The sequence below is a fragment of the Scyliorhinus canicula genome, chromosome 6 (genome assembly GCF_902713615.1).
Source record: "Scyliorhinus canicula chromosome 6, sScyCan1.1, whole genome shotgun sequence".
Lineage (NCBI taxonomy): Eukaryota > Metazoa > Chordata > Chondrichthyes > Carcharhiniformes > Scyliorhinidae > Scyliorhinus > Scyliorhinus canicula.
In genome coordinates, this window is record NC_052151.1 from 55,068,675 (window position 1) to 55,321,936 (window position 253,262).

General features: G+C 46.5%; 2 protein-coding genes and 1 pseudogene across 14 annotated transcripts; 2 read left to right on the forward strand and 1 right to left on the reverse strand.

Annotated features, from left to right (window-relative positions):
• Window positions 1–14,310: 14,310 nt before the first annotated feature.
• Window positions 14,311–123,249, reverse strand: elovl4a (ELOVL fatty acid elongase 4a). Of its 12 annotated transcripts, XM_038799312.1 has the most exons (9): window positions 123,047–123,077; window positions 112,032–112,130; window positions 80,128–80,209; window positions 78,604–78,709; window positions 74,683–74,763; window positions 70,653–70,824; window positions 56,219–56,346; window positions 19,794–19,860; window positions 14,311–14,447 (listed from the first exon to the last, which is right to left on the reverse strand). In XM_038799312.1, the coding sequence occupies exons 1-9, from the start codon at window positions 123,051–123,053 to the stop codon at window positions 14,326–14,328; spliced, it is 864 nt and encodes a 287-aa protein (XP_038655240.1). In that variant the 5' UTR covers window positions 123,054–123,077; the 3' UTR covers window positions 14,311–14,325. The 12 variants fall into 12 exon arrangements, with proteins under 12 accessions (XP_038655240.1, XP_038655230.1, XP_038655237.1 ...); XM_038799302.1 differs by lacking the exon at window positions 14,311–14,447 and having other exon boundaries at window positions 19,576–19,860; XM_038799309.1 differs by lacking the exons at window positions 14,311–14,447; window positions 19,794–19,860; window positions 123,047–123,077 and adding exons at window positions 40,560–41,481; window positions 123,208–123,249.
• Window positions 47,501–47,607, forward strand: LOC119968128 (annotated as a pseudogene).
• A 7,688-nt stretch (window positions 123,250–130,937) lies between the features above and the next one.
• On the forward strand, window positions 130,938–203,865 carry ttk (ttk protein kinase). 2 transcript variants are annotated; one of them, XM_038799318.1, is made up of 22 exons: window positions 130,938–131,025; window positions 136,912–137,040; window positions 137,434–137,659; window positions 139,586–139,692; window positions 139,778–139,924; window positions 143,004–143,121; window positions 149,918–150,008; window positions 154,298–154,383; window positions 155,626–155,704; window positions 157,430–157,547; window positions 161,305–161,483; window positions 164,910–165,055; window positions 165,176–165,341; window positions 165,458–165,553; window positions 180,053–180,210; window positions 183,791–183,942; window positions 184,732–184,856; window positions 186,664–186,741; window positions 192,682–192,858; window positions 197,482–197,572; window positions 199,730–199,827; window positions 202,329–203,865. In XM_038799318.1, the coding sequence occupies exons 2-22, from the start codon at window positions 136,914–136,916 to the stop codon at window positions 202,404–202,406; spliced, it is 2,643 nt and encodes an 880-aa protein (XP_038655246.1). In that variant the 5' UTR covers window positions 130,938–131,025; window positions 136,912–136,913; the 3' UTR covers window positions 202,407–203,865. The 2 variants fall into 2 exon arrangements, with proteins under 2 accessions (XP_038655246.1, XP_038655247.1); XM_038799319.1 differs by having other exon boundaries at window positions 199,733–199,827.
• Window positions 203,866–253,262: the final 49,397 nt, after the last annotated feature.

Below are 253,262 nucleotides of genomic sequence, written 5' to 3' on the forward strand. Positions count from 1 at the left end.
GTCACAGGTTTTGGTAAACTGCCATTCACCTACACGATACAACTCAAAGGGGATGCAAAACCTGTGATACAGGCACTAAGAAGAGTACCTGCACCTCTTCAGGATCGTCTCAAAAACAAGCTAGACAGAATGACAAAATTAAAAGTAATCAGAAAGATATAAGAACCTACCAATTGGGTAAACTCCATGGTTTGTGCAAAGAAAAAGAGTGGCGATATTTGCATATGCACGGCTCCGAAAGATCTTAACAAGAATATCAGAAGAGAACATTACCAAATACCAAAGTGTGAGGAAATCACATCTGAGATGGCTGGTGCACAATTCTTTACGAAACTTGACGTATCTCAGGGTTTCTGGTAACTAAAGCTGGAGGAACAAAGTACAAAATACCGCACGTTCAATACGCCATTTGGACAGTACTGCTTTCTGAGAATGCCGTTGGCATAATTTCAGCATCAGAATTTTTTTACCGTGCCAAGGAGCACATAATCAAAGGCATTGAAGTTGTGCTTGTGTACGTGGACGATATCATTGTTTGGGGCTCAACCATAGAAGAGCACAATACAAGGTTGCTTAAAGTTCTAACGAGTGTCAGGAGTAATGGGCTGAAGCTCGACAAGCAAACATGCCAAGTTGAAGTAGCTGAGGTCACATTCCTTGATAACTAGCTCTCGATGCATGGCATTGAACCTGACAAGGACAAAATCTAAGCAATTCTCAACATGCCAAAACCACACAAGAAAGCCACCTTAAGGGTAATGGTATGATTAATTTTATATGGAAATTCATTCCAAACCTGTCAGCAAAAGCAACACATCTACGTGATCTCCTGCACAAGACAATGGATTTCACTTGGACTGAGCAACATGAGCAAGAGTGGAAGAAGCTCAAGACTTCACTAACCACCATACCAGTTCCCACTTTTTTGACCCATTTAAGCAGATTAAAGTGTCAACAGACACGTTGCAAGATGGTCTAGGAGCAGTTCTTCTGCAACTGAAGCATGACGATTGGAAACCAGTCGTGCATGCATCACGATCCATGACGACAACAGAGCAGAGGCATGTTCAAATCGAAAAAGAATGCCTGGGTTTAGTTGTAGGCTTGGAGAAATTCCATGACTATGTTTATGGGCTTCCAACTTTCACAGTGAGACAGATCATCATCCTTTCGTTAACATCATCAAAAAATCTCAACCAAATGTCCCCATGCATTCAGAGGTTGATGATGAAGTTACAACGCTATGACTTCAATCTCATCTACATGCCAGGCAAATATTTGTTCTTAGCAGATGCATTATCGAGAGCACTGATACAAAATATTTGTAGTGAAATTGCTGCACGTGTAGATCTGCACATCAATCTTATTTCCACATTACTACCAGTATCAGATACGAAACTACATGAGATCCAAGAAGAGATCAGGAAGGATCAAACACTCCAAGAGATGATGAGGAACATCAACTCGGACTGTGGTACTTCAGTTGAACACTGTAGGTATATGTCAGTCACTTTGCAAGAATGTACTAAATATGGTGCATGAAGGACATCTCAGGACTGAGAAATGAAGAGCTTGTGACTCTATTTACTGGCCAGGTATAAACCAGGATATTGATAGGATGATCAGCTGTGACACATGCCAGGCGCATCGTTGCAAGCAAACCAGAGAACCTATGCAAATATCTGCTGTAAAGTGTGGCAACACTTCGCAGGGAGGGGTCTCCCAGCACAACCAACTCATTGCAGATAACACCAAATTGGGTGGGAAGGTGAGCTGTGAAGTGGATGCAGAGATCCTTGATGCACTATCAATTACCACAAAGACGAGAATAGTGGAACAATCGAGGCTTTATTGAGCAAAGTTGTTGTGCCTCCTGCAGCTGGAACCAGAATAGCTGCAGCACAGGAGAGCACACACATTTATACGCCGCCTACTGGGCGGAGCCAGCAGACAGGGATTTACCCTTGGACCTCTAATATCCAGGCAGTGCCGTAATACATGTAATATGCTACTAGTGGTGACTACCACAATCCTTCAGTATGATTTGGACAAGTTCAGTGAGTGGGCAAATGAATGGCAAATGCAGTATAATTTGAATTAAGTGTGAGGTTATTCACTTTGGTAGCAAAAAGGATGTTCTTGCTCTAGAGGGAGTGCAGCGAAAGTTTACGAGACCGATTCCTGGGATGGTGGGACTGATGTATGAGGAGAGATTGAATCGGTTAGGAGTGTATTCGCTGGAGTTCAGAAGAATGAGAGGGGATCTCAGGCAAACCCATAAAATTCTAATAGGACTGGACAGGGTTGATGCAGGAAGGATGTTTCCGATGGTGGGGGGGTCCAGAACCAGGGGTCACAGTCTGAGGATACGGGGTAGACCATTTAGGACTGAGATGAGGAGAAATTTCTTCACCCAGAGAGTGATGAGCCTGTGGAATTCATCACCACAGGAAGCAGTTGAAATAAAAACATTGTGGGCCGGATTCTCTGTTCCTGAGAAGTGTTGGCGGCAGGGCAGGATTATTGGACTACCATGACAGCAAAACTGTCGCCACACCTGGACCAATTCAACCACCATTGAGGGGCTAGCACCAGCTCCAATTGGAACATGATCGATTCCAATGAGGAATGGTGCCTGATTTGCCGGGTTCGGGATTGGCGCTCAGGAGGCTGACAAGCTGCAGCTGCATATACACACTTCACTCCCCACACACACCATCCCAGCCAACAAGCTGGCAGCAAGGCCCGCGTCACCACATTTTACAGATGCCGAACTGGAGACCTTACTGGATACCGCAGAGGTGAGGCGGGTGACCCTGTACCCCGGGGGGTTGGGAAGGAGGCTGCCAGCTGCTGCCGTTCGCCATGCCTGGACACAGGTGGCAGAAGTTGTCAGCGCCATGAGCAATACCGCGAGGACCAGCCAACAGTGCCGAAAGAAACTGCACACACTTCGCAGGGCGGCCAGAATGAGTAAGCAGCACTGTGCCCCGAGCACCAACCCCCGTACCACACACTCGTAACCAGCACCCCCAACAAGAGGGTGGCTGAAGCCCCACCATGCACCACATGCTGGCACCCATACCCGCCATGTCCGGGTGACCTGGCCACTGAAGCCATCAGCCACCCACCCCTTGGGCTGCACGCATTAGACTGTCTAACACTGCTTTCTCTGATTCCACCCTGCCAAGAGTGGGAGAAGACTGGAGGGGAACCACTGGACCTGCAGCCCCTCACCGCAATGGAGTAGAGGATAGTGGATGCAGTCGGAGGACCCGAACTGGGCAGCACGGTAGCATAGTGATTAGCAAATTGATTCACAGTTCCAGGGTTCCAGGTTAGATTCCCGGTTGGGTTACTGTCTGTGCGGAGTCTGCACGTTCTTCCCGTGTCTGTGTGGGTTTCCTCCGGGTGCTCCGGTTTCCTCCCACAGTCCAAAGATGTGCAGGTTAGGTGGATTAGCCATGCTAAATTGTCCCTTAGTGTCCAAAATTGCCCTTAGTGTTGGATGTCGTTACTGGGTTATGGGGATAGGGTGGAGGTGTGGGCTTGGGTAGGGTGCTTTTTCCAAGAGCCAGTGCAGACTCGATGGACCGAATGGCCTCCTTCTGTACTGTAAATTCTATGAAATCACGATGAATTCTCTGAATTCTACGAAAGGGTAGTCGCTGGGGGGTGCGTGGCGAGGAAGTGAGACCCCGCACGTGTGTCACACCTCCTACCATCACCCCCACACCACATCCACCAATACCCCTCCACCACCACCCCTACACCCTGCTCTCTCACCACCACCCCTCCCCCACACACCCCAACCACCTTCACTTCTGCCTGGCCTACAATGCAATCAGGCACCTTGTCTTGTGTCTTGCCGGAGCTGCTGGATGATGAGGGCTCTCTTCTAGTGCCCGTCCTCCGCCGCCCCCAGCCACAACCCCAGATATCGAGCAGCGATGACAATGACACAGACTGGAGTCCTCGACACGCATCCTGTGACATCCCGGAGCTCGAGACTGGGGTAGACACTGACTTCCCGTCACAGCTGTCTCCAGCACCATCCCAGAGACACCTCGGTTGGGAAACTTAGTGAAGAGGCTCTTGGGACAAAATCTGGTGTGTACCACACACATGCTGAGGCACAAGAGGTAGATTTTACTAGGCGGTCACAGCCTCTGCCTCCTCCCTCTGTATTACAGTCAGCAGGTGTTGGTGAAAAATCAGGCAGTTTCCAAATCCACTCACAGGCCCAAGCCCAGTCCCCGGACATTACCTACAGACTCACCCTCTCTCTCTCCCCCGTTTCCCTGCAATCACCTCAGCAGCAGAATTACCCAGGTGCGTTCAGAGCAAGGAGGAAAGAGGGAAGAGGAAAGAACGCCCCTTCCCCAACCCAGGCAGCAGGTCTCTCGTTCCCTTTTCCTCTCCTTTCCCTCGGGCAGCAATCACAAAAAAGGAAGGGAATCAGCAGCAAACAAACACTCACTCTGGCAGCCTTCAGGGACCAGCAGTCACAGGACCACTCGTGGGGGAGCCGGTTAGATCATGGGAGGCCGTTAGATAGGCGATCTGTCCTGTTAACGATATGGAGATTGGCCTCAATTGGTTTCTCGCCACGTCTAGATGGGATCTGGAACCCACCAATGGGAGCGGCCCAGCTAGATTGGAAACCGATTAGCGACTGAGGTGGATCCCATTAGATCACGTCCAATAACTCTATGACTTGTGCACCATTTAATTTCCTTCCCATTGTTTACAACACAATCTAAATCCTATTGATGAGATTACTGCCTTGCAATCACTTCCATACATTAATTACTTTCTATGTACATCAGTGAGCTTGACATCATGATTTATTATTTGTTTTCAATTCAAATTTCGTAGAGCAGATTATTTGCATAACAGATGGGGCCAATTACTTCTTGTATCTTTTTGACCAATTTTCATTCATTGCAATGAAGTGATCAATTAATACAGGTCTGTGTTGTCACATACTACATGGAAAGACTTTCAGCAATTGAGGATTCCCAGGAGGAATGCTGCATATTTCATAACTCATATTGTGTGCAAACACAACCTTAAAGTCAGCCATCGTCACCAGCACTGGGCTGGATTCGCCTTGTCCCGATGCAGGCAACTAGAATCACGATCAGGCGGAAAATACCGGGTAATGCAAAAAAAAAATCATGATTTGCGCACAACGCCGATTTCCAATGCCATGCTCCGGTCCCCCGCTCCGGTCCGGCGTTAGTGAAGTACACGCCCCGCGTCAACCGCCCATGCAAAACCGTCATTTGCATTGATATGAATGTCACTTGCGGGTTTCTCCATCCCACCATGATGCTCCATGGTAGCATTGTGGATAGCACAATAGCTTCACAGCTCCAGGGTCCCAGGTTCGATTCCGGCTTGGGTCACTGTCTGCGCGGAGTCTGCCCATCCTCCCCGTGTGTGTGTGGGTTTCCTCCGGGTGCTCCGGTTTCCTCCTCCATGTGCAGGTTAGGTGGATTGGCCATGATAAATTGCCCTTAGTGTCCAAAATTGCCCTTAGTGTTGGGTGGGGTTACTGGGTTATGGCGATAGGGTGGAGGTGTTGACCTTGGGTAGGGTGCTCTTTCCAGGAGCCCGTGCAGACTCGATGGGCCGAATGGCTTCCTTCTGCACTGTAAATTCTATGATAAAATTCTCAGGAGGGAGTCACGCGGCCACAAATTGGTGCAAGTATTTACAAGCGAGGCCTGGGCGCCACGGCTGTTGAGGGGGAGCGAGCAGGTATGAAAGCTCTCTAAACGTGCCTGGCTTGCTGGGGGGCGTGACTGCCTGGACTGAGGGGAGTAGAGGTAACCAACTTGCTGCCAATTCCATGGACTCGGGGTGTCACCCTCGGGATTGGGGTGGCCTGGTACAGACCACCATTTCTGCAGAATGTGTTTTAAACTCACCCCTTTGGTGCAACGTGTAATTTACAGGCCCCTGGCTGTTCACGTTTGACTGCTCACCGCTACTATAAATGCTCAGAAAGTCTCTGCTCATGTGCCAACCCACCCGGCCCCCCTCCCCTTACCACCCCCATCTCTCGCCCCGCCCCCCCCCACCCAGAAATCCTCATATGGCAGCAGTATCATCAAGGGAGTGGCCGTGACCATGCTCAATATCTGGTTCACCAGGTATTGACACTCCTCAGAAACTGCAGAAGAGGCAGAGCTGACCCAGACCAAAGGATACTTTCACCATTGCATCTATAGCCCTCCCTGGCACATAGCTTCTCTCAGTGATACCAGTGAAACAATCAGCTAGCCCACGCCTCAGGATCACAAGCTGTATCCTCCTGGTGAGGATGGCAGCACCTATGCCACCTCCTCGCAGGCGCTATTCAGGAGAACGGGCCTAGTCTGCGGCCCACCCTGGGAAGAGGGTGTCCCTCCTCTCCTCAATGGCATTGAGCAGTTGGTCCACCTCAGGCCCCCAAATCAGGTGGATGAGAGTGTGTGGTGAGTGGAGTGCTGATAAGCAGCTCTAGCTTGTCTGGCTTTTTAACGCAAATTCCGGTCCCAGCGGCAAAGCAAGTTGCATGTGATTCAGTTCCAGCGGGAACAGATAAGGCAGGATTCTCTGATCTCAGTGCGTTCCACTATGACTGCTGGCGAGGAGGGAGAATCTGGCGCTCAGCCAAAACTCCCGTTCACAGCAGCAGGACTGGAGAATCCCATCGGCATGAATAGACGGAGAATCCCAGCCTTAGGGCGGGATGCTCCGCCGCGCCACATTTGACTCACCACGCCAGCGGGATGCTCCATTACGCCAGCCGGTCAATGGGGTTTCCCATTATGGTGCAGCCCCACGCCATCGGGAAACCCCCGGGCGCTGGCAAAACGGAGCATTCCGCAGGCAGAGAATCCAGCCCTATAGTCTCCCAAACGGAGAATCCAGTTTTCATATTCTTTCAAAATGTCACCCTGTAGCAGCCAAGCCATGGTACGCAAAATGGTGGCACATCAGTTTGTTTTTTGGTTGTTATTGGAACTAGTTCCACGGAAGGAGAAAGTACATCATTATATTTTGTTACTTTCATCTCAATAGTTACATGATTAATTGGTTATGCTGAGGACAAGTGATGTGCAGAACATGAATTTATTGAGCATGGCCATCCAGGATATTTTTACATAACATGCAGTGTTTTGGTCAAAGGTTGTGTAGAATTGTAAGCAATTTGTTGCAGGTGTTATGGGCCAGGGTTTAGAGAACACCAAAGTGTATCATGGAGTTCACCTGACCCATGACTTTGAATAGATTGTGGTTATGGGGAGCGCAAGGGCCTACTTTACAGGTGTGATGCAACAGAAATCTAAAGTACTTTTAAAACAAAACCATGTTTATTTATTAATCCAGTTAACACTTTATAAACCCACAGTAAACATCTTAACAATTATCAACACCAATAATCCCCACAGATACAATATTCTATAAGTCACCCTTCATAACTTTCCTAACAACATCCATAAGTCCATAAGACCCTTTTTACAGAAAGGCAGCAAGTTTAAATTCTCTACAGAAACAGGTATTACTTTGAAATCACCCAAATGAACATCCTTTAGCTTGTAGAGATATCCATACACATCTGCTTGCTTTCCCTGCAGCTCTCCACTCTGAAAACGAAACTAAAACACACAAACACACACCAGCTTTTAGCTCAAAGCGAAAGTAAAAGCAAAGTCAAAACTCAGCTCCACCCACACATCACTGCAGCTATTTGATAAATATTGATTTCTTAAAGGTACTCTCACATGACACATGTTATTACCTCATACTAAAATACTTGCCCACCACGATTCCCAAAAAGCAATACAAACCTCCATCACACAAGATCAAATACGAACACAACCATTATTATTAATGTTAAAATCCTTTGGTTTTGCCTGTTTTTGTTCATGGACTAAATTCTCTGTTCGGGAGATTATGGGCTGGATACTCTGACTCTGAGGCTATGTCCCCACTTGGACGTGGGAACGGTGGCGTTTTACACCAGAGAAAATGTCGCAAAGCAGCCACCAATTCCCCGTTTTGCTGGGGGCTAGCATGTAACTGCACTGGAACAGCTTGCCTAGGGGTGTGGCTCGAACTGCAGCACATGTCTTCAGTATCATTGCCGGAATGTTGTCAGGGCCCATAACTACTGCAACATCCAATGTCATCAGCAATTTCTAGAAGTCATATGGAATGAATCGAATTGGCTCAAGAATTTCACCTGTAATGGTGAGGACCTCATGGTGACACCGAGATGAATCAGCCACCTGGCATTTCTGAAGATGACTGTAAATGCCTTGTGTTTTTGCACAGATGTGATGGACTCTGAGACACTGAGGACGGGTATGTTTGTAGAGTCTCCTCCTCCAGTTAGTTGTTTAATTATCCAACACCATTCATGACTGGTGGGTTTGGTGCTGTGGGGCAGTTAATCAAGTGGAAGAGTTTTAGGTGGGGACCCAGCCACGTTTCCACCACTGCCCTAATCATGTCCATTCCAGGAGGGTCAGCTGGATGTCCTTCCACCACCACCACCAATTGAAGCCCTTAAGTGGCCAATTAATGCCACTGCCACCATTGGTATTAAGGAGGGGTGATGGTGTGATAGTATTGTCTCTGGGCTAGCAATCTGGAGACCCAGGGTAATGCTCTGGTGACCCGGGTTTGAATCCCATTTCAACAGATGGTGAAATTTAAATTCAATAATAATCTGGAATTAAAGTCTAATGATGACCATGAAACCATGTCAATTGTTATTTAAAAAAAAACATCTGGTTCACTAATATCCTTCAGGGGAGGAAATCTGCCGTCCTTACCTGGTCTGGTCTATATGTGACACCAGATCCACAGCAATGTGGTTAACTCTTAAAATGGCCTCTGAAATACACTTAATTCAAGGACAATAAGGGATGGGCAATAAATGCTGGCCCAGCCAGCAACGCCCTGATCAAATAAGAGAAGCTGGCGGATAGGCGCCTCGCCACATGTGGAGCCCAAGAAGCAAACCCTTTTGGGGATGCTTGAAGGTGACATCAGGATGAGGAAGCCTACGGAGAGCCATTCCTCTGCTTTTACTGACAACCCCTCCCTTGTGCCCCCAACCCTACAACTGTCCTCCCACAATTGCTCACCTGGGCAATCATAGGCCTCAGATAAGTACCAGCAGCAGCCACTGTCTCCTCAATGAAGAGCTGAAGGCCTGTGACTCGTCAGAAACTCCTGATGGGTGGGACTTCTGCCCTGGTGTCCTTGACCCTGGTGAAGGCCCACCTCAGATATGTTCCTAATTCACATTTAATTCAGTGGGCCTTCCCGAAAAAAGACAATGTGAGGCTTTTGCCTGCTCACTGGTTGGCAAGCGAGACCCCTGGCACCTCTATTAATTGTTGCCTGCAGTGTGGCACAGAAATCACTGATAGGTCATTAATAATTTAGCTTAATGATTATGACAATAATCAAACATCTCTCATGGCCCTTTTCTCCTTCTGCTGCAAGCTCACAAACTATAAGATTTATTTAATTTCACATTTAATAACCTTGGCAGGGTGTGACCAGCCCGGGTCTCTTTCCCCCTTGCCCGGCCCCAGGAAAAACCCAGAATTCCCCTTTAGCACACAAACCCCGTATACACACCCACACCCCAAAGAACCCTCATTCCGACTGAAAGTTCCATTTCTTCCCCAGTCCAAATATATACAAAATTGGCTCCTTTAGCCCATACACCAGCACACAGTGAAAAAAAAATTCAGTCATGAAGCTACATCGGTACATAACCATTTCTTAAATCTGCCACAGTCCTTCTGCCTTCGCAAACTCCTCCGCTGCTTCTGCTGTCCCAAAATAAAAGTCCTTGACCTTGTAGGTTACCCTCAGCTTCGCTGGATATACAATGCCGCACTGCACCCTGCTAATGTCCAGTGCCCTCTTCACCCGGTTGAAGGCAGCCCGCCTCCTCGCCAGCTTCACCGTAAAGTCCTGGTATACACGTACGCCAGCTCCAGCCCACTCCACCACCCGCTTCTGCTTAGCCCAGCACAGGACCTTCTCCTTTACACTGTACCTACGGAAGCACAGAGTCACTACTCTTGCCGGCTCACTCGCCTTTGGTACAGGTCTCCACGACCGATGAGCCCGATCCAGCTCAGATCGGGAGGGATCCTTCCCCTCCCCCATTAGCTTTGCCAACATCGTGGCAAAATACTCTGTCGGCCTCGGCCCTTCAACTCCTTCGGGCAGCCCCACAATCCTCAGATTCTGTCGCCTGGATCTGTTTTCCAGGTCTTCCATTTTGCCTCGCAGATCCTTATTGATCTCTATCACCTTCCGCATCTCCTTCCCCATCGAGGAAGTTGATCACTGTGCTGCAGTAATGTCTCTTCCACTTCCTTCAGCACCTCGCCTTGCTCCCGCACCTCCGCCACTGCGCTCGCCACCGCCGTCCTCGCCGGGGTAATCGCCTCCTCCACCAGCACTTTCAAAACCGCCCCCATCTCTTTCCTCATTACTTCCGTATGTTTTGCGATGTAAGCAATGCAGCCTCCCCTGGTGCTGCAGCCTCCATTTTCTTTACTGACCCCACGGTGACCTTTCCACTCCCCGACGGACTTTCAGCTGCTTTTTTCATGGCCGTCTTCGACATTTCCCTTCCCTGTGCTGTCTCCCGACTTTTGCTGCCTCCGCTGCCCTTAGGACCGGGCGTTAACTCCCGACAATGCCGTTCCCGAACGGGAGCCTTCCAACGCGCGGCTGCCTCCCGCCCGCCATCACCAGACGTATCTGTACCGCCATTTCATCGCCTTCTCTGCATAATCTATTCCACAACTCTATTAAACTTTTAATGAAGCATTTGACCAGAATTCCCTCCTTACTCATCACCTCTTTATTTTAAATCTGTATCCCATCTCATTTTAATTATGCATACTGCATCTGAGAATAGGTTCAAATGCTGTTAACTTTATTGTAGCATGTGAAATATTAGTATGTCACGACAGAGTAACAATATCTAGATTGCTGGGCAATGGGATCTGAATAATTGAGGAAGACAGTCTTATAAATTTTAAATGTCATTGAATCCTGGAAATCATTTGGATCACAAGCTTTAAATATTTGGATTAGGATCAAATTTGTCTGATATCAGATGTATCCTGTTTCCCACAAACAGGACCAGAATCAACACAAAATTGAATTCCTATTTGCCGGTGTTATGTACAGCAGTGAAGGTTTCTTCTGTGTTCTCTGGACCTAATAAATGTCACCACAGTCTCAGAGACTGCTCTCCCCTTTGAGAACTAACTGGTGGTGATTTAACCTGAGGATCATCACACCTCAGGCGTGGGGCAATTTGAGAAGGTGGGCCCTTCATAAATAACCTCAGCCAGTACGGGAAATGAACCTGTGCTGCTGGTGTGTGGCTTCTGCATTACAAACCAGCTGTCCAACCAACTGAACCAACAATCACTCCGAAAATGACAAGAGGAAAGCTTGAATGGAACAGGGGATAGTTAGTCATCTGGTATACTTTGGATGCCTACTTCTCCTGCTTTTGAGACCCCATAATATAATTAGAATCATTTCGAGAATAGCAAGTGCATAATAATGGCTTCACAATTCAATCTCTTCCTGAGATGAGGTTTATGTTTGTGTGAAATCCACAGTTGACAGGGTGTCTTTCATTCGTTTTCTGTCTTGTTAACATTTTAGAGAATGAGAGCCGATCTTATTGAACCATTCAAAATCCTTAGGCAGCAAAGAATTTTGGCCAAGTCCAGCGACACCCGCATTATTTTTTTAAAAGGTGCATCTCTCTGGAAAATCAACCCCACTGTATCATACATTGTAGACACCAATGTTGTAAGATTTAGAGGAGACCAAAGTACATAGTGTGCACAGTAAGGTGGCTTGGCTACATGAACACTGTTTGCCAGTATTAACCAGACCATTACAGAACATGCAGAGGCAGACTTACAATGAATCACACTGTGCCTCGGTATTCATTAAAATCAAGAAAGGTCAGTTAATATGAATCAACATTCTCAATCTGGCAGTCAAAAATGAAGAAAGTTGAAGGTGAGGCAAGAGGACGAAACTAGGCAAAAGGACAGTATGCCATTTTACTTTAGAAAGTTTGAAGTATTGGACAGTGCACGCACTGCACACTCATCCTCATCCGCCAACATATGGGTGAATTATCTGATTGCTTAGGCTTGCCAATTTCCAGGGAAACCACATCGCCTGAAAAGGTTGAACAAGAAGTGGAATCTGAAATGGCAATGGAACTACAAGATATTTCTCCTGTTGAAGTGAGGGAAGAAACCTACCCTGAAGGGAGGTATGGCCAAAATCTATTCCATTGGCTGTGATAGAATATTTAATTCTAAATGTTGGAGGGAATAAACAAACTGAGTCTTTTGAAACCCGATCGATTTCCAACAAAAACGGCTTTCATCAACATGCATGAGGAAGAGCAGAACCCGGAGCTGTAATTCCAGCTTGCTTCCGAGCTACTCTACTCCTCAAAGGTTCTTACACATTCTTATACCCTTTATTGTGATATAAGGTGTTACATTTACATTAGGTCATCATATTGTTTCTTTGAATTTGTTACAGTTCTGTTTAGACCACATTATGCGGTTCCATTGTCTTCCGTGCTTTAACTTTAATTGTTTTCTGGACATATCCTGTCTACCTGTTTACATTATCAAAGCGTTGTGTTTATCAAGCCATTTTCGATGGCGTTTCAATTGTCCCCAATTCCCTGAGTTTCCAGAGGCACAATGGCTCCTCCAGACATTTTGGAGCCTCGCTAAGCGGTATCGATCCTCTTACTGTTGCTGTAGCGTCGGAAATCTCTCACCTGTGGTGCAACCGTGTTCATTCCTCTCCTGCTGCAGCCCACACTCCCTGGGTTTGCCCTACTATACTAAATAAGCCAGAAAACATAGGTAATATGGAAAATTTGAGAAATTAGTTTGAGGTTGGATGCCGAAAGCAGTTTAGAAGTCTTCATACATCCCATTTTCTGAGTGTTAAGAGAGGTGGGATGACGGAAATTAGAAATTGGTTGATGTTTTCGGAAATCTCTAAGGCAGTCTATTGTTATATTTGCAAATTATTCCTTGACCCAAGTAAAGGGAAACAATCATTCGTTGATGGGTACTCTTACTAGAGAAACGTTGGAAAAGATATGGCTGATCATGAAACTTCCAAAGCTCATATTAAAGCTTGTCATGATATGCAAAGATGCAGCTAATGAACACATAGAATAGGACACGACCAATGAGCAGTCAGGATACTCAGGGGTGGTATCTCACTATGAAAGGCTTTCACACCCCGCCTCTTTCCACAGACCAATATCTACAGAGTGAGACAGGGTGTATCCTCAGCATCACACCCCAGCACGTGGCTTAGAGCAAGGCTGGTTCAGTTAGACTGAGTTACTACATTTAGATTAGCCGAGAGTCGAACTCATTGGGAACTGTGCTAATAGTTCAATAAAACACATTGAACTCACTTCAAAGTCTGGAACATCTTTTACTCAAAACTGCATCAAGTGGCAGCTTCCAAAGTGGCTATTCCAAATTACATAACACAACAAAGCTATGTGTCCATTCATTCAAAGATGTAAATTATTTGGAAGAATTGATTCTGCACATGGGGCTCAGTTTGAAAAGGAGCGTTTTTACAGAGGTAAGTTCTGAGACGTATTGCTGCCACAGTCATACTGCTGTCCTCTTTGGGACCATCTCTAAGAGGGCAGTCAACACAGAGAAGTAATTTTTTACCCTCCTCGAATATCTCAGTGAGTTTGAAGTGCTGGAATATGCTGCAATCATGCTTGGAGCAGGCACTGGGAAAACATTTGACGATTAAAGGAATTTGTGACACCAGTTAGTCTGCTCGTGCAGATGCTGTTTTGACTTTGAAAATTAACTTTGCTGATATAAAGGAAACCTTATTCGACATAGCTACACCAAATTCGGGAAAAAACATGTGTGAAAACAAGCAAAATTCTTAGCAGAGAAGTTTGAAAAGTACCGGGAATCGTTCTCGGCCCTGGGTAACTGTCCATGTGGAATTTGCACGTTCTCCCCATGTCTGCGTGGATCTCACCCTCACAACCCACAGATGTGTAGGGTAAGTGGATTTGTCACTCTAAATTGGAAAAAAAAGCATTGGATACTCTAAATTTATAAAAGAAAAAGTTTTATCATAGAAGTTCAAAATGACTATAGCGTGATCAAAGATGCAGGAAGTTATTTTTTGATGAGATTAGAGACAAAAAAATCACCTTAAAAGGGAAGGAGAAGATCACAGATGAGGCTGCCAAGTGTATTTGTGACACAATAATTGTGCGATTGCAGAGTAGAAGTGCATCTCTGTTGATTTATTGCGCTTTTCGACAGAAGTTTGGATGAGAATGCTTAAAGCCACTGCAGTAAGAAATTAAATGAATTCCACCATGAGGACATAGACACAAATCTTTTCGATGATAAAGCGTAACAATTCATTCACTTCATCGATAATGATCAGCTCTGTACTTTGAGATCACCAACTGATTTGTACAGACTTGTGTGCGATGGTTTGTAGGCAACCTTTCCAAATGTGGAAACTATTCTGAAAACATTTAAATAGTACCTGTCATAAGTGCTTCGGGTGAATGTTCTTTCTCTGTATTGAAAAGAGTTAAAAATTATTTAAGAAGTATGATGAGTGAGAAACATTTGACAGGTTCAGCAGTATTGATGATTGAAAGTCTGTCTTTTACCTACAATGATGTAATTGATGATTTTGTGAAGAAAAAGTATAGAGAAAAGCATCTGAATTGCCATACCAACGAGGGATGAAGCAAAAGAATCTTAAAAATCTACCCATCTTTCAAATTCTCTTGTTTAGGTTCTATTTTTTTAAATGGACAATTATTGGTCTGATATAATGGTTGTAGCTGGTCACATGCTGGTAGTTCTATCCATCTTCGCCCTCAAGACTGGCCCTCAGAAAGTTTCTTCTAGGATAAAGGACGGAATCCTGCAGATCCAGCCATCGATAATGGACTTTGACTCACTGGGCACTCCACTCATGTGATCTTACGGCAATAATTTCTTTGATTTTGTGAGAGGAAGTAAGGAAGTTAACTTTTAAAACTGAATGAGACTCTGAAGTATACTGAATAGCAGCGTATGCATCTTATTGATTGGAGTATTTGCTCCTACACTGGACTGGCTTATTCTGCCCTGCAGTGACTCCACTGTCTGATTTTTCCATCTCGTTGCTCATCAGCAAGTTCCTTGTCTGCTCACCTCAAGACTCACATCTCAGTACTGACCATTTTCACCATCATTCGGACAAGAGGGAAGCTTGGATTTCAGTTGAGCAATTATTCATACAGACATGCTTTTAAAAAAGCACTAAAGCAGTTAAACAGAGATCAATTTGTGTATTTCTGTGGCTTGGGCCTTTGCGTCCTGTGGGGTGAGGGTGGGCAGGTCAGGAGGGACGTGATGACCATGGGGAGAGGCATAATGTCATTGGGAAGAAGGGCAGCACAGAGACACAGTGGTTAGCTCTGTTGCTTCACCGCGCCAGGGTCCCGGGTTCAATAGCCGGCTTGGGTCACTGTTTGTGTGGAGTCTGCACATTCTCCCCGTGTCTAAGTGGGTTTCTTCCGGGTAATCCGGTTTCCTCCCACTGTCCAAAGATATGTGGGTTGGCAGTGCCCAAAAGTTAGGTGGCTTGCTGGGTGACAGGGACAGGGTGGATGTGTGGGCTTAGGTAGGCTGCTCTTTCAGGGGTCGGTGTAGACTTGATGGGCCGAATGGCCTCCTTCTGCACTGTAAATTCTATGATTGGGGGGCCAGAAATTAAAGTGAGCATGGGCCCCACAAAGTCTAAGTCCGCCACTGATTGTTTGATTACTTGGGGGATGGAAGGGGTGGGGGGAGGTGCCAGACAGAATAGTTAGGGCAAAACTGTTTTTGAATCATAAAAGGAGAATGAGAGGGCACAAATTTAATATGATTTGCAAAAGAAGCAAATGTGATGTGAGTAAAAGATCTGTCATACAGCAAATGGTTCGAGTGTGGAATGAAGTGTGGTGGAGGCAGATTCATTTGAGACATTCAAGAGGGCATTAGATGATTATAAATTAGATGAATAGATACAATGTGCAGAGGTACAGGGAAAAAGACAGGGGATGGCATAAAGTCATGACTTGTTTGGAGAGCCGGTGCAAATATGATGGGCCAAAAGCCCTCTCTCTGCGCCGTACCAATTCTGTGATTCTGTGAACTTTGCTACTTTCTCAACTTTTCCTGCCTCAATGGTTGTGATCGAAAACATTTACCTCGTTATTAATATGGTGGTTTGAATCATCCACTGGAGGCATCCAGTATTTACCAAAGGGGTTTATTGATGAACGGCGAAGGCAGTTAGATAACAGGCAGAGAACATTATACAACTGATCTTTACACTTTGGCTCCTTCGTCCACACTGCCCAAGGTCCTGCTACCAGGGTCCCCACTCGCAGCCTAGAAGGACCGATGGTGCAGAAGTTCAGGATAACCGTCACCTTAACAGCTACCGGGAGCAGGTGTCCTCCCCCATACCGCTGCAGTTCCAAATGTGCCATGATCCAGCCGACATGCCGGCACGACCAGTTCAGCAAGTCCTCGAAAGACAGGCGCTGCCGGTTTACACAAGGGCCAATACTGCGCCTCCTTCCCACCTCCTCTCGGCCACTTGGGCGGCCAACTCTCCATCCTCACCGTCTGGCTCCTGTTCCTTTGGGGCAGGCTCCGCTGCTACAGGGCCCTCCCCAAGCTGCTCCTGCTCATACAGCCTCAGTCCATCCCCCAGGGCTACGGCGGTTAGGATGATGGCAACTAATCCTGATTGTATTCCGAAATACATAGCCTATTGTTGCTACCCATGCCAGAGGTACGCCCTGCAACCGCCGTCCAGCGCCCTCCTGTAGGGGCTACCATGGGTGTTGCTCTTCGGTGGGCCGAGTGATGCCCCAATCAGAAGTAAGCCTTGCCTTTGGTAATTTCTCCTGGCGGAGCATTGTGGGAGTCCTGGAGAATACCAGGATGGGCGTTAATGATATGCCAAAGGTGTATACGGTACATTCGGCATAGAATGAAATCACGCTGCTGTCAAGGCACTGAAGCATGGCATTCCTTTGGGTGCCCGGCGCGGGCCTTGATTTTCGGCTAACGCGAGATTCTCCGCCCGCCCGCATTTTTCTATTCCAATGTCGGCCGACGGAGAATCCCACAAATAGTGTCTGTTTTTTTCAGTGCTGTACTGTTCTATGTTCTATGTTTTAAAAATCTAGGCACGCTGGCAATAACCTGACATAGGGTTCTAACATTTGGCTATAATCACCCTGTTCTTGACCCTCTTTGTGAATGTGCAGTCATGTCTGAGGGCGAGGATCAGTCACTTGTGGTCATTCAGGATATGTTCATCTGCAATAGATGGCCTGTGTATGCTATGTCTAGATGGAAGACAGGACAAGGGCTTTGTCCTGGCATCCTGGCTTAGAGATGGAGGGAAACTAGTCAATGAAAAGTTACAATTAATTCCCAAATCTATTCACTGACTGATACAAAATGGAGTGGAGGGTGCAGGCAACCCTGACTTTTTCATTGTTCTAATTCAAATGATGATAAGGGCCCATTACCAATCGACACAGGTCCAGGAGAAGCAGCAGCCTGAGTAGCTGTTGCTAAGTGTTGCTTTTACTTAATTCCTCTGTTTTAATAACCTTTGCTCTAGAGTCGCCAGGTATCGTTCTGATACCACAACGAGGTTCAAAGCCAAGTGCTGATCAATAACTCAATACACCAGTTAGTAAGTTTCAAATCAAAACACATTTATTATACAGTATACACAGTCAATCACTACTCATGCATAAACTCTACTTACTAGACAATCACTACAACTAAAGGCCTATACTTGGCTTTCAAATGGCCCACCAGGTCAGAGGAACAATGGCCTTTGTCCTGTTCTGAGTCTGCAGGCTTCAAGCTGGTATGGAATAGTAGCTAGGAGCGCCTATCCCATAGCGTGCGTTGACTGGAGACTTACTTGGTTGGTGCAGCTGCTAGGCAGGTCTCTCCTCGCTGAGAGTCACGGTCAAGAGTTCTTTGAGAGCTGCCAAGAGAGCAAACTGAACTTGGGGATGCTATCTTATAGGTCCCAGGTGTTTCGCGCCCTTGTGGGCGGACCCCAGACTTGATCCCAATTAATTGGATCATGTCCCAATCGTTCTAATCGATTTCTCCAATACCGGAGGTGTTCCTTGATCGTTGGGTGGGCCCTATGTGTCCGTTGGCCTGCCTTTGTCTTAGCTCCCACTGGCGCCGGGGAGTCTGTCTTGGTCTTGATTGTTTCAATGTTGTTTTTTGTCTCTGGAGATAGCTCATTAATATGTTAATGGCTATTGGTTTCAGTTCTGTCTGGGTTCTGCAAATCTTAATACACAGGAAACCTTGCACCTGCTTGTTTTCCTTGTAGCCGGCTAATTTTCCCTGTACTCTTTGCGGGCTTCCATTTTCGAGTCGGGATGTGGCCACCCCAGGTGGCTACACAGCGAGAGGGAACTGGGCTCCAAGAAGAACCAGATGCTCCCAAAGAGGGACAAAGTCAACAAGCCCAGTGGCCTGCCGTAGGTAATGTGGACGTTCTGAATTCTCCCTCTGTGTACCTGAACAGGCGACGGAATGTGGCGACTAGGAACTTATTACAGTAACTTCATTGCAGTGTGAATGTAAGCCTACTTGTGACAATAAAGATTATTATAGATATAGAAGAAATTACTCATACATGTAGATGAGCGAAACACAATGCCTCAGGCACGTTCACTTGTCCAGGGATGTGGGAGCTCACATTTACCAGCTTCTCTGGGAAGAACTGATGCCACAGGGCATAGATGAGCCACATGAAGAGGTCACATAAGGAGGAATGACATGGAAGATGTGCCTATGACATGATTCGAGGAGTAAAGTGCAGAAATGTTTTAACAATCATAAGTTTTGTTGTGTTAGGTGTTCAATGTCTAGCAAAGAATCTACCAAATGACTTGCGACTTGTCCAAACCAGGATCTTTATTGAATCACACATGGTAAGATACGATCTGTTATAGAGCATGTTATCATGAAGTTTCTTTGTACTCCCCTGGGACTACCCCTAAGCACAGTAGCTAGCATGATTGCTTCACAGCTCTAGCGTCCCAGGTACGATTCCCAGCTTGGGTCACCGTCTATGTGGAGTTCTCCCTGTGCCTGTGTTGGTTTCCTCCGGTTTCCTCCCACAGTCCAAATATATGCAGGTTAGGTGGATTGGCTATGCTAAATTGTTCTTAGTGTCCAATAAGGTTAAGTAGGGTTATTAGGGATAGGGTGGAGGTGTGGGGCTTAAGTGGGGTGCTCTTTCCAAGGGCCGGTGCAGACTTGTGGGCTGAATGGCCTCCTTCTGCACTGTAAATTCTATGTCTGTAGGACTGTCCTCATGTCCGTCGTATAACCATCTCCTGATCACCGGATGTGCCCGCAATTATATTTGCGTGCCTTGTCACTTACCACTGTCTCGAGACCTCATGGTGGGTCTGTACCGCCACTTACTGATTGGAGGTCGCACCACCAGCCATCTATAATATTGCTGATAGGCATATCGCCCCACTTTATTTTGCCTTTGTTTATTTGATCTCTTCACCTTCAATCTCATCGAGAAAAGTTTAATATCCTCACATTGATTTAGGAAATGTCTGTACTCACCATATACTGTAAGGATGGGATCAACCTTGAAAGGCTTTACCTTGGCTACATATGGCTTCTGTGGAACCTTAAAAAAAATGTTAATAAAAAAATTATTTTATTTTATTTATTAAATTTAGAGTACCCAATTATTTTATTTCCAATTAAGGGGCAATTTAGCGTGGCCAATCCACCTACCATGCACACCTTTTGGTTGTAGGGGTGAAACCCACGCAGACATGGGGAGAATGTGCAAACTCCACACAGACAGTGACCCGAGCCGGGATCGAACCGGTGCCATGAGACAGCAGTGCTAACCACTGTGTCACTGTGAGGCGCTTGTGGAAACTGATCAGTTATCCCTTCTCACATATCCTTAAACAGCTCCACATAGCATAGTACTTTCACCTGTGACTTCACCAAGTCAGTGTGCATGGCACAAGCAGCTGGAATTCCAAGATTAAGGAAGTATTGGTACAGTTGTATGCCACTTTGGCTTTGAGACCACACCTGGTGTACAGTTGGTCTCCATATTTAGGGAAGGATATGCTTCCATTTGGGATCATACAGCAATGGTTCATTAGACTGGTTCCTGGGATGAGACCGTTTTCCTATGATGAGATGCTGAGTAAATTGGGCCTATGCTCTCTGGGGTTTAGAAGGGTGAGAGGTGAAATATAAAAGATTCTGAAAGAGTTGACACGATTGACACGGAGAACACAGGGGCACAGCTTCAGGATCTTTCGGATTAAGATACGGAAAGTGTCTTCACTCATTGGGTTGTGAATCTTTAGAAATCTGTGGTGTTTGCGTCTTATGCATTTGTAAAAGAAAATTTTAGCTAAAATTGCTATCAGAGTGCTGCCGGTTGGGTGCAATCAAAACAAAGTCCCAGATTTATCCTTTTTTATAGAAAAGAATAAGAGACTTTGTTTTGTTTTCATGGGAAGCTCAGTTCAGAAGCAGGTTTGTGTGTGTCTGTTTGTATTCTTTATTGTTTAGAAGTGACAAAACACTTCACTAGCCCAGAGGGCTGCGGATACTCCATTGTTCAATATATTCGATGCAAATTTTTGGTCTCTCCGAGAAACAAGGGATCGAGAGAGTTGATGTGAAAGTGGGGCTTGAGGTTAAAGTTCAGCCAGCATCACTGAAGGGTGAAACAGGCTTGATAGGCAGTATGGTCTCCTCCTAATCCTTATCTTATTAACACGCTGCAAACTACTCAGACCCAAATTTATCCTTTAATTCATTGAACATCAATTGCTTTGATCTGGTACACGCTTCAGAACACTATCCACAGTGTTAAAGTGTTGTGAACTCATTCAGATTTTCTTTGCAAGTTGTATTTCAGATGACTGGGGCCAGGCTAGGATTGATTCTTTGATCAGTCCCAGCAATACAAGGCAAGGGTGCGAAATGGCAAAATGTAATTGGGTGAGACTGCCAAGATGGCAACAAAGTTTGAGAACAATGGTTTGGAATACAGCTCAAAATGTTTAATCAGATAGTGGAGGAGAATCAGTGACTAATGAAGACAAGTTTTAAAATAATACTGACACATTTATTCGTTTTGTGCATCTTTTGTTCTTTGTGCTATAGTTGCCTATAGTATGTCGTTCAGCAGGCATTCTCCTCAGTCACTTTAATTGATACTAAACGATCAGCCATGTCATTCAAAGACTGGTTAGGGTACCAATCAGATTTGTTACACAAATGCTTCAATGGGCGGAATTTTCCAAAAATTGCACAGAGTGCTGGATTAGGCAGGAAAAGCGGTGGAAAACTCGCTGGTTTCCCAGCTGGCTTATCTCAGCAGATCGAACGACACCAATTTCAAAGTGCTGGCGACGATCACAGTCAACTTGGGGTGGGGGAGCCCCAAAACCGCTGGCAAAGCTGGGGTTCAGAGCCCGGGCCGCCATTTTTAAAGGGCACACCGACCTCAAAGTGAAGGTTTAGGTCCCCCCCCTGCCCTCCTCCCCAGACATCAGGACCCGTGGCAAAGGGAACACTACTACTCCACCAATACGGCCACTCACCCCGGCACCACTCAATAGTCGGGTCACCATCCACCTCAGCCCATGCAGGCATCAGGGTGACTTAATCCTCCCCACCTCTTTTCTCACCGGCATCGGGAAACCCCTCAATTCTAAGTCTCCACTCCCCCTTCCCCATGCAGGCATAACCCCCCAGCATCACTCCCCCTCCTGCATAATGGGAACACTCCCAATGGGGAGCACTGGGCCTCGGCCCTGCCTGGCCACGTGGCTCACTACTCCAGGGCTATACTCACCTCCGAGGCCCTGGGCGTGGTCATAATGACTGGTTTCTGTTTTTGGAGAGCGATTTAGGGCTACCGTTGGGAAAAGGGGATGGTTGTGTGTATGTGTACTGGCTTGAGAGCTGGTGGCGTTGTATAGAACATAGAACATAGAACGATACAGCGCAGTACAGGCCCTTCGGCCCTCGATGTTGCACCGACATGGAAAAAAAAAAAAACTAAAGGCCATCTAACCTACACTATGCCCTTATCATCCATATGCTTATCCAATAAATTTTTAAATGCCCTCAATGTTGGCGAGTTCACTACTGTTGCAGGTAGGGCATTCCACGGCCTCACCACTCTTTGCGTAAAAAACCCACCTCTGACCTCTGTCCTATATCTATTACCCCTCAATTTAAGGCTATGTCCCCTCGTGCTAGCCACCTCCATCCGCGGGAGAAGGCTCTCGCTGTCCACCCTATCTAACCCTCTGATCATTTTGTATGCCTCTATTAAGTCACCTCTTAACCTTCTTCTCTCTAACGAAAACAACCTCAAGTCCATCAGCCTTTCCTCATAAGATTTTCCCTCCATACCAGGCAACATCCTGGTAAATCTCCTCTGCACCCGTTCCAAAGCTTCCACGTCCTTCCTATAATGAGGCGACCAGAACTGTACGCAATACTCCAAATGCGGCCGTACCAGAGTTTGGTACAGCTGCATCATGACCTCATGGCTCCGGAACTCAATCCCTCTACCAATAAAGGCCAACACACCATAGGCCTTCTTCACAACCCTATCAACCTGGGTGGCAACTTTCAGGGATCTATGTACATGGACACCGAGATCCCTCTGCTCATCCACACTACCAAGAATTTTACCATTAGCCAAATATTCCGCATTCCTGTTATTCTTTCCAAAGTGAATCACCTCACACTTCTCCACATTAAACTCCATTTGCCACCTCTCAGCCCAGCTCTGCAGCTTATCTATGTCCCTCTGTAACCTGCAACATCCTTCCGCACTGTCTACAACTCCACCGACTTTAGTGTCGTCTGCAAATTTACTCACCCATCCTTCTGCGCCCTCCTCTAGGTCATTTATAAAAATGACAAACAGCAACGGCCCCAGAACAGATCCTTGTGGTACGCCACTCGTAACTGAACTCCATTCTGAACATTTCCCATCAACTACCACTCTCTGTCTTCTTTCAACTAGCCAATTTCTGATCCACATCTCTAAATCACCCTCAATCCCCAGCCTCCGTATTTTCTGCAATAGCCGACCGTGGGGAACCTTATCAAACGCTTTACTGAAATCCATATACACCACATCAACTGCTCTACCCTCGTCTACCTGTTCAGTCACCTTCTCAAAGAACTCGATAAGGTTTGTGAGGCATGACCTACCCTTCACAAAACCATGCTGACTATCCCTAATCATATTATTCCTATCTAGATGATTATAAATCGTATCTTTTATAATCCTCTCCAAGACTTTACCCACCACAGACGTTAGGCTCACCGGCCTATAGTTACCGGGGTTATCTCTACTCCCCTTCTTGAACAAAGGGACCACATTTGCTATCCTCCAGTCCTCTGGCACTATTCCTGTAGCCAATGATGACCTAAAAATCAAAGCCAAAGGCTCAGCAATCTCTTCCCTGGCTTCCCAGAGAATCCTAGGATAAATCCCATCCGGCCCCGGGGACTTATCTATTTTCACCTTGTCCAGAATTGCCAACACTTCTTCCCTACGCACCTCAATGCCATCTATTCTAATAGCCTGGGTCTCAGCATTCTCCTCCTCAATATTATCTTTTTCTTGAGTGAATACTGACGAAAAGTATTCATTTAGTATCTCGCTTATCTCCTCAGCCTCCACACACAACTTCCCACCACTGTCCTTGACTGGCCCTACTCTTACCCTAGTCATTCTTTTATTCCTGACATACCTATAGAAAGCTTTTGGGTTTTCCTTGATCCTACCTGCCAAAGACTTCTCATGTCCCCTCCTTGCTCGTCTCAGCTCTCTCTTTAGATCCTTCCTCGCTTCCTTGTAACTATCAAGCGCCCCAACTGAAACTTCACGCCTCATCTTCACATAGGCCTCCTTCTTCCTCTTAACAAGAGATTCCACTTCTTTGGTAAACCACGGTTCCCTCGCTCGACCCCTTCCTCCCTGCCTGACTGGTACGTACTTATCAAGAACATGCAATAGCTGTTCCTTGAACAAGCTCCACATATCCAGTGTGCCCAACCCTTGCAGCCTACTTCTCCAACCAACACATCCTAAGTCATGTCTAATGGCATCATAATTGCCCTTCCCCCAGCTATAACTCTTGCTCTGCGGGGTATACTTATCCCTTTCCATCACTAACGTAAAGGTCACCGAATTGTGGTCACTGTCTCCAAAGTGTTCACCTACCTCCAGATCTAACACCTGGCCTGGTTCATTACCCAAAACCAAATCCAAAGTGGCCTCACCTCTTGTTGGCCTGTCAACATATTGTGTCAGAAAACCCTCCTGCACACATTGTACAAAGAACGACCCATCCAATGTACTCGAACTATATCTTTTCCAGTCAATATTAGGAAAGTTAAAGTCTCCCATAACAACTACCCTGTTACTTTCGCTCTTTTCCAGAATCATCTTCGCCATCCTTTCCTCTACATCTCTAGAACTATTAGGTGGCCTATAGAAAACTCCCAACAGGGTGACCTCTCCTTTCCTGTTTCTAACCTCAGCCCATACTACCTCGGAAGAAGAGTCCCCATCTTGCATCCTTTCTACCACCGTAATACTGTCCTTGACTAGCAGCGCCACACCTCCCCCTCTTTTGCCCCCTTCTCTGACCTTACTAAAGCACCTAAACCCCGGAACCTGCAACAACCATTCCTGTCCCTGCTCTATCCATGTCTCTGAAATGGCCACAACATCGAAGTCCCAGGTACCAACCCATGCTGCCAGTTCCCCTACCTTATTTCGTATACTCCTGGCATTGAAATAGACACACTTCAAACCACAGACCTGAACACTGCCGCCCTCCTGCGAAGTCAAAACTGTGCTCCTGACCTCTCTACTCTCAATCTCTCGCACCCCAAAACTACAATCCAGGTTCCCATGCCCCTGCTGAATTAGTTTAAACCCCCCCAAAGAGTACTAACAAATCTCCCCCCCAGGATATTGGTGCCCCTCAGGTTCAGATGTAGACCATCCTGTCTATAGAGGTCCCACCTTCCCCAGAAAGAGCCCCAGTTATCCAGAAATCTGAATCCCTCCCGCCTGCACCAACCCTGTAGCCACGTGTTTAATTGCTCTCTCTCCCTATTCCTCATCTCACTATCACGTGGCACGGGCAACAACCCAGAGATAACAACTCTGTTTGTTCTCGCTCTGAGCTTCCATCCTAGCTCCCTAAAGGCCTGCCTGACATCCTTGTCCCCTTTCCTACCTATGTCGTTAGTGCCAATGTGGACTACGACTTGGGGCTGCTCCCCCTCCCCCTTAAGGACCCGGAAAACACGATCCGAGACATCACGTACCCTTGCACCTGGGAGGCAACATACCAAACGTGAGTCTCTCTCGCTCCCACAAAATCTCCTATCTGTGCCCCTGACTATTGAGTCCCCAATTACTAATGTTCTACTCCTTTCCCCCCTTCCCTTCTGAGCAACAGGGACAGACTCCGTGCCAGAGGCCCGTACCCCATGGCTTACCCCTGGTAAGTCGTCCCCCCCACAAGTATCCAAAACGGTATACTTGTTACTCAGGGGAACGACCGCAGGGGGTCCCTGCACTGACTGCTTCTTTCCAGTCCCTCTTACAGTTACCCATCTATCTCCAGTCTTTGGTGTAACTACTTCCCTGAAGCTCCTATCTATGACCCCCTCTGCCTCCCGAATGATCCGAAGTTCATCCAGCTCAAGCTCCAGGTCCCTAACACGGTTTTTGAGGAGCTGGAGTTGGGTGCACTTCCCACAGATGAAATCAGCAGGGACACTGACGGCGTCCCTCACCTCAAACATTCTGCAGGAGGAGCATTGTACTGCCTTCCCTGACATCACCTCTAGATTTAAAAAAAAAAAACAAGAAAAAGAAAAAGAAAGAAGAGCTTACCTGATATTACCTCAAACCCTGCTCCTGCTGAAAGGTAAGCAAATTTAAAGGCACTCACTCACCTTCACGACAGGCCCCTGCTCCCGCTTCCCAACCACCGTGGGGTGGGGGGGGTTGGTTAGAGGAGGAGGTAGGGTGGGAAACACTCACGAAGTGTTTCGGGTTTAACTGTCACTTGCCAACAGCCCCTCCACAAACCACCTTCAACTTAGGCTGACCGCACTGCACGTATGCAAATTTCCCCAGAACAGCTGATCAGTAGCTCTGCTCTGCTGCCCTCTGCTGGTATCTTGTAAATGCTTTTGGCATATTACTGCTTTTGGTGACTATGTTGTTTTTGCATGTTGCTGACTCTTTTTTGTATAATTGAGTTGTTAATAACAGGTTTCCTCAGCTGGAGGACCTATGGGAGAAAGGCCGTGTGGTCAGTGGATAAGGCAATAACAGATTTTTGACAGATCCTTTGGCTGGGGCCCAGTGGTTCCTCACCTCTGCGGCATCCACCAGTCTCCGCGTTGGTGACTACTCTGTCCTCAGCCACCTCCAGGGCCCGCTCCTCGAAGGAAGTGAAGATTCCTATCTCCGGCACACCTTCATCTGTCTGGGCCCTCACCGGCGAATGTGGGAGAGCTTTTCCTGAGGAGACTATCGTTAGCCACATGGGTAGTTCACAGTGGTGAGAGGGTGGTATGTGAAGGAAATATTGGGAGGGTTGAAGAGAGAGGGGGGTGGAGGGAGGGTTGGGGGTCACATGGAGAGTTGGAGGGTGGATGCTTGCGTTGGGGCAGAAAGGTCTCCATGGGTTGAAGTCATTGGTGTCTACTCACTCGTGCTGCCCAGTGTAGATCGTTGACCTTTTTCCGGCACTGGAGGCCAATCTTCCTGGTCACACTCCCAGCCACCGCCACCTCACCCCAGGCAGCATAGCTACCCTGTGGCTAACCCTCCAGGACCCTCAGAGGAACAGGACATCTCTCCTGGCCTCCATTGTGTCGAGGAGCCTGGCCAGATCTGCATTCCCGAATCTTGGGGCCAGTCTCCTCGGCGCAATTGTTGCAAGATAGCTTGGGTTGGCTGAGAAAGTGCAGCCTGACCTGGTTAGCAGGGGGCCTAGCGAGCCTTCATTTGCGACAAGAATCCCATGAGGCCAATTAACATGGAATAGTGTTGCCGGCCTCACTGGGCCATACGCCAGGAAGATCGCGGCAATTCCCACTCGCTACCACACTTAGAAATCTTTCCGGAGAATACTGCCTATTGTCTACTCTAGAAGAGCAAAACTGTTAAATTAATTTATAAATCTCTGTTCAAATAGTGTAGATACGCTTGTGAAATGTAGTAGATTCAATACTGAGTTTACTTTAACAATTTTGGTATGTGATTAGACTTGGAGGCTAGGTTTGAATGACATGTTACATCAGCAAAGGTATATTTACAAGGATTCAAAACCAAATTAATTTCTTGTCAGTATCGAGAACGTAGAGGGCAAAACTTAATGGGTCAGTTCTGTTGCCTGCATGATAATCTGCCAAAGCAGATCACTTGCAACTGTAGAATCGATCCAATTTCATCCTTTTATTTCTATAAAGACCGAAACTTATAACTGGCTAGAATTTAGATCAATAGCCTTGAACAGCTTGGTGAGGGGATAAGTGCAAACAAAGAGCAAATATATGGAATATAATGCTTTTTGTAAATGATGCGCTCCCCTCAGAGTATTTGCTGCAGCGCCTTAGAGTACATTGTGCGATTGAGTATAAATCATAAAACCTTGCATGCTGCATCATTACTAACACACTTAAAAAAAGATGAAATTTTTCTAAAGGTCTTGGAAATTCAATTTCTAACTTCAACTTTCCAAATATATACAAGGACTATAAAGAGGACCCAGCTGTCAAGAGGAAATTACCCGAGGTACATTCAGGCCAAAAACTTTCTACGTTAGTAAATGACATACCCCCAGATACTGGCTCCTTGTTAGTAGAACTGCTGGACCCAGGCGACCTAGGGAAGGAAAACTGTGCAGACTTGCATGGGTGACTGTTGGAGGAGGTACATTCCCCCGGATGAGACAAGGAAAAATGGGAAGAGGAACTCGGCATAGAGATAAGGGGGAGGACGACACAGGGCAAACTTCACCTTCACGTGCGGAGGGCAGAGCCTAACGCAGCTAAAGGTGGTGCATAGGGCGCACCTAAGCAGAACCCGAATGCGGGGTTCTTTCTGGGGGTGGAGGACAAATGCGAACTGTGCGAGGGAGGCCTGGCCAACCACACTCATCTTCTAGGCTTGCCCAGACTTGTCCGGTATTGGACAACCTTCTTTGAGGCAATGTCCAAGGTGGTGGGAGCGAGGGTGGGGCCATGTCCAAAAGTGGCGGTCTTTGGGGTTTCAGATCAGCCAGAACTCTTCATGAGTTGGCAACATCCTAGCCTTTTCCTCCCTGATCGCCTGACAAAGAATCCTGCTCAGCTGGCAATCAGCAGCACCACCCAAAGCTGCAGACTGATTGTCCAACCTGGTGGAATTTCTCAGGTTGGAGAAAATAAAATTGACCATCCAGGGGTTGGAAGGAGGCTTCTGCAAGACTTGGTGGCCGTTGGCCAACTTGTTCCACACCTGTTTATAGCAGCAACCTGTACATTATTGGCAGGGGGGGGGGGGGGGGGTGAGGGGAAATATGAAAGAGCGACGGGACAGAGAGGAAAGGGAAATGGCAGCGCGAAGGAAGGCCGGCAAAGAGAACAAGCGACAAAGCCACAGAGGACTGGTCCGAGGACAAGCTGAAGCCCAAACCAAACTGTAAATAGTAAGAAGTCTTACAGCACCAGGTTAAAGTCCAACAGGTTTATTTGGAATCACTAGCTTTCGGAGCGCAGCTCCTTCATCAGGTGAGTCTACCATCGACACTACAGATGACTGGCTCAAAGTGGAGAGGATCTCCTAGAAGATAACATGGCAAACTGTAAACAGACACTTGTAAATACGTGCTCTGGCCATACTGGGGGTTGTAACGTACATATGCTGGCTAAAAGGGGGGGGGGGGGGGGGGGGGGGGGGGGGGGGGTTATGACCACAGCGGGAGGGAAGACAATTGCTTAGAAATATATGTGTTGGTTTCGGTTTTTCTTGGCTGCACGGTAGCACAGTGGTTAGCACTGCTGCTGTACAGCCCCAGCCAGGGACCCAGGTTCAATTCCCTACTTGGGTCACTGTGTGGAGTCTGCACCTTCTCTCCGTGTCTGCGTGGGTTTCCTCCCGGTGCTCCGGTTTCCTCCCACAAGTCCCAAAACACATGCTTGTTAGGTGAATTGGACATTCTGAATTCTCCCTCTGTGTACCCGAGCAGGCACCGCAATGTGGTGACAAGGGGATTTTCAGAGTAACTTCACTTCAGCCTACTTGTGACACTAATTTTTTTTAAAATTTAGAGTACCCAATTCATTTTTTCCAATTAAAGGGCAATTTAGCATGGTCAGTCCACCTACCCTGCACATCTTTAGGTTGTGGGGGCGAAACCCACGCAAACACGGAGAGAATGTGCAAACTCCACACGGAGAGTGACCCAGAGCCGGAATTGAACCTGGACTTCAGCGCCGTTAGGCTCCACTGCACCACCATGCTGCACTACTTGTGACACTAATAAAGATTATTATCCATTTTGGCACAGTTTTGTAATGTGTAACACATGAACTGTTAAACACAAGATGGGAAAATCAAATAAAAACATTTTAAAAAATAAACTTTCAAAATATGTGTCTATGTGAAACGTTCCTGGATTGCAATTAAGAAATGCTTTGCATTTGACATCTTCTGTGACAAGTCCTGTCTGAAACATATCCTCTGGCACAAGTTTGTGTCATCTCAAATAACAGTGGCTATTTTGCACCTGAAATGAATTATGTAGAAGACAAACATAAAGTATTCTATTTTATTTCCACAGCAATTGCAGCAGTGTTTATGTACAGAAGTACAGAAAGATGGTGTACATTATTACATAAACTTGCCAGTTCTTGAACCTAATCTTTATAATACTGCACACTTTCAAGTTTACAGATTTATGCGAACTTATTCATTTTTTAACAGTGAAATTACTCAATTGATGTGTATTGGGACGGTACAACACAAAATAACCAAGTCAATACACACCAAGCCAAACTTAGATCTTCATGAAACTCCATACAGCATTTCAGGATTCTCCCCAAATTCTTTACAAAGTGGGTACCGTGCACCTAAAAGTATATATTGTCTACATCCATCATATTATAAATTTTCAATCTAAATGGAGAAAAAATTGAGGTGGTGAAACATCCACTTTTCATAGATGAGATAACCCTGCACTCTGAACATGGTAAATCAGCATAAGTTGAGTTATCCATATTTGAACCTTGGGTATCTAGCAGCAAAGTTACAGTCAAGTTCATGCACCAATTGTTCTACATCAATAGCTATTTATACTGACAACATTTTAATTAACTTACTTATAACACATGCGTGATATATTGAAACATTATATTCCATGTAGTAATACTCCATAAGTAACAACACTTTCCAAGTTGCAAATGTAAAACAGTACCATAAAAAGTGTAAATTAGAAATGAACATAAAGTGTAAACTAGAAATAAATCATAAAACTGCAAGCAATTTCATTTCTATATTATTAATACCAGCATGCCACTAATATCTACTCAACATGTCTGCTCTTAGATTATTTTAACTTAATTCAGATTTCTTTGAGTTACGCAGAAATTACCGTTGCAAGTCAGCTAACGAACTGGATACAATTCTGTTTGTGCAAAATAAACATAGGTAAAATATCAGTGTAAAACTGTTAGAAAAAAATATAAACCAGATGCATGTTTTATGTAATAAATAAAATAATTAAAGGTGCTGTTATACTATTACATTTGTATTACCACAGGCATTTGTGTTTCACAACAGTGGAAAAGTGACAGTACAACTCTGGATACAAAAGTAAAATATTATGGATGCTGAAAATCCGAAATAAAAACAGAAACTGCTGGAAATACTCAGCAGATCAGGCAGGATTTGTGCTAAGAGAAATAGAAGTAATGTTTCAGGCCCATGGCCATTCCAATTTCTCTCCTGGTCTGCTGAACATTTCTAGCGTTTTCAATTTTTGGTGATTTTTTTATATACCTCTGCACTCGAGTTCTGATCAACATCTGGAGTTAAGTTGTATGGAACCCCTTGGCAAACTAAACACTGCATAGACTCAACATTTAGAAGTTACTGCAGAGAAGCCAGATACAAGATTATGATTAAAAACAATAGGTGATACAGTATCGAGAAAGTTGATCTTATTAACTGGTATAATTTCCTTGAATACACATCATCTTGGCTATGTACTCATCTGAATAAAAATTGTAACACTGCAACAGAACATTAGAGCACAACAGGCATGTATTCTATCAAATACCATACACTGGGCTAGAAGACACCTCAATGGTTTCTTTCAGTGCTGTTCTATGGTATCAGGTACAGTCAATACAGGTCGACAGATTTTGCCTTTGATGTTGCTGCTCACACAAAAGAGGCAAAAAAAATGTTCCCAAGTGACCTCCAAGTTGGAAACTAAGCAGTCAAGCACTTGTACTGGGTAACATATATGGAACAAGATTTCTATCCTCTGGTTATTCATTTGTTATTTCACAAGAGAACATTGGCCGCTGAGCAATAGTTACAGATCGATATGAATGAGGAATCCCTTCACTTCATTTGATTTCATCCTCTCATTTAATCTGTACAATCTCCCAGTCTCCATTGTCATTTCCGATAACCTATTCTGGCTGTTGAACGTGTTCTGTATGAAGAAATAGTTCTCGATACTTGTCCTGAATGTGCCCTTCAGTGACAACCGTATCAGTTTCAGCAGACAAACTGATGCTGGTTTATAACTGTCATCTGAAACCCATCAGTACTACCCACAAAATACTGTAGTGCATAAAAAATTGCAGCCATTAATCCTATACTATTTTTGTTTAACAGCTTAATGGTTACCACCAAAAGATAAGATGCACATACGTGAACAGACAATGTGTTAACTATACGATGAATAATTGTTTTTAAAATATGGTAGCTAATGCATCTTCGAATTAGCTATGTTATTTTTAAATGAGAAAATCAATACATCAACGTTTCCTATATTAAAGTTATTTAAAATTAATTAGTGAACAGTGCAATGCCACTTGACAGATATCATTGTTAGTTGAAACATGAAGATAGAGTACTGTAGTATAATACAAATGATCAATTTTTTCTTGAACATGCATTTCAGATATCCAGAAAATAAATAATTAATATTAATAAATAGAGTAACAAATTTCTTAACACAATTTGAAAATTGTTGAAGAGACATGTTTCCAAAGTTTTAGTCCTGAATTCATCAGGACAAACACAATAATGCCAAATTTTAAAATATCACAACAATGGAATACAGGAGAAAAAGGTACTGAATGGTTGGCAAGTCAACTCTGATTGGCCAAGGCGTTGTCATGAAGAAAGTATACTATAAACTCCCAGGTAATTTTTAAAAGACGCAAGGCTTGAACATATTTGTTTTGGTTGCAGAGAACAGGTCCATGCATTAATATATATCACTTTGAGCAAGCGTAACGGAACCATATTGAGCTTGACTGATTATTTAAATTGTTTTTAGTGTATCTATTAGTGCACTCAGGTTTATTCAGAAAGTACTGCCTAGTTACATAATTACATCTAGTAGATGATCTGTTTTGGGTTTTGCAAGCTCATTCTGGTTGAGTATAGTCATCAGTCTACTATGAACAATCGTCTGCCTACCACACAATTGAGCAATGTTAGGCATGAATTTGTGCAAATACAATGCCAGGTATGCAAGCCGTATGTTCGAACGATTGGCTGAATGTGCATGTTTCACTGGTACTCTACACAACCAGCCCCGATTGTAGAATCCAAAACAAAATATCCACTGTTAAGTCAGAGGTGACTTAATTGAGGCATACAAGATGATCAGAGGATTAGATAGGGTGGACAGTGAGAGCATTTTTCCTCGGATGGTGATGTCCAGCACGAGGGGACATAGCTTTAAATTGAGGGGAGATAGATATAGGACAGATGTCAGAGGTAGGTTCTTTACTCAGAGAGCAGTAAGGGCGTGGAATGCCCTGCCTGCAACAGTAGTGGACTCGCCAACACTAAACGCATTCAAATGGTCATTGGATGGGCATATGGATGATAAGGGAATAGTGTAGAGGGACTTTAGAGGGGTTTCACAGGACGGCGCAACATAGTGGGCCGAAGGGCCTGTACTGCGCTGTAATGTTCTATGTTAGATGTGATTCCACAATCCGCAGCACTTGCTGAACAATCCTGAGTGCTAATTGCTACACCAGCAACCAATTTAAGATGATCAATCTAGCTCATAACATGGCTAATTTACCTTTGCTAGAAGTAATAGTCATACTCAAGGTCCTGTTCTCTGCAAACAAAACGATTATGTTCAAGCCTTGCACATTTTTGGATTATCCAGGGGCTTGGGGAGACTGTAGTTCCTCGCTACTTTCTCCAAATTCCTCAGATAATCAGTATTTTTTTTCTTTTTTATGGTAAATGGTATGATCATTTGAAATTTGGCATTCCTGTCCCGTTGAATGCAAAACGAAAAGCTTTGGCAACATACCTCTCTTTTCAGCAATATTCAAGATCTATACTACCAGGCAAATGTGTTAATTTGTTTAAACAGCAGATCCAAAGAAAGCAGCATACTTAATTACATTTTTTGTGCATCTGTTTGGTTTTTGTGCCTTTTAAAAGCATTTCAAATAAACTGAAAATGATAGAAGGGAAGGAGAACCCACACTGTACATTTAAAAACATTTTAGCTGTAGCTTTTAGTCCAGGCTTCTACCACCATTTTCAGGGACCAAAATCTTGTTAAAAATGTTGATTCAACATTTTCAAACTTTGGTGATCTAGGTTAATTCTCTAAACTAATTATCACTGAAAGTCCAATTATAGTACATGACCCGAACCGTTTCCCAAACAGTTTGTAGTCCCAAAAAATCTTTTAAATTCATTTGATTAACTGACCACTGTTACGCACTAAGAGTCTTTCAAATTAGCATTTAATTCATGGAAATAACTGGTTATGGAATGGTGCATTTCAGAGCCAGACTCCCTGCATAGCTTTCAAATATCTTAATGCTGAAAAAAATGTAGAAAGCACTTTACTTTCAAATCTAGTATTTTAAATTAAAACCTGTATTATATAGTTACATTTTCTCAGGATCTGTACAATATTAAATTCATTATGCAACAGCCCCTGAGCACACAAAAAAATATATAAATATCAACAATAACAGCCAGAAAAAGCATTGGGGTCACATCAGTTACAGACTGACATATAAAAATCCAAATGAAATCAAAGCCAAATAAATGATCACAATATTACTGAAAAGTAAACAAATATATAGCAGGATACATTTGTCAGTGATGCACTTTTAAGGATTTAGTTCACATTCAATTAGCTTACATCTGTAATAATTAGTATTCAACAAAATCCTTTCTGAACAGGGCGGCAAGGTGGCCCAGTGGTTAGCACTGCTGCCTCATGGCACCAAGGACCGGGGTCCAATCGGGTCACTGTCCATGTGGAGTTTGCACATTCTCCCCGTGCCTGCGTTGGTCTCACCCCCTCAATCCAAAAGATGTGCAGGGTAGGTGGATTGGCCACGCTAAATTGCCCCTTAATTGGTAACATTTTTTTTAAAAATCCTTCCTTAACAAACCTAGTTCTTGTTCCAGAACTAGAAGTTTTGATGGGGGTTCACACTTTCATAAGGTGACCCAGGTACGAAAGTCTAAAGCTATTAACAGTAAGATTAGTCTTCTGCGACTCAGTAGAACGACACACTGATGTCAATTGGGATGTCATTAACTTAATCAGGAGTAAAATTAAACCGAGGCAAGATGCTTCTGAAGCTTATCCAAGTCTTCTCACCCACATCAGCAGCCACTGAATTAAGAAACTTAAAGATGCATTATCCTGTTTAGTCAACCTGCCCAAAGTGTAACCATTTCTAGCCTTCAAAAGAACAAACAACATTGGCCCTGTTATGCCACTCAAATCAAATCCAGCCAAAAAAATCTGGATCGTCATGATAATAGTATCTCACAAAGGTTTTTTTCATAAACATGTAGAATTATTAGGACGAATATTCTGTACTCATTGTACATTAACTGAAAAACAAAAAAAATGTTTTCTACTGTTTCATTACTAGTACCAGATGTTTAGATGAGGTTTAACCACAGTGCATCAGAATTTTATAGTACTCATTGTATAAATGCATATTTGATGTTCACAAGTCCACAAATGTAATTCAGTCATTTTGGTGTCAAAAATCCAAGACTGTAGCCTTCAAATCATCTTTTGGAGATGTTTGTAAATATATTGTTCCAATTTTAGATGGGAGCTTTATCCAGTTGCACATCCATTCAGTGGACAAGACAAGAGTTTTTGACACTTACTGCTAGTGCACTCTATGACATTGATAGATTATAACTGCACTGAGGGGTTGGTGATTGGAATATCTCTGCCCATAAGCTTATTAGAGACTAAATCTGTTAAACCACCCGAATAAGTGCCAGATTTGAATGCGAGTGAAGAAGGGTTGCAAAGAAATATCCGAGTGAAAACAGAATAAAATGGACTTGGTTAGAAAAGAGACGAAAACAAAATATATATTTGAAAGTGATTAATTTAGAGGGCTACGGAAATAGGGCTTGGGAATGGGACTAGCTAGGTAGCTCTTTTGGGAGCCGGTGCAGACACGATCGGCCGAAAGGCCTCCTTCTGCACTGTAAATAACAAAAAATATATAGATATCACATGAACAAATGGAAACACCTTGGGCAAGGTCTTCTAGTGGTTCAGGCCGGCAGGATCTTTCAGTCGTGCCAATGGTGCGCCCCCGCCATGGGTTTCCCACTGGTGTGGGATGGATTCAATAGGAAATCCTATTGACAGTGGCAGGACCAGAACATCCAGTCGCCAGCCAACAGCAGGTCGTTTCCAGCTACCGAAAAACATGCCATGCAGGAAGGCCAGAGAATCTCACCCCTTATCTATTGTGATAATCACAAAGGATGATTTCTTCTTTGTACGACATGCAATGAATTTGTAAGCTCCTCTTCAGAGAATACTTTGCTGCAAACAAAGGACACTTTGTAGCTCCACAGTCATCCGGGGGCAGGGGAAGGAATTTTTTACTTAATTAGGTCATCCTGATCTGGTTAAGAATCTGGCTGGACTCACCCTCTGAACAATAAATCTGTGCAGTTAATATTGTATATTTGCAACTTTTTAAATGTATAGTCTGTTGCTTTCTTTTGTCATAACTGAAGAATTTTCAATGCAGCACTCCTCTTAATTGCTTACTACCAGTGCAACTCCCATTCAGCTACTGCTCCACTAAACCTAGATGGCTATGACCTGAAAAGGTGTGTCTTAATTGCTTAAAATGTATATAATTTTATTTTAAAATGCTTTTCTTTTACAAATAAAAATCATTCAGGTTTTGAAAAACTGATTGCAATGGCTCCTTTTTTGTTGTTGTTGCCCCAGCCAGACACACATGCATTTCTGTTATTCCATTTTTTCAGTTGAAAATATATTTCGGGGGGATGGAGGGCTTCTTGAACAAACTGAGGTTCCCCAAGGTCCAAGAGGAGCTGGTAGAGGGGCTGGGGGCGCAGATAGGGTTAGAGGAGCTAGTCAAGGGGATTGGGCATATGCAGTCGGGGAAGGCGCCGGGGCCAGACGGGTTCCCGGTGGAATTTTACAAAAAATATGCGGATCTGGTGGGCCCTGTGCTGGTGCGAGCCTTCAACGAGGCATGGGAGGGGGGGCAGGCACTGATCTCTCTGATCTTGAAGCGGGACAAGGACCCCGTGCAGTGTGGGTCATATAGGCCTATCTCGCTCCTAAATGTGGACGCCAAGCTGCTGGCAAAGATCCTGGCTACCAGGATAGAGGATTGTGTGCCAGGGGTGATACACGAGGACCAGACGGGTTTTGTGAAAGGGCGGCAGCTTAATACGAACGTGCGGAGACTGCTAAACGTCATCATGATGCCGGCAGTGGAGGGGGAGGCGGAGATAGTGGTGGCATTGGACTCGGAGAAAGCATTTGATAGGGTGGAGTGGAAGTACCTGTGGGAGACGCTGGAACGGTTTGGATTTGGGGAGGGATTTATTAAATGGGTGAAGCTGCTCTATTCGGCCCCGACGGCAAGTGTAGTGACGAATGGTAGGAGATCGGAGTATTTTGGGCTCCACCGGGGGACCAGACAGGGGTGCCCCTTGTCCCCCCTGCTCTTCGCACTGGCAATTGAACCGTTGGCGATGGCACTGAGGGGCTCAGGGGGGTGGAGAGGGCTGACAAGGGGCGGGGAGGAGCACCGGGTATCGCTATACCGCGGACGACCTGCTGCTATATGTGGCAGACCCAGAAGGGGGAATGCCGGAGGTGATGGAACTGCTAGCAGAATTCGGGACTTTTCGGGGTACAAGCTAAACTTGGGTAAGAGTGAGGTATTTGTGATACACCCAGGGGACCAGGAAGAGGGAATCGGGAGACTCCCGTTGAAGAGAGCAGGAAAGAGTTTTAGATATTTAGGGGTGCAGGTGGCTAGGAACTGGGGGACTCTCCACAAGTTGAACTTCACTAGGCTGGTGGAACAGATGGAGGAGGAATTTAAAAGGTGGGACATGGTGCCGCTGTCGCTGGCGGGTAGAGTGCAGTCCGTTAAAATGACGGTCCTCCCAAGGTTTTTGTTTTTATTTCAGTGCTTGCCCATCTTCCTCCCTAGGGCCTTCTTCAAAAAGGTGACGAGCAGCATCATGAGCTACGTGTGGGCGCATGGCACCCCAAGGGTGAGGAGGGTCTTCTTGGAGCGGAGTAGGGAGAGTGGGGGGCTGGCGTTACCCAACCTTTCGGGGTATTACTGGGCGGCTAATGTGTCGATGGTGCGTAAGTGGATGATGGAAGGGGAGGGGGCAGCTTGGAAACGAATGGAGAGGGCGTCCTGTGGCAATGTAAGCCTGGGGGCCCTAGTAACGGCGCCATGGCCGCTCCCTCCCACGAGGTACACCACGAGCCCGGTGGTGGCGGCCACCCTCAAGATCTGGGGGCAGTGGAGGTGACACAGGGGGGAAGTGGGAGGTCTGATGGAGGCACCGTTAAGAGGGAACCATAGATTCACCCCGGGGAACATGGACGGGGGATTTCAGAGCTGGCACAGGGTGGGCATCAGGCAGCTGAAGGATCTGTTTGTAGATGGGAGGTTTGCGAGCCTGAGAGAGCTGGAGGAGAAATTCGGGCTCCCCCCGGGAAACGTGTTTCATCATTTGCAGGTGAAGGCATTTGCTAGCCGCCAGGTGGAAGGGTTCCCCTTGCTCCCCAGCAGGGGGGCGAGCGATAGGGTGCTATCGGGGGTCTGGGTCGGAGGGGGGAGGATATCGGACATATACAAAGTGATGCAGGAGGCTGAGGAGGCATCAGTAGAGGAGCTGAAAGACAAGTGGGAGGGGGAGCTGGGAGAGCAGATAGAGGATGGGACATGGGCTGATGCCCTGGAGAGGGTTAATTCTTCCTCCTCGTGTGCGAGGCTTAGCCTCATTCAATTTAAGGTGCTACATAGAGCCCATATGACGGGGACAAGGATGAGTCGGTTCTTTGGGGGTGAGGACAGATGTGTCAGGTGTTCGGGAAGTCCAGCGAACCATGTCCATATGTTTTGGGCATGTCCGGCACTGGAGGAGTTCTGGAAGGGGGTGGCAAGGACGGTGTCGAGGGTGGTGGGATCCAGGGTCAAACCAGGATGGGGGCTAGCGATCTTTGGGGTTGGGGTGGAGTCGGGGGTACAGGAGGCGAGAGAGGCCGGAATACTGGCCTTTGCGTCCCTAGTTGCGCGAAGAAGGATACTGATACAGTGGAAGGACGCGAGGCCTCCAAGCGTGGAAACTTGGATTAATGACATGGCAAGCTTTATCCAGTTGGAAAGGGTCAAATTCGCCCTGAGAGGGTCGGTACAAGGGTTCTTCAGGCGGTGGCAGCCCTTCCTCGACTTTTTGGCTCAAAGATAGGGTGCAGAGGTCGCAGCAGCAGCAACCCGGGGGGGGTGGCAACAACGGGTGCGGTGGGTTACTTAAGGTTGTAATGCGGACAAATTTGTTCGCAGTTCATGTTTGATGTTAATTGTTGCTTTGTTTGTTTTTTTTTGGGGGGGGGGAGGGGGGGGAGGGACAGCGCGCGCGGGGGGTCGGGCGGGGGGGGGATATCTGTTAAGAGGGAATATCGTGTAATAGTCTATGGTTAGGGGGGGTAAATATTCTCATGTAAAAAATCTCTTCAATAAAAATTATTTAAAAAAAAAGAAAATATATTTCGGAACACTTTTCTATTTAAAGCATGCACTCTCTTCTGGTACAAACTGAAGGGTGTACAAATAATTAAGAATAATGGACAATTCACTGTTGAACTCCATAGTCTAAAGATGTGAACAAAGGTTAATTCAATTACTTATCTTCAATATAAATTGGACGGTGTGATCTTATGATTGCCACCTTAAAAGCTACATTCACAGGTTGCCTCAATAGTATGGAAGTTTTTTTCCCCCCCAAAAATAAATGTAGAGTATCCAATTCATTTTCTTCCAATTAAGGGGTAATTTAGTGTGGCCCATTCACCTACCCTGCACATTTTTTGGGTTGTAGGGGCGAAACCCACGCAAACACGGGGAGAATGTGCAAACTCCGCACGGACAGTGACCCGGGGCCGGGATCAAACCTGGGACCTCAGCGCCGTGAGGCAGCAGGGCTAACCCACTGCGCCACCGTGCTGTCCTTTAGTTTGGTAGTGAAATGTGAATTGATAACCGAGCCATAATATCAGGTCTAGTTTTGTTTCTGGTCTGTGCTGAATAAACTAAGCTCAGCCACAGCAACACCAGTCAGAAGACTTCATTTGGCTTTAGTCTCCTTAGAGGGGGAAAATCAGTCTTCTTACTGTCCTTGAGTGTTGCTGAAGAAGATATGTATGTGGAGCAAAGCCAAGGCAGGATTAGACTTAATGTTGATTCCACCTCCTCCTCAAAAGGTCAAATAGGGAACTAATATTTGTTACCCACGTTCATGCAAAGAAGCCAAATGAATATTGTGCAGGGTAGGATACAGCTGCCATCAGAACACTAGTATCAGTAACTGACTTGAGATCAGGGATGATTGACAGGGTGAGTGGTGGGGTAATGTTGGAAAGCTTAATTATTTTTGGTAATTTGTGTTGCATAAAATCAATGAAACAAAATTACGATCTAACTGCAAAAAGACACCTCAGACTTAAGATCTGTTAAAAAGTTGAGTTAAAAGTTTTAATGTAACTAAAACTACTCGTCTGTTTACATGGGTCCACAAAGTGACTGGAATTGCCACTCTACCACTAATATCTTAGGACCTTTAACATCAGCATTAATGAATGTTAGCCACTTCTTCCACTTTCCTGATAATCTGCAACCAAAACTAGCATTGGATTTGTAGACACCTGGACTGATAGCACAGAATACACCAATATGCTTGCATACAGTAGAAAATGAAGCCATAAAAAAGCAGCATTAAAACAGAGGTAGTGCTAAAGTGAAAAACTATATAGCAAGAGTTCACTGAAACAGTAAACATAAATAAACATCAAAAATATTGACATTAAGATATGGTTTTGAAAAAGGTTAATTACCAGATTCCTCTTTCATAAAACTTGTTCAGTGCAATTTATTTAATAGTGAGTTTTCTTGTCCATCTCCATGTCAATACTAATGTATTGATCACAAATTTCATTTACAAAGTAAATACAGTAAATTACAATGGTGGCAAAGGATACAATAGATTGGTTCAGAGCCAGCTGGAAACACATGCGGTCATCTTTTACTGACTCAGAGTATTTGGCTCCAAAACACAATCTTATATTTTACACCTTGCCCACGTATCTTATTCACGCTTTGCTTTTCCTTTCTTCTTCTTTTTCCCATTTTCTATCACTAGCCTGTTATCTGATTTGATTATTCCGTTAGCCATTTCATTGCCATTCACAAATATTTTCCCATTCCTTATGGACTCTTTCTTTGGCTCCCTGTAGGTCTGGTAATAAAAGTTGACGAAGAGGATGATGAAGGAAACAGCATATGCTATCAGTGCCCAGTGCATCCATCTTGGGAAAGGGCAATCAATGTACAGGGAGTAAGCAGTATGGCCGATTGTAACATGGAACTGTACCTGTGTTAAGAGGACAATACTTTTAACAAGAGAAAACAATGTTTTTAAAAAATATTTTTATTCTCCTTTTTCACAATTTTTCTCCCGAATTTACACCCACTAACAACAAACAATAATCAACAACAAATATATCAAACCCCATAACAATAACAACGATCCCATCCTCCCACCAACCCCCAAACATCAGCCCGTATGTTAACATAAACAAGTGACAAAAAAGGAATCAGGGATTACCCATAGCCATCTTTAACATACATAGCCCCCCTCACCACCAACCCATCCACCCATCCCCCCCAACTAATGTTCGATGTTATCCAGTTCTTCAAAATGCATAATAAATAGTGCCCATGACTTGTAGAACCCGTCCGAGCTTCCCCTCAGTTCGAACTTAACCTTCTTAAGGATCAAGTATTCCAACAGGTCCCCCCGCCATGCCAGGGCACAGGGTGGAGAGGCCGCTCTCCATCCCAGCAGGATCCGCCTTCGAGCGATCAACGAGGCGAAGGCTATGATATCTGCCTCCGCACCCGTTTCCAACCCTGGCTGGTCCGTCACCCCGAATACGGCCTCCCGGGGACCCGGGTCTAGTTTCACACGCACCACCGTGGAAATTACCCTAAAAACCTCCTTCCAGTACTCCCAAAGCTTTGGACAGGACCAAAACATATGAACGTGATTAGCGAAGCACCTCACACCAGACCCAATCCTCTATAATCTCTCCCAACTCTTCCTCCCACTTTGCTTTGATCCCCTCCACTGGTGCCTTATCCTTTTCCAACATAGCTCCGTATACCCCTGACACTGACCCCTTCTCCAGTCCCCTTGCCACCAGCACCTCCTCCAACAACGTGGAGGCCAGATCCTCCGGGAAGCTCTGTATCTCCTTCCCGGCAAAGTCCCGAACCTGCATATATGTAAACACTTCTCCCTGCTCCAGCCCATACTTCGCTTCCAGCTCCCTCAATCTTGCAAATCAACCCCGAAGAAACAAATCTTTTAGGGTCTTAATTACCTTCTCTACCCATTTCCGAAAACTTCCGTCCCACCTCCCTGGCTCAAATCTATGGTCCTCCCGAATCGGCATATTCCTTGACCCTCTCCCCAACCCGGTGTTGGCGAAACTACCTCCAGATTTTCAATGAAGCTATTATTACCGGACTCCCCGAGTATTTCCCCAGGGCTATCGGGAACGGCGCTGTTGCTAGTGGTTTCAATCCCAATCCCCTGCACAAACTCTCCTCCATTCTGACCCACTGGGAATCAACCCCTCTGACCCAGTTCCGCACCTTCGCCACATTCGCCGCCCAGTAATAATACATCAGGTTTGGGAGACCCAAACCCCCTGCCTGCCTTCCCCTCTGTAGCTGCACCTTCCTCACTCTGGCCACCTTCCCTCCCCATATGAACGAGGTAATCCTTCCCTCAATCTCCCTGAAAAAGACTTTGGCAGGAAAATCGGTAGGCATTGAAAAATAAACAGAAATCGCGGCAACACATTCATATTAACCGCCTGTACCCGGCCCACCAGTGACAGAGGGTGACCATCCCACCTTGCCAGATCAGCTTTCACGCTCCCCACCAAACTAGTGATGTTGTATCTGCGAAGCCTTCCCCACTCCCGGGTAACCTGCACCCCCAAATACCTAAAGTGGGTCCCTGCCCTACGGAATGGCAGCCCCCTCCCCCACCCCTGCCCCCACCCCCGGTCGAAACACCACAAAATACTCACTCTGGTCCAAGTTCAGCTTGTACCCCGAGAAAGACCCAAACACCCGCAGTAACTCCAATATTCCTCCTATCGACGCACTCGGTTCCGACACATACAGCAGCAAGTCGCCGGCATATAAGGACACCCTCTGCTCTATTGCCCCCGCACTATTCCTTTCCATGCTCCCGAACGTCAATGGCCCAATCGCAAGTGCAAACAGCAGGGCGGACATAGGACATCCCTGCCTCGTCCCACGGTGGAGAGAAAAGTATCTCGAACTGATATTGTTCATGCGGACACTCGCTTTCGGCTCCTTATATAATAGTTTTACCCAGTTCACAAACCTTGGTCCAATCCCAAACCGCTCCAGCACTGCCATCAAGTACCCCCATTCGACCCAATCAAACGCCTTCTCGGCATCCAATGCCACAACCACCTCTGTTACCTTCCCTTCCGCCGGTGCCATAACGATGTTCAAAACCCTCCTAATATTCGAAAACAGCTGCCTCCCTTTCACGAACCCTGTCTGATCCTCACCTATCATCTTCGGGAGGCACCCCTCCAGCCTACCCGCCAGTACCTCCGCCAATAACTTTGCATCCACATTCAGAAGCGATATGGGCCTATACAATCCACACTCCATCGGATCCTTATCCTTTTTAAGCAACAGTGAAATTGATGCCTGCGCCAAGGTTTGTGGCAGTACTCCCTTCCCTATTGCCTCTTCAAACATCCCCACCATCATGGGTGCCAACCTATCCTTAAATTTTTTATAATATTCCACTGGAAACCCATCCACCCTGCCACCTTCCCCGACTGCATCCTCCCAATCGCATCTTTTATCTACTGCTCCAGTATTGCTCCTTCTAATGTAGCCCTGTCCCCCTCCCCTAGCCTCGGGTACTCCAACCCATCTAGGAATTCCAGCATCTCACGGTCTTCCTTGGGTGCCTCTGACCTGTACAACCTCTCGTAAAATTCCTCAAAAACCTTGTTAATCAGCTCCGGAGCCATCACCAACTTCTCTGCCCTATCCCTTACCCGAAGAATTTCCCTTGCCGTTGCCTCCCTCCGGAGCTGACCTGCTACCATACCTTATCTCAATGTTCATAAACTGCACCCCTCGCTCGTCTCAGTTGGCGCACCGCCTTCCTGGTGGATAGTCGGTCGAAGCTCAAGTGTAGTTCCTTCCTCTTTTCCAGCATCGCTGGGTCCCCATCCTCTGATTAACTCCTATCTACCTCCAACATCTCATCTATTCCCCTCTGCCGCTCCAACCTCTCCTCTTTGTCCACCCTGGCCTTGAACGAAATTTCCTCACCCCTCACTACCGCCTTTAGAGCCTCCCAGATGACTGCCTTCGACACCTCACCTGTACAGTTGAATCTTACATATTCCTTAATTACCTTTTCAATTTTCTCACAGAATATTTGGTTCCCCAAAGCCCCACATCCAGTTTCCACCCCGGCCTCTGCGCAACCCCCTTCTCCAGTACCAAATCCACCCAATGTGCAGCGTGATCTGACACAACAATTGCAGAATACCCCTTGACTCCAGCCAGCAAAGCCTTTCCCACCACAAAAAATTCAATCCGCGAATATACCTTATGGACGGCTGAGAAAAACGAGTACTCCCGTTCCCCTGGGTGCAGGAACCTCCAAGGGTCCACCCCTCCCATTTCCACCATTAGCCCAGCCAGCGCCTTCACCCCCCCCCCCCCCATGTAGTACATTGTATATATTGTGTTGCCCTATTATGTATTCTCATGTATTTTCTTGAATTCTGTTCAATTCCCTTTTCTTCCCATGTACTGAATGATCTGTTGAGCTGCTTGCAGAAAAATACTTTTCACTGTACCTCGGTACACGTGACAATAAACAAATCCAATCCAATCCAATCCCCCCCCCCCGATAGGGCCAGCGAGCGCGGCCGTGATCTGTCCAACCTTGTCTCCTGCACCAAGTTCCAGTCCCCCCCCCACAATCAGCTTGTGTGTGTCCAAGTCGGGAATGGCCCCAAACACCTTCCTCGCGAATCCCACATTGTCCCAATTGGGACCGTATACACTTACCAGCGCCACTAATCTCCCCTCCAGCGACCCTGCCACAATCACATATCTACCCCCCGATCTGCCACCACCTTCTCCATCTGGAAGCGTACTCTTATGCTGACCAACACCGCTACCCCTCGAGCCCTTCCATCAAATCCTGAGTGAAACACTTGGCTAACCCAGCCCTTTTCAAGTCTCACCTGGTCCTTCACCCTCAAGTGAGTCTCCTGCAGCACTGCCACATCGGTTTTCAAACTTTTAAGATGCGCAAGCAACCTTGACCTCCTGACCGGACCTCCGAGCCCTCTCACGTTCCACGTGACTATCCTTCCTGGAGGTCTCTCACCCCACCCCCAACTTTCTTATCCACCATCACCATACCCCCGGGTCCTGCCCATAAGCCTGACCCGCCCCTGTCCATTGTTAACATCGAACCCCTTCCCCCCCTCCCGAGAACCCCCCTCTACATTTCCCCCTGAAACATCCCCCAACATCCATCCCTACTCCCTCTCTCGCTCGCCTCGTAGGCCCATTGAAGTCTGCTATCCAGGCTCAAATGTCCGCAGCCCTCCTCTCCACTCACCTCCGTTCACCAGCTGACTTTAGCTAGCTAGTGCGAGTGGCTCCCCCCCCCCCGCCAAGACATATCATCCTCTTTCACCCAGGCCCAGATAAAGAAACAAAACAAACCAAACAATCCAACCCCTACAATTAAGAGAAAACAATGTTGTTTAAATCTTTTGTACAGATGTTAAATTAAATATTTTTACATCATTTACTTTCTTCTCTCCCTCAAACCTTGAATTTATGTTGAAAAAACCTAAACAGAACGTGAAGTTACAAATACATCTGGAGACAGAGGAATGTTTTGAAATAAAGAACAAACAATATTACAGTGACAGGTCAAAGTGGAAAGCACAGGCTAATTGTGCAGGAACTTTTTTTGCACCGGGGTGCAATTAAATGGCCTTGCCATGCCCAACTCGGTGATGCAACATGGCCGTTAAATTACTCGAGAGGCAACTTGCAGGATTTGTGAACTTCGGAATAGCTCGCGAGATCGAACAAGACATCACAATCTGGATCTCGCCCTTGCTGGATGCCTGATTCTTCCAAGACCTGGGAAAGAATGCCCGTGCATGGGAGAACTCGCCATGGCACCAATTAGCACTGGTCGACACTGACATGCACCAGGCATAATGAAATCTGGGGGAATCTCCCAGGCCATTGGAGGCGGTGGTCAGGGTGTTACCCTGGCACTGCCATGGCCTGGGAGACTCTCCCCCACCCTCCGGTGCCGTTACGCCTGGTCCACGTTTGTGTGGACTGTTATGGGCCAAGGTTCAGAGAACCCCAAAGTGTACCATGGAGTTCACCTGACCCACAACTTTTAATACGATTGTGGTATGGGGAGCACACGGCCCACTCTACAGGTGTGGTACAGCAGAAATGGAAAAGTATTTTTTAAAGCAAAACAATGTTTATTCTATGAACTCAAGTTAACCTTTTTAAAACATAGTGAACATCTTAGCAACCATTAATTCAAATACAACCCCCAAAGAATACAACACTAAGTAATCCTTTAAGCTTTATTTTTAACATCCAGAAGACTTGAAACACCTTTTACCAGAAGCACATCAGGTTAAAGTCATTACTGTTATTAGTTTAAAATCACCAGGATCGATTTACAGTCTTTAGATTACAGAGAGAGACTCTAATACAGCTTTTGTCTGTGACTGCAGCTATCCAGCTCTGAAAACAAACCTAAAACATACCTGCAGCAAACAGCCTAAAATAAAAGTAAAAAGCTGACAGACAGCCCAATCCAGCCACTCTGACATCACTGCAGTAATAAACACCCATTTCTTAAAGGTACTCTCACTACAGATACTTATATACACACCCATTTATAAACACTCATTTCTTAAAGGTACTCTCACACGACAGGTCTCTCAGGTACGGCTGTTGAGTCTTGGGCGGCGGGAGAATCCAATGAACGTATATTTAAATGAGCAGTGCAGCTTATTTAAATATGGAGATCTGGGAAACGCCCAGAGAGGCCGAGATCCAGATTATGGCGTTTCATGAGATTCTGTTGGTTCTCACGAGACGTATAGAGCATTGCAAATCTTGCGATATGCCTCTCGTAAGATTCAAAGGTCTTGTCCCAACACCAAGTCGAGTGTGTCAAGGCCACTGAATCACACCCTAAGTAAAAAAGACTGCAATGAAAATAGAGGTTTGGTTGCTGTAAGCAAAGAAATACAATACTTTTAGGGATCATTTCTATAGTTTTTGACTTGAGAAATGTGTTCTAAAGTGGTCGGTTTCACCTATCAAACGGCAAGCTATACCTTGTTACCGTTGAGGAATTTGAAACAATATTCAAAGAGCCTTTCCACACAGTATCTGGTGGTTGAGGAGTGTATATGGAAAGAACATTTCAATCTTTGAGGCTCTACAGAGAGAGTTAAACTTTGTTAACAGTACTGAGAATCTCCTTATTTATCCTTAATGTGAAGGATAGTTAATAATGCTAATAATTTGTGCAAAAAGTACTCAACTATAAATTTAGAAGCAACTATTTACAATTTTATTGTACTAAGATTTTTAAAAACTTCACAACTTTGTTGTGCAATAGTATTCATTTTCTCTGTTAAATTAGGTGGCAGTTCCAGTATGCTCTCTTTTCAATAAGTGTATTCTGTTGGGTGAGCTCACGTTTAATACACTGCTCGCTGCTTCTTCTGTCGGTTCACTCTTGGGAAAGCTTTTTACTGTAAAACTGTGTTACGCATCAGGAGGGACGATCATCCATTTTATCCCATAAATGCAATCTGTTTTTGCATATGTTACTTCTGCAAATATCCAGTTCCATTTTGTTTAAAATGGGGTTTCCTTTCTGTGCCACTGCCAATATTTATCCAACTTGCCTCTTGCTTCTGAATAAAGATTTATTCTAAGGCTAGTGCAAAAAATAAATCAAAGTGCACTAATGAGGGAGCATTACACCGTATTGCAGGAGAGACATCAAACCATGGCCCCATTTGTCTTTTAGGTGCACATAAAAGATCGCATGGGATTATTTTGAAGAACAGCAAGGGAATGTTCTGTTCCCCATTGTCCTGGCCAATATTTATCCCTCAATCAACATCATACAAAACAGATTATCTGCCCATTATCACATTGCAGTTCGTGGGAGTTTGCGAAATTAGCTGGTGCATTTTCTTTACAACAGTGACTACATTTTTGACAAGTACTTCACTTTGGGAACTTCCGATGGTGTGATGTAAGAGAAGATGCGCACGAGGTGGCTCCCGCTGGAGAACTGATCTTTTGCCCTTTTTCTTCGCGCCACCGGTTGTTTATTCCTTGGAAACTCACGATAATTCTCGGGGTCGAGTTCTCTCTTTGCTGTGAGGCCCAGAAAAAACAAAGCTAAGAAAGTGGTGAGCAGAAACTCATCATTGTCTGAAGGGCTCAACGAAAAGATGGCGGAGGTGGTTTATTTCTCTTCGTTCATTCCACTAACGACCAAGGTTGGTTCTCATCAGTATCTTGGCGGCAAAGTTTGAGAAATACCGGCAAATCATGTCGGGGGACCTTAAAAGGTCAATTGAAGAGGCCTTGGTCCCCATTCGTGAGGGTCTGGAAAACACTAGTGAGACCATCGCAGTCCATGGAGTCACGATTCAGGGCACGGACGTGGCTTTGTTGGACCACAGTGATTAGATTGCCAGGCTGAACTCCGATCTCAATCGGTGGCTGAAACTAATAAGTCATGACGAGCCAATATGAATGACCTGGAAAACATATCAGGTAGGCAGAACATCTGAATTGTGGAGTTGCCGGAGGGTATCGAGGGCCATACCCCCACAGAATATTTCTCGGACATGTTCCTCAGAATGGTGAGCAAGGGTGAATTCACATCCATGGGGCGACATGGTGGCACAGTGGTTAACCCCGGGTTCAATTCCGGCCTTGAGTGACTATGTGGAGTTTGCACTTTCTCCCCGTGTCTGCGTGGGTTTCCTCCGGGTGCTCCGGTTTCTTCCCACAGTTCAAAGATGTGTTTGGTTCATTGGATTGGCCATGCTAAATTGCCTCTTAGTGTCCAAAAGATTAGGTGGGGTTACTGGGTCACGGGGATAGGGTGGGCTTAAGTAGGGTGCTCTTTCTGAGGGCCGATGCAGACTCGTTGGGCCGAATGGCCTCCTTCTACAATGTCGATTCTAAGATTTTATCCCTGCCGGAATTAGACTGGGTTCATCGCTCACTTCAACCGAAACCGCGTGCGGTGATCGTACAATTCCACTGTTTTGAGGAAAAAGAGAGCATTCTGTAAAGGGCAAGGGAACACTGATTTTGAGTGGGAAAGACACTCAATTAGGCTGTATCAGGGCCATGGGCGCGGAGTTAGCGAAAAAAAGAGCCGCATTTAATGGAGTGAAGGATGCCCTGTACAAGAGTGGAGTCCGGTTTGGGATGGTCTATCCAGATCACAAAGTCAAGTTTGAAGATAAATACTATTTTTTTGACAGCCGGGAGATGTTTTGTTAAAGGCACAAGTGTGCGCTTTGCAATTTGGTTCATGGCTTTGTCGACATGTTGTATTGGTGGTATTTCTTGTTCTTGTTAGGGCTATGTTCATATTGCCATTGATTAGATTTGAGGTTCTTTACGACATGGGGTTTTGTTCTTTTTTCAACATTGTTGTTTGGCGTGACATTTAGTCGCCAGTGGAGTATGCAAGTTAAATGGGGTTTTAATAATTTTGTATTTTATTTATTTTCCTCCAGTTGGGAGTCTCCCTGCTAACTACGGAGTTAGTTAACGAGAGTGTTTTGGAGGGTATGCTTCAGCTTTAAAATGAGTTTAGAGTTTTGGTTGTTTGTTTTTGTTAAATGTCGGTTTTAGTTTTAGCATAAGTCTTTGTTTGCCTCACTTTTATTTGCTTTTGGGTGTGATCACATTGACTGGTGATGGCATTTCTGGGAGGGGGTAGTTTGCTGATGGTTTTCTGACTTTGCTTGGCAGCCATCTTAGGTGGATCTTTTTGCTTGACCTTTTCAGTGTTCCTTGGTTGAGCTCCCTTGGTGGGAATAGCTGACTCCGGATTAAGGGGTGGTGGGAGACCTCAAATCCTTTTGGACACCTGGAAAGGTAGAGGTTTGAAAGGCGCAGTGAAGAGGTCGAGGTCATTTACCCATCTCAAGAGCTTAAACTCCGATGCTTTTTTTGCAGAGGCTCACTTGCATGTCAGGGATCAGACCAGGCTGTACAATGGGGTGGGTTGGGCAGGTTTTTCATTCCGGTTTCAATGGTAGGGCCAGGGGTACGCTGATTATAATGAATTAGTTCAGTTTTCCTCCTCCTCAGATTATAGCTGACCCCAATGGTCGATATGTTATTGTTTATGGCTCCCATTGAACATCCCGGTTGTCATGGTCAATATTTATGCCCCTAACTGGGTTGATAAGAACTTTATTAAATCCCTGCTGTCCTCCCTCCCCAACCTCAACTCTCATCAGCTTTTTTTTTTACATGGGGACTTGAACCGTGTTTTGGACCCTAGATTGGATCGCTTCAAACCTAAATCTCTTAGTCCATCCGGGTTGGCCAGGACTCTGTCTTCTTTTAAGATTCAAATCGCACGGGGGGGTGGATCCTCGGCATTTTTGCACCCGAACAATAGAGCCGTCTCGTTTTTTTCACATGTCCACCATGCATTTTGCATATTCCGTATTGATTTGTTTGTTTTAGAAAGGGTTCTCCTCCCTTCAGTGGTGGGGGCTGAGTACTCAGCAATTATTATTTCTGACCATGCCCCGCACTTTATTGATTTGTTTCAAGAGTCTGGCGCCACCCAACGTCCATCCTGGAGATTAGATACTACATTGTTAGCTGATAAAAAGTTTTATGAGCGTATGTCTACCTCCATTAGCAAGTTTGCAGATGATACTAAGATTGGTGGAGTTGCAGATAGTGAGGAGGAGGACTGTCAGAGAACACAGCAAAATATAGATAGATTGGAGAGTTGGGCAGAGAAATGGCAGATGGAGTTCAATCCAGGCAAATGCGAGGTGATGCATTTTGGAAGATCTAATTGAAGAGCAGACTATACGGTCAATGGAAGAGTCCTGGGGAAAATTGATGTACAGAGAGATCTGGGAGTTCAGGTCCATTGTACCCTGAAGGTGGCAACGCAGGTCGATAGAGTAGTCAAGAAGGCATACAGCATGCTTGCCTTCATTGGACGGGGTATTGAGTACAAGAGTCGGCAGGTCATGTTACAGTTGTATAGGACTTTGGTTAGGCCACATTTGGAATACTGCGTGCAGTTCTGGTTGCCACATTACCAAAAGGATGTGGATGCTTTAGAGAGGGTGCAGAGGAGGTTCACCAGGATGTTGCCTGGTATGGAGGGTGCTAGCTGTGAAGAAAGGTTGAGTAGATTGGGATTGTTTTCGTTGGAAAGACAGAGGTTGAGGGGGGACCTGATTGAGGTCTACAAAATTATGAGAGGTATGGACAGGGTGGATAGCAACAAGCTTTTTCCAAGAGTGGGGGTGTCAATTACAAGGGGTCACGATTTCAAGGTGAGGGGGGAAAGTTTAAGGGAGATATGCGTGGAAAGTTTTTAACGCAGAGGGTCATGGGTGCCCGGAACGCTTTGCCAGCGGAGGTGGTAGAGGCGGATAGCATCATTTAAGATGCATCTAGACAGATATATGAACGGGCGGGGAACAGAGGGAAGTAGATCCTTGGAAAATAGGCGACAAGTTTAGATAAACGATCTGGATCGGCGCAGGCTGGGATGGCCGAAGGGCCTGTTCCTGTGCTGTAATTTTCTTTGTTCCTTTGATGACTATACAAAATTTAACATATCGGATTCAACCTCACCTTCCACACAGTGGGAGGCTCTTAAGGCAACCTTGGGGAGGAAGGTATCTCTTGCAGAGCATATATATTAAAAGACAACAAAGTTAGAGCGACAGAGACTGGGGAATTCCATTCTCGAGGTGGCTACCAGTTCTCTTACTCTGGAGCTATTGACAAGTAGGAAAAGATTATAGATGCAGTTTGAGCTCTTGTCTACCAGCAGGGCGGTACGTCAGTTACAATGCACCAGAGCACTTTTTATGAGTACGGGGAGAAGGCCAGTTATCTCCTGGCTCACCAACTCAAACGTCAAGTGGCCTCTCGGGGGATCACTCAGATGCTCAATTCGGGCAGAAACCTCGTTTCCGCCCCATCTCAGGTCAATGTGGCTTTTAAATCTTTTTACTGCGATCTTTGTAGATTGCATCGTTGGTTAGGCCAGCAATTATTGCCCATCCCTAGGTACCCTTCAAAAGGTGGTGGTGAGCTGCCTTTCTGAACTGCTGCAGTCCCTGAGGTGTAGTTACACCCACAGTGCTGTTAGGAAGGGAGTGCCAGGATATTTTCAAGCCAGGGTGTTGAGTGGCTTGGAGGTGAACCTCCAGGTGGTGGGGTTCCCAGGTATCTGCTGCTCTGGTCCTTCTAGATGGTAGCAGTCGTGGGTTGGGAAGATGCTGTCTAAGGAACCTTGGCGAGTTGCCATCTTGTGGATCAGCTATTTTCAAACTCAGTATCGCGACCCACGGTTGCGGAACCGTTCCTGATTGCAGGAAGAAGTGCCAATAGCCGGGTCCAGCTTTTTAAAATGCTGGCTGCGACCGGCTTTCAGAATGCCAGCCATCCGTCCATGCGTGCCCCCTCAGCATCCAGCAAATGAAAGCCCTTTCAGTTTACATAGTTCACAGCTTCATGCCCTGGAGATTTGAGTGTCACATGGGTCCAGTCAATGTCACCCTGCCCCTGTGGAAAATCAGAGCTTTGCGCAAAGTTCATCACTCTTGTTTCCTGGCTGCGTGATCCAAGTTGAAATGGACAAAGTTGTATGCCCTCACGCATACTTTTGTCCGTGATCTCCTAAATGCATTTGATGCAGAGACTTGTAAAATCCTGCAGTTGTTGCCTGTGGGGCCTTGGAGGGAGCCATTGGTGTAAAAATTGAGTGCAGTAGTAACTTTTAGTGACACCAGCAGTGGATTCCCCCAAATTCTCTGTGGTGCCAAATCCTGCAGAAGGTGGCAGATGTGATCAACCAGTTCCCTGGATATTCATAATCTTCGGCAACACTAGTCCTCGCCCATCTGCAGGCATGTTTGTAGATCCTGGGTCTAGTGAGGCTCTGCTCTGGGGTTCATCTTCTGCATGCGGAGCAGGTCCTGCCACTTCTTCCTCTTCAAAGTTCTGCTCCTGCCATAGGCGAGCCAAGAGCCTCCTTTGACTTCTTTTACTTCTCTCTTGTCTAGCAGCGAGAAGAATGATAACACGATCACCAAGCTCGTTCAACTCACTGTAGTGTCAAAGAGAGACTTGACGATTAGCATTTGCCTTCTAAGGGTCACTCATCGACCATTCATCGTTTGAAGCTGCCTCTCAAAGCCCACCTACTCATATTCTGGCTACTACATTGCTGCCTAGTCCTTACTTCACATTCAGGTTTGGCCACGTCCCTACATCCTGAGCTCTCGCCTCAGGTGCTTGCTCCCAAGCTTCAGTCCAAGGGCTTGCGTTCAACCTGGTCTATGAGGGGAACTTGTCTGTATAAGCCTCAGCACATAACCAAGGATTAAGAGTGCTCTCCTCGGGCAGTCTCACATCGTCAACCCTCGAAGGAGATATTATTGCCTGCCCAGTCGGGCAGTGGTACAAGCACATCATGGTACTCAAGGATTTTGGAAGTTAGTGAGCCACGGATTAAATTCTTAGCAACAATCAGTGGCACTCATACACAAGAATGCTTGAGTGGGCATAATTGCATGACTAGTTTGTCACCAGGCATGTCAATTGAGTTACAGCTGGATAGTGTCCGCTGCAATGGGGTACTGATCATTGACATGTCTTTCCATCAGCCTTGCCCTTGTCAACATGCCGTCTCCATGAGCCCTCCTCCACCTATATTTGAGTGCAACTGTCAATCAGTGATGGCTCCCCACCAACTCACTGCACTGCCGTCGGCTTCTCTTCCATCTGTGAGGCCCGTACAAGACGTCCTCAGCCGAGAAGCAGAAGATATCCGTAGGAACAGTGCTTTTCACACTTGACAGTCTTCCATCCATACCCCCAAGTCAATCTCCCCGTTCTCTACCAAGTCTCCCCCGCGGTCTCGCCTAGCTAGGCACCGGTATCCTGGAGTCTTCCCCAGGTCTCACCTGACTAGGCCTCTGGTACCCTGAAGTCTTCCCCCCCAGTCTCCCTTGGGTGTCACACCAGATCCCCTTTGGGGAGATGCCGGTCGTCTCCAGTCTAGTTGCCCCCTACTCAATCCTGATCACCCCCAAGTCAAAGGCTGGCCACCCCTCGAGTCCAAGGGTGGCCACCCCTCGAGTCCAAGGTTGGCCACCCCTCGAGTCCAAGGCTGGCCACCCCTCGAGTCCAAGGCTTGCCACCCCTCGAGTCCAAGGTTGGCCACCCCCCCAGTCCAAGGCTGGCCACCCCCCCCGAGTCCAAGGCTGGCCACCCCCCCCCGAGCCCAAGGCTGGCCACCCCCCCGAGCCCAAGGCTGGCCACCCCCCCGAGCCCAAGGCTGGCCACCCCCCCGAGCCCAAGGCTGGCCACCCCCCCGAGCCCAAGGCTGGCCACCCCCCCACCCCCCCCGAGTCCAAGGCTGGCACCCCCCGAGTCCAAGGCTTGCCACCCACCGAGTCCAAGGTTGGCCACCCCTCGAGTCCAAGGCTGGCCACCCCCGAGCCCAAGGCTGGCCACCCCCCCCCCCCCCCCCCCCCCCAATCTGGTTCACTGACGCCGCTTAGGGAAGCAAATCTGCTGTCCTAACCTGGTCTGGCCTACATGTGAATCCAGGCCAAAGGCATGAGTCTAACTCTGCACTACCCTCTAAAATACCCTAGCAAGCAACTCCATTGTATCCAGCAGCTACAAAGAAAATATAAAAGAATAAAATAAACTGACCGCACGGCATTTATGTGAGCATTGTAAAAGAAAATGGCAAATTAAGCCTCGTAAGCGCTAAAAATGTCTTCCTTCCTGCCAAGTGGATGATCCATCTCAATCGCATTGAAGGGCTCCAGCATCACAGATGTCAGTCTTCAGCCAATACAATTCACTCCACGTGATATCAAGGCTAGTCACGGCCGATTCAGAGGCTGGTCACACACGAGTCAACTGCTGGTCATGTCCGAGTCAAGTCTGGTGACCCCAAGTCAAAGCCAGTACCCCCGAGTCAACACTCTTAATGCACGGAACCAGTCCGTCTGTGCTGCATTCACCTTAGAGTTCCATTTGGAGGTGTGCTCACCAGGAGCATGCCTTAGTCACTCTATATTCACACCATTCTGACATGGGGTGGGACCCAAAGGGGCCCATGCCCATGAAATGGGTGGGGGGGTTGGGAGACGTGAATAAGAAGGGTAGGATGGTTTTAGGAGGGTGGGGGGGGGGGGGGGGGTGAAGAAAGGATATGAAGGGTGGGGTATGGGGGTGGTGTGAAAGTTTGGGTTTGAAAAGGCCCATAGCGGGGAATGCTCACTAGTGGGAAATGCCCCGATGCCACCGGCTTTTGTCCCCACTGTTGAAAAAAATTTCAAGTGTGGGATTTACTGGTGAGAAACTCCCCAAGCTCAAAACAAATGACACCCACTTAGCGTGCATCGCCCTGCCAAACGTGCCCAAGATGACACTTGGGTGAATCGTGCCCAGAATTCCAATTAAAGATCAATTAATCCCAATTGACTCCCCAGAAAGAAAAAACAGTTCAAACCATTAATCTTATTGCCCCGTTTTATTGATCTTTCCTTCTGGGTAGGCAATATTTGAATCAAGCTGCAGAAAATAATGTGCAAAGTCCTCGATTACAACACCAAGATCTCCCTAAAGCAATCTGAATAAGTTGCATATTAAAATCAAACTGTTTTAAATATTTAATTTACCAGTTGTAAGATGGTCAAATATCGTTTCCACCAGAGGTATTTTTGGAACTGTGGACCACAAGCTGCTAATCCGTAGTACAGGTACATAACAACATGAATGATAGCATTCATATGAGCTCCAAAAAAAGCTGAAATTGCAAAAGAATAAATTACTGAGAAATACCTTCTTCAAGTTTAACAATTGCCAATTTTTAAACAGTATATTCAGAACTTGTACCAAGCAACCAACCTGCCAAAAGTTGTGATTCACTCTTCTTAGTCTTTGTAATTATTTTAATACATAATAACGTAATAATCTTTATTGTCACAAGTAGGCTTACATGGCAAAGTTATTGGGAAAAGTTCCTCGTCGCCACTTTCAGACACCTGTTCGGGTACACAGAGGGAGAATTCAGAATGTCCAAATAACCTAATAATACTTCTATTGGGACTAGTGGGAGGAAACGGGAGCACCCGGAGGAAGCCCATGCAGACACGGGGAGAACGTGCAGATTCTGCACAGACCGTGACCCAGCCGGGAATCGAACCTGGGACCCTGGAGCTGTGAAACCACAGTGCTAACAAATGTGCTACCATGCTGCACTATAACCGACATTTAAGAAATTGGAGAGTACGAAAGAACCTCTAGGAAACAAATTAAAGCTCGCAATTCTACAAAATTAAGTTTTGAAAGGTATAATTTTAAAATATTGTCCACGCCAAATTCCCCCACCTTAAATATTACATTTCATTACAAGATTAATTTTAGTTTCACCTGGTTTTTGTATTGTCTTTTTCATTATTGAATTAGTTTAGTCCACGTGTATAAATGAGTGCACCCTGAATATGGGGGAGAAGCAATCCCTAGTTTAGTTTGGATTATGCCTATTTGCTTGCAAAATTTAAAAATTAGATCACAACTTTTCATATCCTCACAGTTGTTACACTAATCCTACACACAAGTTCATGCTCTAGATTTGACAAAGAGTTATCCAGACTTGAATCGTCAGCTCCCTTCTCTCTCCACAGATGCCATCAGAGCTGCCAAGATTGTCCAGTATTTGTGGGCAGAAAGGTGGCACAAGTGGCTAGCACTGTGGCTTCACAGTGCCAGGGCCCCAGGTTTGATTCCCCGCTGGCTCACTGTCTGTGCGGAGTCTGCATGTACTCCCCGTGTCTGCGTGGGTTTCCTCCAGGTGCTCCGGTTTCCTCCCACAGTCCAAAGATGTGCAGGTTAGGTGGATTGGCCATGATAAATTGCCCTTAGTGACCAAAAAGGGCAGGAGGAGTTATTGGGCTACAGGGATAGGGTAGAAGAGAGGGCTTAAGTGGGTCGGTGCAGACTCGATGGACCGAATAGCCTCCTTCTGCATTGTACGTTCTATGTTCCTGTTTTGTTTCAGATTCCAGCATCTGCAGTAATTTGCTTGAACCTAATTGGGTTTTGGTCACTACTTTTCAAGTGTTCCAATTTCAATTCACTTTTTTATCCTTGAATTAGGGGCCATAAAAGGAAGGCTCCTTCAGTGCTGCCTTGCGGCATCAGAGTGCATCTGGAATTTGGTGAAAAGGGGATTAGGTGAAAGGGAAGAGTGAAGACAGCTGGACCTGCAAGGGACACCTCTACTCGGGCAGCGGGTTGAGTTTGAAAAACAATTCAGGAGTGGCGTCATAACAAAACGGTAAGTTCCTTGGCTAGTAAGTAACTGCGAATTTGCATTATCTATTCTAAATTGGTTTCAGATTAAAGGTAAAAAGGAGAAATATTTTACAGATTTAAAAAAACAAAAAAAGTTTCAAATTTTATAAAATTAATTAAATAAAATAGAGATTAAGGGTAGGCGATGTGTGAGCTAGTGGACCCCATTGTGGTTCCCAGTGAACATCTCCAGCAAGTCTAGGTTGCTTGAGAAACTTCAGCTCAGAGTTGATGAGCTGGAGTCTGAGCTTTGGGTGCTGCGACACATCAGAGAGGGGGAAGAGTTATTTTGATGTGTTTCAGGAGGCAGTCACATCCCTTGGATTAACTATCACAAATTTGGCAGGAGCTATGAGGAGGATAAGCAAACTGACCACAGCAACATGGTACCGGGCGCCATTCAAGTTAGGGGAGGAGACGAGAAATGTAGTTGTAATTGGGGATATATACTTAGGGGCATGGGCGCTATTCTCTGTGACCAGGATCGTGAGTTCTGAAGACTGTGTTTCCTACCTGGTGCCTGGAGTGGGGATATCTCATCTGGCTTGCAGAGGAAAAAGTGGGAGGGTAAAGATCCAGTTGTCGTGGTCCATGTAGGTACCAACGACCTAGGTAGAACAAAGATAGAGTTTTTGCTGAAGGAATATGAGCAGCTAGGGGCTAAATTAAAAAGCAGAACCAAAAAGATAATAATCGCCAGATTACTACCTGAGCCGCGAGTTAATTGGCACAGGGTCAATAAGATTAAAGAGGTAACTGCATGGCTCAAAGGTTGTTCTTGGAGAAATGGAGTTGAATTCATGGGGCATTGACACCAGTATGAGGAGAGGGAGCTGTTCCAATGGAACGGTCTTTACCTGAATCATGCTGGGACCAGAGTCCTGGTGAATCGTAAAACTAGAGCTGTTGATAGGGCTTTAAACTACAGAGTGTGGCATGCGTGTGTGTGTTTGGAAAATTAGAATATCAAACTTCAAGAAGGTAGGAGTGCAGGTTAATGACGAGGTGGATTGTTACCAGAGACTAAACGAATGAACAGAACATGTGAGCATCATATTGCACCGAGGAATCAGACAAAAGCAGGGAAATTTGATAATGGAACAAACTTAAAAAGGCTTTGTGTCTGAATGCATGAAGCAATTAATGAATTAACAGCACCAATAGAGGCAAAGGCGTATGATTTAGAACATAGAACATAGAACAGTACAGCACAGAACAGGCCCTTCGGCCCTCAATGTTGTGCCGAGCCATGATCACCCTACTCAAACCCACGTATCCACCCTATACCCGTAACCCAACAACCCCCCCCCTTAACCTTACTTTTATTAGGACACTACGGGCAATTTAGCATGGCCAATCCACCTAACCCGCACATCTTTGGACTGTGGGAGGAAACCGGAGCACCCGGAGGAAACCCACGCACACAGGGGGAGGACGTGCAGACTCCACACAGACAGTGACCCAGCCGGGAATCGAACTTGGGACCCTGGAGCTGTGAAGCATTTATGCTAACCACCATGCTACCCTGCTGCCCATTGGTGGCGATTATTGGGGCATGGTTACAGAGATCAGGTCTGGGTGTTGAATATCTAAGGGTACTCATTATTCCGGAAGGATAGGCAGAAAGGAAAAGCTTTGCTAGTTTGGGCAGCACGGTAGCATGGTGGTTAGCATAAATGCTTCACAGCTCCAGGGTCCCAGGTTCGGTTCCCGGCTGGGTCACTGTCTGTGCGGAGTCTGCACGTCCTCCCCGTGTGTGCGTGGGTTTCCTCCGGATGCTCCGGTTTCCTCCCACAGTCCAAAGATGTGCGGGTTAGGTGGATTGGCCATACTAAATTGCCCGTAGTGTCCTAAAAAGTAAGGTTAAGGGGGGGGTTGTTGGGTTACGGGTATAGGGTGGATACGTGGGTTTGAGTAGGGTGATCATTGCTCGGCACAACATCGAGGGCCGAAGGGCCTGTTCTGTGCTGTACTGTTCTAATTAAAAGAAGGAATCAGTGCTGTAGTGAGAAATTATATAGGCACTGGTGATCAAGATGTGGAATCAGTCTGGATAGAAATAAGAAATAGCAAGGGAAAGAAGTCCCTGATGGGAGTAATGTATAGGTCCCAAACCATGGTTCCGCAGTCGGGTACAGTATAAACCAGGAAATATTGGAGGCTTGTAAGAACTTATGACAATAAATATGGGTGATTTTAACCTGCACATAGAGTGAATTAATTAAATTGGCAAGGATATCATAGAGGGAGAGTTCATTGAATGTATTAGAGATTGTTTCTTGGAGCAAGGTGTTGTGGAACGAACCAGGGAAAAGACTATTCTGGATTTGGTATTGTATAATGAGGAGGGATTAATTAATGATCTCAGAGTTAAGGATCAACAAAGAACAACAAAGAAAATTACAGCACAGGAACAGACCCTTTGGCCCTCCCAGCATGCGTCGATCCAGATCCTTTATCTAAACCTGTCGCCTATTTTCCAAGGGTCTACTTCCCTCTGTTCCCCGCCCATTCATATATCTGTCTAGATGCATCTTAAATGGTGCTATCCACCCGATGGAGAATCCAGCCCAAGGGGTTTGTCTTATAAAGAGAGATTGAGCAGTTTAGGTCTTTGTCGCTCGAGTTTAGAAGAATGAATGAGAGGAGATCTAATTGGGGTATATAAAATGAAAGAAGGTATTGACAAAGTAGACGTTGAGTGGATGCTTTCTGTGTGAGACACTTCTCACCTTCCCCACTTCCGATCTTCGTGCTCTTCAGAACCCACCAGCACAACCCCTTCATGTCCAGGTGCGGTGCCCACACATGCCGTAGAATCATAGAAGGAGGTTATTCAGCTCATCCAGTCTGCACCAACCCTTCAAATGAACACTTTGGCCAGTTATGAGTGCCCACCGGGCCCAATCCCTGTAATCCCATAACCTAACCTGCACATCCCTAGACACTAAGGGGCAATTTATCATGGCCAATCCACATAACCCACATATCTTTGGACTGTGGGAGGAAACCAGAGCACCCGGAGGAAATCACTATTGACGCATCACAGTTGCCACCCCCACCTTCCACCAGCAGAGATACACACCTCAATGAGCGGTATTAGTGGACAGGCTTCTGGGGCACAAGGTGGTGAGCACCACAAAGTTGCTGGTGTCTATCAGCTGAAGGCAGGAACATCTAAAGGAGTCAGCAGTCAGAGGTCTGCTGCATCCCAGTCAGATGCCGGGTCATTGGATGTTATCCCTGAGCTGATGCAGAGATTAGGACACAGCCGTGAGATTAATGAGGGAATGTTCCAGCGAGTACATAGCCAATTAGAGTCCCAAAGGATACAGGCGCAGGAGATGATGCTGACACTGCGTGGCACCGAGGCCAACACTGTTAGGCTGGCGACCGCAGTGCAGAGCCTAGAGCACAACATCAGCGTCCTGAGTGTGATGCTAAAGGAATGGCTCTGTTTGAGGCAACCATGGCTCAGTACCTTGACATCGGGGCCGGGATTCTCACCTACCTGGCGGGGGGTGGGAGGTCCCGGTGTGTTGGAGCGGCGTGAACCACTCCGGCGTCGGGCCATCCCAAAGGTGCGGAGAGGGGCCAAGCCCTCACATTGATGGGCTAGGCCCGCGCCGGAGTAGTTCCCACTCCGCCGGCTGGCGTGAACGGCCTTTGGCGCCGCACCAGCTGGGGCTGAAAGGACTGAAAGGGGGGGGGGGGGGGGGGGGGGGGTAGAGAATTCGGGACACAGCGGGGGCGGGATTGACGCCGGCCCCGGGTGATTCTCCGACCCGGCGGGGGGGTCGGAGAATCCCGCCCCATGTCCCAATCGATGAGGGGCATGTCCCAGATGTAGGTGGACATTGCCAAGGCACGGCAGAGCATGGTCAGGTCACTGAGGAGCATCGCTGAGGGTGTTGACACCATGGTGCAGACAAGGGAGAGTGCCAGGACTGGGAGAGCCAGATGATGCAGAGGTCACTCCAGCAGCCCCTCCATCCCAAGAGTCCCCCAAGGCCCTACGGGCAACATCAAGGAGGTGGAAGCCCGTAGACAGGTCGTTGCTGGCGTCCCGTCTGGGTTTCCCCCTCGGTCTAATGGGCGGGCGGCTCTGCAGGGGAATGCCGGAACATGGAAATGGCTCCTCACCTCCTCAGTTCCCCCTTAGCCACCATTGAGCCAGCGTCACGTTTTTAAAAAGGAGTACTGAACAACGCCTGCGTGATTTCTCACTGGGGAGCCGGTTAATTCCTGGGAGGCTGTTGCATTCGACTTCAATCTTGCTAATGAGATGCAACTTACTGAAAATGAAGTTTAATGTATGCTCGCCATACTTGGGCGTGATCTGGAACTCGGCATCAGGAGTAGGCCGGGTAGATAGCAAACTGATTCGCGCCCGGCGCGATTTTGATCTTCCTGCTATTTATGACGTCCAGATCCATGCTGGGCACATGTGGTGGTTAAATCTCACCCTTTATTCCACTTATAGCCCACCATAAAATATAAATTATATCCTTTTAAAAAATTTTTTTTAAAGAGTACTCAATTACTTTTTTTCCCGGACTTCCGGTTGCGGCTATGACCAGCTAAGTCGCACATTTGGCAGCTCCTGCGACAAAGGTGTTTAAGGGCCGATTGGAGGGCCCCGACGGTACTGTAAAGACGAATCCCGGTGGGGGAAGGCTCCCTGAGGAGAGTGAGACCAACTTTATGGTCGGTACTCGGAGTGGGGCGACAAAAAAAGCGGCAGCAGCTCCCCGAAAAAAGCGGGGGAAGAGGACCAAAATGGCGGCCGGTGGCGCACTAGAAGATTGGAGAAAATGGGCGGAGGAGCAGCAGGCCGCTCTCCTCCGGTGTTTTACGGAGCTGAAAGTGGAACTCTTAGAGTCTATGAACGCGACGACCACAAGGCTGATGGGGGCCCAGGCGACCCAAGAGGCGTCGATAAGAGAGCTGCAGCAGGAGATGACTGCAAGGGAGGAGGAGGCCACGGTCCTCGTGGGAAAGGTGGAGGTGCACGAGGCACTCCACCTGAAATGGCAGAGCCGCTTTGAGGAGCTGGACACTCGAATGAGGCGGAAGAACTTGAGGATCCTGGGCCTAGCAGAAGGCCTGGAGGGGCCTGATCTCCCGAAATATGTAGCGGAGATGCTGAGCTCCCTGATGGGAGAGGGGGCCGGTCCATCGCCCCTGGAGCTGGAAGAAGCATATCGGGTCATGGCTAGGCGGCCTAGGGCGAACGAGCCCCCGAGGGCGGTGCTGGTGCGATTCCAGCGTTTCTGTGATCGGGAGAAAGTGCTGAGGTGGGCCAAGAGGGAGAAAAGCAGCAAATGGGAGAATTCGACGGTGCGGATATATCAGGACTGGAGTGCGGAGGTGGCAAAGCGGCGGGCCCGGTTTAACCGGACGAAGGCGGTGCTGCACGCAAAGAGGATCAAGTTCGGAATGCTGCAGCCAGCGCGTTTGTGGGTCACCTACAAGGACCAGCACCATTACTTTGAGACCCCAGAGGAGGCATGGACTTTTGTTCGGGAGGAAAAGCTGGACCTGAACTAGAACTTGGGAACGCCGGCGGTCGAGGCCGCCCGAGTACCCTTGACTGATCAAGTGGCCCATGTCTTTCTTAGGCCAGGTCGGAACTTGGTTAAAGTTGATGGATCGTTTGGTTTCTTTGAAACTTGTGTTATGGGGGGTTTCTTTGTTCCTTTTTGTGTGTCTCTTCCCGTTGCCAACTTCCCTTAATTATTGTTGTTGTAGGGGGGGCTTTTTTACTGTTTTTTGATCTGTTCTTTAAGGGTTATGGTTACTGTTCTGTTCGATGGAGGGTGATGGTTAAATACGTTATTATTGGGTAGTTATTTAGTTATGCAGGCATAGTTATGTATTTATGTATTTATTTGAGATTTGTTATTTATATTGTTATATTGTTAAGTTGGGGAGGCGGGACGGGGGGGGTGCAAGTTGGTTATGCGTGTTTTCTTTTTCTCTTTTTCTTCCTCTCGTTTTAAGGGGGCTTTTTTATGGGCTTGGATGGGGACGGGGGTGGAATTGAAGATGGCGGGGTAGGGCGTGGCCGGGCGAAAGCGCGGGCTTTCCCCTGTTTCCCGCGCGCGGGACGGAGGAAGGGGGAGGAGAGAAGAGTGGGGTGGGGCCAGCAATGGCGGCTTTTCCCGCGCTGAAGCGGGGTCAGAGAGGGATGGCAAGGGGGGGGGGAGGCCCCTCCCCCCCCACATCGGGAGGAGTCGGAGTGTGGCAGGGGCAGCCGGGTCAGCGAAAACCAGCTGACTCTCGGGAGTACGATGGTGGATACACCGCGGCTAGGAGGGGTCCTAGCCAGGGGGGGGTTAGGGGGGGATACCGGGTTGCTGCTGGAAAGGCCGAGGACGGGAAGGGAAGAACGGGAGGAGAGAGGGGGAGGGGCCATCGCCATGGGGAACGGGTCAGAAGGGGAGGGTCGACCCTGGGCGAACAGGGGACAGGACATGGCTAATAGACAGGGGAAAGGGACGGGTCGCTCCGCGACCCGGTTGATTACTTGGAACGTGAGGGGGCTGAATGGGCCGGTCAAGAGATCAAGGGTTTTTTCACACCTAAAGGGACTGCAGGCGGATGTGGCAATGTTGCAGGAGACTCACTTGAGAGTAGTAGACCAGGTACGCCTGAGAAGGGGGTGGGTGGGACAGGTGTTCCACTCAGGCTTGGACGCAAAGAACCGGGGGGGTGGCGATTTTGGTGGGAAAGAGGGTGTCGTTCGTGGCGGCGCAGGTGGTAGCAGATAAGGAGGGTAGGTACGTGATGGTGAAGGGTAGGCTGCAGGGAGAGAATGTGGTGCTGGTGAATGTGTATGCCCCGAATTGGGATGACGCGGGTTTTATGAGGCGCCTGTTGGGCCTCATTCCGGGTCTGGAGGCAGGGGGCCTGATCATGGGGGGGGACTTCAATACAGTGCTCGACCCTGGGCTGGACAGATCGAGTTCCAGGACGAATAGGAGGCCGGCAGCGGCAGAGGTGCTAAGGGGGTTCATGGAGCAGATGGGGGGGGGTAGACCCTTGGAGATTTGGCAGGCCAAGGGCGAGGGAGTATTCTTTTTTCTCCCACGTCCACAGGGTGTACTCCAGAATAGACTTTTTTGTACTGAGCAGGGGGCTGATTTCGAGAGTGCAGGACACGGAGTACTCGGCCATTGCGATTTCGGACCATGCACCACACTGGGTAGAGGTAGAACTGGGGGAAGCACGGGACCAGCGCCCCTTGTGGCGCCTGGATGTGGGGCTGCTGGCGGACGATGAGGTGTGTGGAAGGGTCCGGAAGGGCATTGAGAGATATCTGGGCACGAACGACACGGGCGAGGTGAAGGTGGGGATAGTCTGGGAGGCCCTGAAAGCAGTGATCAGAGGAGAGCTGATCTCCATAAGGGCACACAGAGAAAGGAAGGAGAGGCAGGAGAGGGAGAGACTGGTGGGGGAACTTATAGAAGTGGACAGGAGATATGCGGAGACACCAGAGGAGGGGCTGTTGAGGGAGCGGCGCAGTTTACAGGCCCAGTTTGACCTACTGACCACTAGGAAGGCGGAGACGCAATGGAGAAGGGCACAGGGCGCGGTCTATGAGTACGGGGAAAAGGCGAGCAGGATGCTGGCACACCAGCTGCGCAAGCGAGATGCAGCCAGAGAGATTGGGGGAGTGAGAGAGAAGGGAGGGAACGTAGTGCAGAAGGGGCAAGAGGTGAACGGGGTCTTCAGGGATTTCTACAGGGAACTGTACCGGTCTGAGCCGCCCAGGAGGAGGGGGGAATGGAGAACTTCCTCGATAGATTGAGGTTCCCAAAGGTCCAGGAGGAACGGGTGGAGGGGCTGGGGGCGCCGATAGAGCTGCAGGAGCTAGTTAAAGGGATAGGCCAGATGCAGGCGGGGAAGGCGCCGGGGCCGGATGGGTTCCCGGTGGAATTTTATAAGAAGTATGTGGACTTGGTGGGTCCAGTGCTGGTGCGAGCCTTCAATGAGGCGCGAGAGGGGGGGGTTCTGCCCCCGACAATGTCACAGGCCCTGATCTCCTTGATCCTGAAGCGGGACAAAGACCCTGTACAGTGCGGGTCCTACAGGCCTATCTCCCTCTTGAATGTAGATGCCAAACTGCTGGCAAAGGTCCTGGCAACCAGAATAGAGGATTGTGTGCCAGGGGTAATCCATGAGGACCAGACGGGGTTCGTAAAGGGACGACAACTTAACACAAATGTCCGGAGACTGTTGAATGTGATTATGATGCCAGCAGTGGAGGGGGAGGCTGAGATAGTGGTAGCACTGGATGCAGAGAAGGCATTCGATAGGGTGGAGTGGGAATACCTGTGGGAGACGCTGGAACGGTTTGGGTTTGGGGAGGGATTTATCAAGTGGGTGAAGCTGCTGTATTCGGCCCCGATGGCGAGTGTGGTTACAAACGGGAGGAGGTCAGAGTATTTTGGGCTCCATCGAGGTACCAGGCAGGGATGCCCCCTATCCCCCTTACTATTTGCATTAGCGATCGAACCGTTGGCGATGGCACTGAGGGGTTCAGGGGGGTGGAGAGGACTGACAAGGGGAGGGGAGGAACATCGGGTATCACTCTATGCGGATGATTTGTTGTTGTATGTGGCAGACCCGGAAGGGGGAATGCCGGAGGTAATGGAAATACCAGCGGAGTTTGGGGACTTTTCGGGATATAAATTAAATGTGGGTAAAAGTGAGGTCTTTGTGATACACCCGGGAGATCAGGGGGAGGGAATTGGGCGGCTCCCCTTTAAGAGAGCAGTAAAGAGCTTCAGGTACTTAGGGGTGCAGGTGGCAAGGAACTGGGGGACCCTCCACAAGCTGAACTTTTCAAGGCTGGTGGAGCAGATGGAGGAGGAGTTCAAGAGGTGGGACATGGTACCGCTGTCGCTAGCAGGGAGGGTGCAGTCAGTCAAAATGACGGTCCTCCCGAGGTTCTTGTTTCTGTTCCAGTGCTTGCCCATCTTTCTCCCCAGGGCCTTCTTCAAGAAGGTAACTAGTAGCATTATGGGCTATGTGTGGACACATGGCACCCCTAGAGTGAGAAGGATTTTCTTGGAACGGAGTAGGGACAGTGGAGGATTAGCGCTACCCAATCTTTCCGGATACTACTGGGCGGCGAACGCATCGATGGTGCGCAAGTGGGTGATGGAGGGGGAGGGGGCAGCTTGGAAACGTATGGAGAGGGCGTCCTGCGGCAATACAAGCCTGGGGGCGCTAGTAACGGCACCATGGCCGCTCCCCCCCACAAGGTATACCACGAGTCCGGTAGTGGCGGCCACCCTTAAAATCTGGGGGCAGTGGAGGCGACACAGGGGGGAGGTGGGGGGTCTGATGGCGGCGCCACTGAGAGGGAACCACAGATTTGTCCCGGGGAACACTGGCGGGGGATTCCAGAGCTGGCACAGGGCGGGCATCAGGCAACTGAGGGACATGTTCATAGAGGGGAGGTTTGCGAGCCTGGGAGAGCTGGAGGAGAAATTTGAGCTCCCCCCGGGGAACACGTTTAGATACCTGCAGGTGAAGGCATTTGCCAGACGACAGGTGGAAGGATTTCCCTTGCTTCCCGATAGAGGGGTGAGTGATAGGGTGCTGTCAGGGGTCTGGGTCGGAGACGGGAAGGTCTCGGACATCTACAAAATAATGCAGGAGGTGGAGGAGGTATCGATAGAGGAGCTGAAAGACAAGTGGGAAGCGGAGCTGGGAGAGCAGATAGAAGATGGGACATGGGCGGATGCCTTAGAGAGGGTCAATTCGTCGTCGTCGTGCGCAAGGTTGGGCCTCATCCAATTTAAGGTGCTGCACAGAGCCCATATGACGGGGACTAGGATGAGTCGGTTCTTCGGGGGTGAGGACAGGTGTGCTAGGTGTTCGGGAAGCCCTGCGAACCATGTACATATGTTCTGGATGTGCCCGGCACTGGAAGAGTTCTGGGAGGGGGTGGCGGGGACGGTATCGAGAGTGGTGGGAACCAGGGTCAAACCAGGGTGGGGGCTAGCGATTTTTGGGGTTGGGGTGGAGCCAGGAGTACAGGAGGCAGGGGAGGCCGGAATATTGGCCTTTGCGTCCTTGGTAGCTCGGAGAAGGATCTTGATTCAGTGGAGGGACACAAGGCCACCAAGTGTTAACACCTGGTTAAATGACATGGCAAGCTTCATCCAATTGGAAAGAATCAAATTCGCCCTGAGAGGGTCGGTACAGGGGTTCTTCCGGCGGTGGCAGCCCTTCCTTGACTTTCTGGATCAGAGATAGGAACTGGAGGCCGAAACAGCAGCAACCCGGGGAGAAAGGGGGGGGGGGGGGGGGGGAAGGGAGGGGGGGGGGGGGGATAGCAACGAAGGGAGCACGTCAGCGGGGGGTCGCGGGCAATGACTGCCCGAGGCCATCGGCAGAAAGGGAAAAACGGTTTGGTTGCTAGACTGGTAGCGCGGGGGGAGGGCGTGGGGAGGATATTCCAGGGGGGATTTGTTGTGTTATAATTTAAAATGTAGTAGGGGTAAATGTTTGTATCGAAAAATTTCAATAAAAATTATTTAAAAAAAAAAAATTACTTTTTTTCCCCAATTAAGGGGCGATTTAGCGTGGCCAATCCACATAACCTGCACATCCTTGGGTTGTGGGGCTGGTTTAGCACAGTGGGCTAAATCACTGATTTGTCATACAGATCACAGCAAGCAGCGTGGGTTCAATTCCCGTACCAGCCTTCTCAAACAGGCGCTGGAATGTGGCGACTAGGGGCTTTTCACAGTAACTTCACTGAAGCCTACTTGTGACAATAAGTTATTATTATTATTACTATTATTATTATTATTATTAATGCGTAAACTCGACATGGACAGTGACCCAGGGCCGGGATTCATCCTTTGTTTTTGTTTTATTTTAAGCAGTTCATTGACATTTATGTAGAGAATTTTGCAACTTTCTGCAAGTCAATTAAGCGCTTTTAATACATTATAGCCCTGTTTTGATGAATGGCAAACATTTTTTCATCTTTGTGCAGAAACTTAGAATCCTACCTACCTTAATTAATGTAATTTTTGATATAATTGATTTGCATGTCAAGTACGATGGGATATCGAAGAACATTAAATTGTCTACCGTTACATTTCTGGGGATTTCGCTCAAGAACTACAAGATTAACTGGCAAGCATAAATAATGACATATCACAACAGTATGAATTGTTTTCTTTATCTGTTTAAAGGCTCCCTGTGAATAAGGTTGAATATCCTCATAAAATTGCAGTTATTGGCCCTAACTATGTGGAAGGATAGCAAAATACTGATTTATGAGTAGCAACGTTTTTATTTCCGTGAATAACTGCGCATTTTGCTGTTACTATAATTGCAAAATTATGAAATGAAAAAATGAAATGAAAATCGCTTATTGTCACAAGTAGGCTTCAAATGATATTACTGTGAAAAGCCTAGTCGCCACATTCTGGCGCCTGTTCCCGTACCAGCCTCCCCGAGCAGGTGCCGAAATGTGGCAACTACGGGCTTTTCACAGTAACTTCATTTGAAGCCTACTTGTGACAATAAGTGATTTTAATTTCATTTTCTCATTTCATAATTTTGCAATTATAATAGCAAAATGCGCAGTAATACACAGAAATAAAAACGTTGCTACTTCTAAAACAGCGTTTTGCTATTCTTCCACTTAGTGTGTAGTTGAAGTCCCTGCAGTCTTTAGAAGTCACAGAACTGACAACGTTTCATTTTATGCTGTAGAATCACTATCACTTTGTTATTGAGGTGTAACTAACCTTTTAATGGCAAACTAAGTCATAACTATTCTGAACAATCTCTCCCTGGCCTGGAAAATTACTTTTATATTTGTGTAATGCCAAATATTTTGATGATAAACCTCCCATAATCTTTAAGAAATGTTTTTAAAAGCTCATTATATTTCTGCTCCAGTAGCTATGTGCAAATCTTTATTTCCCTCGATGTAAAATTTATTAAAAAAATAAAGGATAATCTTACTTTCTGGTTTGCTGACTATGAGAATTCTTCAGTATGACTGACTATTTATCCTCTTTGATGACATCACTGTTGCTGGATGTCTGGCGATCCGCTTGACCTAATGCCTAATTCAAACTAACACTGAGAAAGGGGAAATCCATGTCATACGATCGCTAGATCTTTGTAGGCAACTTTCTTTGATATCATCAGCGAGTGCCATTGCTTTCCCGCTGACTACAAAATCTGGGCCATTATAATTGGTAAGCACTAGAAAGATTTTTCCCTTCCTACATTGATGCTTTAAACCTAAACTAATTGGAAATAGAATTTTGGGCAAGGTAATCACACATTGAAATAGATACCCAAGGTTTTCCCATGTTTTAAATAACACCTAATCACGAGAGCTGAAAATACCTCCCAATCATAAGGACCGAGAACAATTTAACACTTTTGTGCTTTATGAGATTATGTTTCACAATCCATATGTCCATAGCCAACTATAGATTAAACAAGTATATATAAATGCAGTATTGCAGCATTTTTCACAATTGTATGCAGTATTTTATGTTTTCCTCGGTCATTACTGTTTAATCATGTCCGTAAATTTATATTTTAACATGACTTCAAGACCGACTCAATCTGAAATATGACACCATAGACTGCACAATTCCTCAGCGTGGCTTTGCATTTTATAACTTAATTTTTATATAGATTTAATTCCCCCGATATTGAGGTGTCTATGATCATGTCTGGCAATTCTCCTTTAGTACTCACATTGCCCTCCTGCTACCCATTTGATTCCGATCCACCAGAGGGTAAACATTGTGAAGTGATGATATACGTGCAGAAAGCTGACCTGGTTAAGTTTCTTCCTCAATATAAAAAATACTGTGTCCAAATATTCAATCCCTTTTGAAACATAATACCACCACAAGGCCGAAGCTATCTGTGATCAACAAGAAAACATTGCAATGAATAAAACTATTTTCACAATTACAGGAAAATGTGAATTTCACAACATGTTTATTTCATAAATAAAGTTTTTACAAAAAATGTAAACTAAAAATGGCAAACACTGGAAATGTGAACCAAAAAAATTGCTTGAATTTTTAAAAAATTAACTTATGGGATGTGGGTATCTGTCTAGGCCAGCACTTATTGCCCGTCCCTAGTTGCCCTTCATGCATAACAAATTGGCTTATGCTTGAAAGAGGCAAATAATTTGATGAAACTCCATAAAAGTTGCTATCAGTGGAAGTGACAAGAAACTGTTAGATTGTTAGAAAAACCCAACTAGTTTACCAATCTACTTTAGAAAACAAAACCTGCCATCCTTACCTGGGCTCGTCTCTCTGTAAACCGAGTTCCATACCAAAGCGGTTGAATTTTAACTGTCCTCTAAAATGTCCTAGCAAGCAGTTCAATAAGCACCTTCTAAGGGCAACAAGGGATGGGGAATAAATGCTGGTCCTCCCAACAACACCCTTATACCAAGAATTAATTTTAAAAAATGAATCATGATTCCAATACAATGATTCTTACATATCAATATGTTTTTAACTAAAACAAAGGAAGAAAAAGGCGAGCGGGTGGTCAAGATCAAGGAGAAATGGGAAGGAGAGTTGGGAGGGGAGAATGGAGTGAGGCACTGCGTAGGGCAAATGGGACCTCCTCTTGTGCAAGGATGAGCCTAATACAGTTTAAGGTGGTGCACAGGATGCATATGACTCGGGCAAGAATGAGTGAGTTCTTTCAGGGGGTAGCAGATGAGTGTGAGAGGTGTGGGCGGGGGCCAGCGAATCATGCACGCATGTTTTGGGGTTGCGCAAAATTGGAAAGATTCTGGACAGGAGTGTTCGAGGTCTTAGCCAGGATAATGGAGGGGGAGGTGGTTCCGGACCCATTGGTGGTGATATTTGGGGGTTTCAGAGAAGCCCGAGTTCATGGAGAGGAGGAAGGCCGATGTCATGGTCTTCGCCTCTCTGATTGCACGGCGGCGAATTGTACTGGACGGGGGGAGGGGGGGAGCAGCTCGGTTGGTGACCTGTACAATCTCCTGCAATTTGAGAAGATAAAGTATGAGTTAAGTGGCTCTGCAGGGGGGTTTGAGAAAAGGTGGGGGATGTTTGTGGAGCTGTTCGTCACGGGGGTGGGTGAAAAAGGGAAAAAAATCTGTAAAGACTATATAGTTGATTTTTGGGAAGTATATTTCCCGGGGTATTTATTTGCTGTAACCTGTTTTGATACAAGTTTGTAATAAAATACATTACACAAAAAAATCAAAGGAAGGAACAGAAGGATGGATAGACATCATGAAGGTAAAACACATTTCAGACAGAGTGGGCTGTATTCTCCATTTCACACTGGAGCTAAATTGCACCAGTTTTACATCCCCCTGGGGTCGTAAAGCGGGAGGCAATTCCGTATTCCTTGCCATGCAAACATATGCATGGCATGGAGTACGAGTGATTCCCGTAAATTGGCCTCAAACGCATTCACCCTGGGATTGCCAGGGTGCCCATTACCAAGTACGGGGGTGACCCAACCTCTCCTCCCTACACAGGGACCCCCATTGGGACCCCTGTGATAGGGAGACACCATACAGGGACCCCTGTAAATAGGGGACGCCCGACACGGACCCCTGTGATAGAGAGACCCCCACAATAAAATCATACGCTTAAGTGATTGGAATGCACTTAGTGCTTGGAGTGCACTTACCTGTCATTGATGTGGTCAATGTTTACAAACATTTGGGGTTTCACCACTTAGGCCACTGACCCATGAAGGCAGATAATTGAATCAATGCTGCAGATGGTTTGTAGAAGCTGTCAATTGCAGACCACTACCAGAATACCAGGAAGCTATGAAAGACTTGCAGGTAATGGATCTGTAGGATCCAGATGCAGGTCACAGCTGCTCTCCTTTGAGGAATGGACACATGAAGCTGTAAGGTAAGTCGACAGCTGTAATACCACTGCCCCCGTATGGACTGCTCTCTAGCTTCCAGACCGGGGTCTCTTTTCTGGCTGGAGGGGTGGCTCCCCCTATTACAGAGGGGAGGGGGGGGGGGGGGTCAGGTAGATGAGGCATGGTCAGGTAGTGCATTGTTGGAGGTTGGGTGGCCTCTACCAGCATGACCCTGGCGTTGTGGACCTCGGGCATTGTGGACCTCAGGGTGGGCCAAAGGGCCCACCCGAGGTCCACCATGCCAGGGCCATTCTGGTAGAGACCACAAGTGATCCACGCCCACCTGATTCTTGACCGCAGGGTCCGGAGAATCAGGGGAGGCTGAAGCATAGGGCACCATTAAGACCCATTTGCAATTATTTACACCTCCCAACCAGCACGCAGTGGGAATCAGAGTCGGATGTGTGCCTGATTCTCCGGCCCATCAGGGAACCCATTCCTGGCGTCCTGGGACGGAGAATCCTGCCCAACGTGTATTGCAACTTACTGCAAACTATGCCACAGAATACACATTTCCTGCAAACAAAAAATATTTCTATTTGTATGCTAATAACGTCCCTCCCTCAATTTTAAATATTTTCCTTCCCATATATATATTAATGAATCTACAGTAACTTGTTCAATGATCTCTCTCAAAACTGTAACATACTTTACCATAGATATAACAGAGGGATACTATTTGACACTGTACATTGAGATGCAGGAAATTTAACACCACCAGACGGAAATTATCTTTTTAGCAGTATAGGAAAGCAAGTCCTTGACATTACGGACATTAAAGGCATCTTAAAAAACTCAATGCGTTCCCCTTTGTGAATCTGTCCAGGACATAGAGGATGCTAGAATTAACAATACATACATTTATTTTAAATGTAAGTTAAGATATAAAAATGTTCCTGCCCATTACTTATCCATTAAAATTTTACGGGCAAGAACTACCGGCCACGTTACCCCCGGAAAGCAGTGTGGCACAGCCAGTTGATTCCTCTTCCGTGATCTAGCCAACTCGCCATGCCTCACGAGATCTAATGCAATCTCGTGAGACGTCGCAATATGAATCCTACCCATGGTGGTCGGGATCACTTTCTGGCAAATCTACATGTTAAGAGTGAGACAGCTAGTCTCACTCTAATATGCATTCCCGAGATCTAAACAAGGTGTGGGATCTAACCCCGTAGTCTTGGAGACCTCGGGCGAGTGCCGTTCAGTGCTGGTCTCCACAATCAGGGACCAGACAGAACGGCACTTATGTGGATCTCCCAGGGCATCGTAGGCCCCCAGATGCTTGCTCTCTGGGCAGGGTGGCATCCTGATACTGCTGGTGCCACCTGGGCACCTTTGCACTGCATCCTGACACTGCCACGGTGCCCAGGTGGCACTGCCAGCTGGCAGGGACACTGCCAAGGTGTCCCAGGCTGGCATTTTTTGTGTGAGGGGGAGTCGGGCCTGGGCGTGCCTTGCGGGGGAGTGTGTTGGGCAAGGACCTCCTGATAGGTGAGTTGGGGCTGGGGAATCAACAGGAACTGAGATGTTCCGGCGAGCAGAGCTCCTCAGTGCAGGAAACAGGACTAAGTGTGGCCTCAGCCACGTGCTACCCTCTATGAAATGAAATGAAATGAAATGAAAATCGCTTATTGTCACAAGTAGGTTTCAATGAAGTTACTGTGAAAAGCCCCTAGGCCCCCCATTTACCCAAATGGCCTTTCGATCACTTGGTGGTTTCTCGGCATTCTGGGCACTGGGAAACACCCGGCCATTCGCGCTATGGGACTCTGTTCCCATTCGGGTAGATCGCATCCTAAGGTTCTGTCAGATATTGCACAACTAATGTACCTACCCGCACTTCATTGACATCATCAGTGTAGTTGACAGCCTGGCAAATATAACTGTATCCTGCTGCTCTTGCTGCAAAGAAGAGCTGAAAGAACAATAAATAATCCTAAGTGATGAGATTGTTGAACAACAGTAGATCGCAACATATTTTAAGTGTGTGCGTGAAAAATTGTAAGTTGAAAGATTTTGAAATTAGCTAGAACTTTCTTTAGATCACCAAAATTTACAGTAGCAATCATTTTACATTTCCTATTTTACAAGAGTGACTGCAGTTCAAAAGTACTTCATTGGCTGTTAAACCACTTTAAGATGTCCTGAGATTGTGAAAAATGGGGAGTGAAGAACCTTGGCTATTCTGAGGTTGTAAAAAACTAAGTGCACCAGTGTCAATAAAGTGCAGTCACAATTGTAATGTAGGGAATGGTTCCAGCCAAAATGGACACTGAGGTAAATGGTAATGAGGTAAATTACCAAATCAGGCCATCTGTTTTGCTGCAACGTAGCTGGAGCCAACTTTAGCCAGATGTCAAGCAGAAAAGATGTAATTTATTGATTTTTCTTCTCCCTCATTTATGTACCAAAGTAAAAAGAGACAGGATAAGTACTCAGCTTCTGCTGCACTGCCTATCTATTTTGCAGTAGCTTGCAATGAACATATTCTACCAATCTCTCTGGTCTTCACTCAGCATCTCCACATGGTAACGCTGCCAAGATTGGCAATTCATTACCTTGAGATCCAAATGCTATATACTGAATTTCAACGGACTGAACAGGCGAAAGCTCAGTTTTCGACAAAAAAGACTTAAAGGTGACTTGATTGAGGTCTTTAAAATTATGAAGAGGTTCAAGAAAGTAAATGTAAAGAATATTACTACTTGTACTACCGAATTAAGGGCAATATTATAAGACAGTCACTAACAAATCCAATAAGGAATTCAGGAGAAACGTCTTTAGCCAGAGAATGGGTAGAATCGAGTAATTGAGGCTAATTGCATTAATACATTTAAGGAGGCAGCATGGTAGCACAGGGGGCAGCACAGTTGCTTCACAGCTCCAGGGTTCCAGGTTCAATTCCCGGCTAGGGTCACTGTCTGTGCGGAGTCTGCACGTTCTTCCCCATGTCTGCGTGGGTTTCCTCCGAGTGCTCCGGTTTCCTCCCACAGTCCAAAGATGTAAGGGTTAGGTGGATTGGCCATGCCAAATTGTCCTTTGTATCTAAAAAGGTTAAGAGGGGTTACTGGTTTACGGGGAAAGGTTTGAGGCGAGGTGCTCTTTGCAAGGGGTGGTGCAGACTCGATGGGCCGAAGGGCCACCTTCTGCACTGTAAATTCTATGAGATGTCTATTCTATGAGAATCTGGATACATCTATGAGGGAGAAAGGTCAAGAACGATATATTGGCCAGCACGGTGGCACAGTGGTTAGCATTGCTGCCTCACGGCGCTGAGGCCGAGGTCCCAGGTTCGATCCTGGCTCTGGGTCACTATCCGTGTGGAGTTTGCGCATTCTCCCCGTGTTTGCGTGGGTTTCGCCCCCACAACCCAAAGATGTGCAGGGTAGGTGGATTGGCCACGCTAAATTGCCCCTTAATTAGAAAAAATTAATTGGTACTCTAATTTTTTTTTTTAAAAACAACGATGTATTGATAGAACAGGATGATGTGTGAGATGAGGGAGGAGCTGGCCAGCATCGATTGGAAAAGAAGCCTAGCACGGAAGACAGTGGAACAGCAATGGAAGGAGTTTTTGGGGGGTTTTCGGGAGACTCAACAGAAATTAATCCCAAGGAGGAGGAAACATGCTAAGGGGAGGACAAGGCATCCATGGCTGACAAGGGATGTCAAGGACAGCATAAAAGCAAAAGAAAAAGCAGACAAAGTGGCGAGGATTGGGAAGCCTTTAAAAGCGAGCAAAGGACAACTAAAAAAGCAATAGGGGGGAGATGATGAAATATGAGTGCAAGCTAGCTCGTAATATAAAGGAAGATAGGAAGAGTTTTTTCAATATATAAAAGGTAAGAAGAGTCAAAAATAGACATTGGACCACCAGAAAATGTGGCTGGAGAAGTAACAATAGGAAACAAAGAAATGGCAGCGGAACTGAATAGTTACTTTACATCAGTCTTCATGGTGGAAGACATCAGTGGGATGCCAGAGCTCCAGGAGAATCAGGGGGCAGAGGTGAGTGCAGTGATCATTACTAAGGAGAAGGTTCTGGGGAAATTGAAAGGTCTGAGTGTGGATAAATCACCTGGAAGATGGACTATACCCAAGGTCCTAAAAGAGATAGTTGAAGAGATCGTGGAGGCATTGGTGATGTTCTTTCAGGAATCACTGGAGGCAGGAAGGGTCCCAGAGGACTGGAAAGTGGCTAATGTAACATCGCTGTTCAAGAAGGGAGGGAGGCAGAAGACAGGAAATCATAGGCCTGTTAGCCTGACTTTAGTCGTTGTTCAGATTTTAGAGTCCATTATTAAAGATGAAATCGTGGAGTACTTGGAAGTGCATGATAAAATAGGACTGAGTCAGCATGGCTTTGTCAAGGGGAGGACATGTCTGACAAATCTGTTAAGAGTTCTTTGAGGAAGTAACAAGGAAGTTAGACAAAGGAGAACCAGTGGATGTGATTTGTTTAGATTTCTAGAAGGCCTTTGATAAGAGACTGTTAAATAAGTTGTTACGGGTAAGATCCTGGCATGGATAGAGTATTGGCTGATGGACAGAAGGCAGAGAGTGGGGGTAAAGGGGTCTTTTTCAGGATGGCAGCCAGTGGCTATTGGTGTGCCTCAGGGTCGGTGCTGGGACCACAACTTTTCACAATATACTTTAATGATCTGGAAGAAGGAACTGAAGGCACTGTTGCTACGTTTGCAGATGATACAAAGATCTGTAGAGGGACAGGTAGTATTGAGGAAGCAAGCGGGCTGCAGAAAGACTTGGACAGGCTAGGAGAGTGGACAAAGAAGTGGCAGATGGAAAGCAATGTAGAAAAGTGTGAGGTTATGCACTTTGGAAGGAGAAATGGAGGCATAGACTATTTTCTAAATGGAGAGATGCTTAGGAAATCAGAGGCGCAAAGGGACTTGGGAATCCTTGTTCACGATTCTCTTAAGGTTAATGTGCAGGTTTAGTGGGCAGTTCGGAAGGCAAATGCAATGTTAGCATTCATGTCAAGGGGGCTAGAAAACAAGGCCAGGGATGTACTTATGAGGCTATACAAGACCCCATTTGGAGTATTGTGAGCAGTTTTGGGCCCCGTATCTAAGGAAGGATGTGCTGGCCTTGGAAAGGGTCCAGAGGTGGTTCACAAGAGTGATCCCTGGAATGAAGAGCTTGTCATATGAGGAACGGTTGAGGACTCTGGGTCTGTACTCATTGGAGTTTAGAAGGATGAGGGGTGATCTTATTGAAACTTACAGGATACCGCGAGGCCTGGATAGAATGGACATGGAGAGGATATTTCCTCTTGTACGAAAAACTAGAAGCAGAGGACTCAGACTAAAGGGACGATCCTTTAAAACAGAGATGAGGAGGAATTTCTTCAGCCAGGGGGTGATGAATCTGTAGAACTCTTTGCCGCAGAAGGCTGTGAAGGCCAAATCACTGAGTGTCTTTAAAACAGAGATAGATAGGTTTTTCATCAATAAGGGAATCAGGGGTTCTAGGGAGAAGGCAGGAGAATGGGGATGAGAAAAATATCAGCCATGATTCATGGCCAAGTGGCCTAATTCTGCTCCTATGTCTTATAGTCTTATGGTGATGTATAAGCACTGGCATAGACATTAGTCTGAATAGCATGTGTTCTGTAGATACTGCAGAATGATTTATTTTAAGTTAAAATTTAAACATTCACAATCTAAATAACATAAACCCCTGGACAAAGCAGGAAGAGCAACCCCAACAGAAAACATAGTTAAGATAGACTAACCTCTTTAAAGATGTAAAAATTTAGTATAACCATTCCAAAGTTGTAGAAAATAAGCAGAGATCGCAGCTGAAAAGGTTCCCTGTTCTTCATCCATTTTGGACCCAACCACACAAAGAGTAGGTAAAGACTTCTAGAAGGCCTTTGATAAGAGACTGTTAAATAAGTTGTTACGGGTAAGATCCTGGCATGGATAGAGTATTGGCTGATGGACAGAAGGCAGAGAGTGGGGGTAAAGGGGTCTTTTTCAGGATGGCAGCCAGTGGCTATTGGTGTGCCTCAGGGTCGGTGCTGGGACCACAACTTTTCACAATATACTTTAATGATCTGGAAGAAGGAACTGAAGGCACTGTTGCTACGTTTGCAGATGATACAAAGATCTGTAGAGGGACAGGTAGTATTGAGGAAGCAAGCGGGCTGCAGAAAGACTTGGACAGGCTAGGAGAGTGGACAAAGAAGTGGCAGATGGAAAGCAATGTAGAAAAGTGTGAGGTTATGCACTTTGGAAGGAGAAATGGAGGCATAGACTATTTTCTAAATGGAGAGATGCTTAGGAAATCAGAGGCGCAAAGGGACTTGGGAATCCTTGTTCACGATTCTCTTAAGGTTAATGTGCAGGTTTAGTGGGCAGTTCGGAAGGCAAATGCAATGTTAGCATTCATGTCAAGGGGGCTAGAAAACAAGGCCAGGGATGTACTTATGAGGCTATACAAGACCCCATTTGGAGTATTGTGAGCAGTTTTGGGCCCCGTATCTAAGGAAGGATGTGCTGGCCTTGGAAAGGGTCCAGAGGTGGTTCACAAGAGTGATCCCTGGAATGAAGAGCTTGTCATATGAGGAACGGTTGAGGACTCTGGGTCTGTACTCATTGGAGTTTAGAAGGATGAGGGGTGATCTTATTGAAACTTACAGGATACCGCGAGGCCTGGATAGAATGGACATGGAGAGGATATTTCCTCTTGTACGAAAAACTAGAAGCAGAGGACTCAGACTAAAGGGACGATCCTTTAAAACAGAGATGAGGAGGAATTTCTTCAGCCAGGGGGTGATGAATCTGTAGAACTCTTTGCCGCAGAAGGCTGTGAAGGCCAAATCACTGAGTGTCTTTAAAACAGAGATAGATAGGTTTTTCATCAATAAGGGAATCAGGGGTTCTAGGGAGAAGGCAGGAGAATGGGGATGAGAAAAATATCAGCCATGATTCATGGCCAAGTGGCCTAATTCTGCTCCTATGTCTTATAGTCTTATGGTGATGTATAAGCACTGGCATAGACATTAGTCTGAATAGCATGTGTTCTGTAGATACTGCAGAATGATTTATTTTAAGTTAAAATTTAAACATTCACAATCTAAATAACATAAACCCCTGGACAAAGCAGGAAGAGCAACCCCAACAGAAAACATAGTTAAGATAGACTAACCTCTTTAAAGATGTAAAAATTTAGTATAACCATTCCAAAGTTGTAGAAAATAAGCAGAGATCGCAGCTGAAAAGGTTCCCTGTTCTTCATCCATTTTGGACCCAACCACACAAAGAGTAGGTAAAGACCGCTTACTGCCAATGTAGGCAGGGGAGATTGCATCAACGTCCAGTTTTCCACCCGTTTGTCTGTTAAAACAATGAACTAGTTGTAAACGTGCTTTCATTAAAAGAATAGAGCAAATAATAGTTTTCAAATCAAACTGCTATTATATTAATTCAAAGATGTGCAGGTTAGATGGATTGGTCATGCTATACTGCCCCTTGGGTGTTCAATAGGTTAGGTGGAGTTACTGGGTTACGGGCATAGGGTCGGGGTATGGGCCTCGGTGACACTTTCTAAGTGTTGGTGCAGACTTGATGGGCCAAATGGCCTGCTTCTGCAGCATGGTGATTCTATTCTATTCAGAAAATCATCACCAATATAAGTTCTCAAGTTTAGATTGTAAACTTGGTTCCATTATTCCAACAGCACACCCAAAGGTCCCCAAAACTAGTTCCATGAGAAGGAAATGACATTGGTGCGGGTATCAGAACCAAAAGCAACATAGAAGCAGTTTTAATTGTTCTCTCTCCTGAACCACTCTATAGCTTAAAACAATTCAAACTACCCTTTTAGTATACAGCGGCTAACTTACGCCTTAGTTTTAAGGTGCTAATTTCTTCAACTTCCTTCATGATGCACTCACAGATAGCACTACTGCCAGATCCATAATCTCTCCTGTTCTCATTTTTCTTGGATACACACAAATAAAAAAACATTCAGAAGGCAATGAAAAATTGCAAATGCAATTTGGCACATCTGCACTTGAGAGAATCTCATCACCTGATGTGTATACTGTCCAGCTAGTGCCCCTATTCCAAAGGAAAAATTATAAAGATGCTTCTTATGTGCACACCAGGCATTCTGATTATGGCAATTGACTCATAGAATTGACAGTGCAGAAGGAGGCCATTCGGCCTATCGAGTCTGCACCGGCCCTTGAAAAGAGCACCCTACCCAGGCCCAGTCCTCCACCCTTTACCCAGATTAAGCAATTTAGCATGGTCAATCCACCTGACCTGCACACCTTTGTAGGGAACCGGAGCACCCAGATTCCACACACGCAGACGTGCAGACTCCACACAGACAGTGACCCAAGCCGGGAATCGAACCTGGAACCATGGAGCTGTGAAGCAACTGTTCTAACCACTGGGCTACCGCTTCCAACTCTGAGGGTGACAAGAAAGAATCTAAAACTTCCATGGAAGTTCTGTGCTGTGCTAACCCAAAAGTAGTCTCCATAGACCCAGATGACCATAGGCTCTTTTCCTCTTTAAAGGGGGAGAACAGACTGGTGGGGATTTAACCTGAGGATCGTTGCACCACAGGCAAGGGGTACGGTTGAGAAGGCTGGCCTTCAAGAATAACCTCAGCCAGTACGGGAATTTAACCCGTGCTGTTGACCTTGCTCTGCATTACGAACCAGCTGTCCAAGCCAAATGAGCTAAACCAGCCCAGACGTGTGCAAGTCAATGTACACCAGATGGTACACATCTGTAACAGCTGACATTGTGAAGTGGAATTAATGATATGAAGTCTTTGCCGAGAGGAGGGAGTCTCTAAACCAAAAGCCTGAAGAAGCATCCAGCGTGGCCAAAGCATCTTACAGACGACATATAGACCGTACGTTTTTTTTAAATTTAGAGTACCCAATTCATTTTTTCCAATTAAGGGGCAATTTAGCGTGTTCAATCCACATACCTTGCACGTCTTTGGGGTGTGGGGTCGAAACCCACGCAAACACGGGGAGAATGTGCAAACTCCACACGGACAGTGAAGTAACCCTGAGCCGGGATCGAACCTGGGACCTTGGCACCGTGAGACTGCAGTGCTACAACTGCGCCAGTGCTGCCTGTAGTCCGTAAGTTTAACATTTATTTCACCTGACATTCATGCTACTTCCCAACTCTAACTGCATTGAATATCCTATAAGACTGCTCCCAGATTGTTGAATTGGCGATCTGCTATTCCCCTACATCTCTACACTTCCTACTTACTGATAAACAGTTCCATTCAATGAGCCGGGTTTATCACATTTCATCTGCAGATCTACCTGTTTGCTGTAAAACTGTACTTTTTGGGTTATGAATGGGTGCAAGGGATCCCAGCAAGGTTAGAAACAGATTTGGGTTTTCAAAGGAGAACATGAATTGGCCAGAATGCAGAAGTACTTTTCTTTTTTTTTTAATAAACAATTTTATTGAGGTAGTTTTTGGCTTTATAAACAGTTACAGACATCATCAGAAAGGAAGCAAAAAAGGCAAAAATGTGCAAACATCCACGTACTTTCAATACTTCCACCGTAACATATTGCACAAGCCCGCTCCCCTCCCACCGGTACTACCCGCCATATTTTCCCTCCTACTCTACTCTACCCCCCCCCCCCCCCCCCTCCCCTGCTGACGCTCACTCTCCCGCAAAGAAGTCAATAAATGGTTGCCACCTCCGGGTGAACCCCTGCACAGATCCCCTCAAGGCGAACTTAATTTTTTCCATCCCCAGGAAACTCGACATGTCCGCAAGCCACCACTCAGTCTTCATGGGGCTTTGAGTCCCTCCACGCCAATAATATTCGTCGCCGGGCTATCAGGGAAGCAAAGGCCAAAACATCGGCCTCTTTCTCCCCCTGGACGCCCGGGTCTTCCGAAACCCCAAAAATTGCCACCCCTGGACTCATCACCACCCTTGTTTTTAGCACCTGGGACATGACCCCCGCAAATCCCTCCCAGTACCCCCTCAGCTCAGGGCATGCCCAAAACATGTGAACATGGTTCGCTGGTCCTCCCGCGCACCTAGCGCATTTGTCCTCTATCCCGAAAAATTTGCTCATCCGAGCCGTCATATGGGCCCGGTGAACGACCTTAAATTGGATCAGCCCGAGCCTAGCACATGTCGCGGTCGAGTTTACCCTACTCAGGGCCTCTGCCCACAGCCCATCCTCCATTTCCCCGCCTATCTCCTCCTCCCATTTAAGTTTCAGTTCCTCTGTCTGGGACCCTTCCTCCCTCATGAGCACCTTATAAATACCCGAGACTCTACCCTCCCCTTCGTCCCTCCCACAGACTATTCTGTCTAGGATCCCCATTGGCGGGAGGCACGGGAAAGATGGGACCTGTCTACGAACAAAGTCCCGCAACTGTAGGTGTCTAAAATCATTTCCCCTTACCAACCCAAATTTCTCCTCCAAGCTCCTCAAACTCGCGAAGCTCCCTTCCAGGAATATATCACCCACCCTTCCCGCCCCTGCTCGCCGCCATACTCGGAACCCCCCATCCATACTGCCGGGGGCAAACCGATGGTTGTCGCAGATTGGCGCCCAGACAGACGCCCCACCTCCCTCCTCCACTGGCCCCATATCCGCAGGGTCGCCACCACTACCGGGCTGGTGGTGTACTTGGCCGGCGGCAGCGGTAGAGGAGCCGTGACCAGGGCTTCCAAACTGGAGCCCCTGCACGAAGCCGCCTCCACCCGCTCCCAAATAGACCCCGTACCCACCATCCACTTCCTTATCATAGTGATGTTGGCCGCCCAGTAATAATTGACCAGACTCGGCAAAGCCAGCCCTCCCTCGCTGCGGTTCCTCTCCACCAGTCTCGTGCCACCTGGATTCCCAAATACCGGAAATTTTCCTCAACTAGCCTAAACGGTAGCCCTCTCAATCTGTTCTCCTGGCCCCTTGCCTGGACCACAAACATTTCACTCTTGACCGTATTTAATTTGTATCCTGAGAACTGGCCGAACTCCCTCAGCATTCCCAGTATAGTTCCCATCCCGGCCACTGGGTCCGACACGTACAGGAGCAGGTCGTCTGCATAAAGAGAAACCCTGTGTTCAACCCCGCCCCTCACCATCCCTTTCCAACCCTCTGCGGCTCTCAGCGCAATCGCCAGCGGCTCTATGGCCAGCGCAAACAGCAGCGGGGAGAGCGGGCAGCCCTGGCTGGTCCCTCGGTACAACCTAAAGTACTCGACACTTCTCTGTTGGTCCTGACGCTGGCCCTCGTGGCCTGATATAATAATTTGATCCAATCCACCAATCCCTCCCCAACCCAAACCGTCCGAGCACCTCCCATAGATAGTCCCACTCCACCCGGTCAAAGGCCTTCTCGGCGTCCATTGCCACTACTACCTCCACCTCTCTACCCGCTGGGGGCATCATTATCACATTGAGCAATCTCCTCACAGAAGTACTTTTCTGCTATACATTGCTACCCAAGGCTGTAGAGAAGTAGCGTTACAAAAACATTACTTAATCTTGTTGATAGTAAATAGGAATGCCAAAGATTAAACTGCAGAATTTTTAAAGAGATCATGTACTCTGTTACTGGGTCTCTGTGTGAACAACAAATACATTGTTATCAAGAAAAATACCAAGAAGAAAAAAAGGGAATCAATGGAATTTTTTATATTTGCCCACTTTTCATTGTATTTCATGAGATTATAACAAAAATAAGATTTCTAAAAGATAAAGTAAGTCAGGCTTTAATGCCCTCCCCCAAGGCGAGTTAAGACGTAATGGGGGCAATTAATTTGCAAGTGAATGGTGGGTGCGGAATCAGGTGGATGTCAAGGCTTGCCTCTGTTTACTGGGAGTTAGGTCCTCTCGTCCTCACTCCCTAACCAAATCCTACGCCCAGTCCTAACCTCCCCCGATATATTCCACTCCCCTTCCATGCCTCCCATAATCCACCATGCTCCCTTACCCAGCGTACATTAGGCAATGAGCCGTATGACGCATGAAAGACTTTGGGCTGGATTCTCTATTTGGGAGACTATTCTCCTGCCGGAGCTGATCAGCACCAGTTTTATGATCCCCTTCGGGTTGTAAATCTGGATGCAATTCAATGTTCTATGCCATGCAAATTTATGCATCATGTGGAATGCAAGGGATTCCCAGGGAATCCCGCTATCAGGCTGCCATTTTGAGTGAGCCATCGGTTAGGTCGCGCGGCCGACCAAACCCCCGTCCCACAAATCAGCCCCAACACCGCCCCAGCCCACAAAATGTCTCCGATCACAACCCCCCCCCCCCCCCCCCCCCCCCCAAAACACACAAGCAGGGGAGCCTGTGCTAAGGGGACTCCCTCCACAGGGAGCCATGTGATAGGGGGACACCCCCATAGGGACCTTTGTAATAGGGGTAACAACCCCACAGGGACCTCTGAAATAAGGGTCACCCCCCACAGGGACCCCTATAATAATAATAATTGTTATTTGTGACACAAGTAGGCTTACACTAACACTGCAATGAAGTTACTGTGAAAGTCAGGGGGACACCCCACACAGGGACCCCTGTAATAGCGGGACCCTCCCTACAGGCCCCTGTAATAGAAGGAATACCTCCCCCCACACAGGGACCTCTATAATAGGGGGACATCCACCCCACCCTCCCACCCCCATGCAAAGGAACCCCCTCCAGACTCTCCTACAAACACAGACAGCTTCCACCTCCCCCTCCCTCTCCCCCAAAGAAAATTGACCCGTTTTTGGAAGCTAGAGAGCAGTTCAGACAGGAGCAGTGGGAAGCATTATCGCTGTAATACTTACCTTGCAGCTTCATGTGTCCATTCCTCAACGGAGAGCAGCTGCGCCTGCGTCTGGTTCCCACAGATCAATTAGGGGCAGCACAGTGGCACAGTGGTTAACACTGCTGCCTCACATCTCAGGGTCCCGGGTTCAATTCCGGTCTCAGGTGACAGTGTGGAGATTGTATTTTCTCTCCGTGTCTGCGTGGCTTTCCTTCGGGTGCTCCAGTTTCCTTCCACAGTCCAAAGATTTGCAGCTTAGGTGGATTGGCCATGCTAAATTGCCTCTTAGTGGGCAAAAAAAGGTTAGGTGGGGTTATTGGATTACGGGGATAGGGTGGAGACATGGGCTGAAGTAAGGTGCTCTTTCTAAGAGCCAATGCAGACTTGATGGGCCAAATGGCCTCCTTCTGCACTGTAAATTATAATTAGCTGTAAGGTGTTCATAGCGTTCGAGTAGTGGTCTCTGATTGACAGCTTCTACAAACCATCTACAGCTTTGCTCCATTCAAACCTCTTCACAGTTTAGTGGACTAAGTGGTGAAACTCTAATGTTTATAAACATTGACCACATCAAAGACAGGTAAGTGCAGCGAAATCATGCATTTGTGTGATTGGAATGCACTTACATCTCTGGTGGAAGATGGATGGGCAGGCAGTGCATTGTTGGGGGGGGGGGGGAGGCAGGGGGTCTCTCAGGTGGGCTAGGATGGTCTGGTCTCTACCAGCATGGCCCGAGCGTGGTGGACCCACCGTGGGGTCCACCACAACAGGGCCAAGCTGGTAGAGATCACGTGATCTGCGCCCACATGATTTCAGCCGCGGGAACTAAAGAATCATGGACGTTCAGAGCATTGGCCACCGGACCCACTAAATGATGTTCACAAATGTGGACCAGGCGCATTGGCACCCAGGAGGTCTCACGGATCGGGGTGGTCAGGGTAAGTGCAGTGTGGCTCCCTGATGCTCCCCTGGAATGCAGGCACCTTGGCATTGCACAGCTAGCACCTTGGCACTGCCACCCTGGCACGGCCAAGGTACCCGAATGGCACTGCCAAGCCAGCAGGAGCACTGCCAGGGTGCTAGTGCAAGGGTGCCCGAATGCCAGGATGGCACTGCCATGGGTCAGGGGGGCCATGAAAGGAGGGTGGAGGCGGGTTTGAAGAGTCGGCGAGTGCAGGGCAGGAAAGTAGTTGCCTCTGGGTGGTTGGAGGGATGATGGGTGGGGGTTCTGCAAGGGAGGGGGAGCTGCAATGCGGTGACACTGCCTTTGGGTGGGTGTGTGGGGTACCCACAAGCTCACTTCGAGATCAGGGCACCCTTTCAAAATGGCGGCCCAATCTCTTGAGTTCAGCTCCCCAGTGCTAAAATAAATTCGAAGTGTGAGCTAAACCGGCGAGAAACTCCCCAGGCCCAAAGAAGTGACTTAAGTGGAATTGAATAGCAGTGGGAACTCACCAGCAGGAAGCACCCTGAAAATCCCGCTACAAATTAACTTAGAAATTTTTTGGGAGAATCCGCACATAGTGTGCAAAAGCAAGGGCGTTGTAAGAAACCTTTACATATAGCACTTTTTGTAGGCAACAGTTAGAAACTTTCTAATGGTAGGAAGGGAAGCGGGTGCAGGTACATCATTCATCTCCCTCGAGTGACTTTTAAGCATTCACAGGCTGTGAAACTGACCACAATGTTTATAAACATTTAACTATGATTGACAGCTCCTGGACCATATTATAAACAGTTAAGTGCTTTCTGCAGAAAAAAAGTGAAAGCACTTAAGACACTTAACTGGTTAGTTTCACCAGCTGGGTACTTTAAAGCCACAGAAGGCTGAAGGGAGATGATTGAAACAATGCAAACATCTGGATATTTGTGGAAGCTGTCAATCACAGCTTAGTGAAAGCAATTTTACTGATAAATAAATGTAGATCAAAGATCTAAGGAAGCTGAAACCCAGCTGACTAATTTTCTCTTTCCAGGAATTCTGCCTGAGCCAGCAGGTATATTGCACAGGTGAGTATTAAAGCAGTAATATTATTTTCACTGCCTTTGTCTGGACTGCCGTCTAGCTTGCAGGCAAGGGTCTCACTTATGGAGGCTTCCAGGCAGGGGTCTCTAATTAGGGGGTAACTCTAATTCGGGAGTCTCTGGAGGGGGGTTGGGGAGGTGCATGGGAAGTTGGGGGGGGGGGGGGGGGGGGAGGTTTGAGTCACCCTTGTAATGTGGAAGGGTGTGGTGGGAGGATGGGACCCAGCCGCTGAATCTTGCTATTGGATCGCGCGCTCAAAATTGCGGCCCAGTAGCGGGATTCCCGAGGAAATCCCTCACAATCCTTGCCATGCATAAATTTGCATGCCAAATGTTGGGACTCGCTTCCTAATCTTATCACAAAACAAAAATATCCAAGATGGCGCTGCAGCATGGCGACTCTCTGCAAGCTCTCTCCCACTGTCCCTTTTCTCTCATCTATCAGCATTCTGACCTACTAAAAGACTCCTCAACGACTCCCCCTTGGACTCTTGCACATGTATTTGCTCTGTATTTGCTTTGTTTGGCCCCTTGTTCCGCACTGTAACCAATCACTGTGTGTCGATGTACCATTTGTCATTGTTCTCTGTTGATTATTCTTTTGTCCACTGTGTATGTTCCTCGGCCGCAGAAAAACATTTTTCACTGTACTTCAGTACGTGACAATAAATCAAATCAAATCTCCCAGCATGAGCGCAAATCAGGTGCGATTCAGCTCTGGTGGGAAAATCCAGCGTCTTAGAGTATAGGTGATTAACTGAGGTGGTATTTAGTGTTTGCTTTGTTAGACACATATAAAGCAAAATTTCTTGTTTTAAACCATAGAATCTTGTGGCTTCAATCTTCGAGGGTAAATAAGTGGTAATTTGGATTTTTCTTTAAAAATGTTATTGGTCTCAACTGCGATTATAACATGTTCCGACATTTGTTGGTGCATCAGCATCACACTCAAAAGACATAGCATCATTCAAGAAAAAGGAGTCTTTCTTTATTAGCAGGCAATCAACTAATTTAAACACCCCTCCCACTATCACAGTGCCAAAGTGTTTAGCAGAACAAAGTTTTCCAAGGGATGGCAGGAAGATTTAGACCATAGAACACAGAACAGTACAGCACAGTGCAGGCCCTTCAGCCCACAATGTTGTGCCGACCATTATCCTAATCTAAGATCAACCTAACCTACACCCCTTCAATTTACTGCTGTCCATGTACTTGTCTAAGAGTCGCTTAAATGTCCCTAAGTGGCAGATGGAGTTCAACCCTGATAAATGTGAAGTGATTCTTTTTGGTAGGTCAAATTTAAATGTTGAATACACTGTTAAAGGCAGGATTCTTGGAAGTGTGGAGGAACAGAGGGATCTTAGCGTCCACGTGTATAGATCCCTCAAAGTTGCCACCCAGGTGCCATCTCTGCTGGCAGTGCATTCCAAACACCCACCACTCTATGTAAAGGACCTACCTCTGACATCACCCTTATACCTTCCTCCAAGCACCTTAAAATGATGTTCCCTCGTGACGGCCATTTACACCTGGGGAAAAGTCTCTGGCTATCTACGCCTCTCATACCGTGTACACCTCTATCAAGTCACCTCTCTGCCTTCTTCGCCCCAGTTAGAAAAGTTCTAGCTCCCTCAACCTTTCTTCAGAAAGGGCAGCACGGTGCCGCAGTGGGTTAGCACTGCAGTCTCACAGCGCTGAGGTCCCAGGTTTGATCCCGGCTCTGGGTCACTGTCCGTGTGGAGTTTGCAGATTCTTCCCATGTCTGCGTGGGTTTCGCCCCCACAACCCAAAAATGTGCAAGCTAGGTGGATTGACCACTCTAAATTTCCCCTTAATTGGAAAAATGATTGGGTACACTAAATTTATTTTAAAAAACCTTTCTTCAGAAGACATGCCCTCCAGTCCAGGCAGAATCCTGGTAAATCTCCTCTGTACCCTCTCCAAAACATCCACATCCTTCCTATAATGAGGCGATCAGAACTGGACACAATATTCCAAGTGTGGTCTAGCTAGAGTTTTATAAAGCTGCAGCAAAACCTCGCGGGTCTTAAACTCAATCCCCCTGTTAATGAAAGCCAACACACCATACACCTTCTTAACAACCCTATCAACCTGGGTGGCAACTTTGAGGGATCTATGTACGTGGACCCCAAGATTCCTTTGTTCCAAGTGTGTTCCTCCACACTTCCAAGAATCCTACCTTTAACCCTGTATTCAGCATTCAAATTCGACCTTCCAAAATGAATCACTTCACATTTATCAAGGTTGAACTCCATCTGCTACTTCTCAGCCCAGCCTTGCTGTCAATGTCCTGTTGTAACCTGCAACAACCCTCAACACTATCTACAACTCCACCAATCTTTGTGTCATCGGCAAACTTACTAACCCACCCTTCTAATTCTTCATCCAAGTCATTTATAAAATCCACACAGAGTAGAGGTCCCAGAACAGATCCCTGCGGGACACCACTGGTCACCGACCTGCAGGCGGAATACTTTCCATCCACTACCACTCGCTATCTTCTTTCAGCCAGCCAATTCTGAATCCAGACAGCCAAATTTCCCTGTATCCCATGCCCCCTAACTTTCTGAATGAGCCTACCATGGGGAACCTTATCAAATGCCTTACTGAAATCCATATACACCACATCCACTGCCCGACCTTCATCAATGTGTCTCGTCACATCCTCAAAGAATTCAATGAGGCTTGTGGGCATGACCTGCCCCTCACAAAGCCATGCTGACCGTCTTTAATCAAACCATGTTTTTCTCAATAATCATAAATCCTATCTCTCAGAATCCTTTCCAATATTTTGCTCACCACAGACGCAAGACTGACTGGTCTGTAATTCCCAAGGATTTCCCTATTCCCTTTCTTGAACAGGGGAACAACATTTGCCTCCCTCCAATCATCCGGTACTATTCCAGTGGAGAGTGAGGATGCAAAGATCATTGCCAACGGCGCAGCAATCTCCTCCCTCACTTCCCATAGTAACCTTGGGTATATTCCGTCAGGTCCAGGGGACTGATCTATCCTGATGCTTTTCAAAATTTCCAACACATCCTCCTTCTTAATATCAACCTGTTCGAGTCTATCAACCTGGTTCACACTGTTCTCATGAAAAACAAGGTCCCTCTCTCCTGTGAACACTGAAGCAACATATTCATTTAGGGCCTTCCCCATCTCCTCAGACTCTTGGCACAAGTTCCCTCCACTATCCCTGACCGGCCCTACTCTCACTCTGATCACTCTTATTTCTCACAAAAATGTAGAACACCTTGGGGTTTTCCCTAATCCTTCCCGCCAGGGCTTTTTCATGCCCCCTTCGAGCTCTCCAAAGTCCATTTTTGAGTTCCTTCCTGGCTACCTTGTAACCCTCTAGAGCAGAGTCACATCCTTGCTTCCTCAACCTACATAAGTTTCCTTCTTCCTCTTGACTAGAAGCCCCACTTCTCTTGTCATCCAAGGCTCCTTCACCTTACCATTCTTTCCTCATCTGAGTGGGACAAAACTATCCAGCATCACAGCAAGTGCTCCTTAAACAACCCAACATTACTGTTGTACATTTCCCCAAGAACAATTGTTCCCACTTTATGCTCCTCAGCTCCTGTCTAATAGCAGTATAATTTCCCCTCCCCCAATTAAATTCCTTCCCATCCAGTATGTTCCTATCCCTCTCCATGACTATGGTACAGGTCAAGGAGGTTAGCTATTCCCCGGCACTTCGCACTGACAAGTTCCTTCGGTTAAAAATTGAGATAAACATGGAACACTAGCCAAAGACTAGTTTTTCTAAATATTTAATATGAGAGACATTTCTCAATTTGTGTATCTTCAGAAAGTTGAAAATGTGAAAAAAATGCACATTTCTTCTGGGTAAAATATTCACAAAATTCTACAATGGATTTTAATCAGCATAATGAATCAACAATCGGAAGTAGACTTGTCAGAGGCCAAGATTAAGTTGTTCTACAGTCAACAAATTGATGTGGCATTTAATTACTGCACTCAGATCTTGCTGATGTGACACTTTGGACTGCTCTATAACGAATGACTACATGATTAATGGAATTCAGTCACCAGACTTAGTGCTGAGTGAAACTATAAAACCAGTTCATTTTGCATAATATCCCATTTCCTTCATAATACAAGCCAAGAACTACAAACACAAGCTTGATCCACCCCCCAGTAACGATGATAGACAATTTAAATACTGCTGAGACCGTTTATTTGTGTCAAAACTCACTTTTAATGTATTTGCAAAGTGTAAACTTCAAAATTTGACTCTGTGTTTAGTCCACCATTCAGTAAAATTACGACTAATCAACTATTTCATATCCCTCATTTCCTTCAGTATCCAAAATATCAACCTCAGCCTTGAAAATACTCAACGACAGCATCCACAGCCTTCTGGAACTGAGAATTCCAAAGAGTCACAACCCTTTGAGTGAAGAAATTTTTCCTCATCCCAGATCTAAAGCTGTTGACCAATTACTCTGAGACTATGTCCACATGTTCATCCCCACCCTAGGATTCATTCTCCCAGCATCTAGCCTGACAAGTCCCTGAAGAATTTAATATTTCAATAAGATCAGTCTTCTACTATTAAGGAAATATTGGCCTAGTATACAAAATCTTTCCTCTAAGAACAAACCCCCATTCAGTCTCGTAAACTTTTCTTACATTCCCTCTATGGCAAGTATATCCTTCTTCATGCAAGGAGGCCAAAACTATACACAGATGTGATCTCATCAAGGCCTTATAAAAACGTGATAATTATTTGATACTCCAATGCTGTTGTCATGTTTTTCTAATAATTTGCTGTACCTTCCAGAAAACTCTCTGTGATTTGTGTACAAGGACATTCAGGCTGCTTTGGGTGGCAGTATTTAATGTTGTAAATTATTGATACGAAGGGAAAAAAATAAAGATTAAAAAAGAAAAAAGGAAAGTATAACAGGGAGTTGATTAGAAGTAGACATCTGAAGATATGATGAGATACGAATTCGCCTATCAGTGGAAAACAAGTATTTTACACATGTGACTGCAGAAAATAATAGGGCGACAGAGGTGATAACTTCAAAGTGGAGGGGTAAAGAAATGGTCACGTACCTGACAAAAAATCAACTCCCCCAGGGTGAATGACATCAAAGGGAAATAAATAGTATAACTATAGAACCCTAAACAAGGAAAGAGAGACAGCTAACATAAGAACTGCATCAAGTTGCAGATATAAACTGGGATTCTCCATCCCCGCTGCTGCCATCGGGTGGAGAATGGAGCATCCCCTTGGTAAACAGGTTTGGTGCCGCTGCGATGTTCTAATCCCACACCGACGGCCTCAGTGTGTTACCTGCCCCGTGCCAGCAGGAGGATGCGAATCGGTGATCTGCATCCATTTTTTTTTAAATAATTTTTATTGGAATTTATTTACAGAAAATATAAAATATAACAAACAATGAAATGCAACAAAATAACCCATAACGACTGTAACACCCCCCAGACCGTATCAACGCATGTATCATATCCAACCCACCAACCCCAACAAGAGAACTTAAAAATAAATTAAAATTAAATAAACAAACATAGTCATCGTTCCCCCACCCCCCGGGTTGCTGCTGCTACTGTCCCAGTACCCTATCGTTGAGCCAGAAAGTCGAGGAAAGGTTGCCACCGCCTAAAGAACCCTTGTACCGATCCTCTCAGGGCGAATTTGACCTTCTCTAGCTTAATAAAACCCGCCATGTCATTGATTCAGGTCTCCACGCTTGGGGGCCTCGCATCTTTCCATTGTAGCAAGATCCTTCGCCGGGCTACTCGGGACGCAAAGGCCAGCACACCAGCCTCTTTCGCCTCCTGCACTCCCTGCTCCACCCCGACCCCAAAAATTGCGAGTCCCCATCCTGGCTTAACCCTGGATCCCTTGACACCGTCCTCGCCACCCCCTTCCAGAACTTCTCCAGTGCCGGGAATGCCCAGAACATATGGGCATGTTTCGCTGGACTCCCCGAGCACCTGACACACCTGTCTTCACCCCCAAAGAACCTACTCATCCTCGTCCCAGTCATGTGGGCCCGGTGCAGCACCTTGAATCGTGTTGAGCTGCCGGCCCTTGACAAATCCTGTCTGATCTTCGTGTATCACCCCTGGCACACAATCCTCTATCCTGGTGGCCAGGATCTTCGCCAGCAACTTGGCGTCAACATTGAGGAGCGAGATAGGCCTGTATGATCCACACTGCAAGGGGTCCTTATCCCGCTTTAGGATCAGAGAGATCAGTGCCCGCGACATCGTCGGGGGCAAAGGCCCCCCCTCCCATGCCTCATTGAAGGCTCGCACCAACAGGGGGCCCACCAGATCCGCATACTTCTTACAAAATTCCACCGGGAACCCGTCCGGCCCCGGGGCCTTACCTGACTGCATTTGTCCAATCCCCCTGACTAGCTCCTCCAACTCTATCGGCGCCCCCAGCCCCTCTACCAGCTCCTCTTAAACCCTTGGGAAACATAGCCTGTTCATGAAGCTCTCCATCCCCCCTCTCCCCATCGGAGGGTTCCGACCGGTACAGTTCCTCGTAGAAGTCCCTAAAGACCCCATTTACTTCTGTCTCCTTCTGCACTACATTCCCACCCCCATCCGTCACTCCACCAATTTCCCTAGCAGCATCTCGCCTACGGAGCTGATGCGCCAACATCCTGCTCGCCTTCTCCCCATACTCATATACCGCGCCCTGCGCCCTCCTCCACTGTGTCTCCGCCTTTCTGGTGGTTAACAAGTCAAATTTGGCCTGCAAACGATGCCGTTCCCCCAGCAACCCCTCCTCCGGTGCCTCCGCGTATCTCCTGTCCACATCCAGGAGCTCCCCCACCAGTCTCTCCCTCTCCTTCCTCTCCCTCCTTTCCCTGTGGGCCCGGATGGAGATCAGCTCCCCCCGGATCACTGCTTTCAGAGCCTCCCAGACCATCCCCACCCGGACCTCCCCCGTGTCATTGGTATCAAGATACCCCCTCAATACTTCGCCGGACCCTCCTACACACTTCCTCATCAGCCAGCATCCCCACATCCAGGCGCCAGAGCGGGCGCTGGTCCCGCGCCTCCCCCATCTCCAGATCAACCCAGTGCGGAGCATGGTCTGAAATCGCTATGGCCGAATACTCGGCATCCTGCACCCTCAAGATCAATCCCCTGCTCAGGACGAAAAAATCTATTTGTGAATAAACCCTATGGACATAAGAGAAAAAGGAATACTCTCGCGCTCTCCCAAACCTCCAGGGATCCACCCCTCCAATCTGGTCCATGAATCCCCTCAGTACTTTGGCCGCCGCCGGTCTCCTACCCATCCTTGAACTGGAACTGGACCGGTCCAGTGGGGGATCCAGCACTGTGTTAAAGTCTCCCCCCATGATCAGGCCCCCTGCCTCCAGGTCCGGAATGCGGCCCAACAAGCGCCTCATGAAGCCAGCATCATCCCAATTCGGGGCATATACATTAACCAGCACCACCTTCTCTCCCTGCAGCCTACCCTTCACCATAATATATCTGCCCTCCTTGTCCGACACCACCTCAGCCGCCTCAAACGCCACCCTCTTCCCCACCAGAATCGCCACGCCCCGGTTCTTCGCGTCCAATCCTGAGTGAAAAACCTGCCCCACCCACCCCTTCCTCAGATGAACCTGGTCCACCACCTTCAAGTGGGTCTCCTGGAGCATAGCCACGTCCGCCTTCAACCCCTTCAGATGAGAAAATACCCTAGTTCTCTTAACCGGCCCAGTCAGCCCCCTCACGTTCCAGGTAATCAGCCGGATCAGAGGGCAACCCGCCCCCCTCCCCCGCCGGCTAGCCATAGCTTATCGACTGCTCGCCCCAGGCCAGCTCGCCCCACCCGACCCGTTCCCCATGGCGATAACGCCTCTCCTCCACCCCCCCAGCCCACACCAGCTCCTTCCTGACCATTCCAGCAGCAACCCAGCTCGCCCCGCCCGACCCGTTCCCCATGGCGATAACGCCTCTCCCCCCCCCCCCAGGCTAGGACCCCTCCTAGCCGCGACGCACCCTCCATGGTACTTCCGTGAGTCAGCTGACTTCTGCTGACCCCGGCAGCTCCTGGGATTGGATCATCCCCCTCTTGCCACACCTCCTTGGCACCGCTTCAGCGCGGGAAAGAAAACCAGTAGGGGCCACGCCCCCACCGCCAGCTCCACCCCCCTGCCCCGCGGCACGGGAAACCAGTGGAAAGCCCGCGCTTTCACACTGCCACACCCCACCCTTCTGACGCAGCTCTCCAAAATCCAGTTTCACCCCAACCCCCAGCCCCGTACAGAAGAGAACATATAAAATACGAACCCCCAACATTCCCCACACCCATACCCAACAGACAGACCCACCCGGAAACAGAGCAAAAAGAAAACCAGCATAAAAAACACACATGTCAAAGTTAAAGAACAGCAACAGCGAAAACAGCAACGGCCATAGTGTGTCCCCAGGCCCTAGTTCGAGTCCAGCTTCTCCGCCTGTACAAAGGCCCACGCCTCCTCTGGGGACTCGAAGTAATGGTGCCGGTCCTTGTATGTCACCCACAGGCGCGCAGGCTGCAGCATTCCAAATCTGACCTGCTTGGCATGCAGCACCGCCTTCATCCGGTTGAACCCGGCCCGCCGCTTAGCCACCTCCGCACTACAGTCCTGGTAGATTCTCAATACCGAATTCTCCCACTTGCTGCTCCTCTCTTTCTTGGCCCAGCGCAGCACACACTCCCGGTCGCTGAATCGATGGAACCACACCAGCACCGCCCTCGGGGGCTCATTTGCCTTGGGCCTCCTGGCCAGCACTCTGTGGGCTCCCTCAAGCTCCAGGGGCAAATGGAAGGACCCCGCCCCCATCAATGAGCTCAACATCATGGTCACATACGCCGGGAGATCCGACCCCTCCAGCCCCTCCGCCAGGCCCAGGAGCCTCAAATTCTTTCGCCTCGTGCGAACGTCCAGCTCCTCCAAGCGGTCTTGCCACTTTTTGTGAAGTGCCTCGTGCAACTCCACTTTCCCCACGAGGACCACGGCCTCCTCCTCCCTCTCAGCGGCCTGCTGCTGCAACTCCTGAATGGACGCCTCCTGGGCCGCCTGGGTCCCAAGCAGCTTGTTGGTAGTCGCATTCAGGGAGTCCAGCAGCTCAGCCTTCAGCTCCACAGAACAGCGCAGAAGAGAGGCCTGCTGTTCCTGTGCCCACTTCCACCAGTCCTCGGGTGTTCCGCCGGCCGCCTTTTTGTCCTTCTTCCCCCGCTTTTCTTGGGGAGCTGCTGCAGCTTTTTCCTTTGCCCTACTCCGGGTGAGCACCATAAATTATGGGGAATGCTCCTTTAGACACCTTCCCCCACCAGGATTCGTCGAAACAGCGCCGTTTGGGGCCCTCAAATCGGCCCAAAAGTCCTTAAGTAGGACTGTAGCGGGAGCTGCCGAACGTGCGGCTTAGCTCCGCATAGCCGCAACCGGAAGTCCCCATCCATTTCAATTTGATTAACAGGCCAGAAGCCTGTTTCAGCGTCTCCCAGAGCGGGAAATCTTCATGGTGGTCAGGCCGGCTTTGGTGCAAATTTGCCCATGCATGACCCTGACACGGTGCACCCCAAGGTGAGACAAGGGAGTTAGTGCATAACAAAGGTGACCCCAAAATTCATTGGAAGGCTCACTCCTCCCCACAATGCAAACCCTGTCCCTCCCCAACAACCAGGAGCATTCTCCCCGGCCCTCACCATGGGAATAGCTGGTCCCACACCCACCCCCCACCCCCCTCCCCCGGGGAATAGCGGATCCTAAGCCTGCTAAGTGCTTTCACTTGCTCTTTTTCACAGCAGAAAGCACTTGGCTCCTTTTAATGTGTTGAGGAGCTATTGATCATAGCAAAAGTGTTTATAAACATTGTGGTTAGCAGGGTATTTGAGATGCATTCAAGCGTGACAGGGAAGGACAGGTAAACAATCCATCAAGTATTAAAACTGCCAATCACTGGCTAATGCAATGTATTGCTCTGTGAAATTGAATAGAAGATATGCATTTCAAAGACTATCAAAGGATTTAAACTCTGTGAAATGTACTTGGCTTTTGAAGAAGCCTCTGCCACTTCTAACAGCTGTTGCTTTAAACACTTGTGTGACACAGCATATGTTAAGGAAGGCGAAGTGAAAATGCAGTGATTTTTTTACTCTATTGCCACTGCCTGGACTGCTCTTTAGCTTTCAGGCAGGGGCGACTGATGGGGGGAGGTTGGATCACCCTCATACATGCATGCTATGGGGGTTGACCTGTTATTCCTGTAGTTCACGGGGGGGGGGGGGGGGGGGGGGGGGGGGGGGGGGGGGGACTGGACTTCAGACCACCCGATAAAAATGCTGGCTCGATACTGGGATTCCAATGGAGGCAAACTCTCCTCCATGCATAAATTAGCATAATGAAGGGGGGAGACTCACACACTGGGTCCTGCTCCTAGCTCCAGTGGAGACCAGTAGCGATTATCCGCTGGCTGGAGCACTTAGAAGGAAAATCATGTCTCTAGTCTCCTGAAATAGGCAGCCATTTTCCACCTTCGCTAATCCTGAGACTGTTTCCTAGTTGTGGCCACCTTAACCTTTTTGTGGTAATTACTTGCTGGATTTAGTTCATAAAGTTACTTAAAATTGGATGTTTGGGAACAGGGATGTCTCAGAGTTCAGGTGAATGTAGGTAATTGGGAATCAAGAGATAGTTTCATGTAAAATTATGATTATGTCGATATTGTTAGCAGTATACTTAAGTGCCATTGTGCATTGTGGTCCTACTTGCCATGTGTATTTTTAACTTTCTTTTAAGTTAATAAATATTCTTTATTAATTGTTCATACAATGACTGGACAGTTCCTCACGGAGTTATACATCGTTTCTCATATTATATCATAAAAACACATGCATAATTACAAACTGGTGTTCTAAGTTACCCTTCTGGGTTTTGGGATACCCTCGCATCTAACATCAGTGTGGTTCATAACAATATCCAATGGTGATTTATAGCAGCAATATCAAACAAAATTTGATACTGAACCACATAAAGAGACATTAAGAAAAGTGACCAAACACTGATAAAAGAGACAGATTTTAAAGAGCATCCTGAAACAACGAGAGTACATTGGCAGAGGGGTTTAGGGAGGAATTTCCAGAATTTCAGACCTAGACAGCTGAACGCATGACCATAAATAGTGAGGCAATTAAAGTAGTAGATGCTCAAACAAATGCCTCATGACCCTTTGGGCTTACCCTAGCCCAGACCTAGAAGGCTCCCGTCCTCAGCACGTACACACCTTAAACAATCCTTGGCCCAAGCCCCAATGCGTGACAAGCTGATCTTCCAATGCTAGAGTTGGAAAGGGCCCAAATCACAGGGGAGCTGTAATTGGCAGAGAGAGGAGTAGGGAAATTCAACACAAAAGATACCTTGCTCCCGACAAAATTCCTAGAACATGGCCTTGTCATAACCAGCAGCAACCAGTTAAATGGGATGAAGGATCATTGAAGAAGGATTTGAGTACACTGGCAAGGATATATTACTGCAACTGTACAGCGTGTTGGTAAGACTACACCTGGAGTATTGTATGCAGGTCCTTAACTAAGAAAGGATGTACCTGTCATGGAGGGAGTAAAGATTCATCTGGGACATCAGGATTGTTGTCATATGAGAAGGGATTGGGTCAACTGGACCATATTCACCGGAATTTAGAAGAATAAGAGGGGATCGAATTGAATCATATAAAATTCTGTTAGGGCTGGACAGACTGGATGGAGGGACATTGCTTCCTCTCCCTGGAGGGTCTCAGGAAACAGGGTAGGCCATTTAGGACTGAGATGAGGAGAAATGTTTTTACTCAGAGGGCTCTGAACCTATGAAATTCTCTACCACCGAAAGCTGTGGAGGCCAAATCACTGAATATGATTAAGAAGGAAATAGATACATTTCTAGACTCTTAAGGGTGTCAATAGGTATGAAATAGATGATCAGCCATGATCATGTTGAATAGCAGAGCAGACTCGAACGACCAAATGGCCTACTTCTGCTCCGATTTTCTGTGTTTCTATGTAACACTTTATTTTGTCAACAAGACAAGTACAAGGCCCCATGGCAACACGCTTGCTCCAAGCACTGGCACCTGCTTGTCTACATTATTGTGCTAGCGAGGGACTGCAGGGACATGTGCATCACCTGCACCATGACTCCTGGACGGACCACTGTCTAATCTGTTCTATGATCAACATCAATGTAGCCCGAAAGAAGCGACGGCAACAGAAACAATGCTGCAGTAAAATCAAGGTTGACGCACTCAAAGACATATTCAGCCTGTGCCCTCACTGCTAACCTGATGAATCCCGGTGACCCCAGAGATGCAGAGTATCCACAGCTCCTGATCTGTTCTCATGATGTCCATAATCAGCAGCTACGAAGAGACACTTGGTCACTCAGCCAGGAAACAACAGGACTGGTTTGATGAGAACGATCAGGAGATCCAGTAGCTGATAAGTTGTAAACACAAGGCTTTTCTGAACCTAAAACATCAACCCAACTCAAGAGCAATAAAGCAGCTCTAAAGACGACTGAAGGTCAAAGTCCAGCAAAAAACCCTCAACCTGAAAAGACAGATGGCGAAAACCTGGGAGATCCAGCAGTTAGCCGACAACCATGATGCACAAGGTTTTTTTAAGCACTGTTAAGACCATCTCATGCCCAGGCACCCAAGGCTCGACATCACTACTGACAAAAATGGAGAAGTGCTCATCCAGAACAGAGAGGCAGTCAGTGTCCACTGAAAGAAGCAATTTGAAGACCTCCTTAACAGAGACTCTGTCTTTAACACGAGTGTCTTCACATCTATCCCGCAGCATGCTAACCCCCACCATCTCAGCACTGCCCCAACTCGGCATGATGTAGAAAAGGCCATCCCACAAGTAAAGAACAAGGCAACAAGAGCAGATGCAACCCCACTGAAGTACTAAAACATTGCAGAGAAGCACTACTGACACAGATATGTGACCTCATTTCCCTTATCTGGAAGGAGGAGAACATGCCAGGAGATCTCAGAGATGCGTAATCGTGACCATCTTCAAGAAAGGTGACAAGTCCGATTACAGTAACTACAAAGGAATTTCCCTGCTGTCAGCCACAAAGAAGGTCCTAGCAAGTCATGGCTGAAGTGCTCCTCCCAGGGTCGCAATGCGCATTCTGTCCACTAAGGGGCACAATGGAGATGAGCTTCATTGCCAGGAACTACAAGAGAAATTCAGGGAACAGCATCAACCCTTTTACATGGCCTCCTTGGACCTCATAAAGGCTTTCAACACGCGGAGAAGTGCTCATCCAGAACAGAGAGGCAGTCAGTGTCCACTGAAAGAAGCAATTTGAAGAACTCCTTAACAGAGACTCTGTCTTTAACACGAGTGTCTTCACATCTATCCCGCAGGGATCATGGAGCATCCTCCTCTGTATCGGTTGCCCCCAAAAGCTCGTCATGATCCTCAACCTGCTCCACGATGACGTGCAAGCTGTGATGCTGACCACCAAATCCACCAGGCTGTGATCAAGCAAGGCTGTGCCATTGCATCAACTCTCTTCTTGATCTTCTTTGCTGCAATGTTCCATCTCACCCTCAAGTTCTCTGCTGGAATGGAGCTGAACTACAGAACAAACAGGAATCTGTTCAACCTCCGCCACCTGCAGGCCAGATCCAACAACAGTGTGCACACGCTCAGAAGCTGAACTCCAAGCATCATTAAAACCTTCACCCAGGCTTACGAGAGCAGGGTCTTACATTAAACATCCGTACAAAGGTCCTCTACCAATCTGGCTCCACCACATGGTACTGCCCCTGGGTTATCAAAAACAATGACAAGTCCTTGGACAAAGTGGACTACTTTCTATATCTTGGGAGCCTACCGTCAACAAGGGCAGACATCGACAACGAGCATCAACACAACCTTCAGTGTTCCAGCAGCCTTCAGTCACCTGAAGAAAAGAGTGCTTGAAGACCAGAACCTCGGACACAGCATCAAGCTCATCGTCTACAGACTTCTTGTATGGCTCAAACAGGGACTATGTACAAGCAGGCACTTCAAAACCCTGGTGAAGTACCACCAGTGCTGCTGTTGCAAGATCCTGAAAATCCATTGGCAGGATAGACTGACCAACATTAGTTACTCAGGCCAACATCCCCGGCAGTGAAGCATTAACCACATTTGATCAGCTCCGGATGTCTAGCACAGGACTCCCGAAACAAGGAGCATTGACATGGCAAGAAAGTCCCATGGCGGCTGGGGAAACTCTTCCAAGGACACCGTGAAAGCCTCCTTGAAAAACTGCAGCCCCCCCACACCCCCAGGAATCCCTGGCCCAAGACCTTCCCAAGTGGAGGAAAAGCATCCGGTAAGGAGCTGTGCACCTGAAGATGACAAAAATGAAAATCGCTTATTGTCATGAGTAGGCTTCAATGAAGTTACTGTGAAAAGCCCCTAGTCGCCACATTCCGGCACCTGTCCGGGGAGACTGGTATGGGAATCAAACCGTGCTGCTGGCCTGCTTGGTCTGCTTTAAAAGCCAGCGATTTAGCCCAGTGAGCTAAACCAGCCCCTAACGTTTCTTCGACCAGAGAAAGCTGAAGCCAAGTGTTGAAAGTGAAAAGAGCACATGACAACCCAGGTATCCAACCCACCCCCTCTTCCAACCACCATCTGCCCCATCTGTGACAGAGGCTGTAGGAATGCCAGGAAGTCATTCTCGACTCTGAGGACTTGCCCAAGAAGGTGTTCAAGAAGTCAAAATTGAAAAAACACAGAGCTCTTGGAGGGATTTGGGTTGGAACAGGCTACAAAGGTAGGGAGGGGCAAAGCAATAGACGGATTTGAAAACAAGAATGAGAATTTTAAAATTGAGGTGTGTACGGACTGGGGCTAATGTGGGTCAGTGAGCACAGTAACGATGAGTAAATAGTATTTAGCAAGAGGGAGGATATGGACAGAGTTTTGGATGGGTTCAGATTTATGGGGAGTAGAGGATGGGGGGCTGGCAGGGGAAGAGTCAGGTGATGCTATGGAGTTTGAAGTGGTTAGTCTCGGCGATAGTGTCAATATGTGGTCAGAAGCTCACCTTTGGAGTCTCGCTTCGCCTCAGACAGGGAGAGATAGAGTTGGTAGCGAGGGAACAGAGTTCATGGTAAGGACCAAAGGCAATAGTTTCAGTCTTGCTAAATTTTAGCTGGAGGTCATTCCTGCTCATCCGTATGGGTGGCACGGTAGCACTGTGGTTAGCACTGTTGCTTCACAGCTCCAGGAACCTGGGTTTGATTCCCGGCATGGACCACCGTCTGTGTGGAGTCTACACGTTCTCCCCATGTCTGCGTGGGTTTCCTCCCACAAGTCCCGAAAGACGTGCTTGTTAGGTGAATTGGACATTGAATTCTCCCTTAGTGTACCGAAACAGGCGCCAAGTGTGGCGACTAGGGATTTTCATAGTAACATTGTAAAATAGCAGCACGGTGGTGCAGTGGTTAGCACTGGGACTACGACGCTGAGGACCCGGGTTCGAATCCCTGCCCTGGGTCACTTTCCGTGTGGAGTTTGCACATTCTCCCCGTGTCTGTCTGGGTTTCACCCCCACAACCCAAAGATGTGTTGGTTAGATGGACTGTCCACGCTAAATTGCTCCTTAATTGGGTAATCTAAATTTATTTTTAAAAACTTTTCTGCAGTATTGGTGTAAGCCTACTTGTGGCACTAATAAAGATTGTTATTAGATTATTATTATCGAATATTGGCCAAGTAGCAAGACAAATCATGGATCATAGAATTTACAGTGCAGGAGGCTATTCGACCCATTAAGTCTGCACTGGCCCTTGGAAAGAACACCCTATTTAAGCCCACACCTCCACCCTATCCCTGTAACTCAATAACCCCACCTAACCCTTTTTGGACACTAAGGACAATTTAGCACCTAACCTGCACATCTTTCAACTGTGGGTGGAAACCGGAGCACCCGGAGAAAACCCACGCAGACACGGGGAGAACGTGCAGATTCTGCACAGACAGTAACCCAAGCCGGAATCGAACCTGGGACACTGGAGCGGTGAAGCAACAGTCCTAACCACTGTGCTACCATGCCACCCACTATTGTGCACAGGTTGAGAAAGGTGGACTTGGGTGTTGCAGATTTCAAATGATGCCAGTAAAAATATTAATTGTTTTTGTTGAAGCCTCTTCAGGTTTTAAAATCTTCCCACTGTATTTTTCATATTTACCCATCTGTGGGGCGATGCTGTGTGCATACCCACCGACAGAATAACACAGTGTCTTCACATTAATTGCTTGTAAAGTACTTTGGGACATCTTGGGCATTGTACCTTATAAATCAGGTTATTTCCACATCCAACGACATAAAAGTATTAGGAATAATTATACAAAACTAAAGGAAAACTTTTCTATATCTCACTTTTGTCCCTGGGTTTACAGATTCTACTTGAGGTGCGCACTATATGCAACCAGCTACAGATCTTTGACACTGTAGCTCCTGAATCGGGTACTTGAACATGTCCACAAAACATATCACTTGAACGAAAAGCAAAATACGGCAGATACTGGAAATCTGACATAAAAAAAAGAAAATACTGGAAATACAGAGCAGGTCAGGCAACATCTATGGAGATGAAACATTGGGCGTGATATTCTGGCCATGTTACACCCGGCACCAATCCCACAATTCACGGTGAATAGCAGGTGAGCCCCTAAACAGTTTCCGTGCCGTGCGCTAAACCTATCACAATGCTTCCGACCCGCGGCGCCCGACCAATCTGGATCATGCCCTCATTTAAATATGCACAGCCCGTTTGAGGCTGCAGTCTCCCAGTTCCCAGGATTCACCGGCTGCAGTGTGATGCCGATGCCAATCAGTACTGGTTTCCAAAAACGAAAACAAGACATGACGGGCATGCCGGAGGACTTGAGGCCATTGGAGCCCTGGGGTGGTCGGGGATAGGGTATGGCAGTGCACTGCTCCCAGCACCGACAGTGCCAACCTGGAATCCTGATTGTGCCAACCTGGCACCTTGCCAGTGCCAACATGACACTTCCAGATTGGCACTGCCTGGGTGCGGGGGCACTCACACGGAGCAGGGCCTGAGGGGGCCCATGCCATGAAAGGAGTGTGAAGCAGGGAATAAAGGAGGGAGGCTTGAGGGGTTTATGAAGGGTGGGGCAGTGAAGGGAGGCATGAAAATTGGGGGGTCTGAATGGTCGGAAGGGTGGGGTAAAAAGGGGCTATGAAGGGTGGGGTGATGAAGGGTAGAGCCTGAAGCGGGCGCAAGGGGGGTGCCAGAAAGGGGAGGGGTAACCTTAAAGGTGGGAAGGGGGTCTCGATGACACCATTGCAGTGTGTGCTCACTTGGGTGAGGAGGGGGGGGGGGTGTGGCGGCAGCGCGATGCCCCAATGCATACAAGTATGGGGGGCTGGGTCACCGTCATGGCTGCATGATTTTGGGGGGTTGTGACACAGACATTTCGTTTTATTGGGGGGGGGGAGGAGAGAGAGAGAGAGAGAGAGAAGGGTTGGGGGAAATTCAACATAACTTTGAGAACTAGGCACCCTTTCCGATCTCAGCAGCCGGTCTTGCCTGCATCTTTAGTTCCCCACTCCAGAAAAAATTCTAATTGTGTGAATTCAGTGAGGAAACTCCCCAGTTCCGAAAAAATTACCAAGTGTGGGTGAAGTGCAATATGGATCGCGCCCATACACTCCGCGAGAATCACCTTAGGATTCCCACCCCAAACGACACAGTCATTGTTTGGGAAAAGGTTGCCCATTAACGTCCTGGTGCTGCCAGACTTGGAGTATTTCTAAGAGGTTAGTTGATTTTCCTTCAATTTTGACAACTCTTTGGCACAACTTCATCATCCTTCCATACAGAAAATAGAAGCTGAAGGAGACCATTCAGCCCTTCAAGCCTGCTCCGCCATTCATTATGATCATGGCTGATCATCAAGTTCATACCCTGATCCCGCCTTCCTCCCCAAATACTTGATCCCTTCTGTCCAAGAGCTATGTCTAATTCCTTCTTGAAATTCCACAATACTTTGGCATCAACTACTTTCTGAAGTAGCGACTGCCACAGATTCATCATTCTCTGGTGAAGAAATTTCTCCTCATCTCAGTCCTAAAAGATTTACCCCTCCTCCTCAAACTATGACTTTCAGCGACTGATGCAAGAGGACACCAAGGTCTCGCTGAGTATCCACCTCTCTCAATTTATTCAAATAATCTGCTTTCTTATTTTTGCTACCGAAGCGATATCCTCACATTTATACACATAATAATAATCTTTTATTGTCACAAGTACGAAGTTACTGTGAAAAGCCCCTAGTCGCCACATTCCGGCGTCTGTTCGGGTAAGCTGGTACGGGAATTGAACCCTTGCTGCTGGCCTTGTTCGGCATCACAAACAAGCTGTCTAGCCCATTGAGCTAAACCAGCCAACATTATATTGCATCTGCCATGCATGTACCACTCATTCAGCCTATCCAAATCCCGCTGAAGTATCTCTGCATCCTCCTCAAAGCTCACCCTCCCACCCAACTTTGTATCATTTGTAAATAATACATTTAGTTCCCTCGTCCAAATCATTAATTCATAACGTGAACAGTTGGGAGTCCTAGTACAGATCCCTGTGGTGCCCCACTAGTCACTGCCTGACAATCAGAGAAGACCCATTTATTCCAACTTTTTGCTTCCTATCTGCTCATCAGCTTTCTATCCACCTCAAGAAACTACCCGTAATCTCATGCTCTTTAACTTTACACAGTAATCTGCTATGTGAGACCTTGTCGAAAGCCTTCTGAAAGTCTAAATAAACCACATCCACCGGTTCTTCCTGGTCAACTCTACTAGCTGCATCTTCAAAGAATTCTAGTAGATTTCTCAAGCATGATTTTCCTTTTGTAAATCCATGCTGAATTTGTCTGATTACACCACTGTTTTCCAAATGCTGCATTAAGAAATCCTTGATAATGGACTCCAGCAACTTCCCTACTACTGATGTTAGGCTCACTGGTTTATAGTTCCCTGTTTTCTCTCCACCTCCCTTTTTGAATAGCGGGGTTACATTCACTATCCTCTAATCTGTAGAAAGCATTCCAGAGTTCAAAGAATTTTGGAAAACGACCAGCTAATGATCTACTATTTTGAGGGCCACTTCTTTAAAGTACTATGGGATGAAAATGATCAGGCCCTAGAGATTTATCCACCTTCAATCTCATTAATTTCCCCAAAACCATTTATTTACGAATACTAATTTCCTTCTGCTCCTCACTAAAACTTGTGCTTCTTACAACTTCCGATACTTTATTATGTCTTCTTTTGTGAAAACAGAAGCAAAGTGCGAATTTAGTTCATCAGCCATTTCTTTGTTCCCTGTGATGAATTCCTCCATTTCTGACTGTAAGGGGCCTACATTAGATTTTAATAATCTTTTTCTCTTTACAAATATATAGAAACCTACGCAGTCAGTTTTTATGTTTCCCGCTAGTTTACTTTCAAATTGTATTTTACCCGTCGCAATTAATCCCTTGGTTTGTCTTTGCTGAATTTTACACTGTTCCCAATTCTCAGGTCTATTGCTTTTCTTGTTAATCTGTATGCCTCTTCTTTGAGTCTAATGCAATCTCTAATTTCCCTTGCAAACCTGGTTTGGCCACAGTTTCCTTTCTACTCTTCTGCCAAATAGGGATAAACAACTTTTGGAGTTCACCTATTCGTTCCTTGAATGCCTGCCATTGCCTGTACACTGTCCTTCCTTTCAGTAATGTTTCCCAGTCCATCATAGTCAACTTATGCCTCATACTTACCTTTATTGAGTTTTAGGACCTTGGTCTCAGAATCAACTACCTCATTATTCACCTTGATAAAGAATTCTACCAATTAATGGTCACTCATCCGCAAGGGTTCTCTCACAACTAGGTTGCCAACTAATCCTTTCTCATTGCACAACACCCAGTCCAAGATGGCCTATTCCCTCGTTGGTTCCTCAACATAACGGTCCAGAAAATCATCCTGTTTACACTCCAGAAATTCCTCCTCTGTTGTACTGTGACTAATTTGAGTCACCCAATCTATTTGCAGATTAAAGTCGCCCATAATCACAGATGTTCCTTTACCACATGCATCTCTGATTTCCTGTCAAATGCTATTCCCAACATTACAACTGCAGTTTGGTGGTCTGTATACAACCCCTACAAATGTTTTTGCCCCTTGATGTTTCTTAACTCGACCCAGACAGATTCCACAACATCTGTACCAATAGCTTTCCTGAATATTGTATCAATATCTTCTTTAATCAACAATGCAACTCCATAACCTTTTCCTTTCTGTCTGTCCCTCCAAAAATCGGAATAGCCCTCAATGTTTAGTTCCCATACTTGGGTCACCTTGGAGTCAGGTCTCCAAAATCCCAACTATATCATATTCCGCCTAATTCACCCATTTTATTTTGAATGCTCCGAGGGTTCAGGTACGAAACCTTTTAACGTACCTTATCCCGTCCATACTATTTTCTAACGTGCTATTATATGATACAGGCCCTCGACTTCTCTGCCTATCACTATCTTATTTTCCTTTCTGACTTTTTCTCTTGTTTTAGATTCCCCTTGCTCCGAATCCTTACATAGATTTCCACCCCGTCATGTTAATTTAAACCCTCCCCTGTCATGTTAATAGAAACCCTCACCAAACACTCTAGCAAGATCTCCCCCCCCTTCTGCTTGTACAGGTCCAACCTCTCCCTAAACTGGTCTCGATGCCCCAGGAATCTAATCTGATCCCCCCCTCCCCACTCCATCTCTTCAGCTATGGCTTCATCTAATACATCCCACTGTTTCAACTCTGATTACCACATGGCACTGGTAGCAATTCTGAGATCACTACTTTTGAGGTTTGACTTCTCAACTTTCTTCCTAACTCACTATATTCTGCTTTCAGGCCCTTTTGTTACCTATGTCGTTGTTACCGATGTGTACCACAAACACTGACTGCTCACCCCCCCCCCCCCCCCCAGAATGTCTTTAACCACTTTGAGACATTCTTGATCCTAGCACCTGGGAGGCAACAAACCATCCTGGAATTGCAGCCACATAAACGCCCATCTATTCCCCTTGCAATTGATACAATATCAGCCTGGTGAGATTGTTTATAACAGCAAATTTACCTTGCCACTGGCATATGACTGAAAGTGGTTTATACTGTTTGCTCTGAGCTATCCCCAAATTCTCACCTTTTCTCTCCTAAATGCAGCAGCTTAAACTGGGCTAATATTCAAAACTTGCCAATTGCCCTCTGATTTCAGTAAAAAATCAGTAGTGGTTGTGGAGCGGATCACAGGAACCACCAATTTCTGGGTTGTTGTACACACGAGGATCCCACCAAATCTCTCATGGTCACGTGCGACACACCACCGTACAGCATTGGGCCATTCTGCCCCATCGGATGGCAGATGGCCCCAGTGCTGATCGCTTTCCTTCGAAAAGGAAGGCCAGGCGGTGAAGAAAACCACCAATAGGTGTACAGCTGCCATTTCACCATCATCATGGTCTGCAAACCGCAAATTGGCCTTTCCAAGGAGGACAAGGCAATTCCACCCTTCGCTTCCGCTTGGACCCAGCGGTTGGCCCCTTTGTTGGCCGCCTATGAGCACTCGTTTGAACATTAGCCGGGCACTCAGATTGCAAATGTCGATGCATTGAGCTGACTGCCCTTGCCAACTAGCCTTCCATCTCCCCGAGGGCTGACAAAGTTGTTGCCAGTCTAAACTTTATGGATCATTGCCCATCACTGCATCCAAGATCCGTGAGTGCACCCAACCTGACCCAGTTCTTTCAAACGTTTGGCATCTCGTGTTGTATGGCGGTCAGTATTGTCAGCGTCCGAGCGAATTGCGGGCTTTCTTATCAAAGATGTCACAGTTTAGCGTGGAGCACGGTGTCCTATTTTGGGGTACGCGCGTCCTCATCCCGGAAAAGAACCAGGGTTGATCTTGAGCGACCTCCACATCGGACACCCGGGAGTCTCGAAAATGAAAATGTTAAGGTTAGGGACCGCCGGAGGGGGAGGGGGGGGGGGGGGGGGGGGGGGGGGGGGGGGGGGTGTGTGGTGGAATGTCACACCCAGCACAGGGCAGGCGGGGTGGCAGTGTTGTGTAAATAATAGTTCATCTTAATGAAACTAATTAAACTACTCAGTGTGGATTCCTGCAAATGTTCTGCTCCAACCTGTCACATCAATGCCAAGACAACTCCTAAAATGGCTTCTCTTCCCTCAACCAAACAACAAATTCTGGTATTGTCCAAGGCTACTTCCTTAGTCTTTTCTTTTCTATGTCCACATAGTATCCATAAATTGTCTTATTAACATACATGAAGGCAGCTTTCAGATATATGCTGATGACATTGAACTTTAGTCTGGTACCATTTTTTAAAATTTTTTTTTAATTTTTAAAAAAAAATTTAGATTACCCAATTATTTTTTCTATTAAGGGGCAATTTAGAGTGGCCAATCCACCTACTCTGCACATTTTTGGGTTGTGGGGGCGAAACCCACGCAGACACGGGGAGAATGTGCAAACTCCACACGGACAGTGACCCAGAGCCGGGATCGAACCTGGGACCTCAGCGCCGTGAGGCGGCTGTGCTAACCACTAGTCTGGTACCATTTTTGACTCCTTGACCTCCACTCCGCTGTCCGACTGTTCGAAACTTTCTCTGACTTAAAAATAATCAAGACCAAAGCTATTCTATTCAGCCAGCAGTAAAACGTTCCTCGCCTCAACTTCAGGGTCTATTTCTCTCTTTGACTGCTCCTTCAAGCTGTAGCTGAACGCATACACATTTGGTATCCTTTTTCACTAAACGGTGAGCTTCAATCTGCACAAAGGTATATTTAATATTGCTAAAGAAATTTGGCATGTCTGTGTCGACTCTCACAAACTTCTACAGATGTGCGATAGAGCATCCTATCCGGCTGCATCACAGCCTCGTATGGCGACTGCTCGGTCCAAGATCGCAAGAAACTGCAGTGTGATGAACTCAGCCCAGCGCATCACACAAGCTTGTCACCCCCACATTGATTCTGTATACACCTCCCGCTGCCTAAGGAAGGCAGACAGCATTATCAGTCCCATCCAGGCATTGCCTTCTGCCAGACCCTTCCATCAGGCAGAAGGTTCAGAAGTGTGAAGACCCGCATATCAGACATAAGAACAGCTTCTTGCCCACAGCTACAAGACTCCTCAACGACTCCCCCTTGGACTGATCTGTTCCCTGTAAGAACACTATTCATGAAGCCCTATGCTGCTCTTGCTCATGTATTTGTTTTGTTTGGCCCCTTGTTCCGCACTGTAACCAATCACTGTTTGTCGATGTACCATTTGCCAATGTTCGCTGTTGATTATTCTTTTGTATACTGTGTACCATCCCTCGACCGCAGAAAAATACGTTTCACTGTACTTCGGTACATGTGACAATAAATCAAATCAAAATCAATAATCAAATTACTTCCACATCCACAACATCTGCCTCTGCTCCTAACTTACCCTCATTATCACAGAAATGTTTAACCAAGCATTTGTTTTCTCAAAATTCAATTAACCCTCTGCTATTGTTGCGAATCTCCTGGGTTTTGCCATCCAGAAGTTGCAAGTCCTCAAAAGCTTTGCATTCTATCCTGTACTTGGGTTGCTTTTCAATGATCTCTGCCATCTTCAACCATTCTATGTTCTATGGGAATAGTGTAGATGGGCTTCAGAGGGGTTTCACAGGTCGGCGCAATATCGAGGGCTGTACTGCGCTGTAATGTTCTATTACCTGTGCCCTCAATAGTCCTTCCACACGCCCTGCACTCCACACAGAGTTTCAGCCATCTTCATCCCACATTCTGGCATGCTGTCCCTAAATCTTTCAACTTTGCTACTCCTCCCTTCTTTCAAAACCGAATCTTTGACCTACTTCCACCTTTCTTAACCTTTCTCACATCACTGCCATCGCTTACTTTAAGCTCAGAGTATTTTGAGATATTTAAGAGTTCTGTTCTTTTCACTCATGGCATGTCATATACAAATGTCTGCTCATTAGAATTTTGGTCAATACCCAGAATGAGATTTTTGGCATGAACACATTAATTGTTTGGAAGATGATTATGTTGTAACAAAGGCTCTTTTCTATCCAAGTTAGGTAATATCTAGGTCTAACACAGAGATTAGAAAAGCACACACCGAGTAATATGAACACACATACTGTACAGTCCGAACGGAACATAAATAAGTACCTGCAATGATGAGGCTCCATCGATAGAATTCCAGAGAATCATTAATGAGGTGGACTACTGCATCCATGATTTCATTCAGAAGTATTACCCCTCTAATACCTATGAAAAATAAAAAATTTGTTTCATAAATTATTCCAGTCATATCACTGATATTTTGACACTTTAGCATACGTTAAACTTAAGGTTCTCACAAAAGCCAGTAAAATACATCAGGGGCGCAATTTAACGATGAAAAAAAAAATCAGATTCCCCCTTTGGCCGTGTTTAGCGGGGTGTTTCTCGGCACTGCAAAGGCACTTTGCCGTTTCTTTTGGTCTCGCCGAGGAACACCCATCAAGGCCTCACTTACATAATTTCCTACTCTGGCAAACTCAATTCATCAGTGCAGGAAGACTACTTGCGGATCAAGGCGCCATTTTTAAAGACAGACCTGATCCTTCATCCCCTCTTAGCATCCCTAGCGAGGCCTCCAGACCCCCCCCACCCTAGCTCTCAAGAGCAAGGCGCCCCAAGCCCGATCCCTTGCACGGGCAACCTGGCATCTTTGTTATGCCAGCCTGGCACCTCACAATGCCCCTGCCAGCACCACCCAGGCAATGCCAGGGTGACACTGCCATGGTGCCTGGGTGGCAATGCCAAGGTGCCCAGGTGCCAGGGTACCACCCTGCCCAGAGCCCAACCATTCAGGGGTCTCCAATGGTCTGGGTGACCTCCCTAGGTGCCATAACGACTGGTCCACGTTTGTGTGGACAAGTACTAAACGGTGCCTAGTCGAGGCCTCAACCGTTCTCGCTACAAACAACTTATAGGTTTTAAAAGATGCTACAAAAACCTATTCTTAACTTTGGTGATATCTGTGAAACACTACTTTCTTTCCACTTCCTTTACTAACTCATTAATTACACAGTAGCATCTTTGAAAATTGGCCGATACTGTTAACAGCATCTACATGCTACTGCACTATTAATAATGCTCTATTGCCCAACTTTCAAGTCCGGCTGCTTACAGACATATCATTTGTATATGTTTTGTACATTCTAAAATCACTAACAATGCAGTAGAATACCATGGGCTGGATTCTCCGTTATTGGGACTATGTCCCCACGTGCCGGGAAAACTGTGGTCTTTCACGCCAGGAAAACAGACATCAAAAGGCCACAAATTCCCCGTTTTGCTGGGGGCTAGCAGGCAGCTGTCGTGGAGCTCGCAGCTCCAGCTGCCGTTATGGTCACCCGCACTTCCGGGTCAGTGGCCGCGCATGCACACGGCAGCAGCCTCCAGCGGCCGCGCCGTGCTCCATGGCAGACAAAGCCCGCAGACCTGCATCGCCGAAATAGTGCCCCGCATCGGTCGATTGCGCGCCCCGGACCACTCCACACATTGCCCCCAGCCCCACATGAAGCCCCCCCCTGGCCCACCGATCAGCCCTCCCCCGGCTGTGGTGGCCCCGGACTGAGTCCGCAGCCGCCACGCGAGGATCATGGATGGTGCGACCATGTTAGAACCATGCCGTCAGGAATTCAGGCAGTGGGTAGCGGAGCTTCGCGGCGCGGGCCTCAGGCGGTGGATACTCGGCGAGGGAGTACACTGATTTTTGGGGGGGGGGGGGTGGAGAATTGCAAAACCGGCGCCGTTCCCGATTTCCTGCGCAAGAACAGATTCTCTGCCCCATTGACGAACGCGATTTCGGCGTTCAAATTATCAAAATCAATATAACCAAACTGTCCCTCAAAATAAGCATTGGCTCAACAGCAAAAAATATACCCTAAATTAACATAATTAAATTAAAATCAACCTTTTATTATGTTGTTCACACTTGAGTACTTTCAAAATTCCTGGCCATGAAATGTACTATCAATTTCTCATTTAGTGCTAACCATCAAACTCTATAATAGTGTACTAGTTATGTACATCATCTATAAATTCACCAAAACTCTGTCATCCACATTCTCTCCAATATCAAGTCCAACTTTTCCATCTTCTCAACCAACCTGGGGTTGGTTTAGCACTGGGCTAAATAGCTGGGCTTTTAAAGCAGACCAAGGCAGGCCGTAGCACTGTTCAATTCCCGGACCAGCCTCCCATAAAAGGCGCCGGAATGTGACGACTAGGGGCTTTTCACAGTAACTTCATTTGAAGTCTACTTGTGACAATAAGCGATTTAATATTAATTAATTAATAACCTACAGTGGTTTCGTTTCCCCAACATCTTGAATTTGAAATCCTCATTCACAGATTCCTCTGCAGCCTTCCCAGCTTTAGTCCCTCACATTCCCTCCTGCCACCTCACTTTATCTCTTGCACATCATCCCAAATGCTTCCCCCACCATCCCCCTCCCCCCCCATCCATTTCACTGCAGACGGTACACTCTGCAGACAACTTATCATTACCAACCACAGCTTCACGGTGAAACCTCTCCACCCCTCTTAGACTTGAGGAACCTTATACAAAGCTAATTTCCAGTCAACGTTTTAACAGAGGATGAGTATCTGTGTGTTCTCTTCTGTGAAGAACGATATGAAGGGCTGTTGGTTGGAAATAGCATGTACACTATTAATAGTTTGCAGTCTGATTACGGTAACACATGCCATACACCGATGTCTACAGTATTGCCACCTTGGAACTTGCCCGGGGGGGGGGGGGGGGGGTCGTCGCCTTCGGTGGGACCGGAATATCTCGCTGGCAGGAAGGGCCAGAAAACCCTGCCTAATGTCCATTATATAGTTGGATTCTACAGAATAAAGTTATATTAGTGGGATGAAGTTCAATTGGTCAACCGGCATTTCTTCTCTTTATATGGAATGTCTAAAACTTCTGCTCAATGGTGGTATAGTGGTCAAAAGCACAACAACGCCTATACTTCCTCAGGAAACTAAGGAAATTCGGCATGTTCACATTAACCCTTACCAACTTTTACAGATGCACTATAGAAAGCATCCTATCGGGCTGCATCACAGCCTGGTATGGCAACTGCTCGGCCCAGGACCGCAAGGAACTTCAGAGAGTCGTGAATACCGCCCAGTCCATCACACAAACCTGCCTCCCATCCATTGATTCCATCTACACCTCCCACTGCCGGGGGAAAGCGGGCAGCATAATCAAGGATCCCTCCCACCCGGCTTACTCACTTTTCCAACTTCTTCCATCGGGCAGGAGATTCAGAAGTCTGAGAACACGCACAAACAGACTCAAAAACAGCTTCTTCCCCACTGTCACCAGACTCCTAAATGACCCTCTTATTGACTGACCTCATTAACACTACACCCTGTATGCTTCAACCGATGCCAATGCTTATGTAGTTACATTGTATATTTTGTGTTGCCCTATTATGTATTCTCATGTATTTTCTTGAATTTTGTTTAATTCCCTTTTCTAATGATCTGTTGAGCTGCTTGCAGAAAAATACTTTTCACTGTACCTCGGTACACGTGACAATAAACAAATCCAATCCAATCCAATTCCTGCTCCTCCAGCAGGCAGCTGAGATTGACAATTATTCCAGTGAGGAAACTTGCATGCAAATCTGTGATACAACTTTGTTCTTCTTTCTGCAACGTCATCATATTCCACTTCTGACAATTTCAAGCCAATGTATTCTAAATTTGACATATTTGATTGAAAATTTCCTTCTATACAATACTATGAACAAAAGTTGACATTACTCAAATATAATTTTCACTAGAGCTTCATTATTTATTAGAATAGTCACCACTAGGTTTTTTGCTGATACCAGTTTGAAACAACTCTGTTTCATGACCCCATCAGAACGTTTCAATTTTTAAAAAATATTCAGAATGATGTTAGTTACGAGATTTCCATAACACTTGAGAATTAGGGGCCTGAAGGTGACCTTCGGAATGAGAGGCAAAACACTGTTTTAATAAACTGGGGGAGCGATCTATCGGCCTCGTTGCGTCTCGAGTCAAATCGCGCGAGATGTCTCTCGTGAGATTTAGTACGCTCATTACGCCTCATGAGATCTAACGAAATCTCGCGAGGCATCGCGATCTGTGGTCAGGACCCACATTTGCACATTCAAGTGAGCAGTTAGACTCGGGAGACCCCGAGAGAGCGCGGTTCAGCACTGATTTCCAAAAACATGGACCAGGCGCACCGGTACTTGGGGGAGGTCTCCCTGGCGATTGGGAGCCCCTGGGTGGTCAGGCTCACAGCAGGGTGGTATGCTGGCACTCCCGATGCCACCTGGTACCTGGCAATGCCAGCTGGGTGTCATCTTGCCCATGCCGGGGACCGGTCAACAGAGGTGACCACTAAGGTGCAGACCCTCATCTTATAGGCTAAACAGTTAATCTGTAATCAGAACAAGGCAGCAGCGCGGGTTCAATTCCCGTACTGGCCTCCCCAATTAGGCACCGGAATGTGGTGACTAGGGGCTTTTCACAGTAACTTCATTGAAGTCTACTTGTGACAATAATGGATTATTTATTTATTATGAGACAGAAGGCTGCCAAAGACCCCCTGGTTTGTTGGGAATGGTAGAGTGAGGGATGCACCAGTCCATGAGGTACATCATAGTGGAGTACTATTTTGCTACTGCTGTTGGCCTATAGCACCTGAAGGGTATCCAATTTTGAGCTGCTAGATCTAAATGCTAAATGTCCCATTTGATACTAACAATAGCACAGGGCTAAAGAGCTGGCTTTTAAAGCAGACCAAGACAAGCCAGCAGCACGGTTCGATTCCTGTGCCAGCCTCCCCGAACAGGCGCCGGAATGTGGCGACTAGGGGCTTTCACAGTAACTTCATTTGAAGCATATTTGTGACAATAAGCAATTTCCACTTCATTTCATTTCAACAACAAAGTTGTGCTCAGTGACATTGTCAGAGCTGGGAACTAATCAAGAACATTTGTTCCATCTCCATATAATTAGAAACCACGTTTGTAACAAAATAATCGATTAAATTAACTAGTTTCCCTGCGAAAGAGAAAAATTGGCAGAAAAATACTTTTAAATGCAGCTGCAATTAGAGATAACGTACACAATAGCGTTCACATAGATAACAGTCAAAAATGAACACATTTGAACATAAATTGTTCATAACTGCATTGCAGTTATGGGCGGCACAGTGGTTATCAATGCTGCCTCACAGCGCCAGGGACCTGGGTTCAAATCTGGCCTCGGGTGACTGTGTGGCGTTTGCACTTTCTCTCCGTTTCTGCGTGGGTTTCCTCCAGGTGCTCCGGTTTCCTCCCACAGTCCAAAGGTGTGCAGGTTAGATGGATTGGACATGCTAAATTGCTCCTTAGTATCCAAAAGGTTAGGTTGGATTACAGGGATAGGGTGGGGCCAGACCCTAGGTAGGGTGCTCTTTCAGAGGGTCTGTGCAGACTCAATGGGCCGAATGGCCTCCTTCTGCACTGTAGGGATTCTATGATTCTATGAAAGACAAATCCCTCATCCCAGAAATCTGCCTAGTGAACCTTCTCTGAACTGCTTTCAATAGAAGTGACAAAAATGCATACAGTACTCTAGGTGTGACCTCATCAATAGTCTGTACAATTGTAGCAAGACATCCCTCTACTTATCATCCATTCCCCTTGTAATAAATGGCCAACATTCCATTTATCTTCCTAATTACTTGTTGTACCTGCACACTGACATTTTGTGATTCATGTACAAGGACTCCCAAATACCTCTGCACTGCAGCATTCTGAGTCTCTCTATTTAAATATTCTGCTTTTCTATTTTTCCTGCCAAAGTGGACAATCTCACATTTCCCACATTATACTCCATCTGCCAATTTTCTGCTCAGTCATTTCACCTATTATATCCCTTTGTAGACTTTTTGTATTCTCCTCACAATTTGCTTTCCTACCTATCTTTATATTGTCAGCAAATTTGGCTACAATCAGTCGATTCCTTCATCCAAGTCATTAACATAAATGGTAACTAGCTGAATCCTCAGCTATGATCCACTAATTAGTTTGCCAACTTGAAAATGAACCATTTATTCTGACTGTTTCCTATTAGTTAGTTCTCCATGCTAAAATATCATCCCCAGAAATACAAACTAGTAACCTTTTATGTGCTCTTGTTGACATCCAAATACACTACATCAAGGGGTCCATGACGAGTCTCCGGGGGTCCAGGGAACTGGCAGCTGCCACTTGACCGGCAAACACCAATTTAAAACGAGGAACCAAACAAATTTCAAAAATAATTACAGCAATGAAATAGGCCAATCAGAGCTAGACCTCTTGGGCACTGGATGCTGATACAATTCAGTGATCCGAGAGGCTTTTCTCTGATTGTCCCATTTAATTTATTCCATTTCGCTGTTACTGGACAGAAAATCCTGTGGCCAACAGTGAGGATTGGATTGGATTTGATTTGTTTATTGTCATGTGTACCGAGGTACAGTGAAAAGTATTTTTCCTCGAGCAGTTCAAACAGATTATTTAGTACATGAAAAGAAAATACATAACAGGGCAACACAACGTAAAATAGGATTGATCCTGAGAATGGAAAAAAAGAGTCAGCAAGAATTGGTGAGAGGCATGTATGAGAGTGAGGTGGGGTTCGGGCCTTGGAGAGGCATATGTGAGAGAGGGGGGTGAGTGTGTGTGAGGGAAGGAGGTGAGTGTGAGTGAGATACAGGGTATGTGTGAGTGAGATAGGGAGTAAGTGTAAAAGAGAGAAGTGAATGAGAGAGGTTTGTGTGTGTGTGAATGTGAGAGATGCAAATGTATGTGTGCGTGTGAGAGAACGAGGTGAGTGAGTGAGTGTGTGTATGCAGGAGAGAGAGGGGTGCGCGTGTCCAACATGAGAACCATCTTTCCAGCATCATTCCCCCATTAAAAATGACAAAAGGTGAGACTCAAGTCTTACTTAACAATAGAATTTTTAAATTATTACTAGATTACCCACTCCTAAATTGGTACTACTTCCAGGGTAAACGTTAAGGGGACATGGGAGGATGGCTTGGCCTGGGGTTAATGTGAAGGGACCATGTAGCTGGCAAATGTATTTGTGACTGTGTGCCTCTTCTAACTCGTAATTATATGCATAAATACAACCAGAAAATTGTTGTTTACATTGGATTTCTGTGTTTGCATCGAGCTCATGACAAAAAAGGGGCATTGACATTATGAGAATGTTTGGGGTTCCCCGATGCTCTTGGGAGGTCACGAGAGGTCCCACGACTCAAAGGGTTTGGGAAACCCTGCACTAAATCCACTGGTTCCCTTTTATCCACCTTGCTGTCACTTCCTCAAAGAAATCAAACAAATCTGTCAAACACAATTTTCCTTTTACAAAACCACGCTGTCCCTTCCTAATTCATAGAATCAAAGAAAATACAGTGCAGGAGGCCATTCGGCCCATCGAGTCTGCACCAGCCCTTGGAAAGAGCACCCTACTTAAACCCACAACACCACCCTATCCCATAACCCAGTAACCCCACTTAACCTGTTGGAGACTGAGGGGCAAATTTGCATGGCCAATCCATCTAACCTGCACATCTTTGGACTATGGTTGTATTATGATTGTCCAAATGCCCTATTACTACTTGGTTAATAATGGATTCTTCCATTTTTGCCAATGACAGATGTTAGGCTAACTGGCCTCGAGTTTCCTGCTTTCTGTCCCACTCATTTATTGAACAAAGGTTTTACATTTGCAGTTTTTCAATCCGCTGGAACCTTTCCAGGACCTAGGAAATTTTGAAGATTACAACCAGTGCATTCACCATATCTTGTCACTTATTTCAAGATCCTAGGTTGTAAGCGATCAGGTCCAGGGAACTGTGAGCCTCAAGTTTCATTAGTTTTTCCATCTTTTTTTCTCTAGTGATGGTGACTGTTTTCAGTCCTCCCTCCCTTTTGCCTCTTGATTTTTTCATACTCTTGGGATGCTTTTTTTTGTCTTCCACTGTGAAGATGCATAGATAATGCTTCTTCAAAGCCTCTCATCCATTTCCTATTATGAATATTTAGTTCATTTAGTGCCAGAAACAGTTTTCTGAAATGAAATGAAAATCACTTGTCACAAGTAGGCTTACTGTGAAAAGCCCCTAGTCGCCACATTCCGGCACCTGTTCGGAGAGGCTGGTATGGGAATTGAACCGTGTTGCTGGCCTGCCTCGGTCTGCTTTAAAAGACAGCGATTTAGCCCTGTGCTAAACCAGCCCCTGAATTTCAATCTAAATATTTTTTTTAAATTGAGCAAAGCTTTACAGAACTTCACAATTATTTTAAAAGGTGCATTAATGGTGATGTTTATTCTTTGAATTGGAAAGTTAAAAATTATTTTCCCACAGTGACAACTCTACCATCAATTATTTTGCCACAGTGGATATGTTCAATTCCACATCCTACCTAAAATTAAATAACATTTGTTTTAAAATACAACTTTAATAATGAAGATTAGATGATGCCGTAATACTTGGTTTCCGAAACATGGATTAGAATTCAGTCTCTAATACTTTTCAGCTATATAAAGGTTGCAATTCAAATTATTCTGGACACTTCCGAATGGATATGACTCCACAGTAACTACTTCTGCCATGTGATACATGACTCCTGACTATGGTTGGCATGTTCTGGAAGGAGGCCCAACTGAAGAAGCAGACACCTTGAAATGGGAGCTTTACATTTAAATTTTTTTTTAAATCATCCGACTGTCCCAGATAAATCCTCAAATTTTGTCAATATTACAATTTTCACTAATTTATAAAATTTAAATAAACAAATTTAAATTCTTCCCCATGGCTCCATGGATAACATGATGCTACTTAGTGTCCTACTTAGCAAAGCAGGATTATAATGAAGCCCCTTGTCTGTGCTCAGTTACCTGAACTCAACTGGGATGGCAGTGGTATGTTAAAATTGACCTCAGATATGCTGGACTCACTGCAACATTTCTCAATTCAGATTGTTAACCAGCACCAATCTGAAGGAGTATAGATACTGTACCAAATCAAAATAAAACATGACTTGCTACAATGTCTTACTTGGCAAATGGTCAATTTACAGTCACTGTCCTTTAACCAAGCTACATCACTTCACCCAGTATTTCCTTCCTTGTCCCAGTGTCTATTTTGTCTTATTAACATAGGAAAGCATCTGGAGATGCTTCAAAAAGCATAAAGGTGCTATACACATGACGCTGTCTAATCTCCCAATGTTGAATGGAAAAAGTCCAGGATGGCTGCTAGTGAACGTTAAACTATGCTGCAGCATGAGTCAGTTCATCCAGAAGACTGAATTGAAGAGAGAAGGGAATACAATGGAACAAAAATGCTCACCAACATACTCAACATTTTGTTCCTAAAACATAAATTTGTACTGTTTTTGCAGTTTACTTGCATATTATTAATAAACACCTCTACACGAATTAGCACTGTTCTTCCAGTTTGCTAGCATATTATTAATACTGTGCTGACCTATTTGCTTTTATTACTACTACCACATGAAAAGATGTCTAGTGTGATTAATTTCTATTATAACTGGGAATACCAAACACATAAGCTGCTGTACATAAATTTAGAACAAGTAGGGTTGCACCTAACTTGTGCATTTTCCATTAATTCAACATATATCATACGAAAACTGAATGGATGCTATCTCTGTTCCACATATTTGCTAGCGAACCAGAAACACATATCTTGAGCAATGAGCTTTTCTGCAAAGGTCAAATATTCAGAGTTGCAAAAAATGGGCTGCACCCATACACTGTAATGATCTCTGCAAGTTTAACAAAATTTAGGCACAGTAATCAAGCATTTTTAACCTGTAACAATGCGTGATGTTTAGGGATATTACAAGTATACCCGATTTCTCACCCACCGGTGAACCTCCGCACATTCAAAATAATCTGGGATATCTCATAAAGCAAAAAAAAATCCCTCTTAGTCATTACTGGGGGGGGGGGGGGGGGGTATAGAAACATATCGATTTACTTCAAAGATCAAATTTACCTGCACTAAATTGGGAGCTCAGCAACCAATCGGAATATTAGCCCGGCATAAAAATCGGTTTAACGGTTTATGCTGGTACAGTCTCAGCCTGTTTGAAATAAACACCTAAAGGTTCAAACCAATCACTGAAAATGTCATCTTTCGGCAAAGAAAAACCGGCTGGAGTCACCATTAATTTTCTTCATTGGAAAAAGGGTAAAATAACAGCCCCCCACCCCCAAAAAAGAACAGACGGCCGCTTCCCTCTTGCAAAGCAATGTCATCAAGTGAGTTGCACATCACCCCGCTGCATTGTCTTCGATTTCCAGAAATATTCCTTATTGATGGATACACTGTGAGATGAACGAATCAACTGAACTCAAGCACAAATGGACGTGCCATATCTGGCAGAGAGGGAAGCCCATTTCGAAACGAATATATTTATTGAGAATTAGATATTTGAAAAAAAAACCCAGCAATTTAATCCTGCGAACTGTTCAGCAAACCCACACAGCCAGGCGGATCAGACCCACTCAAACTGCTTACTTCAAATCTGATCAACCACGTTAATCGCACGGTCTGTAGATGTGAGTAATTATTTTTTTAAATGCACTCGTTCCAAAACGATCACCCATTCAAGACAATCCCTTTGGGATCGATACCGAAGCAGAAGCCCAATGCCCGTGGACGGGAGCTGTGGGGCGATGCTGTCCACTTAATTTTGTTGCTCTTACCTCGACTGTGAGCAGAGCTCCTCTGTCGCACATCCACTCCAAGGTCACTGTCTCCTCCTCCTCCCCCCCCCCCCCCGGCGCCGCCCGCGCGCGCGCTCCGCTCCCAACACCTCCGCCGCGCGCCGCGCCCTCCCGCCGAGTTCTCGCGCCAACGCGCGCGCCCTGGAACCACCCCCGCCTGCCCCCTCTCTCTCTCTCCCCGCCCCCCTTCCCTCCTCCCTTCCCCTCCCACCTCCGCATCCCCTTCCCTCCCGCACCCCGGACACCGCACCACCCCCCCTCGCCAGTGTGTTTCGGTCGATCCTTCTCTCGGCCTGACCTGGCCTGGTCCGGTCGCGGCCAGCTGCTGTCACCTTACTCACTCTCCATCACTGTGTCGTCGTCCTCTCCCCCCCCCCCCCCCCCCGGGGCCAGTTTCACTGCGCATGCGGCTGTCGCCTGTCACTCAACCATCCTGGCACAATCTGCGCGTGTAACATCCCGCGCCGCCTGGCACAAGTTGGGACAAGGTGGTGAATCGTACCAAGGTGTCAGCAATTAGTCCTGCTATTTGCAGCACCCCGCAGAAAATCCCGAAAGGATAAATCAAACGACGGTCGCCTCCAATGAAATCTAATTGCTGCAGCTTTGCCCCTCCATTTAATCTGTCAATATCTCCTGGTAATCTTATGCTTCCATTTGCACGGCATATAATGCTGTTTATCTTTGTGTCAGCAACAACTTTAGATATGTGGTTTTCTATCCCATCATTTAAGTCGTTAGTTGACGCAATGAATAGTTGAGACGCAGGGAATCAGCATTCAGAACCCATTTCCACGATACTGTTCTGGTTTCTTGAAAGGAATGTGTTATTTGTATAAATCTGTTATTTTAATTAAGGTTAGTTTTTCCTTCCCAAGCATTTGGTCTGATATTAACTCAAATTTTAGCTCACCTTTAAGTCAATTCTTTAGCGATTACATCATTTCCACAACACTGGGTTTCAAAAAGAAATCTCCAAAATCTGTTTTATATATTCTTAATTTCACCATTATCCTCAGGTGAGTGCACCTGAACACGTGGCTACAGGGCTAGTGCAGGAGGGAAGGAAATGAAAAATGAATGCAAATCGCGTATTGTCACGAGTAGGCTTCAGATGAAGTTACTGTGAAAAGCCCCTAGTCGCCACATTCCGGTGCCTGCTCGGGGAGGCTGTTACGGGAATCGAACCGTGGTGCTGCTGGCCTGCTTGATCTGCTTTCAAAGCCAGCTACTTAGCCCTGTGCTAAACAGCCCCAGTCAGATATCCCCAAGATTCAGATATGTAGATCATTGGGATACCTCTGGGGAAGGAGGGGCCTGTACATTAAGGACAGGTTGCACCTAAACTGGAGCGGCACCAATATCCTTAGTGGGAGGTTTACTAGAGCTCTTCGGGAGGGTTTAAACTAGTGTGGCAGGGGGATGGGAACCAGAGCTACGGAGCAGAGGATAGGGTAGCTGTTGAACAGGCAGAAATAGTGTGCAGCGAGTCTGTGAAGAAGAATAGACAGTTGTTGCACTCAGTGGAATGGGTTAAAGTGTGGCTGTTTCAATGCAAGGAGTGATGTGGAGATGCCGGCGTTGGACTGGGGTGAGCACAGTAAGAAGTTTTACAACACCAGGTTAAAGTCCAACAGGTTTGTTTCAAACACGAACTTTCGGAGCGCAGCTCCTTCCTCAGGTGAATGGAGAGGTATGTTCCAGAAACAATTATATAGACAAAGTCAGAGATGCTGGACAATGCTTGGAATGCGAGCATTTGCAGGTATTCAAATAATTACAGATCCAGGGAGAGGGATAATCACAGGTTAAAGAGGTGTGAATTGTCTCAAGCCAAAATCCTACCAACTGTTCTGGCTTGAGACAATTCACACCTCTTTAACCTGTGATTATCATTCACCTGAGGAAGGAGCTGCGCTCCGAAAGCTCGTGTTTGAAACAAACCTGTTGGACTTTAACCTGGTGTTGTAAGACTTCTTACAATGCAAGGAGTGTCAGGGATAAGGGAGATGAACTTAGAGCATGGATCAGTACTTGGAACTACAATGTTGTGGTCATTAGGGCAGCACGGTAGCATTGTGGATAGCACAATGGCTTCACAGCTCCAGGGTCCCAGGTTCGATTCCGGCTTGGGTCACTGTCTGTGCGGAGTCTGCACATCCTCCCCGTGTGTACGTGGGTTTCCTCCGGGTGCTCCGGTTTCCTCCCACAGTCCAAAGATGTGCAGGTTAGGTGGATTGGCCATGATAAATTGCCCTTAGTGTCCAAAATTGCCCTTAGTGCTGGGTGGGGTTACTAGGTTATGGGGATAGGGTGGAGGTGTTGACCTTGGGTAGGGTGCTCTTTCCAAGAGCCGGTGCAGACTCGATGGGCCGAATGGCCTCCTTCTGCACTGTAAATTCTATGATCTATGATTACGGAGACATGGATTTCACAGGGGCAAGAATGGTTGTTAGATGTTCTGGGGTATAGGTGTTTTAAGAAGAATAAGGAGGTAAAAGAGGAGGGGGAGTGGCAGCTGCAGAAATGGAGGTAGTCGAGGAGGGTGTGTCTACTGAGTCAGTATGGGTGGAAGTCAGAAACAAGAAAGGAGCAGCCACTTTATTGGGTGTTTTCTATAGACCCCCCAATAGTAGCAGAGAGATGGAGGAACAGATTGGGCGGCAGATCTTGGAAAGGTGCAAAAGTAACAGAGTTGTTGTCATGGGTGACTTCAACTTCCCTAATATTGACTGGAGCCTCCTTAGTGAAAATGGTTTGGAAGGAGCAGATTTTGTCAGGTATGTCCAGGAAGGATTCCTGACTCAATATGTAGATAGGCTGACTAGGGGGAAGGCCATATTGGATTTGGTGCTTGGCAATTTACCAGGCCATGTGTCAGATGTCTCGGTGGGAGAGCATTTTGGTGACAGTGACCACAACTCCTTGACCTTTACCATAGTCACGGAGAGGGATAGGAACAGACAGTATGGGAAGGTATTTAATTGGGGGAGGGGATATTATACTGCTATTAGACAGGAGCTGAGGAACATAAATTGGGAACAGTTGTTATCAGGGAAATGCACAATGTGGGTGTTGTTTAAGGATCACTTGCTGTGAGTACTGGATAGTTTTGTCCCACTGAGACAAGGAAGGAATGGTGAGGTGAAGGAGCCTTGGATAGGGCGGCATGTGACACAATGGTTAGCACTGGGCCTGCGGCGCTGAGGACCCAGATTCGAATCCCGGCCCTGGGTCACTGTCCATGTGGAGTTTGCACATTCTCCCCATGTCTGCGTGGGTTTCACTCCCACAACCCAAAGATGTGCAGATTAGGTGGATTGGCAATGCTAAATTACCCCTTAATTGGAACAAAAAATTGGGTACTCTAAAATTATTTTTTTAAAAAGAAAACAAAGGAACCTTGGATGACAAGAGAAGTGGAGCTTCTAGTCAAGAGGAAGAAGGAAGCTTACATAAGGTTGAGGAAGCAAGGATCTGGCACGGCTCAAGAAGGTTACAAGGTAGCCAGGAAGGAACTCAAAAATGGACTTAGGGGAGCTAGAAGGGGACATGAAAATGCCCTGGCGGGAAGGATTTGTGAAAACCACAGGCGTTCTACACTTATGTGAAAAACAAGAGGATGATCAGAGTGAGAGTAGGGCCAATCAGGGATAGCGGAAGGAACTTGTGCTTAGAGTCTGAGGACGTAGGGGAGCCTCTAAATGAATATTTTGCTTCAGTATTCTCAGGAGAGAGGGACCTTGTTGTTCATGAGAACAGCATGAATCAGGTTAATAGGCTCGAACAGGTTGATATTAAAATGGAGGATGTGCTGGAAATTTTGAAAAGCATCAGGATAGATAAGTCCCCTGGGCCAGACGGGATATACCGAAGGTTACTACGGGAAGCGAGGGAGGAGATTGCTGCGCTGTTGCCGATGATCTTTGCGTCCTCACTCTCCACTGGAGTAGTACCGGATGATTGAAGGGACGCGAATGTAGTTCCCCTATCCAAGAAAGGCAATAGGGAAATCCCTGGGAATTACAGCCCAGTCAGTCTTACATCCATGGTGAGCAAAATACTGGAAAGGATTCTGAGAGATAGGATTTATGATTATTTAGAAAAACATAGTTTGATTAAAGATAGTCAGCATGGTTTTGTGAGAGGTAGGTCAGGCCTCACAAGCCTCATTGAATTCTTTGAGGATCTGATGAGACACATTGATGAAGGTCGGGCAGTGGATGTGGTGCATATGGATTTCGGTAAGACATTTGATGAGGTTCTCCATGGTAGGCTCATTCAGAAAGTCAGGGGTCATGGGATACAGGGAAATTTGGCTGTCTGGATACAGCACTGGCTGGCCGAAAGAAGACAGCAAGTGGTAGTGGATGGAATGTATTCCGCCTGGAGGTCGGTGAACAGTGGTGTCCCACAGGGACCTGTTCTGGGACTTCTGCTCTTTGTGGTTTTATAAATGACTCGGATGAGGACGTGGAAGGGTGGGTTAGTAAGTTTGCAGATGACACGAAGGTTGGTGGAGTTGTAAATAATGTTGAGGGCTGTTGCAGGTTTCAACAGGACATTGACAGGATGCAAAGCTGGGTTTAGAAGTGGCAGATGGAGTTCAACCTAGATAAATGTGAAGTGATTCATTTTGGAAGATTGAATTTGAATGCTGAATACAGGGTTAAAGGCAGGATTCCTGGAAGTGTGGAGAAAGAGAGGGATCTTGGGGTCCACATACATAGATTCCGCAAAGGTGCCACCCAGGTTGATAAGGTTGTTAAGAGGGCGTATGGTGTGTTGGCTTTCATTAACAGGGGGATTGAGTTTAAGAGCCGCAAGGTTTTGCTGCAGCTTTATAAAACCCTGGTTAGACCACACTTGGAATATTGTGTCCAGTGCTGGTCACCTCATTATAGGAAGAAACGTTGAGGGATCTAGGGCTTTTCTCACTGGAGCGAAGAAAAGAGGTGACTTGATAGAGGTGTCCAAGGGGATGAGAGGCATGGATAGAGTAGATAGCCAGACACTTTTCCCCAGGGCTGAAATGGCTGTCATGAAGGGACATAATTTTAAGGTGATTGGAGGAAGGTATAGGGGAGATGTCAGAGGCACGTTCTTTACACAGAATGGTGGGTGCATGGAATGCACTGCCAGTGGAGGTGGTGGAGTCAGAGTCATTCGGGACATTTATGTGACTCTTGGACAAGCACATGGACAGCAGTAAATTGAAGGGGTGGAGGTTAGGTTGATCTTAGATTAGGATAAATGGTCGGCACAACATTGTGGGCTGAAGGGCCTGTACTGGTCTATGTTCTATGATCTATTGCCCAATACTATCTTGGGCTTGTTCAAAACTGCTGCTCAGACCCTGTATTATATTTTATGACTCCTCTGTTGGTTCCTTCTCCTTGATGTATGGAATTCATAATCCTTTTTCAGCCCTATAGCTCCTCCAGCTGCTTTGTCCTCCAAACCTGGCCTTCTGTATATCATAGTCTCATTTGCCATTCTACTGTTGGAAAGATTTCAGCTCAGCTTCCAGAACACACATCCTAAAATCTGTCAATTTTGCTCATTTTCTTCATATCTCTCCAGGACATGGAATAGGCTCATTTACTCAAGCCCAAGATAGTATTGGGCTCATTTACATCTTTTTCCAGCTTTCATCCCATACACAGAAGTTCACATCACAGAATTGATGCTATTTAGCTTATTGTGTCTGTACTGGCTCTTTACTAGACCAATACAAAACTAATCCTATTGTTTCAAATGCTTATCCACATTTCATTTGGGAGATACAATTGTCTCTGCTTCAACTCGTCTGCTGGCAATTCATGCTTGCTCCTAATTATTGTGCAAATAACTTTATCTTAATCTCTCTCCTAGTATCTCTCCTGAGTGACAATTATACATTTTAGTTACTGATTCTCAAATCAGAGGAAATACGAAAGGGAAAATGCTGGAAAATCTCAGCAAGTCTGGCAGCATATGTAGGGAGAGAAAAGAGCTAACGTTTCGAGTCCGATGACTCTTTGTCAAAGAGGAAATACTGTTGTATTTCTGCAAGCATTCTATTAACACTCTTTCTCAATTAAAATCTAATTAGCCTTTGCTTCCACAGAAATAATCTCAATTCCATACAATGGTGGCTTCTCAACAGTTTTTTCTTGGTTATCATAATCTGAACATTATAGTATTACAGTCCTTCCTATAAGGGGACACAAAACCGTGACGTATCGATTATTTTATAATGCATTTTGGAAGGTCTAATGCAGGGACGGAATAAACAGTGAATGGTAGAACCCTCAAGAGTATTGACAGTCAGAGAGACCTAGGTATACAGGTCCACAGGTCACTGAAAGGGGCAACACTGGTGGAGAAGGTAGTCCAGAAGGCATACGGCATGCTTGCCTTCATTGACTGGGGCATTGAGTATAAAAATTGGCAGTCATGTTGCAGCTGTATAGAACCTTAGTTCGGCCACATTTGGAGTATAGTGTTCAATTCTGGTTGCCACACTACCAGAAGGATGTGGAGGCTTTAGAGAGCGTGCAGAAGAGATTTACCAGGATGTTGCCTGGTATAGAGGGCATTAACTATGAGGAGAGGCTGAAAAAACTCGGTTTGTTCTTACTGGAACGACGGAGGTTGAGGGGCAACCTGATAGAGGTCTACAAAATTATGAGGGGCACAGACAGGGTGGATAGTCAGAGGCTTTTACCCAGGGTAGAGGGGCCAATTACTAGGGGGCATAGGTTTAAGGTGCGAGGGGCAAGGTTTAGAGGAGATGTACGAGGCAAGTTCTATTACACAGCGGGTAGAGGGTGCCTGGAACTTGCTGCCGGAGGTGCTGGTGGAAGCAGCGACGATAGTGACATTTAAGGGCATCTTGACAGATACATGAATAAGATGGGAATAGAGGGATACGGACCCTGGAAGTGCAGAAGATTTTAGTTTAGACGGGCAGCATGGTCGGCACAGTCTTGGAGGGCCAAAGGGCCTGTTCATGTGCCGTACTTTTCTTTGTTCTTTGTACATTTGCTCGGTATTCTATGGTCCAGTTTATGAAGCCCAATGTTCGCTGTCTGTTTCACTCCGTGAAGTGCTTTGGAACATTTACTGTGAATCATTCTGCAAGCAGAAATAATTCCTGACTTTCAAGATGTTATGAGGTCCTTAATATCCTTTCTTTCTAACTTACAGCTTTGTTACCAGAGTTGATATTTGTAGTTACCTCCTTCAAGGCATTTTAGGCAATCCTGTGAGATCTATTATGGCTGTTTTCCAAACGTTGTTCCTGAATCACAGCTGTTCAAACAACACCTCCCAGTGTCACACGTTTTATTCTCTTCTCAACATTGCAAGGTCCCAAATTTGAATTATTATAATGAGGCACCCTGCTTCCAACTAATGTTTAATGTAAATCAACGAGCAGCACCACCTATTTACTTCAGTAACTTCCAAGCATCTTTCCTTCATTTTACTTATGCCAGTAGATGCTTACAATCAAAATTAATTCTGTGGGCACTTAATGCCCATCCTTAGTTGCCCTGTGAAGATGGCAACGGGGTTTTTACTTCAATCGTAGTGTTTGATGCAGCTGAGATCTGGTTGATCATACTTACTAAAGGTTTCATCATATGATCTTGTGACTTGACCGGCCCTGCCTGGTCAAACAATCTTTAATATTTTTTTCTAACTAATAAATGAAAGGGTTCAAACAAAATGTTCAAAGACAATTGACAACACATTTTAAAGTGTTAAGATTTTTATTGTCCATAACATTTTTTTCCGAGGTCTCTTACCGAAATTTCCAGATTAATCTTGTAATCTTGGAAATGTCAGGACAATCAGGACAGACTGCATTTAGTTAAGCTAGGAGAAATATTATCGTGTTCTTATCTTTACAAATACTGCCTGGCCTGCTGGGCGTTGCCAAATCTTCTCTGTTTTTCCTTTGATGAATTGGTGAATCTTTGAGCTGAAAATGCTGGAAACACACAGCAGGCTTGACAACAACTACCACTGTGTGAGTTCCGCACCAGCTCGGGCTGGCTGGCAGCCGGGGCCGTCCCTGGCTGGCAATTCGCCTGGAGCCCAGCCCACTGAAGATGCCAGGTTCCGATCGGCCGGCTGCCTGGTCGGAGCTGTGACTCCGCCCCTTTTCCCCTCCCGTGCTCTCGCAGGGGCGGGGTCAGCGGCCAGCAGCCAATCGGAATCCCGGCCCTGCTCCCAGCCAATGCAGTCGCGTTTTGCTGAGCAGTACGCCAATTTTGAATGCGGGGCGGTTGGTGGTGGCGGCGCCGTTTGTAAAGTGGCGAATTTGAACTCGGTAAGTGCGGTTCAGCATCGGGTGCCACACTTTGCCGGTGTATATGCTGCTGTGGAGGGGGCCGTCCGGGAGGAAAAGGTTGCGGGCAATAGGCTGCCAGGGAAGGAATTATAATCGGGTCAATAAACAATGCATTTGTTTCCCCCGCTCCCTGGCCCAAGTAGCATCACCCCCAGCAAATGCTCCTGAACACCCACCTCTTTGGTTAAGCTTCTGGACACTGGAATCCTTTTGGTATGGGTGTCTTGTGGTTGGGTGTAAGGTTATGTTGTGAAACGTTTATTACCACGTGCTATATAAATGCAACTGTTACCGATTGAGAATGATCCGATCTGGTGTTTGTTCACTTTCCTGGTGTGGGCAGCCTGGGTGAATAGGGGTGAGGGGAGAATGGTTGGCGTGGAGGTAGGGGAGTTCATGTGATGAAACATTCTGGGGCACGTTCAAGTAAAGTTGCCAACTTATTTCTCCAGTTGCATCTTCCCCTTTGCATTTGATCTGGGTTTCCCTTGCAGAGTGTTGACACAGACATGATGGGCTGATTGGCTTCCTGTGTTGTTACCATCCGATAAGTCTCTGATCTTTAGATGTGAGATTGAGTTTCTATGTAGTGTATTTGTGGATTTAATTTTGTGAATAGTGAATCATAGAATTTACAGTGCAGAAGGAGACCATCTGGCCCATCGAGTCTGCACCAGCTCCTGGAAAGAGCACCCTACATAAGCCCACGCCTCCTCTCTGTAACCCAGTAACCCCAGTTCACTTTTTTTTTTGGACACTAAGGGCAATTTAGCATGGACAATCCACCTAACCTGCACGTCTTTGGACTGTGGGAGGAAACCGGAGCACCCGGAGGAGACACTGGGAGAACGTGCAGACTCCGCATGGACAGTGACCCAAACTGGGGATCAAACTTGGGACCCTGGAGCTGTAAAGCTACTGTGCTGCCCACAAATGCTGGTTACATTCCTGAAAGCTTCAAAGCATAAATGTTGGAAAAAGCCATTTTTACCTTTTTTTGGATGAAGAAACAATTTCTTTGCAGTTTAGTTTGGTGCAAGTCTGGAGTTTGCTTGAGGCGAAGCTGTCTTGACTGGCTTTATGTGGGGCTGTTCATGGAATGTGTACTTGTCGAAGAAGGAAGATTTGTGTTTTCTAGCTTGCCTGTGATCAGCTGTGACAGTGACTAGAATCCTTTTCTAGAATTCTCAAAATCCCCCCCCCCCCCGGAATACAGCTTCTGCTGACATTTTAATTTTCCCCGTGAAAATCGACGAACGGCTGCCACCTCTGAGAGAGCCCCAAAATTGACCCTCTTAAGGCAAACTTTAGTTTCTCAAGCCTGAGAAACCCAGCCATGTCACTAACCCAAACATTTCAGACTCTCCATTCCGAACACTCTCCCCATTGATTTAGCTCTAATTGTTTTGTTCTTCTCAAGGGTAATTAGGGACAGGCGGTAAATACTGGCCCACCTAAAGAGACCCACATGTCTTAAATTAATTTTAAAAAGCTGGACTCTTTGGTAAAGATGGGAAGTGTATTATAGCAACATAGGAATTAGGAGCAGAAGTATGTGGGTGGGACCTCTTCCTCTGTTGTGTTTGCCATGTTCTATTTTTAATTCTATCTCTGATCTCCATAGTTATATATGCTGCATTTCAAATGTTCACTGATTCTTTAATTTTACATGTACCTTCTCTTCCTGACTTCTCTCCCTGTCAATGGATTTTTAATGTTTGTAATAAATCATGTCTTTATAAACCTCAAGTTCCGAAACTTATCAGGATAATGCTTCTTCCAATGCTGCTGTATCTTTTGCTTTATCTTTTGCAACTTTTCCTATTTTCTACGGTTACAAACCTGAAACCTGAAACTTCTTCAGCTGAGGTTTCCTTGCCAATTTTTCTTTTTCTGGGACCCATGACTGCTTCATTTCATAAGCCCCTCATCGCTCAGCCTGAATGTTCATTTCAATGCTTTGCAATATCTTTCACTATCTATCTACATTACATTCAACATTGTAGTATATATTTTCTTATAATATTGGAGTTCTTGTGGCCTTGTAACAATGCAGGCAATGCATTACAAAAAGCAGACTTCTGGTGACAGGGATGTGCTGAGTAGTCGCACATGAGGTGGCTCTCCAGAACACAGCAAAATGGACACTTTTGGTTGAATTTAGTCTGGAAAACTGGTCTCATTCATCCCCTCACCCACAAAGACCGAGAAGAGAATGTGAGGAAGCAGTAGCTCGAGAGGCCGCAGGGAAGCCAGAAACTGCGGAAAAGGGCAGGCGCAGCGGACACACAGGCCAGCGAACCCACAAGGCGAGGGTTCCCCGGCCACCTGTGAGAGAAAGACCGGTGACCCAGAGAGCAGACTCCCCTGCCGCCCCCCCCCTCCCCCCCCCCCACATGGCACTCAAGATGGGAAGGAGGTTGGAGGCCCAGGTGGAAATGATACAAGAACTCAAAAGCATCGACAGACAGGGACCAGATAGTTGCCCTGGAGGCCAAGGTAAAGAGGTTGGTGGCGACACAGAGGAGCCTGAAGGGGGAGGTCGAGGACCAAGAGAACCAATCCAGACAACAAAACATTTGAATAGTGGGCCTGCCAGAGGGAATTGAGGGCAGAGACCCAACAGACGACGTGGCCCAAGTTCTGGGCAACCTGGTTGGAAGGGACAACTTTCCAACGCCGCCGGAGATCAACAAGGCCCAAGGATGGGGACGATAATAGCCAAGCTGCACAGAGATCAGGAAAGGATCCTATGTTGTGCTTTGCCATCAAAGGCAGGCAGCTTGGAGTTATACAGGATTTGAGGGTATGCCAGGATATTGGGGTGGGCCCGGCAAAGCGAATTCAAGCGTGTGAAGTCAGCCCTGTTTTTAAAAAAAACTGGCTATATTAGATTCTGGATGTTGTTCCCAGCCAGGCTCCGGGTGATCTACCAGAATAAGGAGCATTATTTCACCACCTTGACAGAGGCGGACGGGTTCGTCTATAAAAACGGACCAGACAAAAGCAGTGGTGAGGAAGATGTAGAGAGAAAGCGATGGAAATGGACAATTTTGCTTGGGGCTGCACTCCTCGTTATGAGTAAGGGAACTAGCTCATTGGAAGGGGTGAGGGCAGCAGAATGCAGGGTAAGATGAGGAGACAATAGATAACAATGAAACAGGTGTAGAGGGGGGGGGTCAGCAACCTCAGGAGGGGGTGCCACCACGCTAGCTGGGAAAACTAGTGCCAGGAAGCATGGGGGGGGGGGGGGGGGGGCACATCCCCCAGCAGGGAGAGAGTGCCTGTTTGGGGGGGGGGGGGGGGGGGGGGGGGGGGGGTTCAGAGCTGACTGGGCTACCATAAACTTGCAAAATTACCACTGGGCAGCCACGGCGAGAGGCTGGGTGAAGGAACCAAGTAAGGAATGGGTGAGGACGGAGGAGTCCTCCTGTACAGAAACGGCCCTCTGGGTCCTTGCCACAGCAGCATTTCCTTCCCCACCAGCAAAACACTCAACTAGCCCAGTGGTGATACCATCCCTGAGAACCTGGAACCAGATGAGGCAGCACTTTGGTCTGACTGAGGTATCCACCATGACCCACATCTGTGGCAACCGCAGGTTCAATGCAATCTTTAAGAGGTGGAGACAGGACAGGGGGTGGACACTGACGGTTTAGGACTTTTACACTGGGGAAGGACAAGTGACCTTGTAGGAACTGACTGAGTGACTGGAACTACCGAACGGACAGGACAGGAAGCCGACATCTGCAGTCAAAATGTTCTCTGCAAGGAGATGACAACGTACCCAAGGGCCCCGAGAGACACAATGTTGGAAGAGTTACTGGATGCAGACAGTCTGGGAAAGGGGAACTATGAGGACAGATATGGACAACTTTTAGAAAGGACACGCTCCCCACTAGGCAAAACTCGGGGGGAAATGGGAGGAAGAGCAACGGACGGAAATAAGGTGAGGACTCTGGAGCGAAGCACTGAACAGGGCCAACTCCACCTCCTCCTGCGCAAAGCTAAGCCTTATGCAACTAAAAGTGGTGCACAGCACACCTGACAAGAACCCAAATGAGCAGGTTCTTCCTGGAGTTGGAGAACAAATGTGAACGTTGCCAGGGAGGCCTAACCAACCACGGCCACATGTTCTAGGCCGCCCCAGACTTGTCGGGGGAGAAGGCAATGTCCAAAGTTGTGGAGGTGCGGGTGGAGCCATGCCCGAGGTCGGACCTGCCAGAACTACATATGAGGAAGAGGGCTGACACCTTTGACTTTGCTTCCCTAATCACCCGCTGGAGAATCTTGCTCGGCTAGCAATCAGAGGCACCATCCACGGCTGAAGACTGGCTGGCAGACCTGTAACAATTTTGCCACCTGGCGAAGATTAAGTTCACCATCCGAGGGTCTGAAAATGGCTCCCACAAAGTGTGGGGGCCATTCACCAGCCTGTTCAAAGCCAACAATTGGTAGAGCGGGAGCCGCCGGGACCACAGCGAGCAGATCGAAATGGGAGTGTGAGAAACAACAAAGGGGAGAGCAGAAAGTGCCAACACTGGGACCAGAGAGCCCAACAAAAGGCCACACGAAAGAGGCTCACAGGATGGGAAGAGGAGAAAAGAGGGAAGTGATGCCAAGGGAGAAGGAGGGCACTGCCCACAAATAAACACTGAACAACCACCCATGGTGAAGTAAAGGGTCTAGTTTAAGACCCTGAAACAGTGATAGAAGGGAGGGGGGTGATACCAAAAAGGAGAACAACAAAGATGAAAAGTGTAAGCATTTGTTATAATGTAGGCACTTAATAAGCTTCTTTTCTTCATTTAATTTCCTCCAGAGTATGTTCCAGACAGCAAATAATCTTATGCCACAATTGAATTAAGTTAGATGTGATATATTTTTGTGACTTGGCTGTGTCTCAGAAATGCAAATTTAACTTAAACACAAGAGTTATGGTTGTAATACGTAGTTATGCTTGAGCTTGACCTGTGGCAGTGTTTTTCAAACTTTATTTCTGGGGACCCATTTTTACCAACCAGCCGACCTTCGCGGCCCACGCCGGCCGACCTTTGCGGCGTAAGCAACTCATCATTTTCTCTTACCTTGTTTGTTGCTGAAAAAAATGGAGGAAATGGCTTTGGGTCCCTTTGGCCCCAATGGTCCCTTTGGCGCCCCGAACTTGGAAAAAAAAAGGCTGCGACCATATAAAAAGAAATACGGCCGCACTACGCATGTGTGCCCGATCATCGGTGCGCATGCGCAGTGTGGCCGGATTTTAAAAATCTGTTCCTGGCCATTTTGAAGGCCGCTCGCAGCCGGCATTATTAAAAGCCGGCTGTTGCGCGCAAATTTGTGCAATCGGGAGCGCCGCGACAGACGGCTCCGCGACCCACCCGCGGGTCGTGCCCCTGAGTTTGACAATGCCTGACCTATGGTGCGTATGATAAAGGGGTAGATATTGACAATGTGACCCCTTGCCATTCAGTATGATCTTAGGCCAATCTTCTGCCTCACTTCTACTTTCCCCTCTGCTTCCCTGACAGACCAAAGACCTGTGTCTCAACCTTCAATGCACTCCATGTTGGACCATCCACAACACTGGGTGCATAATTCCAAAGGTTCATAGCCTTTTAATGAAGAAATATCTCCTGACCTTAATCTTAAATGATCCCCTTATCCTGATTGTGTCGCTGCGTCCACCTACCTTTCACGTGTATTTGTATACTTGTCCTTTCAACCTGAGTGTTGACTATTTTGTTTGAATGTTGAGTGACTTTCTAAAAGAAAAAGCATTATCAAATGGGATATTATGCTTTGAGAATATTGATGAAAGTCTAACAGTCTAGACACTTAAATGCTTCTTCCCTTTCTTGTTTACAGTGATGGAGGAAGACATGAATGAATCAAGGATGCGTCTGGCTCGCATTACGAGTCGATTGGCATACCTTCGAACACAACAAGTAGAAGCAAACAAAACTGAAGAGTTGAAATCTAATTCCGATATTACCGGTGCAGTGGAGTACATTTTTTTCGATTTAATTTATTTGGAATTTGTTTTTATCCATCCATTAGAAAAGTTTTGAACTATCAATTAGAATTGAACAGTACCTCAACACCCATGCCCCATCATAAAAAGTTCTATTATGTCAGCATTGCGTCATCATTAATGTGCTCTATCTGTACCAGCTTGTTAGAGATATCATCTTCAGACTAGGCCCTGATTGTTTTTGAGGAATTTACAAAAGCAAGAGGTAGTTTAGAAAGTGAGTGAAAAACCGTTTCTTCATAATGAAGGAAATGTCAGTGTTATGAACAGAACATAGCAGTAACTTAAAATGATCTGAACCGTACTAATGTGGCAACAATAGGAATTGTTATTAAACTTATTTGATTTTACCGTAGATCACACTGCCACTATCAGACAAATTATGGCCGATGGAAATTTTCCGGAAGACTGGTTTGTATACCTTCAGAAAGTGGAAAAAACGGGTGATCCTCAAACTAATGAGCGACTATTGAATAGACTTATGGAGCTATATAACGATGCAGTTGCTGCCCTATCGGTCGAGAAGCATTATGCAAATGAATGCTATGCTCGCATCTTGATACGTTTTGCGGAATTTAAAGTGTAAGTATTTTTCTGTCTTTTTTTTAAAGAAAAAATGGTATTCAAACATCCTAGGCCGTAGAATGTAATTCCATCTTTAGTCATTAAAGGAACAGATTAACAGACAAGGAGCAACCCATATGTACTGTATAACTCTTTATTTTTTTTATTTGAATTCCAATTCGAATTGAGAGCACTTTTCCTGACTTTTTTACCATCTTGATGTTGTGGAGTTAAATTTTGGGTATATACCAATCTATTTCATACCTATTGTTCAGGATGAGGTTGTCACTGTTGTTTATGAGGAACTATGGAATATTCAAAAATTGCTGAGTGAAAAAGTTTGATCTGTTGATCACTGATCTCGTTATTTTGATCCAGAAATTCAGGGATTCTGTCAGTAACTCTCCATGTTTATAGACTTCTGATTCGGTAGACATCAATTGAAGATGGTCCATGACTGTATGACATTTACATTTCATTGAACTGAATGCATGATTTTTGTGAACGATAAATTGGCAAAGTTATATTGGTTTTTTTGAAACGAACAATTTTAATGAGGTATTTTTGGCATTACAAACAACCACAGTATAAAAAAACTAGAGTACTAAGAACAATAGTCATAATGCAACCGCTGACATCCGTCCCTTCAAGGCCCGCCTACGTAACCCCCTCCTCTATGCCACCCTAAACCCCCCCCTTGCTGGCAATTAATTCTCCGCAACAAAGTCAGTGAATGGTTGCCACCTCCGGGTGAACCCTGACACCGACCCTCTCAAGGCGAACATGTCGGTTAACCAGGCCTCCGGCTTCAGAGGCCTAGAATCCCTCCAAGCCAGTAATATCTGTCGCCGGGCTACCAAGGAGACAAAGGCCAGAACATCTGCCTCTTTCTCCTCCTGGATACCCGGGTCTTCCAACACCCCAAAAATCACTACCCCTGAACTAATCTCCACCCTTGTCTTCAATACTCTGGACGTGACATCTGCAAACCACTGCCAGTAGCCCCTAAGTGTTGGGCATGCCCAGAACATGTGGACATGGTTCGCTGGTCTACCCGCACATCTGACACACTTGTCTTCCACCCCAAAAAATCTGCTCATCCGGGCCACTGTCATGTGCGCCCGGTGCACCACCTTAAATTAGATTAAGCTAAGCCGTGCGCATGTAGCGGTCGCTTTGACTCTGCTCAACGCCTCCGCCCAGAGGCCGTCCTCCATCTCACCCCCCAGTTCCTACTCCCACGTATGCTTCAGCTCCTCTATATGTGTCTCCTCCGCCCCCATTAATTCTTTGTAGATGCCTGAGACGCTCCCAAAGTTTTGACAAAGAGTCATCGGACTCGAAACGTTAGCTCTTTTCTCTCCCTACAGATGCTGAGATTTTGCAACATTTTTTCTTTCATTGGGGAGGCTATAGTCCCCCATTGGCTGAGATGTTGCATGGAGAAAGCAATCAGAGTTGACTCGTCAACCAATCAGCACCCTTTTCTCCTGTTGTATATGTTGTGATTGTTGAAATTTGGAATTCTCGTTTTTCATAGAATCCTCATAATGCAGAAGAAGGGCATTCGGCCCATCAAGTCTGCGTCAACCCTCCGAAGGAGCGCTCCCACCCTATCCCCATAACCCCAGCTAACGTTTTTGGACACTAAGGGCTACTTAGCATGGCGAATCTTCGTAACTTGCACATCTTTGAACTGTGGGAGGAAATCCCAACAGACAGTCACCCAAGGCCAGACTTGAACCCGGGTCCCTAACAGTCCAGACTTGAACCCAGGTCTGCGCAGTGAGGCAGCAGTGCTAACCTCTGTTGTCACCATGCTGCAATTTGTCTTGATGCGTGCAAGATAAAACCTTCGGCAACATTCACCAATTTTCAAACTTCAGTTGTGTTTTCATCTTTAGGAAAGTCCGAAAGAGATTCTAATCACATTGTCGTCCTCAGTTTTGTAGATGTCGATGAAGCACAGGAGCAATTCAACTTGGCTAGAGTGAACTGTAAGAGATTTGCCTTTGTGCATATAGCATATGCACAATTTGAGCTTAATCGAGGTTTGTATGACTTTCAATTCATTATTGAAAACCTGTAACCTATTCTATATTGTGGATAAATAAATATGTTATTGCCATTGGACAGGCTCTGTGAGGAAAAGTAGAACCATTCTTCAGAAAGCACTGACTATGAAAGCAAAACCAATCGAGCTCTTGGAGGTTGCTTTTCAAAATTTAAACCAGGGAAAAATGGAGCTATTACCTGAAGATGGAGATAAAGAAAATCTATCTGGTAAGTAAGTGTTTAAAATTGGATGTTGTTTGGTGGTCTGAGTGAAGGCAGGAAGTTGGGGATTGGGAAAGGCAAATTTTTTAAATGGCCACTAAGTCTACAAAAAGAAATGAAACCGGACGGACTACCCAGCATCGACCAACATTGTGGAAATGACCGCTACAAACATCAAGCCCTGTTCATCCTATAAAGTCCTCCATACTAACATCCTGGACTTGTACCAACATTGAGAGAGCGGTCTCAGATTAGTCATGCAACAGCCTGGACATAGTCAAATTCATCGAATCATACCTTACAGACAACATTCAAGGCACCACCATCGCCATCCTTGGGTATGTTCTGTCCATCAGCAGGATAGACCCAGCAGCGATAGTATGCAGTCTGGACGGAATTGCCCTGGGAGTCCATGACATCAGCTCCAACCCCATGCAGTCTCCTGGCATAAGGTCAAACCTAGGCAAGAAAATCTCCTTACCACCAGTTGGAAGAAGTGGAGAGGATTGGAGGAGCGCAGAATCTATTGTGAGTTGGGGACTTCAATGTTCATCACCAAGAGTGGCTCAGTAGCACCACCATAGACCGAGTTTGAGACCTAAAGCTCTACTGGGTCTGTGGCAGGTGGTGAGAAATAAACATTCATTTTTAAGGGATGTGAGCTTCAGTAGTCAGGCCAGCATTTGTTGCCCTCCCCTAATTGCCCTTGAGAAGGTGGTGCTGAGCTGCCTCCTTGAACCCCTGCAGTCCATGTACTGTAGGTACATCCACTGTGCTATTGGGGAGAGAGCCTTGTATGCCTTTGCATTGAAAAGTGCACATCTAAATGCTACTTAAATGTTATGAGGGTCTCTGTCTCCACCACCCTTTCAGGCAGTGAGTTCCAGACCCCCCCCCCCACCACTCTGAGTAAAAAAAAAAAAAGTTTTTTCATTTATATATTTTTTATTCATTAACGGGACGTGGGCTTCGCAGGTTAGGCCAGCATTTATTACCCATCCCTAGTTCCCTGTAGGATCTCTTATTTTCAAATAAGAGACGAAAGTCCGGAGGTAGTGCGAGAATGAGTTTTATTGCAAAATCTTGATTGGTACACTTCAAAAGTACAAAAAAAAGAAACAAAAGCCCAACAGGGCATATAGAAAAAACAATGGCAAGAGAGCAAAGACGAAGAGCGAGGGAAACACTAGAACCAATAACTTTATACCTTCATGGTTTTATACTGCACCCCTCTCTGCTCCCTATTAGCTTGCAAGTTTTGAATTGTGACTTCTGAATAGTGGTCCTTACTATCACTCACGTTGGTAATTTACTGGCTACACATTTGCAGTCTGGGTCGGCTGGTGTGATGTTTCACTTTTACCACCGCCAGGCTACAAACTTATAATCTGACAGTGACTTTGAACAATACAAGCTTATATTTCAACTACAGTTACAATATTTTCAAAACTTGGTTTTGAACTATTTTCCTACATTGATGAGGAGAAATTTCTTCAGCCAGAGAGTGGTAGGTCTGTGGAATTCATTGCCACAGAGGGCGGTGGAGGCCGGGACGTTGAGTGTCTTTAAGACAGAAATTGATAAATTCTTGATTTCTCGAGGAATTAAGGGCTATGGGGAGAGAGCGGGTAAATGGAGTTGAAATCAACCATGATTGAATGGTGGAGTGGACTCGATGGGCCGAATGGCCTTACTTCCGCTCCTATGTCTTATGGTCTTATTGCCTTTCAGAAGGTGATGATGAATTGGCTTTTTGAACCATGGCAGTCTTTGAGGTATAGGTACACCCACTGTGCTGTTCGGGAGGGAGTTTAATAGTTCCAGGATGTTGCCCGAACGACAGTGAAGGAGCGGTGATATATTTTGACGTCAGGATAGTGAGTGACTTAGAGGGAAACCTCCAGGTGGTGGGGTTCCCAGGTATCTGCTGCTCTTGTCCTTCTAGATGATAGCAGTCGTGGGTTTGCTGTCTAAGGAACTTTGGTGAGTTACTGCAGTGCATCTTGTAAAAGGTATAGAGGATCGGAATTCTGCAGTGAGTAACTTGTCCCCTGACTCCCCAAAGCCTGTCCACAATCGGCAAGACACAAGAAGGCAGTTCAGCAATTACGGATGGACACTGACTGCTGGTCTAGCGAAGTCCACATAGTTCATATGAATAAACAAAAACGGCACAAGTCCGGAGTGTGATGGAATACTCAGCTTGCCTGTATGAGTGCAGCTCCAACAAAAGTCTAGAAGCTTGTTACCATCAAGGACAAAGTAGCCAGCGTGATTGGCACCCTTACACAAACATTCACTTTCTATCACCGACCACTTTCGATCACCACCACGCAGTAGCAGCCGTGTGTATCATCTACACGATGCACGGCAGGAACTCACCAAGGCTCCTTCCAAACCCACAAACGCTGCTACCTAAAAGGACAAGGCCAGCAGACATTTGGGAATACCACCACCTGGAATTTCACCTCCAAGCCACTCGCATTCCAGGTTTGGATCTATATCATCGGCCCTTCACTGTTGCTGGAACTCCTTCCCGAATGGCACTGTGGATGTAGCTGCACCATAGGGACCCTAGCAGTTCAAGAAGGCAGCCTGCCACCACCTCAAAAGGCATTTAGAGATGGCCAGTGACGCCCAAATCCCATAAGTTAATTCTTAAAAATTGCTATTCAATTCAAATTCATTTAAGTTGAAAAATCGTGAGTTCTGAAAGCCTGAAGGCTAAAAATTGTAATTCACAACACCATCTGATGCTAATATTAAGAGAACCCAGACAGCATGGTAAAGGAGAGAAAAATGTTTCAAACTTTGCTCTTTTGCTGAAAGGAAATATATTTCCACTTTATTTTGGAACAGAATTCAAGAGAGGTGTTTTTTGTGCATGTGTAAACAGAAACTTAAGATATATTCTCTTAATCTCACACCTGGAAGAGGGTCAATTCATTTTTCAAATATTATGTGTGTTTTAATTGGGTAAAATTCCTGATTTGTCAGTAAAGGTGGGATATGACTTTTAACCACCCTGGCCAAAATATGTAAGTATGTACGCCTATCTTAACTTCTATATTTTCCTCCTGCATAGTGACCGTGTGTAAAGTCACACCATGCATGCTATCAACCACTAATGATCCATTGAACACAAACAGAAAAAACAGTGAGAGTTCTGAAGAGTTGCAAATTGATCCTTTTTTATCATTGAGGTAAAGTTGAATTTCATTTTTATGTTTGGAACCAATTCGTTTATTCCCAGAGAGGGTTGAGAAAATTTACTGAATTGTCAGAGCATGCCTTAGAGAGAAGAGCTCCTGCTTTAGGACAGTTAGGAATCAAATACTAAAGAATTATTAGCACAGCACAAAATTAAGACCACTGAGTTGCACCCCCAACTCTATCACAGCAATGCAGCAAATCCAATTCTTTTCCCATCTCTGTCTTTTTATTACTCCGGCTATTCTTGAATTTGTATCCCTATTTGACAGTACACTCAAAAATTGTAGCTACATGTTGCATAAGTGATGAGGCAACAAAATATTGTAGTTGGGAATGGTTCCCTGGCTTCACATAGTTAAGGCACAGGAAATATTACTATGTTCTATATTTCAAGGAAAAAGAGTTAAGCTTGTAATGTATGTTTTCTGTTTGTCTTTGCTACCGTGTATGTGTTCATTGTACCATCTAAGCACTTAGAACAAAATAAATAGTTGCCAGAGGGCAGCAGAGCAGAGCTACTGATCAGCTGTTCTGGGGAAATTTGCATACGTGCAGTGCGGTCAGCCTAATTTGAATGTGGTTTGTGGAGGGGCTGTTGTCAAGTGACAGTTCAACCCAAAACACTTCGTCAGTGTTTCCCATCCGACCTCCTGCTCTAACCAAAAAAAAACACGGTCGTTGGGAAGCGGGAGCAGGGGCCTGTCGTGAAGGTGAGTGAGTGCCTTTAAATTTGCTTACCTTTCAGTGGGAGCAGGGTTTGAGGGAATATCAGGTAAGCTCTTCCTTTCTTTTTCTTTTTCTTGTTTTTTTTTAAAATCTAGAGGTGATGTCAGGGAAGGCAGTACAATGCTCCTCCTGCAGAATGTTTGAGGTGAGGGACACCGTCAGTGTCCCTGCTGATTTCATCTGTGGGAAGTGCACCCAACTCCAGCTCCTCAGAAACTGTGTTAGGGACCTGGAGCTTGAGCTGGATGAACTTCGGATCATTCGGGAGGCAGAGGGGGTCATAGATAGAAGCTTCAGGGAGGTAGTTACACCAAAGACTGGAGATAGATGGGTAACTGTAAGAGGGACTGGGAAGAAGCAGTCAGTGCAGGGACCCCCTGCGGTCGTTCCCCTGAGTAACAAGTATACCGTTTTGGATACTTGTGGGGGGGACGAATTACCAGGGGTAAGCCATGGGGTACGGGCCTCTGGCACGGAGTCTGTCCCTGTTGCTCAGAAGGGAAGGGGGGAAAGGAGTAGAACATTAGTAATTGGGACTCAATAGTCAGGGGCACAGATAGGAGATTTTGTGGGAGCGAGAGAGACTCACGTTTGGTATGTTGCCTCCCAGCTGCAAGGGTACATGATGTCTCGGATCGTGTTTTCCGGGTCCTTAAGGGGGAGGGGGAGCAGCCCCAAGTCGTAGTCCACATTGGCACTAACGACATAGGTAGGAAAGGGGACAAGGATGTCAGGCAGGCCTTTAGGGAGCTAGGATGGAAGCTCAAAGCGAGAACAAACAGAGTTGTTATCTCTGGGTTGTTGCCCGTGCCACGTGATAGTGAGACAAGGGATAGGGAGAGAGAGCAATTTAACATGTGGCTACAGGGATGGTGCAGGCGGGAGGGAATCAGATTTCTGGATAACTGGGGCTCTTTCTGGGGAAGGTGGGACCTCTATAGACAGGATGGTCTACATCTGAACCTGAGGGGCACCAATATCCTGGGGGGGAGATTTGTTAGTGCTCTTTGGGGGGGGTTTAAACTAATTCAGCAGGGGCATGGGAACCTGGATTGTAGTTTTGGGGTACGGGCGATTGAGAGTATAGAGGTCAGGAGCACAGATTTGACTTCGCAGGAGGGTGCCAGTGTTCAGGTAGGTGGTTTGAAGTGTGTCTACTTCAATGCCAGGAGTATACGAAATAAGGTAGGGGAACTGGCAGCATGGGTTGGTACCTGGGACTTCGATGTTGTGGCCATTTCTGAGACATGGATAGAGCAGGGACAGGAATGGTTGTTGCAGGTTCCGGGGTTTAGGTGTTTTAGTAAGCTCAGAGAAGGGGGCAAAAGAGGGGGAGGTGTGGCGCTGCTAGTCAAGGACAGTATTACGGCAGCGGAAAGGATGCGAGATGGGGACTCTTCTTCCGAGGTAGTATGGGCTGAGGTTAGAAACAGGAAAGGAGAGGTCACCCTGTTGGGAGTTTTCTATAGGCCACCTAATAATTCTAGGGATGTAGAGGAAAGGATGGCGAAGATGATTCTGGAAAAGAGCGAAAGTAACAGGGTAGTTGTTATGGGAGACTTTAACTTTCCAAATATTGACTGGAAAAGATATAGTTCGAGTACATTAGATGGGTCGTTCTTTGTACAATGTGTGCAGGAGGGTTTCCTGACACAATATGTTGACAGACCAACAAGAGGCGAGGCCACATTGGATTTGGTTTTGGGTAATGAACCAGGCCAGGTGTTAGATTTGGAGGTAGGTGAGCACTTTGGAGACAGTGACCACAATTCGGTGACCTTTACATTAGTGATGGAAAGGGATAAGTATACCCCGCAGGGCAAGAGTTATAGCTGGGGGAAAGGCAATTATGATGCCATTAGACATGACTTAGGATGTGTAGTTGGAGAAGTAGGCTGCAAGGGTTGGGCACACTGGATATGTGGAGCTTGTTCAAGGAACAGCTATTGCGTGTTCTTGATAAGTACGTACCAGTCAGGCAGGGAGGAAGGAGTAGAGCGAGGGAACCGTGGTTTACCAAAGAAGTGGAATCTCTTGTTAAGAGGAAGAAGGAGGCCTATGTGAAGATGAGGCGTGAAGTTTCAGTTGGGGCACTTGATAGTTACAAGGATGCGAGGAAGGATCTAAAGAGAGAGCTAAGACGAGCAAGGAGGGGACATGAGAAGTCTTTGGCAGGTAGGATCAAGGAAAACCCAAAAGCTTTCTATAGGTATGTCAGGAATAAAAGAATGACTAGGGTAAGAGTAGGGCCAGTCAAGGACAGTGGTGGGAAGTTGTGTGTGGAGGCTGAGGAGATAAGCGAGATACTAAATGAATACTTTTCGTCAGTATTCACTCAGGAAAAAGATAATGTTGTAGAGGGGAATGCTGGGACCCAGGCTATTAGAATAGATGGCATCGAGGTGCGTAGGGAAGAAGTGTTGGCAATTCTGGACACGGTGAAAATAGATAAGTCCCCGGGGCCTGATGGGATTTATCCTAGGATTCTCTGGGAAGCCAGGGAAGAGATTGCTGAGCCTTTGGCTTTGATTTTTATGTCATCATTGGCTACAGGAATAGTGCCAGAGGACTGGAGGATAGCAAATGTGGTCCCTTTGTTCAAGAAGGGGAGTAGAGATAACCCCGGTAACTATAGGCCGGTGAGCCTCACGTCTGTTGTGGGTAAAGTCTTGGAGAGGATTATAAGAGATACGATTTATAATCATCTACATAGGAATAATATGATTAGGGATAGTCAGCATGGTTTCGTGAAGGGTAGGTCATGCCTCACAAACCTTATCGAGTTATTTGAGAAGGTGACTGAACAGGTAGACGAGGGTAGAGCAGTTGATGTGATGTATATGGATTTCAGTAAAGTGTTTGATAAGGTTCCCCACGGTCGGCTATTGCAGAAAATACGGAGGCTGGGGATTGAGGGTGATTTAGAGATGTGGATCAGAAATTGGCTAGTTGAAAGAAGACAGAGAGTGGTAGTTGATGGCAAATGTTCAGAATGGAGTTCAGTTATGAGTGGCGTACCACAAGGATCTGTTCTGGGGCCGTTGCTGTTTGTCATTTTTATAAATGACCTAGAGGAGGGCGCAGAAGGTTGGGTGAGTAAATTTGCAGACAACACTAAAGTCGGTGGAGTTGTAGACAGTGTGGAAGGATGTTGCAGGTTACAGAGGGACATAGATAAGCTGCAGAGCTGGGCTGAGAGGTGGCAAATGGAGTTTAATGTAGAGAAGTGTGAGGTGATTCACTTTGGAAAGAATAACAGGAATGCGGAATATTTGGCTAATGGTAAAATTCTTGGTAGTGTGGATGAGCAGAGGGATCTCGGTGTCCATGTACATAGATCCCTGAAAGTTGCCATCCAGGTTGATAGGGCTGTGAAGAAGGCCTATGGTGTGTTGGCCTTTATTGGTAGAGGGATTGAGTTCCGGAGCCATGAGGTCATGTTGCAGCTGTACAAAACTCTGGTACGGCTGCATTTGGAGTATTGCGTACAGTTCTGGTCGCCTCATTATAGGAAGGACGTGGAAGCTTTGGAACGGGTGCAGAGGAGATTTACCAGGATGTTGCCTGGTATGGAGGGAAAATCTTATGAGGAAAGGCTGATGGACCCCCCCCCCGGGCCATGAACAACGCCATGAACAACGATGCAGTCGTTGCAACTGGTCTTGTGTCTTGCAGGAGCTGCTGGTGATTGGGCAGGTGTCCCCCAGTCACAGCCAGGACCCCATGTGCCGACCAGCGACAAGGACAATACGGACGGTAGCCGTTGACCTGAATCCCAGGACAACCCGGAGCTCGAATCCGGGAATGACACAGATTTCCCGTCACAGCTGTGTCCAACACCTCCACAATCCCAGAGACATTCACCTCGGTTGGGCATGTTGGTGCCCCAGTAGCCTCTTCGCTATCTGGTGCGCACGACCCACGTTCTCCGGTACAGAGGTGGAGGTAGGAGTTCCAAGGGGGCAGACAATCGGAGGACGGGCCGACCCCAGGGACTTGCTGCCGTCCAGACGGGTTTTGGGCTTCTGGATCGATTTGTGGGGATGCAGTTGCAAAGCGAGGGACTACATAAGGTGTTGTTGGTGAGCATCCAGCACCTGCAGATGCAGTTGCAGGAGTCCAACTGTGTTCAGAAGCAGGAGATGGTGAAGACCATTCATGCACCCAAGCCAACACCGCTTGGGTGGTGTCTGTGGCGGAGGCCTTGGGGGTGAGGGGTTCTGCCATGGATCAACATGTCCAAGGCGCTCTGTGCAGGTGGTGGCCAAGGCCCAGGACAGGGCTGTCATCTCACAGTCAGCAATGTGCCAAGATCATCTGGACATTGCAGCAGCAGCGGTCCTGAGTGTGGCCAGGTCACAACGGGTCATGGCTGAGAGCATCGGCAACATTGCCCAGGTGCTGGCTGACATGGCATAGAAACAGAGGGAGGTGGCCCAGTCCCAGAGGGAAATGGCAAAGTCACTGGCTGATGTGGCAGAGACCTAGAAGGTGGAGGCACAGTCTCGGCATGATGTGACGCAGTCCCAGAGGGATGTGGTGCACTCCCTGTGCTCCATGGCCACGAACATGCAGATCCTGGTCGAGACAGCAGCAGGCCTCCAAGACTGGCAGTGCAGGTGGCAGGAAAGCCTCAGTGATTCGCTCCGCTTGCACGCCAATGCCATGGGGGCCATTAGGCACTTCGAGGGAGGAAAGGTGACTGGGTCCGTGCCGGTGGCTCCCACAGGAGTGGTGCTGGAACACCACAGTGCTTTGGACTCATTTTTTTTTTAACCTCCCACCCCTTTCCCTGGCGCAGCACATGGGCAGTGGGCAGAACAGGATGGCACCACACCACCTGGGACACCCGAGTAGCAACGGGCCCATCCAGACCCGGCCGCCACAGGGGACCCAGGTTGCAGGGCAGGAATCACAGCATGCCGCCTCCACTCCTGATGTACCATCTGGGGATCCACCTAGGCATAGTGTTAGGGCCCGTAATGCCATAAAATTAGACACCAGTTAAGTTGGCACGGGTCAGTGTGGCGCAGTGGTTCGCCGGGTTCAATCCCGGCCCTGGGTCACTGTCCATGTGGAGTTTGCACATTCTCCCTGTGTCTGCATGGGTCTCATCGCTACAACCCAAAAAGATGTGTAGGTAGATGGATTGGCCACGCTAAATTGCCCCTTTAATTAAAAGAAAATGTTGGCTTGGGCTCAAATCTGTATTTTTCCACATTAAACACCTATGCACAACGTTACTACCTGCCTTGGTGCTCCATTAGAAGGATGTGAGGGGTGGGCTGGTCTGCGCTGGCCGCAGAGGGGGCGTTTGCAGGGGTGGAGAATGGGTGGGCGTATCATAGTTCAGCCAACGCGCACCGCTCCGGTGTCCCACCCCAGGGATTCAATGGGACTGTGATGGAACGGCCAGCTCACATGCAGGGATCACCCAGGTGTCGTCAAATGATGCGGAGCGAGCATCAATGCTCATCCCAGAGTGGGGGTTGTCATCATCCTCCACCCCGTGGAACATATCCGCTGTTACTGCCAACCCAGGGCCCGCACCCTGTAGTGCGGCAGGTATGTATCACGGACGGAGCTGCAGGCCAGGGGGTTGATGCAGTGTCCATGAACTTCACCTGTTTCTTCCCCCACCCCACTCAGTCGGTGAACCTGGTGTCTCATGCCGTTGGCCCATCCTTGCCTTTCTCCTCATCGGAAGAGGACTGACAGGGCTGGTGGGATGGGGGCACCCATACGGCCGGTGGCACTCTGCAGAACCAGGGGCCAAGATGAGTGTCAGTGGGGTGCGCAGCAATATGACTGCCTTGCAGGCTGCGGAAAAGACGGTCCGTGCCTGGACACTGCCCCAGTCCCGTGGTGATTCACAAGAGCCAATTGCTTGCTTGTGGGTGTAGTCTTTGCTAAACTCTTGTGAAGTAACTCATTCATCATAAATTTTAAAAATGTTTATTGTCCTTTGCCAACGATTACTATTTGTTGGCACCAATTCAAATTTTTATTCTTTGTGCATTGGCTCAAGTCATCAATTATTACTTTTTTTTATCTTATTAGGGCTGACATGGGCAACTTGGCCAAAGAACGAGATGTAGCACTGGTGGACAAGATGATGGTCCAACAGTTGAAATACAGTGTTGGCACCAAGGTAGGAGATTTCTTAGCCGAACCTTTAACTGTAATATATTGAAAATATGTTTGAAAAATTAATTATATATTCATTATTCAATTGTATGCTGGTGGTGGACAATCCCTTGTGCCTCTATAATATAGACAAGACTGAAACTGTTTTTTGGTTTGGAGGTGTATGCTTATAAAAGTCTGAAGAGATTGGCTCCAGTTTAACCTTTCACCAAAAGGCTCTCTGGAGTAAAACATAATAGTAAGAGGATATTGCCTAAAGGGGGAAAAAAAATGGATGAAACTTAAATGCTAGTGATGTTTGTGAACAATGACATACAGCAAGTGGAAGTTATTAGGCTTTGATCATCGTCAATGTTTTGGAGTCTGAACCATACTTCTAGTGGAAGGATTAGGTGAATATGTTGACTTGGGTAACATCCCTAAAAAAAGAGGAAACAAGGTATGGCTATTTACACTTGCAAATAAAATCGGAAGTAAAGTATTTTGTGATATGGATGCCTTCTGTTGGATACTGATGAATATTTGGACTTTCTGTTAGAATTCTTGGATGAAATGTACATAAAGCTGACTTGCTAAATGCCTGAAGCATGGTCAGACTTGGATCGAATTTGGAAACGGATGGTTATTGCGTTGAAGAATATCTCATGGAATTTAACAGATTGAATTTTGTCAATCTTTCATACATAATTTAGGGATTGCTAGATCGTTACTAGCATTTAAATTGCTGGATTTTACCATGGTGTTTTATGGACAGGGCACTGGTTCCAATTAATATTCAACTCTCCGGGTTGGAGACCCCTAAATGTATTGGTTGTCAATAGCCTTGAAAATTTTCCTCCAGAAAATCATTTCCTTCAGCCTGATGGAAGAAATAAGATATTCTGTGGCGACACAACAAAAGAGGAATTATTGATTGCTTGATTTTGAAATGGTACAGATTTTGGAAACTGGGATTGCAGGCGTGGAAGGATTAAAAATGAAGATAAAGGCACCTTCATCTCTGGATATGAAAGCAGAGACAAAATTGAAACAGCAATAATAAGCAAATTAATTCCAAGAATGCCCTCTGAACAGTTAATTCGAGCTTCAGGTGTAATCAAAGCATCATGTCCAAAGTGATGGGGCGCAGGTCCTTTAAATGTCACGGAATTCTGAGAATGAGGTGAAGATAATGAAAAAGTTGAACAAATTATACTGGTTGCAACGAGCTTTAGCCCTGTAGTGTGTTAGTTGTGGACTCCTTTAACTGTGCAGTATTAGATAGTGCTTGCACTTCAATGGAATAAAGACTGGTAAAATTTAATCTGATTCACCACTGAGAATCTAAGCGAGGTTAAGGAATCTAACTTTTAAATTTGATGACAACATATTGAGATCACTAGAGAGTTATTCCAATTTAAAAAAGCTGGAGTAAGCCATTTTATAAATATTTATGTGATTTCGCGTGAGGTACTCATGCTGTTAAGTAAACACATAAGACACGAATGGAACTTGACATGGAGCTTCACAAGACAAGTGGAAGTTTTAAAAAGTCACTGTATTTGGAGTCTACCCAGTCGGGACATTATTGTGTTCCTTTTACAAAATCTTGTGTTTCTCATCAGTGTTAGAACGGCTAACTTGCATAGACAATTTGCTTGCTCTACTTGTCTTTAAAAATCCTGCTTAAAAGATGGAGGTGTAATTTATAAAAAATATAATTTTAAGTTAAAATATATATTTTAAGGGCAGCACGGTAGCATGGTGGTTAGCATAAATGCTTCACAGCTCCAGGGTCCCAGGTTCGATTCCCGGCTGGGTCACTGTCTGTGCAGAGTCTGCACGTCCTCTCCGTGTGTGCGTGAGTTTCCTCCGGGTGCTCCGGTTTCCTCCCACAGTCCAAAGATGTGCGGGTTAGGTGGATTGGCCATGTTAAATTGCCCGTAGTGTCCTAAAAAGTAAGGTTAGGGGGGGGGGGGGTTGTTGGGTTACAGGTATAGGGTGGGTTTGAGTAGGGTGATCATTGCTCGGCACAACATCGAGGGCCGAAGGGCCTGTTCTGTGCTGTACTGTTCTATGTTCTATATGAAAATATCAATAATGAACGTTAGTGAGAAATGTGAGCGCTGAAAGTATCAGAGGATACTACCATGAGCTATTCTAAGACTTCATAGGCAGTTGACTTTAATAAGGTAGTTGCCATGGACCTAAAAGTTTTGAATAAGAATGCATCTGTGGCCTGAATGATGTTTCCAGGGTATGACCTTTTTTTTGGTGCGAGATATTTTGCTGAAGATGGGTGGTGCTCAATGGAAAGCCGATCACACAATATTTAATCACTTGGTTAAAAAAGCTTTGCAGATATCTTCGTGGTGCACGTTGATTTCTTCTGGGTAGCAGTGAATATTTTGTGATATAATGTTGATAAGATTAGAGTGAAATTTAAAATTGGAGTTAGGCAGGTGGGGTTTTAAAATTATATTGGTTTAAGCAGGATAGGTCTGGAATAACTTGAAGCAACAATCCAATTTGGAGAATTCTACTGCCATTTTATACTAGGTCATCACAGAAAGATGATCTATCTAAAGAAAGCGTAATTGTGAAGCCTGACCCATCAATTGAACTGGTTGAGCATTTGGATGTTAATTTTGATGTGTTGGAGTTCTGTGCCACAATGCATTCACAATGTTTTGAGTCAATAGAAATGTTTAAAAAGGCTGAATCTGGAGAAATATGTGCTTGAAGAGTTTCCCATCCTAAAGTGACCCAAAATATGTGAAATGCTTCACATTGTAATCTTCCTGATTCGTGTTTGTGTGCAACTAGAATAGAATAGAATAGAATAGAACAGCACAGCACAGCACAGAACAGGCCCTTCGGCCCTCGATGTTGTGCCGAGCAATGATCACCCTACTCAAACCCACATAGCCACCCTATACCCGTAACCCAGCAACCCCCCCCAGCCTTACTTTTTAGGACACTACGGGCAATTTAGCATGGCCAATCCACCTAACCCGCACATCTTTGGACTGTGGGAGGAAACCGGAGCACCCGGAGGAAACCCACGCACACACGGGGAGGACGTGCAGACTCCGCACAGACAGTGAACCAGCCGGGAATCGAACCTGGGACCCTGGAGCTGTGAAGCATTTATGCTAACCACCATGCTACCGTGCTGCCCTAACTAGTTTCATGATATTTCGGATGGTTGACTGGGGAATATCCTTCAGCATGGGAAACTAAGAAAATAACAACTGTAAAAAGTACATTCAATGATGAAACACTGCATTGTGCAAGCAGTGGATATGGGATTCAATTTGTCAAAAATTGAAGATGGCATATCAATTGAATGTTATGTAGATAATTGTTCATTATTAGGTTGTATGTACTCTTATAGTGAATGAGGGAACATAATTAATTTTTCTGGCTTGAAATAAATGTTGAAGAAAATTATAATCTGATTCAATGGGTAGATGCAAATCATCAGATATCTGTAAGAAGTCTTACAACGCCAGGTTAAAGTTCAACAGGTGTATTTGGAATCTCAAATTTTTGGAGCATAGCTCCTTCATCAGATGTGATGTATATGAGTAATTAATGGGCAAGTCCTTAATTTCATTGATTTCAGTTTCATCCTATTGGGCAGCATGGTAGCACAGTGATTAGCACAGTTGCTTCACAGCTCCAGGGTCTCGGGTTCGTTTCCCGGCTTGGGTCACTGTCTGTGCGGAGTCTGCACGTTCTTCCCGTGTCTGCGTGGGCTTCCTCTGGGGACTACGGTTTCCTCCCGCAGTCCAAAGATGTGTAGGTTAGGTGGATTGGCCATGATAAATTGCCCTTAGTGCCCATAAAGGTTGGGCTGGGTTATGGGGATAGGGTGGGGTTCTCTTTCCAAGGGAAGGTGCAGATTCGATGAGCTGAATGGCCTCCTTTTGCACTATGAATTCTATGAACATATGGAAGAGCAGGGTAATTCTGACAGCAACATCCTGATTTCACTGAATTGCACAAGCTCGGATGCTGAAAGTTCCTGTATGATTTATTATGTTAAATGTTGAACACTTAGCCTGTTATTCATTATGTCGGCAAATTCCAGACCAATTTTTACCTGCACCTAATAAATAAAATTATTATTGACTCTCAAGTTAAAACAAGATCATTTATTGAACAAAGGTGACAGGCGAGTGTTTAACTGAAGACGATGTAGCTTAGCATAATTTTCCCCACCCCCAAGTAACCGACCACAGTCATCCCAAAACATATCACCCTTGTCAGCTGTTGTAACCTAAACGGATCTTTATATTTTCTTTTCAGGTCATGCAATCAAGCAGTATCTCCCTTCAGCCGATAATGAATGAAGCAGCAAGTGACTTGAAGATGGATGTTGCCTCTGTGAAGATGTAAACCTTAAACACATTCATAATTATTCTGTTCAGAAACTTTGGCTCTTTTCTCTTCCCACAGATGCTACCAGGCCTGCTGAGACTTTCCAGCATTTACTCTTTTGGTTTCAGGTTTCAGATTCCAGCATCCGCAGTAATTTGCTTTTATCCATAATTATTCTGTAACTTGTGATTAATAATAATCTTTATTGTCACAAGTAGGCTTACATTAATTGCAATTAAGTTACTTTGAAAAGCCCCTAGTTGTCACATTCCGGCGCCTGTTCAGGTACACAGAGGAAGAATTCAGAATGTCCAAATTATCTAACAGCACATCTTTCAGGACTTGTGGCTGGAAACCGGAGCACCCAGAGAAAACCCACACAGACGCAGGGAGAACGTGCAGACTCCGCACAGACAGCGACCCAAGCCAGGAATCGAACCTGGGACCCTGGTGCTGTGAAGCAACTGTGCTACCGTGCTGCCACCTTTTAAGTAAAGAATTATTAGGGGGGGCAACACCATTTGCTCTATTGGCAATTTTTACTTTCCATTATGGACAGTATCGTTGTGTTGACTCTATTTGCCATTTAGTATATCATAAAATAATTTGCTTGGTATTTTGTGGCATGTAAATTGTTTGTTTTTTAATTTAGACTACCCATTTCATTTTTCCAATTAAGAGGTAATTTAGCGTGGCCAATCCACCTAGCTTGCACATTTTTGGATTGTGGGGGCGAAACCCATGCAAACACATGGAGAATGTGCAAACTCCACACGGACAGTGACCCAGAGTCGGGATCGAACCTGGGACCTCGGTGCCGTGAGGCCGCAGTGCTAACCCACTGCGCCACCGTGCTGCCTTGTAAATTGTTTTTTATTCGCTAATGGGATATAGACTGGGCCTCCTCTCTAACTGCCTTTGAGAAGTTTGTGGCGATCTACCTTCTTGATCAGCTGGAGTAATAGAATGGCAATATCAAAGTCCGGATGATGTGGCCTGGAGGGACACTTGCAGGTGGTTGTGTTCCCTGCAGCCTGCTGTCCTCTCTTTTTAGATGGTAGAGGTCATGGGTTTGAAAGATGCTGTCAAAGGAGCCTTGGCGAGTTGCTGCAGTGCGTCTTTGAGATGGTACACATTGCAGAATAAAATATTAAATTATATTTTACAATAATAAAATTGTCACAGGAGTCGTAGAGATTTGGAATGTAATTGGTTGTACCTAATTTTGTTGACAATTCCTCTTTTTAAATCTTCAGGCAAACCTGCACATCAAAAGCAATGCGTGTATTAGCTTCAGCATTCCCTGAACCAGATTCATGTACCTACGAGTTGAAGGTAATTTATTTAACCATTTAATTTAACCTTATTTAAGCTTGGTTAAAACACTGATAAAAGAGCTGAAGGCCTGAGGTGAGAATGACTGCCCTTGCCATCAAGCAACATTTGAAAGTATGGCATCAAGGAGCCCTAGTGCCACCTGACTCCAGTTATGTTAGTGGGAAAACCCTCTGCTGGTTGGAGTCATACGTGGCACAAAGGAAGACGGTTGTAGTTCGAGGTCAATCATCTCGCTCCAGGACATCACTGCAGGAGTTCCTCAGGGTGGTTCCCTAGGCACAACCACCTTCAGCTGCTTCATCAATGACCTTCCCTCCATTATAATGTCAGAAGTGTGGATGTTCACTGCACAAAGTTCAGCACCATTTGCGACTCCTCAGATACTGAAAAATGCCATGTCCAAATGCCGCAAGAGCTGGACAATATCCAGACTTGAGCTGACAAGTGGCAAGTAACATTCACTCCACACAAGTGTCGAGCAATGACCACCTCCAACAAGAGAAGATCTAATCATCACCCCTCGACATATTACCACCGCTGAATCCCCCACTATCAACATCCTGATGGTGGCCATTGTCCAGATGCCATATAAATACTGTGGCTACCAAAGACTAGGAATCTTGTGGTAAGTAACTCCCTTCCTGACCCCCCCCCCCCCCCCCCCCCCCCCCCCCCCCCCCCCCCAAAAGCCTATCCACCATCTAAAATGTATAAGTCAGGAATGTAAAGGAATACTCTCCACTTGCCTGGATGAGTGCAACTCCAACAACACTCCAGAAGCTTGACACCATCCAGGTCAAAACCGTCAGCTTGGTTGTCACCCCTTCCACAAACATTCACTCCCTCCACCGATGAACAGTGGCAGCATTGTGTACCTCACCAATGTTGCTTAGGCAACACCTTCCAAACCCAAGACCACTGCCATTTAGAATGACAAGTGCAGCATATACCTGGGAACACCATCACCTGGAGGTTCCCCTCCAAGTCATTCACCATCATTCCTGACTTGGAAATATATCGCTTTTCCTTCACCATCGTGGGGTCAAAATCTTGGAATTCCCTCCCTAATAGCACTGTGGGTGCACCGACACTGTGGACTGCGTGGTTCAAGAAGGCAGCTCACCATCACCTTCTCATGGGAAACTAGGGATGGTCAATAAATGCTGGCCTACCCAGTGGCACCCACATCCCACAAATGAATTTCAAAAGAATTTCTTCCTGGCCCTGTTGGTAGGCAATCAAATTACGATAATACTTCTTCCAAACCAGTTGCATAAATGAAATTGTTCCCATAAGAAAGTGTCTGGTGGTTCCTCTTAATACTGCAGTTGATAGTGAGAACTTGTCATACAGTGAGCTTTCTTTTTAAACCTGCAGTGTTCATTGCTTTGAATTACAAAAATATAAATTTGTGTAACATCTTAAAAGATCTGAATTGTAAAGTTACTGTGGTTGCTGAAAGGTTCAGCATCCTTCAGATGTTTCTGTTTTCCCCATTTTCTATTTTTTATTAAGTCATTTAAACGGGAATAATTTAGATCTGAGGTTCAATTGGTTTCAGTAAAAGAAATCTGAAAATTAGTTATGCATTTGTAAACATCAAATGATGCATTCACCAAGTTTATTTTCATTTGGTGCAGTCCATTTGTGGCCACCATTCTGTATCTCCAGTAAATATCAGCCGCACGTGGAAGTTCTTAATCTGTTATTTTATACCTTCAGTATGGTTCAAGTGTCAACAGTTCCCCCAATTTGGAAAGCTCAAATGAAGATAGTGAAAAGGTTGATGATTCTCCCATCTTGGCCAGCACCGGACCATTTGCTTTAAAAAAGCAAGGAGGTAAATTTAATAAAATGTTATGTACCCTCCAGCTAAAAACCATTGGGCTTGAATTAACTGGCCATGGTTGTGTAAGTAAAGACAAGCGATGCTGAAATATTTGCATTTGCTGCCTTTTTTAGTCAGGAACAGTGAAAGAGGTATTGGAATACTTTCACTCCAAGTTGAGAGCAACAAAGAGCAAAGCAAGGCTTATTTCTGCTGGCTTTCAAATCTACTTTTCAACAAATAAATTGCTTTAACAAAAACAGAAAGTATGGACAATCACAGCAGGTCGGACAGCATCTGTGGAGAGAGAAGGGAGCTAGCATTTCGAGTCTGGATGACTGTCAAAGTTGGAGAGAGCTGGAAATGGGGTCAGATTTATGCTGTAGGGAGGGTGGGTTGGAGCAGTAGGGCTATATAGGGGGACACCTCCACCTATCACTAACCTGCTGAGATTGTCCAGTATTTTCTCTTTTTCTTTCCAATTCCAGCATCTGCAGTAATTTGATTTTATCTTTTTGTTTTAAATTTAGAGTACCAAATTATTTTTGTTTTCCAATTAAGGGGCAATTTAGCGTGGCTTATCCACCTAACCTGCACATCTTTGGGTTGTGGGCATGAAACACACGCAGACATGTGGAGAATGTATTCTCCGTGTGGAGTTTGCACAAACAAATCTGCAGCCTGCGTTGAAAATGCCTATTTTGGGTAAACATGAGGTGGGACGGGAAGCAATGACTAGCTTGCCCTTGCAAGGCAGGTTAGTAACTTGAATAGGTTAATACGATTCCATACCTCATTTTCATAGTCTTTTTTATTTAATAGTTTGGGACTGGGTTTTCAATAGCATGCCCTTTAGCTAAAGATATGTGCAAGCAATTGCATCCAGCCTTTTATAGCATATATGGCCGGGCAGCTGTGTCAGCAGATACAAGATCTTGAAGCCAGCCCATGTTCCGATTTTCTTCTCCTGTTTCAGTTCCCATCTACAGCTTTACCAAAGGCCTTCCTGCTCCATGCTGGCTGCTGTCTGTAAAATGGAGAAAATAATTTTGCAGAACCTCCACATTCCCTGTATTTCCAGCTTTTCTATCTGCTACTCGTCCCTTGTAATCCTTCCTGTTACTATCTGGACTGGGTTTTTTTTAATGCTAGTTGTCATCTAATTCTGCATAATGGAGGCTGCATCTTTTTCATTCTTTCATTGGATTCCTCCAGTATAAGCTGCACTTGGTCCAATACAAGTCAGTTGTATTTTTCTTGGTTTCCTTTTTTTAAGACAATTCTTTGTTCTGTTTACAAGTCCCATTTCCATCCTAATTTAATTCCACGTAGGAAGGATTTGCAGTGCAAGTTGGAGCTTCAGGGTGTCCATTTGTATCTGTGGTTTTGACTCGCCAATAAGGGGCATGCCTCTGAACAGAGTAATGAAATGAATGATATCACATGGAAGTAACTTGTTGAAAATGTATACAAACGGGGGAAAATCTCAATTTTCTCTTAGCCTTTGATTTGGTTTATTGTCACGTGTACTGAGGTACAGTGAAAGGTATTGTTTTGCATACAGTCTAGACAGGTCGTTCCATACACTAAAAAACATAGGACATACATAAATACACAATGTAAATGCACAGGCATCGGATGAAGCAGACGGAGTGTAGTTCTATTCAGTAGAGAAGATGTGTGAAGAGATCAGCTCAGTCCATAAGACAATCATTCAGGAGTCTGGCAACAGCGGGGAAGAAGCTGTTTTTGAACCTGTTAGTACATGTTCTCAGACTTTTGTATCTCCTGCCTGATGGAAAAGGTTGGAAGAGAGAATAACCCAGCTGGGAGGGGTCTTTGATTACCCTGCCCACTTTCCCAAGGCAGAGGGAGGTGTAGAGCGAGTTGATGGATGGGAGGTGGTTTTGCGTGAGAGACTGGGCTGTGTTCATGACTCTCTGTAGTTTCTTGTGGTCTTGGGCTGAGCAGTTGCCATACCAGGCTGCTTTCTATGGTGCATCTGCAAAAATTGGTAAAATCAATGTGGGCATTCTGAATTTCCTTAGTTTCCTGAGGACGTATAGGCGTTGTGCTTTCTGGGTCATAATGTCAATGTGGGTGGACCAGGACAAATTGTTGGTGTTGCGCACACCTAGGAATTTGAAGCTGTCAGACATCTCCACCTCTGCACCATTGATGCAGACAGGGGTGTGTACGCTTCATGAAATCAACTGCTCCCATACTCACATGTCTGTCCTCGGCCTGCTGCAATGTTCCAATGAAGCTCAACGCAAACTGGAGGAACAACATCTCATCTTCCGGTTGGAGCCTTCCGGTCTCAACATCAAATTCAGCAACTTCAGATGATTAGCTCTACCCCACCTCCATCCATTTGTTTTCATCCCATTTCATTTTAACTTTTTTACCATTTCTTTCTCTCCACTTTATCCACCTCTCATTACCCTTTCTCCCCATTGCTTCTCCCTTCCCCACCCCCAACATCTACATCAGTCACAGTTTACCCTCTGATAGTTTCTCTGCAATTTGGCCTTTCACACATTTGGTCCTCTCTGGGGACTGCACTTTCCCCTTGCTTTCTGTGGCTATTAGCACCTGGGTTTCTGTGGCTATGACCCCTCTTTCATTCTCATTCCACAGTGTAAATATTTCTCACTTTCTGTCTTTAGCTTTGACGAAGGGTAATCTGAACTCTAAATGTTAGCTCTTTTCTCTCCCTACAGATGCTGCCAGACCTGCTGAGATTTTTCAGCATTTTCTTTTTGGTTCCTGAAATTAATGACCAGCTCCTTAGTTTAGCTGACGTTGAGGGAGAGATTGTTGTTGTTACAGAACGCCAATAGGTTCTCTCTCTCCCTCCTGTACTCTGATTCATCGTTGTTTGAGATCCGACCCACTATGGTCGTGCCATCAGCAAACTTGTAGATTCAGTTGGAACCAAATGTTGCCATAGTGTGTATAGGGAGTATAGTAGGAGGCTAAGTACACAGCCTTTGTGGGCTACATTGCAGTGCATCATACATAGAAACATACTTTGAAAATGGAAGCAGGTGGAGGCCATTCGAGCCTGCTCCGCCATTCGTTACGATCCTGGTTGATCAAGTTCGATACCCTGATAAACCCCCCCCCCCCCCCCCCCCCGCACAACCACCAACGCCACCACCACCACCCGACCACTACCCCCAAACCCATATCCCTTGATTTCTTTAGCCCCAAGAGCTATATCTAATTCCTTCTTGAAATTATACAACATTTTGACCTCAACTTTTTTAATGGTAGTGAATTCCACAGATTCACCATTCTCTGGCTGAAGAAATTTCTTGTCACCTCAGTCCTAAAATGTTTACTCCTTATCCTCAAATTATGATCTCTAGTTCTCGACTCCTCCCACCATCGGGAACATACTTTCTGAATCTACCCTGTCTAATAGAATTTTATAAGTTTCTACTGGAGTGGCGCTGTGGCTAGCACTGCTGCCTCACAGCACCAGGGACCCAGGTTCATTTCCGACCTAGGGTGATTGTGTGGAGTTGGCACTTTCTCCCCGTGTCTGCATGGGTTCCCTCCGGGTGCACCTCCCACAGTCCAAAGATGTTCAGGTTAGGTGAATTGGCCATGTTAATATTGCCTAAAAGTGAGGTGGAGTTAATTCACTAGGCTTTTCTTTTTTTCCCTTCTTCCTGCTCGACCATTTACACTGGTCCCTTCCTTACTGAACTAGCAATCTTGTGTCTGAATAATGGTAAGAAGTTTGGTTTTTATCTTACAGCAATTTCTGATCGCATTAAGCAAGAATATGAGCTAAAATCTGACAACCTGAAAGAAAAAGGGTTAAAGGAATGCAAGACACACACTGCTGGTGTGAGAAAGAAACAAAATAATTTTCCTACAGAAGCTGTGAAAGGGAAAGACATATCTGGTAGTACTCTGGCACACGTTTCACCTGAGGTAACATACAATGTTTGTTTACAAATTCTTTTGGAATTCTAATTTTCATAACTATTTGTCTTTGTTGCTTTTCTGTGAGTGACTGTTGTGGAGCTGAGGGATGAACGATTTAAGACTAAGTGTTGTTCACACCTCTGACATCAAGACTGCTGAATTTCTCAGTACAACTCTAAAATCGAAATAGTCTGTCAGGTGCTACCTAATACTAGGTAATTGTTAAGCTCTTCTGTTGAAAAAACTGATTTACTTAATTTTTGCTTTAGTTTGATGTATTGTCAATCAGGAGCCCTTGGATCTCTTTCATTTTTTATACATATGATTTTCATCATGGGTCAATACTTTTCTTCCAAGCTCTCCAGCGTAGAATTGGGGGATACCCCAAAAGTATGCTGGGGAATCCCTCTTGGAACTTCACAGGTAAGCATTTGCACGGCATCTGCCCAGCAATACAAACTTGCTCTGGGCAATTGCCCTGTGCTGTAAACCATTCTGAAATGTGATTTAAATCTCAATCTGCAGATGGTTCTGCTAGGTTTTCACGAATTGCTACTCAGAAAAAATTAGACTAATTAAAACTTCTAATGACTTTTGGATAACTAGTATAATGACCCAGGCCTGGCCCAACTAACCATCTCCCCACTGACCTTTTTCAGGAAAGGATACAAGGATAAGCTCGGCAATTACGGACCGATCTGTTTAACTTGAGTCATGGGAAATCAATTATTTGGGATAGAATGAAAATGAAAAATGAGATGAAAATCGCTTATTGTCACAAGTAGGCTTCAAATGAAGTTACTGTGAAAAGCCCCTAGACGCCACATTCCGGCGCCTGTTCGGGGAGGCTGGTACGGGAATTGAACCGTGCTGCTGGCCTGCCTTGGTCTGCTTTCAAAGCCAGCTATTTAGCCCTGTGCTAAGCCAGCCATGGAATGTTAAATCATGTTCAGCTGACCGGTCTCTAATTGTCATACTCAATTAAATGCTGCCTTGACGTCAAGGGCAGTTACTCTCACCTCACCTCTGGAGTACAGGGGCTGGATTCTCCGCACGCAGACGCCAAAAGCATGGAGAATCCATTTTGCCGCACAAAATTGGGACAGAGCCGGTTCTCCAATACTCCAGCCCCCGAAAACACCACGCCGCATATCACCTACCTGCGGCCATTGCTGGAGGCCTGCCCCACCGTTCTCCGCCCCCGACCGGCCGAAGTCCCGACGGCGTGGATCTAACATGGTCCTGCCGATCGGGATACTAGCGTGGCGGGGGGACCAATCGGAGGGCAGGGCGGCCGAATACATGGCCGGGCAATGTTTGGGCGGGTGGTCTGGGTCGGCCGCCGCCGTGCACATGAGCGGGCTCCGACCCGGAAGTGCGTGGGCCCATATCTGCAACAAAAGCTGCTAGTTTTACGCCGTTCCCTGCTCTACTCCTGCAGGGCTAGGAATATGTGGCCCTTTCACGCCAGTTTTTCTGCCGTGAAAGTCCACAGTTTTTACGACGGCTTGGGGACACAGAATCCAGCCCCAGCTCTTTTGTCATGTTTGAGCCAAGGCTATAATGCGGTCAGGAGCTGAGTGGCACTGGCGGAATCCAAACTGAATGTTAGTGAGCAGGTTATTGCTAAGTAAGTTTGCTTGATAGGACTGTTGATGATCCCTTACTGGTGATATGAAAGTAGACTCATAGGGTGGTAATTGGCTGGATCGGATTTGTCCTGCTTGATATGTACAGGACACATCCGGGCAATTTTCCACATTGCCGGCTAGATGCCAGTGTTGTAGCTGTAATGGGACAGCTTGGCTAGGGGAGCAGCATGTTCTGGAGCACAAGTCTTCAATACTATTGCTGGAATATTTTCGGGGTGCATAGCCGTTGCAGTATCCAGTGCCTTAAACCATTTCTTGATCTCACAAGGGTGAATTGAATTGGCTGAAGACTGACATCTGTGATGCTCCGGTCCTATGAAGGAGACCGGAATGGATCATTCACTCGGCACTTCTGGCTGAAGATTATTGCAAATGCTTCAGCCTTGTCTTTTGCACAGATGTGCTGAGCTCCTCCATCATTGAGGATGGGGATATTTGTGAAGCCACCTCCTCCAGTGAGTTGCTTAATTGTCCAGCATCATTCACAACTAGATGTGGCAGGGCTGCAGAGCTTAATCTGATCCTTTTGGGTGTGGAATTATTTAGCTCTGTCTATAACTTGCAGCTTGTGTTGTTTGGCATGCAAGTAGGCCTGTGTTACACTTCACCAGGTTGACACCAAAGTTTTCTGTGTGCCTGGTGCTGCTCCTGGCATACCCTTCTGCACTCTTCATTGAGCCACGGTTGATCCTCTGGCTTGGTGGTAATGGTAGAGTGGGGGATATGCTGGGCCATGTGATTACATATTGTGGCTGAGTTCAATGCTGCTGTTGATGACTCACAGCACTTCATAATTGCCCAGTCTTGACTTGGTAGATCTGTTTGTTATCTATCCCATTTAGCACAATGGTAGTGTCACACTGCACGATGGAGGGTATCCTCAGTGTGAAGACAGGACTTTGTTACCATGAGGACTGACCCGGTGGTCACTCCTACCAATTCTGCTGTTTTTTTCTCTTTTTAATTCCTTTTGCTATATGTAATATGACACTTTTTTCTTCGTCATTCTAATGGTTCTTAACCATGCCCGTATTGAATTCACCTTAATTTTGTGGCATTTTTCTTCATGACTATAAATGCCTTTTTTCTTCAAATGAAATAGAAATGCCTAAGTGTGGTTGCTTTGCTTAACATTGCTATGCTTTGATCTATTACGTGACCCCCGAGCGGAAAAGGCAGGAGAATGAGGATGAGAAAATATCAGCCATGATTGAATGGCAGAGCAGACTCGATGGGCCAAGTGGCCTAATTCTACTCCTATGTCTTAGGGTCTTATTGTGACCAGATTCACTTCCTGGAAGGAACTTTATGATTTCTCCACTCCCTCAGCCAAATTTAAATCTGTCCGACTGTCTCTGGCCAGAATTTTCAAGTGCGTTAAGACGGTCTTTACTTTTTAAAAATTGAGTTTAATTTGGGTTTTGTAACTTGAAATGAAAATCGCTTATTGTCACAAGTAGGCTTCAATGAAGTTACTGTGAAAAGCCCCTAGTCGCCACATTCCGGCGCCTGTCCGGGGAGGCTGGTACGGGAATCGAACCGTGCTGCTGGCCTGCTTGGTCTGCTTTTAAAAGCCAGCGATTAGCCCTGTGAGCTAAACCAGCCCCTCTGCATCTACAGTTGCTTACAAACATTGGGACTTAAATCACCAACACAAAGATTAGGGAGGCTGTGATCACTCCTTTCAATCTAAATTTGACTGGTCTCACCAATGAACATTGAATTTTGCTATCCATAACATGTAATTTACTAGTCATTCTTGCTTTTTTTTTAAATACAGGCTAATGGGCCAATATTTAATCAGGCTGATGTGGTGCTCCCTCCAAGGAAAGTTCCATCCACTAGCTATATTGGTAAAAGTACAATTCGGACAGCATCTATTTGTCAGACACCCAGCAACAAAATTCCCCATCATTTTTCAAGCAGGTAATAATTATTTCTCTTAAATACTCACTGAAGTTAGATGTCTGCTTTCTTAAAGCATGTTGGTGTTATTTCAAATGTAATCTCAACTAATTAAGTGCTGTGGGTATTTCTTTATTGAAGCTCACAGACTCCACTTGTGAGCCAATCTGGACAGATTTCGACTCCACATAATTTTATACCAGCTTCCCAATTTTACACCTGTTTCCCACCTACTCCCGCAACACCACAACAGCATTGCGATCAGCTCAAACAATATGGATCTTCTCAGCTTCTGCCACAATTGGGGGTAATGATTGATTACAATTCAAATTTTCGATAAGGTATATCAGCTTAAGAAATAATTGAGTGTATTCTGAATTTAAACATGAAATTTTACTTGAAGCTTTGGATTTATTTTGTCAGATTCCAGTACCAACTTTCACTGCCAATGAAACTATTGTGGTTAAGGAAAGAGCCTACTCCATAATAAAATTACTTGGAACCGGAGGATCAAGTAAGGTAATATAGTATTTAATTCATTTACATGAATTTTCAATTGAAAGCAATTAATGGGACTAATGTGAAGTAATGAAAAACTTTAGAGCAGCATAAGGCAATAGGCTCAGGTTGAAGAACTTGCCATAAGACCTAGCTTAATTTGTAACATTTATGATTAAATTGTACGGTTGTGAAAGAATAAAGACAACTCCGTGGAAAAGATCAATCTGTACAATGATTGTTAACTTGCAAATGTAGTCCAAAATCATAAGTTGAAACTAATTAAAGGTAAATATAAGGTCAGTATCAGGAGTTTGATCTTCCAAATGATAAATGTATGGAATAGACACACTCATAACGGTGACAATGTCAACTGTGAAATAATAGAAGAGCTAATTTAATACTGTGATAGGGAGTTTGAGGACCATTCTCTAATTAAATTAAAAAGGCCTGAGTGCACAAAGAATTCTTGCCAATTTAGCAGAAAACAAGGACGTAGTAGCAATATTGATTTGGATTAAAATACAGAAAGAGGAAATAATCTTTATTATCACAAGTAGGCTTACATTAACATTACAATGAAGTTACTGTGAAAATATAAATGATTGACAGTTCTTAAAGTAGAGGTTACTGGGTTAGGATGGGGGTGTACCCCAAGTTGGCGGAGCAGCCCCAATGGGCCAAATGGCCTAATTCTGCTCCTTTATAACTTATGAAGTTATTGAGGGTATGGGCAGAAATTGTAGAGGCTCTGGCCACAGTCTCTCTTAGAGATGAAGTGGTGCCAGAGTACTGCAAATGTTACACCACTTTGGGGGAAAAAAGGAGAGAGATAAGCATGGCAACTTCAAGCTAGTCAGCTTAATGTTGTTTGTTGGGGGAAATTGACAATAATCTGGCACAAATTTATTAGCATCTGGAAAAGTATAGACTAAAAATTAAAAGTCAGCACAGATTTGTTAAATACACTTTTTGTTTGATTAACTTGATTGACTTCTTTATAATTCAGAGGATTAATGAGGGTGGCGCCGCATAATAGACTTTTAGAAAAATTAACGGGACAGTGGTAACATGGACACAAAATTGGCAAAAGGGCACAACAGCAAGTTTGAGTTTTTTTCCACAGGATCAGTATTAGGACCATCACACTTTTTTTCATCCATAATAATTTTTTTTTAAAAATAATTTTTATTGGAATTTTTTACAGAAAATATAAAAATATAACAACAAGTATAGCAACAAGCAGTAATATGCAACTAACAGCCCCATAACACCCACAATTCCCCCCATACCGTAACATCACAGGTATCACACTCTTCCCCCCCCCCCCCCCCCCAACAAGAGAACTTAACCATAAATTAAAATTAAATAAATCAAATTTAGTTCATCCATAATAATGACCTGCAATTAGGTTTACAGGCATAATTTCAAAGCATGCAGGTGACAAACATATTGGAAATGTAGTAAATTATGAGGATTAACAACTTCAGGAAGGCATAGATTAATGAAATGGGACCAGAATAGCAAAATCTGCGGTGTATACATACAAATCTTTAACGGTGGCAGGACAAGTTTTAAAAAACTCTTCGACCCCTATTCAATAGAAGAATAGGATACAAAACAAGGAAGTTATGCTGGAAGTTTATGAAACATTAGTTAAGCCTCTTCTGGAATATTGTGACAATTATGGGCACTGCATTCATGGAATATGCAAAGCCTTGGAAGAGGTGAATTAAGACTTTTATTTAAATGTTTACAAGGATGGGTGACCTCAATTCTGTAGAGAGTCTGAGGAAGCTAGGTTTGTTCTTGGGGTAGAGAAGGTTGAGAAGAAATTGATGTGGTCAAATTGAAATGAATAGCAAAGGAATAATGATGTGCAGTGCCAGTAGGACACTGGCACTGCTTTCAGGTGATTGGTAAAAATAATCAGAGATGGTTTTTAAAAAATATACTGGATTATTGTGATCTAGCATTCACTGCCTGAAAGGATAGAAGAAACACCGTCGATATTGGCTTTCAAAAGACATTAGGATGATGCTGATGACACCAAGATAGGTAGAAAAGTAAGTTATGAAGAGGGCACAAGGGGACATAGATAGGTTAAGTAGGTGATCTGGCAAATAATGTGAAGTTGTCAATTTTTGGCAGGAAGAATAAAAAAAAAAAGACATTTTCTAACTCTGGCTTGTATAAACCTTTTGCATGATAGGGGGCATATTTAACTTTTTCTCAGATTCTGGGAGACCGAATTTCAGAAATGTAGTATTTAACACCACGTTAAACATGAATTTAAAACAAAAACTAGTGTATGAAAAGAGAGAACTTGGTGAGCAAAAACAAGCCTCAATAATTAATTGAATAAAAAATGAGTACTAAATAGAGGGCACGATTTACCAGCCTCGTCCCACTGGAATCGGAACAGCAAGCGGCTGATAGATCCCGGGAGGTGCCTCTTTCAGGGTCCCTGCTGGTCGTTGCACCTCGCGAGATCTAACCAGATCTAACAATGAGCGGGACCCAGTCTCGCTCAGTTAAGTGAGTTTAGAAACTCGCTTAACTGTGCTAACCGGATCTACCGACCTTGCCGAGGAGATCCCAGCCAGGTGCTGTTTAGTACTGGTCCCCACAAACAGAGACCAGGCGTTTGGCAGGAAGGGTGAGAGCGGGAGATCCCCCAGGAAGTTTCCTGTGCTCAGGGTGGCACCCGGGCATCATAACATAATAATTACTTATTGTCACAAGTAGGCTTCAATGAAGTTAGTGTGAAAAGCCCCTAGTCACCAAATTCCCGCGCTTATTTCGGAGAGACTGGTACGGGAATTGAACACGCGCTGCTGGCATTGTTCTGCATTACAAGCCAGCTGTTTAGCCCACTGAGCTAAACCAGCCCTGGTCTGGCATTGCTGGTGCCACCTGGACATCATGGCACTGCCACCGTGGCACTGCTAGGGTGCCCAGGTGGTGCTGCCGGACTGGCTGTGCCACGAAGCCAGGCTGGCATTTTGCCCATGCTGGGGATCGGGTGCAGAGGTGCCCTGCCCAAATGAGGTGGGGTGCAGGGGTCCCGAAGACCCCTCGTATAGGTGAGTTCGGGGTCACCTCTTGGGGGGATTCGCGAGATCCGCGCGCTATTTTAAAATTGCGCTCCGATCTCTTCCTGCACTGAGGAGCTCCGCTGGAGCAGAGTGCATAGTATGGGACCTTGGCGGAGCGTTGCCTGCCAGGGGCTGGGCGAAAAGTGCCTTTAGATAGTGCAGTCATTCCCAACACTTGGACTCTTTTTTTTTGTAGTTCCATTGCACCCAGAGACAACCATTAGAGTGTGAACGTGTATGTCCAGCTCACTCCGAGTCTCAGGGTGCTCACTCCCTCACTGACTGTGTGAGTGGTTGAGTGTCGGTTGGTGTGTGCGGGTGAATGAGAAACCTGAGACTGGGAGTGAGCCAACTGACACACTTGCTCGCTCCTGTGAACCCCCCTCTCCCCCACCATTGGCTCAGTGCTCCAGCCCATCAGCAAATGCAGGAAAAGAGCATTCTGTGATGGAAGGAGCAATTATCTTAGAATCATAGAATCCATACAGTGCAGAAGGAGGCCATTTGCAGTGAGTCTGCACCAACCCGCTGAAAGAACACCCAATCTAGGCCCGGGCCCCACCCTATCATCTGAACCCAGTAACCCCACCTTTTGAACACTAAGGGGCAATTTAGCATGGCCAATTCGCCTAACTTGTATATCTCTGGACTGAGGGGGAAACCGGAGCACCCAGAGGAAACTCACAAGGACACAATAAGAGCATACAAACTCCACACTGTCACCCAACGCTAAAATTGAATCCTGGCGCTGTGAGGCAGCAGTGCTAACATCTGTGCCACCATGCCACCCATCTTCCACTGCACTTATCGACATTTTGAAAACTACCTCTGGGGTTTTCATTGGGGGTCTTCGAGGTCCGCATCCAATCTGCAGGCCACACATTGGACAAGCCTGATCTAAGTAATGACCTCCTTCTGCACTGTAGGGATTCTATAAAATGGTGAGAGATTGCAGAGCTTTGAGATGCCGAGGGATCTAATGTTCTAGTTCTTTAGTCGCGAACGGTTAGTATGCAGGGTTAGCAAGTCATTAGGAAACAGTTTATCGCGAAGGGAATTGAATACAAAAGTAGGGTTTATAACTTCAGTGAAGTGGGTGGCGCAGTGGTTAGCACTGCTGCTTCACGGCACCACGGTCCCAGGTTCGATCCTAGCCCTTGATCACTGTCTGTGTGTGGTTTGCACATTCTCCCGGTGTCTGTGTGGGTCTCACCCCCACAACCCAAAACGATGTGCCGAGTAGTGGATTGGCCACGCTGAATTGCCCCTTGGGGGAAAAAAATTATTGGATACTCGAAATTTAATAAATAAATAACTTCAGTAATGCAGGGCATTGATGAGGTCACATCTGAAGTACTGTGTAGAGTATTGGTCACTTTATTTAAGTGAATGCATTAGAAGCAGTTCAGAGAAGGTTTACTAGATTACTTGGAATAATAATAATGTTTATTAGTGTCACAAGTAGGCTTACATTAAATTGCAATGAAGCTACTGTGAAAATCCCCTAGTCGCCACACTACGGCGCTTGTTCGGGCACACAGAGGGAGAATTCAGAATGTCCAATTCACCGGGAATTGTGAGCGGAAACAGGAGCACCCAGAGGAAACCCACGTGGACACGAGGAGAACGTGCAGACTCCGCACAGTGACCCAAGCCGGGAATTGAACACGGATCCCTGACGCTGTGAAGCAATAGTGCTAACCATAGGCACGTTGTCTGAGAAAAGATCAGACAGGCTAGACTTGAGCCTGCTGGAAATTAGAAGAGTAAGAGACAACTTAATTGTCAACATCCTGAGGGCTTTGGACGGGGTGAATTGTGGAAAAATCTAGAATGAAGAGTCACTGTTTAAAAATGAGGGATTGCCCATTTAAAACAGATGATTGTAATGCTCGTGAGTCTTCGGGGCTCTTCCTGAAAAGGTTGCGGAAGCAGAGTCTTTGAATATTTTTAAAGCAGAGCGCGACAGATTCTTGACAAGTAATGGTGTGAAAGGTTATGTGGAATTGAGGTTACAATCAGATCAGTCGTAATCTTAATGAATGGTAGAGCAGGATTGAGGGGCTGAGTGGCCTACCTTCCGATTTTGTATGTTCATATAAATACTTGAAAAGATTTAGTGCTGTGGGGAAATAATAGGCATGAGACTAACTGAATAGCTTCCATAGAGCCAGTGCAAACAAGGTGGGCTGAATAGCCTCCTGTGCTGATCACACTATCAATTATACAGTAAATGCAGATTGACTCGCGCTTCAAGATCTGACTTTTTCCACATTAACATTTTCATTAAAAAATTTGACATATTAAAAGCCTTTTCACAACTTTCATTTCAATATTGCCTGTTGAAATTAGCATAGAAATGTAAAAGTTTAAAATGGATTGGATTAGGATGAGGGATCAAAGGTGCAGTCAATGAGATATTTCTGAAAGTAGGGAGGTTGCAAGAGGAAGAACATTAAGCAGGAGAATCTAGTTAGTAGGGGTGTTGTCCTCTAAACTGCACAGTATATAATGCAAGGTCTTTGATACTTTTGACCAACCTATCTTTCAAGCCATCATCCATATTCATTGTCACAGCTTCTACATGTATGCAGAAGATACTCAGTTTTACTTCTGTCCGTTGTCACGATCCCCTCTGCTGCCTTTATCAAATTTTGTCTGATATCCAGTTAAACATTCGGAAGATATTGGGCTGGCTTCTCTACCACCCGTTGCTGGTAACAGAGTTCCCAGTGTGGCGGAGAATCCAGCGTTGGGGAGGGGAAACGGCGCCAATCCATTTCTAATACTGGCTGATTCTTCACACCTCCGCAATTCACAAAATGGCGTCCCGATAGCGGAATTCACTACAGAATCCCTTGTGATCCCTATCTTGTACATATTTACATGGCATGGGGCAGTGAATCGCTTCTGGGCATCGCTCGCAGCACAAACCATTTTCCCTGGCGAGAGAACATGGTCTCCCAAATTGAATCTTTGATGAAAAACACCTGTTCATGGCCACTGATTCCACCAACCCTTCGGGCTGTGCATCTAGTGTCACATGCTCTGTCTAGAGTATGCTCCCTAAACCTCTGTTTGCCTCTCTCCTATTTGACCTTCCTGAAAACCAGTTCTTTTGATTACGCTTTTGTCACAGACTCACTCATTCCACCCAGGTACCAAATAACTAATTTATTCCCAAGCCCATTTTTGTCTGATTGCACCTCTTTGGAGTTCTTTGGAATATTTTTTCTATGTCAAAAATCATATATAAATTCAAATTATGTTGTCTGAAACATTTGATCAGATATCTGATGACAACAACAGATTTGATTTCAGTGCAAACGTTTGAAAAACTCTTATGAACTGGCCAAGCAAGACTGAATACCAAAATGCTTTTTTTTTAATAAACAATTTTATTGAGGAAGTTTTTGGCTTTGTAAACAGTTACAGACATCAACAGAAAGAACGCAAAAAAGGCAAAAATGTGCAAACATCCACATTCAATACTTCAATCGTAACATACTGCACAAGCCCACTCCTCTCCCACCAGTACTACCCGCCAATTTATCCCTCCTACTCTACTCTACTCTACTCTACTCTACCCCCACCCCCTGCTGACGCTCACTCTCCTGCAAAGAAGTCAATAAATGGTTGCCACCTTTGGGCAAACCCCTGTACTGATCCCCTCAAGGCGAACTTAATTTTTTCCATACCCAGGAAACTTGACATGTCCGCAAGCCACAACTCAGTCTTCGGGGGCTTTGAGTCCCTCCATACCAATAGTATTCGTCGCCGGGCTATCAGGGAAGCAAAGGCCAAAACATCGGCCTCTTTCTCCCCCTGGACTCCCAGGTCTTCCGAAACCCCAAAAATTGCCACCCCTGGACCCATCGCCACCCTTGTTTTTAGCACCCGGGTCATGACGCCCGCAAATCCCTTCCAGTACCCCTTAAGCTTAGGGCATGCCCAAAACATGTGAACGTGGTTCGCTGGTCCTCCTGCGTACCTAGTGCACTTGTCCTCTATCCCAAAGAATTTGCTCATCCGAGCCACCGCCATGTGGGCCCGGTGAACGACCTTAAATTGAATCAGGCCGAGCCTGGCACATGTTGCGGTCGAATTTACCCTACTCAGGGCCTCTGCCCACAGCCCGTCCTTCATTTCCCCACCTAGCTCCTCCTCCCATTTAAGTTTCAGTTCCTCCGACTGGGACCCTTCCTCCCTCATGAGCACCCTATAAATATCAGAGACTCTACCCTCCCCTTCTTCCCCCGTAGAGACTATTCTGTCTTGGATCCCCATTGGCGGGAGGCGTGGGAAGGATGGGACCTGTCTACGGGCAAAGTCTCGCAACTGTAGGTACCTAAAATCATTTCCCCTTACCAGACCAAATTTCTCCTCCAAGCTCCTCAAACTCGCAAAGCTCCCTTCCAGGAACATATCGCCCACCCTTCCCACCCCCGCCCGCTGCCATGCTCGAAACCCCCCGTCCATACTCCCGGGGGCAAACCGATGGTTGTCGCAGATTGGCGCCCAAACCGACGCCCCCATCTCCCCTACATGCCTCCTCCACTGGCCCCATATCCGCAGGGTCGCCACCACTACCAGGCTGGTGGAGTACCTGGCCGGCGGCAGCGGTAGAGGAGTCGTGACCAGGGCTGCCAGGCTGGAGTCCCTGCACGAAGCCGCCTCCACCCGCTCCCAGATAGACCCTGGCCCCCGGTAATAATTATCAGACTCTGCAAAGCCAGCCCTCCCTCGCTGTGATTCCTCTCCAGCATTGCCTTCTTCACCCGCGGGGATTTTCCCGCCCAGACAAAGCTCATGATCATCCTATTAACTCTTTTGAAGAAGGACTGTGGGACAAAGATCGGGAGGCACTGAAAAACAAACAGAAATCTAGGGAGGATTGTCATCTTCACAGTCTGCACCCTCCCTACCAGCGTCAGCGGGAGTGCATCCCATCTCCGAAACTCTCCCTTCCTTCATTTGCTCCACCACCCTGGCCAAATTTAACTTATGCAGCCTGCCCCAGTCTCGCGCCACCTGGATTCCCAAGTACCGGAAATTTTCCTCAACCAGCCTAAACGGTAGCCCTCTCAATCTGTTCTCCTGGCCCCTTGCGTGCACCACAAACATTTCACTCTTGGCCATATTTAATTTGTATCCTGAAAACTGGCCGAACTTCCTCAACATTCCCAGTATACTTCCCATCCCGACCACTGGGTCTGACACGTACAGGAGCAGGTTGTCCGCATAAAGAGAGACCCTATGTTCTACCCTACCCCTCACCATCCTCTTCCATCCCTCTGCGGCTCTCAGCGCAATCGACAGCAGCTCTATGGCCAGCGCAAACAGCAGTGGGGAGAGCGGGCAGCCCGTCTGGTCCCTCGGTACAGCCTAAAGTACTCCGACACTTCTCTGTGTGTCCTGACGCTGGCCTTTGGGGCCCGATGTAATAATTTGATCCAATTCACCAGTCCCTCCCTGAACCCAAACCGTCCGAGCACCTCCCATAGATAGTCCCACTCCACCCGGTCAAAGGCCTTCTCAGCGTCCATCGCCACCACTACCTCCACCTCCCTACCCGCCGGGGGCATCATTATCACATTAAGTTCTGTGATTTTCACTTTAGTTATGGAGAGGGATAGGTGCGTGCAACAGGACACGGTTTATAATTGGGGGAAGGGTAAATACAATGCTGTCAGACAAGAATTGAAGTGCAGAAGTTGGGAACATAGGCTGTCAGGGAAGGACACAAGTGAAATGTGGAACCTGTTCAAGGAACAGGTACTGCGTGCCTTTGATATGTATGTCCCTGTCAGGCAGGGGAGGGATGGTCGAGTGAGGGAACCATGGTTGACAAGAGAGGTTGAATGTCTTGTTAAGAGGAAGAAGGAGACTTATGTAAGGCTGAAGAAACAAGGTTCAGACAGGGCGCTGGAGGGATACAAGATAGCCAGGAGGGAACTGAAGAAAGGGATTAGGAGAGCTAAGAGAGGGCATGAAAAATCTTTGGCGGGTAGGATCAAGGAAAACCCCATGGCCTTTTACACATATGTGAGAAATATGAGAATGACTAGAGCGAGGGTAGGTCCGATTAAGGACAGTAGCGGGAGATTCTGTATTGAGTCTGAAGAGATAGGAGAGGTCTTGAACAAGTATTTTTCTTCAGTATTTACAAACGAGAGGGGCCATATTGTTGGAGAGGACAGCGTGAAGCAGACTGATAAGCTTGAGGAGATACTTGTCAGGAAGGAAGGTGTGTTGTGCGTTTTGAAAAACTTGAGGATAGACAAGTCCCCTGGGCCTGACGGGATATATCCAAGGATTCTATGGGAAGCAAGAAATGAAATTGCAGAGCCGTTGGCAATGATCTTTTCGTCCTCGCTGTCAACCGGGGTGGTACCAGAGGTTGGAGAGTGGCGAATGTCGTACCCCTGTTCAAAAAGGGGAATAGGGATAACCCTGGGAATTACAGGCCAGTTAGTCTTACTTCGGTGGTAGGCAAAGTAATGGAAAGGGTACTGAGGGATAGGATTTCTGAGCATCTGGAAAGGCATTGCTTGATTAGGGATAGTCAGCACGGATTTGAGGGGTAGGTCTTGCCTTACAAGTCTTATTGACTTCTTTGAGGAGGTGACCAAGCATGTGGATGAAGGTAAAGCAGTGGATGTAGTGTACATGGATTTTAGTAAGGCATTTGATAAGGTTCCCCATGGTAGGCTTATGCAGAAAGTAAGGAGGCATGGGATAGTGGGAAATTTGGCCAGTTGGATAACAAACTGGCTAACCGATAGAAGACAGAGAGTTGTGGTGGATGGCAAATATTCAGCCTGGAGCCCAGTTATCAGTGGCATACCGCAGGGATCAGTTCTGGGTCCTCTGCAGTTTGTGATTTTCATTAACGACTTGGATGAGGGAGTTGAAGGGTTGGTCTGTAAATTTGCAGATGATACGAAGATTGGTGGAGTTGTGGATAGTGAGGAGGGCAGTTGTCGGCTTCAAAGAGACATAGATAAAATGCAGAGCTGGGCTGAGAAGTGGCAGATGGAGTTTAACCCTGACAAGTGTGAGGTTGTCCATTTTTGAAGGGTTAACGGTAGGGTTCTTGGCAATGTAGACGAGCAGAGAGATCTTGGGGTCTATGTTCATAGATCTTTGAAAGTTGCCACTCAAGTGGATAGAGCTGTGAAGAAGGCCTCTGGTGTGCTAGCATTCATTAGCAGAGGGATTGCATTTAAGAGCTGTGAGGTGATGATGCAGCTGTACAAAACCTTGGTCAGGCCACATTTGGAGTACTGTGTGCAGTTCTGGTCACCTCATTTTAGGAAGGATGTGGAAGCTTTGGAAAAGGTGCAAAGGAGATTTACCAGGGTGTTGCCTGGAATGGAGAGTAGGTCATACGAGGAATGGTTGAGGGTGCTAGGCCCTTTCTCATTAGAACGGAGAAGGATGAGGGGCGACTTGATAGAGGTTTATAAGATGATTAGGGGAATAGATAGAGTAGACAGTCAGAAACTTTTTCCCCGGGTGGAACACACCATTACAAGGGGACATAAATTTAAGATAAATGGTGGAAGATATAGAGGGGTTGTCAGAGGTAGGTTATTTACCCAGAGAGTAGTGGGGGCATGGAATGCACTGCCTGTGGAAGTAGTTGAGTAGGAAAAGTTAGGGACCTTCAAGCGGCTATTGGATAGGTACATGGATTAGGGTAGAATAATGGAGTGTAGGTTAACTTCTTAAGGGCAGCACGGTAGCATTGTGGATAGCACAATTGCTTCACAGCTCCAGGGTCCCAAGTTCGATTTCGACTTGGGTCGCTGTCTGTGTGGAGTCTGCACATCCTCCCTGTGACTGCGTGGGTTTCCTCCGGGTACTCCGGTTTCCTCCCACAGTCCAAAGATGTGCAGGTTGGGTGGATTGGCCATGAAAAATTGTCCAAAATTCTATATTAACCTAGGACAAAAGTTCGGCGCAACATCGTGGGCTGAAGGGCCTGTTCTGTGCTGTATTTCTCTATCTATCTTATCTATCTATCTAAGTAATCTTATCAGGTTGGCCGCCAACTGCCTACCTTTCACGAGTTTGGTCCTCCCCAGTCACCTCCGGTACGCAGTCCTCCATTCTAACCGCCAGTACCTTTGCCAGGAGCTTGGAGTCAACATTAATCAGGGAGATTGGCCTGTTGGACCCGCATGCCTCCGGGTCTTTACCCCGCTTCAATATCAGTGATATAGTGGCTTGCGACATTGTCGGCGGCACGGTCCCTCTGTCCCTTGCCTCATTGAAACCCTCGCCAAGACCAGGCCCACCAGCTCAGAGAACGTCCTATAGAACTCTACTGGGTATCCATCCGGCCCCGGGGCTTTCCCCGACTGCATGGCCTTTAGGCCCCCCAATACCTCCTCCACTCTAATCGGGGCCCCCAGCTCATCCACTCGCCCCCCACCTACTGTTGGGAATGTTAACCCGTCCAGAAACCTTTTCATCTCCTCCGGTTCTTCCGGCGGCTCCGAAGTATACTGCTTGCGATAGAAGTCCCGGAATACCTTATTCAATCCTGCCGGGTCCTCCACTTTGCGCCCCTCCCCATCCATCACTCTACTTATTTCCCTGGCCGCCTCCCTCTTCCTGAGTTGCTACGCTAACAGTCTGCTAGCCTTTTCCCCATGCTCGTACACCACTCCCCTCACCTTCCTAAGCTGTTCCACGGCCCTGCTCGTGGACAGCGCCCCCAGTTCCGCCTGTCGTCTCTGCCTCTCCCTGAGTAAAACCTCCCCCGGGGACTCCGCGTGCTCTTCATCTATCTGACCCATTTCCCTGCCCAATCTATCCATCTCTGCCCTGTCTGCCCCCCCCCCCCCCGATTATTAGTCTGCGAGAGTCCAGGTCCGGGATCTTCCCCAGCACTCTTTTAATGAAGTCCACGTCATCCCAGTTCGGGGCAGATATATTCACCAGCACCACTCTTCTTCCCTCCAGTCTGCCCCATTTCATCAGGTATCTGCCCCCCCTGTCTGCGGCTATGCCCTCCGCCTCAAATTGCACCCGCTTGTTGATCATGATTGCCACCCCCCCTGGACTTCGAGTCCAAGTCCGAGTGGAAGACCTGGCTAATCCAGCCCTTCCTTAGCCTGGTCTGTCAGACACTTTCAGATGTGTCTCCTGCAACATAATTACGTCCGCCCTCCGAGCCCGCAAGTGCGCGAACACCTCTTAACCGGCCCATTTAGTCCCTTGACGTTCCAGGTGATCAGCCTGGTCGGGGGGCACAACCCCCCCACCACGCTGGTCAGCCATAGCCTTTCTTGGACTGGCCCGTGCGTCGCGCCATTCCTGGCCCGCCTCTTGGCTGCCTCCACCCTCTACCTCCTTTCCGGTGCCTATTTCAAGTCCCTCCCACATTAGCAGAACCCCCCCCCCTAACAACATCCCCCGATACCCCCACCCCTGCCATCCACTGGCTGTGATCTCTCTCTCACCCCCCCCCCCCCCCCCCCCCCCCCCCCCACCTGACTCTCTTGACTAGCCAAACTGCTAGCCCGGTGACTCATCACTCCGGCGCCCTCCTGTCTCATTCCCATTGTTTCCCCGTCCTCCTCCCCACTCCCTGGCGCCCCATCCCCCTCTCCAACCCACTGGAGCAAACTCACTGGCACAGGAAGGCATTGACATCAACAAAACAAACCCCCCCCCCCCCCCCCCCAAACCCACGTCCTTGGCCCCCCCTTGCTGACCGGCCCCCCTTCGTTACCGTGCCGGCTCCAGTGTCCTCCGCGAGCCGCACAAAAATTTAAAATCCGCCCGAAAAGGAAAAAAGAGGGAAAAACAAAAACATAAGAGAAAAAAACAAAAAAAAACAAACCAGTGTCCATGAACAAAGGAAAGAGTCCCAAATGTTCCGTTTGGCACCTTTGACCCAGCAAACCGTTGAACAGCAGTCCAGGCCCATTTGGCGTACCTTCATACGGTAGTCCTTGGGCCCTAATTTGTGCCCGTGGGGCTTCTTTTCGGGACCAGCCCCTGATCCCTTGCAAAGTCCATCGCTTCTTCAGGTTCGGGGAAGTAGTGGTGTTGACCCTGGTGCGTGATCCATAAAGGAGCCGGGAACAGCAGACCAAACTTCACGTGCTTCTTGAACAGCACCTCCTTGACATTCTTAAAGGCTGCTCGCCGCCGAGCCACCTCCTGGCTTAGGTCCTGGTAAATGCGGAGGACACTGTTGTTCCACGCGCTGCTCCTGGCGCTCTTTGCCCACCGCAGCACCCGCTCCTTGTCCACGAACCTGTGGAGCCTAATCACCATCGGGCGGGGGGGGGGGGGCCGCCCCTGCCTCGCCTGCACTCTGTATGCCCCTTCCAGCTCTGGCGGTCGCGGAAAGTCTTCGGCCCCCATCAGCTGCATCAATAGGTCTGCTACAAACGCTGCGGCATCAGCTCCCTCAGCCCCCTCCGGGAGGCCGACCATCCTCAGGTTGTTCCTGCGGGCTCTATTCTCCAGTTCCTCCACTCTGTCTAGCAGTCTTCTCTGCCGCTCCTTCAGCCCGTCAACTTCTAGCGCCGCAACCGTCTGCGCATCCGCCTGCTCCTCCACCGCCTCTCCCAGCTCCTTAACTTTAACATCTTGCGCATCCAGCCTCTGGTTCAGCTGATCCACTGCCTTCTGGAGTGGGTCCAAGCTGTCCCGCTTCAACGCTTCAAAACTGGATTTCATTACCTGGAGCATGTTATCCAGCGCCTGCTGGATTGCTGAGTCTGGGGTCCGTGTGTTTGCCATCTTAGGTTCCAGGTAAGTTTCTTCAGCTCCTTGTCTTTGTCCCTTTTTCTCTCTCCTCTGCCTCCTGGACTCCTGCTGTTCCATGTGCCGCAGCCCACTCCTCCAGACTTTCACCGCCGCCTTCCTTCAGCTCCGTGGTCCCGCTATCGCGGGGAATCAGCCCCTAAACGCCCGCCGGAGTGAGAGCCCGCTGAATGTGCGGCTCACTCGGACATCGCCGCCACTGGAAGTCATCCAAAATGCTTTTTTTATTCAGCAGTTAGACCTCTCCTTGAAACTGGCTATCTTCAGATTGCTTATTATGCAGTACTTTTCTCCGTGCCCCAACATGTGAAAATCTACAGCCAAGGCTAACTCGAAATCAAATTAAACATTCATTCTGACTGTGTAGTTAGTTTTTTTAATGCAACAATCAAAACCTGTTTAATGTATCGAGTTTTTCATTCTCATGCCCTATCTCGCCCCAGCCCCTCCAAGCAATCAATGCTCACTTACTGAATTATTGATGTGTTGAATGAGCAGATTTTGAAAAAACGAATGAAATTAGATGACAGGTGGAGTGATTTTTAAAAAAATATGGGCATGTATGGAGAATTAGTTAGAATAATGAGCATGTTTGTTTGTGTCCACAAATAATCTATTCTGTTCCTACCAGGTATTCCAAGTACTTGACCAGAAGAAACAACTATACGCTGTTAAACAAGTTAATCTTCAGGATGCAGATGACCTCGCAGTAGCTGGCTACAAGGATGAAATTGAATACTTGAAACGCCTACAGCAACACAGTGACAAGATAATCAGGCTTTTTGATCAGTGAGGCTTTTTTTTAACCCGGTTACTTTATTTTGAATTAGTGGCCAATTACTTTATTAACTTGCATTAAGGTAATTGTGTCTGAAGGTTCTTCATAAAACGAGTGAAATCAGCCTTGCGATAATTTTGGACCTAGCTGACCAAATGCATCGAAAACAGGGGAGGGAAGTAAGAAGGCAAAAAGGTTTATGGAGGTGGTTCCATTTGATAGGTCCCAGATTGCTGATGGATCTCCGGGAAGTGTGTGGAGTTAGGATGATGGATAACTAGGAAGGAGAATGTGGATTGGCATGTAGCACCGGAGAAAATTAATGAGTGACCTCAAGGTAAAGGTGTCCAGCGATCACGACAAGATAGAATTTCATGTTACGTTTGAAATGGAGAAGTGTGCATCCATGGCTAGTATTTTAAACCTAAATAAAGGTAACTATGAAGTATGATAGCAGAGTAGACTACGGTGAACTTGGTAGCAGATTTTTAAGGAGATATTTAATGCCCAATGAGAAAGAAAGGCTCTTTGAGAAGGATTCATCATCTGTGGCTAAATAAAGGGAGTTGAGGCCAATATTAAATTGAAATGAATACTACAAATTTGCAAACGCAGGTCAGAGGATTCAAGAGATTTTAATAACGAGCAAAGAATGACTAAAACTAGGGGACATTGTTTAAGAATAAGAGACACAGACGAGAGTTTTTTCTCCTAAATGTTTGTTGGTGTGTGGAATTATCTTCCCCAGAAGGTAATGAATGCTGGGTTGTTGAAATAATTCAAGGCAGAGTTTGACAGTTTTTTTTGGGGGGGAGGGGTAAACGAGTCCAGGGTTATGGGGGAAGTCAGGAAAATAGAGTTTACGAATGCAACCAGATCAGCCATGATCTTGTTGAATTGCAGGGCATGTTTGAAGGGTCAAATTCCCTACTCAGCTCCTATGTTCCTAAGTTGGTGGTGTTTGGACAACAATGGAGGTGGCAAACATGACCGTACAGTTTTGGATGAGTTATCCAATGAGAATTTACAGCCTTTCTGATAGATACTTGACTTCCTTTTGATGTGTTCCTCTAGATGACTCAGCAAATTATTACATTTTCATTACAATTCAGCAATTTTAAACAGACCACAAAATTTCTTAATACATACCATGGGCCATTTTACTAAGTTAAATGTGCTATATAAATGCAAGTTGTTAAGGCTTTAACAGATTGTTTTTAAACTCAATTTGACTGATTCAACAGCTTCCCTTAAGTTGCAATAAAATTGCCAAAAAATCAACATACCACATGTTGCCCTGTATGCTACTGAGCTAATTTAATAATGAACCAAAGTTTTTGTTTTTAAAATTTAAGCATATGGAGAAAAGGCAACTAATGAAGTTGAGATACATATCAGTCAAGATCTAGTACAATGGCATGCCAGGCTTACGGGTTTCAGGTTTCCCATCTCCCCTGCTACTTTCAAGCATTGGGCCTTATTCCACCTTTTTGCTTTTTCTCAAAAGTTCTTCCACTCCAAACTCCACCATGTTTCATTGAGGTATCTTCCCTCAACCTGTGTTGAGCAACTTCACATCCGCAATGATTTAGGTTCCCTTGAACTGCCTTTACACACATAGGTGTTATTGATCTTTAATACACCACTGAGGTTGCCATAGTTGTTTTCTCTGTGGAACTGGGCTCTTCAGATTTACTCTCAGCTCTCATGGTCAGTGATCTGACCGGTAGCACGGTAGCATTGTGGATAGCACAATCGCTTCACAGCTCCAGGGTCTCAGGTTTGATTCCGGCTTGGGTCACTGTCTGTGCGGAGTCTGCACATCCTCCCCGTGTGTGCGTGGGTTTCCTCCGGGTGCTCCGGTTTCCTCCCACAGTCCAAAGATGTGCAGGTTAGGTGGATTGGCCATGATAAATTGCCCTTAGTGTCAAAAATTGCCCTTAGTGTTGGGTGGGGTTACTGGGTTATGGGGATAGGGTGGAGTTGTTGACCTTGGGTATTGTGCTCTTTCCAAGAGCTGGGGCAGACTCGATGGGCTGAATGGCCTCCTTCTGCACTGTAAATTCTATGATATCTCGATAGGTTTGTCCATGTACAGGGCCTCCTTGTAGACTTGAAGGTTTTCAGTAGCATTATAGACTGTACGGTCAAGGCATTTGTTGCCCACCCTAAACCATCATATAAATTCTGCAATTTGTATTCATAGGAGCAGGAATAGGCAATTCAGCTCCTCAAGCCCACTCTGCCATTCAATACGATCATGGCTGAGCTCATCTCCGCCTCAGCTCCACTTTACTGCCCATTCTCCATAACCATTCAACTCATTACTAATTAAAAATCTGTCTATCTCAAATTTACTAAATGTCCCGGCATCCACCGCATTCTGGGGTAATGAATTCCACAGATTCATGACCCTTTGAGAGATGTAATTTCTCCGCATCTCTGTTTTAAATCTGCTACTCCTTATCATAAAACTCATAAAACTATGACCTCGCGTTCTAGATTACCCCACAAGAGGAAGCATCCACTCTACGTCCACTTTGTCAATACCTTTTATTATCTTGTAAATGCTCAATTACACCACCTCTCTGTCTTCTAAACGCAAGAGAATATAGGCCTAAACTGCTCACAAGCCAAACCCCTCTTCTCTGGAATTAATCTAGTTAACCTCCTCTGAACTGCCTCTAATGTAACTACATCCCTCCTCAAATAAGAGGACCAAAACTGTACAGAGTACTTCCGATGCGGTCTCACCAATGCCTTGTACAGTTACAGCAACACACCCCTACTTTTATACTCTATTCCTTTAGCTATTAAAGCCCAAATTCCATTTGCCTTCCTTATTACCTGTTGTATCTACAGACTAGTTTTCTGAGATTCATGCACGAGGACACCCAGATTCCTCTGTACCGGAGCACTCCATTTAGATAATAAGTTGCCGTTCCATTTTTTTCCGACCAAAATGGATAACCTCGCACTTATCCACGCTAAACTCCATCTGCTAAATTTTGGCCCACCCACTCACCTAACCTATCTTGTATCCATTTGTAAATTTCTCATTTCCTCATTACTATCCTTACTATCCCCTCAATTTTAGTGTCATCTGCAAATTGGCTATTGTACCCTTTATCATGGTCAACTCTTAAACTTGTCATGTTCTATTACATCCCCTATGTTAATGATCATCAACGTATTTTCTTTTTTGGGAAAATGTTTTATTGAGGCATCTATATATTTACACATCAAACACAATTACAAAATAAGCCAACAGGGCTGCAAATAACCAAATCAACGAAAATCTAACACCCCACCATCCCGCTGCCCAACCTCTCAATTTTATCTCTTTCTCCCTCCCCCAACCAATGACACCCCTTGGAGTGCAGTTAAATCCCTTTTTTTCATCACTACCAACCATCCAATTTATATTTTTTCGAAACTGCAATTGCCAGAAATCTCTTTTTTTTAAAAATAACACAAATTGCTGAAATTACCCAGGTCAGTCAGCACCTTTATAAAAAAAATTTTTTTTTAAATATTGTGTATAATACTTTCAAATAATGTGGTTATATAATTGATTCCTTTTTAATGCAGTGAGATTACTGAAAATTATATCTACATGGTAATGGAATTGGGAAATGTAGACTTAAACACTTTGCTCCGAAGGAAAAAGGTTATCAAGACATTAGAACGCAAATTATATTGGGAAAATATGTTGGAAGCTGTTCACACAATTCATCAGCATGGTAAGTATTTGTAAGACTATTTTTAACTAAAGAAGATCAACTTTCTTAAAAATGTTGCAGATGTGCCATAACATTCATGTAATAATAATCTTTATTAGTGTCACAAGTAGACATGTATTAACACTGCAATGAAGTTATTGTGAAAAGCTCGTGGTCGACACTCTGGTGCCTACTTGGGTACACTGAGGGAAAATTCAGAATGTCCAGTTCACCTAACAAACATGTCTTTCGGGACTGGAGGGAGGAAACTGGAGCACCAGGAGAACATCTGGGCAGACAGTGGGAGAACGTGCAGACTCCACACACTGTGACCCCTGACCCCGTGCGCTGTGAAGCAACAGTGCTAACCACTGCTACCGTGCCGCCCTTGTGCCACAAGTGCGATGTTGCACTCCATCCCCCAACCACCCCACACTGTGCCTGACACCTAAATGGCTGCTCTATATGTATGAGCTGAATGGAGGGCTGTTCCTCAGGCAATTGGCCAAGGGATTGTGTCCCTGATTGCATTACCAATACGGCTAATTTGGCTGGACTGTCAGTGTGGATCAGATTGGGTTCAATACCTGTTCAAGCTGGGGTGGATTCAGGGCCTGCATCTTTGCCTCGCCTGTGGTGATCTTTGTGGCGCTGTAGATCAGACTTGCCTTCCGGCAGAGAACTGAAGAAGATGCATTTTATTTATCTTATTTTATAGACTTGTAAAATTATGGAATGTTCGGATTATGTAGTCTGTAATTTCATCCCCACTCAAGGAGAAAATATAATGGTTTATTTTTTTTCTTGTAGGTATTATTCACAGTGACCTGAAACCAGCCAATTTTTTGGTGGTTGATGGAATGCTCAAATTGATTGATTTTGGTATTGCCAATGAGATCCAGCCAGATGTGACGAGTATTAGTAAAGATGCACTGGTGAGTTATGGGTGTTGTGTTATGCTGACTTCTGTAAAGGTTTCAGCAGTTGTCCAAAGCTTCTGTTTAAGGGGAACTTAATCATTTGTTGAGAGAAATCATCAAGTGAGTAAATGATGACTTACAATTTGGGATTGAATCCAGTTCAAACTGATGGGATGGCGAGCCTTTTTCAAATAGCTGTACACATCTTCTAAAAGAAAACTGATCTTAGACAGTGTTGATATGTACCCCATTTCATTTTTTTCTTGGGTAGTGCAGATAGAGTAAACCAGCAACCTTGGGACTGAGTCCATGCTGAATTTTGGAACTTGCTGGGTTTTTTTTTTGAGGAGAGGGGGTAAATTGGAAACCCTTAATTCAGTGAAAGGGTGGCAAAGCACTTGAGGTTAATGGCCGTGTCTCTGATAATAATTTACTGCTCACATATCGGAGTGGATAACCCATTTCCCTACATCAGCGCATCCTGTTTAAAATGAGAAAAGATCACTCAAATTGAAATTCTTAAAAGCAGCTGTAACTGAAAATTATTTTTATTCATACAATGAATAAAATTGTATGATTTGATTGTATGAAATATAAAATCTTCTATATTTCTCTTTGAACTAATTTGGGCTAGCTGCAAGAAGGCAACCAGTGCTGATGGAACTTAAAGGCATTGGGAATGAAATGCAATGTTTGAAGTTAAGCCTGTGGACTTCTATTTGGATGGCCTTAATGCATCAAAACGCAGTGCAGTAGCAAGAATAGACATATGTCCTGATCCCAAGTACAATACACAGCTAAATATTCTAATTGATTGGATTCTGGGAGCATTCAAACATCTTTGCCACATCTACAATCGCTTAAAATGCAGGAAATAAAAGACGCGCAAAGCCTTGCCAATGCAGCAACTTCCCAACCTTTTCCCAGCTGGATCCGGCGGGGTCAAATGTCACTAAATCACTCAAAATATTAGACACACAGAGCAGATAACAACTCAGCATGCCACCAAGTCAATCCAACAGCTCCCTGAACAAGCTAGTAAGTTTCTTCACTCATTTAAAATTCTTGCATGGTCTGCTTTTTTTTTTTAAATGGTTTTCAGTCACCGAAGTAACTAGGTACAAAGTTCCCTTTTGGTCAACCTGGTCTGGAATGAAGCACCATTTGTACTGTTTTGATTTATTACAGATTTTTACAATGCATGCATTGGATGTTTTAGTGCTATAAGTTCTTTTTACCAAAACAAACAATCTGGGTTGGATTTTCCGTTCGGGAGACTATGTTCTCCCACAGGAGCTAAATTGCTTCTGTTTCACGCAGAAGCGATTCAATGTCCCTTGCTATGTAAATTTAGGCAAGAGGGGGATCACTGGGGATTCCGGCACGAATGACACCATCGCACCTCCACCCCATCCATGTAACCCAATAACCGGACCCAACCTTTTTTGGACACTAAGGGGCAATTTAGCATGACCAATTCACCTAACCTGCACATCTTGGAACTGTGGGAGGAAACCGGAGCACCCGGAGGAAACCCATGCAGACACGGTGAGAAAGTGCAAACTCCACACAGTCACTCGAGGCCGGAATTGAACCTGGGATCCTGGCGCTGTGAGGCAGCAGTGCTAACTACTGTTCCACCGTGCCGCCCCAAAGCAAGGTTAGTAAATATTCATGAATACAGTTCACTTTTAAAAGGACAGTACTATGTGAAGGAATTCCTAAGCTGTGAAGAAGTCACTTTCTGATTTTGATAGAAATGTGCGGATAATTTTTCAACTTTATCAGAGTATAAATCTGAATGCTCACATTATTTCCTCAGGTTGGCACACTAAATTTCATGGCACCTGAGACTATTAAAGATACATTTTCGAATGGTGAAAACCGATCAAAGTCCAAGGTAAGAACCATGCTTCCAGTATGGTACATATTAAAATAGATTCTGTGCATGTATCAAATTTTGCTGAATTGTAGTTGCAGGTGCGACTCATACAAGAATCAGGGGCGGGATTCTCCCGCAACTGGCCGGATGACCCGGCAACAAGAACGCCGCAAACCACTCTGGCGTTGGGCAAACCGGACGTTGCGGAATCCTCCGCACCTCCGGGGGCTAGACTGGCGCCGGAGGGGTTGGCGCCACGCCAACCGCCGGCGCACGTTGGCGCATGCGCAGAACCGCCGATGTTGGTCCGCGCATGCACAGACCAGCCGGTGTGTTTCCTGCGCATGCGCAGGGGGTGTTCTTCTTCGCGCCGGCAATGGCGGAGCCCTACAGGGGCCGGTGCGGAAGGAAAGAGTGCCCCCACCGCGCAGGCCCATCCGCACATCGGTGGGCCCCGATCGCAGACCAGGCCACCGTGCCCCCCGCCCCTGGAACCGAATCCCCTCACCCCACCGAGGACTCACCTAGCCAGCCTACAAGCCAGGTCCCGCCGTGATGGACCATGTTGTCCATTTCACGCTGGCGGGATTGGCCATGGAACGAAGGCCGCTCGGCCCATCGGGGCCCGGGAATTGCCATGGTTGGGGGGGGGGGGGGTCCGCTGCCTACGTCCTCCAACCAGCGCGGCATAAATCCCGCCTGAACACCGGTGAGAATATGGCATCCGGCGTCAGGGCGGGATTCTCTCTTTCTTCCCCCCCCCCTGCCCAGGGACACTCTGACCCGGCAGGGGGTTTGGAGAATCCCGCCCCACATGTTTTGAGGATTGAACTGCTGGTTTACCAGAAAAAGAATAACTAATGAAGCTGGTGAAATAAGGATGCACCAGGAAAAGGCCACGCGAGCAATCTGTCATGGTGGTGTATGGAGGACAGAGGGCAGCAATAACGAGGATTCGGACTTTTGTAACCACATGTTTAGGCACAAAACAAATACAACATTTTAGTATGAAGGGCAATTAGTGGGCAATAGGAAGTAAACATATAGAGGAAATTAATGGTACAAGGAGTAGGAAAATAGAAGGGACAGGGACATTGAAGAAAAGGGGCAAGTAACGGTGGATGATGAACTTGGTGGCTGGTAACAGTGGATGGTTAACAAAGAAAGGTATTTAGTTCCAATGGAAGTGGAGTGAGCAGATGGACAGTCGTAGTGCTTGTGCATCAGCTAGTCTCCCTAAGCAGAAATAAGAAATAGACATCTAGAGCACATGTGTTATTGGAAGGTTTTGGGGGGGGGGCTATTGCTCAAACCTTCCCACAGCTCCGGCTGATTCCTCCACCCGCCATCAAGCTCAATTCTCCCCCATGCCCACTCTGCCCATCAACAATTGAGGGATAGAAAGCAGAATAACAATAGACAGGAGGAGAGAAAAAAATAAACCATAAGAGCATAAACATACAGCCAGCAGAGGGAAATCAATGGTCAGCAGCACTAATATCAGAAACCCACAATACACAAGTTGTATTCTATGACTTACTGTGAACAATGCTGTGCAAAATAGACGTGCAAAAACATCTATTTTAATTGTTTGGAAAACAGTCCACTTGTTCTTTCAAATTATTTTATCACTCTAGCTAAACCTCAGTCCCTTGCTGATGCAGGCCAACTTCATTTACTCACCGACCATTTCCCTCTTTAGCTTCCAACTCCCCATGGCAACTAGTATATTAAAACTGCTTTGTTTGGCTTTCTTATGTAACGTGTTAATTTTGTGTCAGCGTTTATAATTTATTATATAAGCATTTATATGAAAAATCCGATATAAATGCTTCACTCACTTTTGAGCCAATCAAATACGTTTTTTTTTGAGTCTGCCCTATTTCCTCAACTTAATTTCTAAAATGTAAAATATTGTTAAAATTCTGGAAAATAACATCTTACAATTGCATTGTTATTTTATATCTTACAACATCTTTCAAATGTTTAATTGAGGATTTCAGCATCTCCAAAAAGCATGTCACCTTGACTTGGACAAAGTGTATTCCTGCTGTATAGCAATGTGTAATGTCATTTTCCCACGGTGTATCTTAAACATTTAGCTAAATTAACTGATAAATTTGTACTGATCACACCTTCTAAAGCTTCTGCAGCTTCAGGTTTCAAAACAGTTTTTAGGCTGAGAGGCATATTACCTTGCTTTATCCTACTTTGTGAATTAATAAAACCTCATTTACAATTATCACCTGTATTTGTTGATGCCGCTTATAATGTTTCCATTTCCCTGATATCGAACAATAAACAGTGAATGACTGACCGATGATTAAAAGTGCACATCCAGGAACTAATTGCAAAATATTGAGGTAGATTTTTATGATGACTGATAAAGCAGTAATCTAATGAGTGGGTCCCCTGTCGATTAGTCAACACAACTGTTTTGCAATGTGCACCCCTCGCTATTTATTTCTGAGTATTATAAAGACCATAAAAAGTAGGAACAGGAGTGGGCCATAGAATCTATCTATCTCAGGATTCTGCCCCCACAGCTCTTTGTGGCAAGGAATTGCAAAGACTTGGCCCTCTGAGAGAAGAAAGTCCTCCTCACCTTGGTCTTAAATAAGCACCCCTTTATTCTGAGACAATGCCCTTTGGTCCTAGACTCTCCCATGAGGGGAAACATCCTCTCAGCATTTACCCTGTCGGCCCTTTAAGAATCCTAGATGTTTCAATGAGATCACCTCTCATTCTTCTAACTTCCAATGAGTAGAATCCCAACCTGTTTAACCTTTGCTCATAAGACAATCCCTCCATACAGGGGATCATTCTGGTGAATCTTTTCTGAACTGCCTCCAATGAAATAATATATTTCCTTAAATAATGGGACCAAAACTGCTCTCAGTACTCCAGATGTGGTTGCACCACTTCCTTGAACAGTAGCAACAAGACTTCCCTACTCTTAAACTCCAACCCCCTTGAAATAAGGGCCAACATTCCATTAGCCTTCCTGATTACCTGCTGCACCTGTGTGCTAGCATTCTGTGTTTCATGCACAAGTACCCCCAAGTCCCTTTGTGTTGCAGCTTTCTACAATTTTTCTCCATTTAAATAATACTCTGCTCTTTTGTTCTCCCTTTTAAAATACACAACTTCACATTTTCCCATGTCATACTCAGTTTACCAACTTTTTGCCCACTTAATCTATCAATATCTCTTTGCAAACTGTATCCATCTCACAACTTGCCTTTCCACTTATTTTTTGTATCGTCTGCAAATTTGGCTACAGCACATTCACTTCCATCTTCCAAGTCATTAATATATATCGTAAACCGTTGCAGTCCCAGCACTGATCCTTGAGAAACCCCATTGGTTACAGGTCGCCAACCTGAAAGGGAATCCCTTATCCCCACTCACTGTTTCCAGCCCATTAGCCAATTCTCTATCTATGTCAATATATTACCTCTTGGGCAGCAAGGTGGCCTAGTGGTTAGCACAGCTGCCTCACGGCGCTGAGATCCCACGTTCGATCCTGGCTCTGGGTCACTATCCGTGTGGAGTTTGCACATTCTCCCCGTGTCTGTGTGGGTTTGTTTTGCCCCCACAGCCCAAAAATGTGCAGAGTAGGTGGATTGGACACACTAAATTGCCCCTTAATTGAAAAACATAATTGGGTAATCTAAATTTTAAAAAAATATATATTATCTTACACCATGGGCTCTTATTTTATGACTTAACCTTTTGTGAGATCCTTGTTGAACGCCTTCTGGAAGTTCAAATACAATACATACTATCTTCCCTCTGTCCACTCTGGTTCAGACTTCCTCATAAACTCTTAATAAATTAGTCATACACTCTGTCCCTTCCATGAAGCCATGCTGACTCTGTTTTATTAGATTATGATTTTTGAAATTGCTGCTATTACTTGATGCATTCGAACATCTTTTTCAACAATAGATGTTAGGCTAATCGGCCAACTTTTTGCCTCCCTCCCTTTTTTTGAAAAGTTGGAGGTTTCCAATCCCCCAGTACTTCTCCAGAATCCAAGGATTTTTGTAAAATTGCAACCAACCGCTGTCTCTATAGCTACTTCTTTTGGGATCCTAAGATGCAAGTCATCAGGGCCAGGAGACATATCTTCCTTTAGTCCCATTTGTTTGTCTAATACTGCTCCAATGATGGTGATGGAAATTAATTGCTCCCCATATTCTTTTGTATAAATGGGATGTTTGAAGTATCTTCCACCGTAAAGAATGCTGCAAAATATCCATTTAACTCCTCTATTTCCTTATTCCCCATAACTATCTCCTCCGATTCGTTCTCTTAGGATCCTATGTTCATTTTGACCTCTCTCTCTCTTCCTCTTTATATATTTAAAGAAGCCATTCAGTTTTTATATTCCTTGCTAGTTTGCCCCCTTAGTTTATTTTATCTCTTTATTATCTTTTTAGTACTCCTTTGCGGGATTCTGCATTTTATCCCAATCTTCAGGGCTCTTACTGACTTTTGCCTCCTTGTATGTTTTTTCTTTCAATTTAATACTGTCCTTAACTTTCTTGGTTAGCCATGGTTGGTTTAACCCTCTCTTAGAATCTTTCCTCCTTACTGGGATGTATTTTTGCTGAGTCATGAATTATTTCCTTAAATGTCTGCCACTACATGTTTACTGTCTTGATCAAGATGACTTTTCTCCCAGATGACTGCTTGGGCAAATTTGAGCTTTGCAGGTATCTCGTGCAAAGCTACAGACCAGACCGCTTGATTCGTGATGCTCCAAACCCATGTTGTGTAACTAGGCCAGTGCTGTAGCCCTCTTCTTGATATTGACGAGATAAAAATCCACCCACGAGCCGCACCTCATTTTCCATATCCCAGCCACCCCAGTTCTGCTGCACCCTAGGTTTCCTTCCAGAGTGATATGAAACCAAATTGTCTCCTTCACTATTGTACTAAATCCCAGCAACCCCACTGCACTGAAGTCAATGTTCAAGACTGTTCTCATTGCTACCAAAATAGAGGATAACTCAGTTTAGCTAGTCCTTTTATGCAATTAAATATTAAGTGCCAATATTGGGTATTTTTCTCCTCTGTCAAAATTACTGCATCAAAGTGGGATAAGCCCTGAAGAAGTTCTCAACTGGGATCTAACTCCCAACTGATGCATCTCGTTACATTTTCCAGCATATTCTCAACTTTTAACTCGTTCAAATGTTATCTTTACTTGTTCTGAGAAAGTGGCTCTCAGCATGTCATGCCTCGGCAAGATAAAAATGATGACTTAAATCTGTGCAGCATAACTTGTTTGCTGACAGGTAAAGTAATTAAAGTAAAAGCAGAAAATGATGGACCATCATTGATGGATCAGGGGCTGGTTTAGCTCACAGGGGCTGGTTTAGCTCACTCGGTTAAATCGTTGGCTTTTAAAGCAGGCCAGCAGCACGGTTCGATTCCCATACCAGCCTCCCCGGACAGGTGCCGGAATGTGGGGACTAGGGGCTTTTCACAGTAACTTCATTGAAGCCTACTCGTGACAATAAGCGATTTTCATTTTTCATTTCATCAGCAGACCAGGGACCATCTATGGAGGGAGAAACAAAGTTAGCTCAGAATGTAGCATGGAAATCGCTGTTGGGTTGTTTTTGAGATAGATAGCTCAGAGCTTACATGATTCTTCTGGCCATGCCAATGCCACTTTCTGAAGTATAAGTCTGTGATTTAAATTATAAAATCTATAGCATACAGATATTGCACCATTTGCTTTTTGCTACACATATATCATCTTTGACCACTCCTTGGAAGTAAAACGAAAATGCTAATTTAAAAAGTGCTGATCATTTTAGCTCATAGCATTTTTCACACACATTAAGAGAATGTTTAATGGCTTATTATCTAGATCTATTCCACCATGATCAGTGCCATGCTAAAAGGTATATCCATGGAATTGCATTGTGCTCTACATTACAGATAAGCCCAAAGAGTGATGTGTGGTCCCTTGGCTGTATCTTATACTACATGACCTACGGGAAGACTCCGTTTCAGCACCTTACAAACCATATCAGCAAATTACAGGCTATTACAGACCTAAACTACGAAATACAGTTCCCTGCTATTGCAGAAAAAGATCTCCTTGATGTGCTGAAGGTATGCAATATTCTGTCAAACAAATCATATAGAACAGAACTTGTTTTAAATTCTCATCTTGAAATCCTCCCCATCCTCATAAGGGATTTTTAAAAAAAAATCATTTTTACGAGATGTGGCTTCGCTGGCTAGGTCAGCATTTGTTGCCCATCCCTAATTGCTTTTGAGACGGTGGTGGTGAGTTACTTTCTTGGACCGCTGCAGTCCATGTAGTATAGGTACACCCATTGTGCTATTTGGGAGGAAGTTCCAGGATATTGATCCAGCGACAGTGAAGTAACGGCAATATATTTCCAAGCCAGGATGGTGAGTGACTTGGAGGGGAACTTCCGAGTGGTAATGTTCCCTTGCATCTGTTGTCCTTGTCCTTCTAGGTGACAGTGGCCGTGGGTTTGGAAGCCGCCGCCTAAGGAGCCTTGGTGAGTTCCTGCTGGCATAGTGTCATGTTAACTCATTTAGTAATCCAGAGCTCCAGATTAATAGCCTGGGGGCATGGGTACAAACCCCACCCATGACAGCTGCTGGAATTAAAATTTAATGAATAAAATCTGGATTTAAAAAGATAGTCTCAGTAATGGCGACAATTAAACTATCATCAATTGTTAAAACCCATCAGGTTCACTAATGTCCTTTAGGGAAGTAAATCTGCCATCCTAACCTGATCTGGTCTACATGTGACTCCAGAACCTCAGCAATATGGTTGACTCTTAACTGTCCTGAAATTGCTTAGTAAGCCATTAGGACAATTAGGGGTGGTCAACAAATGCTGCCCTTGCCAGCGAAGCCACATTTTGTGAATGAATAAAGATTTTACAAAGTGTGTTGACTGCCATGGATTTTCATTGGCTTGATCCATGATTATGCTTGGCAATGTACCGCAGTGGTTTGCCATTGCATTCTGCAGTATGGCTAACCAGGAACCACGCCTATTCTGGCCTACCACCAGGCGTTTTGGAGCGATTCACCGGTTGTTAATCAGCCATTTGGACACATTATGAACAAGCCTTCCATGGCCATTAAGTCCTGAAGTGACACTTGAATCCGAAGCTTCTAGCCCAATGATGGGGATGTTACTAATTCACCACAAGACCAACCCCATCTTGAATGCATGTGAGTGTGTCCAACCAACCTGATTCCCCAAGATGGAAAGAGAAAATTTGTCACAGCTGCAGATTTTGGGAAGGCTGTTATTTTAAACTACTTTGTATTAATAACTTCTCTCGTGGGTGAGCCCTGAAAGAGAGCCTCACAATCTTCATGGGAAATCTATGCTGTAAGCACTACTGTGAAAGTCCTTCCAATAAAGAGGAACAAATGACTAAAAGCATTCAATTGCCTTGTTTAGGAAGTAGGGAATTAGATAACAGAAGGCACACTGAATTAGAACTATTGTTCATGTGGCGGATAAGCATCAAGGTTTGAATGGCCTGATCCCCACCCTCCACGATGCAAGTGAAAATATAAATTTGGTTTTCCCTTGAAAACTGCATTTTGAAATGCACTGCGAGGGTTGGATTTTCTCCACAGGATAGCCATTGGAGTGCTCCAAATCTGGTTTCCACTAAAGACCTAGGAATAATTTTTTGTGTGGGGCTTAAAGAAATTGGATCATATCCATAGAAGGATTATTGATGTCCAAAGGGCTGCTTTGGAGTCTACTGGGTTAGAGGCCATGAAGTTAAGCCACGAGTTCCAAAAGGATTTGATGTGTGGGAAGTTGGGATAGGTGGAGGGTCACGTGGAGTGGGAGCAGATCTCAGACCTGGAGGCTAGCACTATGAAGGTGCAGGCTGCAGGTGTTAGAAACAACAGCAGAGAAGTGGGGAGCAGTCTGGCAGCTCAATAGAATGCTGGGAGAGATTAACTTGTGGTTTTGAGAAGGACAGCTGGTGGCTGTAAAAAGTAAATATAAAAATTCACTAAACTATAAATTTTAGTTTTAGAAATAAAATCAAATTTGCCTTCCCATCAAATGAAAAGCAACATGGCAATTGAAGTTGGAGGGAAAAGAGATTTGAGATTGCATCGCACAGCTACCAGTTGGTGGACTGAAGTACCTGTCTGAGTACTCCAGTTGCAAATTTTTCTGTTGCAATTTTCGACGATTACTTACAAGGTGGATACAGGCCAATCAAACATTGGTGATTATCCTACATGTGGGCAATTTTTTTAAAATTGTATATTTTATTCCAAACAGTATTAAATTCTTATCTACAAAGATTTAACAATCTATCATGCAAATAGTTTGTCATTTTTATTTTAACAAAATAAAAAAACAGCGACAACCCTAAATCCCCTACTCCCCGGATCTGTCGTCCTCCCCAGGGAATTTACCTGGAGCATCTCGTTCCTGCTCATATTCAATCTATACCTTGAAAAGGATCCACATATTTTTTCAACAGTTCTATAATTTCTCTCTCATCCTAGAGGATCAGAAACGCACAACAACAAAACCTTCATGTAAAGGGGCATTCTACGTTCCTCACCGTCACCCTTGCCTCCCCCAAATACCGTTTCCCTGACCGGAAAACGATCCGGCCACGGTGCTTTCCCAATTGCACCGAACCAATACAGTCTATAACGTCCTCCAACCCCAACGGTGCCTCCAGTCCCACCCTCTTCACCCTTTTCTACCACCGGGAAGTCCAATCTGCCCATAAATAGCTCCATCTCTGAGCCATCCTCCAGTGGTTCAGACTTGTGTAGCCCACGATTTATTTTTTTAAAAGCTCCATTAATCTTGTCCAGGCTGTAACCAGCTCCCCCCCCCCCCCTCCCCCACCCTCATCTTTAACCTGAGCTATTTCCTGTGGGGCTGCCTTGCGTCTCAATTGGTGAGCCAATCTTTCTCTCTGCCAGCAACTCTGCTGCAGGGGCTCTGGAAGACTGCTGATCCACCTCCAAGATTAAGTTTACCAACCTCTGCCTTTCAGCCCTGCCAGTCTTAACCTTGTGGGCCTTGTGTGATATTATTTCTCCCCTGGTCAATGCCTTCAACGCTTCCCAGAACGTGGAACCCGAGACCTCATTCTAGTTGGAATCTGTGATTCCTTCTAGCGGAAGCCACCCTTTTTATCTGCTGGGAGTGACGTGTCAAACCTCCACGGTGGCCGCTGGGCTTGGCCCGTCACTAATCGCATATCCACATAGTGTGGAGCATGGTCCGATATAGCAATTGCTGAGTACCCAGCTCCCACCACCCCCGGGAATAACGCTTTTCCCGCTATGAAAAAAATATATTCTGGAGTAGACCCGATGCATGTGAGAGAAGGAGGAAAACTTCTCATGTAACTCTCTTGCCATTCCAAAAGTAACCAGAGTCTTGGGACTTGACCTGTCCATCCTCTGGTCTGGTACACAATTGAAATTTTTCCCCATAATCAACTGGTGAGTCCTGATCAGGGATGGCTGCCAACACCCTTATAATAAAATCTGCGCTGTCTTAATTTGGTGCATAAATATTCACTGGTACACAGCCAGCACCCCACTCACCACAACATATCTCTCTCTCTCTCTCTTTCTCCCCCCCCCCCCCCCACAAGAGTCTTTCAAAATTCTAATTTCCGTAAATGCCATCCTCTTATTGATTATGATCGCAACTCGTCTCGACCTTAAATCAAAACTTGAGTGGAACACCTCCCACCCTTTCCTCCGTCTGTCGTCCTCCCTAATTTGCAAATGTGTCTCCTGCAAGAAGACTATGTGCATTCAAAATACTCAAATGAGTACACATGGACAATTGTTCTAATTTAATGTGTCTTCTCAGTTGTCTTACTCCTTATTTCCTACACTAGGCAATTGAGGGTGTTTTTAGTTATTTGTTCCTCTTTATTGAAAGGAGTTCCATAGTAATGGAGCGCTTACAGTATAGAGTTCCCATGAAGGCCCTCGCGATGAATAGCTGAGGTTTATGAGGAGATACTTGTGCTAGTGAGACTTTTCACCGAAGTAGAAGAGACTAAGGAAGCACAAGAGATTTTAACATTGAAGGTATTTGCTTTGTGAACCGGCAAAGACTATTTTCACAACTCCATTTAAAATTGTTACTGATGTCAGGAGGTAGGTTAGGAAGCATATCTTCATGCAATGTGTTTTTGAAGCATGGAATGATTTGCCACTGGGAGGAGTTAAAGCAGAGGTCATTGCACCTTTTAAGGGAAAAGTGGATGCATATTTGAAGCAGGAGTGGACACGAGTTAAAGGAATTCCATGGGTCAGTGGGTTTAGTTGTAAATCTGTCTATCAAAGAACAAGCACTATAAGCAATGGACCAAATAGCTTCCTTCTATTCTCCAAAATGTTATGGTTCTAAGATGCAGTTACCAGTCTTGTATCTGTTCACAGGAGAGAAAAAAGAAAGTGATTGTGACACCATGTTTAATACAAGTACTCTTCTGAATGGTTCAATAAAAGTCCACACTTAAACAGTGTAATTTAATTAATTGAGAATGTAAAAATAATGAAGCGATTACTTTCAGTCATTATATAAGATTTGAAATGGCAAGAAAATTGAGGCTGACATTTGATGTTATAATTTTTACCTGAAGTTGAAGTGCTTAATATAACTAAATATCTTGTGATGTGATCCCTTGTTCTATTACGAGTTAAGTTTTATGTCAATAGAAATGCTTAATAAGGAATCCAAAGGAAAGGATATCTATCGTTGCACTGCTTGATCATCCCTACATACATCTCCATTTGCAGCAACAATCCGGTAGGTCATTTAACTTTGCATTGACGTTCTAATGAATTCCACTTTTAACTCAGTGAGCAGAGGATACCAATTAAAGATCATTGACAAAGAAACATCTTTTTTTACAGAACATGTGTTATGGTTTGAAATGCATTGTCTAAAAGGGTGGTGGAAGCCGATTCAGTAGTAACTTTCAAAAGAAAATTAGATGTATTCTTGAAATTGAATAAATATGCAGGGCTATAGGAAAAATTATGGGTGGGTGCAGAGTAGGCATTAAAGGCCAAACAACTGCACCTAGGAATCTTCAAATCTTACAGTCCAAGATTTTTGCATCTTGTTGCAAGTTTTTACACGTCAATGTTTCAAAGATAAGCTGAAGCAATCATAGAATAAATCTAGTGTTAAAGGGGCAACCTAAATTGGTTTGGGTTCTATGTGGGAAAGCACCTAGGTAATTGTAACCACATTATTGTACGGTTTCAATTGCCTGATGAACCAAAATTTGTGAGAATCTGCAGGAGGAAAGATTGGGGAAGATAACCCTGTATCTTTTGGAGTTAGAGGTGATCTTATTAAAACATACAAGCTCCTGAGGACTTGGCAGGGTTAATGTTTGTGAGAGCTGAAAACTAAGGGATGCTGTTTAAAAATAAGGTCTCCTATTAAAGAAAACATTTTGTTGAGTCATAAGTCTTTGGCTGGAGAGCAGAGGAGGCAGGGCATGCGTATATTTTAAAGCAATGGTCGATGGATTCTTTTATTTGTCCAGAAAACATTTTATTGAAGCATTTATAATTTTAACATTTAAACATTCTAAACAACAGAGCGGACCGACATACGCAACAGCATCACAATACCATACACGACTTCCCCCTCGCCCTACCTCCTGACTGCCCATATATTAGATTCCCTATCCTTGTTCTACAGTAGTCGATGGATTCTTCACTAACTAGGCAGTCCTAGGTTATTGAGGTTAGGCGGAATGTGAAGTCGAGTACAGAATCAGATCAGCCATGATCTTGTTGAAAGGTGGAACAGGCTCAAGAGCAGAATGTCCTAATTCGTATGTAGTACTGAACTGTTGCAATCACGGCCCTTTAAAATGAGACATTGAACCCAGGCTCTGTTTGCACCCTCATAGACATAAAAGATCCCATGGCACTATTTCATGAAAAAGCATGACATTATTCCACAGAATGGATACAGCATAGAAGGAAGGCATTCAATCCATCATATCTGAGCTGGCTCTTCAAAGGAGCAGAATACCTTGTGTCACTTACTCCCTGGCCTCTGCCTGTAGTTTTGCACATTCTTCCTTGTCAGATCATAATTCAATGCCTCAGTTAAACCTGCCTCCAATAAACTCAGGCAGTGCATTCCAGATTCCAGCCACTCGCTGCGTGAAAACTCTTTTCATTCTAACTCCATTGCTTCTCATGCCAATCTCCTTCAATCTGTGCCCTCGTGATCTCGATCCTTCAACCAATGGAAACTGTTTTTCCGTATCTACTCTGTCTAGGCCCCTTATGATTTTGTATGCCTCTATCAGGCTTCCTCTTCCACTTAGTATTTATCTCAATCAACATTGCAAAAAATATGTTGTTTACGTTTTCCAGATCACAGGATTCTGGGTGTGTGGTGAATGCATGTATTGTGCATAAAGCATCAGTTGCAGAGGAGGGGTTAGATGGACGAGGAGGTCTTTCCTGTGTACTTTTAATCCTTTGTTCTTAATAGGCTATCCAGATTGGAATTCTTTCCTCCAAAGAATTGTATAAAGGCACTAACATCATTCTTTTAAAAAAGATATGAAATTTATCTCCATGGGGAAAGAAGGGGAAGTTGAGCTTTGCAGCAGAACATGGAATTTAAAAATCTTTCTGAAAATTCATTGCGGAAAAAGTTATTGAAACGTTAGTTGGCCATTGAATGTAAAACAAAATGCGAATCTCTATCCTTTTGTGTGTGAGTGTGAAATGTTCCAACGGATTTATTTTAATGTGAACTTGCAAGTTTCATAATGACTGGGGAGAAAATATAGGACAGGGCTGCTGATTTGGGATCAGATTTTAACTAAGAGAGTGCCACTTTTTGAAGACAATGTTCCTGTATCTGGCTGAACTGCTTGAGTTTGTGTGTTGACGTAACAATGGAATAATTCTTTATTTTGTGTAGCAGTGGAACCCAGCAAGACATCCAAGAAAGAAATGCATCACATCTTAAGCCAGTTGGTAGCTTTGAATTCTCCAAACAGCATCACAAGGGCAGCTAGAGTAAGTCCTTTCCTCATTATTAGTTCATATTTTGGAATTGTTGATTATTTTTTAGTTAGATGCCCATTTTTCTAAATTAGGAAATGCTGCAAAATGTCTAACATTGTTTTCCTGTAAATAGTAGCTTGCTTTATTTGTATACAAGTAAAATAACCAGAATCCAGCTGTCTTAAAACTAGAAATATCCAAAATTGGGACATTTTTGTAATAGAGCACTTTTCTGTTTAGTCGTAGCTCAGTGGCATTTTGTTTGCTTGAAAAATGCTTGCACAGACTTCAAATAGGAATAGCTATGCTTAAAGGCGGGTTTAAAAAAAACAACACGTTGTACAATATGTTTGCCTCTCCTGAGACATAGGTGCCATTGGCTAGGCAGCATATATTGTCCAGAAATATCCAAAAATGTCTTGCTCCCAAGGGTGCTGGACTTTAGAAATATTATCTGTAACAAGTGTTTAAAATTACTTTGAAATACAGGAACCGTTTTCCAGAAACATCCATTTCATCTGGATATTTTTTTCTCCAGTTTCCCTGTTGCCGGACAACATTCAATGGAAAATCTCCTGTAGGTGTTGCTCCTTGTGTTGGTGATGTCTATAAACCACATTTTCCCATGATCATGCATTGACCTGGCTGTGGAGTGTGCTTCCAGGCTGTTATGGTGCTTTTTGACTATTCTTGTGCTTCTTAGTGGTCAGCTTAAAGATGCATTTTATCATCTCTTATTCCTGATCCTTCTTTTTTTGCCCCCTCCCTGACTCAACTAACTGCCTTAGTGAAATTCCTGCCTCTGCTCAGTTACAAAGTCAGATTGGAAATTCAGCGATGTTGGTTCTAATCAAGGACTTTGGACCCTGAGTGTCCAAGAAAGATTTAAAAATTATGCCCAATGTCTCTGCAACTTTCGCTCTCACTTCCCTCGTATGCTTGGATGCATCTCATCGAGATGCAGTGCCTTGTCCACTGTAGGTATAGGCAGCCTATCCAATACCTGTTCCTCAATTTTTGAATAGTCCTTGTGATCGAATTTCAGCATCTTTCACCGTGACCTGGGTAGCATCTTTCTTGGTGCAAAGTATTTATTTATTACCTTAGCCATGTCCCCCACCTCTGTGTGTAAATCTCACTTTTGGTCCCTAATCGGCCCTACTGCTTTTACCACCTTTTTACTGTTTATATAGCTACAGAAGACTTTGGGATTCCGGTTTTTATGTTTTATGGGGGCTGGTTTAGCACAGTGGGCTAAATTGCTGGCTTGTAATGCAGAACACAGCCAGCAGCGTGGGTTCAATTCCCGTACCAGCCTCCCTGGACAGGTGCTGGATTGTGGCGACTATAGGCTTTACACAGTAATTTAACTGAAGCCTACGAGTGACAATAAGTGATTATTACTATTGAAGGGCTGGTTTAGCCCAGAGCTAAAGAGCTGGCTTTTAAAGGAGATGAAGGCAGGCCAGCAGCACGGTTCAATTCCCGTACCAGCCTCCCTGACCAGGCGCTGGAATGTGGCGACTAGGGGCTTTTCACGGTAACTTCATTTGAAGCCTACTAGTGACATTAAGCGATTTTCATTTCATTTCATTTTTATGTTGGCTGTCAGTCTCTCTTAATACCTGTCTTTACTTCTCTTATTTGCTTTTTCACTTCCCCTCAGAACCTTTTATATTCAGCTTGGTTTTCAATTATATTTTCCATTGAATCTTGTCAAAAGCATACTTTTTCTTCTTTTATCTTAATTTCTACCTCCTTTGTCCTTCATGGAGCCCTGGCTTTTGTTCTGCGTTTCCCTTAAGAGGGAATATATCTTGACTGCCCGAATCCCCCCACCTTCATGGTAGCCCATATTCAAGTGACCATTTTTCCTGCCAACCTTTTGCTCCAATTTATTTGGCCAATATATGTTTTTACCTCATGGAGGTTTGCTTTCGCCTTGGTAATTATTCTTTCTTGGGATTATTCATTGTCTTTTTCCATAGTCATCCTAAACCTTATGGTACAATGATCGCTGTCCCCTAAATGTTCTCCCACTGGCAGTTTTATCTGCTTGGCCCACTCCATTGTCAAGCACCAGATCTAGCAGTGCCTCCTTTCTTGTAGGACTGGACACATTCTGCTGTTTTTAAATCTCCTGAACTTACTATAGGGATTCTTGCCCCACTCTGCCCGGTTTCCTCCCACAAGTACTGAAAGAAGTGCTTGTTTGGTGAATTGGACATTCTGAATTCTCCCTCGGTATACCCGATCAGGCGCCGGAGTGTGGTGACTAGGAGATTTTCACAGTAACTTCATTGCAGTGTTAATGTAAGCTTACTTGTGAGAATAATAAAGATTATATTATTACAACCTGTCTGCGCAGTTGCATATTCCATTGTCTGAAAAGTAAGGTCTGCATAATTGAATTCGCATTCAATCCTGTATTGTTACAGATAAGATTTTAACAATTTTCAATGTTGAAACAGCAATGCTCTGGAAAATAACACACTTTTCCCAACATTTTGTAGACTTTATGGGAACAGTGCAACAACGGCCATGATCTTGATGTGTCTGCTTTTATGAAGTCATCCCGTCACAATTTGTAGCAAATACGATTATGTATACCTCTGAAAAATGTGGATCAAGCAAGAGAATAGCCGATCCGAAGACTGGGAGTTTGGACAACATGTCTCTTGGAATGTGTAGTGATGAGAAATTGATCTCATCCATGTAAAACTGTCTTGTGGCTGTCACTGATCTTATTTGTGTCACCATGGTAATTTACCATCCAACTGTAATAGCAATGGCACACAAGACTCTGCTGTGTTACAACACAACGGAAGGGACTGAGATGTTCACCCTAAGAACTTAGCACTATTTTTTTTTTTAGAATAGGAAATTCAATGTTTCCTGAAATAATGGGAAAAACATGTTTTTCTTTTCATCAAGCACTCCCATGTCGGGTTTAGAAATTGGAAGCAAAGTATTGCTCCATCTATGTTTCGCCAGTCTTGGAAGGCCAGCCACCATTACATCGCCTGATCTTTCTGTATGATTTCTTAATGATCTCTGGGTCTCTGAGATTATCAAATTAAGTTTTGGGTTTGTTCCCCTACATTATCTAGGTTCAGGAACTGAATGGAGGCTCTCCAAACTCATTCATATTCAGCTACCAGAGAGTTTGACCCCATTCTTTTGGGCTAAAATTCAACCTGTGCAATCCTCAATTTAATTGGTCAATCAATTAGAATTTGAGGTGAGTGAAAGATGGAGGTTTCCCTGCCTTTATAATGATTTTTTAAAAAATCAGCAACCCAATTAGTAAGTCGGTGTGCATTACACAGCTGCCTGCACATATTATGATAACCTGTAAATTCTTTGAACTGAAGAAACAGCTACGGCACATGGTCTAAGCTAATTATACAAGTACATCTGTATTTTACAAAAAGGCAAATTTTGATGAATCTAACTCTAAGCTATAATCAGATGATTGCAGTTGTTATTAATATGTTGGACCTAATTGATTTGTAAATGTAAATAAAAAGAACATGTAAGTACATTATTACCTAAATAGCTGCCTAAGGTTCACCATGAATGCTCTGTATATTTGTTTGTCCTCTAATAGGTATATATTATAACTTCTCCACTACAAATCTCATTCGATTTGGAAATATTGTGCAAAAATCATAAAATACATGATTTAGATATCGGCAAATTTGATGAGTTTGTTGGATAATTAGTGTTACGTTGATGCCTTGGGGAGAGGAAGAAAAGAGCATTAAATTGTAGATCTAGTCAACTTAAACTGAGGGGCAAGTTGAAGCTAACTGGCAATTCAAGTGAAATTTTGAGATATTAGATATCACAATGTTATGGTGTGAGCTGTAACTTTAGTAAAACTTTAAACATTTATGGCTAGCTCATGCATTCTAAACATAATACAAATTTGCTTCAAAGTATATGACAATTACTATTGATGAGAGATTCTCTGCAGTTCCATGTACTGTTTGTTGCTCACTTGAAAATGTGGTTTAAATAGCAAATAAAATTGATTTAATATTCCAATTGCGTATTTGTACCAAATCAGCTATGAGCTTTTTTTTTTCTTAAACTTTGATGTAATGGGAGGGCAGCATGGTGGCGCAGTGGGTTAGCCCTGCAGTCTCACGGTGTCGAGGTCCCAGGTTCGATCCTGGCTCTGGGTCACTGTGAAGTTTGCACATTCTCCCCGTGTTTGCGTGGGTTTCGCCCCCACAACCCAAAGATGTGCAGGGTAGGTGGAATGGCCACGCTAAATTGCCCCTTAATTGGAAAAAATGAATTGGGTAATCTAAATTTATTTTTTAAAACTTTGATGTAATGGTTACAGTACCAACAGGTCCATTTTTAGCCTATTGTCCAGCTAGGCCTATTTATGTACTCTGATTTGACAAATATGTTTACAAGGCTTCAAATCCAGTAAAGATTGTAACCAACAGCGGTTTCCTGGTCCCTGAATATTTATGCAACCTCAATGACTAGACATTTCTTATATGAATTCCTGGGATGTGACCGGGCCAGCATTTGTTGCCCAAAGCCAAATGCCCTTGATAAGGTAGTGTTGAGCTGCCACCTTGAACGGCTACAGTCCACATGGTGTAACTACACCTACAATGTCACTTAAGAAGGTTGTTGCAGGTTTTTCACCCAATTAAAGTGAACGAGCGGGGCCACAGTTCTAAGTCAAAAGGACGTGTTGCTGGAGAGGAACTTGCAGTTGATGGTGTTCCCATGCATCTGCTTCTCTTGTCCTTTGAGGCAGTAGATATAGTGGGTTTGTATGGTGCTGTCATAGAAGCCTTGGTGAGTTGCTGCAGTGCATCATGTAGATCGCACACACTCCTCCCACTGTGCATCTCTGGTGGAGGGAATGAATATTTAAGGTGTAAATGGGATGCCAGTCAACTGGATGGTTTTGTGCTGGATGGCATTGAACTGCACAAATCCAGTCAAGTGGAGAGTATTCCATCATGCTCCTGATTTGTGCCTGTAGATTGTGGACAGGATTTAGAAAGTTGAGTTACTAGCTGCAGTAATCATAACTTCTGACATGCTATTGTGGCCACAGTATTCATTTGGTCCAGTTTGGTTTTTGGTCAACGGTAACTTACGGATGCTGATAGTGGGGGATTTAGCGACGGTGATACTGTTGAACTTCAAATGACAATGGTTATATTCTCTTATTTGAGAAACTCAATGTCTAGCATTTGTATGACATGAATGCAACTTGCTACTTATCATCCCAAGACTAATTGTTGTCCATGTCTTACTGCTCCAGTGCCTGATGGGTTGTGAATGGTATCGACAACTATGCAATTTCCAGCAAACTTCTCACTTCTGGGTTAAGATGGAAGGATGATAATTTAATTAAAGGCTTCTGACTATCCACTCAGTCTATGCCCCTCACAATTTTGTTGAATTCTATCAGGCCGCCCCTCATTCCAATGAGAACAAACCAAGTTTATTCAACCTTTCCACATAGCGTAATGCCTTCCATACCAGGGAACATCCTGGTAAACCTCTTGTGTACTCTCTCCAAAGCCTCCACATCCTTCTGGTAGTGTGACAACTAGAATTGAACACTATATTCCAAGTGTGGCCTAACTAAGGTTCTATGTAGCTGCAGCATGATCTGCCAATTTTTATACTCCATGCCCCGGCGACGAAGGCAAGCATGCCATATGCCTTATTGACTACTTACACCACCTGCATTGCCACTTTCAGTAACCTGTACCCCCAGATCCCTCTGCCTGTCTCGGGTTCTGCTATTTACTGTATTTTCCACCTACATTAGAACTTCCAAAATGCATTATTTCACATTTGGATTAAACTCCATCTGCCATCTCTCCGCCGAAGTCTCCAACCGATATGCATCTTGCTGCATCCTCTGACAGTCCTCATCGCCATCCGTAATTCCACCAACTTTTGTGTTGCCTGCTAAATTAGTAATCAGACCAGTTACATTTTCCTCCAAATCATTTATATATACTACAAACAGCAAAGTTTTCAGCACTGATCTTTGCGGAACACCACTAGTCACAGCCCCCCCATTCAGAAAAACACCCTTCCACTGCTACCTTCTATGACCAAGCCAGTTCTGTATCCATCCTGCCAATTCACCTCTGTTCCTGTGTGACTTCACCTTCTATACCAGTCTGTCATGAGGGACCATGTCAAAGACCTTACTGAAAGCATCCACTGCCCTACCTTCATCAATCATCTTTGTCACCTCCTCGAAAAACGCTATCAAGTTAGTGAAACACGGTGGCGCAGTGGGTTACCCTGCTGCCTCATGGTGCTGATGTCCCAGGTTCGATCCCGGCTCTGGGTCACTGTCCGTGTGGAGTTTGCATATTCTCCCGTGTTTGTGTGGGTTTCGCCCCCACAACCCAACGATATGCAAGGTAGGTGGATTGGCCATGCTAAATTGCCCCTGAATTGGAAAAATGAATTGGGTACTCTAAATTTATTTTTAAAAAGTTAGTGAAACACAACCTCCCCTTCACAAAATCATGCTGCCTCGCGAATACGTCCATTTGCTTCCAAATGGGAGTAAGTCCTGTCTCGACGAATCCTCTCCAATAAGTTATCTACCACTGATGTATGTTTTACCAGCCTGTAATTTCCTGGATTATCCTTGCTACCCTTTTTAAACAAATGAACAACATTAGCTATGTTCCTGTCCTCTGGGATCTAACCTGTAGCCAGTGAAGATATAAAGATTTCTGTCAAGGCCCCAGCAATTTCCTCCCTCCGTGTTCTGGGGTAGATCCCATCAGGCCTTGGGGACTTATCTACCTTAATGTTTTTCAATATGCCCAACACCACCTCCTTTTCGATCTTCATGTGACCCAGACTATCTGCACACCTTCCCTAGACTCATCATCCGCCAAGTCCTTCTCTTTGGTGAATACTGATTACTAAGTACTCATTCAGTAGCTCGCCTATTTCCTCTGGTTCCATGCACAGATTCTGTCCTATGCCCTTAAATGAACCAACCCTTTTCCTTGCTACCCTCTTGATGTTTATATACGTGTAAAAAGCCTTGGGTCTTTCCTTAATCCTATTTGACAATGACAATTCGTGACCCCTTTTAGCCTTCCTGACTGCATAAGTTCCTTTCTACATTCCTTGAATTCCTCACAGGCTTTGTCTGTTCCCAGCCTTCTATTCCAGCCCTTGCAAGTGGTTTATTTTTCTTTTCGACTAGGTTCACAAAATCCCTCATTATCCAAGGTTCCCCAAACTTGCCATACTTATACTTCTTCCTCACAGGAACATGCCGGTCCTGAATTCCTATAAACTGACATTTGAAAGCCTCCCACATGCCAGATGTTGATTTACCCTCAAACATTTGCCTCCAATCTAGATTCCTCAGTTCCTGCTGAATGTTGTTATAATTAGCCTTCCCTCAATTTCGCACCTCCACCCAAGGAGTAATCTTATCTTTATCCAACAGTACCTTAAAACTTACTGAATTATGGTCACTGTTCCTGAAATGCTCCCCTACTGATATTTCGACCACCTGGCTGGGCCCATTCCCCAATATCACCCCGTACGGCCCCTTTCCTAGTTGGACTATCTACATACTGTTTCAAGACGCCATCCTGGATGGTCCTTACAAGCTATGTCGCATCCAAGCCCCTAGCACCAACACCCCACCCCTTTTACATCCCCCTCTATCCCGCCTGACACATCCAAATTCTGGCGCTTTTAGCTGCCAATATTGTACACCCCCTAACCAAGCCTCTGTAATGACAGCAACATCATAGTTCCAAGTACTAATAAAAGCTTTAAGTTAATCTGCTTTCCCTGTTATACTTCTCGCATTGAAACAAATGCACTTCTGACCACCAGTCTCACTGTGTTGTGTAACCTCTCCCTGCCTGCTCTTCCTCTGAGTCTTTCTGGCCCTATTCTCTAGTTCCCCCTCAGTTATTTCACATTCTGACCGATTGCTCCAGTTCTTCCCTGTTGCTCGTTCTGGGTGAGTGTGCTTAACACTCAATTTGGCTCTGTTTCGTTACTTAGCTCTGGAGTCGCCAGGTATCATTAAGATACCACCACAAGCTTCAATGTCAAGTTCAAAGCAATAAAACCATACACCAATTAGTAAGTTCAAACAACTGAGATTATAATACAATTATAATACTACCCATGCACACGCTAAGAGGATTAAACTATTCCTACCGCTAAATAAACCAATACTTATCTCGAAGGGAACTGCCGGATCAGAAGGGATCTGCTCTCTTAGTAGACAGAATACACATTGGCTTGGTGCAGCCTGCTTGTGCTGTTAACATTGTCCATTTTAACCTGCAAGCTTTGCGTTCCTCCATTTTGTATTTAGGGAATGGCCAACTTCGGTGGCTACATCCCTCACTCCTCCTCTCCGCCACACTAATTTAAACCCTCCAATGTGACACTAGCAAACTGCATGGCCAGGATATTTATGCCCCTCCAGTTTAAATGCAACCCATCCTTGTACAGGTCACACCTGTCTGGGAAGAGACCCCAATGGTCCAGATATCCCTCCTATGCCAGCTGTTTACCCATGTGTTGAACTGTACTTTCTTCCTATTTCTAGCCTCACTGGCACATGGCACAGGAAATAATCCCATGATTACAATCCTCAAGGTCCTGTTTTATAATTTTAATAACCTAACTCTCTGAACTCCTGCTGCAGGACCTCGTCACTTCCAGCCTATGGCGTTAGTACCAATATGTACCATGACCTCTGGTTGTACCCTGTCAGAATGCCACCTGCCATTTCAGAGACATCCTACACTCTGTTGCCAGGGAGGCAACATACCATCCTGGAATCTCTTTTACGTCCACTGCAGTGTTTACCTGTGCGCCTGACTATAGAGTCCCCTATAACTAGTGCTCTTCCGCGCTTGACCCTCTCTGCTTAACAACAGAGCCATTTAAGACACTCTTTAAAACTTCCTCTTTCACCATCTTCCCTGATAAGCCTTAATGCAGCTCAATGTCAAATTTTTGTTCGATAACATTCCTGTGAAGTGCCTTGGGAGGTTTAACAATGTTACACCTGCAATATAAAGTGAAATTTTAGTATTTTTATTGTACTGGAATAGCCTGAGTAGAAGCGTGGCTACTTCTGGAGTAAAGGACTTCACCCATGATGGGACCTGTAGGCTTTGTTGTGTTCGGTGCATTCAGATGTGGTCTTTGATGTCCTGGACTAAATTAAATTGATTACAGTCTGGAAAGTGGACTCAGTGAGTGTTAGATCAGTCATGATCTTGTTAAATGGTGGAGCAGGCTAGAATGATTGAATAGCCTTATTTCTATTTCTTGTGGTCTTCTAAGGTCTTGGAAGCATGGTGAAAGATCTGGCAGCCTCCTGGCTCACCAGCTTCACTGGTATGTTACCTCTCAACTTTTTACTGAAACCACTACACAGGGTAAAACACTACTGATCATCAGGTGATCAATTTAAGCTTTTTAATTCTACTTTTTATATCTAAGACTCCCTTTCAGATCCTGGTTTATTTCACATTTCTTTTGATAAGGGCAGCACGGTAGCATTGTGGCTAGCACAATTGCTTCACAGCTCCAGGGTCCTAGGTTCGATTCCGACTTGGGTCACTGTCTGTGCGGAGTCTACACATCCTCCCTGTGTGTGCGTGGGTTTCCTCCGGGTGCTCCGGTTTCCTCCCACAGTCCAAAGATGTGCAGGTTAGGTGGATTGGTCATTATAAATTGGCCTTAGTGTCCAAAACGCTTAGAGGTTACTGGATTATGGGAATAGGGTGGAGGTGTGGGCTTGGGTAGGGTGCTCTTTCCAAGGGCCGGTGCAGACTCGATGGGCCAAATGGCCTCCTTCTGCAATGTAAATTCTATGAATCCTGAGGGGTGGACTAGCTTTTAGCATCACTGGTGAGGCTTTTACTTTTTTTAAAAAAAAACTTAGAGTAGCCAATTCTTTTTTTCCAATTAAGGGGCAATTTAGCATAGCCAATCCACCTACCCTGCACATCTTTTGGGTTGTGGGGGCAAAGCCCACGCACACATGGGGAGAATGTGCAAACCCCACAAGGACAGTGACCCAGAGCCGGGATCGAACCTGGGACCTCAGCGCCGTGAGACAGCAGGGTTAACCCACTGCACCACCCTGCTGCCCTTGTGAGGCTTTTACTCTCGAGGGGCAGTTGCGAGGGAGGGTTCCAACAGCCATGATGCAGGTGTCTTTTGTTTGGGGTGAGCTCTGCTAATCCCCTGCTTCCTCTGCTGTGAGGCTGCACTTTTGAGGAGTGTCAGCACCTGGTGGACCAGTGACTGAGCATAGCCACGCCTAACCGATTGATGATATTGCTGCAGTATGAGGGTTTCCAGATGGACAAGCTGGGTGGGAATTCACGTGACAGAAGCCCTCTGAGAATACACAGGATACAGTGTGCAGTCTCAACAGCTAGGAGCCTGCAACATGCAGCAAAGGGGTGGGTTTCAATCAATTAATGCAGCAATGGACGTCTGAGCCAGGTTACCCTGGTCCCGAGAGGGACACCCCAAGTGCACAGACTTCCCACCAAGTTGTTCCCTGCTACTTAGTGGGCAGCACGGTAGCATGGTGGTTAGCATAAATGCTTCACAGCTCCAGGGTCCCAGGTTCGATTCCCGGCTGGGTCACTGTCTGTGTGGAGTCTGCACGTCCTCCCTGTGTGTGCGTGGGTTTCCTCCGGGTGCTCCGGTTTCCTCCCACAGTCCAAAAATGTGCGGGTTAGGTGGATTGGCCATGCTAAATTGCCCGTAGTGTCCTAAAAAGTAAGGTTAGAGAGGAGGGAGAGGAGAGGGGGGGGGGGTACGGGTACAGGGTGGATATGTGCGTTTGAGTAGGGTGATCATTGCTTGGCACAACATCGAGGGCTGAAGGGCCTGTTCTGTGCTGTACTGTTCTATGTTCTATGTACTCCTTGCAGTTGAGGCAGAACCCCGCCCCCCCCCCCCCCCCCCAGCAAGGCCAAAAGATTTTGAGAGTTTTCTTACCTTCTTGCCCCCTCAACAGCCACGGCGTTCGGGCCCCACTTGTTAATACTTGCACCAATTCATGCCCGCATAACTCCCGCCTGAGCGGGGTGGAGCCTCACAGAGGGATGGGGCATCCCGTGTCGAAGCCATCAATCATGGACAAATCACAGATTTGCATGGGGCTACTGCCGCGGGGCGTGATCCTCGATGCCGCCGCTGTTGGGGGGAATCACAGCGTCATGTCGGAATCGGCACCGGGCTCTGTGGTGATATATCACCATATATACCCAAGGGGTTAATGTAAATGCACTACAACTAAGTAACCACTAGAGGGAGCACAGGATATGTCATGAGATGCAAACATGCAGCTAATGAACACTTAGAATAGGACACAACCAATGAGCAGTCAAGACACCCAGAGGTGACACTTAGAGAGTAGGACAGGAGCAGATCAGAAGCATCACGCCCACCATGTGGTTTAGAGCAGACTGGTTAGTTAGACTGAGTTACTAAAGCAAGCTTAGCAGGAGAGTCAAACTCATAGAGAACTGTGCTAATGGTTCAATAAATCACATTGAACTTACTTCAAAGTCTGGAGTATCTTTTGGTCAAAGCTGCATCGAGTTGCAGCCTGTGTTATCCCAGAGTACATAACACAACATGATACCAGTAGTGCCTGTTGAATCTATATAGTTCAACTCAGCACGATCCGTGACTATCAGCAACAGAACCCAGGCAATCTCAGTGCCAACTGGCATGCATTCAAGCAGAGATTTGCGATTTACATGGTAGCATCCGACCTAGACGGTGTGGCAGATGCTGAGAAGATAGATCTTCTACTCACCATTGCGGGTGAAAATGCAACAGAAATCTTCAACTCCTTCAAGTACTCCAAAGGGCAGGACAAGAGAGACATCCAGACAGTCCTGCACAAGTTTGGAAACTACTGCGAGGTAAACACAAAAGAAATCGGTAAAACTGGCGCCTATACTCACCACGAGGCAAAGATAGGTTTGCAGCAGAGGCAAGCGGCAGTTTTGATTGGCAGCCATCTTGCGCAAGAAGCTGCACATGTGCAGTTCCCAAGAAGACGCTAACCGGCAAAACAGTTTTTTGCACATGCGCAGTTGCTCAAAGAGCACACAGTAAAAGAAAAGCGACTTGCGCATGCGCAATCCATTCCTACGCTCTACGTCACAAGCGTCATGACGTCAGAGGCCCCGGACCACGCCCACTTAAAGGGGAAAATGTCCGAAAACAGTGAAAAAAAAATTTAAAGCTAGAAAACACAATTCTTTCATCTGGAACGACCGCACAATGTTTGAACTTTGACCAGTAGCTGAAAGTAACCTCCGCAGACCCCTGCAACAAGCACTGCTCTAACAGATGATTTAGTCCTTGAAGACTACGACTCAGGCGATGATTTCATCATTGGGCGTGGCAACCTCAGTATCAAATCTGAACCACAATGAGATGTGTTGTACATTGAAGCATCCGACACAGTCATGGATGAGTTCTTCGGATTTGAGGATCCTCAGCCCAGCATAGATGACATCCCGACCCATGAATACAGGATTCTGCTGCGGCCTGACACCAAGAGACAGAGAGAGGTCCAGGCCCACAGAGGGCAGCCTGACGTCAAGAGACAGAGAGCGGTACAAGCCCACAGAGAGCGGCCTGACGCCAAACCAATGGTCCACGCGCCACGAAGAGTCCCCTACTCCGCACAGAAAGCGATGACAGACTCCACATCGAGACCACTGCACATCTCCGTACAGAGATCACAGAAAGACTCCACAGCGAGACCACTGCATGACTCCACACAGATGAACCAGAAAGGGCTCCAGATGGGGAGCATCGACAAGCCAAAGATGATTAAAGTCAACCGGACATGACTCCAGACGGGAGGCGCCGAGGAATCAGACGGCACGCTCAATGAAACAGCAGATGTCACAAAGGACACTGACACAACTAACTTTGTAAAGGACTAGAATTCTCTACTCGGTGTAGTCATTGAGCACAACAAACACAACAACAAGCACGTCAATAACAACAATGACAAAAACAATAGACCAATGACTGGTACGACAGGGTACAACTCTGCCAATGCAGGACACTGACAGCACAGCTCAAGGCAATGGCAAGTGTGCAGATACACCATGGCATGATAACGCCTCTTACAAATTCACGTTTGCTACACTACAAATAACCAGACCAGCTTTCAAGGCAGCTGACATACGGCATCAATACCACAAACACAGACACCAGTCCAGGTCAGACATAAAAGTTGACATCAAGAATCGCTACCACAAGCATCGAAAAAAAAGAGTCCAAATCAGACAACAGAGTGATTTGAACACCTCCTGATGACTTCTTGGTTCCTTAAGCACAGGGACACTGACGGCGTTCCCAAGGGAATGACAACATCAACATCGACACTTCAATAACAGCACAAGAAAGCCACTCGACCGTATAAATTCATGAACTTTGGACTCATAAATATTATTTGGTATTGTATCATCATCACTGTCATCATGACTTGTACATGTCATTATTTATCTACCTATTTTGTTTAATTTTCTTTAACAAAGTACAGAAAATATGTAACACAAAAAAAGGGGGGATGTGGTGAAATGCATCACCGTATATACACAAGGGGTTAATGCAAATACACTACAACTAAGTAAACACTAGAGAGAGCACCGGAGTTGTCATGAGATGCAAACATGCAGCTAATGAACACTTAGAATAGGACACAACCAATGAGCAGTCAAGTCACCCAGAGGTGACACTACCACAAGGGGGCATTACACAACCCATATAAAAGAACAGGGCACACATGCTCTGTCTCTTTCCACAGGCGACACTTAGAGAGTAGGACAGGGGCAGATCAGAAGCATCACACCCACCACGTGGCTTAGAGCAGACTGGTTAGTTGGACTGAATAAAATTTGGAAAATTGGAATCTTTGTTGGCGCCATAACTTCTGGAATGTTCCTCTTCTCGGAACAGTTCAACGTCACTTCAAAGACAGAGAAGAGAAAGATATTGCCTGTCCTGAGGACTCTTAAGAACTTGCGGGATCAGGGTCTCCCATGTCATTATCACTGTTTTGTGTTAAGTATGTATAAATCTTGCTTAATAAATTCTACTTGATTCATGAATAATTATTATTCATATTTTGTACATAAAGCACAACTGAGGACCCCCGTGTCAGAAATTAAGAATGGGGAACATAAATTTTAATTAGAAGGGTTTTTTACCTCAAGACCCTAAAATCTCAGTGGGCCTTTTGAACAAGAGAGGATTTGGTGGGAAATTATTTAAAATTATGAAGTGAAACTTTTTTCACCTGTGGGAGGACAAGGAGGTGAAACAGATTAAACAAAGAATTTGGGAGAAATTTGTTTACACAGGAAGTAGTGAAAATATGGAGTGGTTGAAGCAGATAGCAGGAGAAGGGAATGGAAAGATATGGGACGAGGGTGAGAAAAGATGATTTGAGTGGGAGGAGACTTGTGTCGGGTTCAAGCACCAGAAAGCAGCTGAGCTGAGTACCTTGTCTCTGTCCTGTATAATTGCATGTCATTGTATGATAAAGTATACTTTTTCTTAATTGTAACTGTTAATTTGGTCCTTGGACAAATACAACATTATTATTCATATTGAAAGTTATGAGTTTGACCACCAGAGGGAGGCATTCATAGCCAGTTGTACTTTATTGGTAAAGTTACAAACTCCCTTCCTGACAACACTGTGGGAGTATTTATACGACATGGACTGCAGCAGTTCATCACTACCTTCTCTAGGGCAATTAGGGATAGACAATAAATGCAAGCCTAGACAACGGCATCTGTACCATAGAATTTACAGTGCAGAAGGAGGCCATTCAGTCCATTGAGTAGGCACCGGCCCTTCGAAAGGGCACTCTTCTTAAACCCACGCCTCCACCCTATCCCCGTAACCCAGTAACCTCAAGTAACCTTTTGGACACTAAAGGGCAATTTAGCATGGCCAATTCACCTAACATCTTCGGACTGTCGGAGGAAACCAGAGCACCCGGAGGAACCCGGGTACTCGTTCTGGGGGCAACCCTTGCCACTGCCCGCCTGCCCCAACCACCCATAACCCCCACCGACTGCCGAGGCCTCTGGTTGTGCAGCTGAAGGCTTTTGCTGATAGGGAATTGGCAATCGTGGTTAAGTGAGCACTTCACACAACCTAAGTGGATTCCCGTGGATGGGCAGGCCATGTAGCATGTTCAAGTCATTGCCTAGCATCCCAGTCACAACTTGATGCCTGGACACCGTGCCTGAACACTGTCGGAGGTGACACCGCTCCAGGGATATGTCCACGGCCGGAGGGTGCGAAGGTGCCATGGGGAGGGATGGGGGGATGCCTGGAGAGAGGGGCCGAGTGTTCTGAGGTCAACCCGTGTTGCAGAACAAATACATGACTAGGATGGGAAGAGAGGGATACGGACCAGGAAGTGTAGAAGATTTTAGTTTAGACGGGCAGCATGGTCGGCGCAGGCTTGGAGGGCCGAAGGGTCTGTTTCTGTGCTGTACTTTTCTTTGCTCTTTATTCTTTGTTGAAACCCACGCAGACACGGGGAGAAAGTGCAAACTCCAAACAGTCACCCGAGGCCGGAATTGAACCCAGGATCCTGGAGCTGTGAGGCAGCAGTGCTAACCACTGTGCCACCGTGCTGCCCTTCCTGCGGATGAATAAAAACACATTCTTTGAATAGAACTTGGACCCTTACACCGTGTGTTATTTATATTGCACACAGGCCGATACTTTCCCTGTTTTCCTCATCTCGCAAGTACATGCAACCTTATAATATGCAAAAACTAAACTTCTTTTTTGTCTTTCAATGGGCTTGATTCAACCAAAACATTTCTAAGGGTACGATTCTCCGGCCTCGTTGCACTGATGCTTGAGCAAAACAAGGCCGGTGAATAGAGGGGAGAATCAGAATACGAGAACCGTTGCAGGCGCCAAACAGTTTGTGATGTAACCAGTCCGCTCCCGAAGGCAAAATCAGGATCTCGCCACAGTGAGGCTAGAAACCAATTATCACCTCTTAAGCCCCATTTCCATACAGTTAACGGGAGCCACCCCATGTCCAACGGCTTTCCGTAATTCAATGCCCCCCCCCGCCCCCCCCCCCCCCCCCCCCCCCCCCCCCCCCCGCACCCCCCAGCAAGTGTTCACACTGACGTCGATTAGTACTCCTTTTGAAAAATGTGAACCTAGCGGAAGGACTTCTGCAGGGAGCTGAGGCGGTGAGTGGTCAAATCCCGAGGGCGTTTGGCTTGCCACCCTAGTTCTTGCCGGGGTTTGGGGGGACACTCGGCTGAGGGTGGTAGACCCTCCGCAGAGATGGGCCACCATGCAAGAGTGGGGGGAGGCTCTGGGGGGGCAACTGGAGGCAACCATGCACGGCACCCCCATGCCAACCCCTGGATCTGGGGGCCACACTTGCCACTGCCCGCCTGCCCTAACCACCCATAACCCCCACCGACTGCCGAGACCTCAGGTCGCGCAGCTCCAAGCTATTGCTGTTAGGGAATTGGCAATCGTGGTTAAGTGAGCACTTCACACAACCTAAGTGGATTTCCGTGGATGTAGCATGTGCGAGTCATTGCCTAGCATCCCAGTCACAACTTGATGTCTGGACACTGTGCTTGAACACTGTCGGAGGTGACACCACACAGCTCCAGGGACATGTCCACAGCCGGAGGGTGGGAAGGTGCCATGGGGAGGGGGTGTGATGTGTTAGGCAGGTTGGTTCGATGTGGACTGCACTTGATGCAGTGAAGCTAGAAACAGACCTCTAACATTGGAGAAGATCCAACACGGTTTTATTCAACGATAGAACTAATATACATATTCAGCTGTGGATCGACACTATACTGAACTGACTGGAGACCTTGTACTAGCCTGACCAGGCTTACTAGCTACCGCATGGTGTTTGCACTGGCTAGCTCATGGACTCTGACTGTCTCAGTGGCTGGGTCCAGAGAGAGCGGGAAACCTAGTGCCCTCTGGCTTTATAGTGGTAGTGTCCTGTCTGGTGATTGGCTGTTCTGTGCTGTGTGCTTACTGGTCATCCTGTGTGTCAATCACTGCCTGTCTTCACTTCATTACATACATGAGTGGATATTATGACATCTCCCCCTTTTTTTTAGATAAATAAATACTAAGGTGTGCGTGCGTATATATATATATGTCTGACTATACAGAAGGTGTCGAAATGAATGTATATACATAGGAAGGTGTCGATAGTGCATGGCATGGTGACATGGCAAACGAAACAATATTTACAGAGGTCAAATTGATGAAGTCAAAAAATGTACAAAAATTCAGTCTATAGATTTGATGTGCATCAACAGTTGTGTGGTGCTCACCTGATTGTGCCCCCGAAGCCTGATCACTAACGCTTCCCACCAAGGTGCATGTATCTGCCCGGGTGGAGGGTGGGGATGACAGCTGTGATGACCTGATAGTGTCTTCCTCGGAGCTCTCCTCCCATTGCGTTGAATCTCGCGAGGCATTGCGAACCGGGTCGATCATGGGGGCGGGGTCTCCCGGCTTCCACTGGACAGGGTGGCCAGAAGATTATGGCCTTCGTCATTTTATTGGGCCATGAGGAGTTTCTCCTAAACCCACACTTAGAAGTGTTTTCATTAAGGCAGCATGATGGTGCAGCAGTTAGCACTGCTGCCTCTCTGCGCGAGGTCCCAGGTTCGATCCTGGCTCTGGGTCACTGTCCGTGTGGAGTTTCACCCCCACAACCCAAAGATGTGCAGGGTGGATGGATTGACCACACTAAATTCCCCCTTAATTGGAAAAAATTAATTGGGTACTCTAAATTTATTAAAAAAGGAATATTTTCAGCACTGGGCAGATGAGCTCGCAGTCTAGGCCGGCTCCTCAGACAGAACCGCTGATCCCCACACCCAGGTCCCCCCTACCTCCCACCCTTGAGCAGTGTTAACCCCTGCACACATGGACATTGCCGCACCCCCAACCCCCAAGAGCGAACACCCTGCTATGGGGTTACTGAGGGTCCCCCTTTATGCTCCCCACCCTTTCAGGACCCCCACCCTTAAACCATTCAACCTTTATGAGGCCATTTCATACACCTTCACCTCTCTATCTTTCATAACCTCCCTCATCTCCCATTTCATGGGCATGGCCCCCTCAGGCCCTGACTCTTGGCAGTGTCACCTGGGCAACCTAGCAGTGCCCCTGCCAGCCTGGGCACCCTGGAAGTTACAGTGCCAGACTGGTAGTGCCAAGGTAGCTTGATGCCACGAGGGAGAGCCAGTGAACCACCGTGCCCTGTCCCCATCTACCCAGCAATCTCCAATGGCCTGGAAGTCCGCCCAGGTGCCATTACACCTGGTCCACATTTGGTCGATGGCGCCTGGTCGAGGCCTCACTGGGGAGGCCATTAGTTCCCAGGAGCCCAGATATTCCAACACAGACATATTTAAATGATCCGTACAGTTCATTGAAATATGCTGATCTGGATCTCGGCCAGCGAGGGTGCGATCCAGATCACGACATCTCACGAGTCGTCCTAAGCGGTTCAATCTTGCAAGAGGCCTCTCACAATATCAATGCCCTCATCGCATCATAAAGTCAGGCACGGCGAGTATGGTAAATGAAGCCCATTATTTCATGATAACATTGAACTAATTTTCTTAGACTTTCCCTGAGGGAAAGCATGGGCGCGATTCTCTGGCCGCTCAAGTGACAGCCCCATGCAGCCGGAGAATCCAGGAGAGCCCTATTTATTACAGTATCACCCACTTCACATTTGACTATTTCAGAACTCACCGCCTGTGTTTTTTATTCATTCACTTGTGGGGCATGGGCTTCACAGCCTAGGCCAGCATTCATTGCCCATACCTAATTGCCCTGGAGAAGAAGGTGGTGAACTGTCTTCTTGAAATGAATGAAAATCGCTTATTGTCACAAGCAGGGTTCAAATGAAGTTACAATTTTCACGGCCTCCCGCTATTCTCCCCCCTCCTCCGACCGCCCCCCGACACGAATCGCTGCTCGCCGTTTTTCACGGCGAACAGCGATTCTCCGCAGGCCGATGGGCCAAATACCGCGGAGTTTACATCCGTTTTCACGGCCGCGATCACACCTGCTTTCAGCGTTCGTGAAAACGGCCGCAAAGTGCCCGTCCCGGACAACCATGGCACCGATTGGCACGGCCGCACCATGGCCGTGCCAAGGGTGGCATGGGCCTGAGATAGGTGGGCACCGATCGCGGGCAGCGGGTCCGATACCCGCAAACTATTTGTTCTTCCGCCACCCCGCAGGATCAGTCCACGGGGCGGCTGAGGGGCATGATGGCCCGCGCATGCATGGGTTTGACGCGTCTGCGTGATGACGTAATCCGCACATGCACAGGTTGGAGCCGTCAACCCCGCGCATGCGCGGCTGACGTCATCGTGTGCGTCAGCCGCCGTGACTCTTGGTGGGCAGAGTTAGCGACGTTCGCTAACTCCGCGTCGCCGTGATTCCCCCGGCCCCGATACTAGCCCCGCCCGGGGGGAGAATCGGGTCCCGGGACGGAGCTCCGAGGCTGGCGTGAAACACGGCCAGTTTCACGCCAGCCTTCACGGCACGCCGGATTTGCGGAGAATCGCGCCCAGGGAACTTGCGGTACGCAGTGTTTTTGTAGCGGGCCTCAGGTCTAAATATGTGCGCCAACGACTGCTGGAAAAGGGGGCCCAGGACTTAGAAACGACTGTGGAAGCTGCTACTATGATGGAGGTCTCCTTCCGCAGACTCGTTCCCCGCGGACCCCGCGACCCAATCATGGGCCCCCGACCAGCAACTCCCCCAGGCCTGTGCTACGCGGCCGCCCAGCCACTATGCTGCTCCAGCCTGCCATTTCTGCGGCCAGAACCAGCACCCACGGCAGCACTGCCCGGCCCGCAACGCGACCTGCAGCAGCTGCGGGCGAAAAGGCCATTACGCAAGAGTGTGCCTCGCTAAAAGGGCCCCAGCTTCCAACTCCCCAGTGACTCGAAGTAATCGCTCCCCTCACTCGCAGGCCCGCTGGGCCCGCTGCGGCCTATGCCCCGACTCCGTCCCCTCCAGCCACATGCGATCCATGGAGGCCGCCATCTTGGAAAACCTCCACTCATCTTCCTCGCCGCCCGCCACGTGCGATCCACGGGCCCGATCGGCATCTCCGCGCTCGGACAACTCTGCGGAATAATTCGAATTCGACTATGAACTCAGAGGGCAGTCATCACGGGGCCACTCCAGCACAGCTGATCGAGCTGCAAACTACCCGCAACTCAGCGCGGTCACCCTAGACCAATCACGACCAAAGAATCTACGAAACTCGGTGGCAGAGGTCCATATCAACGGGTACAAAACGCCATGCCTCTTTGACTCCGGGAGCACGGAGAGCTTCATACATCCAGACCTGGTAAGACGCTGTTCGCTCCCCGTTTTCCCCGTGCAGCAAAATATCTCGCTCGCTTCAGGCTCCCATTCGGTCCAGATCCAGGGGCGCAACGCCACGACACTCACAATCCGAGGCGCTAGTTACACGGAGTTCAAACTCTACGTTTTGCCCGAACTCCGCGCGCCACTCTTATTAGGCCTAGACTTCCAATGTAACCTCAAGAGCCTCACTCTCAGCTTCGGCGGGCCCCTGCCCCCACTCACTATCTGCAGCCTCGCTACGCTGCGAATTCCCCCCCTCCTCTCTTCGCCAATCTCACAAAGGACTGTAAACCTGTAGCCACTCGTAGCAAGCGGTATAGCCTGCAGGATAGGGTATTTGTCAGAGCAGAGGTCCGAAGGCTACTCAGTGAGGGGGTTATAGAGGCCAGCAATAGTCCCTGGAGAGCTCAGGTGGTGGTCGTTAAGACCGGGGGAAAATTCCGTATGCTTGTCGACTATAGTCAGACCATAAATAGATTTACGCTCCTCAACGCCTATCCCCTCCCCAGGATTGCAGACATGGTAAACCAGATCGCCCAGTATCGGCTCTTTTCCACGGTGGATCTTAAGTCTGCATTCCACCAGCTCCCAATCTGCCCGGAGGACCGCCACTACACGGCATTCGAGGCCGATGGCCGCCTCTTCCATTTCCTCCGGGTCCCTTTCGGCGTCACTAATGGGGTCTCAGTTTTCCAACGAGCAATGGACCGAATGGTGGACCAGTACGGGCTGCGGGCCATGTTTCCGTACTTGGACAATGTCACCATCTGCGGCTATGACCAGCAGGACCACGACACCAACCTCCACCGTTTTCTCCAGACGGCACAGAAACTGAATCTCACGTATAACAAGGAGAAATGCGTTTTCCGCACATCCAGACTAGCCATCCTCGGCTACGTCGTGGAAAACGGAGTCCTGAGCCCAGACCCGGACCGTATGCGCGCCCTCTTAGAACTCCCCCTCCCCCATTGCCCCAAGGCCCTCAAACGGTGCTTGGGCTTCTTTTCCTACTACGCCCAGTGGGTCCCTCAATATGCGGACAAAGCCCGCCCACTCTTTAGGGCCACACGATTTCCCCTGTCAGCCGAGGCACGCCAGGCCTTCGACGGCATCAAGGAGGGCATCGCCAAAGCGACCATGCAGGCGGTGGATGAATCCACTCCATTCCAGGTTGAGAGCGACGCTTCAGAGGTAGCTCTAGCAGCCACATTAAATCAGGCAGGGAGACCAGTTGCATTTTTCTCCCGTACCCTCTCCGCTTCAGAACTCCGACACTCTTCAGTCGAGAAAGAAGCACAAGCCATTGTGGAGGCTATCCGTCACTGGAGGCACTACCTCGCAGGTAGGAGGTTCACCCTCATCACCGACCAAAGATCGGTTGCCTTCATGTTTGACAACTCGCAAAGGGGCAAAATTAAAAATGACAAAATTCTGAGGTGGAGGATCGAACTCTCCACCTACAATTACGATATCAAATATCGATCCGGGAAGCTCAACGAGCCTCCGGATGCCCTATCTCGCGGGACATGCGCCAGCACGCAGATCGACCGATTAAAAGTCATCCACAATGACCTCTGCCACCCGGGAGTCACCCGGCTCGCCCACTACATCAGGGCCCGAAACCTGCCTTTCTCCAACGAGGAGGTAAAAGCGGTCACCAGGGACTGCCCGATCTGTGCGGAGTCCAAATCGCACTTCTATAGACCAGACAGGGCCCACCTGGTCAAGGCTTCTAGGCCCTTTGAACGCCTCGCGATTCATTTCAAAGGGCCATTCCCCTCAACTAACAAGAACGTTTACTTTTTAAACGTCGTAGACGGGTTCTCCCGTTTCCCATTTACTATCCTGTGCCCCGACATGATCTCCCACACAGTCATTAGGGCCATGCATAGCATCTTCACCCTGTTTGGTTTCCCCAGCTACGTATACAGCGACCGGGGTTCGTCCTTCATGAGCGATGAGATGCGTCAGTACCTGCTCGACAAGGGCATTGCCTCGAGCAGGACTACCAGCTACAACCCCAGGGGGAACGGGCAGGTGGTGAGGGAGAACGCGACGGTCTGGAAGACCGTCCTACTGACCCTTTGGTCTAGAAAGCTCCAAGTCTCCCAGTGGCAGGAAGTCCTCCCAGACGCGCTCCATGCTATTAGGTCCCTTTTGTGCACAGCGACCAATCAGACCCCCCACGAGAGGCTCTTCATTTTTTCCAGGGGCACTACCACGGGGGTCTCACTTCCGGCATGGCTGGGGACACCGGGCCCCGTACTCCTGAGGAATCACGTCAGGGCACACAAAACCGACCCCCTTAGTGAGAAGGTGCGCCTGCTCCACTCCAACTCCCAGTACGCATTCGTCGAGTTCCCTGACGGCCGTCAGGACACAGAATCCCTCTGGGATCTGGCACCCGTCGGATCCAGCGCCCCCTCTACCCCCACAGAAGGACCCCTCATCCTACACCCCATGCTGCCGCCCCCTCGCGCTCCCGAGCCCACGAGCTCGCTCCACCAGTTCCGTGCCCCCCACGCCGGCCAGCCCCCAGCGCCCCCGTCCCCGGTCGAACCAGGAGAGTATGAAGCTCGGATACAACCCTCCCTGGAGTCCGCCATCGTACCCCAGCACACAACACCCATCCAGCCACCGCGAGAAGCTGCAACCCCGGTGCTCCGCAGATCACTTTCGGACAGTTCGACCACCGGACAGACTGACGTTGTAGGCCACCACCCCCGCCGGACTTGATTTTTTTGCAGGGGGTGAATGTGGTGAATGCAATATATATATGTACATATAGAACATAGAACAGTACAGCACAGAACAGGCCCTTCGGCCCTCGATGTTGTGCCGAACAATGATCACCCCACTTAAACCCACGTAACCCGTATACCCGTAACCCAACAATCCCCCCATTAACCTTACACTACGGGCAATTTAGCATGGCCAATCCACCTAACCCGCACATCTTTGGACTGTGGGAGGAAACCGGAGCACCCGGAGGAAACCCACGCGCACACGGGGAGGACGTGCAGACTCCACATAGACAGTGACCCAGCCGGGAATCGAACCTGGGACCCTGGAGCTGTGAAGCATTGATGCTAACCACCATGCTACCGTGAGGCCCATATGATAATTCACACTGATAAATATGATAATTCACACTGTCTTTGTAAGCACAGTAGCGCTATCCTACCACTAGGGGGAGTAGCTCTGGGAGTACTCATGAACTTGTACTGGGCTCCACCCTTGGCTCCGCCCACGACCCCTCCCCCTAGTGCAGCTGTATAAATACCCTTGTCCAGAGTCAGCCTGAGTTCACTAAGAGTTCATCAACGGGTAACAGGCTGGCTCTGAAGTAAGTCTATTAAAACCTAGATTTATATCGGAAACACGTGTCTGGTGAATTGATGGTTCCATCACCTACCACCCTCGATACCGTCCAAAATTCCCCCAGCGTGGGCATGCCCAGAACATGTGGACATGGTTTGCTGGGCTCCCTGAGCACCTAATACACCTGTCCTCGGTCCCAAAAAACCGGTCATCCTTGTCCCGGTCATATGATCCCTATGAAGTACCTTAAACTGTATGAGGCTAAGCCTCGCACACGAAGAGGAGTAGTTCACCCTTTCTAGGGCATCCGCCCACGTCCCCTCCTCAATCTCCTCACCAAGCTCCTCCTCCCATTTATCTTTCAGCTCCTCCACCGAGGCCTCGTCTACCTCCTGCATCACCTGGTACACTTCCGAGATCCTCCCCCCTCCAACCCATACCCCCGAGAGCACCCTGTCCTGGACCCCACGCGGCGGCAGCAGGGGGAACCCCGCCACCTGCCCTCCACCAGCACTTTCAATACCGCCCCCATCTCCTTCTTCATCGCTTCCATGTGCTTTGTGAACTGTTTTTCAAGTTCCACAACCACCACTTTGGTCATTTCTTCTGCTGTGAGCGATGCGGCCTCCCCTGGTGCTCCTGCCTCCGCTTTCCTTACAGTTCCTGTGCTGACTTTTGCACTGACCGGCGGGCTTTCATTAACTCCCTTTTTCACGGCCATTTTTTTCCCCCAAGTTTGGACATCTCTCCTCCCTGTGCCTTCTTACAGCTTTTCAGCCTCCGTTGCCCCCAGGACTTGGCGTCAAAACTCCGAAATTTCTATTCCCGAGCGGGAGCCCTCTAGTGTGTGGCTGCCTCCCGCCCGCCATCACCGGAAACTCCTTTTTTGGTACTTGTTTATGTTAACATGTGGGCTGCTGTTTGGGGGTCTGGTGGGAGGATGTGATTGTTGTTGTTGATATGGGGATTGACATTATATTCGTTACTGATTATTGTTTATTATTGGTGGGTGTAAATGTGGGAGAAAATATGAAAATTGGCGTGAAACCCAACTGGTCTCCAAAGTGTGCACCTGGAAAGCAGACCTCGCAGAGGCGCTCAGGAGAGTGCATCACACAGAGGGAAGAGGGTCATGTGCGGGCACTACCGCGGCAGTGTCAAGGTTTGGGATGGGAGGGGGGGGGGGGGGGGGGGTCCCGCTCAACTACCCTGCTCAACTATTGTGCACTGGGGCAGCCTTTAAAAATGGTACCTCAGATCTTCAAAAGTTGCTGGCGGGGTTTGTCAGCAGGATGTCATGGGATCTGTCCCTTGCTGTTTTTTTTTCAGTCTCCCGAACGATACAACAGAAAAAGCCGCCATTGGTACCAGTGTCTTCAATGCTGCTTTTTCCACTAGCTGTCGGCCTTTGCCAAATTTAGGATAAATTCCGCCTTTGGTGAGTTCCTGCAGGGCATCCTGTGTATGGTATACATTGCTGCTACAGTGTATCACTGGAGGGATATCCTTCTCTTTAGTAAAGACAAAGCACTTACTAAACACCACCACCATTTTTTGATTATCCCCTACGAAGGGGATTTTCACAGTGGCTTCACTGTAGTGTTAATGGAAGCCTATTTGTGACAGTAAGGATTATAAAAAAAATTGACGATCTTCTCATCTCAGGGGTTCGCACTCATCTTTAATAATTCTCTTTTTAGCTATTTCGTTTGAGGTTTTAGAATTTTTCTTACCTTTTCGAAGCTTACTTTCTTACTTCCTCATTCCCCTTTAACCTTTTTCATTATTAGTATTCTAACTAAATTTTCTGTAAATAAAGTTAAAATATATGCAGCTTTCTTTGGAATAGCCATTATGCTTCACCTATGACCACTGTCTACGACACCATGTCAGATACTTGTTTACTGTGTCAGGTAATTCTAAGCTTGATAACCTCTCCAGAACACTGCTCTGTATCTCCGTGGCACATTAATTGATATTATGTATGGATAAGGCAATTTGCACCAACTGGTACATGGAGATTTAGATTGGACTTTACTACCTTTCGAGTTCTATAAATATCTGTTGCGTTTTATATGAAGTGCACCAGGTTTACTCATGCAGCCCATAGGGAAAATGACAGTCCTGTTCAGGTGGGAGTCACTATATTTACAGAGAGATATATATCAGGTTACAGCTGCCATCCAAGTGAAAAAGAAGGGAAAAGAGACTTGCACATATGTAGCATTTTCCAGGACAATCTGACGTCTCAAAAGCATTTTAAAATAAATTTAGAGTACCCAATTCATTTTTTCCAATTAAGGGGCAATTTAGCATGACCAATCCACATAGCCTGCACATCTTTTGGGTTTCGACCCTACAAGGACAGCGACCCAGAATCGAACCTGGGACCTTGGCGCCGTGAGGCAGCAGGGCTAACACTGTGCCATCGTGCTGCCCTCTCAAAAGCATTTTTGAAGTGGAGTCACTGTTGTAAAAAGGAACCATTTGTATGAGGGAAATTATGTAACTGAAACTGAAGGTGGGATTTTCCGGACCCCCCTGATCTGTTTCCTGGTGGCAGAGGTGATTCGTTATCGGCCACTGGCGGGATCTTCTGGTCCCTCTGATGTTAACGGTGTTTCGCGTCCCTCGCGCCCCACTGCTGGGGAACACTTAGTAAAAATTGGTGCCCTCAATGTGGGATCGGTAATAGTGGGGCTCTTCTGAACAGGCACCCTGTGGCCCATGAAGAACATGCCCAGCAGTGAGGGCGGCTCCCACTGAAAGACAACCCCCGTGCCCTCAACTAGCACCCTCCCTTCTAGAGCTGGTGAGCCCCACAAACCTATCTCGATCCTGGGCCTCCTCCATATTCACTTGGCCAGGCTGGCTGCAGCCCCAGCAGTGGCCAGATGCATCCACGCCGAAAGTCCCGCCGGCTAAGAGCAGGTGTAGACGGCGCTGGCGGGACTCAGCTTTTTTAGCGTGGCTGGTCGGCCCATCCGGGACCGAGAATTGCCGGGTGGGCCCAGTGGTGCGGCCCCGAACGGCAGCGCCGACCGCGCCGGCGCCAATGGCGCCGGTGTTCCGCTCTCCGGAGAATCGGCGGACCAGCTTCGGGGCGGCGTGGCACTAATCGCACCGGTCCCGGCAATTCTCCGGCCCGGCCCCAGGGTGAGAGAATCCCGCCCTGGGTATTCCTTGAAATCTTGGCTTTGTGGTAGCGTAGCCCCTTTATGGGGGTGAGCTCCATAGACCAGGTGACTGGCTTGGGGCCAATCGTGTGGGAGCGCGCGAACCCTGAGGCGTTTGCATGGAGCTCGAGGAGCAGGACTCTGGGCAGTGTGGCCAGGGAGCTGAAGTGTTATTACCTGTTGTATAGTGTTCGTGCCTGTTACTTAACTGCCTTTCAGTAAAGGCTTTTGTTAACTACTGGAAGATTCCAGTGTATGTCTCGAGCCACCACAGGTTTGTCCACGAACTCTTGCAATTAATTAAATTTTGTGTAGCAGTGTTACATCATAGTAAATCTTCCAATTGCTGCTAGTACAAATTGAACTGGCCTGTGTATTGCAGAGGTCCTGTCCCCTCCCAGTAATATGTCAATTATGGATAAAACTGGTCTTATTGTCCATCAGAACAATGATCAATTTTTGTCACCTCTATTGAGATAGTCCACAGGGCACGACCAAACTCTGTGTCCATGTAGCTGTATCCTTGCCATTTTGAGAGAGCCCGTGCAAGGTGCGACATATTCAATACATTATCCTGACTTGACTGTTCTTGCATTTACCTGAAAGTAACAACTTTCATGCTTTCAATTCCCTCACCACTGCCTCCTCTCTCTCACATGCACACTATTATTGGTAAAGTTTCTTCATTCCCAAATTTCTCATTCTCATCAGTTATCCATGGGCATGCAGGAGAATTATAATGCAGAGGGAGGAAATGTTCTTTCAGGGAACTAATATATAACTAATTATGAGATCCTGGTGGTAATGTTGGATTTGCAGATGATGAGGTAGTCTTGAGCGACATATTGAGCTGTTGTTGGAAGGCCTTTGGGATCCTCAGCTCTGCTAGCTGGACAGACAACTGGGGCAGTCAGGCCCATCCTCAGTGAAACTCATGCTTCTCTCAGGCCTGTACCTGTCCTGGAAGTGTTTGATGGGGCAATGTAAATGGAATGTCATGGTTTTCTCATGGTCTCTGGACCTCCATGTCCTGCAAGTGATATCCTTTTGCATTTGTGGACACGCAGATTGAGGCAGTGCGGGTCAATAAATATTTGTCAAGTAATCCTAGTTAATACCATCACCACTGCCAGCAAATAATCAGCATCACTTTATGAAACGTCATTGTTGCGCTATTGTCTCACAAAATAAAGACTTGCTTTTCTATAGCACTTAGCACAATCTCAGGACATCCCAAAGTAATTTACAGGCAATTAAATACTTTTTTGAAGAACAGCCACAGTTACAATGCAGGAAACATAGCAGCCAATTTGGTCAGAGCAAGCTTCCAAAACAGCAATTTGTTAAGGATCAGATAATCTGTATTAGTGAAGTTGGTTGAAGGATAAATATTGCCCAGAGTACCGGCATGACCTCTTCTCTTATTCCAAATGGTGCCATGGGAACGTTTACATCCTCCTGTGAGGCAGACCTTTGCCTCACTGCCTCATCTAAAATATTTAACATATTGCAGCCAAAGTGACCTTGTATGCTTTTTATGAGGTCCACATCTCTTAACGCCAACTTTAATGATGAATATGTTCCCAATCCGTACTGTATTTTGGAAATGGCGGACATTATCTTAGTCAGATTAGCATGGTGCAGCAAATATCTGCAATGTGGGAAGAGATCACTTAGAAACGGATACCAAAGAGCCATCTGTCTAAAATAAACACTGGTGCACGCAGGCTTATTGCTTAAGTTTATTTTCCTCATAAAATTGATGCAGGAAACTGACTGCCTGCAGTAGCTTGCTGTAAAGTGAATATAAATCAATTTTGACTGAGTTTTGTTAGATTCAGGTTAAGGTTTTTTTATACTGAGGTTCTGCCACACAAGGCCTGGATGTTATTATTCCCTTCTCCACAAAGGAACCCAAATTAGAGGGACTTTTTGATTATCTGTTCACGACCCTGAACTCTCCATTTATGACAGAGGCAAAGCTGTAACCGTTGTAAAGATGGTGTCACATGGGTCAGCTATCACACTAAAGTGAGATGGCGACAATCCAAATCCTGCAGTCACGCTGTAAAACCCAGCTTGCAACAGATAAAGTGACCATAAACTGTGGCAGTAAAAACAAACATGTTTAAACAAACAATTCTGCTTATTCATATCATAAGTTCTTGATGGAATACAATAATAATCAAACATAGGGGGCATTAAAAAGAAGTTTATCAGACCTTTGCCTATTGAACATGTGGTGCAGCTGTCAAGATACACGTGTGCACTTGTGGGCTAGGTGTTGCTTTTATGTGTGGGGGTCTCAATTCTATTCACAGAACCTTTCAACTACATACCCCGTGCGAGCAACTGTTTGTTTTCTCTTTGTTTAGGAGGAGCCTCTAAAGGCGATGGTCTTGACAACAGAGCGAGCAGGAAGTTATTGCCTCCTGTATGAGCATCCATCAACACTCAGGACCCCTGAAGCTCATTCTCATCCACCTTGGGAATTTCTGAAAGAGAGGGTCAGGAGGCACAGACGAGAAGGAGAACTCGGAGTAACACCAGCAACAGCAACAACAAGAAGGGAGATTTAGACCCAGACATGCAGCTGCTGTAGGGCTGATGAATTCACAATTAGACCTTGTACCGTATCATCAGGAGAAGAGTTTCCAGCAGTTCTTTGAGAACTGATTTTTTTCATGGTACTTTGAAGAATATGCAGAGTTGCTGCTTCAATATCTGTGCAGGCATGTGAGAGGCTTATAGAACATAGAACATAGAACAGTACAGCACAGAACAGGCCCTTCGGCCCTCGATGTTGTGCCGAGCCATGATCACCCTACTCAAACCCACGTATCCACCCTATACCCGTAACCCAACAACCCCCCACTTAACCTTACTTTTATTAGGACACTACGGGCAATTTAGCATGGCCAATCCAGGTAACCCGCACATCTTTGGACTGTGGGAGGAAACCGGAGCACCCGGAGGAAACCCACGCACACAGGGGGAGGACGTGCAGACTCCGCACAGACAGTGATCCAAGCCGGAATCGAACCTGGGACCCTGGAGCTGTGAAGCATTTATGCTAACCACCATGCTACCCTGCTGCCCCTTGTGGAAAGTTGCAGCCCATCTTGGCATGGAGTGGCCACCCGCTCCCCCCAAGACCCCATCCCACTGACAATGGCACATCTCGGAGTCAGCACCCCGAACAGGTGGCATGGCAGAGCATATTCCACCAGCAAGTGCACCGGGGCCCTTTGGCCCCAGAGCCTCCAGAGGATCCCCACCAGGGACATCGAAGGCCCCCGGGTGCCATGGGAACCGGGTTGCCTCCACCTCTGACACACGTCAGAGCACGTCGAGGATCACGAGGATTTTTAATGATCTTGTGTTTGACAATAAATCATCGTTCCACTTAAACATATATATGTTCCGTATGTATTCTTGTCAACAGTGGCACCACAGAACACAACACAGGGGATTGGGGTAGTGGGGGACACATGTGTTAATTAATAAAAATCATTGTGACCAATATGATGCCTCTGGCGCTTTTGTCGGCAATGCAGGCTGAGGACCAATCCTGTGCTCCATCTCCCAGACGCTGAGGTCCTGGATACCTCCCCCCACCCCCCCCCCCCCCCCCCCCCCCCCCCCCCCCCCCCCCCCCCCGCTCCCCAGCACACCACGTGCAGGCACTCAGCAGACAGGCAGGGATCAGTCTATGGCATTGAATGAGGAGCACTGGCGCTCAGCGCTCAGTGGGTTATCATCCCCCTGCCCTTGACAGTGACCCGCTGTACCACAGGCTCAGCATCAGGCTAGGGCCCATCTGGCTCTTGGGATCCAGCAGCCACCCAACTGGGCCGAAGGGCCTGTTTCCATGCAGTAAACATTTATGCTGTTTCGCCTGGGGGCTCCTGCCTCCACCTGATGTGCATCATCAGATTGCACCCATGAAGCCTGTCCATTAACATGTCCCATCGAGGTGCGTGTATATGCACTGGTAGAGAGTGGGGATGACAGCTTTGCCGCGACTACGGTTGCATCCTCGGAGCTCCCCTCCGAGGTGTTCCTCTCAGAGTCAGGAGAGGGGGCCGCCCGGGAAAGGCCGTCGCCTTCGACTGAAGGACCTGTGGAGGAATGGACATGTGGTCAGTGGGAGGGATGGGTTAGTCAGTAAGGCAATTAGTACTCAAGTTTGACAGATTCCCCGGATGGAGCCTGGTGGTTCCTCACCTCTGCGGTGTCTGCCAGCCTCCGCGTGGCTGACCACCCTGTCCACCTCCAGGGCCCACTCCTCTAAGGTGGAGAGAATTCTGATGTTTGGCCCCTCCGTCAGTCTGGGCCCTCTCCCGATGATTATGGGAGAGCTTTTCCTGAGGCGACACAGAGAGGGCATCGTTAGCCAGACGCGTGGTTCACAGTGGTGGGAGGGAGGAGTGAAGGAAGGGTTGTGGGGAATGGAATAAGGGCTGGGGGTTGCATGGGGAGTTGGGGTTGATGGATGCTCCCATTGGGGGTTGTTGGTGTCTACTCACTCATGCCCGGTGTAGGTCGTTCTGGTCATACTCCCCGAGCTTCCAGCTGCCTCCACCTCATCCCATGCAGCACTGGCTGCCTTGTGGCTGACTCTCCGGGACCCTCAGGGTTACAGGATATCCCGCCTGGCATCCATGGTGTCAGCATCTCCGAATCTTGGGGCTGGTCTCCTGGGTGCCATTATTGTCACCTGGCTGGGTTGGCTGAGCAAGTGCAGCTTAAGTGCTGCTCAACCTTGTTTGTGGGGGGCTGGCGAGTGTGGTGCCGGCGAATCAGCTGGCGAGCCTTCATTTGCCACAAGAAGCCCGTCAGGCCTCGTTAACTGGATCAATTAACGTTGAATAGCGTTGCCAGCCTCACTTGGACAAGCGCCTGGAAGCTCGCGGCAATTCCTGCTCGCTACCACACTTAGAATTTTTTCTGGAGAATCGCGCTCACAGGCTCCTTAAAAGTTGCTTGTCTTAAAATGGCAAGCCCATTGTTGCCTTTTCTGTGGTTCTGCTGTAACTATGGCAATCAGTGAGGTTTCCCTCCTTTCTTTTGATATCTATATTCTAATGCTCAGAGTCGCCAGGTATCAAATGATACCACCACAAGGTTCAACCGGCTATCGATCAAAGATCCAAACACTAGTTAGTTAGTTCAAGGTCAAGGGTACTTTATTTACACACACAATTGATCATGCAACATACACTACTAGTTAACTACACCTATCGACTAAGCCAACCTGTATTTAACTTTAGGCACCTGGCTTAAGTCAGAGGAACAGTGGCCGCTGTTCGATTCTGGATCTATTGAGTCTGGAGAAGTAACTGCTGCTCAGCTGGGCTCATCCGTCTGGTAGCGAGCGTTGAACTTGGACTTGCTTCTGGTGGTGCTGCGATTAGAGATGGATGTTGCCGGGGCACCAGGTCCAAGAGAGGCCGAACACATGGCAGACTCTTTTCTTATGCCTGGGGGTTTTCGCGCTCTTTTGGGCGGCCCTTCAGTTTGGACAACACTAATTGAGCGATCCCCGATTACTATGTTCGATTTCTAACCAAGAAATGGGCGGGTGCCTGGATGGCTGGGCGTGTCCCAAGCAGTCACTGACCCTGTTATTTACGCTTCCCTAGAACAGGGAGTGGCCCCGAAATGTCTGGGACTGTCCCGGCTGCTCGAGTACCAGTCCTTTCTCTTGGTGAAGATGGGCCATCAAATGCTAATCGGCCCATCAAATTGGTCGGAGTTTCGATACCGTCTGGACTCCTCACTTGCAAATATACATTTCAGGCTCTGAGCCTGCCTGAATCTTGCTTTGTCCATTTTACCCACTAGGCTTTGCGAGCTTCTCTGTTCCTGGTTATAAGTGGCCATCCCAGATGGCTACACCATTAATCACCCACAGACCAAAAATGCAACAGCAAAATAAAAGAAATGGGAAAGAGGGAATAAACAGGAAGGATCCTTACAGATTGACTAAACATAGTTGCCAAGCCTACAAAGTGTAAAATTAAAATGCTCTTTTCTTTATCCCACACCTTAAGATCCAAAGCCACAACTTCATTAAAATCTATTGCTGCGGGCATATTCGTAATGGGTTGTGATGGCGATCATATATATTTCTTACGTATATCACATTGATCGTTTATCTCTTCTATAAGTTTGGTGTATTCTTCATCTCTTACACCGACATCCCTGAGCAAAGTTTTTAATCTTTGGGAAGATGGATGGGCAAATCGCCGATGCAACTTTAACACAATAAATAATAATAATAATCACGTATTGTCACGAGTAGGCTTCAATGAAGTTACTGTGAAAAGCCCCGAGTCGCCACATTCCAGCGCCTGTTCGGGGAGGCTGATACGGGAATTGAACCCGCGCTGCTGACATTGTTTTGCATTACAAGCCAGCTGTTTAGCCTAAACTTTGGTTTCTTAGACTCCTGTCTCTTATGCTAACAGTATTTCCTTGATTTCTTTACAATAAATATTAGGATTAATTAATGGAATACAATAGTGTCCAGACTGTGTAAATTGTAAGTCCACGGTTTTTCCAAATGAAATGGCCTTGTTGTTTTCCATGTCAAGTTTCATATGTGCTTTCTTCATTGATGCTTAGCCCAATCATAAACATATTTTGCTGGTTACATCTGTGCAAATAAAATGATTCTTTCAGGCGATTTTACAAGGAATCTTTTCAGTGATTTAAGGCCATTACCATCCCCAAATCTGAAAATTGGGGAGCTTTCAAATTCCTTAACCTTGTTCCAATCTTTGTCACGTAAAGAGTCCACGCAACATTTCAACCAGTCCTTTCCACATACAGTCGATACCTTCCTCTTCTTCAGAGTCTTCCTTCTCGTGTTTGGTCTCAAAAACTCAATCACAGGGATTTTCAAAGTGGGGGTCGAAATCCGCAGGTGGGTGGCAGGTGGGTGTCAGAAGAGTCGTGGAGTGCAGCATCGCAAAAATGTGAACACTGAGACCAGAATGAAAGGGGTCAAACAAAGAACAGAGAATGTCATTTGAAGTTTAGAGAGGAAATGAGAGAATAGATCAGGAGTGAAGCTGATGCGGCGATTGATTGTATAGGAGAGCTGAAGGCAGGGCACACAGGTGGCGGCCACAGTGGAAGCCTTGGGCATGAAGGTTTTGACCATGGGTCAGGGTGCCCAAGGCCTGGGGCACTCTAAGTGGGCGATGACCGAGGCCTATTGCAGGCAGCTATGTACCAGGGTAACCTGGACATTGCAGCCGAGCTCCAGAGCGTGGCCCAGTCACGGTGGGTCATGGCTGAGGGGGTCAGCAGCATTGCACGGGCGCTGGCCGACGGGGTCAGACCTAGAGGGAGGTGGCACAGCCACCGGTTGTTGTGGCACAGACCCAGAAGGTAGTGGCACAGTCGCAGCTTAATGTGGTGCAGTCCAGAGGGAGGTGGTCCACCCTGTGCACTGTGGCCCTGAGCATCGAGACTCTAGTTGGGATGGGCGTGGGCCTCCAGGACCTGCAGTGCCAGGTGGTGGGGGAGCCTCAGGGGATGGCTCCACTTGCACCCACATCCCATTGAGTAGCCCGGGGGTCAGTGGTCATCCAAAGGGAGGAGGAGGTGATGGGGCTCGTGCCGGTGACTCCCGCAGAGGAGGTGCCAGAACAGCACTGTGTCTCGGCCTCCCCTCCTCCTCTCCCGAGCAGGCAAAGGGCAGAACATGGCGACACCATGCCACCTGGGATACTTGAGAAGCAGTCGGTCCCATCCAGTCCCAGTCACCCCAGAATACGGCCGCTAAAGGGGACCTAGGTCGCAGGGCGGGAATCTCAACAGGCTACCTCCCACCCTGATGTACCTCCTGGAGATCCACCTGGGCATAGCATTAGCGCCCGTTAGGCCAGAAAGATGGCACGGGTGCAGGGCATAGTATAGCTATAGGGGCTAGGGGACAACGCTGTACATACAGGTTCACTTGTTCACATGACATACCTGTTCACAAAGCGGAGCACTAGAATTCATCCCGGAGCGTGACATCATCATCCTCCATCCTATGGACCAGACCCGCCGCTACTGGCAACCCAGGGCCCGCACCCCGTATTGAGGGAGGTAGGAATCATGGAGAGGGTTGCAAGGGGGTGGGTGTTCACGGGAGGGGCAGGCTTGGGAGGGAGTTGGTGGCGTGGGCGTGTGTGGTGAACGTATTGTAGTAACCATTCACCACTGTACTACATTGTATTACGCTGTTGCCCATGTGGGCACCACCTATGGACCATTGTACTGTACTACACTGATTGTATCATGTTGGTGCCCTTGTGGGCTCCGCCCCTGGCTCCGCCCCCTTGAGGGGAGGGATAATAGCAGCTGCCCTGTAGGCGGCCCTCATAGCAGAGCAGTCGCAGGCAGGCACTGTTCTAGTTGATTAAAGCCTCTGTTCATTTCTATTCTCTGTCTCGAGTGAATTGATGGGCGCATAAATTTAATCAACTACAACACCACAACGGCCCTCAAACCTGACTGACTGGAACTCGACCCACAGGCCACGGAAGCCAAAGGAATTTTTTCACACTGGCTCCAATGTTTTGAGGCCTACCTCATCACCTCCTCCTCGCCCTCCGTTACCGACGGTCAGAAGCTGAGCCTCCTCCACGCCCAGGTGAGCCATCAAATCTCTGTACAACTCGAGAAAGCGACCACATATGCAGACGCCCTCGCGATGCTGAAGCGCCTAAACGTGAGGCCGGTGAACAAAGTGTATGCGCGGCACCTCCTCACCACTCGCTGCCAACGCCCGGGGAATCGCTGGAGGCGTACCTACGCGACCTCAAAGTCCTTGTGTGAAGCTGCAACTACCAGGCCATCACGGCCTCCCAACACATGGAACCCGCTGTCCTGGACACCTTCGTGGCTGTAGTCCGGTCCAACTACGTCAGATGGCGCCTGCTCGAGAAGGGCGCCCTCGACCTAGAAGAGATGGTAAAACAAGCCACCTCCCTAGAAGTAGCGTTCCAAAGCCTCAACGCTTTCCCGTCCGATCACGCGACCCCCCCCCCCCTCCCCCCGTGGACCCCCAACCAGAGAGTACCCAAGGCCTGTGCCGCGCGGCTACCCGCCCAACCCAGGGGGCTATCCTGCTATTTCTGCAGCCAGCACCAGCACCCCAGGCAACGCTGCCAGGCTCGCAACACGAACTGCTGCGACTGCGGCAAGAAAGGACACTTTGCCAAAATTTGCCTGGCCAGGTCCAAGTCCTACAAATCGCAGGCCCGACTCTCGGACTCACAGGCCCGCAGACCCCGCAGAGCACCTCCGGAACTCCATTATAACCGTCCGCGTCAATGGACACGAAACGGCTTGCCTGTTTGACTCCGGGAGCACGGAGAGCTTCATTCACCCAGACACGGTAAGGCGCTGTTTGCTCCAAATCTCCCCCGCACTTCAAACAATCTCCCTCGCTTCCGGATCGCACTCAGTACAGATCCGAGGGTACACTATCGCGAACCTCGTAATACAGGGCGTTGAATACGCAAACTTTAAGCTATACATGCTCCCCAATCTCTGCTCTCCTCTTCTGTTGAGACTGGACTTCCAGTGCAACCTCAGGAGCCTGACCCTGAAGTTCGGCGGGCCCCTACCCCTTCTCACCGTATGTAGCCTCGTGACCCTTAAGGTCGCCCCTCCCCAACTCTTCGCAAATCTCACCGCCGACTGTAAACCAGTCGCCACCAGAAGCAGGCAGTACAGTATCCAGGACAGGACTTTTATCAGGTCCGAGGTCCAGGGACTCTTGCGGGAAGGGATCATCGAGGCCAGCAATAGCCCCTGGAGAGCTCAGGTGGTGGTCGTCAGGACCGGGGAGAAGAACCGGATGGTTGTAGATTACAGCCAAACCATAAACAGGTTTGTATGCACCTCGATGCGTACCCCCTCCCCCGGATAGCCGACATGGTTAATCAGATCACACACTACCGAGTCTTCTCCATGGTGGATCTGAAGTCCACATACCACCAGCTCCCAATCCGCCCGGAGCACCGCCACTCCATGGCCTTTGAGGCAGACGGCCGCCTCTTCCATTTCCTCCGGGTCACCTTCAGCCTCACCAACGGGGTCTCGGTCTTCCAAAGAACGATGGACCGAATGGTGGACCAGTACAGGCTGCGGGCCACATTTCCGTACTTGGACAATGTCACCATCTGCGGCCACGACCAGCCGGACCACGACGTCAACCTTCAGAAGTTTCTGCAAACCGCCCAAGCCCTCAACCTCACTTATAACAAGGAGAAATGCGTGTTCCGCACAACCAGACTAGCCATCCTCGGCTATGTCGTGGAAAACGGAGTTCTAGGGCCCGGCCTGACCGTATGTGCCCCCTCCTGCAACTCCCCCTTCCCCACGGCCCCAAAGCCCTGAAAAGGTGCCTCGGGTTCTTTTCTTATTATGCCCAGTGGGTCCCCAACTATGCGGACAAAGCCCGCCCACTGATCAAAACTACCATCTTCCCACTGGCGGCTGAGGCCCGCCAGGCCTACAGCTGCATCAAGGCAGATATTGCCAAGGCTGTGATGCGCGCGGTGGACGAGTCCATCCCCTTCCAGGTGGAGAGCGACGTGTCAGAGGTCGCTCTCACCGCCACCCTCAATCAGGCGGGCAGGCCAGTCGCATTTTTCTCCCGTACCCTCACCACCTCCGAAATTCGAAACTCCTCAGTCGAAAAAGAATCCCAAGCCATCGTGAAAGCTGTACGGCACTGTAAGGCACTACCTCGCTGGTAGGAGGTTTACCCTCGTCACCGACATTTGGTCGGTAGCCTTCATGTTCGACAGCACACAGCGGGGCAAGATCAAGAACGATAAGATCTTGAGGTAGAGGATCAAACTCTCCACCTATAATTACGATATAGTATATCATCCTGGGAAGCTCAATGAGCCCACAGATGCCCTGTCCTGTGGCACGTGCGCCAGCGCGCAAGATGACCATCTCTGGGCCATCCACGATGACCTCTGCCACCCGGGGGTCACCTGGCTTCTCCACTACATCAAGGCCTGCAACCTGCCCTACTCCACCGAGGAGGTCAGGGCCATGACCAGGGACTGATAAATCTGCGCGGAGTGTAAGCCGCACTTCTATCGACCGGATAAGGCCCACCTGGTGAAGGCATCCCGGCCCTTTGAGCACCTCAGTATCGACTTCAAAGGGCCCCTCCCCTCTTCCAACCGCAACACGTATTTCCTCAACATCGTTGACGGGTTCTCCCGCTTCCCCTTTGCATTCCCTGCCCCGACATGACCGCGGCCGCCATTAAGGCCCCACAGAGTATCTTCACCCTGTTCGGTTTCCCCACTTACGTCCACAATGACTGAGGATCCTCGTTTATGAGCGACGAACTGCGTCAGTACCTGCTCGGTAAGGGCATCACCTCGAGCAGGACTACCAGTTACAACCCCTGGCGAAACGGACAGGTGGAGAGAGAGAACGCGACGTTCTGGAAGGCCGTCCTCCTGGCCCTATGGTCCAGGAATCTCCCAGTTCCCCACTGGCAGGAGGTCCTCCCCAATGCGCTGCACTCCATTAGGTCCCTCCTTTGCACGGCCACGAACGAGACCCCTTATGACTACCTGCTTGTTTTCCCCAGGAAATCCACCTCCGGGGTCTCGCTTCCGTCCTGGCTGAAGACACCGGGGCCCGTCCGACTCTGCAAACACTTAAGGAGCCATAAGTCCAACTCCCTGGTCGAGAGGGTCCAGCTCCTTCACACCAACCCCCAGTACGCATAGGTAGAGTACCCCGATGGCAGACAGGATACGGTCTCCCTCCGGGACCTGGGACCCGCAGGATCCCCTGCCATCACCCCGACCTACCCCCCCCCCCCAACCTACACCACCTACACTAAACAGTGCCCCGGCCCGTACATGGCCTCCACACCCCCTCCTATACCCCCTCCCCCCTTCGCCGACCTACAGGAATGAAGCTCCTGAAGACACGCTCCCGGAATCCACACCAGTGCCCGCGTCGACAAATTCACCACCCATGCCTGCAACGACAAGCTCAACACCCGTGCCTGCTGTAACACCAGAGCTCCGGCGATCGCAGCGCACGATCAGGGTGCCGGGCAGACTGAACCTGTGAGCCCTTCACCCCCGCCGGACTTCAATTTTTGAACAGGGGTGAATGTGGTGAACGTATTATAGTAACCATTCACTACTGTACTACATTGTATCACGCTGTTGCCCATGTGGGCTCCACCTATGGACCATTGTACTGTTCTACACTGATTGTATCATGTTGGTCGCCCCTAGCTCCGCCCCCTTGAGGGGAGGGATACGAGCAGCTGCCCTGTAGGCAGCCCTCATAGCAGAGCAGTCGCAGGCAGGCACTGTTCTAGTTGATTAAATCCTCTGTTCACTTCTATTCTCTGTCTCAAGTGAATTGATGGTCGCATCAGGGTGGAATGGGATGTCTGTGTCGCTGGCCAGGCCCCCTAAGTGGCGAAACTGGAGGCAATTGGAGCTTCCAATGTGCAAAGGCCCAGGTGCACACTTTGTGCAATCTCCCGTGCCTGTCCAGGCCCCGTCGGACGAGGACTGGTGTTCAACCCCCTCATCCAGCAGGTCGCCCCTCTGTTGTGCGATGTTGTGGAGGACGCAGCAGGCTACCACGACGTGGGAGACCCTCCTACCGCTGTACTGGAGGGCCCCTCCAGAGTGGTCCAGACACCTGAAACACATCCTCAGGATGCTGAATCATCGCTAGATCACAGCCGTGGACCCTGCAAGGGCGTCGTTATAGCGGGCCTCCAGGTCGTTCGGTGACCTCTGGTTGGCCCAGGGGCCAACCCTTCAGAGGTCTTGTGCCTCAAAGAGGTCAGGAACCTTCGAGTGTGCCAGGATGAAGGCGACGTGCACACTGCCTTGGTATTGGGTGCAGATGTGCATGATGTGCTTCTCATGGTCACACACCAACTTCACGTTCATCGAGTGGAACGTCATTCGGATTGTGAAGACCAGCCTGTTATAAGCCGGTGCTCGTAGGGGACATGCATCCCGTCAATCATCTCCTGGACCTGGGGCATATCAGCGATGGTGGCAAACCCCACTGCCTGGGCATCCTGGTGGGCTGGGTCCACATCATATTTTATATATTGTGCCGACCGGGCATATAGGATCTCCAATACGGCGCGGATGCACCTGCAGTCCGAGGTCAGGTCCCCACTCATCGCCTGGAAGGACCCCGTGGTGTAAACGTTCAGGACGACGGTCACCTTGACTGCCACCGGTAAAAGATATCCTCCCCCATGCCCCTTCGGTGCCAGATGCACTATGATCTGACAGATATGCTGCACTGTCCCTCCTGCTCACCCAGTCCGGCAAGTCCTCGAATGTCAGGCACTTCCAGTACACATGAGGCCTCATGTGGTGCCTTCTTCCCATCTCCTCCTCATCCTGTTGGATGGCTGGCTCTCCATCCTCACCGGCTGCCTCCTGTTCCTCTGGGGCAGGCTCCGCTGCTGCAGTGTCCCCTCAAGCCGTTCCAGCTCGTAGAGCCTCAGCGCATCCCTGTGGGCTACAGCGACTTGGATGAAGGCCACCATTCCTAGTTGAATTCCGATCTCCACTATCTACAGCAAGTGAAAGTCAGACATATTAGCATGGTGCGTACCCCCTTGACCGACTAGGACCACTGGGCTACACGGTGGCCCCGGTCTGCACTGTAACCCCTGACCCCACATTCCCCTCCTACCCTATCTCCACACCCACCCCGGCTGTTTCCCTGGCACCCTGCGCACCGCACCCCTGGCCCCATCGGTGCCCGGCACCGTGGGGTACTCTATTCCTGGCGTATGTCCTTGCTGTCAGTGGTACCATTGGCTGACACTACCCATGCCAGCGGTATGCTCCGTGGCCCCAGCACCCTCCTGCGACCGCTGCCCTTGAGTGGTTGGGTGGAGTGATGGGGCTGGGGTATGAGCACCCATACAGCTGGTGACACTCTGCACAACCAGAGGCCACAGTGGGCGGTCAGTGCGGTGCACATCAAGATGGTTCCCTTGCAGGCCGTGGAAATGCCAGTCCATGCCTGGATACCCTGATCCCTTGGTGGGTCACCCCGACCCTACGGTCCTTCCTTTGGTCACCCCCACCACCCACGCTGCCCCTGTCTAGGCATGGCAGACGTCTCCCTCCCCGCCAGCCAGCCCTCCAGTGGCAGGACTGGCAGCCCACTGTCGCACCTCTGCAAGTCCTACCTCCTCTCTCTCCCTCATCCGCCATAGCACCTGTTTCCCGATTTTTAAAATCATAAGTGAACTACGCCGTCGGGAATTTTTCCCGGCGGAGGCGGAGAATCACGGAGAATCACGGAGAATCCCGCCCCATATATTTAGACTGCAGTTGCAGAATGGTAATTGCCTTTTGAGTGTTGCACACGTCATTTGACATTGAGCAGCCCTTTGCCAGAGTGAGACAGCTATCAAGGAGGCAACCAGGGGCTGGTTTAGCTCACAAGGCTAAATCGCTGGCTTTTAAAGCAGACCAAGCAGGCCAGCAGCACGGTTCGATTCCCGTACCAGCCTCCCCGGACAGGCGCCGGAATGTGGCGACTAGGGGCTTTTCACAGTAACTTCATTGAAGCCTACTCGTGACAATAAGCGATTTTCATTTCATTTCATTTTCAAATGAACTGCTAGTGCATTTCGAGAGCATTAGGTCAGAAGTTAAAACATATGACACATCCAACAACAACTTGCATTTATACAAGATAAAACATTGAGCCAATTTTAGATGATGACATTTTATTTTGATTTGACTCAAACAAAAGGGATACAAATACATCAGGGAAGAATGTGCAGAGTGACGTCAGGCTTTAGGGCACTATAGATGAAGAAAATGTTTAGTTATTAAGCAAAACTTTCAGGAGGCATGATCTTGTTTTTTTTAAATGAACCCAAAGTGTTCAGATAAGCTTGAAATAAACATGCTGTTAAACTTAGGCAATGAGCACAAGAGTAAAGGACACAAGTACAAAATTCAAAAGTCTCAAGTCAGGTGAAAGATTAGAAACTACTGTCTTCCGACAAATAATAAGGGCAGATTGTGACTTGGTTACAGATAATTCTTTGAATCCAGTTTAGCTTTAAATGAAGGTGAGTTGTGGAGATGTTAAAAGTATTGCTTGACTATTCTTTTTTTAAAATTTGGAGTACCCAATTAATTTTTTCCAAATAAGGGGCAATTTAGCGTGGCCAATCCACCTACCTTGCACATCTTTGGGTTGTGGGGGCGAAACCCACGCAAACACAGGGAGTATGTGCAAAGTCCACATGGTCAGTGACCAGAGCCGGGATCGAACCTGGGACCTCGGTGCCGTGAGACTGCAGTGGTAACCCACTGCGCCACCATGCTGCCCTTGCTTGACTATTCTCAACGGCTTATTCAAGCGGAATGGGGTGGCCAGTCCAATTTACTTTCCTATTTTGGTTGGCTGATTCTCTGAGTCCATTTTAGTGCAGGTTGGACAATGGTCAGTAAGACTTGTGTGGATATGAGCCACATTCTTGGATGAGCTGTAGCTCAGGTGGTAGTGCTCTTGCCACTGAATCACCATGTTCTGGATTCCGGTCCCATTCACAATAATCAAGGGTTGAATTCTGCCATATTGCGATCACCTGAAATGGCGCCTGCCCTGCCTACCAGAGTAGCGAGATCCTGCGCAAGATTCAGCACTTGGAACTTCATTAATTTTGCACAAGGGAGTTCCTCTCTCAAGCAGCTGGCGGGCTGGCAGCTGATTTGTCCGCCTGCCTTCAGCTGGCAGATTCGAAGGTCCCGCTGCCATATTTGAATACCCACTCATATCACTGTCTCCAGCCCACTTGTCTTCACCAGATCTTCCACCATGTGAAGACGAAGGCAGCACGAGCTTTCAGTGCCAGGGCCCTTGAGGCCCTTGTTCAGGCAGCCTGGTCCCACTGGCATGCCCTCTACCCCAGCAATGATTCAAAGAAGCACGCCAACCTCATCTCTCTGGCCTGGGATACTGTTGCCCAGGAGGTCAGCGTGGCTGCCACCTGCTCGTGAAGCGCCATCCAATGCAGGAAATGACTGAATGATCTCATCCTCTCCGCCAGGGTTAGGCCTCAAACACACTCGGCATGGTGTCATGTGCTCAGACAGCTACTTTCTTCATGTATCTCACACATCTATTAGCAGGAGAAACATATCAGCACCTACTTCTGAACAAGACGGCCACAGCACCACCATCCCTTGGACCATCCCTTGTTGCTCGGACTCCAATCTCAGTCCACTGGGATTGTTCCTGTGGTAGACCCTTGGTGTTACCAGTCGCCTGCAGTCTGCGCCTCTGCTCCTCAGCTTCCTATTGATGCTCCTGCTCCCCCTGGTTTATCCCCATGCAATGTTTCCTGCTGAAGCTGTGCACGCAGAGGCCTTTCCCACCTCCCTCACCTACTTCCAATGAGGGTTTGTAGAAAAGCTCCCATGACCACTGGATCCATTCTCACATTAGATTCCTCTCTGAAAAGAGATAGTGAAGTCCTGAATGAGTAAAAGGTGCTGAGAACAAAGGTGTGAATGAGAGAGCTATGGGAGACGTTGGACAGCTAAGCTTTGGCACCTTAGATTGCATTGTTCCTCATGCTACCTTACCTATGGGGCTCAAGCAGACATTTTATTAGCGTTCTCTTCCATTGGTATTACCTCGGAAGCCTTGTTTGGGGGGGGGGGGTGAGAACTTGCGAATTACATCACTGAACTATTATGGTTCTGAACTTACTCATCAACTTGGCATAAATATGAGCAGGTAGAGATACCACCTATTATTTGCCAGTCTCCCTCACTAATACTATCGTTGTGGTGGTGGACATTGACTGACTGTCCACCAATCCACTACCTGCCAGGGTCTATGCCACAAGTGTCCCTGCACTCCTCTATTCGGAGGTTGAGTCACTTACACGGACTCACCCCACACCCCTTACCCAATGAGAGCATCACATACCCCTTTGTATATGTATTCCCCATCTGCGAGATGCAGATTCCCCCTGTGACCATCACCATACCCTCTGCCGTCCAGTACTAAGCCCGACACACACAGGGACATTGACTGTAGGACAGCCCTGCACACTAAGCTGTGCATTGTTCCTGTGGAGCACACAGCCCATTCCCCTCCCTGCAGCTAGGGTGCATCACACTTCCAATGATTGCTCCTGCTACATGCCCACTCCTCTTCTGCACTGTCTCCTTTCTCTGACTCCAGACTGTGAGGTTCACATAGCCACTGGACTGCCTATCATCTGTGACTCCGTTCCATCTCACAGCAGGAATGTCTGTACTCTGTGACTCCTGTATGCCAGCCCTGATCGTAAACAGAAGTCTGGACTTAGTTCCCATTTCTAAAGAGGGCTATGGACAACAGTAACTTTCATAAAGCACTGTAGCCCCAGCCTGTTTAGGGTTTGTGCGAACCATCCCGAATGTGCCAGACCAACATAATCCACCTTGTAATCCACCTCATAATCTGCAGTCTGTGTTCATTCCCTTCCAGTAATACATGTGCTAGTCCTTTGACCCCCTGTTTCTCTGTGTTTCATGCAGGCGTGTCGAGCTCTGTTTCCCTCTCCTCGGCCTTCCCCCCCACCTTCCATTGTTTGTCCTCTTTATCCACCTCCTTGCCCCTCTGCCTGCCATTATGGCTCTCGCCCTTCCCCCAATCCCCTCCTTTCACAGCCCTCCTTCCTCATTTCCTCCTAGAGTTTGCCCTTATCCCAATCCTTTCCTTGTACAGCTCTCCTTCCACATTGCCCTCCTTGTCTTCATCTGCCCACCTACACCACCCGCTCTCATCTCGCAACTCACCACCTGATGAACTTGGGACCTTTGTTGCAGTAGCTGCATGAGCCCTGCAGCACAGTGTTGTCCTCCAATGGTGTGTGGAACCATGGAGAAGCGACCCCTGTACTACCCAACCCCAGGCACAGTACTGATCCCAGTTGGTGACACAGAAGAATCCATGGGTCCAGCAGCATGGTGCTGTCCATGAAGACCAGCACGACATGGAGATGGAGGGCAGGAACCGGTCAGCCCCGGCAGGCTGGTGTACAGCACATTAGGAGTAGTGCAGCACAGTGGCAGGTAGGCTTTGCATGTTGCACTTATCTCAAAGTCTCCAGTGAACTGAGGGCCATCTTGTGCACACCAGCCTTTAACAATTGGGTTTGACGCCGACGTGGTGTGACGCAAGATTGGAAGTCCTGATGAGATTCCGGTGGCCGGCTGTTTTTTATTAGCATTCATAAGTTGCGAATGACGGCATAGGCCATTGCCCCACCTGCCAGTGGGATGAGCGACCTGTCATTAACCTGCCATTGGGAGAATTGCAACATGATTTTACGCTGCCGGGTTGCTGACTTTTTACCACTGTCCAAATTCTCCGTGCCCACCTGCCATCAAACCCGCCATGTGTGGGGTTGGGAGAATTCAACCCCAATTCGACACTCCGGTGCAGAACCGAGGAAGTGCTGAATGTCAGAGGTGCAATCTTTTGGATGAGATGGTAAACCGGAGCCTTGTATACCCTCTCAGGTGTGTGTAGAAGATCCCATGGCATTATTTTCAAGAAGAGCAAGGGAGTATTCCCCACTGGTCTGGCCAATATTTATTCCTCAATCAACATCACAAGAACAGATTATCTGTCTATTGTCACATTGCTATTGTGGGAACTTGTTGCTGTCCCTTTAAGACCCGTTGATTTGGCCATTTTACATTCACACCTATCAAGAAGGTTTGTGTAAAGTGTGCAATGTGCATGTACATTGTATCATGGGCATCATGGTGGTGCAGTATTAGCATTGCTGCCTCACTGCACCGAGGACCCGGGTTCAATCCCGGCCCCCGGTCACTGTCCAGTTTTCAGATTCTCCCCGTGTCTGCATGGGTCTCAGCTCCACAACCCAAAAGATGTACAGGGGAGGTGAAGTGGCCATGCTAAATTGCCCCTTAATTGGGTACTCTAAATTTTTGTTTTGAAAAGTAAATTGTTTGAACATTTAATTTGTTTTCTGACTTTTACACGAGGGCACAGGGCACCTATTTCTTGGCCCACTCCAAAATTGTGGCATTTGATGATTGTTACTATTGTTTTGTTGTCACCACTGGCCTGTTCCTGCTGAAAAACAGGTGATCCCAAAACCAAGATTGGTCTCTATATTTTCACAGTTATGGTGAGGTTAGATTGATCCGTGTGTACCCATACTTGTTTTATTTGGCATGCTGAAATTTGATTAAAGGTAGTTTATCAACATGTTCAAAGTATTAACTTGAGCAGATCAGCCTAAATACTCAGTGGCTCCTTAATATCTGTAGATTTAACATTGCTGGGTTAGAACCTGCAAGAGTCTTCCAGGGTAGGGGTGATCCATTACCCCGTGGAGCTTTCAGAATACGAGCTCCCCCAATAAGGGGCGGTGGACCCTTAACACAGTTCATGTGCCTTAGTATAAATAGAGTCAGCCAGTCAGGCACCGACTAGAGAAGATCCAGTAGGGGACTACTGGAGCTATACATAATAGTTAATGTGTTCAATAAAATAAGTTTTGTTTTTCTCTACAACTCGGTGTGAACTCCGTTCATTGCCCCGTACAAAAGTCAAAAAATTGAATCCCGCCAGAGCAAAGTACATATGGCATTCTCTTGTGTAATCTTTATGGTAACTATATGAAAACAGACAAATGAATCAAGGAGGTTATTCTGATTTCCATTATATTTTATTGATAAAATAAAACATTAATAATGTATGAAATCTGAACTTTTAGGTTTGCGCTTAAATCTCAATATATTTTGTTAGTCGCAGGATTTGTTGAAGTACACACTTTGGCTCATTCTACTACAAGGCAATCAATTCCCCTCAGGTGTTATGTTATGACTCATGAGCAACAAAAAAGAGATTATGGTGTATGCATCCCTAATCCTTTCATAGGCTATTGTAAAGAAAATGTCCCAAATAACCATCGGGGATTCCCATTTAAATGTGATTTAACTTTGATAAGTTTTAGTATTTTCTTCTTGTATTTTTGTTCTTTAAGACAATCTGTCCCAAAGCATTTGATGATGCGGTACTTTCTGTGAATGCTATACGGTACATTAAAATAGTCTTTGAGACGTTTTGTTCTATCTTCCATTCTCCTCTTTGGAGGAACATCTCTTTGATCAATAGTATTTGTAAGGAACTTGCAATGTTAAGGTAAAGAGTCCTAAGTAATGTCCAATATTTCTGTTGCATAGATAATTGAAGCACAATTGATGGCTATGGTAACTCAAGTGTAAAAAAAGGGAATATTTGACCGTAGTTTTCAAAAGAGAGCCTCATAAATCAATCGAGGAATTTCAAGATGTTTTCCAAACTTTTGAAATATTTGGCTGAAAAGAAGGCAGCCATGGTTGCCAGAAGGAAATCATAATTGTTGGGATTCCGCAGCAAAGCATCCTCAGCCCAACCACCTTCAGCTGCTTCATCCATGGCATGTTTCCCATTGTAAAGTTAGGGATGTGGATGTGTGTATTTGATCCCATTGAACAACCTAATGAAGCAGGCCAGGTCCAGAATGCACACAAAGTTCTGACTTGAGCTGGAAACTTTTAGTGTCATTCACATCATGAGTGCCAGATGCTGACCATCTCCAATGGCAGAAAACCCTACCTCCACCACCATCAATGAGTCTCACACATTCCAAACTATGAGATTACCACTGACTTGCAGTGAAACATTGAAAGAGTTCTTCGGGGACAGTATATTAGGTCCAAACATCTTCATCAATGACCTTGCCTCAATCATAAGGTCAGAAGTGAGAATGTTTGCTGATGATTGCACATTGTTCAGTAGCATTGGCAATTCCTCAGATTTTGAATCCATCCATTGCTGCATGCAACAAAAGCTGGACAACATTCAGGTTTGGACTGATAAATAGGCAAGCAACATTTGTGCGACGTAAGTGCAAGGCATTGACCGTCTCCAACAAGAAAGATTCTAATTACCTCCCCTTGACAATAAACGGCAATATAATTGCTGAATTCGCCAGCATCAAAGAACAAAGAAAATTACAGCACAAGATCAGGCCCTTTGGCCCTCCAAGCCTGCACCAAGCATGCTACCTGTCTAACCTAAAACTTCCGGGGTCCATATCCCTCTATTCCCACCTTATTCATATATTTGTCAAGACACCCCTTAAACATCACTGTCGTACTTGTTTCCATTATCTCCTCTAGGATCAAGTTCCAGGCACCCACTACCCTCTGTGTAAAAAACTTCCCTCACACATCTCTAAACTTTTCCCCTCGCACCTTAATCCTATGTCCCCTAGTAATTAACTCATCCACCCTGGGAAAAAGCTTCTGACTATACACTCTGTCCATGCCCCTGATAATTTTGTAGATTTCCATCAGATTGCCCATAAACCTCCTTATTTCCAGTGAGAACAAACCAAGTTTATCCAGCCTCTCCACATGGCTAATACTGTCCATACCACGCAACATCCTGGTAAACCTCTTCTGTACTCTCTCCAAAGCCTCCGCATCCTTCTGGTAGTGTGGCGACCAGAATTGGACACTATATTCCAAGTGTGGCTGAACTAAGGTTCCACACAGCTGCAGCATGACTTGCCAATTTTGATAGTCAATGTCCCGACAATGCAAGCATGCCGTCTGCCTTCTTGACTACCTTCTTTATCTGCATGTAATTTTCAATGACCTGTGGACCCAGATCCCTCTGCCTGCCAATACTCTAAATACTGTGCATTTCCCACCTGTATTAGACCTTCCAAATTGCATTACCTCACATTTGTCCGGATTAAACTCCATCTGCCATCTCTCCGCCCAAATCTCCAACCGATCTAAATCCTGCTGTATCTTTGACAGTCCTCATCACTGTCCGCAATTCCACCAACCTTTGTGTCATCCACAAACTTACTAATCAGACCAGTTACATTTTCTTCCAAATCATTTATACATACTACAAACGACAAAGGTCCCAGCACTGATCCCTGTGGAACACCACTAGTCACAGCCCTCCATTCAGAAAAGCACCCTTCCACTGCTACCCTCTGCCTTCTATGACTAAGCCAGTTCTGTATCCATCTTGCCAGCTCACCTCTGATCCCGTGTGATTTCAGTTCTGTACAAGTCTGCCATGAGGGACTTACTGAAGTCCATGTAGACAGCATCCACTGCCCTACCTTCGTCAATCATCTTTGTGACCTCCTCGAAAAATTCGACTAAGTTAATGAGATACAACTTCCCCTTCACGAAAACCATGCTACGTCTAGCTAATACGTCCATTTGCTTCCAAATGGGAGTAGGTCCTATCTCAAAGAATCCTCTCCAATAATTTCCCTACCACTGACGTAAGGCTCACCGGCCTGTAATTTCCTGGATTATCCTTGCTACTTTCTTAAACAAAGGAACAACATTAGCTATTCTCCAGTCCTCTGAGACATCACCTGTAGCCAGTGAGGATACAAAGATTTCTGTCAAGGCTCCAGCAATTTTGTCCCTTGCCTCACTCAGTATTCTGGGGTAGATCCCATCAGACTCTGGGGACTTATCTACCTTAATTTCTTTCAAGGCCCCCCACTACCTCCTCCTTTTTGATCTCAATAAGACCGAGACTATCTACACACCTTTCCCTACATTCTTCATCCACCAAGTCCTTCTGTTTGGTGAATACTGATGCAAAATACTCATTCAGTACCTTGCCCATTTCCTCTGGTTCCTAGATTCCTTCCCATGTCCTTGAGTGGGCCAACCCTTTCCCTGGCTACCCTCTTGCTCTTTATATACGTGTAAAAAGCCTTGGGATTTTCCATAATCCTATTTGCCAAAGACTTTTCATGTCCCTTTTTAGCCGTTCTGACTCCTTGATTAAGTTCCTATCTACTTTCCTTATATTCCTCATGAGCTTCGTCTGTTCCTAGCTTTCTAGCCCTTACAAATGCTTCCTTTTTCTTTTGGACTAGGCTCACAATATCCCCCGTTATCCAAGGTTCCCGAAACTTGCTATACTTATCCTTCTTCCTCACAGGAACATCCTGTGGTTTACTATTTAAAATATATATATTTGGATCAGCTATATAAATACTGTGGCAACGAAAGTAGGTCAGAGGTTGGGTACACTGGGTGAGTAACTCCCAAATCTAATCTGCAAGTCAGAAATCAGACATGTGATGGAATACTGTTCACTTGCCTGGTGGAGTGCAACTCCAACAACGCACAAACTCTTGACACCATCCAGGAAAAAGCAGCCCATTTAAATGGCCCCCTATCCACCACCTTAAACATTCACCCCATCATCCCTGGCACACTGTGGCTACAGTGTGAACGTATAGGTTGCGCTCTTAGTATCTCGCCAAGGCTCCTTTAACAGCATCTCCCAAATCCATGACCTCTATTTCTAAAAGGACAAGGGCAGCAAGTGCATGTGAACACCACTAACTGCAAGTTCCCCTCCAAGTCGCACGCCACCTTGACTCGGAAATGTATGGCTATTTCTTCATCTTCAACACTGCAATTGTACCTTCACCACATGGATTGCAGCAGTTCAAGAAGGCAGCTCACGATTATCCTTTTGAGACTGTGGTGAATGTAACTTAGTAATTCACACTGTATTTACCAATACCATTGTAAGCGCAGTAGCGTTATCCGACCACTAGGGTGAGTAGCTCTGGGAATGCTCAGGAGCTTGTACAGGGCTCCACCCTTGGCTCCGCCCACGACTTCTCCCCCCTGGACTGCTGTATAAATACCCTTGTCCAGAGCCAGCCTGCAGTTCATCGAGAGTTCAACGGGTAACAGGCTGGCTCTGTAGTAAGTAGATTAAAACCACTGTTCATATCTTAAAGCACTGTCTAGTGAATTGATGGTTCCATCAGACACCAATAAGGGATGGTGAATAAATACTGACCTTGTTAATGACACTCACATCTTATTAACACATAAAAAAACCTAAATTCCAAAAGACAGGAAGTTCTGCCACAGGTTCAAAAGCAGGATCTTGAGCCTCCTTGGGAAGAATGTTACCAGAAGCAGCTAATTAAGGATGGCAGTCTGTCTATCAGAGTTACGTTATTGGCCTTTTCAGAGGCCTAATGCCTTGACAGCCTTGGCAATGCTAGCAATAGAAACATGACCACTGCTGAGACTACAGAAAGAAGAAGAGAATGCCACCATGTTATGGCATCCCCAAAGACAAAGTAAAGAGGAGAGATTGACTAGGTTGGGATTGTTCTCGCTGGAGTTCAGAAGAATGACGGGGAGCTTTCATAGTGACTTATAAAATTCTAACAGGACTGGACAGGGTAGATGCAGGGAAGATGTTACCAATGATGGGTGTGTCCAGAACCAGGGGTCACAGCCCGAGGAATCAGGGTAAACCGTTTCGGACAGAGATAAGGAGACATTTTTTCACACAAGGGCTGGTGAGCTTGTGGAATTAATTACCTCAGGAAGTAGTTGATGCTAAAACTTTGAATATATTCAAGAGGCGGCTGGATATAGCACTTGGGGAGAATGGGATCAAAGGCTATGGGAAGAAAGCAGGATTAGGCTATTGAGTTGGATGATCAGCCATGATCGTGATGAATGGCGGAGCAGACTTGAAGGGCCAAAAGACCTCCTCCTGCTCCTATTTTCTATCCGTCGGGGGAGGGTCCGCTGAAGAGATGTAGGTCTCGAAGACTGCAAGCCAGTGAACGAAGTCTTTCCTGGCGTGAGGCGACTGCGGATCCAGCTGCAGACGGTCAGGCTTGATTCTGATGTCCATGGTGAACGGAAAATCACACAGCAATAAATTGTGGCGCTAACAATTGCAGTCAAAGACGAGACAAGTTCAATCGAGGCTTTATTGCTGTGTGATGCTATTCCTCCGGCTGCAACTGAAGACTAGAGTCTGAGTGACTCACACGCATATTTATACACAAGCTCCCTGTGGGCAGAGCTAGCCGGCAGGGGCTTACCGGAGGAACCTGTGTTACAGGAACAGCCATACATCCCCCTACTGCAAGTATGCATATCTACAGTGGTTATCACCACAGAACTGCATACAGATACATCCATGTCTGGTATAAGTATCATCTGGTGTTGTGGAGCTGCATACGGAAACAGCTAACTGCGCCTCTAACTCATCTTTCAGTCGACTGGCCTCGAGCATAGCGAGTGCACTACCGGAACCATTGCATAGGCTTGCGATGATTCCCCAATGTATGCCTCTGGAGCCAGTTTCTCTGGAATGGGTAATATATCTTTCGTTATGAGTTTGTTCACAGCCGAGTCATTTTTGTTTAGACATCTGCTACTTAAATCTCACTTTCCATCTCTGCGTGCAATATCTTAGAGTGTTCACATTTCATGGTGGCTGTGCAGACTGAGTGAATGACTACCTCGTCATTCCCGCCAAACCACTGGAATAGTGCTTCACAGGCTTCCTCATTTAGTTTACCATCACTGCTGCAAAACAACCTTCCTAAAGTTTCATAGTCATCCTCATCTGGCTCACCCGCCGAGCCTTTTCTTTCTTCCTCGTATTTATGGTCTTCGCAGATATCATCGTAGTACTCATCATCGGAGTCAGTATCATTTGCAAAGACTTCACCTGTAAAATCCAACATTGCACATGGAATTATGTGTTGGCGGAGGAGGAGACCAGTTTCAAAGGCAGCAGCATGCCTTGCTGCAGAACTTTGATTTAACACTCCATGCTGTGGAACTTCAGGAGGACTGAAGAAATTGAAGAATGAGTCATTTGGTACAGTTTTCGTAACTGTTTTACGAGTACTCCGACTCTAATGCTCCGGCTTCATTTTAATGGTTTTCAGTGTGACATTTTTTTCTTTCTTCCAGTCGATCTGGCACACTGTGCAGCCCCTATTTCTGGTTCACCCAAAAATGTGAATTCAAGCTTGTCAAGCCGCGATTCCAGATGGTATACTTTTGTAATTACCTCGTTTGTGAAATACTCATTTGGCTTAAACTTAAACTCCAGAGTGAAGCTCATTGGCTATTCATGATCTGAACATTTAATGTTCACATCTTGTAGATGCTTCAATATGGGCTCATCATGCTCCTGTTTCATACCACTGAGTATACACACCTTCTTGAAGACTGTTAACCAGAAGTGTGGGATTCCTTTTGGCTCTTCCATCTCTTCATCTGATTTGTCGTCCTCCCCCGGACTGTCGCTTGTTTCTCATCAAATACCTGTACCAGCATCTCTCGTTGACAGTCGCAGTAATCGTCTGGCCATTCGTTGTCTGGAATATACAGCTGCTCAACTAAGTCCAGGGCCGCACACACATCTGCACCTGTGGTGGACTCACTTTTCATGCCCACAATGGAAAATGGTAACATGTAAGTTGTGTCGTGCACACATAATTCAAGGTCACATTCACCCAGC

What these genes read in the sequence shown, in the direction of transcription:
- elovl4a (XM_038799300.1), bottom strand. An exon ending in ATGGAGCCTCATCATTGCAG is followed by an intron (nt 80,210 to 112,031) that starts GTACTTATTTAT and finishes TTGTTTTAACAG; the next exon opens with ACAAACGGGTGGAAAACTGG. An exon ending in ATTTTTACATCTTTAAAGAG is followed by an intron (nt 74,764 to 78,603) that starts GTTAGTCTATCT and finishes TTGTTCTTTCAG; the next exon opens with CTCTTCTTTGCAGCAAGAGC.
- ttk (XM_038799318.1), top strand. Translation starts at nt 136,914, where the DNA reads ATGGAGGAAGACATGAATGAATCAAGGATGCGTCTGGCTCGCATTACG. An exon ending in ATCTAATTCCGATATTACCG is followed by an intron (nt 137,041 to 137,433) that starts GTGCAGTGGAGT and finishes ATTTTACCGTAG; the next exon opens with ATCACACTGCCACTATCAGA. An exon ending in ACAATTTGAGCTTAATCGAG is followed by an intron (nt 139,693 to 139,777) that starts GTTTGTATGACT and finishes GCCATTGGACAG; the next exon opens with GCTCTGTGAGGAAAAGTAGA.